At 42.9% G+C, this 288358-nt stretch overlaps 13 protein-coding genes and 4 pseudogenes across 18 annotated transcripts in view; 7 read left to right on the top strand and 10 right to left on the bottom strand.

The window, feature by feature from the left end:
* The window catches only part of LOC120064734 (amphoterin-induced protein 1-like), an 18131-nt gene extending 6340 nt beyond the window's left edge, over window positions 1–11791 (top strand). The window contains exon 6 of the mRNA XM_039015352.1: window positions 10335–11791. Within this exon, the coding sequence (XP_038871280.1) occupies window positions 10335–11791 (1457 nt within the window). The remainder of the gene's footprint in view (window positions 1–10334) is intronic.
* A 3695-nt stretch (window positions 11792–15486) lies between these two features.
* Window positions 15487–19587, bottom strand: LOC120065736 (pepsin A-like). The gene is made up of 9 exons (XM_039016825.1): window positions 19532–19587; window positions 19119–19269; window positions 18872–18986; window positions 18581–18699; window positions 16709–16908; window positions 16470–16586; window positions 16128–16263; window positions 15859–15957; window positions 15487–15639 (listed from the first exon to the last, which is right to left on the bottom strand). Exons 1-9 carry the CDS (start codon window positions 19585–19587, stop codon window positions 15487–15489), a joined length of 1146 nt encoding a protein of 381 aa, XP_038872753.1.
* Window positions 19588–37791: 18204 nt separating this feature from the next.
* On the bottom strand, window positions 37792–42874 carry LOC120065172 (RNA-binding protein 15-like). The gene has a single exon (XM_039015953.1). The coding sequence runs from the start codon at window positions 42744–42746 to the stop codon at window positions 40233–40235; it is 2514 nt and encodes an 837-aa protein (XP_038871881.1). The 5' UTR covers window positions 42747–42874; the 3' UTR covers window positions 37792–40232.
* Window positions 42875–47314: 4440 nt separating this feature from the next.
* LOC120064733 lies at window positions 47315–52226 on the top strand (annotated as a pseudogene).
* A 13659-nt stretch (window positions 52227–65885) lies between these two features.
* LOC120065735 (potassium voltage-gated channel subfamily C member 1-like) lies at window positions 65886–69949 on the bottom strand. The gene is made up of 3 exons (XM_039016823.1): window positions 69236–69949; window positions 66410–67286; window positions 65886–66309 (listed from the first exon to the last, which is right to left on the bottom strand). Exons 1-3 carry the CDS (start codon window positions 69824–69826, stop codon window positions 66305–66307), a joined length of 1473 nt encoding a protein of 490 aa, XP_038872751.1. The 5' UTR covers window positions 69827–69949; the 3' UTR covers window positions 65886–66304.
* A 1463-nt stretch (window positions 69950–71412) lies between these two features.
* LOC120064732 (tripartite motif-containing protein 16-like protein) lies at window positions 71413–81862 on the bottom strand. The gene is made up of 7 exons (XM_039015351.1): window positions 81326–81862; window positions 81031–81126; window positions 80521–80757; window positions 72659–72818; window positions 72357–72407; window positions 72156–72209; window positions 71413–71963 (listed from the first exon to the last, which is right to left on the bottom strand). The coding sequence occupies exons 1-7, from the start codon at window positions 81860–81862 to the stop codon at window positions 71413–71415; spliced, it is 1686 nt and encodes a 561-aa protein (XP_038871279.1).
* A 5598-nt stretch (window positions 81863–87460) lies between these two features.
* LOC120065171 (striatin-interacting protein 1 homolog) lies at window positions 87461–99442 on the bottom strand. Of its 3 annotated transcripts, none has more exons than XM_039015950.1 (21): window positions 99253–99442; window positions 98401–98470; window positions 98223–98297; window positions 97995–98129; window positions 97726–97846; window positions 97515–97583; window positions 97324–97430; window positions 97102–97229; window positions 96806–96988; window positions 96458–96678; window positions 96246–96311; window positions 95706–95769; window positions 91059–91130; window positions 90870–90944; window positions 90666–90763; window positions 90456–90582; window positions 90177–90277; window positions 90003–90069; window positions 89692–89796; window positions 89370–89574; window positions 87461–89161 (listed from the first exon to the last, which is right to left on the bottom strand). In XM_039015950.1, exons 1-21 carry the CDS (start codon window positions 99361–99363, stop codon window positions 88911–88913), a joined length of 2451 nt encoding a protein of 816 aa, XP_038871878.1. In that variant the 5' UTR covers window positions 99364–99442; the 3' UTR covers window positions 87461–88910. The 3 variants fall into 3 exon arrangements, with proteins under 3 accessions (XP_038871878.1, XP_038871880.1, XP_038871879.1); XM_039015951.1 differs by having other exon boundaries at window positions 88911–89158; window positions 99253–99441; XM_039015952.1 differs by lacking the exon at window positions 98223–98297.
* Window positions 99443–107537: 8095 nt separating this feature from the next.
* Window positions 107538–169722, bottom strand: LOC120065170 (S-adenosylhomocysteine hydrolase-like protein 1). Its single transcript, XM_039015949.1, has 17 exons — window positions 169238–169722; window positions 128371–128482; window positions 128130–128273; window positions 124523–124623; window positions 121088–121190; window positions 119128–119222; window positions 118886–118992; window positions 118672–118788; window positions 113160–113223; window positions 112732–112820; window positions 112356–112426; window positions 112054–112148; window positions 111762–111860; window positions 111600–111668; window positions 110871–110949; window positions 108745–108865; window positions 107538–108555 (listed from the first exon to the last, which is right to left on the bottom strand). Exons 1-17 carry the CDS (start codon window positions 169424–169426, stop codon window positions 108549–108551), a joined length of 1662 nt encoding a protein of 553 aa, XP_038871877.1. The 5' UTR covers window positions 169427–169722; the 3' UTR covers window positions 107538–108548.
* A 287-nt stretch (window positions 169723–170009) lies between these two features.
* LOC120065169 (nuclear transcription factor Y subunit alpha-like) lies at window positions 170010–178427 on the bottom strand. Of its 3 annotated transcripts, XM_039015948.1 has the most exons (10): window positions 178306–178427; window positions 177171–177295; window positions 174051–174197; window positions 173793–173924; window positions 173489–173597; window positions 173140–173282; window positions 172879–173055; window positions 172543–172650; window positions 171681–171710; window positions 170010–170776 (listed from the first exon to the last, which is right to left on the bottom strand). In XM_039015948.1, the coding sequence occupies exons 2-9, from the start codon at window positions 177249–177251 to the stop codon at window positions 171699–171701; spliced, it is 909 nt and encodes a 302-aa protein (XP_038871876.1). In that variant the 5' UTR covers window positions 177252–177295; window positions 178306–178427; the 3' UTR covers window positions 170010–170776; window positions 171681–171698. The 3 variants fall into 3 exon arrangements, with proteins under 3 accessions (XP_038871876.1, XP_038871873.1, XP_038871875.1); XM_039015945.1 differs by lacking the exon at window positions 170010–170776 and having other exon boundaries at window positions 171216–172650; XM_039015947.1 differs by lacking the exons at window positions 170010–170776; window positions 178306–178427 and adding an exon at window positions 177985–178093 and having other exon boundaries at window positions 171216–172650.
* Window positions 178428–194993: 16566 nt separating this feature from the next.
* Window positions 194994–201932, top strand: LOC120065168 (serine/arginine-rich splicing factor 3). 2 transcript variants are annotated; one of them, XM_039015943.1, is made up of 7 exons: window positions 195005–195090; window positions 195927–195991; window positions 196285–196495; window positions 196943–197083; window positions 198937–198975; window positions 200791–200877; window positions 201065–201932. In XM_039015943.1, exons 2-7 carry the CDS (start codon window positions 195985–195987, stop codon window positions 201090–201092), a joined length of 513 nt encoding a protein of 170 aa, XP_038871871.1. In that variant the 5' UTR covers window positions 195005–195090; window positions 195927–195984; the 3' UTR covers window positions 201093–201932. The 2 variants fall into 2 exon arrangements, with proteins under 2 accessions (XP_038871872.1, XP_038871871.1); XM_039015944.1 differs by lacking the exon at window positions 195927–195991 and having other exon boundaries at window positions 194994–195090.
* An 11178-nt stretch (window positions 201933–213110) lies between these two features.
* On the top strand, window positions 213111–216647 carry LOC120065734 (annotated as a pseudogene).
* Window positions 216648–220704: 4057 nt separating this feature from the next.
* LOC120064731 (transmembrane and coiled-coil domains protein 2-like) lies at window positions 220705–225431 on the top strand. The gene is made up of 5 exons (XM_039015350.1): window positions 220705–220722; window positions 222246–222659; window positions 223812–224425; window positions 224840–224975; window positions 225132–225431. The coding sequence occupies exons 1-5, from the start codon at window positions 220705–220707 to the stop codon at window positions 225429–225431; spliced, it is 1482 nt and encodes a 493-aa protein (XP_038871278.1).
* Window positions 225432–230670: 5239 nt separating this feature from the next.
* Window positions 230671–236809, bottom strand: LOC120065167 (ubiquitin carboxyl-terminal hydrolase 49-like). The gene is made up of 7 exons (XM_039015942.1): window positions 236534–236809; window positions 235665–235777; window positions 234020–235489; window positions 233448–233658; window positions 232968–233076; window positions 232465–232670; window positions 230671–232203 (listed from the first exon to the last, which is right to left on the bottom strand). Exons 3-7 carry the CDS (start codon window positions 235418–235420, stop codon window positions 232100–232102), a joined length of 2031 nt encoding a protein of 676 aa, XP_038871870.1. The 5' UTR covers window positions 235421–235489; window positions 235665–235777; window positions 236534–236809; the 3' UTR covers window positions 230671–232099.
* LOC120064730 lies at window positions 235445–241993 on the bottom strand (annotated as a pseudogene).
* Window positions 241994–251677: 9684 nt separating this feature from the next.
* LOC120064729 lies at window positions 251678–263298 on the top strand (annotated as a pseudogene).
* A 342-nt stretch (window positions 263299–263640) lies between these two features.
* Window positions 263641–269644, top strand: LOC120065733 (G1/S-specific cyclin-D2-like). Its single transcript, XM_039016822.1, has 5 exons — window positions 263641–264106; window positions 267074–267289; window positions 267548–267707; window positions 268483–268625; window positions 268931–269644. The coding sequence occupies exons 1-5, from the start codon at window positions 263867–263869 to the stop codon at window positions 269090–269092; spliced, it is 921 nt and encodes a 306-aa protein (XP_038872750.1). The 5' UTR covers window positions 263641–263866; the 3' UTR covers window positions 269093–269644.
* Window positions 269645–269827: 183 nt separating this feature from the next.
* On the bottom strand, window positions 269828–286784 carry nuak2 (NUAK family, SNF1-like kinase, 2). Its single transcript, XM_039015941.1, has 6 exons — window positions 286360–286784; window positions 275618–275738; window positions 275088–275239; window positions 273622–273687; window positions 273084–273336; window positions 269828–272949 (listed from the first exon to the last, which is right to left on the bottom strand). Exons 1-6 carry the CDS (start codon window positions 286600–286602, stop codon window positions 271889–271891), a joined length of 1896 nt encoding a protein of 631 aa, XP_038871869.1. The 5' UTR covers window positions 286603–286784; the 3' UTR covers window positions 269828–271888.
* Window positions 286785–288358: the final 1574 nt, after the last annotated feature.

The following is a 288358-nucleotide window of genomic DNA, read 5'->3' as shown; positions in this document are numbered from 1 at the left end:
TGGATATAATACAATTATATAACACCATAAAATCATATATATATATTTCATAATGGAAGGGGTACTGTAGAAATAGTACCTACAGTGCCTTGCAAAAGCACTCACCCCCCTTGGCGTTTTTCCTATTTTGTTGCATTACAACCTGTAATTTAAATTTATTTTTGTTTGGATATTATGTAATGAACATATATAAAAGAGTCCAAATTGGTGAAGTGAAATTTTTTAAAAACAAACTTGTTTTCAAATTTATTTATTTTTTTAAACACGGAAAAGTGGTGCATGCATATATATTCACCCTCTTTGCTATGAAGCCCCTAAATAAGATCTGGTGCAACCAATTACCTTCAGAAGTCACATAATTAGTTAGATTGCACACACGTGGACATTATTTAAGTGTCACATGATCTGTCACATGATCTCAGTATGTATACACCTGTTCTGAAAGGCCCCAGAGTCTGTAACACCACTAAGCAAGCGGCACCACGAAGACGAAGGAGCTCCCCAAACAGGTCAGGGACAAAGTTGTGGAGAAGTACAGCTCAGGATTGGGTTATAAAACCCCCCGAAACTTTCAACATCCCACGGAGCACCATTAAATCCATTACTAGAAAATGGAAAGAATATGGCACCACAACAAACCTGCCAAGAGAGGACCGCCCACCAAAATTCACAGACCAGGCAAGGAGGGCATTAATCAGAGAGGCAACAAAGAGACCAAAATAACCCTGAAGGAGCTGCAACGCTCCACAGCGGAGATTTGAGTATCTGTCCATAGGACTACTTTAAGCAGTACACTCCACAGAGCTGGGCTTTACAGAAGAGTGGCCAGAAAAAAGCCATTGCTTCAAGAAAAAAATAAGCAAAGGCGTTTGGTGTTAGCCAAAAGGAATGTCGGAGACACCCCAAACATATGTAAGAAAGTACTCTTGTCAGATGAGACTAAAATTCAGCTTTACTTGAGGGAATACTTGAGGGAAACCTGTTTCAGTCTTCCAGAGATTTGAGACTGGGACAGAGGTTCACCTTCCAGCAGGACAATAACCCTAAGCATACTGCTAAAGCAACACTCGAGTGGTTTAAGGGGAAACATTTAAATGTCTTGGAATGGCCTAGTCAAAGCCCAGACCTCAATCCAATTGAGAATCTGTGGTATGACTTAAAGATTGCTGTACACCAGTGGAATCCATCCAACTTGAAGGAGCTGGAGCAGTTTTGCCTTGAAGAATGGGCAAAAATCCCAGTGGCTAGATGTGCCAAGCTTATAGAGACATACCTCAAGAGACTTGCAGCTGTGATTGCTGCAAAAGGTGGCTCTACAAAGTATTGACTTTGGGGGGGGTGAATAGTTAAGCATGCTCAAGTTTTCTGGTTTTTGTCTTATTTGTTGTTTGTTTCACAATAAAAAAATATTTTGCATCTTCAAAGTGGTAGGCATGTTGTGTAAATCAAATGATACAAACCCCCCCAAAATCTATTTTAATTCCAGGTTGTAAGAAAAATGCCAAGGGTGGTGAATACTTTCACACAGGACTGTAAATCTAAAATAGTACCTAAAACCTGCTAAAACACCTTGATACCCTTGAACAATGATGAATGTTAGCAGCAGAGCACAGTGTTCTCAGACTTCTCATTTGGCTGATGGAGTACTGGGCAGGGAGATGTATTACCCTGCTTACCTGCCCTCCATCACCGCCACCAACCCAGCCAGCCTCATTCATCATTTACCAGGGAATGGTAAATCTCCAGGACTCGTGTGACTTGTGCGCCCCTCCCTCCGCCATGCTGCGGCCAATACAAACCACAGGACAGGGTCAACACTCTGACACCCCTACCTGACACCCTTTATATCCCTCCAAAATAACGCACCCCCATGTCCCAACTGTTGTTGTGACAGTAAGAGGTGTGTTTCATTACCAGGGTAACTCTGTGGCTCCAAACCACAGCCTTGGTCACAGAATACTTAACTGGCCGACTGATGTTTAATCTGACGCCCAATCTCATTCTTTCTACATAGCTTTAATGTGGTTTTATTCAAATGTATTGTGTTTAATTAGCCGGTTAAGAATATGTAATTCGCAGCAGATTTACCTGATAGATTTACCTTTCCCTTGTCATCCAGTTAATGTCCGTTATCATACAATAACTCAATGTATTGTGACTGCCATGTGACAGTGAGACGGAAAGAGAGAAGGTCATTTTGTGTCCCGGTCTCTGGTCCTACTATTACTCTGACAGTCAGTCAGGGTTAATTACTGCTATTAGAGGAGCCGTACATCTTACAGTTTCATCCAGGGAGCTACAGCTGCACCCGGGTTGTATCGCAGTAATGGGTTGGGCAAGGTCAGGGTTTCATGTAAAATTGATACACTGAAACATATTAGACAGAAATGGGAGAGGAGTAGGCTGTAAACCTTTTACAGTATCTGCCGTAATCAGATGTGTGGTCTCATAAAGCTGTGTGAGAACAGAAGCTACTGCATAGACTTGTAAAACCAGAGTGGCCTAACCCTTCCTTTAAAATTTACTGCACAATCAATGTGGCACTCCTCCTTCCCACCATGCAATGTGGTCCTTGTGTAATGTGAGTGAGGGTGATAAATCATTCCTCCTTGAGCTCAGAACAGTGTGTAATAAACACACACATATCTCCCACATGTGAAGACTCACAAAGTACCCACTGGGCACAGATGTCACATCAACATATAGTTTTTATTTACATTTGGTTGGGTTGTCAACTAACGTGAATTCAACCTGAAATCAACAAAACATTTCACCATGTCATTGGATTAGGTTAAAAGCTGGGTGGAAAAAAGACGAAATTCCTTTATGTTGATAACTTTTTTTCAAATCCAATCAGTTTTCCACGTTGATTCAATGTCATCACATTACATTTTTGTTGTTGAAATTATGTGGAAACATTATTGATTCAATATGTTTTTGCCCACTGGGTATACGCAATGTTGGCATTCAAACACATGCAAAGCAAAATTAAACAACAGAGAAAAAACTATATTTATCAAACAAAAAACAACAACATTATTCCAGGGGGAATATCTCTAGCAAAATTCTAGTTGCAGATTCAGTTGCAATATATTCTATATTTCAAGACCTTGGGACTATATGGTTATATCTGAAATATTTGTAAAAAATGAGTTAGTCATAGTGTATCTTTATTTTAGGTGGTTCTTCATATGTCTGTGAGTTAGACTTTGGAGAAAAAAAATTACTAGAAAGTTCTATCTCCATAAATCCATTTAAACTTGGCGCTAAAAGGTTCTATCTGCAATCCAATCACAAGCCTGAACAAATACAGACAGACCAATCAGAACCAGTCTTTTCCAGTAGTATGGTCTAGGCTAGTCTAGCCAGCAATATTGGCACGCAATCAAAAAACAACACTGTCAGAAATGTTTTAATAAATTATGTTGTCACATCGTTGTTCAGGGATGACATTAATTAGTCTGATGATCATAATACATTTCCCCTCTAGAGTCTAACCCCTGTCTAACCTATTTAACACCTTATTTTAGGCACTAAACTACTTTCATACAGTTGAATTCGGAAGTTTACATACATCTTAGCCAAATACATTTAAACTCAGTTTTTCACAATTCCTGACATTTAATCCTGGTAAAGATTCCCTGTCTTAGGTCAGTTAGGATCACCACTTTATTTCAAGAATGTGAAATGTCAGAATAATAGTAGAGAGAATGATTTATTTCATCACATTCCCAGTGGGTCAGAAGTTTACATACACTCAATTATTATTTGGCAGCATTGCCTTTAAATTGTTTAACTTGGGTCAAAAGTTTTGGGTAGCCTTCCACAAGCTTCCCACATAAAGTTGGGTGAATTTTGGCCCATTCCTCCTGACAGAGCTGGTGCAACTGAGTCACGGTTTGTAGGCCTCCTTGCTCGCACACGCTTTTTCAGTTCTGCCCACAAATCTTCTATGGGATTGAGGTCAGGGCTTTGTGATGGCCACTCCAATACTTGTGGAGGTCTACAATTTATTTTCTGAGGTCTTAGCTGATTTCTTTTGATTTTCCCATGATGTCAAGCAAAGAGGCACTGAGTTTGAAGGTAAGCCTTGAAATACATCCACAGGTACACCTCCAATTGACTCGAATTATGTCAATTAGCCTATCAGAAGCTTTTAAAGCCATGACATCATTTTCTGACATTTTCCAAGCTGTTTAAAGGCACAGTCAACTTAGTATATGTAAACTTCTGACCCACTGGAATTGTGATACAGTGAATGATAAGTGAAATAATCTGTCTGTAAACAATTGTTGGAAAAATGACATGTGTCATGCACGAAGTAGATGTCCTAACCGACTTGCCAAAACTATAGTTTGTTAACAAGACATTTGTGGAGTGGTTGAAAAACTAGTTTTAATGACTCCAACCTAAGTGTATGTAAACTTCCAACTTCAACTGTATGTATTTCCATAAATGTTTTCAACTTGTACTGAGGTACCTTCAGACAAGTCTTGTGAGGCCAACATGTACGTATTCGTGAGAGACTCACCTTTCCATAGAGGGGTCATATTTGTATGTAGCCCAAACTGATCGAACGCTACAGACAGAAGTTGGCAGATCTGCAGTGCCAACTTCAGATGAGTCCCGTGACCCTTGTGGCGGTCATAGAGCAAAACGGAGAACACCATCGTGTTCGTGAGAGTCTCGTCTTTCCATAAAGGTGTCATATTTTGTAGGTCAAACTGCTACAGACGTTTTTGTGAGAACCGCTGTAGCTCTGCCACCTTTCACTGCAAATGTGGAAGGGTGGATTGAGACGCATCGAATGCAAAAAAATAAGAAATCTCTATCTTAAACAGACAGACTTTTATGGGGATTCTTTGTATTATGCTAATTAGAATTCTGCCGAGCTGCAGAAATCGACTCTATCTCGTTAAATAGTGTTATTCTATAATTTATTCAAATAGCTACAGTTTTCTTAAAAACTGAACATGTCTAATTCAGAAGTGTCAGGTAGAACCTCTTTGGCTGAAGCCAGATTGACATACATGTAGATGCGGTAAAAAGGTCAATCGAACTTGACCAAAACAATTGAATTGCCATGGAAACGCATGGGGGAAAGGGCCATGGGGAAAGATCCCGAATCTCCTCGTTTTCCCCCAGAAAAATGTGTCTACATTAAGCTATTGTTTATATGTGTGTTTCACACTATGTTGAAGTAAAAATTGGAGTAATGCTTGTATTGTTGTCAACCCCAATGTCTATGTCATCATCACTAATCAACTGCATTAGTTAAAAACTACTTTGACTATCACCACTATTTCCTGTATACTAGCTATGCTAACCAGTTTATGTGAATGGGATCTAGCATTTAGCAGTTACTTCTTCTAAACCTGAAAGGGGACAACTTCTAAATGTTGTGGAGCAAAACAGCCAAATATATCCAAATCGGACTTAAGTAATCACATCGTGGGCCTGTTACAACACATCAATCATGAGGATTTGACGAATATCCACTTTGTTAGATCAGATTTGTTGAATGTTCCCCAATCTGGGCAATGCAACTGTCTGCATTCCATTGACTCCTTTAAAGCATCTATTTCAGAGCCATAAGGTTCTATCTGTGATTGCACCCCCCTAAAAAAACGGATTTACAAATGTCTCAGGATTTTGTTACTCTGCGGCTTTTGGTACATTTAAGGTGAGCACCCTAATGTGTTATGAAAGAAGAATTCACTACAAAATAGTTCTGATATCTGGGATGTGAAAATATTGATGCTCAATATCTCAGAACTATGCTTTGCACAGATAAAATTTTGTAGTCCCAAGGTCAGGATTTGTGTAAGCACAGGTGCTTGGCATAGAGGAAGTGAAATGGGTCACTTCCTCCTCTGTCTTACCTCACTCCACTCTGAGGGTTCAGTGAGAGCAGAGGGAACTACTGGCCTTGTAGAGTATGTCTGTCGTAACACACTAACCTACCCACAATCTTCACTCAAGAGCAGAGACAGACACCCTAACTGAGGTGGTCAATAGTGACCATAGCTATGTCAATGGGATATACAGGGACAACTACTCTACTTCCATGATCAAAGTAAGGTGACTGAAATACACTCCTCATTAAGAATGCATCCCAGAATACATGAGTCATATGTGGATGTAATGTGGTGCAAACTGTAATGTGTGAAAGGAGATGAGGAGGAATCAAGCTTCCTGTAGAGGGAGGGAGGGAGGGAGGGAGGGAGGGAGGGAGGGAGGGAGGGAGTAAGCACCAGGGTCGCTCTCTTTCCATCTGTGTCATGCATTCACACACATACACAAATGTACATGTGTTTCGAACACAGAGGAAGGCGGAAGAAGAAGCACCATGGTCTATTTTAGGATACCTCCCCACCCCAGCCCACCCCTCCACCCCAAAAAAGGTATGAGACTGGGAGTGGGAGGGTGCTCTGTTCTTATCCAACAGTTGCTAGCGGACTGAGAATGGAACACGAGAGCTTGGCATTCCTTTTGTTTCACAACACATACTGTAGGGATGACTTCATCCAATGACATGATCCCTGATCCTGACCCCACCCTGGTTCTTTGTCACGCCATTGTTTCAAACAGAACTAAGAGGTATGCTAGATATTAAACATGTCAAACCTTTCATGTATCCTTCATGTATTTACTTCAGGTTTCATCCTATTTTGTCAATACTGTGCATGTAATTTAATCTCAACCATCTGCATGGAGTGTGTGAGTGCAAATATGGAAGCTTTTGATTAAAGGCCATGGAGTTATGCAGCTGCTTGACAGTTTCAATTTCCTCATGATTATTGTCATTATACTCCCCCTTAACAATCAATAACATAAATATTACCCACATATACACAGACATCACACACACACACACACACACACACACACACACACACACACACACACACACACACACACACACACACACACACACACACACACACACACACACACACACACACACACACACACACACACACACACATGCCATTGGTGTGACTATTTTGCATATGTAACAATCAAGTATTCCTATTGGAGGATTAATGTATCATGTGATTTTGAATTGCGTATTTAAACCCCCCTGTTTTTGTGCTCCAGACTGCCGGCCACAGGAAGCAATGCAGTCCAAAGGCATGGTGGATCGTTGTTGCAACAGAGCTTAAAGGTCCAATGCAGCCATTTTTATCTCAATGTCAGATCATTTCTGGGTAACAATTAAGTACCTTACTGTGATTGTTTTCAACTAATATGGTCAAAAAGAAACAAAAATAACTTCTTAGCCAAGAGAAATTTCTCAACCTATAATTTTGCTAGGACTGTCTGGGAATGGTCTGAGTGGAGATGGGAAAACTGAAAACTAGCTGCTATTGGCAGGTAGGTTTTTAACTTTCTTTCTTATTGGTCTATTAACTTATTTACCACCTGGTGATGTCACCAGACAGGCCTAAACTCCATCCCACCAAAACAGGTGGTCTTTTCAAACAGCTCTTACACTAAAAGCACATTATCATCGTTTCCACAATCCCAGCCTCATAGTGTGGAAATAAATATAAATCACAGGTAAATCACATTTTTTACTACACTGGACCTTTTTTTACTATTAAGGCTGAAATGATTGATGAGAGGACATGGCAAATCTACTTTGTGCTGTACTGTATGACTAAGTCTGATAAAAGATGGAGTTCATTAAAAGTCAAGAGAAAATGGTATATGGAAATGAAGCATTTTAACTGAATTGTGAAAACGAATTGAGAATGTGTTGAAACTTGATTACTGAAACAGTGACTATTGAAAACCATGCCTTGTGAAAATAAATGTGGAAAACGATAATTTTTGTTGTCTGCCTCTGCTTCCGTCTGCCTGCTCAACCCAGACTCTAGAATCTGTCACCCTGTGACACACACTTTTCTGCTCTCTCTCCTCAATGCCTCTGCAGCAGAAACCTGTCACTGACCTTGGCTTCCATGGCAACCAGCCCTGTAGATGGTTCCCATCATTCTTCACTCTGAAAGCTCAAGTGACATCTTTTGTGCCATGTGATCTGAGAGTTAACAGAGAGGTGGGGTCAACTCATCTCAAGTGAGACCTTTCTCACCAGCAAGATGAAATAAAAAAAATCCCCACTACGGTATAAATGATCAAAGTCAGGGCAATGTAAAGGATAATGCTACTTAGTGTGCCACCTGCATGCAATCTAAACCAGGGCTGTTCAGTAAGGTCACACATTTCTGCATCTGCTAATCAATGAAGAATCTCGTAATTCCTCTGTATGCAACATTCCACTCCTTACAATCCTAAGTCAACATATTGATCCACCAACACATATTAATATGCACATCACACACTCTGATACGGAGCATCTACAGTTCAAACGGATCATGATAGTGATTACCCTGCTCCTTGCCAGCTCCTATACAGACAGTGAGGTCTCATCTCTCTTAAAGGCAATGGAAGCACATGTGACTCTGTTTGAGGTGTTCTTCACTGAGAAGGACAAACTGTCATGTCCTCCACTGCACAACAGGGATAAGATAAACCTCCTCCAAGGACCCCTTCTGTCTAGAAACTGCACAGAATGTGAAAAGGCCCCATTTGATTATCAAATTAGCACTGGTCTGTGGACAGATATGACAGTAATTGTCCTTCAGGCTTTGAACTGAACAGCACAATCCTCTTATTAACGCTCCTCCTCAGTTATAATGAAGACAACTCATCTACCACGGTTGAAGACAGAAGCCGCCACTGTTAGCAATAGAACAACACTATAATGACATTCATTTATGGAAATATAAGACTCTCACATCCATACAGCAACCAGACATATAAAAAAGGAGGGAGAAAATATGAAATATGAAATGTGGTGGCTGTGTTTAGTCTAGACTAGAGGGTAGCTCCGGGTAACTCATCACTTTGATTCAGGTGGCATTTTCCTTTTTTCACATCATATTGTATGACCTATTTTCGAAATTAAGAAACCAAAATAGGATGAATTATACAATGGGCCACATTAACATACACCTGTGTAAACTTTTCACCTGTTATTAGACCTACAGAAGAAAAGAAAATAACCTAGTAACTAAAATAAATAGGCTACCGCTTAAAACCCCTTTCTCCTAATCTGTATTCCCTATTTAATCGTTTTTTTCTACCTTCCATGATAATAATCCGTAAAAATGTTGCATTGAGCTACTGGGTTGAAAACTAATGGACTTGGCTCGAGGTCGGTGCTGTGTTTGTCATAGCGCATCTCGTGAGCGCCCTCCCAGTAATAAATCAGAAGGCTGTTGCTTCTCTCTCTTTGTTACGGCATAGAAAGCTTGACATCATTCGGCTGTGGTCTACTCTGCTTGAAGCACTTCCGAATTAGCTTTGTTTATATGAATTATAGCCAATTGATAGGCTACTATTTTGCATCGACGTCGTGGATCCATTTGCTGTTCAACCTGCGACATTTCTCAATATCGCCTTTGATCTTCTTCAGTTTACGCCTTGAGAGGGAGCACAAGGTAAAATAAAGCTTGTGGATACGCAGAGAGGTCTTCTGGATGTTGAGCAGGTTTCTATAGGTTTTGAAAATGAAACAATGTTGCATTTATTATCTTAAATATGCAAGTTTGTAAATGTATCTTATTGAGTCAGATTATGGCATCAGCAGATAAAAAAGTACTCTGCTTTTTTTATGTAGCCATAGACTATTGTACATTATGCAGTGCTTTTTGTGACTGATGTGGCTAGAGGTGTAGGCTGTAGGCAGTTTGTCCAATGTTTAACATGTGTTAGTGAATGAAACAAGCATGGAGATGAAGGAAGGATTTATACAGAGATGCATGAAGTTCAACTCATGATTGGAATTATTGTAGATGTCCTGTGGTGCAATGCACCCAGGTAAGTGTACCAAGTGTGTATGGGTAAAGTACATTACTGGTTTGTAGTGCATTTACTCTGCTTGACAGCCCACATGTGTGAGTTATGATTAAGTCATATGGTTGTTAATGTTATAGCTAGGTGTTGGCATAATTTTTGCCAGGGGACACTACAAATATCAAGGTGAGTGTAAACAATGTGCTGATGACCTCCCATAAAAGATGTGATGAATAACATTACAATACTTTATTTCAGCACATGGTCGTTTGAGGGTGTATGTCATATGCAGCCTAAATGCTGCATTTGGAAAACAAGGATTCCCTATCAAAAAATACATCCAACATCCTCCACCATGCTTGCACCTGACATGGTGGATGGGCAACTCTCTGGTTCCCATTGTGCCATAGCAGGAGTGTCTATTAAGGGGCTCTTTGCCCTTATAGTCCTGACTCTCCTACTGCCTCCAGGAGCAATGACCAGCTCCAAACCTATTACCTGCCACAAAACCTGTTTGTGCGCTAGCAACATCGTCAGCTGCTCCAAGATGAACCTGACCGGAATCCCCATGGCTCTGCCTCGCTACACCGCTGTGCTGGACCTTAGCTTCAACCAAATCAGTAAACTGAAAGCTGAATGGACCCCGGTCAAGCTCAGCAAGCTGCACAGTCTCCTGCTCAGCCACAACGGCCTCACCTTCCTCTCCTCTGAGGCTTTTCTGTACGTCACATGGCTGCGTTACCTGGACCTGTCCTCAAACGGCCTGAAAATCCTGGAAGAGTTCATTTTCGAGCCCCTGGAGCACCTGGAGGTGCTTCTGCTTTACAACAACCACATCTCCCAGATCGACCGCACCGCCTTCTCGGGCCTCAACAGCCTGCAGAAGCTCTACCTCAGCCAGAACCAGGTGAAACGCTTCCCCTTGGAGCTGGTTAAGGAGAGGAACCGGCTTGAGAAGCTCACACTACTGGACGTGTCCACCAACCGGGTTAAACTCCTGCCCATACAGGAGCTCCAGGTCCTGCCTGCCTGGATCAAGAATGGTCTCTACTTCCACAACAACCCACTGCCCTGCAGCTGTGAGCTGTACAGCATGCTGGCCCGCTGGCACCTCCAGGAGCTCAGCTCCGCCACTGACTTCAGGGACGACCACACCTGTCTACTCCCAGGTACGCAGAAGGAGAAGGTGCTTACCTTGGAGCTTAACAAGGTCCATCTAAATTGCAGTGCTGTGACCATCATAGGTGAGGAGGCCTATCTAGAGCAGGTTTTAAACCTGGGCTGTGACACCAGGCAGAGGGACATGCTGAAGAGCTGGGTCTTGCCCGGCAATGTGCAGGTGTCCTCTGGGAACCAAAGTGCTAGGGTCCTCAGCGACGGCAGTCTGCAGATCGGGCCCCTCATGCTAGAGGACTCTGGGGTCTACACCTGTTACGCAGTGGGGGACTCCCTCAACGAGACTCTGTATGTGACTGTGGAGGTGCACAACACCACTCAGGCTGGAGGGCATGAGGGCATGAAGACGGCTTACACCACGCTGGTGGGCTGTCTGGCCAGTGCGGTGATGGTGCTCATCTACCTCTACCTCACACCCTGTCGCTGCTTCTGCTGCTCAGGCCAGGGCCTGGACAAGAGGGCTCTGGGGGACAGCCTCCACTCTTCCACTGTCAGCGTTTCTCCCACCCATGAGGACACAGGCCCAGAGGGAGGCGGAGGAGGAGGGGGGGCCTTTGATAAGCCTCCTTTCAACAGGCATGTGGCCTTCCCAGACCCAAAGGGCCTGATCGAGCAGAATGGGCGACTGAGCCCATGTGGGGAGGAGGAGGAGGAGTGGCAGGAGGAGGACAGAGGAAAACAGGGACAGAGAAGAAAGTCAGATGCGGAGTCTCTGAGCTCTGTGTGCTCGGACACCCCTATTGTGGTGTGAGAGGGTGTTTCGCTTCAACTAGAAGATCTTTCACATCAAAACATTTGGGGGAGGGGGAGGATGGGCGACTCAGCTGCCTCAGTAGGACTGTGACTTAATTATTAAGCAGAAAGAGGCTATCCACTTCCCGTATGCATCAGTTCAGTAGGGCAAGTAGCTTTACGTAGTGGTATTACACTATCTTGTCTTTTTATAAGACAAGAACTTTCAACCAAATGAGGATTCATTCTCACTAATTTATTATGTAGCAATCTGTGTTCATCAAATGCTTCAATCTCTATGTTTTAAAATACCAATATTGTTAATGCTTTCCAGTGATAAGGGGCACAAAAACATTACGAGTTGTAACTGAATTCATGTAACCAATAGAAGCAGCATTAAAATCTATTTAATGTAATAGACACAACATTGCTCCAATACATCTGTGCTGCTGTGAAGCCTGGATCACCAGGCTAAGAATAGTCTCTGTCACTTAATCACTATAAGGTGGGGAATGCTAGTGGGACAGTGTGTGCCTGGGACAGAAAGGATATTTGTTAGCAGCCAAGCCCAGTCCTACCAAAGGGAGTTGTTGTGACAATCCACTGAGTACTTCTGGGTATGGGTTCAAGTCCCAAACCAAATGGACAAATGCCTACTGGGCGATCGTCTCATAAACACAGTCAGAAATAGCAGCCAGTAGTACAGCTAATATGCTAGCCCACTTAGCGCCACAGCTGAGCATTGGATGTAAACACAACTCTAGCACAGGAACAACATATACTGTGTCATCCTGTCATTCACTTGTATTGCTAAACAGACACAACTGCACCTAGAAGATTAAGGACGGATGTAGGTGGTATAATACAAAGGTCATTGATATTATGCCAGCAAGATGAGCTTGGGAAAAATGGTCAACAAACAGTCAGATGTTAATTTTACCCATCTGTTTATCAAGATGGTTTGAGCTCTTGTTTTGAAGCTGAACCTTATGATGTAGCTCTGCTCAGTCACCCAGTTGTAAGCTATGGGGTTTTCTTAACGTGCTTCATTAGATATTACCGAACCTTGACTGACAGCTTTTCAACCTGAGTATCTCTGTCCCCCTTTAACTTGAAATCAGGTGCCATTGTAATTGAAGTACCTTGATGGAGGCACTTACTGCGGTGCTGTTTTAGAGGGACCTCTTTGAAGACAGACTCCCACCTCTCATGACCATGTACTCAAACCTATAGTATAAGCTGAAAGGCACTTTATTAACTCACAGTAAAGCAGTTACTGAACACAAATACCAAAATATGTGCCACTAACATTTTCAGAGTAGACTTTCTTATGATCCATTCATGTCTATCCATTCTGCCTACTCAGGGTCATATAGTTTCATATGTATGCGTACTACACATTATCCAACTATCACATACTATATATTAATCAGATGTTTAATATTATGTATCTCTACAGTATTAATAGTTATGTAAAGATGTTGCAAGATACTGTGGATGAGTTTTTGCATACTAGCCAGATAATGTTATATGAGAATATTATCTTAACCTATACTCTTGTTATGCTTTGAAGACCCTTAAATTAGACAATTTTCTGGCATTGTATGATTGACATGGTCATTTCTGATAGAACCTATTGGACCTCTGGCTCTTCTGTTTAAAGACTTATCATTTTTTCCAGGTGAAGAAAATGTATAATTTCGGACCAAGCAATGAATTACTTCAAATATGCAAAGAGTAACGTGCGTAGTCTCCTATGATACTCAAAAAGGGAATCAGCTGAGTAATTGTTATTTGTATCTATATGTAAAAGTAGTATGTGTCTTTGTTGTAGTCATTTCTCGTGATGTTCTGCGTTTACCTACTGTACATCTGTGTTACTTACTATATTAAGAATACTTCAATGTCTCTACTCACTGCATATTGTTGGGTCAAGTACAAATGCATTAATCTGTAATGACAATCTTTTGTCAGAATCTCTCCTATGCTCTCAAATGTCTTCCTGTTCATCCATTGTACCTATAGCTGTCAACTGTATTCACAACCTTATAAAGATCCAAGCCAAGAAGTGTGATGATGCTGTGTTTTCTAGGATAGGGGCACTCAAGACACACATAACATGAAGTTGAAACATCTCAATATCTGAATTGATGCTTTATAACAGCCCTCCTTGCGATTTAGTGTTTTCTGTTCCTCTGTGATGTGAGCCTGAATATCAGGCTTCACTGAGCCAAATGGCATGCCACTCCACTGGCTTCTGTTTCTATAATACCCTAATGACATGCACTGTGGTCACTGGGGGATGAAATGCTAGAGCTCACAGATCACTGAGGTGGAAACTCAGCTTGCTCGGGAAGCAGTGTGTATTGCACTCATCTGTCCATTTACTTTCTTCAGGCACTGTTTGATGCAAGCTCTTTATTCTTCCTATGTGCACACCATCACGTCCCATATGTCATTTACAGGTAACTCAATAACAGGTCGACTGAAGGAAGGACAGTGTGTTTCTGTGTGCATTTGTGTTTATCACCAACCTGAACTACTGTACTAAATGTCATTATGAATTAAGTGTCCGTCTCTGCAGAAGAAAGTGTAAATGAAGACTTCTACTAGATTAATTAAGAGGACTGGAGAGGGATGTCCAAAAACCCTGTGCATCCCAAATGGCCCCCTATTCCTTATATAGTACACTACTTTGGACCAGGGTCCATAGGGCTCTGGCCAGGGAATAGGGTGCCATTGGGATGCAATCCCTGATTCAGTCACGCCAGATGTCTTATATTACTATATTGACCCTCACCAGCAGCAAAACCATCCAGGTCTTTGTAATGAAGTGACAAGTTCGATTAAACTGGGTGATTTAAAGCAGCAGATGTTCTGAATGAACAACAATACATTGGTATCCCCCTCTCTCTAAAAAGGACTAGATCATACAGGGTTTATAGTGGATAGATGCTAAGATTACTGCACATTAATGAATGCATGATATTTTCACTGCAAGAGGTCTATGGCCTTGCTGTAACATACTGTACAATATGTATTATCGTCACATATAGTGGTAAAAAATTACACATTTCCATCTTGTAGATATTCAAATTAGAACCGTTTGACCTGCAGAGGAAATGTAAATACGACCTGAATCCATCTAAGATGACGTGGTTAATGCCAGTCAGTGGCTGCTAATGATGAATGATTGGCATGTGGTTGTGTGTGTGTGGACTGAATTCAAAAGAGGATGACTCATCCTTTCTCTGTAAGCCCCCTCCTGACTCAATTAAATGAATAGCAACATATATAGTGTCTATTTGAGTCTCTAGGGGTTGTTATGCCATCTAGTGGGCAGCATTGTGAATTATTGAGTTTAACATACAGTCTGACACCAGAGGAGAACACTCAAGTTTATATGGAGGATGGGACAATAAACAATCTGGTTAATCTGAATGAAAATCCATTTCAAGTGTCAAACAGACAACACATTTGAAAAACAGCATAATAGACTTAATCAATCATTAATCGGATACAGGTTAACTTTGTTTTATTTGCATAATTGGAACAATTGCATAGTAGTGGAGATTTTTTCATTTTCCATTACCCATGTCTGATGTTCACTTCAGATGTAAACAGAAGTGGAGTGAAGATGGTTGGGCTGGTGAATCTCTCTCAGTCTGAGATGCAGACAGGTATGGTGTCAGGGCACCAGCAGGGTTGTCAGTATCAGTCTGACTCTGGACTCTTTTTAGCCTGGGCCAAGCCCACCCAGTTCTGGTCTCTGTTGAAGACAGTGTAGAACTGCCTCATGAAGACCTCACCCAGAATCCACTGATCATTGTCCCAGGTGCCAAAACCAGTAGTACAGCTGGAGCCATACTGGAGGGAGAAGAGAGGGAGTATGACTTCCAGGTGGAAAAGTTTCTCAACATTGTTGAGTTCCTTACATTGCAACAATTATTAAATTACCGTAATAGCATTGGCACATCTGTGGTTATTTTAACTGGCATGATTCTTTAAATATCACTAAAATAGTATGATATTGCACTCAAATACATGCTCAAATGGAACATTAGACTACATTTTAGAGCTACTTACTGGGAAAACATAGGTTGATGCTGGGAGAATGAAGCCGAATCCATTGATGTTGAAGGTAATCTCAGGCATGCGCTTTATGTTACTGCAACTCACGATACCCTGTAAAGAAGTGAGGAATGTTTATTTTTTATTTTATCCTGAAAACTTTTACAGAGCCACGTTCATTAGTAACATAAATCATTTCCACCTCAGTTATTAGAAATCTGAAAAAGTTAACAAATATCCATTACAAAACTGTGTTCATAAGACTGAGATCCAGTGAAACCCACCTGTTCGCTGAAGGCTCCCACCCAGCCATTGATGTTATTGACGTCCCTGGTAGGCCCTAGGATCTCAGTGGTGCCAGAGTCTACTACAGCTTGGCAGCCTGCTGCACACGCCACAGTATTCCCATTGATAGTAATACTGCAACAAGCAGAGCACATTCAGCAGAGCATCACTATTCTGTAATCATCAACAACAAAAGTAGGCCTAACACCAGTGACTGATTGATTTTGGATGGGACAACAAACTTAATGAGTTTGAACTTGGCTGGTGTCTTGTGTGGGAAAATTATCATCTTCAATTCTGTTACACATACACTCACAAACACTAGCCGTCCATAATATTACCTGTCTACAGTGATCTGCCAGTAGCCAGTAGGTTGAGAGATGGGAATCCATTGGATGCTTCCTGTGAAGTAGGAGGGGTCAGTTCCTCCCAGGATTAACATACTGCCATCTACAGAGCTGGGAAGAAGAATTTACATGTTCATCACATAGAAGGACTTAGTAAACATCAGCAGATCATCCCCCCCTCGTCCCCGCCCCCTCCTCCCAACCGTCTACTTATTCCTCCAATGAAATCTCACCTGGTCAGATAGATGGAGAACAGGTCTTGAGGGATCTTTCCTTGTTTCCAAATGTTGTCAAATACAGGAGTACCTCCGTTAATTGACTGCTGGTCGGGGAAGGCCAGGCCCAGAATCCCATCCCATGGTAAGTTATCCAGGAAAGCATCCTCCACCAGACTCAGGCCAAAGATCTGGTTTGTCACATACAAGTCACCGAACTGAGGGGAAAAAACAGTCACACACACACATCCTCTCAAATTGCTGGTGGTGACACATTTCAAAGGCCTAGTGAAGTAAAAAATGCAATTTTCCTATGTTTTATATACACTGAGTGTACAAACATTAAAAACACCTGCTCTTTCCATGACATAGACTGACCGTAAATCCACTTCAATTAGTGTAGATGAAGGGAGGAGACAGGTTAAAGAAGGATTTTTAAGCCTTGAGACAATATTGAGACATGGATTGTGTATGTGTGCAATTCAGAGGGTTAATGGGCAAGACAAAACATTTAAGTGCTCTTGAATAGGGTATAGTAGTAGGTGCCAGGCGCACCGGTTTGTGTCAAGAACTGCAACGCTGCTGGGTTTTTCACGCTCAACCGTTTTCCATGTATATCAGGAATGGTCCACCACCCAAAGGACATCTAGCCAACTTGATACAACTGTGGAAAGCATTGAAATCAACATGGGCCAGGATCCCTGCCATCCCTGTGGAATGCTTTCGACACCTTGTAGAGTACATGCCCTGATGAATTGAGGCTGTTCTGAGGGGGGAGGGGGGGAGGGGGTGCGCAACTCAATATTAGGAAGGTGTTCTTAATGTTTTATACACACTTTGAGGTTGGAATAATAGTGTTAAATTGTGAAAATGATGATAATGCCCTTTTAGTGTAAGAGCTGTTGGAAAATACATTTCTGCCTGTTTTGTTGGGATGGAGTTATGGCCTGCCTGGTGACGTCACCAGGCATTAAATTAGTTAATAGGCCAATAAGAAAGAGTCCCAAATAACAGCTAGTTTTCAGTTTTCCCCTCCCTACTCAGACCAATATCAGAAAGTCCTGGCAAAAGTCTTGCTTGAGAAATTGCTCTTTGTTAAGAAGCTATTTTTGTTTCTTTTTGACAATTTTAATTGAAAACAGTCACAGTAAGGTACTTCATTGTTACCCAGAAATGATTTGATATTGAGATGAAAATGGCTGAATTGGACCTTTAAGAATGAGAAGTTGTAGGGGAGAGTGGGGTAAGTTGATTCAAAGGGGTAAGTTGAGCAACCTTTGTTTCTAGGAAACCATACACAAAATGTATAATTTGACCAAATATTTAGGAAGAGGTCATCATTTCAAGTTAGGTCCAAAAAACAGATTTTCATCAAGTCAAATTAATTTGTGTTAGAGGTTTCATGATGCTTGTAACTAAACCAAAGTAGATATTTTTTTAACGATTGTTCTATACATCAGTTTGGGTCTCTATAAGCTTCAATGTGAGGTCCTAAACTTAGCATGAAAGTGCAGTGTAGCTGTGTGGACTAATATAGTCTAAATGTTTGCCTTGGGTTAAGTTGAGCCAATTGCCATGGGGTAAGTTGAGCCGATGGTTGAGCCAATGGCAAGTTCAGCAAATTGAAGTATTTTCTTCTCAGTGTTAAAAAAGTATAAAGTGTTTGTTAGGTCTTAAGCCAGTGTTAAAATATGTTTAAAATAATAAAAAGTCAAAAAAGCGATTGTGATTGTGTTGAATTGTGTTTGGGAAATAAAAAAGTTAAACTTGGTTTTAAAAAGGTAGTGGTAATATTTAATTTAGTCCAGAAATGTGAGTGTCATACTGAGAGTACATATAGTGTTACATTACCAATGTTGGAGAAAGTAAATAGATATTTCTGTTTCTCACTTTTACGGTGTCATATCCCACATCCCCTGTCATGTAACCAGTGACATATTGGATGGAGAAAGTCTCTGAGCTGGGCTGGAATGTGGAGGATGCTGTAGTGTTGAACCTGGCATGGTTGTCTGGTGAGGGTGGGAGGGAGAGAGGAGTAGACATGATTTAAATCAACATTTTTAACAAAGAATCAAAGAATAAAACGTCATGTTTAGATACAGTTCCACAACTAGTTACTATTTCATTGTTTCACGGTTGTGTATTTTAGTATCCCTGTCATCAATGTGTGTCCATACTCACTGCAGGCCTGGCTGCAATGGACAGAGGGCACCCACAGGTCAGCAGAGCCCGTGTCAAAGAGAACCTTGAACGACTGAGGGGGAGTACCGATGGCGATGACTCCGTAGTATGTCGACTGTGTGAGACAGTCAAGGGAGAAAGACAAAGAGATTCGTGAGATGATATGATGAATGTTTCAGCCAGACACTCGAGTAAGCCTAAGCAGTCACCAATGGAGACAGTCTGGGCTATAGCTAGGTGCACTCACCTCTGGATAGTAGATCATGGGCACCATGGCACCACCCGCCCTGCTGTTAAACTTGGCTCTGGGGTTGTAGCGATACTTCCTCTTGTACTCTTCATACAGACCCTTCTCCTCCAGAGTCTGCCTGGCTGACTTCCCCTTTATCAGAGGAATCCTGGGCCACAGAGTGGACATCTCTAGTTTAGCATCAGATAATATAACACTACTGCAATCTCTATGACTCAGAGGAACAGAGTCTCAAAACGGTCTGATGCTGCAGTTAGAAAACTGATTTCCTTTCACTTTAGTTTCAGCATTTTTAAAAGCTACCCTCATGTTTCTCTCAACAACACAATACCCTACAGAAATCTGCGATGATATAAGGTGCAAGAAATGAAATACATTATATATTTTATTTAATGAATGATGGTACTTACTTGAGAAGGCACTCAGAAAGGGTCACTAAGGCAAACAGCACAACAGCCAACTTCATCTTGTCTGATCAGTTACCTGGGAGTACAGTACATTGGACTGGCTATACCCTGGCCTTTTTATACACTGTGTGTTTGGACAGTGTTCATTATTCCCAGCATTTACCACTCATATAGTTCTGCCATATACTGTACAATGCAGTGATAAGAAACCACTTAATGGCTATAAGAACAGACTTAAATAGGTAAATAAATCAGATAAGGGGAACAAAAAAGATTTGAGACAAGTTCACCCGAAACCTTTCAAACAAAAACACAACATATACAATAATTTTATATTTATTGTTCATTATCAATCATTCGATAAGAAAACATTTCATCAGTGTTTGTCCTCGAGATTGAATAGAAATTGATCTTGTATCCATTCCTCAAATGACAAAACAATTTGAAATAAAAGGGTTTAAAAACAGTATCAATTATATCATTTCAATAGTATCTTTTTTTATAGAATAAGTATTGATTTATGATCCTGCCTTTAGACAGGGCAAACAAAGGTAGGAGCAGTGCGTGCCCACTTCAATGCTTTATGCCAGAGGCATATCAGTTCTTAGTGCGTATAAATGTAGCCTAGGTCTTGTTACAGGTTATTAACTAGCCCACATATGACGTACTGTATCAGTTTATCTGACTCAGCCTTTCTCACAAAGATTTCTGTAAAAGCTATGGGGTTATGTTGACTTTTTAGAATAATAGCATGTAACATATTGGAGTCTGTACTAAGGCTGTGACAGTCATGAAATTACACCAGCAGATGATTGTCAAACAAATTACAGCCAGTCTCATGGTAATTGACAGTTAATTAACATAAACACATTTAGCATCTCCTGGCTTCCAGGCACAGCCTACAAGCCACTAATACAGACCTTTGGAACACCTACATTTTTAAAAAAGTATAATAAATCCATGTAATATAGCCTACACCAACACAATACATCCATTATTTATTTTAGATAGGTCTAAAGAAACATGATATGAAGAAAATGTAGTCTATTTCAGAAGAACAGAATAGCATACTCTGAGTTGTCCTTATTTACATTTACATTTAAGTCATTTAGCAGACGCTCTTATCCAGAGCGACTTACAAATTGGAAAGTTCATACAAATTCATCCTGGTCCCCCCGTGGGAAATGAACCCACAACCCTGGCGTTGCAAGCGCCATGCTCTACCAACTGAGCCACACGGGACCGACTTATGTTAGGCAATGATCTGGCTATGCCATATGGCTGTGGGCTACCCTAGTTAATTTGGCAGACAAGATTTGCTTAGAATTCCGTGGCATTATTTTATAGTATGAAGATTACAATTGAACAAAGCTGAATAAAATAGAAAGGATATTTTCTCCAAACGATTTGAGGGAGTGGCACATGCAGCTATTCTGTGTTGAGCGTTAATAAAGAAACAGGTACTCCTATATGCTTAATTTAGAGTTATGTATGTAACTTTAGTTGTGATACAAACGTTGGGCTATATGTTTTGATTTTTAATACATTCCAAGGCTGTATGATGCGACTCTAGTGATGATTTGAAAAAAGTAGCATGAAAGGCATAAGCTCCAAAAAGAAATTTGCGCAGGCTGTACACACTTCTTACTCACAGGCTACAAGTGAAGAGAGACATCGGGATGCAACTGCACGCAATCCTTATCCAATTATGAGGCGCATATTGAAGATATTGTAAGAAATGTCCACATTTACTTTTCATCAGCCAAACGAGATGAGTAGGCCTAACAAACAGCAAAAGCACAAGCCTATGTAAATCTACTATCCCCCATAGTACAAAAGTTGACCTATTCTATTCTGTGCAATAAATAAATATTCCAAACATAGTCTGGGAAAGTTGTGGGATACAAAAGATCCCAAATTAATACAACCACTAGAATCAACTAAACTATTTTAAAAACTGTTAGGGTGCATGAACCGCTAGCGGGACACCTACGACCAGATCCGGTGAAATTGCAGAGTGCAAAATTCCGAACAATAACCAGTATGCTAAAGAAGTTTTAAGCAACAAATGTTGATAAACTATTAGGCTATTTCTTCACATTTTAAGCGTAGCAATGCGCACATGGCAGTAGGCTATAAGCGCGAATGTTCCATTCTCAAAGTTGACTGACCACAAATGTGATTATGCATGTAATGCTTTTATTATAAAGGTGCATTTTTATGGTGGAAATGATCTTCCCCAAACTTGAAACACACATGCTGCGTATGTATGCCAGTTAGGCTCTACCCCCGTGGTAAAGCGGACTAATGTGCTTAATTTTAAGAAGTTATTTGGCCACCTTAGATGTGATACAAACCTTATCAAAACATATAGGCGTATGGGCTAGATTACATGAGTTGTGCAACTATCATTTCAAAAAGTCACCAAAAAAAGCATGCGCTGTTTCTTGCCTTACTGCACAAGCTGGCCATCATTCACAAGTGAGAATATATAATTCACAAGTTATAGGCTAATATTGTCACCCATCATACTATTCTTGATTTAAACGTGTCTTTACACACAGTACCAGTCAAGTGTGGACACACCTACTCATTCAAGGGTTTTTCTTTATTTGTACTATTTTCTACATTGTAGAATAATAGTGAAGACATCAAAACATGAAATAACACATATGGAATCATGTAGTAACCAAAACAAAAATATATTTTATATTTGAGATTCTTCAAAGTAGCCACCCTTTGCCTTGATGACAGCTTTGCACACTCTTGGCATTCTCTCAACCAGCTTCATGATGAATGCTTTTCCAACAGTCTTGAAGGAGTTCCCACATATGCTGAGCACTTGTTGGCTGCTTTTCCTTCACTCTGCGGTCAAACTCATCCTAAGCCATCTCAATTGGGTTGAGGTCGGGTGATTTTAGAGGCCAGGTCATCTGATGCTGCACTACATCACCCTCCTTGGTCAAATAGCCCTTACACAGCCTGGAGGTGTGTTTTGGGTCGTTGACCTGTTTAAAACTAATAGTAGTCCCACTAAGCGCAAACCAGATGGGATGGCGTATCGCTGCAGAATGCTGTGGTAGCCATGCTGGTTAAGTGTGCTTTGTATTTTAAATAAATCACTGATAGTGTCACCAGCAAAGCACCCCCACATCATCACACCTCCATGTTTCACGGTGGGAACCACACATGTGGAGATCATCTGTTCACCTACTGAGTCTCACAAAGATACGGCGGTTGGAACCAAAAATCGGACTCATCAGACCAAAGGACAGATTTCCACCGGTCTAATGTCCATTGGTCGTGTTTTTTTGGCCCAAGCAAGTCTCTTATTGGTGTCCTTTAGTAGTGGTTTCTTTGCAGCATTTCGACCATGAAGGCTTGATTTCACAGTCCCCTCTGAACAGTTGTTGTTGAGATGTGTCTGTTCCTTGAACTCTGTGAAGCATTTATTTGGGCTGCAATCTGAGGTGCAGTTAACTCTAATGAACTTATCCTCTGCAGCAGAGGTAACTCTGGGTCTTCCTTTCCTGTGGCGGTCCTCATGAGAGCCAGTTTCATCATAGCGCTTGATGATTTTTCCGACTGCACTTGAAGAAACTTTCAAAGTTCTTGAAATGTTCCGGATTGACTGACCTTCATGTCTTAAAGTAATGATGGACTGTCGTTTCTCTTTGCTTATTTGAGCTGTTCTTGCCAATATGGACTTGGTCTTTTGTATACCTTGTCACAACACAACTGATTGGCTCAAACACATTAAGGAAAGAAATTCAACAAATGTATAAGGCACACCTGTTAATTGAAATGCAATCCAGGTGACTACCTCATGAAGCTGGTTGAGAGAATGTCAAGAGTGTGCAAAGCTGTCATCAAGGCAAAGGGTGGCTACTTTGAAGAATCTCATAAAAAAATATATTTGGATTTGTTTAACACTTTTTTGGTTACTACACGTTTCCATATGTGTTTTTTCATAGTTTGGATGTCCTCACTATTATTCTACAATGTAGAAAATAGTAAAAATAAAGAAAAACCCTGGAATGAGTAAGTGTGTAGACTTTTGACTGGTACTGTATACTAAATAATGTGTGAAATTTGTTTTGATTTAGAATGAACCATTATCATGCACTGGCCTCGAAACGGGGAAAAAAATACATGCACTCTATGCACACATGTAATCGATGCACTTAAATAGCGAATGGAGGATGCTTTTCCTGTGGTTAATTTTCAGGCCAGGCAGGTAGGCTATACTCCTGTTGTAAAGTAATGCAATATGCTTAATATTAGGAAAGTCGAGAAATAAATATAGTAGGCCTAGTCTATAGAAAGCTAATCGGATTCTTCTCTTTTTAATCAAGGAAATCCCTCGGTTTTGTCACGCAATTGCATAGCCTATAGAAATGTTACACAACTTGAGCTCATGGGCTCTCATGAAGTGTTTGATTAGATTTTCGATTATATTTGAAATGATGTCAGTGATTAGAGGGACAATAGAGTGCTGAGTACCAGGCAGTTAAGCAAGCTTGGTAGGCTACTAATGACCATCAGCAGAATCAGAGCTTGGAGAAGCCTAATTACCGTGACTAAACGGTCACATGGAATTTGACTGTCGTCATGACTCGTGACACGCGGTGTGGTGGTAATATGGTCACTGTAACAGCCCTAGTCTGTACCATTGGTTCATTTTTAGATTAGTGGCTTCAAAGACCCAGATGAATGGCCTTTTGAAACAAGGAATATATATAGAGTGACTAATGACTGCAAATAAAGGTCTGAAAGTACTTTCCACATACCTCAGCCTGATGGGAATTTTTCAATTGTTTGCACTACACCAATTTGATTAGATAACCATTTGATTAGTGTTTTCAAATAAGATAACATCAGTAATAACATATTGGCTGATATTTCATATGCCTCTGCAAAGATCTAAATGACAAGTTATCATCCAACTTCTTTAGGCAACTCTGCCCTCTAGAGGACAAAGTCAAACAACATAATAATTTACTGCTGATTGACTGTGTCTTATCATTTGGTAAAATTGTAATTAATGCCGTCAGGTTTGAACCGATGTATATAAACCCTGAATTGCTGATGCTATGTATTGGCCACTAGTCGGCCTATTGGCACTCCTCAGAAGAAGCATGTAGACATTAATAATAAAAGCATTTCTATAACTTCCAAAATATATTTTAACAATGGTAGTTGAGTGCCAAGATGGAGGTCCGGTGGCTTGTAAACAGCGCCCCCTGTCAGTCATCTAAGTGTATATAAATCACTGGTTTGTACCCTGCAAAACTAATAACTACAACATTAAACTTCATTTGCAAATAGACTACAAAGTAATAAAAGAGAACACACTAAAAAACGACATGTTTAAATACAACTCTTTATTAAAAAATAACATTATAGCAATTGTTATGATTGAAATCTAATATGGTATGTACAAATTACAATTAGTTCACATAGTAAATAATGACTCTGGCTAAATGCAATAAGATAAAAAAAAAATGGTAACCACTGACAGCATTAGAAAATGTACTCACCAAGGTGTCTATTTCTTGTCAGATGAATTCCTTGTTTAATACGGTATCAACCAGATACCGTTAATGACATAAAACATCTTCAGGTAAAACTCTGCACATTGTACAGTTTTACAGTTCTGACTCTTCCACTTTTTCAACGGCGCAAGCCTATCCTTCTTTCCTCCCTTTCCAGCATGAAGTTTTGTTCTTTCCCAAGCCCCGGTGACACTCAAACATGTGAATAATCCCTGTTCACTCCTTTCATGTGGAACACAAAGGGAGGTCATAATACACTAGTATGGGGTGTTAATGTGCATATGATGTGGTACAACCTGCTGCAAAATGCTTCCTGGAGGATTAATCAAAAAGCTGACGACTGACGAGAACGGGACACATCCTTAACACAAAGACAAGACTGGCCAGAGAAACAACAAACACATGCAGCACAGTAAAAATACACATTTCATACAAACATCTGATCCCCTGAAATAGTACTGGTGACAATTTTAGGCTCATTCATCCTCCTGTAACTATTCCTCAGGTCGTTGCTGTACATTTCCCTGGTAAAATAATAATAAGAAAAAAATTGATTATCCAAAGCTTTCAGTATCAAATAAAATAACTAAGCGTTATAATCTAGTCGAAAAAAGTTGATTTAGCGTTAGAACCTTCTAGAATCTTTTTGTGAATGGTGAAACGACAGCACGTACTGCTCACAACGCACCTGGGACTAGTGATGGTTAAGAAAAAGTCACTACTTACCTCTTCATAATGCAAAGTCAACATTACCTACTGTGAAATAAGTAATTAATCAAAACCCATTTAATATTATCAGTGAAGGGCCCTGCATGATCTGACAACATTACATGACTACTGATGATCAATATGCATGGCATATTAATATATCTATCCTTTCTGCTACTCTCTGTTCAACATTTCATCTTCAGAAGGGGGGAACATGAGTCCACTGCTGTTCTTTTATCTGTCAAATCTATCAAATGAAACTTGGGAGATTATTAAGGGTTTCCCTGCCATTTTATGCAGTTATACAAGCAGCATATCAGAAACCCTACCAGGACATCAGGCACCTGTTATCTGGTATTTCTGTCAGAGTTCTGTTAAACTGAATTATAAGCTCATGCTGCAGACATAAAAGGCTGAAAATCAATGTTTTCAAGAGTTCGTCTCTCCCCCACTCATAAGCAGTGAAAACACTCTACCCTACCCATGAGTATCATTAAACATTCAAGATGGATGGATCCTGTCTCCCCTGATAATATGGAGTTATAATTTTAACTCATGAACATTTGTTCAATACCAGAGGTTCTTCATAAATGCTTTTAAATAGCCACTGTCTGAATCTTTACATTTTTGGGGGGACAATATAGCCTTTAAGGAGGATATCATAGCTATTTATCGATCCCTCCCCAGTTACACTTGACTGAGTAAAATGTAATATTAAATTTCACTTACCGGTATGCGACATTCACATCAGAGGGACTTAAAACCAGTCTCTAACTTCTTTCGGATAAGCAAAATTTCTAATCTAAATTTGCCTGTGAAAAAACAGTTAGCAGGGATAAATAAGGACAGTGAACAGTACACTGTTGATGATTTTTAGAAACACATCTAAGGACCTTTTTAAAAATGAAACAAAATGATCATGGAGTAATATACTACACTGTAAATTGTAACCAGTGCTTTTATACCAAGGCATTGCTTAAGAGAAAACAGAAACCCCCATGCTGCTCTTGCTAGTATCAATGTTATTTTTTTAAGTTTTACATATCAGCCTCAAGGTCTTCATCAAGAACAGTGACAGTAGTAAGAGTAGCATGTGGGTCTCTCTTTTCTCTCATGTGATTAATTTGTTATCATGCACTTGCAACAAAGAAAGCTCAGATGTGAAGGTGCCAAGGCATATCGAGGCATTGCTATAATGAGATTCCTATAGCTGTTTATGTGCAATATATTCAGTGCATTCAGAAAGTATTCAGACCACTTCACTTTTTCAACATTTTGTTATGTTAGAGCCTTATTCTAAAATGGATTAAATAGTCCCCCCCCCCCCCCCCCCTCAATCTACACACAATGCCCCATAATGACAAAACGAACAGGTTATTAGAAATGTTCACACACAGACACAGACACAGACACAGACACAGACACACACAGACACACAGACACACAGTTGAAGTCGGAAGTTTACATACACCTCAGCCAAATGCCTTTAAACTCAGTTTTTCCACAATTCCTGACATTTAATCCTCGTAAAAATTCCCTGTCTTAGGTCAGTTAGGATCACCACTTTTTATGAATGTGAAATGTCAGAATAATAGTAGAGAATTATTTATTTCAGCTTTTATTTCTTCCATCACATTCCCAGTGGGTCAGAAGTTTACATACACTCAATTAGTATTTGGTAGCATTGCCTTTAAATTGTTAAACTTGGGTCAAATGTTTCGGGTAGCCTTCCACAAGCTTCCCACATAAAGTTGGGCGAATTTTGGCCCATTCTCCTGACAGAGCTGGTGTAACTGAGTCAGGTTTGTAGGCCTCCTTGCTCGCACACGCTTTTTCAGTTCTGCCCACAAATTTTCTATAGGATTGAGGTCAGGGCGTTGTGGATGGACACTCCAATACCCTGACTTTGTTGTCCTTAAACCATTTTGCCACAACTTTGGAAGTATGCTTGGGGTCATTGTTCATTTGGAAGACCCATTTGCGACCAAGCTTTAACTTCCCGACTGATGTCTTGAGATGTTGCTTCAATATATCCACCTAATTTTCCTACCTCATGATGCCATCTATTTTGTGAAGTGCACCAGTGCCTCCTGCAGCAAAGCACCCCACAACGTGATGCTGCCACCCCCGTGCTTCACGGTTGGGATGATGTTCTTCAGCTTGCAAGCCTCCCCCTTTTTCCTCCAAACATAACGATGGTCATTATGGCCAAACAGTTCTATTTTTGTTCAGACCAGAGGACATTTCTCCAAAAAGTACGACCTTTGTCCCCATTTGCAGTTGCAAAAAGTAGTCTGGCTTTTTTTATGGCGGTTTTGGAGCAGTCTTCTTCCTAGCTGAGCGGCCTTTAAGGTTATGTCGATATAGGACTCGTTTTACTGTGGATATAGATACTTTTGTATCAGTTTCCTCCAGCATCTTCACAGGGTCCTTTGCTGTTGTTCTGGGATTGATTTGCACTTTTCACACCAAAGTACGTTCATCTCTAGGAGACAGAACGCATCTCCTTCCTGAGCGGTATGACGGCTGCGTGGTCCCATGGTGTTTATACTTGCGTAATATTGTTTGTACAGATGAACGTGGTACCTTCAGGCATTTGGAAATTGCTCCCAAGGATGAACCAGACTTGTGGAGGTCAATTTTTTTTCTCTCTGAGGTCTTGGCTGATTTCTTTTGATTTTCCCATGATGTCAAGCAAATAGGCACTGAGTTTGAAGGTAGGCCTTGAAATACATCCACAGGTACACCTCCAATTGACTCAAATTATGTCAATTCGCCTATCAGGAGCTTCTAAAGCCATGACATCATTTTCTGAAACTTTCCAAGCTGTTTAAAGGCACAGTCAACTTAGTGTATGTAAAATCCACTAGAATTGTGATACAGTGAATTATAAGTGAAATAATCTGTCTGTAAACAATAAACAAATAATCTGTCTGAAAAATGACTTGTGTCATGCACAAAGTAGATGTCCTAACCGACTTGCCAAAACTATAGTTTGTTAACAAGACATTTGTGGAGTGGTTGAAAAACTAGTTTTAATGACTCCAACCTAAGTGTATGTAAACTTCCGACTTCAACTTTATGTACATCCATTCATTTTTTCAACTTGTACTGAGGTACCTTCAGAAAATTCTTGTGAGGCCAACATGTACATATTCGTGAGAGACTCACCTTTCCATAGAGGGGTCATATTTGTGTGTAGCCCAAACTGATCGAGTTGTCCTTGTTTTTTAAAGAAAAGCACATTTTTGTCCATTAAAATAACATCAACTTGATCAGAAATACAGTGTAGACATTGTTAATGTTGTAAATGACTATTGTAGCTGAAAATTGCAGATATTTTATGGAATATCTACATAGGCGTACAGAGGCCCATTATCAACAACCATCACTCCTGTGTTCCAATGGCACGTTGTGTTAGCTAATCCAAATTAATCATTTTAAAAGACTTATTGATCATTAGAAAACCCTTTTTGCATTTATGTTAGCACATGTTAGCACAGCTGAAAACTGTTGTGCTGTTTAAAGAAGCAATAAAACTGGTCTTCTTTAGACTAGTTGAGTATATGGAGCATCAGCATTCGTCAGTCTATTCTTGTTCTGAGAAATTAAGGCTATTTCATGCGAGAAATTGCCAAGAAACTGAAGATCTGGTACAACGATCTGTACTACTCCCTTCACAGAACAGCGCAAACTGGCTCTAACCAGAATAGAAAGAGGAGTGGGAGGCACCGGTGCATAGCTGAGCAAGAGGACAAGTACATTAGTGTCTAGTTGAGAAACAGACTCCTCACAAGTCCTCAACTGGCAGCTTCATTAAATAGTACCCACAAAACACCAGTCTCAACGTCAACAGTGAAGAGGCGACTTTGGGATGCTGGCCTTCAGTTTCTTGGCAATTTCTCGCATGGAATAGCCTTCATTTCTCAGAACAAGAATAGACTGACGAGTTTCAGAAGAAAGTTCTTTGTTTCTGGCCATTTTGAGCCTGTAATCGAGCCCACAAATGCTGATGCTCCAGAGTCTAAAGGCCAGTTGTATTGCTTCTTTAATCAAAACCGTTTCCAGCCGTGCTAACATAATTGCAAAAGGGTTTTCTAATGATCAATTAGCCTTTTAAAATAATACTAGTCTAAAGGCCAGTTGTATTGCTTCTTTAATCAAAACCGTTTTCAGCTGTGCTAACATAATTGCAAAAGGGTTTTCTAATGATCAATTAGCCTTTTAAAATAATCAACTTGGATTAGCTAACCCAATGTGCCATTGAAACACAGGAGTGTTTCGGAACGGAACGATTTGATTAGTGTAGTGTTAGCTAGCTACATAGTTGTCTTTGCTGTCCTTGTATCTAAGATAATTGTGTAGTTTAGAGTAATTATCTAGCCAGTTATCGAGGTTACCTAGCCAGTTATCGAGGCTACCTAGCCAGCAACACTTTCAAACAAAGTCAACAACGCAGCCACTGCTAGCAAGCCTACTTCACCAGCCAGCAGTACTGCATCATTTTAATCATTTTAGTCAATAAGATTTTTGCAACGTAAGCTTAACTTTCTGAACATTCGAGACGTGTAGTCCACTTGTCATTCCAATCTCCTTTGCATTAGCGTAGCCTCTTCTGTAGCCTGTCAACTATGTGTCTGTCTATCCCTGTTCTCTCCTCTCTGCACAGACCATACAAACGCTTCACACCGCGTGGCCGCTGCCACCCTAACCTGGTGGTCCCAGCGCACACGACCCACGTGGAGTTCCAGGTCTCCGGCAGCCTCTGGAACTGCCGATCTGCGGCCAACAAGGCAGAGTTCATCTCAGCCTATGCTTCCCTCCAGTCCCTCGACTTCTTGGCACTGACGGAAACATGGATTACCACAGATAACACTGCTACTCCTACTGCTCTCTCCTCGTCTGCCCACGTGTTCTCGCACACCCCGAGAGCTTCTGGTCAGCGGGGTGGTGGCACTGGGATCCTCATCTCTCCCAAGTGGACATTCTCTCTTTCTCCCCTGACCCATCTGTCTATCGCCTCCTTTGAATTCCATGCTGTCACAGTTACCAGCCCTTTCAAGCTTAACATCCTTATCATTTATCGCCCTCCAGGTTCCCTTGGAGAGTTCATCAATGAGCTTGACGCCTTGATAAGTTCCTTCCCTGAGGATGGCTCACCTCTCACAGTTCTGGGTGACTTTAACCTCCCCACGTCTACCTTTGACTCATTCCTCTCTGCCTCCCTCTTTCCACTCCTCTCCTCTTTTGACCTCACCCTCTCACCTTCCCCCCCTACTCACAAGGCAGGCAATACGCTTGACCTCATCTTTACTAGATGCTGTTCTTCCACTAATCTCATTGCAACTCCCCTCCAAGTCTCCGACCACTACCTTGTATCCTTTTCCCTCTCGCTCTCATCCAACACTTCCCACTCTGCCCCTACTCGGATGGTATCGCGCCGTCCCAACCTTCGCTCTCTCTCCCCCGCTACTCTCTCCTCTTCCATCCTATCATCTCTTCCCTCTGCTCAAACCTTCTCCAACCTATCTCCTGATTCTGCCTCCTCAACCCTCCTCTCCTCCCTTTCTGCATCCTTTGACTCTCTATGTCCCCTATCCTCCAGGCCGGCTCGGTCCTCCCCTCCTGCTCCGTGGCTCGACGACTCATTGCGAGCTCACAGAACAGGGCTCCGGGCAGCCGAGCGGAAATGGAGGAGAACTCGCCTCCCTGCGGACCTGGCATCCTTTCACTCCCTCCTCTCTACATTTTCCTCTTCTGTCTCTGCTGCTAAAGCCACTTTCTACCACTCTAAATTCCAAGCATCTGCCTCTAACCCTAGGAAGCTCTTTGCCACCTTCTCCTCCCTCCTGAATCCTCCTCCCCCTCCCCCCCCCCTCCTCCCTCTCTGCGGATGGCTTCGTCAACCATTTTGAAAAGAAGGTTGACGACATCCGATCCTCGTTTGCTAAGTAAAACGACACCGCTGGTTCTGCTCACACTGCCCTACCCTGTGCTTTGACCTCTTTCTCCCCTCTCTCCCCAGATGAAATCTCGCGTCTTGTGACGGCCGGCCGCCCAACAACCTGCCCGCTTGACCCTATCCCCTCCTCACTTCTCCAGACCATTTCCGGAGACCTTCTCCCTTACCTCACCTCGCTCATCAACTCATCCTTGACCGCTGGCTACGTCCCTTCCGTCTTCAAGAGAGCGAGAGTTGCACCCCTTCTGAAAAAACCTACACTCGATCCCTCCGATGTCAACAACTACAGACCAGTATCCCTTCTTTCTTTTCTCTCCAAAACTCTTGAACGTGCCGTCCTTGGCCAGCTCTCCTGCTATCTCTCTCAGAATGACCTTCTTGATCCAAATCAGTCAGGTTTCAAGACTAGTCATTCAACTGAGACTGCTCTTCTCTGTGTCACGGAGGCGCTCCGCACTGCTAAAGCTAACTCTCTCTCCTCTGCTCTCATCCTTCTAGACCTATCGGCTGCCTTTGATACTGTGAACCATCAGATCCTCCTCTCCACCCTCTCTGAGTTGGGCATCTCCGGCGCGGCCCACGCTTGGATTGCGTCCTACCTGACAGGTCGCTCCTACCAGGTGGCGTGGCGAGAATCTGTCTCCTCACCACGTGCTCTCACCACTGGTGTCCCCCAGGGCTCTGTTCTAGGCCCTCTCCTATTCTCGCTATACACCAAGTCACTTGGCTCTGTCATAACCTCACATGGTCTCTCCTATCATTGCTATGCAGACGACACACAATTAATCTTCTCCTTTCCCCCTTCTGATAACCAGGTGGCGAATCGCATCTCTGCATGTCTGGCAGACATATCAGTGTGGATGACGGATCACCACCTCAAGCTGAACCTCGGCAAGACGGAGCTGCTCTTCCTCCCGGGGAAGGACTGCCCGTTCCATGATCTCGCCATCACGGTTGACAACTCCATTGTGTCCTCCTCCCAGAGTGCTAAGAACCTTGGCGTGATCCTGGACAACACCCTGTCGTTCTCAACTAACATCAAGGCGGTGACCCGTTCCTGTAGGTTCATGCTCTACAACATTCGCAGAGTACGACCCTGCCTCACACAGGAAGCGGCGCAGGTCCTAATCCAGGCACTTGTCATCTCCCGTCTGGATTACTGCAACTCGCTGTTGGCTGGGCTCCCTGCCTGTGCCATTAAACCCCCACAACTCATCCAGAACGCCGCAGCCCGTCTGGTGTTCAACCTTCCCAAGTTCTCTCACGTCACCCCGCTCCTCCGCTCTCTCCACTGGCTTCCAGTTGAAGCTCGCATCCGCTACAAGACCATGGTGCTTGCCTACGGAGCTGTGAGGGGAACGGCACCTCCGTACCTTCAGGCTCTGATCAGGCCCTACACCCAAACAAGGGCACTGCGTTCATCCACCTCTGGCCTGCTCGCCTCCCTACCTCTGAGGAAGTACAGTTCCCGCTCAGCCCAGTCAAAACTGTTCGCTGCTCTGGCACCCCAATGGTGGAACAAACTCCCTCACGACGCCAGGTCAGCGGAGTCAATCACCACCTTCCGGAGACACCTGAAACCCCACCTCTTTAAGGAATACCTAGGATAGGATAAAGTAATCCTTCTAACCCCCCCCCCCCCCTTAAAAGATTTGATGCACTATTGTAAAGTGGCTGTTCCACTGGATATCACAAGGTGAATGCACCAATTTGTAAGTCGCTCTGGATAAGAGCGTCTGCTAAATGACTTAAATGTAAATGTAAATGAGTGATGGTTGCTGATAATGGGACTCTGTACGCCTACGTAGATATTCCATTAAAAATCTGCCGTTTCCAGCTACAATAGTCATTTACAACATCAACAATGTCTACACTGTATTTCTGATCAATTTGATGTTATTTTAATGGACAACATTTTTGGTTTTTCTTTCAAAAACAAGGACATTTCTAAGTGACCCCAAACTTTTGAACGGTAGTGTGTATATAAATATATATTTAAAAAATACCTTATTTGCATAAGCTTTCAGACCCTTCGCTATGAGACTCGAAATTGGTGGTCAGGTGCATGCTGTTTCCATTGATCATTCTTGAGATGTTTCTACAACTTGATTCGACATGATTTGGAAAGGCACACACCTGTCTATATAAGGTCCCATAGTTGACAGTGCATGTCAGAGCAAACACCAAGCATGAGGTCGAAGGAATTGTCCGTAGAGCTCCGAGACAGGATTGTGTCAAGGTACAGATCTGGGGAAGGGTACCCCAAGTTTGGAACCACCAAGACCCTTCCTAGAGCTGTCCGCATGGCCAAACTGAACAATTGGGGGAGAGGGGCCTTGATTAGAGAGGTGACTAAGAACCCGATGGTCACTGACAGAGCTCCAGAGTTCCTCTGTGGAGATGGGAGAACCATCCAGAAGGACAACCATCTTCTGCAGCACTCCACCAATTGGGCCTTTATGGTAGAGTGGCCAGACGGAAGCCATTCCTCAGTAATTGGCACATGACAGCTTACTTGGAGTTTGCAAAAGACACCTGAAGGACTCTCAGACCATGAGAAACAAGATTATCTGGTCTGATAAAACCAAGGTTGAACTCTTTGGCCTGAATGCCAATTGTCATGTTTGGAGGAAACCTGGCGCCATCCCTACGGTGAAGCATGGTGTTGGCAGCATCATGCTGTGGGGATGTTTTTCAGCGGCAGGGACGGGGAGACTAGTCAGGGTCGAGGGAAAGATGAACGGATCAAAGTACAGAGAGATACTTGATGAAAACCTGCTACAGAGCGCTCAGGACTTCCGACTGGGGTGAAGGTTCACATTACAACAGGACAACAACCCTAAGCACACAGCCAAGACAACGCAGGAGTGGTTTCGGGACAAGTCTTTGAATGTCCTTGAGTGGCCCAGCTAGAGCCTGGACTTGAACCCAATTGAACATCTCTGGAGAGACTTGAAAATAGCTGTTCAGCAACGCTCCCCATCCAAGCTGACAAAGCTTGAGAGGATCTGCAAAGAAGAATGGTAGAAACTCCCAACAAATACAGGTGTGTCAAGCTTGTAGCTTCATACCTAAGAAGACTCGAGCTGTAATCGCTGCCAAAGGTGCTTCAATAAAGTACTGAGTAAAGGGTCTGAATACTTACGTAAATGTGAAATTTCAATTTTATTATAAAATGTAAAACATTTCTAGAAACCTGTTTTTGCTTTGTCATTATGGGGTATAGATGTGTAGACTGATGAGGGAATAAATAAAACAATTTTAGAATAAGGCTGTAACGTAACAAAATGTAGGAAAAGTCAAAGGGTCTGAATACTTTCCAAATGCACTGTATGTATAGATATACAGTACCAGTCAAAAGTTTGGACACACCTTCTCATTCCAGGGTTGTTCTTTATTTTTCTATTTTCTACATTGTAGAATAATAAAGAAGACATCAAAACTATGAAATAACACATATGGAATCATGTAGTAACCAAAAAAGTGTTTAACTTTTTATATTTGAGATTCTTCAAAGTAGCCACCCTTTGCATTGATGACAGCTTTGCACACTCTTGGCATTCTCTCAACCAGCTTCATGTGTTTGAGCCAATCATTTGTGTTGTGACAAGGTAGGTGTGGTATACAGAAGATAGCCCTATTTGGTAAAAGACCAAGTCTATATTATGGCAAGAACAGCTCAAATAACCAAAGAGAAACGACAGTCCATCATTACTTCAAGACATGAAGGTCAGTCAATACGAAACATTTCAAGAACTTTGAAAGTTTCTTCAAGTGCAGTCGCAAAAACCATCAAGCGCTATGATGAAACTGGCTCTCATGAGGACGGCCACAGGAAAGGAAGACCCAGAGTTACCGCTGCTGCAGAGGATAAGTTCATTAGAGTTAACTGCACCTCAGATTGCAGCCCAAATAAATGCTTCACAGAGTTCAAGGAACAGACACATCTCAACATCAACTTTTCAGAGGGGACTGTGAAATCAAGCCTTCATGGTCGAATTGCTGCAAAGAAACCACTACTAAAGGACACTAATAATAAGAAGAGACTTGCTTGGGCCAAGAAACACGAACAATGGACATTAAACCGGTGGAAATGTGAGATTTTTGGTTCCAACAGCAGTGTCTTGTGAGACGCAGAGTAGGTGGACGGATGATCTCCGCATGTGTGGTTCCCACTGTGAAGCATGGAGGAGGTGTGATGGTGCTTTGCTGGTGACACTGTCAGTGATTTATTTAGAATTCAAAGCACTTAACCAGCATGGCTACCACAGCATTCTGCAGCGATACGCCATCCCATCTGGTTTTTGACCAAGGAGAGTGATGTAGTGCAGCATCAGATGACCTGGCCTCGACAATCACCCGACCTCAACCCAATTGAGATGGTCTGGGATGCATTGGACCGTAGAGTGAAGGAAAGCAGCCAACACATGCTCAGCATATGTGGGAACTCCTTGAAAACTGTTGGATAAGCATTCCAGGGGACTACCTCATGAAGCTGGTTGAGAGAATGCAAAGCTGTCATCAAGACAAAGGGTGGCTACTTTGAAAAATATAAAATATATTTTGATTTAACACTTTTTTGGTTACTACATATGATATTTCATATTTGTGAGGTCTTCATTATTATTCTACAATGTAGAAAATAGTAAAAATAAAAACCCTTGAATGAGGTGTGTCCAACCTTTTGACTGGTAGTATATATATATATATATATAGTATTAAAATGATCAACCAGGTATCATTCATTGATGAACAGCTTATGTGCTTGCCTCATATAGAACATATACAAGTATGCAGAGTGATATTCAGGTGTTCATAATAAGGGATCACACTGTTCTTTGTTTATACGTACCCAAGTATGTCGTTCAGGCCGGCAGCAAACTTTACCTGAGCAGGGACAGGCGTCTGTTGCCCACTCATGTCAGACAGGCAAAGCTTCAATCCTCTGAGAAGCCTTGTGTTGGCATCCAGGATGTGGCACACAGTGGGTCTTTTGCAAGGCAGGATTTGCATTTCCTACCAAAGTTTACATATCAAATCAGCAGCTATGCTGGTCAGGCCTGGCATCCTGGCACTGAGGTGAGTGTTAACTGGGAAGGGCTTACTATGGATTCTTGATCCCTGATTGTAGCACAATGACGGTCTCTTCATTTTAATGTCATATTCACTAACAATACATTTTACAAGTAAATCAAATCAAGGCTCCCTGCACAGACCAAATGGGTGGTTGGTTCCTTATACTGGGAGTGGCACATGGAGTTTGTGGAAAGACTGGGTGACAAGATCTGAGGTTCAGTCGTGTCACTCCCTCACAGGGTGAAGTACCAATGTAACCTTGGCCTAAAATAGTAAAATCTTCTTCCCGCAGGCTTCAAGGCAGGGAGAGCAAACCATGGATCCTTGTTAGGCTGGAACGAATGTTGAGGCATTACTCTATTAGCTCTGCATGTTTGTTGTGGTCAGTAGAGTTGAGTTGACGGGACAGGCACCCCAGCTGTGTGTCGACGGCCCCAGTGACACAGCAGAGGTGTGGTGTGCAGAGGAACACCCGGGGCAACTGGATCAGAGTGGCCCAAAGTGATAACAGCCCCGCCATCAGAGCAGCAGCCAGGAGAGGTGAGCCTCTCTCCAGCCTCCGTTGTAACAGCTCACTAGAGAACAGCTCCTGCCCCTCCAGCTACGAGAACCAGAGATGACACAGGAGTAGGCCCTCACTCCCCTCTTCCAAGGGAACACTAGGGACGCCTCAGCAAAGGCACAGAAATGGTGGCCAGGTAAAAGGGAGGGCCTAATTTAGGCATTAACAAATGGAACATCAGCAAATCTTTGAAAAGGAGGGGGTCAACAATGGTGAGCAAAGTCAACACAAAGATTTGAGAAGTGTGTTGCCTTGCTCTCACTTTCTTTCCTCTATGGTCTGAAAAGGTGCTCCCATTTTTCAAACAGACGGGGCCTTTACGTGTTTTAAGTGCAAAAGACAATTCCGTCGCAACACAATGGAAAAGGTTGAAAAAAAGTTGTCTTCCAGGGCAGAAATATTTGTTTCCCCACGAAAAACAAAATTTATTGATACCGAAACAAAACCTATAAAATGCAAGCTGCACTTTGTGTTTTAGGCGTACGTGCAATGGTGGTTTCCATTTTTTTCTCCAGAAATCAGGTGTACACAGCATCAAGCAAATTTTCCATTTAAAACACGGGAACTGGCATCACAAAGCATTAGCACAACTTAAGAGCAGTCAATTCAGTGAAATGCATAAAGGGACACTGTGCAAAGGACCCTTGCCCCTGTGCATTCTGGGGTATTTTTGCATATGGTGTTTCCCAGTGTCCAATGGTAGTACGGTGGTGTTATCCATGCTGGTATCCCTTGCTCAAATCTGAAGTGTCCATAGCATACATACAGTAATCATTTTATACAAGAAATGTAACTAAAAATACATACATTTTTTGGGGGGGGGGGGGGGGGGGGGGGTCAATACACTTCGATTCCTAAGAAAAAGCAAATGGCTCTGGCATCAACAGCACTACTGAGTTCCCCAAGTATAAAGTTGGCAATGATTGCAAAAGCCAAATTGAAAATCACTAATTATCTAAATTAACTTTAACTGTAGTATTGAGAAATGTTTATACATATTAGGCCTAATGCCAGTCAACAGCCTTATCTTTAGTTTAACTCTAAAACAGAATTTGAAAAAGTATATCGTTAAGCTAAACTCAGTGTTAAAATCTATATATACACACACACATACTCTTTGTCCTTGAGAGCAAAAAGAAAGGTATCCTTTTTCAATCCTGAGTCATAACTTTGACATAACTGATTTAACACATTGGATAAATTCCATTTAGATAACAAGGACCGAAGGAAAGGAGTTTGACTCACTTTTGTGAAACTGATAGGACTGTATTAGAAATGGCTCCACATAGCTCTCTGGAAAGCTAGAAAAGTTTCTAATGGTTTCACTTCTTATCTAGACAGTTCTCTCAGAACCAAAAGGGGAAGTCATCAAGGGACACATTACTGCCATGAAGGGCCATTGTCATTTGGTTTGTATGCTTGATTTCTATCTTTTTGAGTGAAAGAAAACCTAAACTTGACTCAACCATTTAACTGTGGGGCAGATTGTTAGAAATAACTCATAATGCAAACCAGGAGAACTTCCGGACCTCAATGACCTCAGTGGCACAGGGAAATGGTGGTATTTCTTGTTTACTCAAAAATAATACCCTCTATGGAATTTATGTGGCATCACCTCTATTAGATGAAACCAAAGAGCATAGACTTGTAGACAATCAAAACCATTCTGGATTTATGCTAATATAGCCAAAAAAGTTATTTTTTACCATTTACTATTGTTGTTTTTTTACCAATATTCTAACGCCAGCAGGGCAATGCAACACATTGTAACACATCGATAACTCTGATATTCTAGATTATCTTGAAATGTTTCATACAAAATATTGTTTCCAACATTGAAAATTCAGATTTAAACTGTGGGTGCTATTGGTGCCAAGCCAAGATACACTGACAACAGCAGGTGAAAATGTTAGCGCTTTACGATTATAAATTGTAAAATTGTCCCAATTATACATATCAATAAGTAAGACATCAAACATACATTTTCAATTTGAGGATATTCCAGGTAAGCTTTGATGTAAGTAACTGAATTTCAAAACCTTTCATGCCCTTTTAAACAGTTGCTTGACAAGAGAGACAGGTATACTCTTATTGATGTACAAAAGCAGACTTCAATAATTTACAAGTAAAATTGGCAATGCATTGACATACCTTTCAAAATCAGACAATTTACCTGTATAAAAGATAAATTGTATTGTCTTAAAGCTATATAAGTACACACACCTTCACATGGCTCCTAAATCATGGCATGGTTGATTTATAACCAGTTTTGAGTAAATGTACTGAGAGGAGATGACTGAAATACACTTAGTTTTTTCAGGTCTCAGATTAATCTTTATATCCTTTTATGTTCTACTGCAATGAATAGCAAACAAGACTTCACAAAGCAAATACAATGGAAGTCAGATTTTTTCCATATTAAAAGCAATCAATGTAGGCCTAGTTGTGATTTACAAAAACACATAATTTACTCTACAGATTGATGATTTAAATAGCTTAGTTGAGCAAATAGAAAAGGTGAATCTACTTTGACTTAACCATTTCAATTAAATGTATCCACTTCTTGACATTTAAATCATTCCCATTAAAAGTAAACCACCAACAGAATGTAACGCAAGCTATAGGTTAATGCATGCTGAGCTGACAACTTCAAATATATGAAAGGCTTGTTATTGTTGATTACCAAATTACTCTCAGTATAGCATTGTTTTCTGCCAAGAAGTTCTACTTGTTGCAAGACAGAAAGACAGCTAAATCATGTAACACAGTGTGGGTGTGTATGTGCCATAGTTCTACCAATACATCACACAAGACATTAATGATTTTCTATTTTTTCTCATTTTATGACGCTCCTCTGACAATGACCATAACCAGGTAGTCTTCTTCGGTTTTGGCAAGGGCTTTAGCTGAGGCATCCAAGAAATGCTGTGAAAAATCACAGGGGGGGAAAGCGTGAAGAACTCCTGCGCCGTCCTTGTCACGGCTGCCGCCCACGGGCAGACTGATGACGCCGGCCGCTTGCTTCTGCTTCAGGTAGGAGACCAGATTCTTCAGAGGCCTCTCGGTGGAGCTCCCCACGTCCTGAAGACCCTCCTCGGAGCTCCCTGGCACAGCTAGAAGGATAGAGTAGCCGTTGGGGCCAGCAGTTTTGATGCGACGGGACACCTCGTCCAGCTTGGGCTGGTCCAGACGCAGGCGTTGGGTGATCTTCAGCTGGGACACCTGGCTACCAGTGGAACCCTCCACCAGTAGTCCGGCTGCCACAGCTAGGTCCCCCTCCAGCAGATGCATGGAGGTGGGGAAGCTGCTGTTCTTCAGCAGGAGCACGCCCTGCCAGGCCTGGCACAGCTTCTGCCCCCCGGCCCCTTGCTCGGACTGCAGGCTAGACCTGGAGGAGGAGAGGTGGTCAGAGCGGTCCTCCCTCTTTACAGGTCTCTTACAGGAGTCACTGGCTTTGCATTTGCGGTCCTGTTCTGGCTCTGCTGGGCTGAGCGTCCGCAGTCTCTTGTCCCCGGGGCCATGGTCCAGGCTGCTCCGCTGCTCTCCGCCGGGGGAGGGTCTGTCAGAGTGTGGAGGGCTGTAGCGCACCCCGTCCTGGCAGCTGCCACCAGGGCTCCGCTCCATAGAGGTGCCGTGGCGACGACGCACATGTTTGCTGCTGTCCGGTGAGCGGTCAGGGCGCCGCCCGTCCTCCAAGAGGCGTCGTTTTCGGACCTGGTCTCGGCTCTGCAGCTCCCGCTCCAGAGACCAGGGTTCCCGTGAACGCCTTTCTAGGTGCTCCGGGGGCTCAAAGGCTGCCCCTCTCACCCGCTCTCGGACCGCTAGGCCAGCCCAGTCAGCAGTGTACAGTTCCCTTTCTCTGAAGCAGAGTGTGGGTGGAGGACTCCTCTCTCTGACCCTGATGGCCTCGGGGGTTGGCCGGTGGACAAAGGAGTCTGCCACTAGGTCAAAGTGAGGCTGCAGGTAATGTTGCTGGTAGCGGAGCTCTGTGTCGGCAAAGTCCACCCTAAGTCTCCTCTCAGGACCACCCAGAGGGAAGCCATGCATGTGGGAGCAGGCGGCCTGGGAAGCATCCAGACTTTCATACTGAATGTAGGCCCACATGTCCCCCTTCCTGTAGTCTATAGACCTGATGGTGCCAAAGCGGTCAAACTCCCTGGCCAGGGCAGCAAGGGGGACCCAGTGTCCAAGACCCCCCACCCACAGCCTGGATGTGGGGGTCGCTTTGCCATAGCCAATTTTGATAGGGTTGTGACACACCACTTTGCCTGACATGGTGATCTTAGCACGGTGAGCCATGTCCAGGTTCTCAAACTTTAGAAATCCATAAGTGCAGTTCTGTCCGCGAGCGGATGTCCGCTTGATGTCCACCTCTGTGATCACCCCAAACCTGTTAAACGCCCTTCTCAAGTCATTCTCTTTCACTGAGATGTTGAGATTGCCAAGAAACAACGTCCTGTTGGCCCGCTGATCATTTTCAGGTGATAAGAGGTCCTCCTCGTGGAAAGCTGCACAGTCAGGGATGAAGGGTGGCCGGGCCCTGGCTTCATAGATCGAAAATTCCATCTCTCTTTCCAGTTCTCTAGAGAGGGGTGGGGGGGAGGGAGGAGGGGGGAGACGACCCAGGGCTAACTGCTGCAGTCTGAAGTCTCTATATCCTAGCCCCGTTGGTGAAATTGATCTTTGGACATGCAAATGTCTGTGCCCTGCAACTCCCACATATGGATCTTTTTCGATGGGTGAGCGGCTCCTACGCCGGTTCGTGCACACCGCCTCAATCTTTAGAGGGCGATCATAGAGCACCAACTTGCCGCGTGCGTGCTTGGCCGCCTTGGCGTTTTCCGGCCTTCTGAAATCCACAAATGCCACCCTTTCGTCGTTAACTCGGCTTATTTTGACACTCACGTCCCCAAATTTCTTAAATTCGTGAAATAATCCATCTTCAATTTCTTCGTCGCTTAACTGAGAACCCAGTTCGCCAATTTTTAGAGTCTTGTACTCACTTCCGTTGCTCGGAAGAGGCCGCAGTTCCCCGCGAGAATTGCTCCTTGTGGTAGGGTCCAGAGCAAGGCTAATGTGTAACTTGCTACTCGAACCAGTTGTGTTAGCATATCCGTGGTTACTCTCAGTTCGACTGGACACATGGCAGTATACATCTCGACTGTCTCTCTTTTCAGATGGTAAACTCCGTCTTACCGAAACACCACTTTTGACAGAACCATTCCCGTTGTTGTCACCTGCAGAGAAAGATCCCATTTTCTTAACGTTACTTGTTGGGTGACTTCCTCCCCGTTCTCGGATATCTTCCAGAATACGCGAGCGCTTTTTCACGGGCGACCTATCTTTGCCTTTCATTTTGCAGTTACCGTCTTGAAAATGATATATTTTAAACTTACTACTCACTGTACTTGTCCCTAAGTATAAACATTTGTTTTAAATGCAGCTCACTTCCTCGTAGGCGCCATGTTGAAGGGCTGCATTGGAAGTCCCGCCCAGCTGTGGTGATTGGTGGAATGCGGCTTGCGTAGAGAAAAAGGATTGGTTCCACACATGTCACTCTACACAAAATGGGTCACCAGAGACTGGCACTCTGCCAGTTAGCGAGACATAGAGTGACGATGAGCAGCGGGTGGAAAAGAGGAAACCCATTCAAAACGGTGTCATCTGCCCTAATTACAGCCAGACAGATGCCTCAATCACAGCAGCTGAACAAGGAGGATAAGATAGGTAGGCAGGGCAGCACAGCTATCTTACAGGCCTTTGGAGATACAGTATCTACCCCCTTTCATTCACTAGTCAAATACACATGTGATTTGTAAGTCAAAGCACACAGATACAAATGCAGTACTACTCATTTTGCTATGAATAACAGGTGGATGTGAGAGGCACATTAACCACTAGGGGGCAGAGTGGTTCCTCTGATACAGTGCTATGGCACCTGAGGGCGTAGGCCTCCTTGTAATTTCTTGAGTATACCAAGGCAAACATACATTGACTAATACTTAATTGCTAAAAAATTATCAAGAATATGCCTTAAAGCATAGATGTCTCCTGTGATGGAGACAGTGATGCCTTTATGTATGAATGAGCACAGGGCTTTTGTAAGACAGGCGGAATGGATTGCAATGAATTTGCTTTCCTCTTGTCAAAAGCCAAATCAGAGATGCTTACTGTTGGCCAAAAAGACTGTTGATAAGCATCTGATTATAGAAAAATAAGCATCTAAAGACAAACAAATCAAATCAAGTCAGAGTAAATAAAAAAAGAAGAACATGACCAGCGTTTTAGGTTTAAAGCCTTGCTAATAGGTAACAAATATGTGGCTTGTACTTTACTTACAACTGATTTGAGTTCTGGTAAATGGGAAACACTAACAATTAATTGAAGCTGTCTTTGCTCTGGACAGGTAGGATCTTGGTCATCATAAACTCTTGGAACAATGATACACTCTTTTCTGTCACGTTAGTTCTACACGATATATATTCATAAGTATGGACACCCCTTCAAATTAGTGGATTTGGCTATTTCAGCCACACCTGTTGCTGACAGGTGTATAAAATCGAGCGCACAGCCATGCAATCTCCATAGACAAACATTGGTAGTAGAATGGTCTTATTGAAGAGCTCAATGACTTTCAACATGGCACCGTCATAGGATGCCACCTTTCTAAGTCAGTTCATAGAATGTTTGCCCTGCTAGAGCTGCCGCGGTCAACTGTAAGTGCTGTTATTGTCTAGGAGCAACAAATACATTTTTCTTTGTCACATGCGCCGAATACAACAAGTGTAGACCTTACCGTGAAATAATTACTAGCCCTTAACCAACAATGCAGTTCAAGAAATAGAGTTAAGAAAATACTTACTAAATAAACTAAAGTAAAATATATATTTCATAAAGTAACACAATAAAATTACATAACAATAACAAGGCTATATACAGGGGGTACCGATACCGAGTCAATGTGCGGGGGTACAGGTTAGTCGAGGTAATTTATAAAGTGCCTATGCATAGATAATAAACAGTGAGTAGCAGCAGTGGAAAAACAAAGGGGGGTAGAGTCAATATAAATATTCAGGATGGCTATTTGATAAAAATTGTTCAGCAGTCTTATGGCTTGGGGGTAGAAGCTGTTAAGGAGCCTTTTGGTCCTAGACTTGGCGCTCCGGTACCGCTTGCCGTGCGGTAGCAGAGAGAACAGTCTATGACTTGGGCGACTGGAGTCTTTGACACCTAGTATATAGGTCCTGGATGTCAGGAAACTTGGCCCCAGTGATGTATTGGGCCGTACGCACTACCCTCTGTAGTGACTTATGGTCAGATTCTGAGCAGTTGCCATACCAGGCGGTGATGAAACCGGTCAGGGTGCTCTTCACGGTGCAGCTGTATAACTTTTTGAGGTTCTGGGAACCCATGCCAAATCTTTTCAGTCTCCTAAGGGAGAAAAGGTGTTGTCGTGCCCTCTTAACATTTGTCTGTGTGTTTGGACCATGATAGTTCGTTGGTGATGTGGACACCAAGGAACTTGTAACTCTCGACCCGCTCCACTTCAGCCCCGTCTATATTAATGGGGGCCTGTTCGTCCCTACTTTTCCTGTAGTCTATGATCAGCTCCTTTATCTTGCTCACATTGAGGGAGAGGTTGTTGTCTGTGAACTCCTCCCTATAGGCTGTCTTATCGTTGTCGGTGATCAGGTTGTTCAGGCTGACACTATTGTGTCATCAGCAAACTTAATGATGGTGTTGGAGTCGTGCTTGGCCACACAGTTGTTGGTGAACAGGGAGTACAGGAGGGGACTAAGCACGCACTCCTGAGTGACCCCAGTGTTGCGGATCAGCGTGGCATCGGTGTTGTTGCCTACCTGCGGGCGGCCCATCAGGAAGTCCAGGATCCAGTTTCAGAGGGAGGTGTTTAGTCCCAGGGTCCTTAGCTTAGTGATGAGCTTTGTGGGCACTATGGTGTTGAACGCTGAGTTGTAGTCAATGAACAGCATTATCACAAAGGTGTTCCTTTTGTTCAGGTGGGAAAGGGCAGTGTGGAGTGCGATTGAGATTGCGTCATCTGTGGATCTGTTGGGGCAGTATGCGAATTGGAGTGGGTCTAGGGCTTCCGGCATGATGGTGTTGATGTGAGCCATGACCAGGCTTTCAAAGCACTTCATGGCTACCGACATGAGTGCTACGGGGCGATAATCATTTAGGCAGGTTACCGTCGCTTTCTTGGGCACAGGGACTATGGTGGTCTGTTTGAAACATGTATGTATTACAGACTCGGTCAGGGAGAGGTTGAAAATGTCAGTGAAGACACTTGCCAGTTGGTCCACGCAATGTTTTGAGTACACGTCCTGGTAATCCGTCTGGCCCCGCGGCTTTATGAATGTTGACCTGTTTAAAGGTCTTGCTCACATCGGCTACGGGGAGCATGGTCACACAGTCGTCTGGAACAGCTGGTGCGCTCATGGATGCTTCAGTGTGGCTTGCCTCAAAGCGAGCATAAAAGGCATTTAGCTCGTCTGGTAGGTTTGCGTCACTGGGCAGCTCGCGGCTGTGTTTCCCTTTGTAGTCCATAATTAATAAAATTGATTTATATATAGCCCTTCTTACATCAACTGATATATCAAAGTGCTGTACAGAAACCCAGCCTAAAACCTCAAACAGCAAGCAATGCAGGTGTAGCAGCACGGTGGCTAGGAAAAACTCCCTAGAAAGGCCAAAACCTAGGAAGAAACCTAGAGAGGAACCAGGCTATGAGGGGTGGCCAGTCCTCTTCTGGCTGTGCCGGGTGGAGATTATAACAGAACATGGCCAAGATGTTTAAATGTTCATAAATGACCAGCATAGTCAAATAATAATAATCACAGTAGTTGTCGAGGGTGCAACAGGTCAGCACCTCAGGAGTAAATGTCAGTTGGCTTTTCATAGCCGATCATTGAGAGTATCTCTACCGCTCCTGCTGTCTCTAGAGAGTTGAAAACAGCAGGTGTGGGACAGGTAGCAGGTCCGGTGAACAGGGCAGTGTTCCATAGCCGCATGCAGAACAGTTGAAACTGGAGCAGCAGCACGGCCAGGTGGACTGGGGACAGCAAGGAGTCATCATGCCAGGTAGTCCTGAGGCATGATCCTAGGGCTCAGGTCCTCCGAGAGAGAGAAAGAAAGAAAGAGAGAATTAGAGAGAGCATACTTAAATTCACACAGGACATCGGATAAGACAGGAGAAGTACTCCAGATATAACAGACTGACCCTAGCCCCCCGACACATAAACTACTGCAGCATAAATACTGGAGGCTGAGACAGGAAGGGTCAGGAGACACTGTGGCCCCATCCGATGATACCCCCGGACAGGGCCAAACAGGCAGGATATAACCCCACCCACTTTGCCAAAGCACAGCCCCACACCACTAGAGGGATACCTTCAACCACCAACTTACCATCCTGAGACAAGGCCGAGTATAGCCCACAAAGATCTCCGCCACGGCACAAGCCAAGGGGGGGCGCCAACCCAGACAGGAAGATCACGTCAGTGACTCAACCTACTCAAGTGACGCACCCCTCCTAGGGACGGCATGGAAGAGCACCAGTAAGCCAGTGACTCAGCCCCTGTAATAGGGTTAGAGGCAGAGAATCACAGTGGAGAGAGGGGAACCGGTCAGGCAGAGACAGCAAGGGCGGTTCGTTGCTCCATAGCCTTTCCGTTCACCTTCACACTCCTGGGCCAGACTACACTCAATCATATGACCCACTGAAGAGATGAGTCTTCAGTAAAGACTTAAAGGTTGAGACCAAGTCTGCGTCTCTCACATGGGTAGGCAGACCATTCCATAAAAATGGAGCTCTATAGGAGAAAGCCCTGCCTCCAGCTGTTTGCTAAGAAATTCTAGGGACAATTAGGAGGCCTGCGTCTTGTGACCGTAGCGTACGTGTAGGTATGTACGGCAGGACCAAATGGGAAAGATACGTAGGTAGGAGCAAGCCCATGTAATGATTTGTAGGTTAGCAGTAAAACCTTGAAATCAGCCCTTGCCTTAACAGGAAGCCAGTGTTGGGAGGCTAGCACTGGAGTAATATGATCACATTTTTTGGTTCTAGTCAGGATTGTAGCAGTCGTATTTAGCACTAACTGAAGTTTATTTAGACGGAAAGTAGAGCATTGCAGTAGTCTAACCTAGAAGTAACAAAAACATGGATTAATTTTTCTGCATCATTTTTGGACAGAAAGTTTCAGATTTTTGCAATGTTACGTAGATGGAAAAAAGCTGTCCTTGAAACAGTATTGATATGTTCGTCAAAAGAGAGATTAAATCAACGTTTATTTGTCACGTGCGCCGAATACAACAGGTGTAGGTAGACCTTACAGTGAAATGCTTACTTACAGGCCCCAACCAGTCCATCAGTGTGTTATTGTGTGTTCAAGCTGGAGAAGATGCTGGAGCCCCAGGTGTGGAGGGAGGCAGCCACACAGGTGTTTTTTGCCCTTGGCCTGGGCTTCGGTGGAGTCATCGCCTTCTCCAGCTACAACAAGATAGACAACAACTGCCACTTTGACGCAGTGCTCGTCTCCTTTATCAACTTTGTCACCTCCATCCTGGCTACTCTGGTGGTGTTCGCCGTGCTGGGCTTCAAGGCAAACCTTATGAATGAGAAGTGTGACATAGAGTGAGTTCAAATCAACTGCCCTATCGGCCATCTAGTAGGGGAGAGTGGGGTAAGTTGAGTCAAAGGGGTAAGTTGAGCCACCCTTGTTTCTAGGAAACCATACACAAAATGAATCATGTGACCAAATATTTAGGAAGAGGTCATAATTTCATGGAGTCTGAATGAAGAAACCACATGGGAAAAGTGGTATGCAAGTTAGGTCCAAAAAACAGAAAACTGGTTTTCACAAAGTCAAATGAATGTATTGTGTTACAAGCATCATGACACAATAACTTATATCTAAACCAAAGTATATATTTTTAAGATTGTTTTATACATCAGTTGGGGTCTTTATAAGCTACCATATGAGGTCCTAAACCTAGCATGAAAGTGCATCCCTGTAGCTGTGTGGGTTAATATAGTCAAAATGTTTGCCTTGGAGTAAGTTGAGCCAATGGCTACCATACCCCATACAAACGATGATTTCATTTTGTCAGTTTTATGCATAAAACTGATAGTATTTTTGCAATGTGTCTTGCGTATGAACTCAAGTGCATTTTATTGTTACAGAGAAGACATCTTCATATCCTGTGCATACAGACATAAAAAGGACAGGGGTATCGCCCCCCTTGAGGTTCTTGAGAGAGCAGCCAAGAGAGAAAGGAAGAAGTCCATTCGAGCAGGAGCAAGGGATGAAAAAATTGACTGAATGACATTGAAGAGGTACATTGACAACAACAGAAAAAACGATACCTGTACCTGTGCAAAAGAGAGGCTGTGACAGAGTAGCAGAGGCACACAAGGTCTTATCTGATGACATGGAGTCTGAGCTTGCTAAACATATCAAGAATCTCGCAGACCAGTTTCATGGGCTTAGTAGCCTGAAATGCGGAGAACTTACCTACGAATTGGCACATCCAAACAATATACACAACATTCTAAAATATATGCAGGTATTTTTGTTAGAAAGAAAACTATATTTCCCTTGATGGAGTGATGCTGAATGTAAAAAATGGCTCAACTTACCCCACTCTCCCCTAGTGATAGTGGAGAAAATGTAAGATGTCTAATCCAGAATGACACCACTCTTTGCTCACGCCATACATTTATTATCATGCCCTCTCTGTGATCAGAGTCAGGACTTCTGCAGTACGTTTCATCTTGTGCACTAACATGATTCGCTGTGGTCCCTTCAGAAATGCAGAGAAGATCATTGGCTACCTGAACTCTAACGTGCTGAGTCATGACCTCATTCCGCCACACGTGAACTTCTCCCAGCTGTCCACCGTAGACTACACTGAGATGTACGGTGTCATCAAGACGGTGAAGGAGGGCAGCTTCGCCGAGCTGGGCCTGGACCCTTGTGTCCTGGAGGATAAGCTCAACAAGGTGCAGTGGGTCTGTTTGTCTGGGCTGTGAGCTCTACATCATCCAAACTGGGTCTGAATATGATCTTCACAACACCATACCAACTAGGCTTTTTCTAGTCATCCTTATGCTGTATTTATTAAACTCCTTTTTGTCTCTTCTGTCCCCTCTCCCTCTCTATCACAATCTCTTGGTCCTCTTTTGCTCCCTCTCTCCTTCACTCTTTTCTTTCTCTCTATATCCATCCCTCTCTCTCTGCAGTCAGTGCAGGGTACAGGCTTGGCCTTCATTGCCTTCAGAGGCCATGACTCATTTCCCGGCCTCTCCCTTCTGGTTCGTCATGTTCTTCTTCATGCTCATCAACCTGGGCCTGGGCAGTATGATCGGCACCATGACAGGCATCACCACGCCCGTCCTCGACACCTACAAGATCCAGAAAGAGCTCTTCACAGGTCAGCCCTAAAAACAACTGTGGCTCTCCCATTCTCATCTATCATAGTTTCATACACAAATTCAGCACTTTTCACCGAGACAGAGTGGGGAACTAGATAAGACTCACAAATTCTGAGATTTTTAAGGATGACTCGTTTTTTGTTCTATTGTTGTAGTCCTTTCAGGGCTGATTACAAAGTAATAGCAATAAAAGCAATGTTGCATACATACAGTAAAGACTTTGTCATCCAAGGAGACAAAAAAGTTTTACATAATGTGAAGGTTATTCAACTCCACTACCAATTCACCTGTGAGGAAGAAGTTATATAAAAGCTGCAGACACTGCACACTTTCAGACTAACGCTTTTAGCTACCTCAACTTGCTCCAATACCCTCTGTCTATTTCTCTGTCTCTGTATCTGTATTTGTATTTATTAAGGATCCCCATTAGTTCCTGCCAAGGCAGCAGCTACCCTTCCTTGGATCCAAACAAGATTAAGGCAGTTACACAAAACAATGAAATAATAAAACAGTACATCATACAACACATTATTACAACACTACACGACCACTACATATCTACAATACAAAATGTATCATCAGTGGTGGGAAAAGTACCCAATTGTCATACTTCAGTAAAAGTAAAGATACCTTAATTAATAGAAAATGACTCAAGTGAAAGTGCATAATACTTGAGTAAAAGTCTAAAAGTATTTGGTTTAAAATATTCTTAAGTATCAAAAGTAAATGTAACTGCTCAAATATACTTAAGTATCAAAAGTAAAAGTGTAAATCATTTCAAATTCCTTATATTAAGCAAGACAGACTGCACCATTTTCTTGTTTTTTAAATTTACGGATAGCCAGGGCCACACTCAGAAATAATTTACAAACGAAACATGTGTGTTAGTGAGTCCACCAGATCAGAGGCAGTAGGGATGACCAGGGATGTTCTCTTGATAAGCATTCAAAATGTAACGAGTACTTTTAGGTGTCAGGGAAAATGTATGGAGTAAAAAGTATGTTATTTTCTTTAGGAGTGTAGTGAAGTAAAATAAGTATAAATAGTAAAGTAAAGTACAGATACCCCAAAAAACGACTTAAGTAGTACTTTAATGTATTTTTACTTACAGTAAGTACTTTATACCACTGTGTATAATACCACAATACAACAATACTACAACATTACAATGTACATGTGCGTAGAGTGCATGTTAGCGTGTGTGTATGCGTGTGTTTGCCTGTGTGTGTGTGCGCGTGTGTGTGTGTCTTTTCATAGTCTGCGTTGTTCCATAAAGTGTAGTTGTATCTGTTTATCTGTTTTCCGTGTGCTGCTGTATCATAGCTTTTTTCTGTGGCCTGCTCTTCGTCCAGCGCTCTGGGAACTACTTTGTCACCATGTTTGATGACTACTCCGCTGGTCTGCCACTCACTGTCGTGGTCATCCTAGAGAATGTGTCGGTGGCCTGGATCTACTGCACCAAGAGGTACAGGATGGCGTCTCCCCAGAGAGCCGCATAGTGTGAGAGGTAGCTTTGAAAAGTGAACACACTGATCATCACTGATATTGCAATGTGTGTTTTCATATGATTTAAGAGGAAAGTTGGATAAGAGGGTGAAGAGAAAGAGTCAAGGAACATGTGAATACTGTAAACTGAAGGATTTGTCTGGACCTATTTTGAACCCACCTGTATGTGTGTGTCAGGTTTATGCAGGACCTGGAGGATATGTTGGGTTTCCGGCCCCATGCCTTCTATTTCTACATGTGGAAGTACGTCTCCCCTTGTTGTCTCATCGTTCTCATTATGGCTACTGTCATTGAGATGGCCATCAGCCCGCCAGGGTACAATGCATGGGTGGAGGAACTGGTCAGTCAACCTGTTGGAAAACAGTGAAAAGTTTCATATAGACACTTGACATTTTGTGTACTAGCCTTGTTACAGAGTTTGAAGTCAGCACCAGGAGTATTTATTTTTCACCTTATTTCCATTGTTTCTCTCTCTATAGGCTCCGGAGCGTTTCCAGAGCTACCCTCCCTGGGCATTGGCCATGTGCTTCTCCCTCATCGTGGTGGCCATGCTTCCTCTCCCCATCGTATTCATCGCCCGCAACTTCAACCTGATGTCTGATGGCTCCAACAAGTTGTCCGTCTCCTACCGCAAGAGCATGATGAAGGACATCTCCAACCTGGAGGAGGTGGACGAGACGCACTTCATCCTGGGCAAGAACCCAAGAGAGACACCTTTGCCCAAGCCCCCGTCCCAAGCCTACCTAGTCCCCCCAGGCACCAAACCCCTGGAGAACCCCAACTCCTTGTCCGCCAACAGCTGCTACCGGACGGGCTACCAGAACACCATCGGCCCCACCACCTCCGTCACCCCCACTGTCCCTGAGTCCGACTCATGATCACTGTCTATCCTCTTCATGTTCCTGCCCCTAGCCTGCCCCTGAAACCCCTAACGATCACCCTCCTACAGGCCAACTCACATTTAACCCTACAGAGTCTCACCACCAGAGGTAGCTGCAGCGCTGCCCAAAACACCTCCACCCTCACGCTATGAGTGACCCTAGTCACAGGACACCCCTCTCCCCCTCTCCAACAGACCCAGATGTTAGAGTTTACTGCAGCAGGGGCTGCTTTGACAAGGAACCACATGGTCAGGTGTCTGAGATATTACAGTGGTGTGTATCTATACCTAATGGAGTGTATTCAGTGCTGGACATGCAGTATGTTCTGGTCTAGAGGCCAGGCAGCAGTATTCTCATTCTGCTCTGCTTTGCTTATTGCAGACACAGTTTAGGGGAATGTAGAGAAAATCATATTTACATTGGCATTAAGTGAAACTGAATGTGAGTATCTATACAGTGCATTCGGAAAGAATTCAGACTTTTTCCACATTTTAAGTTACAGCCTTATTCAAAGGCTGTAACTTATTATTGTCCTCATCAATCTATGCACAATACCCCATAATGACAAAGCAAAAACTGTTTTTTAGAAATGTGTGCAAATGTATTAAAAATTAAAAACAGATGTAAGTATTCAGACCCTTTGCTATGAGACTCAAAATTGAGCTCCGGTGCATCCTGTTCCGATTGATCATCCTTGAGATGTTTCTACAACTTGGTTGGAGTCCACCTGTGGTAAATTCAATTGATTGGACATGATTTGGAAAGGCACACACCTGTCTATATAAGGTCCCACAGTTGACAGTACATGTCAGAGAAAATACCAAGCCATGAAGCCGAAGGAATTGTCCGTAGAGCTCCGAGACAGGATTGTGTCGAGGCACAGATCTGGGGAAGGGTACCAAAAAATGTATGCAGCATTGAAGGTCCCCAAGAACACAGTGGCCTCCATTAATTCTTAAATTGAAGAAGTTTGGAACCACCAAGACTCTTCCTAGAGCTGGCTGCCCGGCCAAACTGAGCAATCTCAGGGAAGGGCCTTGGGCAGGGAGGTGACCAAGTACCCGATGGTCACTCTGACAGAGCTCCAGAGTTCCTCTGTGGAGATGGGAGCACTCCACCAGTCAGGCCTTTATGGTAGAGTGGTCAGACAGAAGCCTAAATGCCAAGGGTCACGTCTGGAGGAAGCCTGGCACCATCTCTACGGTGAAGCAAGGTGGTGGCAGCATCATGCTGTGGAATGTTTTTCAGCGGCAGGGACTGGGAGACTAGTCAGGATCGAGGGAAAGATGAACGGAGCAAAGTACAGAGAGATCCTTGATGAAACCCTCAGGCTGGGGTGAAGGTTCACCTTCCAACAGGACAATGACCCTAAGCTCACAGCCAAGACAACGCAAGAGTGGTTTCGGGACAAGTCTCTGAATGTCCTTGAGTGACCCAGCCAGGGCCCAGACTTGAACCCGAGCGAACATCTCTGTAGAGACCTGAAAATAGCTGTGCAGCGACGCTCCCCATCCAACCTGACAGAGCTTGAGAGAATCTGCAGAGAAGAATGGGAGAAACTGTGCCAAGCTTGTAGCGTCATACCCAAGAAGACTCAAGGCTGTAATCGCTGCCAAAAGTGCTTCAACAAAGTACTGAGTAAAGAGTCTGAATACTTATGTAAATGTGGTATTTCTGTTTTATTTTTAATACATTTGCCAAAATATCTAAAAACCAGTTTTTGCTTTGTCATTATGGGGTATTGTGTGTCGATTGATGAAGAAAAAGAATATGCAATACATTTTAGAATAAGGGTGTAACGTAACAAAAAGTGAAGGGCTCTGAATACTTTACGAATGCACTGTATATATTTGTGGCAGGTTTGAATCCTTTTAACCTTTGCAGTTCTCCATATCAGTCCTCTATATCATATGATAGAGTGTAGTTATGCTTTCCCTAGATTTTATGTACAACATTTCCTTGTAACTTAGTGTGCCACTGAAGCACTTGAGCAGACGACTGCTCTTGACACACCTTCTTTCATTTCAATGCTCTACCTGCTTCAGCTAAGTGTTTAGAGGCAGGAACAATATTGATTGGCGTTGGTTACAATGCCAACAGTCCAGAGGGATCTGTATATTTTGAAAGGCTATGTGCAAGGCTGCTGTAAAGACACTGTCTTCATTGTCTATTTGCAAGCATTCATGCTATGATCTTCACATAAGCACCACTGTCTCATCTAGTTTCAGTGTCCTACTGTATCTTGTGTACTTTAAGCCAATACTCTCCTTGTTCATCATGTAGGAGTTATATAGTGTGATACTTCAGGCCAAGCATACAGTAAGTAGCTAGTGTCTTAGAAACTTCAGTACCTCCACCAAAGAGTCTGCCTACGTCCTGTACATACACCATGGAGAAGAATTAACAGATCACAATCACTTTTAGAGCAGAAATCCAGGAAGAAATGCACTGTATAATGTGCTGCTATTGATGTAGAAGATGAAAGAGGACTTGTCCAGTCATTACAAATAGCACAGATGAAGAGTACAAAAGGAGTCCCTCCCAGGCACAACACTTTTTTGATGATCTCATATTATGAGAAATCTTTGCAATAAATTGCTACCAAGCATATAAAAATGTATTGACATAACCTTGTTACAAATAATTCATCAGCACAAGAAAGACTGTAGTATTTATAGGCACAAATTGGAATGTATTACAGAACTCACACAAGCACACAGTGTTAGTTTAATATCTGCCAAGACCTTTTCCCACAAGTATTTACACACCTTCATCACACAGATAGCAAAGCTTTTACCGTACGTTGTTACCATAACAAACTAAAAAAGTACACTTGCCAATCTGAAAGGACAGGGAAGGAAGAAAATGTCCCCCCCCCCAAAAAAAACATGACCCACTTTCATAAAGTAAAATGCCCACTTGGCCTGTAACTTTTATCGTCGTTTGATTTACAGTTAGCTGTGAAGTCAAAATGATTCCATTTTAGCTAGCTTTCTTTTATGAAGAGGATTGCTTTATTTGTATTTTTATCACAATGTTCAAAGCCATGGTGTTGATGATTAAATTGACTACATTTATATTACTGCATAATATTCTATCTGTGTATGTTGGTGCGCATAATGTTTAATACTAATTAAGATTTTATCTGTAAACGTTTTCATCCTGTGTATATTTCATTGTATATTTGAAGTTTCTCTATTTTGTAGTTGGTATACCTTATCTATGACTATGGGAGTGTAAAAGGAGTGCGACGAGGGGGGTACAGTATGTTAACCTTGTGTGATCCTAATGTAGCCTCATTTTGAGAACGTGTATTGTCGAACTCTGACGAGCTACATGTGCAGCACTCTGGTTCTCATGTGTTCCTCTCTCAGCTGCTTGTAGAGAGGCGTGGCCCTCCAGACAAGAACACATGGATAAGCATATCCATGCAGTAGGTTAATATCCAACCAGTCTTTGCTTGAAGTTCTAGTCAAGCTTTATTTTAGTCGAAATCCCTCACTTTAAACATCTGTAAATATTCTTACGTCTGTAAGATTCTACAACCGATAATAATCCAATTATTATAAAGATAGAGCAAAACTTGTGAAGTATATAAATGTCTTAACACTGCAGAACTGTTTTAATAAGAGTTAATGTGGAAGAAATTACTATTGGATGTGGTGAATATGAATGCACTTTTTCACTTGAACTCCAAAAGAGTATTGTTATGTTTTTGTTTTGTTGTCTGCATGTTGGTATGCTCAATGTTTGCCCTAGCGTGGGTACAGTCTTTGTTAAAGCATTGTACTATTATATTATCTGCTGCAGTAACAGTAACGGGATGGGAGGCTAAAACCTCTGTAGAGAAAATTAGTTGTGGTTAGGAACTGCCCCTTTGTAGCTAAAGTGTTAAAGTGACTTTCAACATAATATGAGTGTGTGAGTGTGGGTATGTGTATTTGTGTCTATGAATGTGTGTTAGTGAGTTTGTAGTTTACTTCTTATAATAAGTGGGTGCAGGGACTTACCAAGCAGAAGTTGAACATTGAATCGGAGGCCCAACCAAAACCAACTCTCTCTTCCATCATGACGATTGTACGCTATTGAAACTACATGTGAAAAGAGTAATAATGTTTTTGGGGATATCACCAAAAATATCAATAAACCATAAAGAACCTGTCAAGTGATTTGTGTTGAACTTTTAGGACAAGCTAGATGTGTAGATAAGATACATGTAGTTTGGATGGCCTGAAACACTGTGCTGTTCTCTTTACAAATGGGAGCATAATGTTTCCTAGCATTGCGCAAACTTAACCATTTGGCACTCAACATATCCCATATTGGGAAATAACCATGTTCCCAGCTGAACACAATCACACATGTCCTCACTCTCATTAAGTAATATATACTGTACACAGAGGAAAGTATTGCCATGGTTCACAAGGATCATAATTAATTCACATTTCAATGCAATGAAAATACGCCCTTTGTACATATTTGTGAAGCAATCCCTTGGAGGCCAACAGATGACACATATCTGTACACAGCTGTTGTTATTCTGGAAGAGGAAATGGTGCTGTCCTCTCTCATAATGGATGTTTTGGCAGAGAACAGCTAAAGGGCTTCTCAGAAGCCAATGTACAACCCTTCAACAAGAGGACACAGCTGTGAACACAGGCTTAACCCATCAGAACACAGGCAGTAGACATTTTTATTAGACTTTGTTGCGGATGATTATTACAGACAGATATTGTGGTGATATTACGCTCTCACCCAACTGTGACATATAATGAAAAAATTACTGAACAGAAACTTAGAAACTATAGAATATACAGTAACTATAATTGCAATGTTTTAATTTGTAGTGTTAATATTGTTAGAGGTTTTAATGTTTTTATATCAAAGATAATGCATTTCATCTGTGTTTCAATTTCCCCTGATAAATCATGCATTTTGTTTTAAATATCAATGTGATTTCACACTCTCACCTAAACAAATCATGAATAAGAATTAACCAGGCAAGTATTGATAGAATACCAGAAATAGCATTGTTTAAACTCATTGTTTCACATATAGAAAAGTACATGTCTAAATCAATGCTCAATTAATGTAAAATGAATTAGTATAGCTATACTAAACCCAAATATTAACACAACATGCAACAATTTCCATGATTTTACTGTTACAGTAAATCAGTCATTTGAAATAAATAAATTAGGCCCTAATCTATGGATTTCACAAGACTGGGCAGGGGCAAAGCCATGGGTGGGCTTGGGAGGGCATAGGCCCAGCCAATCAGAATATTTTTCCCCCCACAAAAAAGCTTTATTGCAGACAGAAATACTCCTCAGTTTCATCAGCTGTCCGGGTGGCTGGTCTCAGACGATCCCGCAGGTGAAGAAGGCAATGTTGAGGTCCTGGGCAGGCGTGGTTATTCCTGCAGTGGACATTCCGGCAGTCAACATGCCAATGTAACGCTCCCTCAAAACATCTGTGGCATTGTGTTGTGTGACAAAACTGCACATTTTAGAGTGGCCAATTATTGTCCCCAACGCATGTAATGATCATGCTGTTTATTCAGCTTCTTGATATGCCACACGTGTCAGGTGAATGGATTATCTTGGCAAAGGAGAAATGCTCACTAACACGGATGTACTGTAAACAAATTTGTTTACAAAATTTGAGAGGAAGAAGCTTTTTGTGCTCATGGAAAATGTCTGGGCTCTTTCATTTCAGCTCATGAAACATGGGACCAACACTTCATATGTTGTGTTTATATTTTTGTTCAGTGTAAATTACTTGACTGAAACTTGAATATGATTACACACTCTACATGTCAGCAAAAGTATTGTATTTGGTTCAAAACATTCTCTAAGACCTAAACCTCAACTGGAGTTGTGCATAAAGGGTGTGACCATTGAGCAAGTTGAGGAAGCTGAACTCCTAGGTAACATTCAATGGTCAATTATCATGGTCAAGTCATATTGACAAAGTTGTTATGTCTGGTATAAAAAGTTTTTTAACACTAAAATCAACTGTACTAGTTGTTCGGGCTCTGATCTTCTTCCATCTTGATTACTGTCCGGTGGGGGCGGAGCTAGCATGTTGGAGTGAACGGCGGTGTGTGAGAGGCTCCTGCAGCTTTTTTGCGAAATAATCTAACTTAACCTACTTTATGATACTTTTTACAGCAAACTTTTCTTTCTAATACAACATTGTAACTTTCTGTGTAAAAATGCCGAGTAATAGGCGACCAAAGGACAATAAATCCACATCGGAGGCCTACTCCACACCAAACAACGAGACAGACATGGCGGAAGGCACAGGCAACAACATGACACTTAAAGAACTTACCCGGGCTTTGGGAGAACTACGTGTTGCTTTAGCTGAGGATCTTAAGGCTACTATTGCTGAACTGGACACCAAAATCGAGAGCACCATTCGAACGGTCGCTTCGCAGGGCCAGAGTATTGTGGACCTTGAGAAAGCTTCTGAATTCAACGCTGGTAGGATCGACGAGTTAGAGAAGCTATGCTCGTCACTGCAGGATAGGGTGCAGAGGCTTTCTGTGAAAGTGGTCGACCTGGAGGGCCGTTCCAGACGTAATAACCTTCGCGTTGTTGGTCTGGCAGAGGGGGTAGAGGCGGGCTCTCGCCCCACCGACTTCTTCGCCAAGCTATTGAAGGATGCAATGGGATTGGATGTTTTGGCTTCGGACCCCCAGCTGGACCGTGCACATCGCGCCCTTGTCCCAGTGCCTGGACCGGGCCAACGTCCTCGCCCAGTAATCATCTGTTGTCACAGTTTCAAGACCAAGGATCTTATCCTGCGCGAGGCCCGAATGAGGGGCAACCTGTTACATAAAGGGCACCCCTTCCGTGTCTATGATGATTACGCGCCCGATGTGGCAAAGCACCGCGGCGGCTACAGAGATGTCATGACCAAACTCTACAAACTCCATCTTCGCCCAGCCTTGCTCTTCCCTGCAAGACTAAGAATTACCCCGCCTTCCGGTGAGAAGATTTGTCTCTCCTCGGTTTTGGACGCAGAGAAGTTTATCCGGGAACATACGCCAATCCCCCGTACAGGTTAGAGTGCCTTGTCATTGTGTGTTAGGGTCTGCTCATGGAATCGAATCCATACTATACCATAACGGGTGAAACCGTATTGAACGGTCTCAACAAGGGCTACCGAACATGTAAGATGCTGTGGAGGGCGGTCTGAGCTCTCAGTTAAAGTCACTTTCATTCTGGCTGTGTTCAGAGCGATGCCTATTTGGGATGCCTTCCAGGTTTGATCATTGACACTTTCGGATGAATATACTTATATTCCCCCATTTTTTGTTTTGTTTCGTTATTTATTTTTCAATTCTTACATTTATTGTTATTACAATACCATTTATTTATTGCTTGCAGGGGACTGGGGGTGATGGTTGGGAAGGGGCAGACACAGACACCTGGATAGCAAGTTGATGTTTTGTGCCGTTCTGCCTTTGTTTTAGCCGAGGGCCGCTCTCCCGATTAGATCCCCACCAGCCCTCTGTAGTGTCTGTGTAGGTGTGCGTACATATAATTATTATTTGTACTTCATAATTATTTTCTCTTAGCATTTTACTATTATGTATGTGTATATTTTAAATTAGTGTAGATTATTACACTGGGGCATGAATGTTTGTGTATGTATGTGTATGTATGTGTATATATGCATATGTATATATGTATGGGTGTGTGTGTGTATATATGTATATATATTTTTTAAATATATACTTTTATATGTATTTTTTTTGTGTGTGTGTATGTATGTGTGTATGTACGTATGTATGTATGTGTGTGTATGTGTGTATGTATGTGTGTGTGTATGTATGTGTATGTATATATGTATATGTGTATGTGTAGGTATGTATGTATATATGTATATATATATATATATATATATAACCTTTTTATTTATTTATTTTCTGACTGGGGGGTACGTTTAATTAAGAAAAATTCTTGTTTCCGATCTAACCCACAATATGTAAATGTACTGCTGTCTATGTCGGTTGCTGATGGTTCATGTTTAGACCGGCATTGCTTAGCAATATAATCTTGTGATGCTATATCTTGCTTATCTCAGGGATTGACCCAAGATGACGCTTAAGTGCGCAATATGCAACTTATTCTCTTTAGGTTTATTAGATGCTAATTGAACACTTTATTCGCGGGAGCCTCCTCAGTTCATATGTTAGTAGAAGTTCTAGGATAGTGAGAGGTGAACGTATAGTTGGGATTTTATTTTTGTTTTACCTCTTGTTCGAGGTCGCGCCGTGCTTTTTTGGCATCGGCCAGACAATGTGTTTATTATTCTTTTTTTTCTTTTTTTTTCTTTCCTATTTGTTTGATCGGGGGGGTAAATAGTGGGGAAAGTAGGGGAACAGGGTGGGAAGTAAAGGTGCTTGCAGGGGGGAGGGGCTGGTTGGATACTGCTCGGGTGTAGCTGCTACATATGCTGATCGTGATGGTTTGGTGCGCTTTCTTACCTTTTTATTGAGTTACATGTTATGCAGGCCACCATAGGAACTACAAATGAGAGGGGGGCGGGGCTCACATTCACTTCCTGGAATGTCAAGGGTTTAAACGAACCAATTAAGAGAGGCAAGGTCCTAGCCCACTTGAAAGCACTCTCGTCTGATATTATATTTTTTGCAAGAAACCCATCTGAAAAATAATTCTCATAGCAGACTTAAATGTAGGTGGGTGGGGCAAGTGTATCACTCTAACTTCTCTGCCAAAACGAGAGGCACAGCGATTCTGGTACGGAAAGGAATTCCCTTTCTACATAAAACCACTATTGTGGATAAAGAGGGTCGTTATGTGATCGTAATAGGAGAGATCCACTCTACTTCTGTAACTCTACTAAATATCTATGGGCCAAACATTGATAATCCCTCTTTTTTCAAAAGAGTCCTTGCCCTGATTCCAGATATCTCCCATACTAACCTGATCATTGGAGGGGACCTTAACTGTGTGCTAGACCAATATTTGGACAGATCCTCTACCCGGCGAACCCCCACCTCCTATTCAAGTGAATTCTTGAATACCTACATAAAGAATTCTAACTTATTTGATATATGGAGGATCACTAACCCTAAGGGTAGGGAATACTCCTTTTACTCTCATGTTCACAAAGTTGATACTCGAATTGACTACTTTTTGGTTGATGCTAAACTACTCCCCTATACCTGTAATGTGAAGTATCATGATATTATAATCTCGGACCACAGTCCACTCACCTTCTCCCTGAGATTGGGTGACATCGTACCAAACGAGAGAGTCTGGAGGTTAAATCCTCAGCTCCTCACAGAACCAACATTCTGTGAACATCTTAAAGACCAAATTACATTTTTCTTTGATACCAACGACAACACAGAGACTTCCCCAGCATTACTGTGGGAAACACTTAAGGCTTATTTGAGAGGCTGTATCATCTCCTATCAGACTGTCAGGAGTAGGCAAAACAGGGGAAAACTGGTAGAACTGGAGGGACAAATTCACTTACTGGATAGGGAGAATGCTAGACATCCATCTATGGAGAAACATAAAAAAATTACCTCTTTAAAATTTGAATATAATCAGATTCTCTCAGCTAAAATTGCTAAATCTTTTCTCTAGGCCAAGCAAAAATATTTTGAGTTTGGTGACAAACCACACAAATTACTCGCCAGACAACTTCGAAAAAATGTGAGTGACCGAATGATTCACAAAGTTAAATCTGCATCTGGGGAATTACTCTCTTCCCCCAAAGACATCAATGACAGATTCCGTCAGTTTTATGAGACTCTATATACATCTAAAGCAGATCCTAACCCCTTAATTATGCAAAACTTTTTGGAGGACTGTAATCTTCCTGCCCTGAACCAGGAAGATTCTAACTTCCTGAATAAGGAAATATCTCTTGAAGAAATTCGAGAAACAATTAAAACTCTAAAGTGTGGCAAGACCCCGGGCCCAGATGGATACCCTGGTGAATTCTATAAATCATTCAGCAACATGCTCTCTCCCTACCTGCACAAAATGTTGGTTCAGGCCAAGGAGGATGGAGCTCTCCCATCTACTTTGGATGAAGCATTCATTACAGTTATACATAAGAAGGGTAAAGATCCGGAAGAGGTAGGGTCATACAGACCAATATCCCTCCTTAATACAGACCAAAAGATTTTAGCAAAAACCCTGGCTAACAGGCTTAGCACTTTAATTGGCAAATTGGTCCACTCGGACCAGACCGGCTTTATCCCGAACAGAAACTCATTCTTCAATCTCAGGCGCCTCTTCAACATTATGTATTCTCAGAGGTTACCAAACGTGGACCTTGCCGTTATATCTCTTGACGCCGAGAAGGCTTTTGACCAAGTTGAGTGGTCCTATAGAGTCCTACAGAAATTTAATATTGGAGATGGGTTCATAAATTGGATCCAGCTTTTATATAGGAACCCCTGTGCGAGAATACTCACTAACCAATCATTGTCGCCCCGATTTAACCTCTACAGAGGGACAAGGCAGGGTTGTGCGCTGTCGCCTATGCTCTTCGCCCTAATCATTGAACCTCTAGCTCAGGCGATTAGATCTGATGCAGCAATACACGGCTATAATACTAAAGATACTCTAAATAAGATTTCCCTATACGCAGATGACATTCTCCTCTATGTAACAGAACCCCAAGCTAGTATTCCAGCTATTCTTGATGTGATTAATTTGTTTGGTACCTTCTCGGGATACAGAATAAATTGGAACAAGAGTGAATTAATGCCCATACAGTTACAAAACACCTCCTGGCTAGAACATCTTCCAGTTAAGTTATCTTCCGAAAAATTTACCTATCTAGGAATTGTAGTTACCAAACAATACTCCTTACTATTTAAAGAGAATTTCCCCTCTCTGATGCAAAAACTCAAGACAAACATACAATTTTGGAGAACTCTCCCAATTTCTCTGCTCGGAAGAATTAATGCCATTAAAATGGTCTTCCTCCCACAACTGCTCTACCTATACCAGAACATCCCAGTATTCATACCTAAATCCTTTCATAAACAACTGGACTCAATTATCAATCCTTTCATCTGGGATTATAAAACACACAGGATAGGTAAAAAACACCTCTGCAAATCCAAAATGGAAGGAGGATTGTCTCTCCCAAATTTTATATTTTATTATTGGGCCGCTAACCTCCGCGCTGTTACGTTTTTGCTGGATGACGCACGTCCGTCACCCAGCTGGCTTAGTATGGAGCGGGAGGAGTGTCACCCCTTCTCTATTGGTGCTGTGATTTTGTCGCCTGTCAATCTGGAGAGGTCACTTTATCGTAACAATCCTATTATACATAGCACAGTCCGAATCTGGAAGCAAATTAAAACCCACTTTGAGCTTAGACCAATGTCATTCATGCTCCCTGTTGCCAGGAACCCCTCCTTTGCCCCCTCTAACCTTGATAACACCTTTGAGCAATGGGGAGAGTTGGGGATAAGTACCATAGGGGATTTATATATAGAAGGGACCTTTGCTTCCTTTGAGTTGCTGAGGGAAACTTATAATCTTCCCAGAAGTAACTTTTTCAGATACCTACAAATCAGAGACTATGTTAGAAAGCACCTCCCAACATTTGGGAACGCTAAGCCTTCCATGTTTGACGGATGCATAAAAACATCCCCCACCTCAGACAAACTGATATCTCGTTTATATGATGCTTTTCAATCGGTTAGCACACCTTCTACAGATGCCATTAAGGCAAAATGGGAGGAAGAACTAGGGACTGACATTTCGGTGGCAGACTGGGAAGATAGCTTGGAGTATATCCACACCTGCTCCATTAACTCCAGACATCGTCTCATACAATTCAAGGTATTACACAGATTACACTATTCCAAAACCAAACTGCATAGGATATTTCCTGATACATCCCCTATGTGTGATAAATGTCAGGCTGCACAGGGTACACTACTCCACTGCTTTGCCCTATGCTCTAGCTTGTATGGTTACTGGTGTGGAATTTTTAGGATCCTCTCTGAAGTTCTGGAGACTTCAATTGACCCAGACCCGCTTCTGATAATCCTGGGAGTGTCTGATTCCCTAAACGGATTAACCAACCCTCAAAAACAACTCATCTCTTACAGTCTCATTTCGGCAAAAAAACTAATCTTGTTGTTTTGGAAAAAGAAGGAAGCGCCCACTACCAAATTATGGCTCAGCGAATTGGCAAACACTGTACACTTAGAAAGGATTAGATATATTCTGAACAATAAACTATCAACATTTGATCAAATCTGGCAGCCTTTCCTCTCTTACTTGGACCATTCGGCGCTGTGAATATGTACTTTTTAACGCACTCTCAATTGTAATATTTTAATCCACCTTTGGGCAGCATGTGCTGGCACCGCCACCCGAGCAGTCGGGAGGGGAATAAGGGGAAGGGATAAAGGGGGGGAAGAAGTGGGGGAGGGATAAAGGGGGGGAATAAGTGGGGGGGGGGGGGCCTACCCTCTTTCTTTCTACCTGTCCTTGTTCTGTATGTCTTGTTTTGTAATAATTGTTTTGTATCCAGAACTCTGGGTCTTTTTGTTTCTGTCTGCTCTATGTTTAGATAAAAATTGTATACCTGCCTTTTATACCTATACACCATTCCTGTGTGTGTTCAATAAAAAATATTTGAACGGGATTACTGTCCGGTAATATGGTCAAGTGCAGCAAAGAAATCCCTAGCAAAGCTGCAGCTGGCTCAAAACAAAGCAGCAGGCCTTGCCCTTAACTGCACACACAGAACTAACATCAAGAACATGCATGACAGTTTTTCCTGGTTGAGGGTTGACGAGAGATGAACTGATTCCCTTCTAGTCTTTATGAGAAATATTACTGTGATGAAAATTCCAGATTGTCTGCATAATCAGATAACATACAGCTCAGACACCCATACATACCCCACAAGACATGCCACCAGGGGTCTCTTCACAGTCCCCAGGTCCAAAACAAATTCACGGAAATGCACAGTATTATACAGAGCCATGATTGCATGGAACTCCCTTCCATCTCCAATTACTCAAGCAAACAGCAAAATTACATAAAACAAATGGATAAAACAACATCTCATGGCACAATAGGGACTGTGAAGTGACACACATACAAACACATGCCCACACACTCTATCACACTCTAACACAAACAATCTACACACACGTTATTCTTTAGTTGTGTTGTTTGTACAATGAGTGTAGAAAACATTAAGAACCCCTGCTCTTTCCATGACCAGGTGAATACAGGTGATAGCTATGATCACTTATTGATGTAATTTGTTAAATCCACTTTAATCAATGTAGATAAGGTTAAAGAATGATTTTTGAGACATGGATTGTGTATGTGTTCCATTCAGAGGGTGAATGGGCAAGACAAAAGATTTAAGTGCCTTTGAACGGGTATGGTAGTAGGTGCCAGGGGCAGCGGTTTGTGTCAAGAACTGCAATCCTGCTGGGTTTTTTACGCTCAGTTTCTCAAATGTGAATGAACAGTTTCCCGTGTGTATCAAGAATGATCCACCACCCAAATGGCCATCCAGCCAACTTGACACAACTGTGGGAAGCATTGAAGTCAACATGGGCCAGCATCCCTGTGGAACACTTTCGACACCTTGCCCCGACAAAGTCCACGCCCCGACGAATTGAGGCTGTTCTGAGGGCAGAAGGGGGTGCAACTCAATGTTAGGAAGGTGTTCTTGATGTTTGGAATACTAACTGTATATTGTATCATTTTACATTTGTGTGACTGTTCTTGTCTATCAGTACATCAGTGTTTTGTTACTTGTTGTGTTTTATGTTTTTGTGTGGACCCCAGGAAGAATAGCTGCTGCTTCTGCAAAAGCTAATGGGGATCCGAATAAACCAATAATACATAGTACCTTGAATACACACAAACAAATATTGTTTGACCTTTGGGCTATAAAGATATTAAAATGTAAAATGTTATAATGTTATTCATGGTATAACATAGCTATAATGTCCCAATCTGGTGTAATGGTACAATCAGGATCCAGTCTCTACATCCAGGGTCTCATAGCCAGACTAACGCCGGGATTCATTCTAAGAGGGAAAGAGAGAGAAAAGTTGATCTTGTTTTATGAGGAACAAAAATAGGGATATTAATATAATCAAATATGAATATACAAATATTATAAAATACCTGAACAAGAGCGCTCCCCTGATAACAGGCATAATTCTATCTGCTCCCCACTTGGGGATGGCTGGCTAAGCACTCCAGACAGGGGCAGGTGTTGCCTCTTCTTCTTCTTTGGGAGCTTTTGTTGGGCCATGGCCAGGGAGTGGTACAGGCGGAAGTTATTGACTATGACTGGGACAGGCATGGCTATGGTCAGAATACCTGCCAGAGCACACAGGGCTCCAATTACCATGCCGGAACAGGTCTCCGGGTACATGTCCCCATAGCCCAGGGTTGTCATGGTAACCACCGCCCACCAGAAGCCTATGGGGATGTTCTTAAAATTGGTGTGCGCAGTCAAAGTTGGGTCTTCAGGGTCACCATGTACTCGCTCTGCGTAGAATTCCAGGGTGCTGAAAATTAGCATTCCAATTCCAAAGAAGACAGCAAGGAGGCAGAACTCTTGAACGCTGGCCTTTAGTGTGTAGACTAACACACGCACTCCCACCATGTGGCGCATCAGCTTAAAGATCCTCAGGATCCTCACAAAGTTCAGCACACGCAGGAAGCCCAGGGCATTCCCACTCAGCCCCACATCCAAGAAGAAGGGCAGGATGGCCACAAAGTCAATGATGTTTAGTATGTTCTTCACAAACAGCAGTATGTTGGAGCAGCAGGTGAAACGGACCAGGAACTCAAATATGAACCACACCACACAGACGCCCTCCACCACAGTCAGAGTAGGTTTGGTCACTATCTCATAGTACGTCACCTCTTCGGTGTGGTTCCCATCTATGACCAGCTCTGTGCGTTGCTCTAACGTGTGGAAGCTGTCATGTGTCTCCAGACAGAAAGCTGTGATGGAAAGGAGGATGAAGAAGAGGGAAGCAAACGCAATGACCTGCAAATGACAAGAAGGGGCATTGTATGACTCTAAGTGGATCATCTCATAATGATTAAAGACACAAACAACACACTGATTTACTTGTCTTCTAGGTTTGATTGACGTGTTGGACCATTGTATTAAAAAGGCTATTTGTTGTTGAGATTAGGCTTGTGTGTTGTCTCCTGAACTGACTCAATCCCATGGTTGCTGTTTCATATGGAGCCACAGTACCTTCATTTGAGTGACATGACCTAATGAGAGTTACATGACTGAACCATTCAAGGGACTCTGAGGGTGAATCTCAATTGCATTTTTTCATTCCTTCATTCCTCTCTCCCCATCTCCTTCTCAAAGCACATTGGAGCAGAAGATCTGAAGTTCCTGCACTCCAATCTTCTCTGTTTTAAGAAGGAGGAAAGGAAAACATATGTAAGAAGAAAATAGAATTGAGATTCACCCTGAAGCTTCAATTCTGGTGAAGCTGCTTTTATTATTACAAGTCCTAGCCTATGGAACAGCCGACAAGAGAATCTGAGTGTAGTAAAAACAGTGGATTTTTTATTTATTTCTGCACACACCTTTTTAGCCTTGCCTTTACTTATTTTTTACATTTGGCTTATGCTACTACCTTTTGTAGTAGTTGTTTTTTGCCCTTATTGTCTGTGATTACTTTTATTTATATCTTATTCTTTTTTGTTTTCAATTTTTATTTGTGAAGTGCATGGTTTAAAGATATGGACATTTCTGCGCATGTGCAAATAAAAATGTGTGAACAGTAGCTGCTGCTCAGTGCTCTGCTGCCGCTTCCCCCTCCTTGTATACCTTTGCCTGGGATGTATTCATTACGCTGATTCTGTTGCAAAACTTTTCTTAAACGGAAGCAAACGAAACGGGGCAGGACCTCCCTGAATTTGTCAAATAACAACTCTCGTTTGGCAAATGATTACACCCCAGGTGTAGCCCACAAATCTTATGTTGTACACAAAGGGCATGGTTGACATGTTCCAACTATTTATTGGATTCCATGCCTCAGTAGGCTATTAAGCATATGCATGATTTCATGTTATTTTTTCAGGAGGGGAATTAGGCTACATGCAGCTATTTACATGTTGTACACAAAAGATGATCAACATGTTCATACAAACTTGCAGATAGTTTTTTGCCCCAAGGCAAAACTCAAGTGGGGAGTTAAATGCAGCTATTTAGGCAGCATATCAAACACAAGCAAGACACAGACATACAGTCTAATTAGAAATGTAATGTTATTTTTTTATCATAATTGTAAACATTGGCTAACAAAACACAGATTGTTTTTACTCCAATGCAACATGTATGGACTGTGTCCTGCTTGTGCAACTGCAATATCCATTACAACAGACAGAGAAGGCTGTAGCCTTCATAAAGGCCTTGAATGTTTGTTCAAATCACTGCAGGGTTTTTATTTCAGCTGCTCAGAATATGAGGTAGTGATATAGACAACATCAACAAGGACAAATATGTGTACGTAAAATAACACATGCGCAGAACGTGATCTGGATCCATAGGTTTGAGAAAGAGGTTTCCAGAGGGGCAGAGCAGGGGCACAAACTCAGTATTCACAGCCACGGCCTTTAAAGGGGTGTGATACATCAGACGTGCTTCAGGCTTTCAGAGCTGCTTCCACGTGCTTCTCCAAGCCATTGCAAGTGTTTATTTTTCTTCAAAATTAGTGACTCTGTTTCACTGCTGTGATCCGTTTCTATGCCTGCTGCCTGCTCTGCGCAGTCATTAGAGCTGTTTGGTTTATGGAAAAGCCATATGGTTTATAACTGCAGTAAACAGAGCCTGCCTGCTACCACACCACCTTCTCCACAGCTTGGTAGGAATGCCCAGAGGGAATTACCCAGCCTCACACTGACTAGCCTGATTCAGTCCCTATCAAAACTTATTTTTTTATTAATTGGGAGAGAATAAAGAATACAAACCTTGGCAGTCTTAGACGAGAACGGGTCATCAAATAAAGCCCATATTTTTGGTTTCCACCTTTTGAAGCAGCTCTGAGAATTAGCTGGGTTGTCCTCAACATCGAATGACTCTGGAAACTCTTCATTGTGGTGCTCATTTGAGTCAGATGGGCCGAACGCTGCAAGGGCCTCTTTGGCATCCCTATGTTGGCAGAATGTTATCCAGCAACAAGGTTCCACGTCTGCCTTGTCGACCCCCCAAAAAGCCAACTCCTCTTCAAAAAGGGGACCGCAGACATCTTTTGGACAGTGAAGCTTACCGGTTCTGTAATAATTCAGAACATTGGAGAAAACACCTGGATGTCTGTCGAAGAAGAATTCAGGGTCACCACTGGGGTCATGATCCATCAGTTTAGCCAAACGGGTACCAGGCAAGCTCTTGAGAGTGCTCATGTAAGTTTCATGACGCATGCCACCAACGTTGATAACAACCTTTTTTGTGACATCCCCTTTTTTGTCCCAGTCTTCCCTTAGATATGTTTTCGACGAGGTCCTGTCGTGGCCATGGGCTGAAGTATGGCCCTGAGAGGACACATACATTGAGCTGATCATGACCTGGAAGGAATGTTGTTTAGCCTACGGTCCTCATCTGTGCCAACATTTTTGAAGAGATTTAAAAGGTTTCTCAGGCCCAGGGGTAAAGAAAAACAGCATTACGGCAGGCTATCATCTCTCTCCTTTGGTAGTTAAGTTTGAGAAGAAATCATGATCTTTCCTTCTATTTATTGCTTCAGAGCCTACTACAGTGTAGTCCCGCCCTGTAGGCAGCCCCCTTCCTGCATTCCAAAGTTTTTCCCACTTCTGTCAGTTAGGGAAACCTGGTCTCCAAGCATTTAGTATTATTCCTGAAGTAAATCTGAGATACTCTATTTAGTATGATATGTTACATTTTGTATGGTATGTATTAATTTGTGGATGTCCAACACCCATTTCATATGATATATTACAAATTAAAAAGGTGTATTATGTTACGATGCACAATAGGTTCCCGAATTTGCAAAACATGTGATATCTTGCGAATTCCAACTAGGTGGCTAGCTGACTAACGTTATCTAGGCAGTTAGGTTAGAGGGTTAAGGTCAGGAGAAGAGATCCGTGATGAGATTTGAACTCACAACCTTTGAGTTGCTAGACGTTCGTGTTATACCCCCACCCTGACCAACCACCCTACTTTTGTTTTTGCCTTAAGTAACCATTTGTGTTATGTAGCCATACCAAACATAACATATCATACTAACTTGAGTGCATCGGATTTACATTTAGTATGTTATTTCTAGTCTATAAGACCAGGCTGGTTAGGGGTACGGCTTAATTTCTTTACATCTTAAAGTTTATATCAATAGATTTCAAAATAGGTAAAACATCCAAACATAAATCTCTGGAAAAGAACAACCTCACAATATGTGAGACAGTTTTAAGAGTTTCTCCATCAGTGAATAACTGCTGTCACTGTCACCTTTACTATAAGGATGAACTAATAAGTAATTAATTGAAGTGCAAATGGTTAACAAACTCTTCACATTCTTTGAACCTCAACATTGACTAAAGCGTAAAGCAGTATCTATTGGGCTAATGACCTCTGGTGTCATCCTGCTGTATAAGGGACATGACACTGCCCTCTAGTGTGTTTCCAAGAGAAATAGTCAGAGAAAGAATGACATAAAAGCTGTATAATAACCAACACTTTTGCTCTTTATTCGCTTGCTTTTATATGTATATTTATGAAACTATTTATAAAAAAAAATATTTTTTCCCCCGTAGATATTACAAATAAGTCGATATTACAAATGTAAAGAGGGTAACCATGAAACCATTTAGAGGTTTACAAGCTATTTAGACAATAAGATTCCCCAAAACCAAACAGCAATCTAAAACCTTTCAAATGTTCTCCGGGATGTACAGTGCATTCGGAATGTATTCAGACCCCTTCACTATTTCCACGTTTTGTTACATTACAGCCTTATTCTAAAATGGATGAAATTGTTTTTTCCCCCTCATCAATCTACACACAATACCCCATAATGACAAAACAAAAACAGTTTTGAATTTTCATCCATGAATTTTCCCGAATGCATAGCTTTATTTGAAACTTCTACCCACAGCCTACTCTTCCTGGGTGTTTGTTCTCTATCTCATGGTTAGAATCTCTTATGCCTCAGATTACATAGTGTGATGGGACTCTCGTCCTCAAGCCAGAACCCTGGGTAGAGGGGTTCAGTGAATGTGCATTTCTGGGTTCTGTAGAGAAACTTCATCCTATCTGAGACTTCATAAAATGCTATGGTGCCCTCCTTGAATTTCAGGTAAACCCCTATTTTGTGCTGGCTGGGGGTTGCACTGAGTAGAATACTTTTATTGTTGTGGGACACAGAATAGCCTTTTGAACAGTCGAGGCTCCAGGATTGGTCACTGCCCCCAAAAGCGGATGTCTTAGAGCGTGATTTTCTGTTTATGCCCCAGTAGGCCAGGGCAATCTCAGCCTTGTTCCCCACCATCTCCACCTCCCAGTAGCAGCGCTCAGCCTCAAGCCCCTCCCTGCACATCACCTGGTGACGGTTTGTAAACCTCTCAGGGTGAGGTCGGACTGGGACCTTCTGCTTTTTAGGGTCCCACCTCACCATTCTGTCCTCCATTGAGATGGAGAGGTCCTTGTGGGCAGTGTTGGGGTCCAGAGTGAGATCACAGGCATCTGAAGGATCAGAGGATCGTAAAATTATGTTCATGATCATGTTCAAACAGCATTCTCATGAGGTTGGTTCAGACCCATTTAAAACAAAAATCTCTTTATTATTATGTTTCTTTACAGTTGGTGTTGTACAGGCTGAGGGGATTTTAGATGTGTTGCATGTCTGTGTGTGTGACTAAAGGACTTAGGACTCACACTGTAGAAACTCAGGTCTGGTCGTAGGCTCTAGGGTCTGTGCAGCGCTGATAACTGTCGGTCAGGAGAAAGGCAGAACAGACGTAATATGTAATTGATCATACTCAGTTGTGGTTAAGGTTGTAGTTACTTACTAACTCTCATTACTTAAGGTCAAGTAAACTGTGACTGATTTTCTAAAACACTCAGGATAACAGTCACCTGGAAGCTGCTCAGGTCTGACTGGAGATTGGGAACCTCCATTACCAGCCACTGTTGAGACAGATCATAAAATCCTTTACAATAGTCTTGTATATCTGTCTCTGTCTGTCTGTCTGTCTGTCTGTCTGTCTGTCTGTCTGTCTGTCTGTCTGTCTGTCTGTCTGTCTGTCTGTCTGTCTGTCTGTCTGTCTGTCTGTCTGTCTGTCTGTCTGTCTGTCTGTCTGTCTGTCTGTCTGTCTGTCTGTCTGTCTGTCTGTCTGTCTGTCTGTCTGTCTGTCTGTATATTGCTCTCTTCAACTGACCAGTTTGAGACACTGTATTGATTTCTTCCTCACAGAATGCCTCCAGTCGATCCCCAAACTCTGAGACAACATTTCTTATAGCCTCAAAGGGGAGGTGTGGGTCCGTCGAGACGCTGGAAAAAAATTTGGACTCTGAGAGGGTAGGAAGAGAGGGCCAACTCTTTGGTAATAAGAGAGAGGGAGATAGAGAGACATGAAACTGAAAGAGTTATTGTTATTAATCGTGACAATTCACCATATCATCATGCACACAGTTGCAAACCTTCAGAACCAGACCCTACATCTATCTACTACCCACTGGGCACAAACTGGTTGAATCAACGTAATTTCAATGTAATTTGTCAACTTATTGTGACATGGAATGTATGTGGAAAATACTTTAGATTTGATATGTTTTTAAGCAATTTTCAACATAGACAAACCTTGTATAAGATATGTTGAATTTGTACCTTGAAACAAAGTCAGATCTTCAACTTTATATCCACATTCAGAAAAAAACTATTGGCTGGGCAGCACATCCTAATGGTAAGTATTCAGACCCCTTCCCTTTTTCCACATTTTGTTACGTTACAGCCTTATTTTAAAATGGATTGTTTTAAACATCCTCATCTACACACACTATACCATAATGACAAAGGAAAAACAGGTTTTTAGGAAATTTTGCAAATTGATAATTTTTTTTACAGAAATACCTTATTTACATAGGTATTCAGACCCTTTGCTATGAGACTCGAGTTTGGAACCACCAAGACTCTTCCTAGAGCTGGCCGATTGGCAAAACTGAGCAATCGGGGGAGAAGGGCCTTGGACAGGGAGGTGACCAAGAACCTGATGGTCACTCTGACAGAGCTCCAGAGTTCCTCTGTGGAGATGGGAGAACCTTCCAGTAGGACAACCATCTCTGCAGCACTCCACCAATCAGGCCTTTATGGTAGCGTGGCCAGACGGAAGCCACTCCTCAGTAAAAGGCACATGACAACCCGCTTGGAGTTTAACCAAAGGCACCTGAAGGACTCTCAGACCATGAGAAACGTAGTCTGATGGTCTGATGAAACCAAGATTGAACTCTTTGGCCTGATTACCAAGCGTGCCAAGCATCACATCTGGAGGAAACCTGGCACCATCCCTATGGTGAAGCATGGCGGTGGCAGCATCATGCTGTGGGGATGTTTTTAAGCGGCAGGGACTGGGAGAATAGTCAGAATTGACGGAAAGATGAACAGAGCAAAGTACAGAGATATGCTTGATGAAAACCTGCTCCAGAGCACTCAGGACCTCAGACTGGAATGATGGTTCACCTTCCAACAGGACAACGACCCTCAGCACACAGCCAAGACAACACAGGAGTGGTATTGGGACAAGTCTCTGAATGTCCTTGAGTGGCCCAGCCAGAGCCCAGACTTGAACCCGACCGAACATCTCTGGCGAGACCTGAAAATAGCTGTGTAGCGACGCTCCCCATCCAACCTGACAGAGCTTGAGAGGATCTACAGAGAAGGATGGGATCAACTCCCCAAATACAGGTGTGTCAAGCTTGTAGCGTCATAACCAAGAAGACTCAAGGCTGTAATTGCTGCCCAAGGTGCTTCAACAAAGTACTGAGTAAAGTGTCTGAATACTTATGAAAATGTTATATTTCAGTTTTATTACTTTAAAAACCTGTTTTTGCATTGTCATTATGGATTATTGTCTGTAGATTGATGAGGGAAAAAAACAATTTAATCCATTTTAAAATAAGGTTTTAACGTAACAAAATGTGGAAACAGTCAAGGGGTCTGAATACTTTCTGAATGTGTTGCCCTTACAGCTATTAATTTGGTCTCCCATCCAGGGTTTTTAACAAGCCCAGCCCTGCTTAGCTGTGTCACTGACTACTACCAATGTGCTATCATAAGTATGATTATTGAGATATCTGTTTATAACTAAATATATTCACTGTTGCCAGTGAAGTCATTCCAAAGGGTAGGTTCAACAGAGCAAATGAAAAGTAACCATACTTTATCAATCATATATCCTCAATGATGCTATTTAGGCCCCCGGAGGTTGGTAGCAGCTTAATTGGGGAGGACAGGCTCGTGTTAATGGCTGGAGCGGAATCAGTGGAGTGGTATCAAACACATGGTTTCTATGTGTTTGATGACATTCCATTAGCGCCGTTCAAGCCCTTATTATGAGCCGTCCTCCACTCAGCAGCATCCACTGATTTAGGCCTATAAAGCATCAACAACTATTGTTTCAATTCAACCCAGGGTTCAACTAAAAATAGACAATACATATAGGCCTAGGGTTTCAAGCTGTGGTTGATTTCAAATGTAATCTTCAAGTTAATCATTGATATGTCGGCACACGCACTCGGCACACGCATACTCAGGCTGACTGGCTCTCGTTCAGGCAAATGAGAAATAAGTGCACTCAGGCTACTAAGGCCAAAGTTAGTTACTTTAAGGAGTTAAGGAGCAGTTCTCTCTCTGTGGGTCTAACCCCAAGAAGTTCTGGAAAACGTTTAAAGACCTGGAGAATAAACCCTCCTCCTCACTGCTGCCCATGTCCCTTAATGTTGATTTTTTTTTTTTTTTTTTTTTACATTTTACAGTCGCTCTTATCCAGAGCGACGTACAAATTGGAAAGTTCATACATACTCATCCTGGTCCCCCCGTGGGAATTGAACCCTGGTCCCCCCGTGGGAATTGAACCCACAACCCTGGCGTTGCAAGCGCCATGCTCTACCAACTGAGCCACACGGGACCACATGATGATGATGTGGTTGTTACTGACAAGGAGCACATGGCTGAGCTCTTCAATCACCACTTCATTAAGTAAGGATTCCTATTTGACTCAGCCATGCCTCCTTGCCCGTCCAACATTTCCTCATCTCCCACCCCTTCTAATGCGACTAGCACTGATGCTCCTCCCTCTTTTTCCCCTGCCCCGCTACAAAGTTACTCCCTGCAGGCAGTCACTGAGTCTGAGGTGCTAAAGGAGCTCCTTAAACTTGACCCCCAAAAACATCTGTCAGATGGTTTAGATCCTTTCTTCTTTAAGGTTGCAGCCCGATCATTGCCAATCCTATCTCTGACCTTTTTAACCTGTCTCTCCTCTCTGGGGAGGTTCCCATTGCTTGGAAGGCAGGCACGGTGTGTCTTTTATTTAAAGGGGAAGATCAAGCTGATCCTAACTGTTATAGGCCAATTTCTATTTTGCCTTGTTTATCAAAAGTGTTGGAAAAACTTGTCAATAATCAACTGACTGGCTTTCTTGATGTATATAGTATTCTCTCTGGTATGCAATCTGGTTTCTGCTCAGGTTAAGGATGTGTCACTGCAAACTTAAAGGTCCTAAATTATGTCATCATTGCCCTTGATTCTAAGCAATGTTGTGCTGCTATTTTTATTGACTTGGCCAAAGCTTTGGATATGGTAGACCATTCTATTCTTGTGGGCCGGCTAATGAGTATTGGTGTCTCTGAGGGGTCTTTAGCCTGGTTTGCTAACTACCTCTCTCAAAGATTACAGTGTATAAAGTCAGAACATCTGCTGTCTCAGCCACTGCCTGTCACCAAGGGAGTACCCCAAGGCTTGATCCTAGGCCCCACGCTCTTCTCAATTTACATCAAGAACATAGATCAGGCAGTAGGAAGCTCTCTCATCCATTTATATGCAGACAATACGGTCAAAAAACTAAACTGGCCTCTCCCCAGATTTTGTGTTAAACGCTCTACAACAAAGCTTTCTTAGTGTCCAACAAGCTTTCTCTGCCCTTAACCTTGTTCTGAACACCTCCAAAACAAAGGTCATGTGGTTTGGTAAGAAGATTGCCCCTCTCCCAACCGGTGTGATTACTACCGCTGAGGGTTTAGAGCTTGAGGTAGTCACCTCATATAAGTACTTGGGAGTATGGATAGACGGTACACTGTCCTTCACTCAGCACATATCAAAGCTGCAGGCTAAGGTTAAACCCAGACTTGGTTTCCTCTATCGTAATCACTCTTCTTTCACCCCAGCTGCCAAACTAACTCTGATTCAGATGACCATTCTACCCATGCTAGATTACAGAGATGTAATTTATAGATTGGAAGATAAGGGTGCTTTTGAGCGGCTAGATTTTCTTTCCCATTCGGCCATCAGATTTGCCACTAATGCTCCTAATAGGACACATCACTGCACTCTACACTCGGTAAACTGGTCGTCTCTGTATACCTGTTGCAAGACCCTCTGGTTGATGCTAATTTATAAAACCCTCTTAGGCCTCACTCCCCCCTATCTGAGATACCTGCTGCAGCCCTCTTCCTCCACATTCAACACCCGTTCTGCAGTCACATTCTGTTAAAGGTCCCCAAAGCACACACATCCCTGCATCGCTCCTCTTTTCAGTTCGCTGCACGTAGCGACTTGAACGAGCTGTAATAAACACTCAAACTGGACAGTTTTATCTCAATCTCTTCATTCTAAGACTCAATCATGGACACTCTTACTGACAGTTGTGGCTGCTTTGTGTGATGTATTATTGTCTCTACCTTCTTACCCTTTGTGCTGTTGTCTGTGCCCAATAATGTTTGTACCATGTTATATGCTGCTACCATGTTGTGCTGCTGCCATGTTGTGTTGCTACCATGTTGTTGTCATGTGTTGATGCCATGCTATGTTGTTGTCTTAGGTCTCTCTTTATGTAGTGTTATGGTGTCTCTCTTGTCATTATGTGTGTTTTGTCCTATTTTCCTAGCTTCCTAGCGTCCTAGCTTCCGTCCCCACAGGAGGCCTTTTGCCTTTTGGTAGGAAGTCATTGTAAATAAGAATTTGTTCTTTACTGATTTACCTAGTTAAATAAAGGTTAAATAAAATAAATAAAAATATAAATGATTCATTTGTAGACAAACTTGAATTAAAGTCGGACTAAGTCAGTGGCACAAAAGATACATCTCCTTCAAATGTTGATATCAGGTTGCTTTGACAACCAAACTCAATTCAATATCACTTTTGCAATACAGTAAATAGCCTATTAACTTGTTGACAAGTTAACAAATGATATGTTGGAGTCTCCAACTAAACCAAAAATAAAATGTAAAGAATAGGATCAACTTGCCCAAGCATACCCCATTTCTCCTTCACCCAAATCCAGATAGCTGATGTTCTGAAAGAGCTGCAAAATCTGGACCCCTACAAATCAGCCGGGCTAGACAATCTGGACCCTCTCTTTCTAAAATTATCCGCCAAAATTGTTGCAACCCCTATTACTAGCCTGTTCAACCTCTCTTTCGTATCGTCTGAGATCCCCAAAGATTGGAAAGCTGCCGCGGTCATCTTCAAAGGAGGAGACATTCTAGACCCAAACTGCTACAGACCTATATCTATCCTACCCTGTCTTTCTAAGATCTTCGAAAGCCAAGTTAACAAACAGATCACCGACCATTTCGAATCCCACCGTACCTTCTCCGCTATGCAATCTGGTTTCCGAGCTGGTCATGGGTTCACCTCAGCCACGCTCAAGGTCCTAAACGATATCATAACCGCCATCGATAAGAGACAATACTGTGCAGCTGTATTCATCGACCTAGCCAAGGCTTTCGACTCTGTCAATCACCACACTCTTATCGGCAGACTCAACAGCCTTGGATTCTCAATTGACTGCCTTGCCTGGTTAACCAACTACTTCTCAGATAGAGTTCAGTGTGTCAAATCGGAGGGCCTGTTGTCCGGACCTCTTGCAGTCTCTATGGGGCTGACTCTTTTCTCTGTATACATCAATGATGTCACTCTTGCTGCTGGTGATTCTCTGATCCACCTCTTCGCAGACGACACCATTCTGTATATTTCTGGCCCTTCGTTGGACACTGTGTTAACTAACCTCCAGACAAGCTTCAATGCCATACAACTCTCCTTCCGTGGCCTCCAACTGCTCTTAAATGCAAGTAAAAGTAAATGCATGCTCTTCAACCGATCGCTGCCCACACCTGCCCGCCCGTCCAGCATCACTACTTTGGACAGTTCTGACTTAGAATATGTGGACAACTACAAATACCTAGGTGTCTGGTTAGACTGTAAACTCTCCTTCCAGACTCACATTAAGCATCTCCAATCCAAAATTAAATCTAGAATCGGCTTCCTATTTCACAACAAAGCATCCATCACTCATGCTGCCAAACATACCTTCGTAAAACTGACTATCCTACCGATCCTTGACTTCGGCGATGTCATTTACAAAATAGCCTCCAATACTCTACTCAGCAAATTGGATGCAGTCTATCACAGTACCATCCGTTTTGTCACCAAAGCCCCATATACTACCCACCACAGCGACCTGTATGCTCTCGTTGGCTAACCCTCGCTTCATATTCGTTGCCAAACCCACTGGCTCCAGGTCATCTATAAGTCTTTGCTAGGTAAAGCTCCGCCTTATCTCAGCTCACTGGTCACCATAGCAGCACCCACCCGTAGCACGCGCTCCAGCAGGTATATTTCACTGGTCACCCTCAAAGCCAATTCGTCCTTTGGCCGCCTTTCCTTCCAGTTCTCTGCTGCCAATGACTGGAACGAACTGCAGAAATCACTGAAGCTGGAGACTCATATCTCCCTCACTAACCTTAAACACCAGCTGTCAGAGCAGCTCACAGATCACTTCACCTGTACATAGCCCATCCGTAAATAGCCCATCCAACTACCTCATCCCCATACTGTTATTTATTTGATTTATTTTGCAACTTTGCACCCCAGTATCTCTACTTGCACATTCACCTTCTGCACATCTATCACTCCAGTGTTTAAGTGCTATATTGTAATAATTTTGCCACTATGGCCTATTTATTGCCTTACCTCCCTTATCCTACCTCATTTGCACACACTGTATATAGACTTTTTAAATTGTATTATTGACTGTATGTTTGTTTATTCCATCTGTTGTTTGTGACGCACTGCTTTGCTTTATCTTGTCCAGGTCGTAGTTGTAAATGAGAACTTGTTCTCAACTAGCCTACCTGGTGAAATAAAGGTGAAATAAAATAAAATCTAAAAAAATTAAGCCAGTGGCTCAGATGAAACTGTCCAAGCATTAGATATCCTTTAAATGTTGATATTTGGTTGTTGTCAACCAAACACAATTCAATATGACTTTATTATTTAATACAGTAAATAGTCTAATGTTAAGGCTATCTTACAAACTAATGCAACAGTATTTATTTAACCTTAAAATGAGTAACACATCCATGGCCACATTTTGAGGTTAGGGTACTGTAACTATCAATATCTTCTTATGTAATCATAGAAAGCAGGCATGTTCAAGATGGCATGGAAAGGTTGCAGGTCTGTGGAGATCACTATAATAATCACAATTGCTAGAATAATATGTGCAGAATCTCGAACACCATTGGTCACTTGAACTATGTACTTTTAATGCAATTTCAACTGCAATCCAGGTAATTTGGTTGTGTTATTTGATTAAGCAGAGTGATGACACATTAAGTTGTTGTATAAATACAAAATATCTGACATTGTATCCCATTTGAATTTTGTTGTGCTTTAAATGGTTGAAAGCGCAGTGATAACACATTTAGATGGCAACTAAACCATAAATCAGAAATAGTTTTTCCATTGGAATTTGGTTGTGCTTTTAGATGGTTGAAAGCATAGTGATAACACATTGGTAATTAAATAAACTTCTCTCTGTCTTTTTGAGTGGGTGAATAAAGGTTGAAATCTCATTGATCAATGTCTCAACCAAATATTACCCAAATGTCCATGTTGAAATGATGTGGTGATGTCAATTCAATGTCAATTCCACGTTGGTTTAATGTAATTTCATTGAAATTAAGTGGAAACATTGATTCAACCAGTGTGTCCAGTGGGTACAGCCTGTGATGCAACTAACCATACCTGGAGGAAGTGGATATCATCATCTGTCTGTGACAGCTCCTCCAGCTCAGTGTCTTTCTTCTTCAGGTCAGCAATGTCTGTCTCCAGGTTGCACAGGGAGCTCTCAGCCTGAGCCACTACAGCTGTCTCCTGGGCCCTGATCAGCTCTCTGACTGTGGTGGAGTAGTGCCTCTGGAGGGAGTCAATCAGCCCAGCGAGGACGCCCTCACAGTGCTCTTCAGCAGCCCTACTACCTTCCTGTTACGCATACAGTTAGGGGCGGACAAAGCAATTTATCTTCGTTTTTTTTCAGACCCTTTGACTTTTTCATTTTTAAAGATATAGGCCGTATAAAGTTGTTTTTAACACATTTGTGTTAAAAAATCTGTCAGTGGGGGCCCCCTGGGCAGCTGGGGCAATATACACCCATAAGGTAGGAAGGAGACATAGACATTGCCATTAGTTGGTTTAGTCCTGAGAGCATTGTAAATAACTATTTTCACTTCCTTCTCTGACCTACTGTATACACACCTTAATCATCTGTATGCTCTCTATCAGGTCCTTCTGCTCCTTTTCTCTCTTTTTGATCCTCTCCTTGGATTCCTTCTTAAGGTCCTGGAGCTGTTTCTGTGGAGGGAAAATATATCTACAGATGAAATATTTTAAAGGTTAAACCAATAATGATCTCATAAATCCTGGAATGCACAAGGGAATTAAGTGATATTTACTTACTTATTTGAATTGAATAAATAACTGATCAAATGTGCATTATACACATAACCCTTGGGATACTTGAAGCAACAGATTTAAGTTTATAGGTCAGTACCTGTTTCCTGCTCCATCCCTCATTAACGAACAAAGTGGAGTGTGCTTTGTGCTCAACCAGGGCGCACAGAAGGCAGATGCATTGATCATCATCACAGCAGTAAACCTCCAGCAGTCTGTCATGTGTGGGACATACTCTGCTCTTCGGTGCCTCTGAGACTGTAGTGGTTTGGGGACTCTTCATGGGTCTGGCCTTTTCCTGAGTCTGACTGGAGGATGGCCCTGCCTGATGGCAGGCTGCAGCAGGTCTGTGCTTACCTACGGAACCCACATTCTTTCTACACCTGGACTTCTCCATGGCTTCCACCATTTCAGCCAGAGCAATGTTCTTGATCAGGTTAGGCCTCGGGTGAAAGGTATATTGGCATTCAGGGCAGCTGCAGAAACGATCATGCTTTTCTTCATTGTCCCAGAAGTCCTGGATGCAGAGACTGCAGAAAGTGTGTCCACATGGAATAGCAGCTGGAGTCCTGAGCACCTCCTGGCAGAGTGGACAGCTGAGGTGGGCCATCCTGACCGATACACCAGACACTGCCATATCTGAGAACAAACTGATACCGACTGACTGGAACAAGTTTCATTTCCGCCAGAAAGACAAGAGTTTCGATTCTGTAAAGTGAGGTGGCACTGCTTGTCGTTTCTTGGTATGTTCATGAGAGCTGAGGGGAAGTGGTTGAATCAGAGAGATGCGGGGGGAAACAACATGTATAAAATATTTCTGACATTGAGAGCTCTTTCCCAACAATGCAGTGATAATAATAATAATATAGTTAATAGAATAAAAACAATATTTAAATAAACACTGCTGGTGGTCTTAAGACGCTCCTCCAACATCAGTCAAATGGTGGTGAGGTCTGATCTTCCACCGGTGCCATGACATTGTGCCAGACGGTAATTACAGAGGTGGCTGATTACAAAGGTGGCTGATTACAGAGGTGGCTGATTACAGAGGTGGCTGATGTACCCAGTGTAACTTTACCAACAAATGTCCAATCAACCTATTATGGGCAAGGTCATTAAGATTAAGGGCATCATTACGTATTCCACAAAAAAATGATATATCTGATCAAGTGTATTTGTGGTCTATGCTAGGCTATGTTGGACCAACGAAACGAGCTCTGAAAACAAAGATAGCATAACACAGGTGAAATATCAAGACTACTGACCAGATAAACCCTGTGGCTGCGCATTTCATAGAGGCTCGTCACAACATTAGCTCTTTGAGATACATTGGCATCGAACATGTTAAAACTCATAGGAAGGGGAAGATACTGATCATCTATTATTGAGAAGAGAATTGTATTGGATTCACCGTTCGTGCACCATGTCTCCAAAGGGTCTGATCCAGGAGTTTGATATCAGACCATTTCTTACATGAATGTCACTTTAATGGTCTTGCCTTCCAGGTCTCCTACTTGGTCATTTTGTACATATATATCAGATTCTGTAACTACTACATGTTCCCATCTAATTGATATCAAATGATTAGAGATACACAGGTTGTTTTTTTAACAGGCCACTGGAATTATATTTACGGTCACCACGTATCCTGGGCATAATGTTCATATGGGTGGTTATTCAAACAGTTTCCAACATAATATTTTTACTGTTGCCTAGGTTTTAACTTGAACCCATTTGTATGTATATAATCCTTTATGACCATATGTACCTCTGATTAATTATGATAGATTGTGCACAAGGTGAATTGAATTGTTTCCACACCCACCATGTGTAATGTGGGTAATGGTCATGTCAGGTGAAATGTGTATATTTTGGCCTTCTTGTTCTTTACTTGAGAGCTCTTTCCCAACAATACAGTGATAATAATATAGATAGTATTATAAAAACAATATGAAAAACACATAACTACGATGTGAGTTAAAGAAATACGAGTATGCATTCGGAAACTATTCAGACAGTGCATTCGGAAACTATTCAGACCCCTTGACTTTTTCCAAATCTTGTTACTTTACAGCCTTATTCTAAAATGTACTGATTGTTTTTTTCCCTCATCTACAGACAATACCCGATTATGACAAAGCAAAAACAGTTATTTATACATTTTTACAAATGTACAAAAAACCCGGAAATATAACATTTACATAAGTATTCAGACCTTTTACTCAGTACTTTGTTGAAGCACCTTTGGCAGCGATTACAGCCTGGAGTCTTCTTGGTTATGAAGCTACAAGCTTGGCACACCTGTATTTGGGGCGTTTCTCCCATTCTTCTCTGCAGATCCTCTCAAGCTCTGTCAGGTTGGATGGGGAGCATCGTTACACAGTTATTTTCAGGTCTCTCCAGTAGTGGCGATTTTAGCATGTAAATCTTGGTGGGGCAAACTCCCCACAAAAATGTTCTATGCATGCCAGCAAAATCCCTACACAACATTAACAATTAATTAATTGGACTATAACAGTGACAAACGGTGTCCACAAACTGTTAGGGCCTGGTGGGAAAAGCACCCAACTGTCATACTTGAGTGAAAGTAAAGATACCTTAAAAGGAAATTACTCTAGTAAAAGTGAAAGTCACCCAGTAAAATACTACTTGAGTAAAAGTATTTGGTTTAAATATACTTAAGTATCAAAAGGAAATGTAATTTTTAAAATGTACTTAAGTATCAAAAGTAAAGGTATAAATAATTTCAATTTCCTTATATTAAGCAAACCAGATGGCACAATCTGTTTTTTTATTTTATTTACGGCTAGCCAGGGGCACACCAACACTCAGACATCATTCAGAAATAAAGCATTTGTGTTTAGTGAGTCCGCCAGATCAGAGGCAGTAGAGATGACTAGTGATGTTCTCTTGATAATTGGTGAATTAGACAATTTCTCTCCTACTAAGTATTCAAATGTAACAAGAACTTTTGGGTGTCAGGGAAAATGTATGAAGTAAAAAGTACATAATTTTCTTTAGGAATGTAGAGAAGTAAAAAAAATGTTTTGTCAAAAATATAAATAGTAAAGTCATGTACAAATACCCCCCAAAAACGACTTAAGTAACTTAGTACTTTAAAGTATTTTACTTAAGTACTTTACACCACTGGGGCCTACATAAAGCTGTCCCAGCAGCAGAGCTTTCTTTTCAGCACCATGGAGTGAATCCTTACCACTGCTACACCTGGCAATCAGCGGAACCTTGTCTGGCAGCGACACAGTTCATTCAGCCTAATTTACTGCCTTTTAAAAAGACATATCTGATATGGCTGACTTGCTTAAACAAATGTGGTTTCTACTGATAATTAAGATGTACAAACTATGGCATAACGAGACGAAAAGCGGATAAGAGGCATCCGTAATTTCGATTAAGACATTAATGAGCGAGCTAGGATGGACGTAGTGAATATAACTATTTCTTCAGCACTTTTGAAATGCACAGTGACAGAATTCAGAACATGGGCTGTTCTTACAGTATTCTCCCTGTACACCAAGTCAGAACCATAGGATAAATAAAGGGGGCATAAGGAGCAAATGAAAGCTCTTACAATATTCAATGATTACATTTCTCTAAAACAGGCTATAGGTTACATGTGCACCAGTGGCGACCCGTCATTCAGGGCAGGTGGGGATGTTAAGCTAAAAAAGGCCTGATTCACAAAGTCTCTTCTGAACACTTGATGTTGAGATGTGTCTGTTACTTGAACTCTGTGAAGCATTTATTTGGGCTGCAATCTGAGGTGCAGTTAACTCTAGTTAACTCTGGGTCTTCCTTTCCTGTGGCGGTCCTCATGAGAGCCAGTTTCATCATAGCGCTTGATGGTTTTTGCCACTGCCACTTCAAAGTTCTTGAAATTTGCCAGATTGACTGACCTTCATGTCTTACAAGTAATGATGGACTGTCGTTTCTCTTTGGTTATTTGAGCTGTTCTTGCCATAATATGGACTTGGTCTTTTACCAAATAGGGCTATCTTCTGTATACCACCCATACCTTGTCACAACACAAGTGATTGGCTCAAACGCATAAAGGTATGAAATTCCACAAATTAACTTTTAACAAGGCCCACCTGTTAATTGAAATGCATTCCAGGTCACTACCTCATGAAGCTGGTTGAGAGAATGCCAAGAGTATGCAAAGCTGTCATCAAGGTAAAGGCTGGCTACTTCGAAGAATTTAATATATATTTTGATTTGTTTAACATTTTTTGGTTACTACATGATTGTTCTTTCATAGTTTTGATGTCTTCACTATTATTCTACAATGTAGAAAATAGTAAAAATAAAGAAAAACCCTGGAATGAGTAGGTGTGTCCAAACTTTTGAATGGTACTTTACATGTAAACAGAGCTGAAAAGTGACTGGTAGTAGGAATATATAGATACTTATAGTAATATAATAATGGTAATATATACATGTAAACATGAGTAATAGTGACCAGTAGTAGGATAAGTAGATAAATACTAATGGCAATCAATAATCAATAGATAGCAGCATAACGGAGTAATAAATTGATTCAATAATCATTTTAGCAGCAGCATAGTTTGAATGGTTAGAGACCTATGGATGAGCATAGAGTCAATGTGGATAGTCTGTGAAAGCAGTAGTTGTTAGCAAAAGATCACTAAACTCAGCAAAAAAAGAAACGTCCTCTCACTGTCAACTGCGTTTATTTTCCAGCAAACTTAACATGTGTAAATATTTGTATGAACATAACAAGATTCAACAACTGAGACATAAACTGAACAAGTTCCACAGACATGTGACTAACAGAAATGGAATAATGTGTCCCTGAACAAGGGGGGGGGGATCAAAATCAAAAGTAACAGTCAGTATCTGGTGTGGCCACCAGCTGCATTAAGTGTTGCAGTGCATCTCCTCCTCATGGACTGCACCAGATTTGCCAGTTCTTGCTGTGAGATGTTACCACACTATTCCACCAAGGCACCTGCAAGTTCCTGGACATTTCTGGGGGGTATGGCCCTAGCCCTCACTCTCCGATCCAACAGGTCCCAGACGTGCTCAATGGGATTGAGATCCGGGCTCTTCGCTGGCCATGGCAGAACACTGACATTCCTGTCTTACAGGAAATCACGCACAGAACGAGCAGCATGGCTGGTGGCATTGTCATGCTGGAGGGTCATGTCAGGATGAGCCTGCAGGAAGGGTACCACATGAGGGAGGACCTGTAACGCACAGCGTTGAGATTGCCTGCAATGACAACAAGCTCAGTCCGATGATGCTGTGACACACCACCCTAGACCATGCCAGCCCTTCACCTCCAAATCGATCCCACTCCAGAGTACAGGCCTCGGTGTAACGCTCATTCCTTCGACGATAAACGCGAATCCAACCATCACCCCTGGTGAGACAAAACCGCGACTCGTCAGTGAAGAGCACTTTTGCCAGTCCTGTCTGGTCCAGCGACGGTGGGTTTGTGCCCATAGGCGACGTTGTTGCCGGTGATGTCTGGTGAGGACCTGCCTCACAACATGCCTATAAGTCCCCAGTCCAGCCTCTCTCAGCCTATTGCGAATAGTCTGAGCACTGATGGAGGGATTGTGCGTTCCTGGTGTAACTCGGGCAGTTGTTGCCATCCTGTACCTGTCCCGCAGGTGTGATGTTCGGATATACCGATCCTGTGCAGGTGTTGTTACACATGGTCTGCCACTGCGAGGACGATCAGCTGTCTGTCCTGTCTCCCTGTAGGGCTGTCTTAGGCGTCTCACAGTACAGCCATTGCAATTTATTGCCCTGGCCACATCTGCAGTCCTCATGCCTCCTTGCAGCATGCCTAAGGCACGTTCACGCAGGGACCCTGGGCATCTTTCTTTTGGTGTTTTTCAGTCAGTAGAAAGGCCTCTTTAGTGTCCTAAGTTTTCATAACTGTGACCTTATTGCCTACCGTCAGTAAGCTGTTATTGTCTTAGGGACCGTTCCACAGGTTCATGTTCATTAATTGTTTATGGTTCATTGAACAAGCATGGGAAACAGTGTTTTAACCATTTACAAAGAAGTTCTGTGAAGTTATTTGGATTTTTACAAACTATCTTTGAAAGACAGGATCCTGAAAAAAGGACATTTCTTTTTTTGCTGAGTTAAGGGAAAATAAATCAAGATGTTTGACAGAAAGCTCAGTATGTTTGTTTGAGAGTGATTCCATTATATCATTGTATAAATAAAGCAAAAACAAGAATGACAGAGCAAGAGGGAGCATTCGTTTAATCCAGCATTTTTAGTCATACAATGTAAAACAGATTGACAAAAGCCATGATAAATAAGGGTTTTCCCAACATCTGATGTTTTCATTTCTCCATCTTAGATTTAATAACCATTATAAGACAACAAAAAACAATAGAAGCTGCAAATGAGTATAAGCACAATGCAGCTATAAAATTATCTTAAATCTGAGGAGTTATCAGGTGGGCAAAATTGTTCCCTTGAGTAAAAAACACCTGTTAGCTAGTTAAGTGAGAACCACAAATAATAACATAGGGCTCATTCTGTTTCTTTCCTCACTCTCTCAAACATACTGTATACAAACACAATATTAAAGTACGTTTTCCAAGTTCTTATTCAACCAGGTTGTGGAGTGCTCCAGCACATTTTCCTGTTGCTTTAGGTTAAAACTTTAGTATGTAAATGTAATTAAAATGTCTTAATACCAAACCAAATGATCTCCGCCTGGGTTGCATACAGGTGTGTGATTCATACAAGCCAATGGACACTCAGTGAGTAGAGTAATAGTGGAACATCAAAAGGGATTCAAAAGCCTGATCAACAGGAGGTTAAAGCAGTAACCATAACACAGACACATACTGTACACACTCAAGCAACTCCTCCCTTACAAACAGAACACATTTTATTTTGCACTTGTTCCTAAGGGTTTTCATACTATACTGTAGTGCTTGAAGGGCAAAAAACTGGGCCGACACCCAGGAGGGGGGTTAAGTGTGTAAGAAGTCAGGAATACAAAGCGTTAACATCCCCACCCTGGGAGGTTTGACAAGGCCGATAAGACCTATAGCACTCTGTAAAAAGGTCCAGTTCAAAACGAAAAAGGGTTCTACATGGGATAAATCTACCCCAAGGTCTCCCCAAACTTGATCCTGGACCTTTTGGTTTTTGCCCTAGTACTACACAGCTGATTCAAATAACCAACTCATCATCAAGCTTTGATTATTTGAATCAGCTGTGTAGTGCTAGGGCAAAAACCAACACATGTACCCAGGAGAGTCCCAGGACAGAGTTTGGGAAACCCTGGTCTAGTGCCTAGAGCCTAGATTCAGGGATTATAAATGATTGGTCCAACTGTGCAGGGGTAATGCAAAAGGTCCACATTTAGGTGGCTTTGCTGTTGACCCTTTACCTCTTAAATATCACTTACTGACTTGTTACTCCTCTCTGCATGAGGTGACAACAATGCAAGGATAAGGTTTGTTATGGGGACTCATGTCTGCATAATTTTCACAAACAAATGCAGTGCTCAATGAATGCTGTCTTTAAGTAACAGATATGCTTGTTCAGCAACATTTGCACTTATAGAGGTACACTTAAAGAGGTGGGGATGTAGACCATTGTTGCCACCTTGGGGAGGTGTAAGGAAAACCTCCTTATAGCACCACCACCCAACCCCAGCCCTGTTCTCATTGCAGTAGCTCTTCCCAGGATATTGGCTTGGAGAAGACCTCTCGCTCCAGCCAGAGGTCATAGTTCATCTGGAAGTCCTCCGGCAGGTCGACACGCTGTCCCAGAACGCTCTGCAGGCAGTTGTCCACGGGCAGGAAGTCAGGGTTGCTCTGGTTGTTGTCGTAGCGGCGGCTGTTGAAGCGCTCAATGTTGGCGCGCAGAGCACACTCCTCTGCCTGGAAGTCCCAGGGCCGCGCATCCAGGTCTGCTGTCAAAGAAACATGGAAGCTCATTACTTGGGGTAATGGGGTAACTTGAAAAACGTAGGGGTGCTTACATTTAGCAGTTCACAGTCATTGTGGGGAAATGTTTCACGGTTACGTCTATGATAGCAGCTCCCAATCATATCATGTCAATCACTGACTGAAAAACTCGATGGGCTTTTTCTGGGTCGATTTGTGTCGACAGCGACTCACCGTTACCGTAGGCCCAATCGTCATTGAGGCGATGGCGGACCTTCTGGTAGATGGCAGACATGGTCTTCATGTTGCTCTTCCTCCACTGGCGGCCCAGGTACTTGGTTTGCACTTTGAGCAGCTTGAGGACATACAGCTGCATCATGGCCTGTTTGACCTTCAGCGCCCTCTTCAGGATAGGTGCAGACTTGAACACCACCAGCATCTGACAGAGAGAAGTGCGAGGTATGAAATTATGATCTAAAAGAATCGCAGACTGATGTCTCTCCTAGTGAATAAGAATAACTCTGCGTTGTTTTGGGTGGGTGGGTCTCTCCCTCACCATGGTTCTGGAGTGCTTCCACTTGGTCAGCTTGTTCAGAATCCTCAACAGGTTGATACAGGAGAACAGGTTCCTCCAGCAGAACTGGTTGATGTCTCCAGCCTCCTGAAGAACACAGACAAACCAACCAATTGGTACCAACACCTCACCTCCAACCTTTGACTACTGTAACACTTCCATTAGTTACCCTGGTGTTCCCCCCCCCCCCCCCACCCCTTCTACAACAACATTTCCTAGGTGTTTGTTTGAGTTCAGCAGCTCATATTACAATAGGTATTTCAATTATGTGAGGGGTGGAGTGTGCAACTTACCAAACTCTCTGCAGTAAGTTCCGGAAGCTCATGCACCACACAGTAAGGGAAGTCCAGCACAGAAATACTGCAGGAGATAGAATGAGAAAGGTGGTGAGAGAGATGATTACTAAAAAGGGTCACAGAACTTCTTGATCATCCGGGTCTTGAAATGGTTCAAATTCACCAACGTACCTGTTCTTGGCTGTGATGTAAGACATGATGTTCTGGTTGAAGAACTTGAGAATGAGAGGAATACAGTTGGCAAACACCAGGTGCTGAGCCATGTACTCAAACTGTTGAAAATAATCCCACAAGAAACAGAAGGGTAAGGCAAGGTAAGACCATTCACAAGTTTGAGGTGCTTGTGAGAAATGACCACTCCTATTAAGTGGTTGTCAATACTTGGTAGATGAGGCTAAGTCAGAGTTTGACTGTATTTGGTGGTAGTGGTTGAGTGTGGGTTGCCAGTACCTGGTAGACGTGATTGAGTTTGAAGTGTTTGAGAAGCAGCAGCAGGATGGCAGAGATGGCCTTAACAATGACCTCCTTGTGGCGGTTAACATCTACACCAAGCTTCATGCTCTGGAGCACCGTGGTCCTGCAGATACAGTATCAAATCAAACCCTTTCAATTGGAGCTCGACTGAATACAGCTCCCTTTCAAAACTAACAGTTGACTCACGGCATCTCCTCAGGCAGCACATCTGCCAGGATGTTGATGGAGTCTGTCTTGGCCTTGGAGGTGGGGGCTGCCGCCAGCAGGATCTTCAGCAGGGCAATCTGATAGGGAGAAGAGTCACAGGTCAATTTTGCCAAAGGTTTAGAGGTCATAGAAATGGACTGGAGATCTATGTTCATCAGCATACAAGGGGAGCAGAACACTCACCATGTACTGAGGCAAGCTGGGAAGAATGCCCTGGTATAGCAGCTCAGTGGAGCACATCTCCACATCCTCTTCCCCCTATAAACAAACACAATAAAAAAATAAAAATAAACACTTGTTGCCCTTTCTCTTGGACAGTAATATTCCTGCATATATCCCAGTGATAGGTCAGTGATATGCATTGGCACTCACCCCTGACAATGGAGTTTTCTGAAACTCATCCTCCTTGGCAATCTGAATCTCAGCTATAGAGATGTACTTATGCTGCAAGGAAATGGAGAACACTGTCACTGTCACACACTGTCACTGTATTCCCAGTACCAGTGGTGAGGTCCCTCTCTCATCCCCTCACGACCTCACTCCACCCATCCCGCAACAGTGCCAGAGAGACTGGGGGATGATAAACCTGCCCCTCAAAATCCCAGTGACCAGGCCATTGATAGGGTGCTAGGGTCAGGTTTCTAGAGGGCCAGACACCTGACAGCCCTTCTGCCTTCACAGGTCAGAGACTCCTCAGTTTCTCTCCAAGTGGACATGTGTAATGGAGTGAGTGGACAGAGTTGAGTTGGTGTAACTATTGTAACTTGTGTTTGCTGTTTATGGTTCCAATCTGTCTATTGTTAGTTGTTCATAGTAGTTGTGCTAGGTGTTATACAGTCCTTTTCTTACGTCCCTATCACTTCATCCCCCTAGAATCGATATCCACGCAGAAATCAAATTACCATAATAAAATTAAAAAATCTTCCATAAAAAGCTATAGATATGTTTTTCTGCATGGGCAGAAATCCGCCAATGTCGGCCTTCCGCATCTGCTGTGGAAGGTGGCAGAGCAACAGTGCTGTTTCTCAGACCAGGACACATCACAAAACATCTCACAAAAACGTCTGTAGCATCCGAACGGTTAGGGCTACTAACTATACCGAACAAAAATACAAAAGCAACATGTAAAGTGTTGGACCCATGTTTCATGAGCTGAAATAAAAGATTCCAGAAATGCTCCATACGCACAAAAACCTTATTTATCTCAAATTTGGTTCACATCCCTATTGGTGAGCATTTCTCATTTGCCAAGATAATTCATCCACCTGACAGATGTGACATATCAAGAAGCTGATTAAACAGCATGACATTACACAGGTGCACCTTGTGCTGGGGACAATAAAAGCCACTAAAATGTGGAGTTGGGTCACACAACACAATGCATCAAAAATAAATGACTTGCCTAGTTAAATAACAGTTACATCAAGTTGAGGGAGTGGGCAATTGGCATGCTGACTGCAGCAATGTCCACCAGAGCTGTTGCCAGAGAATTTAATGTTCAATTCTGTACTATGAGCCGCCTCAAACCACATGGAACCTCGCCAGCCCAGGACCTTCACACGTCTTCTTCACCTGCGCGATCATCTGAGACCAGCCATCCGGACAGCTGATTAAACTGAGGAGTATTTTGGTCTGTAATAAAGCCCTTTTGTGGGGAAAAACATATTCTGTTTGGCTGGGCCAGGCTCTCCAGTGGGTGGGCCAGGCTCCCAAGTGGGTGGGCCTATGCCCTCCCAGTCCCACCAATGGCTGCGCACCTGCCCAGTTAACTGTAATTCATAGATTAGGGCCTAATGAATGTATTTCAATTGACTGATTTCCTTATATGAACTGTAAACTCAGTAAAATCTTTGAAATTGTTGCATGTTGCGTTTATATTTTTGTTCAGTGTAAGACAGTGCCTTCAGAAAGTATTCATGCCCCTTGACTTATTCAAATCAAACTTTATTTGCCACATGTGCCGAATACAACAAGTGTAGACTTTACCACATTTTGTTGCATTACAACCTGAATTCAAAATGGATTAAATATATATTTTTCTCTCACCAATCTATACCTGATAATGACAATGTGAAAACATGTTTTTAGACATTTTTGCAAATTTATTGAAAATGAAATATAGAAGCATCTTATTTCCATTTCACATGACTGGGCAGGTGCACAGCCATTGGTATTCACACCCGAGTCAATATGTTAGAATCACCTTTGGCAGCGATTACAGCTGTGAGTCTTTCTAGGTAAGTCTCTAAGAGCTTTCCACACCTGGAATGTGCAACATTTGCCCATAATTATTTTCTGATTTCTCCAAGCTCTGTCAAATTGTTGTTGACCATTGCTAAAAAAACATTTTTCAGGTCTTGCCATAGATTTTCAAGTAGATTTAGGTCAAAACTGTAACTCAGCCACTCAGGAACATTCACCATCTTCTTAGCAAGCAATTCCAGTGAAGACTCGGCCTTGTGTTTTAGGTTACTGTCCTGCTGAAAGGTGAATTAATCTCCCAGTGTCTGGTGGAAAGCAGACAACCAGGTTTTCCTCAAGAATTTTGCCTGTGCTTAGCTCCATTTATTTATTTATCTGAAAAACTCCCCAGTCCTTAACGATTACAAGCATACCCATAACATGATGCAGCCACTTCTATGCTTGAAAATATGGAGAGTGGGACTCAGTAGTGTGTTGTATTGGATTTGCCCCAAACATAACACTTTGTATTCACGACCAAAAGTGAATTGCTTTGCCACATTTTTTGCAGTATTACTTTAGTGCCTTATTGCAAATAGGATGCATGTTTTGGAATACAGTGATCCCTCGCCACTTCGCGGTTCACTTATCGCGGATTCGCTATTTCGCGGATTTTCATAATGCATTTTTTTTTTTTTTTTGGTGCATTGTGCTCTGCATTCTGATTCGCTAAAAACTCACTCCCGCTTCTTGTATCAAAACATGCTACGAATTGTGCTATCATTTTGTCGATGCAGAGCTGGCAGAAATGACAAAGCCACAAAGCGACGATGAAAGAGAAGAGGGAGAAGAGGACACGAGAGATGAGGAGGAAGGACTAACGCTTGGTCGCTTAGCAACCATGGTGCGAATGGCCACTGAACTTAAGCGAGTAGCTGAGGAATGGGACCCTTTGATGAGCCGTTCATTACAGTTCTCCAACGTAATCGATGGTGGCATGTCGGTGTACAAGGATCTTTTTGCAAAGAAGAAAAAAGAGCGACAACAGCTGCCTATCACTATGTTCTTCTCCCGAACAAACACACCTGCACCGCGGGCTTCAGAAGAAGAGAACACTGCAGAGCGCAGTCAGGATGCAGCGGCCCAGTCTGAAGAGCAGTGAAACGGCCTACACGTGAGTCACTGTATTTGTATACATGTAATAGTTGCTAATTGTAAAAAAAAAAAAAAGTTTTCTATTTCGCGGATTTCACTTATCGCGGGTCATTTTCGGAACGTAACCCCCGCGATAAACGAGGGATTACTGTATTTGTATTCTCTACAGGCTTCCTTTTCACTCTGTCATTTAGGTTAGTATTGTGGAGCAACTCAAATGTTGTTGATCCAGCCACAGTTCTCCTTTCACAGCCATTAAACTCTGTTTTAAAGTTACAATTGGCCTCATGGAGAAATCCCAGAGCAGTTTCCTTCCTCCGGTAACTGAGTTAGCAAAGACACCTGTATCAATACACCCAGTGACACCATACAAAGTGTAACTAATAACTTCACCATGCTCAAATGGATATTCAATGTCTGCTTTTTTACCCATCTACCAACAGGTGCCCTTCTTTGCTAGGCATTGAAAAACCTCCCTGATCTTTGTGGTTGAACCTGTGTTTCAAATTCATTGCTCGATTAAGGGACCTTACAGATAATTATGTGTGTGTGGTACAGAGATGAGGTAGTCAATCAACAATCATGTTAAATACCATTATTGCACACAGAGTGAGTCCATGCAACTTGTGAAGCAAATATTTACTCCTGAAGTTATTTAGGCTTGCCATAACAGAGGTTGAATACTTATTGATTCAAGATATTTTCCCCCCCAAGACAATTTAGAAAAAACATATTGCCACTTTGATATTATAGGGTATTGTGTGTAGGCCAGTGATAAAAAATCAAAATTTAATATATTTGAAATCAAGGCTGTAACACAACAAAATGTGGAGTGTGTGAATACTTTCTGAAGGCACTATATGACCCCACTATGGAAAGCTGAGACTCTCCCAAAATCGATGGTTCTCTCAGCTCCCCACAAGTGTCACAGGACTCGTCTGAAGTTGGTCCCGCCAATGTGCCAACTTCTGTCTGTAGAATCCAAACGTTTTGAGCTACAAACTAATGACCCCACCATCGCAAGCCTAGACTCTCACCAACATGTTGATTTGTTCTACGACGCCCAAAAGCTTCACAAGACTCATCAAAACGTAACCCGGTACCGTTTTTTTTAAATGAATGGAAGTATGGAAGTAGTTTTGAGCAAGAAAAAGGGGTTAAATATGGGTGCCACTTTACAACATACTTCCTTTTTTGACTGTTTTTCCATGTATGAATGTTATTCAACGTGTTTCTATGGGCTAAACGCAGTAAGGCAAAATTCAACATTATATCAAATCACTTAAATCAAAAAGCAAAATGATCCTTGGTATGACATATTAAAACAATTCCACCTTAGCTTTGTAGAACCCCCCCAACCAAACGCATAGACTTTAGCGGGATAACAATAATATTGCTTGTGCTATCGTATCCAATTACCCATTCATTGTATTGCTATCTGTATATATTCATTCATATCTCTTTGTACAGAACCACATCCAACTCATATCCTCTGGAAATTAAGTTTTCAATTGTGTGACACTGAGGTTGCCCTATTCTTCTGAATAATAACGTGTCAGTGAGTCACAGACCAGCCCAACTTAAGCCGCTCTCTTTCAGGCACAATGCAGGATTATTAAGCAATAACTAGAACATCTATCCATGTTTAACAATGCTTGAGACATGTTGAGAACTGCATAATACCTGCTTCAATGTTCTGATGCTTTCATGGATGGGTCTGGGTAGGCCGACAACTGTATCTGTGTCACTGCAATACAAATAACCACGAAATCTAGGTCAAGGATCCTCGACAAGAAATTACTTTTCAAGATGAATAGTAAATCTCTGTTAAAGGGATACTTCAAGATTTGGGAAATGAGCTTGTGAATATCATTTTTATTTATCTGCGTCCAGTATGTAGGAAGTTAAGAGGTAGTTTCACGAGCCAATGCTAAATAGCGTTAGTGCAATGACTGGAAGTCTATGGTTTGCGCTAGCGCTAGTTAGCAACTTTTATTTTCGGTTTTGTACACCAGCTTCAAACAGCTGAAAATAATATATTTTTGGTTATGGAAAAGATATTTCACAGCAGTTTTGAGGGAACAATACTTTTTTACACTGTACTTGCTTGTTTTGTCACATAAAAAATGTGGTTAACAATAAGAATTTTAGCAACCTGGAAATGGCGGAGCGATTTCTACATAGTGCATCTTTAAATGAAAAAAAGACACCAATTGAACTTACTTTCCAAGCGTATAGCCAATAAATTTGCTTCTACTTGATTCCAGGAAATGTTCTATGTCCTTTTCCCTGTAAAAAGCAAAACAAAACAAAAAAAGTCATATACTATTAGGCACATTATACAAGACACATAAAACCACAAAGTACATCTAAAGACACAGCATTAATCTGTAGCAAATGGTCTTCTTGAGGTCTCCCTCAGCCCCGCACCGTACCTGACTTTGGGGGCCCAGGGCAGCCCCTTGGGGAAGTTCACCCTCTCTGAGGGGGGGTGTGGGATGGGCGGGGGCATGACCTCATCCCGCTCCATGGGAAAAGGCTCCACCTCCATGGAGTTGTCATTGTCATCGTTGTCATCCTCATCTTCACGAGGGTCATCTGACTTGTAGGGGTCCTTCTCATTGAAGGCATCCAGGTTGTCCTGTTTTGTCAGGGACTAATGGAGAGGAAAGGGTACTTTTCAAATGAGCCTGACAATATTACATTGAGCAGGTGTCAAGCAGGGGGTTGCCTTCACTTTGTTGCCTTGCATTGAGATTTCATTCAGGCACGGTAGAGGTTACCTTGTGTTCACGGCGTGCCCGTTTCTGCTGCTGTTCGATGAGGTCAGAGGCGGAAGCTGGAGGCGAGGCTGCCCTCATGCTCCTGATGACCCGGATGCTGTCCTCTGGGAGGGGGGGCAAGCACAGCTGCTCTCGCTTACGCACCTTAATGTTCTGGAGCTGTTCAAACCCCCCGAGGGTGAACTGGAGCAGATGAGAAGACATGTTGTAAAAGAGAGAAATATATATGCCAGCCAAAAGTACCTGGCTAACACAATAGCCAAAATCAGCTAAATAAGATAAAATCCCTCACTCACCAGTATGCTCTTCCACAGCAGCAGAAGAACCTTCTTCATAGGGAAGTGGGGTGCGTGGCCACTGCAGAACTTGGTCACCATGCCAAACAGCATGACAGAGATGGGCTCGTTGTTGTACAGAGGAGAGCCTGGGAGAGAGAGGGGGGAGAAAGAGCAAAACTACAGTCCAAAATTACTCCTCTACAAAACCCTTCTATCTAATAGAAACACACACACTCTTACCCAGCTCTGTTTTAAAGGTCTCCCTGGTGGCCCTCCACTCAGGTGAGTCAGCTGTGTCCTCCTGCTGGATGGTCTCCACCATCAGATACATGATGTTGAGCAGCACCCTGAGGAACACTAGCATCAGAGGACTCCAATACACTGGTGTATAAACTATATAGAGCTGCAGGAAAGTCAGTGTGTAATCTTACCTGAGGTCTGTGCTGTCAGCCAAGGAGATTGCTGGCTTTCTGACTGCACTGCTACAGGCAGCACTGTTACTGAGAGCAAAGAAGCAGAGGAGAGAGAGAGGAGAAGAGGAGTGAAAGAAGAATCAGCTACCTGATTTTGACAACATTTTGTATAGCAAAGAAACTCTTCCCAAAAACAATGACATCTCACTGATTTGTAGTTCCAACTTACTCAACCTCCATGTTGAGCAGCTCCACCAGAGCAGTGAAGGTGCCAACATCCAGCAGCAGGAAGATGTTGTACCTCATCCAGTGCTGCACTTCTGCCTCAGAGCTGCACTCTGCAAATGTCCCTGTAGAGCCACAGATAGGAAACATGACTTAAGTGCTGAAACATTGTTTGCTGGCTGCCTCACTATAAAAACATATGGCAACAGCTACCTCTTCACAGGCTTCCTTAGTCAACTTACGCTGCTAAAGCCTTGAGTGGTGATGACCTACCCTGAGCCATGTAAAGGATGGCCCTGGCCACCTTCAGCCTCTTCTCCCTGGTGATCACCTCCAGGCCGTCCAGTAGACGCATGGCGTGAGCTCTGTGTTGAGACACGTCCAGCTCAGTCCATTTTTTATCAGACACTGAGACAGCGCAGGAACAAAAGACACTCAGTCAGAGGTACTATATAAGCACACTGGAGGAAGACAACGCATTCAAGTCGTTAAGGTATGTACCATGAATTCGGAATTCCTCCTCAAAGCATTTTCTGTTGAGAAGAAATTCTGGTCCTTCAGTGTAACTGTATAGCACTGGAGAAGATAAGTAGGCAAAGTTGGTATCAAATTCACAAGAGAATGTCATAGAGGTCACTATTTAAAAAATAATAAAGGAGGTTGTCCAGAAATACCTCACCTGACAGTTCAGCAGACCACTTGTCTGTATCTGCATACTCAAACTCGAGGTCTGGAGACTCAGAGAAGCCCTATGTCGGAGCACAGACAAAAATACACTACTGTATTGCTATTTCGGACCACAAAGAGACGAAAATGTGAGCACATTCCAATGTCCGTAGTCTTTTTATTTTGGGAAATATTGTTTTAAGTTTGCAGCCAGATGGGGCAAGTCCATTGCATTTGGACTTGACAGTATTCAATATAGTGAACTCATAGAAGATTGTAGGATCAATGGTGTTTGAAATGTCAAGAGATGCCATTGGCTTTATAGACATACACAACTGTGGGAAGCATTGGAGTTAACATGGGCAAGCACCCCTGTTGTACGCTTTAGACACCTTGAACCCAAGAAATGGGGGGGGGGTATTAGGGATCCGAAGTGCCCTGTACGAGAGATAAATGTTTTGTACACTCAGTGTATATCTACTATAGTAACGAGTTCTGAATAGCAGAAGGCTTGAGCTATATTTAAACAGAAGCTGGATAGCTATAGCAAGCTATTTAGCGTCCATAACTACTGTAGCAATCGTTACCTAGCTAGCTAACGTTAACAGGTAGCGTTGGACAAGTGGCAGTTCCGTGTTCAGGGTTAACAATTCTGAAAGCGAGCCACAATTCTTAACTAGCTTACTGTTGGCCATCAGAACAGTTGTAATGGGTGAAAACGGACCAGGGGATAAATAAATATCTAGTTAGCATGTATTGGCTAACGCGCTAGTTGCTAGCTACCGTTCGGCTTGTTGCTAGCACAAAACATGCATTTATGATGCAGAACGTAATACAGTAAACCAGTATTTTTTTTGGTCCTTACCTCCGAGTCTTTTCTTTGATTACGGACAAATTCACCCCTACTTTTGTTGGGTAACATAGCCCTCTGTTTATTGTTAACAATCAATCCACCACCATTACCACCAACGTCCATGTTTGATTGACCAACAAAGTTTTCCTTTTTCGTGTGGCTTTCCGGGTGACTAGACGCAGACTTTCTTCTTCTTCGTGTGAATTTCCGGCCGACTAGACACTGTGTTGAGTGCTGCCTTTTGCAGGTTGGAACCCCTTCTCTCAAAACTCCATGTAGATATTGTGCACTAAAATCTCTCACACACCAATATTTTTATGCTGCTGCAACTACCACATCAATTTCCACTCCATCAGTGCAGTGCAGTGCAGTTGATCACCATGGCTATAAACACAAGAAATCCAACCTTAATAAAACCCGTCTTCTCTGGATCTTTCTCTTCAGGCCTACTCACTGGGGGGTTCCTAGTCGAATCCCTCATCCTTGGGCTATCTTCTACTCTCCTTACTGCCTGAGCATATGAAATATTCTTCCCCACTCAAAATGGCAATCTCAATGTGTCTCTCTCATACAGGGCGCTTCGGATCTCCAGTTGTATGGGCACCCCCACAGTTTACACACAGTGATTTCTCAACCCCAACTTCACACTAAAGGTCAACACAAACGCGAATGCCGAAAACTCTAACTCTTTCCTTGGGTCTGGGTCGGGTCCTGTTTGATTGTCATCAGGTCTCGGGTCTATGTAACTAGCTGATAGACCTGAGTGGACACAAATGGACCCGACCACAGCTCTGCATAGCCTATAGCATATTTATTTTATGTGAATAAGGTGAATTTATTGACTTATAGAAGACCTAACCAACCAATAAAGACATATTCGTTAACCAGAAGAGCAACTAGGCTGATAAACATCGTTTTTTTGTCACTCGGGTCTTGTCTAGACCCGTTAGGGTACGGTTTTGGCCTAGGTCTGGTTGTCGTCGGGTCCATTCGGGTTTGGGTCTGAATGTCCTCTGGTCCGTTCGAGTCTGGGTCCCCCTTTAAAAAAAAATATTGGGTTCGGGTCTGATTGTCCTCGGGTCCGGGTCCAATTGTTTTGACCCGAGAAGGCCTATACTTCACACTCCCTCTAACTATGCCCTCCTGCACACTTTCCACATTGTGGAATCTCCCTTCTACATACTGCTGCCACATGTCCAAATCCTTGGCACTTAAGAGCATCGTAGTGGGTTCGGACCAAACACCATCACCGAATAGCTAATATACCTTAGCCTGACCTTATCAGGTAGAAAGTCCATATCAAAGCTCAACAAGACAGACAGCGTATTCTCTGTCTCACTATTTCCACCGGGTCTGTGTCTAACCAAACGGCAGGCATCACAAACACCAGGAATATTATTTCTCATCTTAACCACCTTTACACTCAATGCCACCCCACTGATCACTCCTTTGAGCGGTGCCCTGCTCCGGAAAACAAAGAACGACACAGGTTGAGCCCTGAGATGCATGACGCGGAACACCTGCTGCCTCTGGGCGGAGGATGCAAAAAACATTTATACAAAAAAATCCCCTTCTCAAAACTTTCACAGATGTAACCGTTCCCAATTTGTCATTTACCCAGTTTGAAACAATGTATAGTTCGGCCAAAAAGCAGGAATCCACAATAATAAAAAAAAAATTGTCACTCCTACCAGTCCAAAATCATCTCAGGCTCCTCAGGGCAAATATTGGAAGTCTCTACTTCACCCTGGTCAAGCTCACTTCGAAACTCCAACCTACTGGGCATAGATGTCAATTCAGAGTCTATTCCACATTGGTTCAATGTAATTTCATAAAAATTATGTGGAAACAACGTTGATTCAAACAGTGTGTGACCAGTGGGATGCCACTCCCTCCATGGTCACCTGCAACAGGAGACAGGAACTCACACTCAGTAGTTGTTTTGTACTCTTTAACACCATTAGGTATTTATTCAGAAGACAGGTTTGAGCCTGGAGCCTTTCTTCCCATTCTTCCGCCTCTGCGTCATGACTCGCACTCTCATTCACACCCTCAGCAATCTCTTCCCCGATGCAGACCTTCTTACATCTCACTGCCTTTTACAGGTCGGAGTGTGAATTGAACATTTTTGTCACAAAAAATGGAAAAGGAGAAGAAAAGAAACCCCTACACATCTCAGGAGGCTGCTGAGTGGAGGACGGCTCATAATAATGTGTGGCATGGAGTAAATGGAATGGTATCAAGTGTTCAATACTATTTCAGTAATTCCGTTCCAGCAATTACTAAGAGCCCATCCTCCCCAATTAAGGTACCACCGGCCGCCTGTGCAACACATATTCAGTACACACCCCCCCCCCAAAAAAAATATCCTACTCCAGGCCTGGAAGGATGGAACCACTCCTCTCAAAACCCCCTGTAGATCTTCTGCACTAAAATCTCTTACACCCAATCAGTGCAGTACAGTTGATAATCATAGCAATAAGCACAAGAAATCCTACCTTACTAAAACTCATCCTATCTGGATCTCTCTCTTCAGGCCTACTCACTAAGGAACTCCCAGTCTAATAGCCTTGAAGGGTCAGTGTTTCTCCCTTTCCTCTCTTAACCTGTGAGTCTGTCACTTCACTTGATACAGATGTTTATTAGCTATCAGTTCCATTATTTCCTGTAGTATTCATGGTCTCTGAACTTGTGGCCTTTATTTTCTGTCTTGCTGTAGCATAATACTACAAGCGGAGAGCAGACTGTGACTCAAAGCGAACGAATTGGGTTTTCATCCAGAAGCTTACTCCAAGACCATTGAGGACAACAACAGTGACTTGACCTACTTCCCAGCCTCCCGTCTACAGAGTGCATCTTGGAAGGTGGTGGAAATTGTCACCAGTGATTCTCAGCGTTGGAGCCAACCCTGCAGACTCCCCTGAGGGAGAGGGATCACCAGCATGGATGGCACTTGTTGACCTGATGATGTGGGTGGCGATATCTGTGCTGCAGGACCTTGATGGTAATCCAACCTGGACTCAGGGGTAGACGTAACATAGTAAATGTAAATCCGGTATACCCAAATTAGTATGATATGTTAAGTTTCGTATGCTATGTATTTATTTTGTGGATGTCCATCATCCATTTTGTATGTTATAAATTCCAATTTGTATATGTTACAAACTGCAAATCATACAATATGTTACGAATTTGAAAAATGATATAATATTGTGGCTAACGTTAGTTAGGTGGCTAATGCTAATGTTAGCTAGGTGGCTAACATTAGCTAGGCTATGGGTTAGGGTTAAGGTTATGAGTTAGGTTAAGGTTAGAGTTAGCTAACATGCAAAGTAGCTAAAAAGTAGTAAGTAGTTGCAAAGTTACTAATTAGCTAAAATGCAACCTTTGGGTTGCTAGATGTTTGCGTTATACGCCCACCCCGACCAATCACCCAACTTTAGTTTTTGCCCACTAATTTAAGTGTCCCGGATTCTATGTAACCATACCAAACTTAACATATCATACTAATTTAAGTGTCCCGGATGTATGCTTACTATGTTATGTATAGTCTATGAGACCAGGGCTGGGTTTCCCAAAAGCATCGTAGCACTAAGGTCGTCTTAATTCCATTTAAATGAAATGGATATAAGATGATTTTAGTGCTAAGATGATTTTGGGAAACCCAACCCAGGCTGGTTACTCTGCACTTCACAGATGTTTTAAATGATACAAAGCAGATGCAGGTCCTATTCTCCAGGCACTCCAATGTGCACTCCATACTTGATGACCTGCTGAGTGTGGCTGCACAGAGAAAAGCCCTGACTGCTGGATTTGGTGAGGCTTCTGGGACTGTCATGACAGCGGTCACTCGAAGTGTCTGTCAGCTGATCACATTTGACTGCAAGACTGGACCCTCCTGTATGAACTTCCACTTTATCCGAGTCCCCTTTTGTCCATGGAGAACTTCTTGTGATTGGTTTCCCAACCATATACACCATTGTGACCAAACTTCTGAACCTAATCTAATGTGGTGCACCAAAGGAGGATTCCACAGCCCTGCAGTCGTTGTAGGATCAGAGGACATGGGGAAAAGAGTAAGCTCTCTATGAATACAATTACAGTATGTTAGTCAGACAAATGTAGTTTAGTGAGTTACAACTGTGGTGTTATGTCCGTTTACAGTTGAGTAAACTGCAGCCTTGTATGCACTTGGCAGATCATTGACACCAGAGGAGAAACCAAGCCTCCAAACAAGTGAGTCAACTAATCACAGAATATATGGATTTGGAGGTAAATAGTTAAGACTTCTTCCTATCCTTCAGGTGATCGTAAATCACCCAAGGGAGATTTCCTCTGCCGTGTTTGGAGGGCAGTGAAGCGAGTTAATAACCTATGGCTGCTGTAGACGTATCAGGAGCTAGGACTGAAATACACAGTCATTGTTGACCCAGTCTTAAATTTTTTGAAAACAGCAAAATCAAATATTTGTTATACTTTAATCTATATTTTGTCATTTAAAGCATTGTTTACATGAATAAAATTGTTTATTCATTCCATTTACTGTGTTTTTTCAAATTTGTGTTAGAAAATATTATACTAAGTAGAAAACCCCCATGCAGTTAGTTACAGAAATGGGACTTAACATCACACTTGGTAAAGAATGACTTGAACATTTTTGCACTAGCAGTTTAATTCAAACACAGAAAAGTTTATTAAAGGGATAGGTATACATCAACCAACAGAAAGCAGAAACAGAAATAACAGCATCAAAGAGCATTCAAGTAAATCAATTTGAATTGAGACTCAGCCAGACTACACCAAATAATACACAGAAAAATAATACTTAGTACTGTATAATCTAACATTATGATTTCATTTGCAAAGCTCAAATAAAAGTCCTTAGGTAAAAAGTTAGTTTTGTCAAAACCAGAGATACATAAGCGATTCTCGCATCATGTACGTCTCAGTGATCCTTGCTTCAAATAATAAAGGGTCAACACTTCAGCTCCTCACGCATCACTTGGTTTTGAACACTTGTCAACAAGTGAAACTTGTCATTTGGTATATGGTATTTTCGAGATGAAATTATTAAAAATGGTTACAAATCAATCACATAAGCATAATAATTATATGTCACTAGAGTTCTTCACTATTTACGTCAGTTGAAGTGAAATTGCAGAGCACTGTTGCATACAACAGCCAAATGACCCTGGACTTGCGCTGGTCAGATAAGAACTCTCTCCTGTTAGACAATGTTTTATAAATTGACTATATTTGTCAGTTATTAGGACATCCGGCTAGTCCTTATCGTTATGACAGTATGAATGAATAAAAAATATGGAAGATTCATTTAACTAAAACTGAATTTGATAGAGGCATTGTAATCAATGCAGTGCATGTAAAGGAATTCTGGGAGATTGAGTCATTTTACTTTATGGCATGCTTTTGGTAGTGCTATACAGACAATACCCAGGGGAAGAAATTGAAAAATGTACTGTACTTTCAAAAACAATGGTATGTACAAAACAAGTGAATTCAAACTACTTTGTTAACTCACAATGGAAGTAACTTTAAAATGTTGACACATCAAGCAGTTTTGGTACCCCCACAATAAGTACAAATCTTTATAAGAGACCACTAGATTTATGCACAGCTTAGTGCACAGCGATTATATTGCAGAATCAGAACTGTTGGACAGCTTCCAAAGAGGAAGAGAGCAGACAGACATAATCCTACAAGTGATGAATATGTACAGATGAGTCACAAGGCACTGTCACTTGACCAGTAACCAACGTTACGACGCCAATACCCCGCCAACAATGTTCTTCTCACGCATATGTCCTTGCTTGTACTGGCCAACAGCTTTAAGTAGTGCAAAGATGAAAGCGCTTTATCTCACAGTTGCATCAGCTAACATATACACAAATAAAACAGTATCTGTTTCACACAGCTAAAATGGAAGGACAGAAAAGCCTGAAAACCTCAGCAAAAAATAAAATTGTATGCACAGATGTGGTCTGTATTCAATGGACTCGGTGTCCCATGTTAACAGACCAGGGTGACAGTGCATGTCCTTTTAAATGCACAGGTAATACATACATATTATTTACCCTCTAATACTATCGGCGGGTGAAACTAAAAAACATCATAAAACATGCAGTTTGCAGTCTGATGATCATCATTACTCAACTGAAAATCAACTCTCCCTTATGGAGAGTTGGTTGGCTGTGTAAGTTTCTTCTTTCTGCTAAAAACTGACAACAGTGACCATGTGATGGTGACATGAAAACAGGCAGGTATGGATGCAGAGAATAGAGAAGGACAACATGGTGATTAGGAACATTAAGAGAAAACAGGATTCACAACACAAAAAATGATACCAGTAACAATAAACTATCAGCCAACTACAATATTTCAAAAATAATTTCAATAAACGCATTTTCACATAATTAGGACCAGAGATGGAGAAATGTCAACTCCACTATTGTCATTTGAGTCCGATAAGACTCCTTTAATGCAAAACATTTCAGTGTTATTACCCTATAACCATGTGAGACTCAATCAAAACCAGTGCCACCTTGGATAATCGCTCTTCTGGTTACACATACCTTTCTGTATCTACGTGTTGGTGAAGATAACTACATTTCTGTACTGTACGTGCATACATGTACTATACAGAAAATACAATACACGTCTGCCTTAGGAGGTTTAGTCAGTAAAAGTAATCATCTTTTCAATTCAATCACATTTCAGCTCTGTTTCAAAGGGAGAGAGGATAGAGCAGTACAATTAACAGCTGGTAATAAACAATCTATGTGGGTATCATGTTTCCAGTAGGAAACGTGACAATGTGTTTAAGGCCCAGTGCAGTCAAACACTTGATTTCCTGTGTTTTATATACACTGCTCAAAAAAATAAAGGGAACACTAAAATAACACATCCTAGATCTGAATGAATGAAATATTCTTATGAATGAAATATTCTTATTAAAAACTTTTTTCTTTACATAGATGGACATAGATGGATGTGCTGACAACAAAATCACACAAAAATGATCAATGGAAATCAAATTTATCAACCCATGGAGGTCTGGATTTGGAGTCACACTCAAAATTAAAGTGGAAAACCACACTACAGGCTGATCCAACTTTGATGTAATGTCCTTAAAACAAGTCAAAATGAGGCTCAGTAGTGTGTGTGGCCTCCACGTGCCTGTATGACCTCCCTACAACGCCTGGGCATGCTCCTGATGAGGTGGCGGATGGTCTCCTGAGGGATCTCCTCCCAGACCTGGACTAAAGCATCCGCCAACTCCTGGACAGTCTGTGGTGCAACGTGGCGTTGGTGGATGGAGCGAGACATGATGTCCCAGATGTGCTCAATTGGATTCAGGTCTGGGGAACGGGCGGGCCAGTCCATAGCATCAATGCCTTCCTCTTGCAGGAACAGCTGACACATTCCAGCCACATGAGGTCTAGCATTGTCTTGCATTAGGAGGAACCCAGGGCCAACCGCACCAGCATATGGTCTCACAAGGGGTCTGAGGATCTCATCTCGATACCTAATGGGAGTCAGGCTACCTCTGGCGAGCACATGGAAGGCTGTGCGGCCCCCCAAAGAAATGCCACCCCACACCATGACTGACCCACCGCCAAACCGGTCATGCTGGAGGATGTTGCAGGCAGCAGAACGTTCTCCACGGTGTCTCCAGACTCTGTCACGTGCTCAGTGTGAACCTGCTTTCATCTGTGAAGAGCACAGGGTGCCAGTGGCGAATTTGCCAATCTTGGTGTTCTCTGGCAAATGCCAAACGTCCTGCACGGTGTTGGGCTGTAAGCACAACCCCCACCTGTGGACGTCGGGCCCTCATACCACCCTCATGGAGTCTGTTTCTGACCATTTGAGCAGACACATGCACATTTGTGGCCTGCTGGAGGTCATTTTGCAGGGCTCTGGCAGTACTCCTCCTGCTCCTCCTTGCACAAAGGCGGAGGTAGCGGTCCTGCTGCTGGGTTGTTGCCCTCCTACAGCCTCCTCCACGTCTCCTGATGTACTGGCCTGTCTCCTGGTAGCGCCTCCATGCTCTGGACACTACGCTGACAGACACAGCAAACCTTCTTGCCACAGTTCATTCATTCAAAAGTGACCAAAACATCAGCCAGGAAGCATAGGAACTGAGAAGTGGTCTGTGGTCACCACCTGCAGAACCACTCCTTTATTGGGGGTGTCTTGTTAATTGCCTATAATTTCCACCTGTTGTCTATTCCATTTGCACAACAGCATGTGAAATTTATTGTCAATCAGTGTTGCTTCCTAAGTGGACAGTTTGATTTCACAGAAGTGTGATTGACTTGGAGTTACATTGTGTTGTTTAAGTGTTCCCTTTATTCTTTTGAGCAGTGTATATTTCTAGACTGAGGTTGGAATAAGGCTGTGGAATTGTTAAAATTACAATAATGCCCTTTTAGTGTAAGAGCTGTTTGAAAAGACTCCCTGATGACATCACCAGACGGTAAATTAGTCAATAGACCAATAAGAAAGAGAGTTCCAAACCTTTCTGACAATAACAGCTAGTTTTCGACTTTCCCCTACCAACTCACACCACTCCCTGACAGTCTTAGCAAAATTCTTGCTTGAGAAATTGCTCTTTGCTAAGAAGCTGTTCGTTTTCAATTAAAATAGTAAAAAAAGAAAAGAAACAATCACAGTAAGGTACTTCATTGTTACCCAGAAATGATTAGATATTGAGATACAAACGGCTGCATTGGACCTTTAAATGCGGTTGGGACTTTCTAGTGTAGAGGCCATTTCTCCCTGTTCCCCTGGCTGGAATGTAATTATTTGAGAAGCGTGCAGTGACGTCAATGCAGAAAAGAAATAAAAATCTCAATCACAACTATCCCCTTCCCTACACAATCATTTGGCACAATAATATAAACATAAACATAAATCAAACTACTGATAAACCACCAAAAAAATGTATATTCTAGTGGAGAGTGGGTATGAAATCAGACTTCTGTAGAAAAAAATAAATCTCTAGCAGAGAGTAAAGGTTAAGTGGTGTACTTTCAATTAGTCATTCATGGCCAGTGGGATCCTGCGTATTGGTTTCTTAGAGGAGGTGTGTATTTACAGAACTGATGGTGAAACTAAACACACAAAACAGCAAGTGAAACAGGGTAACATTTACTGAAGATGACGGAATAGAGCTTGATTTGAAAACAAAAACAGTATCTTAAAAAAATTAAATATAGATTTCATTATCTTCTGGTCATCCAGGCCTTGTCCAAGTCAAGGAGTGCAGAGTTGTGGTCCATTTATGCAAGCTAATACCTGTGAATACCAATAAATAACAAACCTAGCAGTCAAATGTTTGTACTGAATAGCATACAAACCTTTACTTAGCTCGATTAGACCAATGAGGACATGTATGTTGTGGCTGTGGGGATCCATTGCAGATAAATCGTACATACATCTGACATTTGGGTGTCATTTAAAGGGATCTTAAATGGATGATTGTACCTGTAGTAGTTGGGTTTGAATGGGCCATTCTTGTTGAGACCCAGGTACTTGGCCTGCTCATCTGAAAGCTCAGTCAGGTGGGCATCAAAGGTGGGCAGGTGCAGGCTGGCAACATACTCATCTGAGACAATCACAACACACATACAATTATAGAAGTGATAAACAATGTTTTATTTTATTCAATGTAACGATTTGTGTCAACGTAACGGAATGCCTCATTCATGTCATCAGAGGGCATAAGTAGGGCTTCAGAAACCAGTGGGTTTGTAAACATTATATAAAGTGGCATTGTTTAAAGTGGCTAGTGATACATTTATTACATCCAATTTTTATTCGTAAAGTGACTAGAGATGAGTCAGTATGTTGGCAGCAGCCTCTCAATGTTAGTGATGGCTGCCCCCGGTGATGCGTTGTGCAGACCTCACTACCCTCTGGAGAGCCTTGCGGTTGTGGGCGGAGCAGTTGCCAAACCAGGCTGTGATACAGCCCGACAGGATGCTCTCGATCGTGCATCTGTAAAAGTTTGTGAGTGTTTTTGGTGACAAGCCAAATTTCTTCAGCCTCCTGAGGTTGAAGAGGCGCTGTTGCGACTTCTTCACCACGCTGTCTGTGTGGGTGGACCATTTCAGTTTGTCCGTGATGTGTACGCCGAGGAACTTAACACTTTCCACCTTCTCCACTACTGTCCCGTCGATGTGGATAGGGGGGTGCTCCCTCTGCTGTTTCCTGAAGTCCACAATCATCTCCTTTGTTTGTTGACGTTGAGTGTGAGGTTGTTTTCCTGACACCACACTCCGAGGGCCCTCACCTCCTCCCTGTAGGCCGTCTCGTCGTTGTTGGTAATCAAGCCTACCACTGTAGTGTCGTCTGCAAACTTGATGATTGAGTTGGAGGCGTGCATGGCCACGCAGTCATGGGTGAACAGGGAGTACAGGAGAGGACTGAGAACGCACCCTTGTGGGGCCCCACGGTTGAGGATCAGCGGGGTGTAGGTGTTGTTTCCTACCTTCACCACCTGGGGGCGGCCAGTCAGAAAGTCCAGGACCCAGTTGCACAGGCCGGGGTCGAGACCCAGGGTCTTGAGCTTAATGACAAGTTTGGAAGGTACTATGGTATTAAATGCTGAGCTGTAGTCAATGAACAGCATTCTTACATATGTATTCCTCTTGTCCAAATGGGATAGGACAGTGTGCAGTGTGATGGCGATTGCATCGTCAGTGGACCTATTGGGGCGGTAAGCAAATTGGAGTGGGCCTAGGGTGGAGGTGATATGATCCTTGACTAGTCTCTCAAAGCACTTCATGATGGCGGAAGTGAGTGCTACGGGGCGATAGTCATTTAGCTCAGTTACCTTAGCTTTCTTGGAAACAGGAACAATGGTGGCCCTCTTGAAGCATGTGGGAACAGCAGACTGGGATAGGGATTGATTGAATATGTCCGTAAACACACCAACCAGCTGGTCTGCACATGCTTTGAGGACGCGGCTAGGGATGCTGTCTGGGTCGGCAGCCTTGCGAGGGTTAACACGTTTAAATGTTTTACTCACGTTGGCTGCGGTGAAGGAGAGTCCGCAGGTTTTGGTAGCGGGCCGTGCCAGTGGCACATGTCGGTGGCACGGGCTGTTTTTTTTTTGTAGTCCGTGATTGACTGTAGACCCTGCCACATACCTCTCGTGTCTGAGCCGCTGCGACTCTACTTTATCTCTATACTGACGCTTAGCTTGTTTGATTGCCTTGCGGAGGGAATAGCTACACTGTTTGTATTCGGTCATGTTTCCGGTCGCCTTGCCCTGATTAAAAGCAGTGGTTCGCGCTTTCAGTTTTGCGCGAGTGCTGCCATCAATCCACGGTTTCTGGTTGGGGAAGGTTTTAACAGTCGCTGTTGGTACATCACCCCCGACGCACTTGCTAATAAACTCGCTCACCGAATCAGCGTATACATCAATGTTGTTGTTCAACGCTATCCGGAACATATCCCAGTCCACGTGATCGAAGCAATCTTGAAGCGTGGAATTGTGTAGCTAGCTAGACCATAACATAATAATTATAACAACTACCACTACAGCCACTATTTCTCTGTATTCTCATGTAACGCTCCAAACACATGAGGATATAATAAGGACTCACCCATCTTCTTGGGCAGCAAGTAGACATCCTGTTTGTAGCGGCCCTCTGGAGCATTGTACAGCTCAATAAGGGCCAGAGCCTGTTGGAGAAATGAAGCACCATACACAATCCTCGTTATACACACACAATCACAGGAATAGACATATCAATAATCACATTATACAATGTACTCGTGTGAACACATAGAGCCTCCTTACATTCAAACATTGTATAAATACCCACACCGTTCCTGGAACCATCGAATAACCACTGAACCTTTTTAGAAATGCCATGACAGCAGTCTAAATATACAGCTGTGCATGTAAATATACTGTTATTAATGTGCCAAATGAAAGGTGTTATGCACAAATTGTCACTGAATGAAATATGCACTAGGGGAGATGGCTACACTATGCTATTGCTTCCCCTGTCCTAGCTTGGTGTTCTACACAGTGCTCTGAGAGTCTACCTAATCTACATGAGACATGAGACATGCAGTTCAGATAAGCCCTCCTTAGCCATTCCCTCCCGGAGGTTTATTATTAGAGATGACACTGAGGTCAAGGTACACTCTTATCATCTACCACGGTGGCCTAATTATGGGAGGGAATAGACCACATAATAACCCATAGACTCTTCTATCTGGTAACTAGTGTGGGGTTGGAAGAGGCAGTGAGGGTCTGTATTACCTGATACTATCTGCAGCACTACTCTGTCTGGTTGTTAGCTACTGTGGGGAGTGTCTTTTACCTGGGTCGTGGCTGTGATTGACAGGACGAAGGTGGGAACTGTGGAGCAGCTGAGGTTCAGAAGACGACCCTGAGGGAGACACACAAACGTGTAATTTGCTATGTGAGAGTATATGTGCATGCGTGTGTGTGTGTGTGTGTGTGTGTGTGTGTAACTTCCCACCTCGGCCAGCAGGATGACCCTCTTGCCGTCAGGCCAGATGACATGGTCCACCTGAGAGCGCACTCTCTCCCAGGTCAGTTCTGGGGTCCGCAGGCTCGCCTGGTTAGCAGGTCACACACACAAGGGTCATGCAAACACACTACGCACTCTCACTCGCTACTAAAAGTCTAAATATGCAGTACATTTGAAATCATCATCACGAACTTCATATTCCTAGGAAAACTTCAAATATTCCCTCCCTTGATTTTCACGTTTTACTGTAGCAACAAATTGGTTTGTCAAAGTTCCTCACCACGTCAATCTCAGTGTTGGAGTGTCCCATGTTGCACACGATGGAGCCGTTCTTCATGCGGTCCAGCTGGTCCCTGGTCACCACGTTCTTATTACCTAGGAGACCAGAGAAGAACACCAGTCTAAACCCCAATCTCCATATAGGGCTTAGCACAAACCCTCAGGGTGATTAGGTGATGCAAAGGGCCATGACGAGTATATATATATATATATATATATATATATATATTTTTTTACAATCATATATAATTGTCCAAAATAATATCCCTATTGATTACATAAACACAGTAGTTTGATGTTTACCAGTGCATGTGATGATGACGTCCACCTGGCGGATGACCTCGTTCAGCTTGACCACCCTGAAGCCGTCCATGCTGTTAAGACACACATGGGGAAAGAGCGGTTAGTCAGAACCGAGGGGGAGAGACAAGTGCTCTGCCTACAGTAAAGTGCCATTCAAATAATAAGGCTCTTTGTTATATTCAAACGTTTAATAAATTGCTGTCTGGTTTCTATAATTTTATCCTGAATTATAAAAGCCAGCTCAGGTTTTCCGTTTATATTTTGCTGGAGAATTTTATGTTTCAAAGGTTTCTCTCAGAGCAGGACAGGGTCACTGTGTCATTTCTCTGGGTGCTTAACATTTGGTACTTCCTGCTTCCTACTTGCTGTCCCTCACCAGGCCTGCAGGGCGCAGATGGGATCAATCTCTGTGACGTAGACGATGGATCCCATGGCTTTCAGTGCGGCAGTGCAACCTTTCCCAACCTGCAGGAGAGCACATTGCATTAGCATTACATAATATGACCACATCACATTGACCTTGATAAACAGAAAAGGCCACAAATTATCCACTACAGAACATGCATACTGGTAAACCTTGACGTCCACATTAGACTCTTTAGAGGCGGATTACATTAGACTAAATACACAATGACTTAGCATGAGATGGCATTGAACTCTTCAGTATATTGATGTACTAATATGCACTGTACAGGTGATAATCATTACACTGAGTGCACATATTCTCATTATAGCAGGTTAAGCATAGCCGGAACAGACTGACTATTCAAACAGAACTACATGTACATTATGAAACCTCCTTACCTCTCCATAACCACAGACAACAACCTGCTTTCCTCCAAACATCACATCTGTGGTCCTCTTCAGGCTGCAGACAGAAACATGGAGACAGCGACAGGGGAAACAATAGGATTCAGGATGTCAGCCTTTCTGTGGTGTGTTAAAACACCAGGTTGAGTGAAATGGGCAGTAGCCGTCAATAAAAGCAATTTCCCAGGCCACTGGAGGCCACACAGGCCATGCTGTTAGCCTGATTTATTGGCTTACACAGGCCAGAGATGCTTTGGCTGGGACACTGAAAATATATCATATTTTGCCTTGGGGAAAAATTCAGCAGAACAGGACTTGAGTATATCAAATCAAATCGAACCAAATTGTATTTGTGCCAAGACCTTATCGTGAAATGCTTACTTAAAAGCCCTTAACCAACAACAGATCAAGAAATAGAGTTAAGAAAATTTACTAAATATAAACATTTACTAAAGTAAAAAACATAAAAAAGTAACAATAAAATTACATAACAATAACGAGGCTATATACAGGGGGTATTGGTACCGAGTCAACGTGTGGGGGTTCAGGTTAGTCGAGGTAATTTGTACATGTAGGTAGTGGTAAAGTGACAATGCATAGATAATAAACAGCGAGTAGCAGTGTAAAAACAAAAGGGTGGGTCAATGTAAATAGTCCGGGTGGCCATTTGATTAGTTGTTCAGCAGTCTCATAGCTTGGGGGTAGAAGCTGTTATGGAGCCTTTTGGACCTAGGCTTGACGCTCCGGTACCACTTGCCAGGCGGTAGCAGACAAAACAGTCTATGACTAGGGTGGCTGGAATCTTTGACAATTTATGGGGCTTTCCTCTGACACCACCTAGTATATAGGTCCTGGATTGCAGGAAGCTTGGCCTCAGTGATGTATTGGGGCCTACGCACTACCCTCTGTAGCGCCCTACGGTCGGATGCCGAGCAGTTGCCATACCAGGCGGTGATGCAACCGGTCAGAATGCTCTCAATGGTGCAGCTGTAGAACTTTGAGGAAAAGGTGTTGTCGTGCCCTCGTCACGACTGTCTTGGTGTGTTTGGACCATGATAGTTCGTTGGTAATGTGGACGTCAAGGTACTTGAAACTCGACCCTCTCCACCGTAGCCCCGTTGATGTTAAATGGGGGCATGTTCGGCCCTACTTTTCCTGTAGTCCACGATCATCTCCTTTGTCTTGCTCACACCTGCTCTCTGTAGGCCGTCTCATCGTTGTCGGTGATCTGTTGTGTCTTCAGCAAACTTAATGATGGTGTTGGAGTCGTGCTTGGCCACGCAGTCATGGGTGAACAAGGAGTACCGGAGGGGACTAAGCACGCACCCCTGAGGGGCCCCGGTGTTGAGGATCAGCATGGCAGATGTGTTGTTGCCTACCCTTACAGCCTGCAGGCGTCCTGTCAGGAAGTCCAGGATCCATTTGCAGAGAGGGGTATTTAGTCCCAGAGTCCTTAACTTAGTGATGAGCTTTGTGGGCACTATGGTGTTGAACGCTGAGCTGTAGTCAATGAACAGCATTCTCACATTTGTGTTCCTTTTTCCCAGGTGGGTAAAAGCAATGTGGAGTGCGATTGAGATTGCGTCATCTGAGGATTTGTTTATGCGAATTGGAGTGGGTCTAGGGTTTCCGGGATGATGGTGTTGATGTGAGCCATGACCTGCCTTTGAAGGAAGCACTTCATGGCTACTGATGTGAGTGCTACGGGGCGGTAGTCATTTAAGCAGGTTACCTTTGCATTCTTGGGCACAGGGACTATTGTGGTCTGTTTAAACATGTAGGTACTACAGACTCGGTAAGGGAGATGTTGAAAATGTCAGTGAAGACACTTGCCAGTTGGTCCGCGCATGCTCTAAGTACATGCCCTGGTAATCAGTCTGGCACACGACATTGTGAATTTTGACCTTTTAAAAGGTCTCGCTCACATCGGCTACGGAGAGCGTGATCACAGTCCTTCCAGAGTGCTCTCATGCATGCTTCAGTGTTGCTTGCCTCAAAGCGAGCATAAAAGGCATTTAGGCTCGCGTCATTGGACAGCTCGTGGCTAGGTTTCCCTTTGTAGTCCGTAATAGTTTGCAAGCCCTGCCACATCTGACGAGCGTCAGAGCCCGTGTATTAGGATTCAATCTTAGTCCTGTATTGACGCTTTGCCTGTTTGATGGTTCGTCTGAGGGCACAGCGGGATTTCTTCCGGATTAGTGTCCCGCTCCTTGAAAGCGGCAGCTTTAGCCTTTAGCTCGATGCGGATGTTGCCTGTAATCCATGGCTTCTGGTTGGGATATGTACGTACGGTCACTGTGGGGACGACGTTGTCGATGCACTTATTGATGAAGCCGGTGACTGAGGTGGTATACTTCTCAATGTCATTAGATGAATCACTGGAATATATTCCAGTCTATGCTAGCAAAACAGTCCTGTAGCGTAGCATCCGTGTCACCTGACCACTTCAGTATTGAGCGAGTCATTGGTACTTCCTGCTTTAGTTTTTGCTTGTAAACAGCAATTAGGAGGATAGAATTATGGTCAAATGGAGAGTGAGGGAGAGCTTTGTATGCGTTTCTGTGTGTGGAGTAAAGGTGGTCTAGAATTTTTCTCCTTAGGTTGCAGGTAGAAACTAGGTAAAGCTGATTTAATTCTGCCTGCATTAAAGTCCCTGGTTACTAGGAGTGTTGCTTCTGGATGAGCATTTTCTTGGTTGCTTATGGCCTTATACAGCTTGTTGAGTGCAGTTTTAGTGCCAGCATCGGTTTGTGGTGGTAAATAGACGGCTACAAATAATATAGATGATAACTCTCTTGGTAGATAGTGTGGTCTACAGCAATACCTCGAGACGTCTTTAATGTTAGACATGGCGCACCAGCTGTTATTGAAAAATAGACAACACCCCTGCCCCTCTTATCAGACGTAGCTTCTCTGTCCTGCCGATGCATGGAAAACCCAGCCAGCTCATTATTATCCGTGTCATCGTTCAGCCACGACTTGGTGAAACATAAAATATTACCGTTTTTGATGTCCCGTTGGTAGGTTAGTCTTGACCGTAGATCATCAAGTTTGTTTTCCAGTGATTGCACGTTGGCCAATAGAACCGATGGTAGAGGCGATTTACTCACTCGTCTCTGAATCCTCATAAGGCACCCCGACCTTCTCTCCGGAAAGCAGTATATCCTTCGCAACGGACTCATTAAACTTCTAGTCGGACTCACGAACTTCGTCCAGTTCGAGGTGAGTAAATGCTGTTCTGATGTCCAGAAGCTCTTTTCGGTCATAAGCCATCCCCTCCGGCGCCATTATATTGTCTAGTGTATATGATTTTAAGTATGTACAGTAAATCAATCAAATTTTATTTGTCACATACACATGGTTAGCAGATGTTAATGCGAGTGTAGTGAAATGCTTGTGCTTCTAGTTCCGACCATGCAGTAATATCTAACAAGTAATCTAACAATTTCACAACAACTAGCTTATACACACAAGTGTAAAGGAATGAATAAGAATATGTACATATAAATATATGGATGAGCGATGGCCGAACGGCATAGGCAAGATGCAGTATATACAGTATATACATATGAGATGAGTAATGTAGGGTATGTAAACATTATATAAAGTGGCATTGTTTAAAGTGGCTAGTGATACATTTATTACATCCAATTTTTTATTATTAAAGTGGCTAGAGATTTGAGTCAGTATGTTGGCAGCAGCCTCTCAATGTTAGTGATGGCTGTTTAACAGTCTGCTGGCCTTGAGATAGAAGCTGTTTTTCAATCTCTCGGTCCCAGCTTTGATGCACCTGTACTGACCTCGCCTTCTGGATGATAGCGGGGTGAACAGGCAGTGGCTCGAATGGTTGTTGTCCTTGATGATCTTTTTGGCCTTCGTGTGGTGTAGGTGTCTTGGAGGGCAGGTAGTTTGCCCCCGGGGATGCGTTGTGCAGACCTCACTACCCTCTGGAGAGCCTTGCCGTTGTGGGCGGAGCAGTTGCCAAACCAGGCTGTGATACAGCCTGACAGGATGCTCTCGATTGTGCATCTGTAAAAGTTTGTGAGTGTTTTTGGTGACAAGCCAAATTTCTTCAGCCTCCTGAGGTTGAAGAGAAGCTGCTGCGCCTTTTTCACCATGCTGTCTGTGTGGGTGGACCATTTCAGTTTGTCCGTGATGTGTACGCCGAGGAACTTAACACTTTCCACCTTCTCCACTACTGTCCCGTCGATGTGGATAGGGGGGTGCTCCCTCTGCTGTTTCCTGAAGTCCACAATCATCTCCTTTGTTTTGTTGACGTTGAGTGTGAGGTTGTTTTCCTGACATCACACTCCGAGGGCCCTCACCTCCTCCCTGTAGGCCGTCTCGTTGTTGTCGATAATCAAGCCTACCACTGTAGTGTTGTCTGCAAACTTGATGATTGAGTTGGAGGCGTGCAAGGCCACGCAGTCATGTGTGAACAGGGAGTACAGGAGAAGGCTGAGAACGCACCCTTGTGGGGCCCCAGTGTTGAGGATCAGCAGGATGGAGATGTTGTTTCCTACCCTCACCACCTGGGGGCAGCCTGTCAGGAAGTCCAGGACCCAGTTGCACAGGGCGGGGTCGAGACCCAGGGTCTCGAGCTTAATGACGAGTTTGGAGGGTACTATGTATGGTGTTAAATGCTGAGCTGTAGTCGATGAACAGCATTCTTACATAGGTATTCCTCTTGTCCAGATGGGTTAGGGCAGTGTGCAGTGTGATTGCGTCGTCTGTGGACCTATTGGGGCGGTAAGCAAATTGGAGTGGGTCTAGGGTGTCAGGTAGGGTGGAGGTGATATGGTCCTTGACTAGTCTCTCAAAGCACTTCATGATGACGGAAGTGAGTGCTACGGGGCGATAGTCATTTAGCTCAGTTACCTTAGCTTTCTTGGATACAGGAACAATGGTGGCCCTCTTGAAGCATGTGGGAACAGGGATTGATTGAATATGTCTGTAAACACACCAGCCAGCTGGTCTGCGCATGCTCTGTGGACGCGGCTAGGGATGCCGTCTAGGCCGGTAGCCTTGCGAGGGTTAACATGTTTAAATGTTTTACTCACGTTGGCTGCAGTGAAGGAGAGCCCGCAGGTTTTGGTAACGGGCCATGTCGGTGGCACTGTATTGTCCTCAAAGCGAGCAAAGAAGTTGTTTAGTTTGTCTGGGAGCAAGACATCGTGGTCCGCGACGGGGCTGGTTAACTTTTTGTAGTCCGTGATTGACTGTAGACCCTGCCACATACCTCTCGTGTCTGAGCCGTTGAATTGCGACTCTACTCTGTCTCTATACTGACGCTTAGCTTGTTTGATTGCCCTGCGGAGGGAATAGCTACACTGTTTGTATTCGGTCATGTTTCCGGTCGCCCGCCTTGCCCTGATTATGTACAGTATCTACAGTATGTACAGTATCTACAAAATAAGTCTAATCGATACATTGTTATGTAGTGCAAAGAACACGGTGTTGTAGTGAGACAACATTCACCTCGCTTAAAGGTTCATTTAACACCTACCCATCCAGGATAGACTCTCTGCAGCAGTAGAGGTTGTCAAACTTCTGCTTTGTCACAGAGTCATTCACGTTCATGGCTGGCACACACAGCTTGCCTGCTTTGGACAACTGGTACAACCTGAAAGACAAAGAGGTAACTAAGTAACTTAGCTCAGAGTTGCCCGCTGGTCTTGCGTGTGTGACTGTGAATGTGCTGTAATCAGAAATAAAATTACCTGTGGACCCCAGTCACACTCTCCTCCACAATGCCCCTGATCTTCTTGAAGACGTTGGGGTATTTCTTATACACCCAGTGGGTCAAGTCCCCTCCATCATCAAGGATCTACCACAGACACAGCAAGAAGAAACAACATTCTCAAACGGTGACAACAAACTGACACATCAGTAACACAAAATGGTCTACAAGGACATTTGCCTTGTTGTTAAAGGAGGATAAATTATAGACTTATATGGGTACCATGTTAGGCTGCCAGCCCTCCATGTTGACGCACTTGTCGATACACCACCAGAAGTCATCCTCAGATTCCCCCTTCCAGGCAAAAACCGCCACACCTGCACAAATCACAAGGTAGTTAGGAGAAGAGGGGTTTAGAAATTACTATATTTCTCCAGATCAGACAGATATTACAAAACAGAGACAAATCAAAATCCCTTTTTAAACAACAGCACAGGGTCCTGAACCTTTAATATAAGCAAAAGCATTGGTTTGTGACGCAAAGACCCTTCATTCCAGAGAAAGCAGGACTGATCACGTTTGAACGCACGGTGCTCGACGTCCGTATAATCTGCTCTAAAGCCATATTAATATAATGGCCTGCAGCTTAACTCCAGATATCTGGACCTGCACAACAATCCAACCACAGAGCCTAGAACAGCGCTGTAGGCTCCTCCAGCAGGCAGAACACTTACACAACCCTGCTCACTAAAGACTTCAGCTCTCTAACATTAAAGCTAACTTCACACTCATAATCATTCAGGAAACGGCTATCAATAGCAGCCATAACAGTATTGACATCAGTACTGAACGATCATGTAGAATCGCTACAGTAGCTTATTAGGCTTGGTTATACAGTAGTCCTATACTGCTATGTGTCTTCATGACCAATTGTTGTGAACTGACCTAACATTTTACTTCCTTTCTGACATGCTTTTAACATCATAATGCAGGCTTTATAACACAGAGGGTGTGAGTAAAACCCTCTGTATGTCTGTTCTCTAAACCAAGAGGGGATAATAAGCTGGGTCTCTTGTCTCAAAAGCTGTTATCCTGTGATTTCTAGAAGAGGACCGGACAGAAGGCCTCCTGGTCATTTCCACCCCAGAGAGAGCAGAGCAGGCAGAAACAGAAGCTGCCAGAGGACACAGCCCTTTCATCTGTTAGCAGGGAGATTTCTCTCCATAAAAGACCTGGACCAACTGTTTATTAGAAAGAGATACTCTGACAGATGGAGCTTTACACAACTATGTGGGAAAGGGAGAGCTTATGTAAAAAATAAATAAATAGGGGTACACCAAAACACAATTCTGATTCCTGCTATCGGACTAGAGGGGTAGGTAGATTTTGAAGGCTCTATGGTTCCTCTGCCACGCTACTCATCCTGTATGACCATACAGCTAAAAACACACTATACAGCACCTGGGCTTAGTTAACCTCTAGTCCTCCAACCTCAACCTCTAGTCCTCCAACCTCATCCCTGTCTCTGTGTCTAAGTATACACCTACGTACTACTATCTACTCCTTTCATCTGATCAAGTCGCCATCTCAGTAGGTTTCTGGCAGGCTTGCTGTATGGTATGAAGATTGCTGGCATAACTCACTTGCAGAAATGTCAACACTGCTGAGTGGGTTGTAAATGGTCAGAGGATACTGTGTGCGTAGGACAAGTTAATCAGCCCACAGCCTGTGTGCCAGTTCCTCTCCCAGCTTGAGCGATGTGACTACTTTAATGCAGTCTGACTCTGTTGTAAACCTAACCGTCTAACAGGCCATGAACAAAGAGACCCCACTACGGAAACACATATACTTAACAATCACCCAGCAACCCAAGAGATATGCGTGTCTTGGTTCTGTAGTTCAATGACTAGAGGGCAAGCCTGATGTTCTCTGTGTTTTTCAGGACTTTATTGAGAACATATCGAAAAACATCTCCTTGGTTTCAAAGGGCACAGGGAAGCAAATCACCCTCAACTCTTAGCACCCTTACAAGAAACACCCATTTAACAATCATGTAATTAATTACATAGTAATACAAGTTAAAGTATGCATAGTATGCAGAAATAGTACTAATTAATATGAATGTGATGTACCACAACTTTCAAAAACCTCTTATGAAGTACAATCAGCCTCATTCTTTTCCATATAGAAGCTCATACTGTAACAAAGCAGTAAAGGAGTGATGTTGAAAGCTTTTACTTACCAATCTCTGAGAGGGCAGCTGCCACCTCGTTCTGTGTGGAGTAGATGTTACAGGCTGTCCAGCGACACTGGGCCCCCAGGGCCACCAGAGTCTCAATCAACACCTGAAGGCAAGAGAGAGAGGAGGGGGTTGAATGAGAGAGGAACAAGAAAAATACAACATATTACTTGTACATCTCTGTATCATAAATAGCCTTAGCTTTACAGTACACAAAAGAGAGCAGTTAAACTCAATATACTTAGTCTTCAGAAAATATTCACACAGAGTTCAAGTTTCACAAAGTGGGATTAAAATGGATTTAATTGTAATTTTTGGTCAGTGATGTACACACAATACTCTAATTTCAAAGTGGAAGAAAAATTCAACAATATTTTTTTCCATTCGTTTTAGGTTATTGTTGCTGAAAGGTGGATGTGTCTCTCCGTGTGTTGGAAAGCAGACTGAAACAGGATTTCCTCTAAGATTTTGCCTGTGCTTCGCTTGATTACATTTATTTTTGTCCTAAATAACTCCCTAGTCCTTGCCGATGATAAGCATACCCATAACATGATGCTGTCACCACCATGCTTGAAAATATAAAGAGTGGTCCTCAGTGATTTGTTCTGCTGGATTTGACCCAAACTTAACGCTTTGTATTCCAGGACAAAAAGTGAATTTTTTGGCCACATTTTTTGTGGCAGGTAGCCTAGTGGTTAGAGCGTTGGACTTGTAACCGAAAGGTTGCAAGATCGAATCCCCGAGCTGACAAGGTAAAAATCTGTCAATCTGCCCCTGAACAAGGCAGTTAACCCACTGTTCCTAGGCCGTCATTGAAAATAAGAATTTGTTCTTAACTGACTTGCCTAGTTAAATAAAGGTAAAAAAATGATTTTAAAAAGTGCCTTATTGCAAACAGGATGCATGTTATGGAATATTTATTTTCTGTACAGGCTTCCTTCTTTTCACTGTCATTTAGGTTAGCATTGTGGAGTAACTACATCCTCAGTTTTCTATCACAGCTATTAAACTCCAACGATTTTAATCACAATTGGCCTCATGGTGTAATCCCACGTGGTTTCCTTCCTCTCCGGCAACTGAGTTATGAAGGACACTCATCTTTGTAGTGACTGGGTATATTGACACCATCCAAAGCGTAATTGAGAACTTCAACATGCTCAAATGGATATTCAATGTCATTATTTATTTATTTTTTATCTACCAACAGGTGCCCTTCTTTGTGAGGCATTGGAAAACCTCCCTGTGCGTGAATCTGTGCTTGAAATGCACTGACTAAGGGACCTTATAGAAAATTGTATGTGTGGGTACAGAGATGGGGTAGCCATTCAAAAATAATGTTATCATTCAAAAATCATGCATCTTATTTTGTGACCTAGTAAGCACATTTTTACACCTGAACTTATTTAGGTTTGAATACTTACCGATTTAAGACATTTCAGCTTTTCCTATTATATTATTTAAAAAAATTGTATATTGTGTGTAGATCAGCGACACAAAATCTCAAGTTAATCCATTTTAAATTCAGGCTGTAAGAGGTATGAATACTTTCTAAAGGCACTGTAAATATATAAAAGCTTATTCACAGCATCAATATACTCGATCTGCTTGTTAAATCGTAGATGCAAATAGGGTATTACAGATACTGAACATTCTTTATTTACGGGCTGTCATGAGATGAGCCAGCTACCATCATTAGCCACAGAGCAAAATGCTGCAGTTAGAGCAGTGGAGGTTGGGTTCTGCGGTAGGCTTGGGCGGTATATCATATACCGGGGGTTTTTGGAAATAGTCACAGGATGGTTTTTCAATACTGTAAAAAAAAAAAAATACAAGTTTTTCTATACATTAAAATGTATAGCTACTTTTTAAGTAAATATCTGCAGTCAACTTGTGCAATATGTTAGAAGATAAAGCAGATTGTGTCCATTTCACCTGTCACATTATGAAGATTTCTGTAGTTCCCCAGAACAGTTGAGCCAGTCACGTTTTTGTTTGTAAATAGCACAACTGGAGAAAGTGGGAGCAGGTGAGTCCAGCTATGTATTGACAGCGGTCGTGTTTTATATGGAAAGTTAGTGTTTCTTTGCTTCAATATAGTGATCAGGGACGTGCAACTATAGTTTTCCTTCACAGAAAATACATTAGTGAAACACATTCGGCAGAAAATAGATTAATTTTCATCAGATGACAACAGAATTGAAACGCTATTTGACTGGCAGCCACACAAGTAGGCTAAATGAGCTTACGATGAAAAAGCAAGGTATTTTCTTATCATAGAAATAATGTAGCCAGGTACATTTCTTATTGTTTTTCTTAAAGTTCATCTTGCATTTTACCAGAGAAAAGGAGTGTGGCTACATTGAGAAAAGTACCAGAGAAAAGTAGCTACACATCAGTCAGAGCGCTGTCTGCTGATAGAATGCCTGTTTGTGAATTCTGTTTGTGAATTCTCATCCGAGTGGAGAAGTGCAACTGAAGCACAAGATTTGTCTGATGCCAAGCAGAAATTACAATAAGAAGCATTTTAGATTTGCGCTTACAAAACGCAGCAAGATATTTCTTATGCATTTTTTTTTTCTGCATAGAAAACTAAGAATTCTGCATTAACGCGACCCCTAAGTTTAAATTGCTAGCTATCTAAGTAAGTGGCTGAATTAATAAGGCGATGGGGCATCATTGTGTTGGCTTTCTGCCGTGTTTGAGAAGTCAAAGCCCTTCCGACAAACCATTCTGATTTCCTTGCGTTTTTTCTCCTCTCCATTCTCTGCCCGTCTGCTTCTACCCCAACTGCTCCTTACCAATCTTCTCAAGGCAGAGCAGGCAGGCCCATTGCCCTAGCGAATCCTGACTCCATACAGACAGTGTGTATACATTCTGATCCAGTGCCAGTACTGTTCATTTGCACAATCTCTCTTTCAAATTCTCTTATAAAATGTCCAAACACACCAAAAATGACATACGGTAGCTCCTACCTATATATGTATAATTTTAGGAGCTGGATTGCCTGTCTTTGCAATTATTTTTTCTCTCGTTTGCGCTCGTTAGTTAATTTTGTTAGCATTCTGGTAATAGACCCCCAATTTGAATTTTTCCGCCCTTGTGTACTAAGCTAGTAATACCGTAAATCCCGGGATGAGAGAAGAACGGTATGAAGATATGAAAATCTGTATACCACACAATCTTATTCTGTAGTAGCGATACTGTGGGGAAGGGTCTTGGCACTGATATTTGGGTATGTCAGAGGGAGAGATGTTTCATTGCAGCAAAGCTTGGGTATTGGAGACAGTGTAAGTTAGTGTAAACAACAGGGCCAACTTGGTTATTGCAAAAGTCTCTGTGTACGCTGTGACCTTCAAATCCTACTGTATAAGGAGAAAAATGTCCTCCTGTAGCCTTTGCAGAGATATTAGGATAGGTAAGAAGACAGAGTTTTCTTACTGCAGTCTGGGCAGTGATGTGAGTGCAGCCAACAATTTTTGCCCCAGCAAGTGGCTTCTCTCCCTGGGCTCTCTTCCTGAGGGAGATTAATGCTGACATATCTGTGGAGAAAGAGAGAAGTGGGGTGATAAAGAGAGTGAAGGAGATGGAGAAAAAGGGAAAGAAAGAGATTCCAAACGTGTTTGCTACATTCAGAGAGTAGACAAACAGAAAAGTGGTCTGAATATAAAGCCCTTCCAACTCTCCCATCTTCCAAACAAATCTCTCTCAAAATTAAGGGACTCAAAGAATTTCCTGCACCAAAACCTTCTGAGCGCTGTAAAATTCAAATAACCTCAAATAAGCTATGACTTTGCAACCTGCCAATTCACATTGGACAAGGATGATCACTCCATATCAAGCTCTGGAGTTGTGCTGACAGTGTTAGGGGTGTAGATTCAGCTGCCATGCTGCACACAACATTTAGGCCAAGGACAACACATCAAATCTAAATTATTTGGGGAGTAATGTCTGAAATCAAACACAATAATGATAAAATGAGAACTTTAGACAAAGAATTTGCTACATGGCAAAAACTGAAGGTCAGCTTCATCAAAAGTGTCAACTGGTGGTTAGGCCAAGGGCTGTTAAGGTGACCGAATTACCACCACACCGGCGGTCAGGAGTCATGACCTCAGTCAAATTCTACATGACCGTTTAGTCACGGTAACTAGGATTCTCCAAGCTCTGATGCTGCTGGTCATTAGTAGCCTACCAAACTTGCTAACTGCATGGTACTCAGCACTCTATTGTCCCTCTAATCACTCTGACAACACAAAACGTAATCGAAAATCAAACACTTCATGAAAGCCCATAAGCTCATGTTGCGCAACATTTCTATAGGCTATGCAATCTCGTGAGAAGACAGAGTTGGCCTCTATTAAAAATAGGAGGATCCGATTAGCTTTCTATAGGCTAGGCCTACTATATTTATTCCTCAACTTTCCTAATATTAAGCATATTGCTTCGCTTTACAATAGGAGTACAGCCTACCTGGCTGGCATGAAAATGAACCATGGGAAAAGCGTCCTCCATTCGCTATTTCAGTGCATGAATAACATTTGTTTTTCCCCTGCCCCGAGACAGGTGCATGATAATGGTCCATTCTAAATCAAAACTAATTTCACACATATACACAAAAGTATGTGGACACCCCTTCAAATCAATGTATTTGGTTATTTCAGCCACACCTGAAATGTATTATCACTTATGAATGATGCCCAGCATACGCAGTAAGGCAATAAACATTTTTTTGTGACTTTTTAAAATCATAGTCACACTTCTATTGTAGCCTAGCCCATAGGCTTATATGTTTTGATAAGGTTCGTATCACAAATAAATTGGGCAAATAACTTCCAAAAAATGAAGCACATTAATCTACTTTACAACTGGTGAAGAGCCTAACTGGCATACAAAGGCGGCGTGTGATTTTCAAGTTTGGGGAAGATAATTTTCCCCACAGAAATGCACCTTTATAATGAAGCATAAAATGCATAATCGAATTTGCGGTTACTTTTGAGAACAGTGTTTTCCCGCTAATTGTGCGCATTGCTACGCTTATAATCTGAAGAAATAGTTTATCAACATTTTAAGCTAAATGTTCTGATCTGTTGCATCAGCCTCATTGCTTTAAAAAAAAGTTTTGATGCGAATGGTTGTATTCATTTGGGATCTATCGCATCCAACAACTGTCCCAGAGTATATTTGGAATATTTATTTCTCGCACAGTAGGACAAGTTGACCAATAGAATAGGTCAACTTTTGTACTATGGGGGATAGTAGATAGACATAGGCTAGTGCTTTTGCTGTTTGTTAGGCCTACTCATCTTGTTGGCTGTCGAAAAGTAAATATGGACAGTTCGTCTAACATCTTCAATAGGTACCGCGGAATTCAATAAGAGGGACGCGCACAGTTGCGTCCCCGATGTGTCCGTCTTCACTTCTAGCCTACTTCAGTGCTGAGATGGCTGTGAGAAGGACCCGATCAGGTGACGGGCATTGGCTAATAAGAATTGAGGTATCTGAAAGAGCCATCTGAGTGAGAGGTGGCTGCCGGGAGAAGGGAATGATAATTATTATATTCAGCCCAAGGGCACATCAGCCACTTTGGCCGCAAAATGCATGGATTTTTTAGGGGGCATTACTGCCACACAAGGAGGATGCCGCTGGAATTTCAAGGCCTGGGGAGCATATTATCAAGTGCTTCTCAAATTGTGAATGAGAGACTGATGAAGTGTGTGCATCCTGCAAAAGCAACAAAGCAGAGCTCATGCCTTCCATTACTTTTTTCAAGTCATCATTAGAGTCGCATCATGCAGCATTAGAATGTATTAAAAATCAAAACATATAGCCCAACGTTTGTATCACAACAACATTTGCATAATTAACTAAATTAACTATGTAGGAGGACCTGTTTCTTTGTTAACCGCTCAACACAGAATAGCCGCATGTGCGCACTCCCTCGGAAATCGCTTGGAGAAAATATCCTTTCTATTTTATTCAGCTATGTTCAATTGGATTCTTCAGTCTATAAAATAATGCCACGGAAATCTAAGCAAATCTTGTTTGCTAAATGAACTAGTGTAGCCCACAGCTATGGCATAGCCAGATCTGGGCCTAACATAAGGACAATTCAGAGTTTGCTATTCTGTTCTTCTGAAATTGACTACATTTTTCTTCATATCATGTTTCTTTAGACCAAAGGTCTGCATCAGTGACTTGCAGGCTATACGTGGAAGCCAAGAGATGCTAAACGTGTTCATTGTAATTAACGGTCAATTACTGTGAGACCGGCAGTTATTTGCTTGACAATCACCAGCTGACAACATTTCATGACCGCCACAACCCTAGTTAGAACTAGTGAATCTTAGATTTTTCTGCATTATGTTTTTCTCTCTCTGATGTGACTTGTGTGAGTTACACTTCAAATGACTGATCAGCAAAACCAAAGAATAACCTAATAATACGACACAGCAGTCGTCTATGAAGCCCTTAAGAGCAGAAGCCATATCTGCAGACAGATTGGTCGAGGTCAATCTGACTATAGATAACAAGCTTACTATAGATAACTAGCTAGACTCTAGCTGCTAGAGTATGTCAGTCATTCACAGAACTGAGCGAAGCTGTTCTTTTCTTATCCCAGATTCTCCCCTTCAATCACTGTCTCGGTTAATCTGAGATGGCCAATCCTGGCCTTGGAGGGTGGGACTCTAGTACATTTCTGAGCAACAGGCCCAAAGTCCTGGCAAGAGCAATATTTAAATATACTTTACTGTCTGTTGTTCACAGAAATGTTTTTGTTGCTCTTTTCATCCTGATTGATGCCAGTAGTGGTTTTATTAACATGTCCTAATATTACCTATGATCAAAGACTGTCAACCATTGATTAGGCTAATTGATTCATGCCATAAGACAGCAAATTTCAAGAACATGCTTTAAATAACCAACAACCAGTACCTTACACTTGGAGCCCCCTAGGAATGTTTTGAGGTTTATCACTTCTTATCGTCTTGTGTTGTTCTGTGTGTGAGAGGTGAAGGTGACAGGTTACAGAGCCATGTTATTGTACCTTGTTCTGCAATCTCAATCTCGCGACGACCAAATTCGGCCTGTTTGATGTTCTTCACACAGAAGTCACTGGTGCCCTTGGAGTTGAGCTGTGTTTTGTCCCGTGGTGAAGTCTCATCGTCAGAGCTGTCTGTGTAGGATGCAGCTGGGAAAGGAGACAGAGAGGGGAAAGTCAGCAAGAAAGGGTCAAGCAATCCATACGTAGCTATGTATGCATGTGTGTGTGTGTGTTTGTGTAGTACCGGAGCTGTAGCTGTCCGTGGATGACTGAGAGATGGATCGAGACAGCGAGCGTCGGCCAGCCTTGGTAGGGAACCTGCTGAACTCCTGCTTGTCTTCCACAAACTGGATTTGCTGAAGGTGCAAAAAAAGGGTACAATTTAGACAAGGGCTGACCCCATTTAGTCTACTGGTCGATTGTTTGGCCGATAGGCTGTTGGTTGACCGAAAGTTCATTAGTCGAGCAGTAGCGAAAAAATTATAATAATTATAATTCATGGTGTACAAGACACCAGTCTGATTCACGCTTGTCTGAGTAGACTAATCCATTGTGGAGGCAGTGGGGATGGCACGTACTACAGCAATTCTATTGTTATATGACGTAAGAACAATAGTGCAACACTAATAAAAATATGATTTTATAACAAATGTGTTTTCTCCTGCGTTGGATAGTCGTCGCTGTCCACGGTTCTGAAACACATCAGTTGAATTGGCGCCTTTTCCTAGACCATGTTGCTATGTGCATGATAGCAAAGTTAAACAGCATATTGGTGTTGAGAACAACACGGCGGAGGCAGCAGAATAAGGAGACAAGAAACAGCCCTTGCCTTACTGCCTAAGAAAAGTGAGGAAACACCAACTTAATTAGGTCTAGAATCAATAGCCGAACTGATAAATGTGCCTGGCTTTATAAATAATCCATATACACAATCTGTCAAAAGTTTTAGAACACCTAATCATTCAAGGGTTTTTCTTTATTTTTTTACATTGTAGAATAGTGAAGAGATCAAAACTATGAAATAACACATATGTAATCACGTAGTAACCAAAGAAGTCTGAAACAAAATCTAAATATATTTTAGATTCTTCAAATAGCCACCCTTTGCCTTGATGACAGCTTTGCACACTCTTGGGATTTTCTTAACCAGCTTCATGAGGTAGTCACCTGGAATGCATTTCAATTAACAGGTATGCATTCTTAAAGTTAATTTGTGGAATTTCTTTCCTTAATGCATTTGAGCCAATCAAATCAGTTTTGTTGTGACATGGTAGGGGTGTTATACAGAAGATAGCCCTATTTGGTAAAAGACCAAGTCCATATTATGGCAAGAACAGCTCGAATAAGCAAAGAGAAATGACAGTCCATCATTACTTTAAGACATGAAGGTCGGTCAATCCGGAACATTTCAAGAACTTTGAAAGTTTCTTCAAGTGCAGTCTCAAAAATCAATCACCACCTTCCGGAGACACCTGAAACCCCACCTCTTTAAGGAATACCTAGGATAGGATAAAGTAATCCTTCTAACCCCCCCCCCCCCTTAAAAGAGTTAGATGCACTATTGTAAAGTGGTTGTTCCACTGGATATCATAAGGTGAATGCACCAATTTGTAAGTCGCTCTGGATAAGAGCGTCTGCTAAATGACTTAAATGTAAAAATGTTTAAAAAAATCATCAAGCGATATGATGAAACTGGCTCTCATGACGACAGCCACAGGAAAGGAAGACCCAGAGTTACCTCTGCTGCAGAGGATAAGTTCATTAGAGTTACTAGCCTCAGAAATTGCAGCCCAAATAATTTCTTCAGAGTTCAAGTAACAGACATCTGAACATCAACTGTTCAGAGCAGACTGCGTGAATCAGGCCTTTATGGCCGAATTGCTGCAAAGAAACCACTACTAAAGGACACCAATAAGAAGAAGAGACTTGCTTGGGCCAAGAAACACAAGCAAATGGACATTAGACCAGTGGAAATCTGTCCTTTGGTCTGGACTCCAAATTGCAGATTTTTGGTTCCAACCGCCATGTCTTTGTGAGACGCGGTGTGGGTGAACAAGATGATGTCCGCATGTGTATTTCCCACCGTAAAGCATGGAAGAGGTGGTGTGATGGTGCTTTGCTGGTGACACTGTCTGTGATATATTTAGAATTCAAGGCACAATTAACAAGCATGGCTACCACAGCATTCTGCAGCGATACGCCATCCCATCTGGTTTGTGCTTAGTGGGACTATAATTTGTTTTTCAACAGGACAATGACCCAACATACCTCCAGGCTGTGAAAGGGCTATTTGACCAAGAAGGAGAGTGATGGAGTGCTGCATCTGGCCTCCACAAATCACCCGACCTCTCCCCTATTGAGATGGTTTGAGATGAGTCGGACCGCAGAGTCAAGGAAAAGCAGCCAACAAGTGCTCAGCATATGTGGGAACTCCATCAAGACTGTTGGAAAAGCTGGTTGAGAGAATGCCAAGAGTATGCAAAGCTGTCATCAAGGCAAAGGGTGGCTATATTTGAATAATCTAAAATATAAACATGTTTAACACTTTTTTGGTTACTACATGATTCCATAGTTTTGATGTCTTCACTATTATTCTACAATGTAGAAAATAGTAAAAATAAAGAAAATCCTTGTTCTAAAACTTTTGACAGGTAGTGTATATCTACAGAAATAAGACAGATACTGTTAATGTTCTGTGGTGGTCGCTGCAGCAGGGAGGAGAGAGAGAGAGACAACGGGTGCTAGTCAGTCATTCGCTGTCATTTTTTTTAACACAGCGCAGAAAGTCTGAGCCAGGCCCGGCACAATCATATCAATTGCGGTCCGACTCCCCCTAGTCATTTTTGTGTCTTAATAATTTCATTAAACAGTGTGCTTAAAGCATCAGACAAGCTCAGTGCATACAGCTGATTTGATTAAAACACATAGGGTGTGTCTATTTATGGAAATATACACATTTTAAAATTGGTCGAAAGAACAGTCAACAAAGATTTTTTTAGTTGGGGACAGCCCTAATTTAAACATCCCCTAACTTCAATTCACTTGAAACCTGGATCAAAAAATGTAAAGATCTGGTCGCAAGAAATCACCCGATACCTATAATAGTGGTTTGTAACTAATTCAAAGCTACAGTATGTGTGATCAGGGCTGTGATGAAACAAACATACTGAGGCATAAGACAAAACATTGAACTGCAACTTGATGAGAGAATTGGTTTTGGCATTTTATTTTTCATGTAAAAGTAGTCTAAAGTCATAAATTATGAATGGATATGTATGCAAGGGGATATATTCACATCAAGCTTTGAGATATCATAAGGACTCTCTGTTCCATTCTAAGAGAACACTTGAATTTTGAATGCCTTCTCAGAAAAACCACTCTGTGTTGTGGTGTTGGAGTTGAATCAGGTATGCGATTGTGGCCTAGAGAGTGTGTAGTATAGCCTAAATACATTGACACACATCAGGATAATACTATCCTGAAATGTTGAGCTTCTATTTTTATTGCAAAATCCAAAATATACTTTTTAGTTGTGTTAACCAACAGACGTCAGTCAAAAGCCATCTTTAGTGAAGTGACAACTTTCACTTTTGCAGAGGCTTGAAATACTGAGCTGTGGTGTGGACAGCATAGAAATAAGAGTTCCACTGAACTGGCAAGGCTATTCCAAGTGCAATTTCCATGGTCTGTCCAGTCGGACAGTATTATGCTTGTCGAGGAACATGATACTGTCCATGAAATATAGACTACTGTACAAATGGTTATGGTCTCAATTGTGATGTCACAGTGTTTTTGTGTTGCAATGGAGCCCAGTTTAAAAACAACAAATCATCTCTCCAATGTACAGAGAACCTCATCTGAAGTCCAGGCCTATTTACAGCTCTCAGAACTAGCTCCCTAGCTCCGTCAACAGCACACATTCTTACAGATTCATGAGAAACACCTGACGTGTTTGAGAGGTTTCATACAAATACAGGTTTTCATACAAATACAGGTAATGTGTCATGAAGTCACGCAACACAACAATGCTAAGACAGGCAGCCACAACAGAGAGAACAGACTCCGTGTTAAAAAGAACAAGGGCTCAAAGTCCAGAGGCACTCTGCCAAAGCATGAGTAGTACAAAGAGATTAAGATTGTTTTCTTGGTTCATGTGTTGTTGTAAAGGTATACAGTATGTGTAAGAGCATTTTATTGTGTGGGATGCAGAGGTAAGTATGTGTCTCTTCTACTACTTGGCATACACAGGTTATGCTCCCTCCATTCCCTATATTTCCTTTAACTGAGGCTCAACTTGAGTCCATGGCAAGACTTAACACACTCATTTTTTCACTGTTTCTCTCTATTCTTCAGTTGGCATATTTTATTCCCCTTTATGCTATGAATAAGAATGAGTGTTTCCATTCCAGACTACAGGCAAGAGGGACTCAGCCTTCCTACTTTCTCTCTATTGCATTCAGTCAATTATCCACTGCATTTGTGTAGAGAACTGGGACAGCACAACAGAAAAATTCAGTCCACGCCCATAATCCTCTTTCAGAAAGCTTGACCTCTATCAACTGCAAACAAACAAAAACATTTCACAGCATATGCTTAGGAGAGATTGTCTCTCTCTACCTTAACCACCATAATTGAGAAAGTCCTCATTAAATGGCTGGCTGCATTGTAACTTTTCTACAATGTGACTTATATCACCTTAAGGGTGTTGAAAGCTCCCAACCTCTCCCAACAATAAACTAAGAAGAACAAAAAAAGGCTCCAAAAATGACACTAAGTTCAAATAATCTTCCTTAGCAAGGTCAGGCTGCAGAGCACAGACAGATGGTTTCTATGGAGCGGTTCTCAGACCATCCTCTCACCCTCTCTGGCCAATCTCACTCACCCTGTGTTTGTGTGCCTGTGCCATGGCTCCCGCTTGCAGCTCCATGCCTCCCACTTGCCGTACAGGTTCCATGTTCATCCCTTACCAGTGCTCAAGCTCTTCTCCTGGTTGTTACGTACAGCGCCTGTTATCCATGGTCTGTCCAGTCGGACAGTATTATGCTTGTCGAGGAACATGATACTGTCCATGAAATATAGACTACTGTACAAATGGTTATGGTCTCAATTGTGATGTCACAGTGTTTTTGTGTTGCAATGGAGCCCAGTTTAAAAACAACAAATCATCTCTCCAATGTACAGAGAACCTCATCTGAAGTCCAGGCCTATTTACAGCTCTCAGAACTAGCTCCCTAAAGGGAAATGTGTCAAAACTACTTCCTGCTCACGTCAACAGCACACATTCTTACAGATTCATGAGAAACACCTGACGTGTTTGAGAGGTTTCATACAAATACAGGTTTTCAAACAAATACAGGTAATGTGTCATGAAGTCACGCAACACAACAATGCTAAGACAGGCTTGAGATAAAACACCTCTTTCAAACTAAAGGTGCTTTAAAAGCATTATACAATCCTATACAATGACATTATGAACAGGGTTTGTTCTCTTAGCAAAAAGGTCCTACAGCTTCTTCGTTCTTTGGTAGCTACCAACGTTTTGAAAACTACAACTGTAATATTTGGATCTCTCATTAGCAGTCTGCAGTAAGCAGATAAGGTCTATGAAGGTATTACGCAACTATAATCCCTTGCATAGCCAATGCCTGCTTTGCTAACCCACTATGTCCTGCGTATGGTTACCGGGGAGGTCTAAACAGAGCCAGAGGTGAATGTGGGTGGGATAATCGCCCCAGTATTTGAAGAATCCAGTGAGAACATAAGCATATTAAACTGGGGCTGGAGGCCAGAGGGGGACACCGGATATGGTGTTAGCATGCCAGTGGGTCTTTACACAGATTGAGGGCAGTGGGACCATAAATTAACCAACTTCACATTTTGCACCAGAACATTCCCCAAACAATTGTGTCTGTATAAAGGCTAAAGCACCAATAGCAAAATGACAAAGCGCAATCATGTGAATCCAATCAATAAAGCTCTATTCAAGGTTAACACTGAGTTGACAATGGTGGAAACTAATTTAAAATGCAGCCTATTTCATAGGTCACTATTCTCAGATCATTGTAGACTTCAGAGACTGAACCACAAGGCATGCACAGAGTCACTGACGCACGCACACATATGCCTACACAGATTCAGATCATCCTCTTGATTGCAGCCCACACATTACTCAGTGTGTCTGACACAAACAGTATAATAGCAAGTATTAATATCTTAGGTTTTGTTTTTGCTGTCTAGTCGAGGCAGGACAAGTGCCAAGTTGGCAGTGTACCAGAGATTCCCGGGGTAGCAACCTATCCCTGGAGGTTGAGTCGGGGTCACACAGTTCTGGTTGAATGTGCATACCTCCACATGCAGGTGAGGACCTGGTTGGGTAGTGACAGGATACAGAGAATCACCAATGGACATGTTTATGTTTGGATTGTATCTACCACTGTCAGCACATTTTGTGCTTGTATCACATTTTATGCCTGCAGGACACTGGTTCCCAAACAAACATACTTTTTAAATATTTTTTTTACAAAGAGCCAGTGATCTCTGCATGCTTTAAATCCACCCAACCAGAGATTTGAGATGAATACCTTGCACATCAGCAGCTATAACTCTATCCTCCTCCCTAAGTCGAGGCAGGGAGGGATGGATTGGGAGGTTTCTCCACAAACTGTCTTTGGAATGCAATTCTTTTCATTCCCGCAAAGTGCACAAGACCAATCCTTTCTTAAATTCAGCCACAACAGAGAGAACAGACTCCGTGTTAAAAAGAACAAGGGCTCAAAGTCCAGAGGCACTCTGCCAAAGCATGAGTAGTACAACGAGATTAAGATTGTTTTCTTGGTTCATGTGTTGTTGTAAAGGTATACAGTATGTGTACGAGCATTTTATTGTGTGGGATGCAGAGGTAAGTATGTGTCTCTTCTACTACTTGGCATACACAGGTTATGCTCCCTCCATTCCCTATATTTCCTTTAACTGAGGCTCAACTTGAGTCCATGGCAAGACTTAACACACTCATTTTTTCACTGTTTCTCTCTATTCTTCAGTTGGCATATTTTATTCCCCTTTATGCTATGAATAAGAATGAGTGTTTCCATTCCAGACTACAGGCAAGAGGGACTCAGCCTTCCTACTTTCTCTCTATTGCATTCAGTCAATTATCCACTGCATTTGTGTAGAGAACTGGGACAGCACAACAGAAAAATTCAGTCCACGCCCATAATCCTCTTTCAGAAAGCTTGACCTCTATCAACTGCAAACAAACAAAAACATTTCACAGCATATGCTTAGGAGAGATTGTCTCTCTCTACCTTAACCACCATAATTGAGAAAGTCCTCATTAAATGGCTGGCTGCATTGTAACTTTTCTACAATGTGACTTATATCACCTTAAGGGTGTTGAAAGCTCCCAACCTCTCCCAACAATAAACTAAGAAGAACAAAAAAAGGCTCCAAAAATGACACTAAGTTCAAATAATCTTCCTTAGCAAGGTCAGGCTGCAGAGCACAGACAGATGGTTTCTATGGAGCGGTTCTCAGACCATCCTCTCACCCTCTCTGGCCAATCTCACTCACCCTGTGTTTGTGTGCCTGTGCCATTGCTCCCGCTTGCAGCTCCATGCCTCCCACTTGCCGTACAGGTTCCATGTTCATCCCTTACCAGTGCTCAAGCTCTTCTCCTGGTTGTTACGTACAGCGCCTGTTATCATGGAAATCTCCACACCAGGAGGGCAAAAGAGGGCCGTGCAATAGCCCCCACCAGCAGCCACCTGACAAATTATCTTCCCTCTCTTTTTTTCTGTGCTTTACTTGAGTTGTTTTCTGCTGTTTGCAGTATCGTCTCGGTCTGGGTGTCTTTCCCTCTCACCGTCTCTCTGCTAATGTTCTATTCCATGGATTTTTCTGCCATTGTAATCCTTGGGCTGGCAGCCTAAGCATTTTTTTTCCTTTTATTTCGGGTCGTTTAAGTCCAAACAGTCTAAAAATATGTATACTTATTTTTTTTGCAATACATTTTCAGGAATGGAATAACTCTTTCAGTGTAAACGTAAAAGGCTAAAAATCAGATTTAAAGTAAGTAAAAACGATAATGGAACTATATATATTTTTTTATAACCAAAGAGAATTGAAAATTCCCCCCAAAATCTATTTAGCCATATTGATTGTATTATGTTTGAGCAAAAAAACACAGCATTAGCCATAGCAAAATGCATAGACTTGCAGGAAACTAGCTTTAAAACTGCAAAATTTTCTCTCAGCTCCATGGCAGAATATGTATACTTGGAGGAAATTAGCTTTAAAACTGCACAAATGTATCTTAGGTCCATGGAGAAAAAGGTAGGTTTGAGGGAAATTGGCTTAATAATGTCTACACTGCCTCTAAAATGTAGCCGCGCCCCTTGCCACACCCATAACCAGAAAAAAACACTAATTTGGGGAGTATCGTGACCCTTTCCATCCAATGTAATCCTGGCAGTGGCTACTTGCTAATAGATAGTTTGAGGTTGATGGCTAATAAAAATGATGTAAAGGGAATGTTTCCATAAGCCTAAAATCACTCCAGTAGATCTGACCAGGCCCACAAATCTGGTCCAGCCTAAAAAATAATTCTGACCTACCTTACCTTATTTACACACTCACACAAACCCCCATGCACCTGCACCCCCCCCCACACACACACACACACACTAAAATGGGGTATAGCATGTAGTGGTACACACCAGAGTATGGGTTTTAGAATGAGCAGTCAGTCACTAGACATTTAATTCCCCACGGCTAATACTAATACCCGCACCTGGCCGCCAAGCCAATGGCCAATAAGTCAGCATGCTCCTCTATGCTACGATGAGGATCAGTAGTGACCTCATTACATTATAAACCATAATAAAAACGCACTGCTGCAGCAAAGGGAGCTTATATTTAAGCACGCTTCACGCTTCCCTGGGTTATATCCATCAATTAGCTTAGCAAGTGTATCAAAACGCCAAAAGTGCTAGGTCGTGAGTATTTCAGCACAAAGTTTGTGATCAATATCACTCGGATATGATGATTCTGAAAGAAAGCTTCTAAGAACAGGCTTCTGAGAACAAGCTTCTAGGTAGGCTAGATAAGGGGAATTAGCATCAGGCAGTGATGAGCTGTATTTAGCCCTCGTCAGTCAGGGGACTTCACTGTGGATGAGCCAAGGTCATCCCCTAGGGTTGCCTTCTGGATTTAGCTCACACTACGTCCTGTCACATTTGATGGACAGGTGTTCCCTTCCACTGAGCAGGGAGTTCACGCTGCCGTCTCCATGATAGATTCCATGACGCCTGCCTGAATTAATCTCCAGACAATTCGTCTGCAGAGTGTTCTGGGAAACAAGCTGATGCTGCACTCACGACTGACTATGTATGTGAACAACACAGATACACAAAAGAAAACCCTCCCCCAAAAGCAAGTAACACGGCTCAGTTGGTATACTTCCCACACCTGTAACTGGATAACACTGACCAGCGTTCCAAGAGGCAGAAACAAATGAGAGCTCAAGACCAAAACCTCTGGTTCTTGAAGGAAATCCTAGATTAACAGAAGACAAATGAAGTTTACATTTACATTTACGTCATTTAGCAGACGCTCTTATCCAGAGCGACTTACAAATTGGAAAGTTCATACATATTCATCCTGGTCCCCCCGTGGGGAATGAACCCACAACCCTGGCGTTGCAAGCGCCATGCTCTACCAACTGAGCCACACGGGACCACAGTATCAACAGTATCAACTCTGGCATGGATGAGTAATAACGTTTCTATGTCGCCAACAGCACAGCACCAACAAGTCACCTGAGGGTAAGAGTCGAGAAGCTAAAGAAGTCACTGGATCAAGAAGAATGTTAAAATAGTGACTTCACCTGTGCACATAAAGTAAAGTAAATCCCAGTTGTTTATAATCTCTCCATTGTTAGTCAATTTAGGCATCCTATCCAATGGTACACCACATGACCAAAAGTATGCTCGTCGAACGTCTCATTCAAAATCATGGGTATTACCATGGAGTTAGCCCCCCCTTTGCTGCTATAACAGCCTCAACTCTTCTGGGAAGGCTTTCCACTAGATGTTGGAGCACTGCTGCAGGGATTTGCTTCCATTCAGCCACAAGAGCATTAGTGAGGTTGGGCACTGATGTTTGGCGATTAGGACGGGCTTGCAGTCGACGTTCCAATTAATCCCAAAGGTGTTCCATGGGGTTGAGGTAAGGGCTCTGTGCAGGCCAGTCAAGTACTTCCACAACTATCTCGACATACCATTTCTGTATGGACCTCAACTTTGGGCACAGGGGCATTGTCATGCTGAAACAGGAAAGGGCCTTCCCCAAACCTTCCCCGGGCGCGAACCAGGGACCCTCTGCACACATCAACAACAGTCACCCACGAAGCATCGTTACCCATCGCTCCACAAAAGCCGCGGCCCTTGCAGAGCAAGGGGAAACCCTACTTCAAGTCTCAGAGCAAGTGACGTAACCGATTGAAACGCTATTAGCGCGTACCCGCTAACTAGCTAGCCATTTCACATCCGTTACACCTAGTCCGAACCACGAAAAACAGCCCTAGACCATTATTCCTCCTCCCAAAAATGTTACAGTTGGCACTATGAATTCGGGCACAGATTTGTCCGTCGGATTGCCAGATGGTGAAGCGTGATTCATCACTCCAGAGAAAGCGTTTCCACTGTTCCAGAGTCCAATGGCGGTAAGCTTTACACCACTCCAGCCGACACGTGGAATTGTGCATGGTGATCTTAGGCTTGTGTGCGGCTGCTCGGCCATGGAAACCCATTTCATGATGGTTCCCGACGAACAGTTCTTGTGCTGACGTTAATCCAGAGGCAGTTTGGAACTCGGTAGTGAGTGTTGCAACCAAGGCCAGACAATTTTTACGTGCTACGAGCTTTAGCACTCGTCGGTCGTTCTTTGAGTTTGTGTGTCCTACCACTTCCCGGCTGAGCCGTTGTTGGTCATAGGTGTTTCCACTTCACAATAAAAGCACTTAGTTGACCGGGGCAGCTCTAGCAGGCAGAAATTTTATGAACTGCCTTGTTGGAAAGGTAGCATTCTAAACTCAGCAACATCCTCTCACTGTCAACTGCGTTTATTTTCAGCAAACTGAACGTGTGTAAATATTTGTATGAACATAACAAGATTCAACAACTGAGACAAACTGAACAAGTTCCACAGACATGTGACTAACAGAAATTGAATAATGTCCCTGAACAAAGGGGGGGTTCAAAATCAAAAGTAACAGTATGTGGTGTGGCCACCAGCTGCATTAAGTACTGCAGGGCATCTCCTCCTCATGCACTGCACAGATTTGCCAGATCTTGCTGTGAGAGGTAACCCCAAACTTCCACCAAGGAACCTGCAAGTTCCCGGACATTTCTGGGGGGGATTGGCCCATCCCTCACCCTCCGATCCAACAGGTCCCAGAGGTGCTCAATGGGATTGAAATCTGGGCTCTTCACTGGCCATGGCAGAAAACTGACATTCCTGCCTTGTAGGAAATCAGCCATACTGCTCGTTCTGTGCGTGGTGGCATTGTCATGCTGGAGGGTCATGTCAGGATGAGCCTGCAGGAAGGGTACCACATGAGGGAGGAGGATGTCTTCCCTGTAATGCACAGCGTTGAGATTGCCTGCAATGACAACAAGCTCAGTCCGATGATGCTGTGACACACCGCCCCAGACCATGACAGACCCTCCACCTCCAAATTGATCCCGCTCCAGAGTACAGGCCTCGGTGTAACGCTCATTCCTTCGACGATAAACGCGAATCCGACCATCACCCCGGGTGAGACAAAACCGCGACTCGTCAGTGAAGAGCACTTTTTGCCAGTCCTGTCTGGTCCAGCAGCAATGGGTTTGTGCCCATAGGCGACGTTGTTGCCGGTGATGTCTGGTGAGGACCTGCCCTACAAGCCCTCAGTCCAGCCTCTCTCAGCCTATTGCGGACAGTCTGAGCACTGATGGAGGGATTGTGCGTTCCTGGTGTAACTCGGGCAGTTGTTGCCATTCTGTACCTGTCGCGCAGGTGTGATGTTTGGATGTACCGATCCTGTGCAGGTGATGTTACACGTGGTCTGCCACTGTGAGGACGGTCAGTTGTCCGTCCCGTCTCCCTGTAGCGCTGTCTTAGATGTCTCACAGTAGGGACATAGCAATTTATTGCCCTGGACACATCTGCAGTCCTCATGCCTCCTTGCAGCATGCATAAGGCACGTTCACGCAGATGAGCAGGGACCCTGGGCATCTTTCTTTTTGTGTTTTTTAGAGTCAGTAGAAAGGACTCTTTAGTGTACTACGTTTTCATAACTGTGATCTTAATTGCCTATCGTCTGTAAGCTGTTAGTGTCTTAGGGACAGTTCCACAGGTGCATGTTCATTAATTGTTTATGGTTAATTGAACAAGCATGGGAAACAGTGTTTAAACCCTTTACAAAGAAGATCTGTGAAGTTATTTGGATTTTTACCAATTATTTTTGTAAGACAGGGTCCTGAATAAGGGACATCTCTTTTTCTGAATTTTATGACGGTGCCACGTTGAAAGTCACTGAGCATTTCAGTGAGGCTATTCTACTGCCAATGTTTGGTCTATGGAGATTGCAATGGCTGTGTGCTCCATTTTATACACCTGTCTGGTACTGCTTGTAGCTGAGCAGAAACCAGAGAAAAATTGGAGCGAGAGCGAAGGCAGAGGCTCTAACATTTTTAAAATCCGCTCCTCGCTCCACTCTGCTTACATCCTCAGGTCAGCGAGGCTGAATTTAAAAGAACATTTTAGAGGCTCCCTCGGTTTGGCAGTGTATAGAAATCTTTGCATTTTTAAGCCAATTTCCTGCACTTATACACCTTTCTTCATGGAGCTGAGAGAAAATGTTGCAGTTTTAAAGCTAACTTCCTGCAATTCAATGCATTGCCATGGCTTATGCTGTGTTCTTTTGCTCAAACATAATAACAAAATCAATACTGCTAAATTAATTGTTTATGGAATTTTCAATTCACCCCGACTGTCTAGCTTTTATTTGTGATTGAGATTTAACAAAGGCTCTATGATTTTAAAATATATACGTCCATGATCTTTTCTACATACTTTATCGTTTCCCCCCCCCCAAAAAAGTTACACTGTTTGGATTTAGGCATCCCGAAAAACGCTTAAGCGGCCCGCCCCAACGATTTCAATGGCAGAATAATCTTTTTCCATTCCTGAATCAGGGATTTCAGGTAGGTTGCATGGTAAGGTCTGACAAATACAAAAATGTATTTTCCCCAATCGTACTACAAAAGGGAGAATCAGCAGCTGTAAGCTTTCATAGTGGATAAGACCACAGACTAGCCAGATTTAGGTGGGAGGAAAAGATGGGAGGAATGGGTTTCGGGGGGGGGATCAGTGACATTTGGTGCGGTAGAGCAGGGAGGGGAACAGACGGGCTGACAAAGTGTCAAGAGTAGTGAGTGGCTTTTAAGAGTAATGTGTGGCTGTATTCTCTTTAAACAAATGCAACATTGGCTCAGTTGTGTTGTATAACTTCCAACTGAACACAAACACAGAGTGAGCTAGAGCTAAAGCACACCCACACACAGCTAAGGTCAGGTCCCAGCATTACTGGTCACCCACAGTTCCTGGTCTGTCTTTCTTTCAGTTCCCTAAAAATGAATATATACACTTTACTGGAATGATAATTTCAAATAGACCAATACATGTAAACGTAACAAAAACTCTCACATTATGTCAGCTGCCCACTCTGAAACTGTATGTCGATTTCTATTGCGCCCGCTCTCTGAAGAGCCCAGAAGGCTTAATTTCCTGCTGGACCAGCGTTGCATAACGCCCACAAAATATGTGTGTGTGGTTTTTTTTGTGAGCGTGCGTATGTGTGTACACATGCATTTGAGTAACATTACACCTCCGGCTTGCGTAATATGACAGGCTGCTCCTGGGAGCTAACGCAGGAGAGAGCTCCAAGCTAATGTTTATTCAGAGGCAGAGAAAATTCTCTCTCTAATGAGATCCAATCCTAATTTTCAGAGTTAATTATTACTGTTTTCAGGAAGATTATTTCTATGACATCCATGCAAAAATGAAAGAGAGAGACCTACACACTGTTGAAAAAGAGGGGAAAAAATCCAAAACTGAGGCTTCAATGCAAAAATATAAAAAGGTAAAACATTTTATTTATGCACTATGAACTTTGCATTTAATCCTTGCATCTGAAACCGACAATATTTTTGTAATAAGGACTTTCAAAAAGCGTTGACGGCCTCCAATCATTTCTATGACATCCGTGCATAAACAAACCTATAAGCCAACAGGTTTTAGTAGCTACTAGGGCACTTTTTGTTAAGTCACTGGTGACACAGGATGTGGCACCTGCTTCTTGGCAGAGCCAGTGACGTTTATAGAGCTGCACAGCGATGTTGCGTAGGTGTTACTAATGTAGCAGATGTTACAGCAGAGCCTGAGTTGGAGAACCCAAAAACAATCCTATTAGTTCCTGACCGGTGAGAGGGAGGACTATTTCCAGTTTCTCAGCGTGTCTCCCCCACAGTACACTCTCACATAACGGAGTCGTGAATTACAACCCCTAAGCTTTATTGCAGGGATCGTGAAGGCTCTCTTAAGAATTGGCATTAATTGCAGTGCATGTAGTTCCCTTTTTGATAGACTTGCAGACACAGTTTGCTTATAGGCAAACCGAACGAGTGTGCTCACATACTCCCTTAAAAGACCTTCGCTTGAAAAATAAGAAAATCACGCCCCTTCACGGATGAAGGGGCGTAGACTTCGGCTGGTCTCGGGAAAAAATAGAGTGTGCCCGAACTGCCGAAAAAACCCTTACCGAAGGGACAAAAAGTCATCATTATATATGCACAAACTCTACCCAACTGTTTCGGCTGGGAAGCATGCGGACGCCTTTAATACCACCTTATCATGTTGTTTCAAGAAGACAGCAGACTGGTTTTCAAAATTCCAAAGGCCAACTTCCTCCTTCCTTGATGGTTTGAGAGAATGAACATTGAGAAAACTCATGTCATCAGGCATCGAAATTCCCGGCAGCATCGACAGCCATGGCCCCCTTGTGTGGCTGTAATCCATGCCGGATGGCCAAAGTTGCCGTTGTGCCCTTGGGCTGAATATATTCATCATAATTCCCTTCTCCCGGCTGCCAATCGCCCTGCACCAAAGCACCTCTCACTCACATGGTTCTCTCAGATATCTCAACTCTTATTAGGCAATGCCTGTCATGCAATCGGGTCCTTCTCACAGGCCTCACAGCTCCAAAGTAGGCTACTAGGGAAGACGGACACCTTGGGGATGCAACGGCGGTCGTCCTTCTTATTGAATTCTCAGGCGCATATTGAAGATGTTAGAAGAACTGTTCACATTTACTTAGTCAGCTAACGAGATGAGTAATGAACAGAAAACGCACTAGCCTATGTCAATCTACTATCCCCGTAGTACAGAAGTTGACCAGAAGAAATACTTCCGGCGCCGACCAAGATGGCCGCCTCGCTTCGCGTTCCTTGGAAAATATGCAGTATTTTGTTTTTTTATGTGTTATTCCTTACATTGGTACCCCAGGTAATCTTAGGTTTCATTACATACAGTCGGGAGGAACTACTGAATATAAGAGCAACGTCAACTCACCATCGTTCCAACCAGGAATATGACTTTCCCGAAACGGATCCAGTGTTTTGCCTTCCACCCAATACAATGGATCTGATCCCAGCCGGCGACCCTATGCGACGCCGAAAAAGGGGCAAACGTAGCGGTCTCCTGGTCAGGCTTCGGAGACGGGCACATCGCGCTCCACTCCCTAGCATACTACTCGCCAATGTCCAGTCTCTTGACAATAAGGTTGATGAAATCCGAGCACGGGTAACATTCCAGAGGGACATCAGAGATTGTAACGTTCTCTGCTTCACGGAAACATGGCTAACTCAAGAGACGCTAACGGAGTCGGTGCAGCCAGCTGGTTTCTTCACGCATCGCGCCGACAGAAACATACATCTTTCTGGTAAGAAGAGGGGCGGGGGGGTATGCCTTATGATTAACGAGACGTGGTCATAACAACATACAGGAACTCAAGTCATTCTGTTCACCTGATCTAGAACTCCTCACAATCAAATGTCGACCGCATTATCTACCAAGGGAATTCTCTTCGATTATAATCACAGCCGTATATATTCCCCCCCAAGCAGACACAACGATGGCCCTGAACAAACTTTATCTGACTCTTTGTAAACTGGAAACCACACACCCTGAGGCTGCATTCATCGTAGCTGGGGATTTTAACAAGGCCAATCTGAAAACAAAACTCCCTAAATTCTATCAGCATATCGATTGTGCTACCAGGGCTGGTAAAACCTTGGATCACTGCTACACTAACTTCCGCGACGCATATAAGGCCCTCCCCCGCCCTCCTTTCGGAAAAGCCGACCACGACTCCATTTTGTTGCTTCCAGCCTACAAACAGAAACTAAAACAACAAGCTCCCTCGCTCAGGTCTGTTCAACGCTGGTCCGACCAATCTGATTCCACGCTTCAAGACTGCTTCGATCACGCGGATTGGAATATGTTCCGCATTGCGTCCAACAACAACATTGACGAATATGCTGATTCGGTGAGCGAGTTCATTAGAAAGTGCATTGACGATGTCGTACCCACAGCAACGATTAAAACATTCCCAAACCAGAAACCGTGGATTGACGGCAGCATTCGCGTGAAACTGAAAGCGCGAACCACTGCTTTTAACCAGAGCAAGGTGACCGGAAACATGACGAAAACAAACAGTGTAGCTATTCTCTCCGCAAGGCAATCAAACTAGCTAAGTCCCAGTACAGAGACAAAATTGAGTCGCAATTCAACAGCTCAGACACAAGAGGTATGTGGCAGGGTCTACAGTCAATCACGGATTACAAAAAGAAAACCAGCCCCGTCGCGGACCAGGATGTCTTGCTCCCAGACAGGCTTAATAACTTTTTTGCTCGCTTTGAGGACAATACAGTGCCACTGACACGGCCCGCTACCAAAACCTGCGGGCTCTCCTTCACTGCAGCCGAGGTGAGTAAAACATTTAAACGTGTTAACCCTCGCAAGGCTGCAGGCCCAGACGGCATTCCCAGCCGCGTCCTCAGAGCATGCGCAGACCAGCTGGCTGGTGTGTTTACGGACATATTCAATCAATCCTTATCCCAGTCTGCTGTTCCCACATGCTTCAAGAGGGCAACCATTGTTCCTGTTCCCAAGAAAGCTAAGGTAACTGAGCTAAACGACTACCGCCCCGTAGCACTCACTTCCGTCATCATGAAGTGATTTGAGAGACTAGTCAAGGACCATATCACCTCCACCCTACCGGACACCCTAGACCCACTCCAATTTGCTTACCGACCCAATAGGTCCACAGACGACGCAATCGCAACCACACTGCACACTGCCCTAACCCATCTGGACAAGAGGAATACCTATGTGAGAATGCTGTTCATCGACTACAGCTCTGCATTTAACACCATAGTACCCTCCAAACTCGTCATCAAGCTCGAGACCCTGGGTCTCGACCCCGCCCTGTGCAACTGGGTCCTGGACTTCCTGACGGGCCGCCCCCAGGTGGTGAGGGTAGGTAACAACATCTCCACCCCGCTGATCCTCAACACTGGGGCCCCACAAGGGTGCGTTCTGAGCCCTCTCCTGTACTCCCTGTTCACCCACGACTGCGTGGCCATGCACGCCTCCAACTCAATCATCAAGTTTGCGGACGACACTACAGTGGTAGGCTTGATTACCAACAACGACGAGACGGCCTACAGGGAGGAGGTGAGGGCCCTCGGAGTGTGGTGTCAGGAAAATAACCTCACACTCAACGTCAACAAAACAAAGGAGATGATTGTGGACTTCAGGAAACAGCAGAGGGAGCACCCCCCTATCCACATCGACGGGTCAGTAGTGGAGAAGGTGGAAAGTTTTAAGTTCCTCGGTGTACACATCACGGACAAACTGAATTGGTCCACCCACACAGACAGCGTTGTGAAGAAGGCGCAGCAGCGCCTCTTCAACCTCAGGAGGCTGAAGAAATTCGGCTTGTCACCAAAAGCACTCACAAACTTCTACAGATGCACAATCGAGAGCATCCTGTCGGGCTGTATCAACGCCTGGTACGGCAACTGCTCCGCCCACAACCGTAAGGCTCTCCAGAGGGTAGTGAGGTCTGCACAACGCATCACCGGGGGCAAACTACCTGCCCTCCAGGACACCTACACCACCCGATGTCACAGGAAGGCCATAAAGATCATCAAGGACAACAACCACCCAAGCCACTGCCTGTTCACCCCGCTATCATCCAGAAGGCGAGGTCAGTACAGGTGCATCAAAGCAGGGACCGAGAGACTGAAAAACAGCTTCTATCTCAAGGCCATCAGACTGTTAAACAGCCACCACTAACATTTAGCGGCCGCTGCCAACATACTGACTCGACTCCAGCCACTTTAATAATGGGAATTGATGGAAATTATGTAAAAATGTACCACTAGCCACTTTAAACAATGCCACTTAATATAATGTTTACATACCCTACATTACTCATCTCATATGTATATACTGTACTCTATACCATCTACTGCATCTTGCCTATGCCGTTCTGTACCATCACTCATTCATATATCTTTATGTACATATTCTTTATCCCTTTACACTTGTGTGTATAAGGCAGTAGTTGTGGAATTGTTAGGTTAGATTACTTGTTGGTTATTACTGCATTGTCGGAACTAGAAGCACAAGCATTTCGCTACACTCGCATTAACATCTGCTAACCATGTGTATGTGACAAATAAAATTTGATTTGATTTGACCTATTAGATTGGTCAGCTTGTCGTTCTGTGCGAGAAACACATATTTCAGACTGTTGTGGGATGATAGATCCAAAATTATTACAACCACTGAACATCAAAAGAAAACTTAAAAGCAATGAGGTGTTTAGCTTAAAATGTTAAACTATTAGGCTATTTCTTCACATTATAAGCACAGCAATACGCACACGGCAGTAGGCTATAAGCGCAAATGTTCCAAAATGAAATTAGCAGGAAAACACTGTTCTCCAAAGCACACAACAAATGAGAGCGGTTTCATGACAGATATGAAAATAAGCTTTTGAAATTTAGAAAGAGGGACGATCTAAAGCAACAACTAGCACGGTTGTTAACACTTTAGACCCCAATAGAATTCTAGAATGCTGCTGTAGATTACTGAGAATTTTCAAGATAAAGCTCTTTTTCTCACACATGACAATTACAAGTTAACTTAGGTTTTAAAGAGCACAACATTTTCTTTAATGACACCTCATTCAGGTCAACAGGAATAACAGTCCTTTATTCTTCCATTGTGTACACACTATCAAAAAACGATTAACACTTAACACATTTTCTTTGTCAATGACTAAATTACTCGAAAATGTGAACAGAGGACAATAATCAGAAAGTATTTCAAAACCCACACAAGTAGGCTATTTGATTGACAACGATTCTTACTTCTGTAAAAATATACTGAACAAAAATATAAACAAACATGTAAGGTGTTGGTCCCATGTGCTGAAATAGAAGATCCCAGAAATTTTCCAGGCGCATGAAAAGGTTCTTTCTCTCAAAGTTTGAGCACAAATTTGTTTACAACCTTGTTAGCGAGCATTTCTCCTTTGCCAAGATAATCCATCACCCTGACAGGTGTGGCATATCAAGAGGCTGATTAAACAGCATGATCATTACACATGTGCACCTTGAGCTGGGGACAATGAAAAGGCCACTAAAATGTGCAGTTGTGTCACACAAAACAATGCCAGACGTCTCAAATTGTGGGAGTGTGCAAACGGCATGCTGACTGCAGGAATGTCCACCAGAGCTGTTGCCAGAGAATTGAATGTTCATTTCTCTACCATAAGCCGTCTTCAACGTAGTTTTAGAGAATTTGGCAGTACATCCAACCGGCCTCACAACCGCAGCCCCGTGCACCCACGCCAACCCAGGACCTCCACATCCGGCTTCTTCACCTGCGGGATCGTCTGAGACCAACCACCAAGACATCTGATGAAACTGAAGAGTATTTCTGTCTGTAGTAAAGCTTTTTTGTGGGGAAAAACGAATTCTGATTGGCTGGGCCTTGCTCCCAAGTGGGTGGGCCTATGCCCTCCCAGGACCACACATAGCTACGCCCCTGCCTAGTCATGTGAAATCCATAGATTAGGGGCCCAATGAATTTATTTAAAATGACTGATTTCCTTATATGAACTGTAACTCAGTAAAATCATTGAAAATGTTGCATTTTGCAATTATATTTTTAATTCAGTAGAAAAATGCAAACAACTATTCAAAGACCATTTCAAAATGTAGATAACCTCTCTCAATAAGATTTAGCACAGATTAGGCCTGACACAAAATGTTGAAATAGTAGCCTACTTTGACAACAATTCAGTGAATGCAACAAGTATTAGATAGAGAATGGCTGAAGAATTGCAACATTTACCTGGCGCTAACTTTGCAAATAACACTGTTGGGTGATTTGCAAAGTCATAGTCAATCGATCAATAATACTCTTAGCAAAAAAAATTTATCTTTAATATATTATCTTTAGGAACTATAAGAATAGAAAGGTTCAGAACTTTTGTGAAACATCACAGCTGAAAAATATATGGCAAATAGAAATCAAAACTGGATGGTGTTCAGCGATAGATGGGAGAGGTTGTGTGGAGCTGAAGAGTAAGACAAAAAATAAGATAACTAATGTAAAATATACTGTCTGTAAAATGTATATACAGTGCATTCAGAAAGTATTCAGACCCCTTGGCTTTTTTCACGTTGTTACGTTACAGCCTTATTCTAAAATGAATCAAAAAATAGTTCCCCCCTTCAATCTACACACAATACCCCACAATGACAAAGCAAAAACGGATTAAGAAATGTTTGCAAATTTACATACATTTTTAAAAATATCACATTTACATGAGTATTCAGACCATTTACTCAGTACTTTGTGGACACACCTTTGGCAGTGATTACAGACTCCAGTCTTCTTGGGTATGATGCTACAAGCTTGGCACACCTGTATTTGTGGAGTTTCTCCCATTCTTCTCTCAAGCTCTGTCAGGTCGGATGGGGAGCGTCGCTGCACAGCTATTTTCAGGTCTCTCCAGAGATGTTCGCTCGGGTTCAAGTCCGGCCTCTGGCTGGGCCACTCAAGGACATTCAGAGACTTGTCCCGAAGCCACTCCTGCATCGTCTTGGCTGTGTGCTTAGGGTCATTGTCATGTTGGAAGGTGAACCTTCGCCACAGTCTGATGACATGAGCACTCCAGAGCAGGTTTTCATCAAGGATCTCTCTGTACTTTGCTCCGTTCATCTTTCCCACGATCCTGACTAGTCTCCCAGTCCATGCCACTTAAAAACATCCCCAGAGCATGATGCTGCCACCACCATGCTTCACCGTAGGGATGGTGCGAGGTTTCCTCCAGACACAACGCTTGGCATTCAGGCCAAAGAGTTCAATCTGGTTTTCATCAGACCAGAGAATCTTGTTTCTAATGGTCTGAGAGTCCTTTAGGTGCCTTTTGGCAAACCCCAAGAGGGCTGTTATGTGCCTTTTATTGAGGAATGGCTTATGTCTGGTCACTCTACCATAAAGGCCTGATTGGTGGAGTGCTGCAGAGATGGTTGTCCTTCTGGAAGGTTCTCCCATCTCCACAGAGGAACTCTGACAGAGCTCCAGAGTGACCATTCGCTTGATCACCTCCCTGACCAAGGCCCTTCTCCCCCCGATTGCTCAGTTTGGCCGGGCGGCCAGCTCTAGGAAGAGTCTTGGTGGTTCCAAACTTCTTTCATTTAAGAAGGGAGGCCACTGTGTTCTTGGGGACCTTCAATGCTGCAGAAAGGGTCTGAATACTTATGTAAATAAGGAATGTTTTTTAATTTTTTATACATTTCCAAAGATGTGTCATTATGGGGTATTGTGTGTTGTGTGTAGATTGCTGAGGATTTTTTAAGGCCATTTTAGAATACGGCTGTAATGTAACAAAATGTGGAAAAAGTCAAAGGGTCTGAATACTTTCTGAAGGCAAAGTATAAAACACATACACGCAATAACTGTTCAGTGTCAATAAAAGATTTGTAGGACAAATTCATATCTCACACTGTCATTTTTGTGTTTGCATTTAGTCTACAACATGTCATGGAACTTCTGGAAGAAGCAAGGCCCCATCCTGCAAAGTTGCACAGAATACAGAGCACCCAAATGAGGTTTCTACCCATCTCCCACTCTTTGCCCTGCGTCCACTCCGGATGCACACCACACCCTCCCTTGCGCCCTTCAAACTTAATCTGCTTTCAAATGACGTACAACTCAGTCCACATGCCCTGGTGCCACACTCTTGGTTCCCCTCTTCCTGCCACTGTAGCCATATCACAAAGGTTCACATTTAAAAATGACCAGCGCCTGTGGTTTCTGGGAAAAGGACTTTGCAGGGCCCCCCACACAATGTATGCATTTATGATGGCAATGTTGAGCATCCCCCAAAACACATACTTCAACCATTTTCTGCCTGTGTACACAACATTGTAATAGCTCCTCAGTGAGTCTAGATGATCAACCCCACCCATTTTCTTGTTGGAACCATTACAAGCTCCGGAACAGATATACAGTTGAAGTCGGAATTTTATATACAGGTTGGAGTCAATAGTTTTTCAAACACTCCACAAATTTCTTGTTAACAAACTATAGTTTTGGCAAGTCGGTTAGGACATCTACTTTGTGCATGACAAGTAATTTTTCCAAAAATTGTTTACAGACATATTATTTCACTTAGAATTCACTGTATCACAATTCAAGTGGGTCAGAAGTTTACATATACTAAGTTGACTGTGCCTTTAAACAGCTTGGAAAATAAGAGAAAATTATGTCCTGGCTTGTAGACCTCCACAAGTCTGGTTCATCCTTGGGAGCAATTTCCAAATGCCTGAAGGTACCACCTTCATCTGTACAAACAATAGTACGCAAGTATAAACACCATGGGACCACGCAGCCTTCATACCGCTCAGGAAGGAGACGCGTTGTCTCCTAGAGATGAACGTACTTTGGTGCGAAAAGTGCAAATCAATCCCAGAGCAACAGCAAAGGACCTTGTGAAGATTCTGGAGGAAACAGGTACAAAAGTATCTATATCCACAGTAAAACGAGTCCGATATCGACATGACCTGAAAGGCCGCTCAGCAAGGAAGAAGCTACTGCACCAAACCCGCATAAAAAAGCCAGACTACTTTTTGGAGAAATGTTCTCTGGTCTGATGAAACAAAAATAGAACTGTTTGGCCATAATGACCATCGTTATGTTTGGAGGAAAAGGGGGGAGGCTTGCATGCCTAAAAACACCATCCCAACCGTGAAGCACCACCACAACAGCATCATGTTGTGGGGGTGCTTTGCTGTAGGAGGGACTGGTGCACTTCACAAAATAGATAGAATCATGAGAAAGGAAAATTGTGTATATATTGAAGCAACATCTCAAAACATCAGTCAGGAAGTTAAAGCTTGGTCGCAAATGGGTCCTCCAAATGAACTATGACCCCAAGCATCAAATCAAATTTTATTTGTCACATACACATGGTTAGCAGATGTTAATGCGAGTGTAGCGAAATGCTTGTGCTTCTAGTTCCGACCATGCAGTAATATCTAACAAGTAATCTAACAATTTCACAACAACTACCTTATACACACAAGTTTAAACGAATGAATAAGAATATGTACATATAAATATATGGATGAGCGATGGCCGAACGTCATAGGCAAGATGCAGTAGATGGTATAGAGTACAGTATATACATATGAGATGAGTAATGTAGGGTATGTAAACATTATATAAAGTGGCATTGTTTAAAGTGGCTAGTGATACATTTATTACATTCAATTTTTATTCGTAAAGTGGCTAGAGATGAGTCAGTATGTTGGCAGCAGCCTCTCAATGTTAGTGATGGCTGTTTAACAGTCTGCTGGCCTTGAGATAGAAGCTGTTTTTCCAGTCTCTCGGTCCCCGCTTTGATGCACCTGTACTGACCTCGCCTTCTAGATGATAGCGGGGTGAACAGGCAGTGGCTCGGGTGGTTGTTGTCCTTGATGATCTTTTTGGCCTTCCTGTGACATCGGGTGGTGTAGGTGTCCTGGAGGGCAGGTAGTTTGCCCCCGGTGATGCGTTGTGCAGACCTCACTACCCTCTGGAGAGCCTTGCGGTTGTGGGCGGAGCAGTTGCCGTACCAGGCAGTGATACAGCCCGATAGGATGCTCTCGATTGTGCATCTGTAAAAGTTGAGTGTTTTGGTGACAAGCCAACTTGAGGCTGAAGAGTCACCACGCTGTCTGTGTGGGTGGACCATTTCAGTTTGTCCGTGATGTGTACGCCGAGGAACTTAAAATGTCCACCTTCTCCACTACTGTCCCGTCGATGTGGATAGGGGGCTGCTCCCTCTGCTGTTTCCTGAAGTCCACGATCATCTCCTTTGTTTTGTTGACATTGAGTGCGAGGTTATTTTCCTGCCACCACACTCAGAGGGCCCTCACCTCCTCCCTGTAGGCCGTCTCGTCGTTGTTGGTAATCAAGCCTACCACTGTAGTGTCTTCTGCAAACTCGATGATTGAGTTGGAGGTGTGCATGGCCACGCAGTCATAGGTGAACAGGGAGTACAGGAGAGGGCTGAGAACACACCCTTGTGGGGCCCCAGTGTTGAGGATCAGCGGGGTGGAGATGTTGTTTCCTACCCTCACCACCTGGGGGCGACCCGTCAGGAAGTCCAGGACCCAGATGCACAGGGCGGAGTCGAGACCCAGGGTCCCAGGGTCTCGAGCTTAATGACGAGTTTGGAGGGTACTATGGTGTTAAATGCTGAGCAGTAGTCGATGAACAGCATTCTTACATAGGTATTCCTCTTGTCCAGATGGGTTAGGGCAGTGTGCAGTGTGATTGCGATTGCATACTTCCAAAGTTTTGGCAAAATGGCTTAAGGACAACAAAGTCAAGGTATTGGAGTAGCCATCACAAAGCCCTGACCTCAATCCCATAGAAGATTTGTGGGCAGAACTGAAAAAGCGTGTGCGAGCAAGGAGGCCTACAAACCTGACTCCGTTACACCAGCTCTGTCAGGAGGAATGGGCCAAAATTCACCCAACTTATTGTGGGAAGCTTGTGGAAGGCTACCCAAAACATTTGACCCAAGTTAAACAATTTAAAGGCAATGCTACCAAATACTAATTGAGTGCATGTAAACTTCTGACCCACTGGGAATGTGACGAAAGTAATAAAAGCTTAAATAAATAATTCTCTCTATTATTCTGACATTTCACATTCTTAAAATAAAGTGGTGATCCTAACTGACCTAAAACAGGGAATATTTACTAGGATTAAATGTCAGGAATTGTGAAAAACTGAGTTAAAATGTATTTGGCTAAGCTGTATGTAAACTTCCGACTTCAACTGTAAGTTCCTACCACTTAAAAACAACTACAAAACCCCTGCCACTGTCACTTTAGTCCCAGGCTGTGTGGTACAAGGGTGAATGGTGAGACTTGGGGCAGACACACTCCATGGAAACATGGCTCCCCTCTCAGGTTTACTCTCTCTCTCTCCCCCTCTCTCGCCACTCTCCTCTCACTCCACTATCCCTCCAATCATCTCGAACTCCTCTTCCTCCCTGCCTTTTGCTGCTGAGCCCTGACTCTCCTATTTCCCTGGCCTAGAGGAACAGAGTACCAGAGGGGGAGGAGAGGAGCAACAAATAGGACACAACAGTTTCCAAATGAATTGTGTCGGTAGAAACAGGACAAAACAAGCAACTTGTTAGCTGGCTATGTAAACAAATATCCAACTCATCATATGAGGTCCACCGCGCAGGCATCTTCCCTAAAACAACAACTAAGCTGTCAAATCACAGGAAACGAGACAATGAATATCTGCACCTGTCAAACATGACAATCCACAACCTAAGCCCAACAGATAAACACAAAATTACTCTAGCCTTCATTTCGGTGGATAGTTAGCTGGTTGTCTGTATGGCTAGCTAGTGAAAGTGACAGCGGAACTTGATGCTTCGTGAGGGCAGCTCAAATTTACTGCTACACACAACTTTTCTTGCCAGACAGACTTACTAGCTTGCAAGTAGCTTTGGCTATTTCCATAGGAATTACATCGGTAGAAACAAAAGAAACAACTAGTTAGCTGACTATATACACAACTAAACACCGCAACTATTTCCATGAGACAGAGAGCAATCATGCGAGCTCCACCGCTGATGTGCTCGCCTGTTCCAATATATATTATATATTATATATATATGTTCCAATATATATAATGGCATGACAGAACTTGCTAATCTGAGAGCTAAAGTTTCTCCAAGTTTCACAGCATCCAACATCGACAACACCCAACATACAGTACCAGTCAAAAGTTTGGACACACCTAGTCATTCAAGAGTTTCTAATTTTTTTACTATTTTCGACATTGTAGAATAATAGTTTAGACATGAAAACTATGAAATGACAGCTTTGCACACTCTTGGCATTCTCTCAATCAGCTACATCTGGCATGCTTTCCCAACAGTCTTGAAGGAGTTCCCACATATGCTGAGCACTTATTGGCTGCTTTTCCTTCACTCTTGTCCAACTCATCCCAAACCATCTCAATTGGGTTGAGGTCAGGTGATTGTGGAGGCCAGGTCATCTGATGCTGCACTCCATCACTCTCCTTCTTGGTCAAATAGTCCTTACACAGCCTGGAGGTATGTTGGGTCATTGTCCTGTTGAAAAACAAATGATAGTCCCACTACGCGCAAACCAGATGGGATGGCGTATCGCTGCAGAACGCTGTGGTAGCCATGCTGGTTAAGTGAGTCTTGAATTCTAAATAAGTCAGTCAGTGATCGTCATTGTCACCAGCTAAGCACCCCCACACCATCAAACCTCCTCCTCCATGATTCACGGTGGAAAATACACATGCGGAGATAATCCGTTCCCCTACTCTGCGTCTCACAAAGACGCCGTTGGAACCAACAATCTTAAATGTGGACTCAGACCAAAGGACAGATTTCCGAAGGTCTAAAGTCCATTGCTAGTGTTTCTTGGCCCAAGCAAGTCTCTCCTTATTATTGGTGTCCTTTAGTAGTGGTTTCTTTGCAGCAATTCGATCATTAAGGCCTGATTCATGCAGTCTCCTCTGAACAGTTGATGTTGAGATCTCTGTGAAGCATTTATTTGGGCTGCAATCTGAGGTGCAGTTAATTGCCGATGTCGGAGGCTGGTAACTCTATTGAACGTATCCTTTGCAGCAGAGGTAACTATAGGTCTTCCTTTCCTGTGGAGGTCCTCATGAGAACCAGTTTCATCATAGCGCTTGGCGGTTTTTGCGACTGCACTTGAAGAAACATTCAAAGTTCTTGAAATGTTCTGAATTGACTGACCTTCATGTCTTAAAGTAATGATGGACTGTTGTTTCTCTTTGCTTATTTGAGCTGTTCTTGCCATAATATGGACTTGGTCTTTTACCAAATAGGGCTATCTTCTGTATACCCCCCTACCTTGTCACAACACAACTGATTGGCTCAAACACATTAAGAAGGAAAGAAATTCAACAAATTAACTTTTAACAAGGTACACCTGTTAATTGAAATGCATTCCAGGTGACTACCTCATGAAGCTGGTTGAGAGAATGCAAAGTGTGCAAAGCTGTCATCCAGCCAAAGAGTGGCTAATTTGAACAACGTCAAATATAAAATATATTTTGATTTGTTTAACACTTTTTTGGTTACTACATGATTCCATATGTGTTTTGATGTCTTCACTATTATTCTACAATGTATAAAATAGTAAAAATAAAGAAAAACCCTTGAATGAGTAGGTGTGTCCAAACCTTTGACTGGTACGTATATCTTATTTCACTCACCTCGACATCATCACTTTTCAAAGTGAAAGGATGTGTCCGAATCACCAACCAACATAGATATAGGCTCTTTCCACCTCATCACATCATTTCCGGTCACAAATTGTAGACTTGTTTACGTGCTGCTGTGCGTTTTGTTGCTAACCTTACTTTGCTACCTGCCAACTTTACAGTTTTTACTTTTTAATTACCGTTTATATTTTTAGTTTCTCCCTCGCTCTACTTTTTTCATTCAACTTTTTCACTCTGGACATGGTTCGTCAGGACCTCCACCAGCCGAAGCTAAGTAGTAACATTAACATTATGCCTTCTAATTGCAGTCGCTGTACTCATAATATACAGGAGAACGATCGCCTTACGGCGAGGATAGCTGTGCTGCAAGCCCAGCTTCAGACGCAATCGTTAGGCAAGGGTAATTTAAGTGTAGGAAAGGATGAAACAGCATCTGTGCACCAGTAAGTACAGATAGTACTATAAATCCCCTCGCACAGTCCCCGCACCCGGACAACTTTCTCATGGCTTCTGGAAGGAAATGCTGTAGGAATGCTCAACCGGTGTCGCTCATTCAGCCGACAGAAACTTTCAACCCGTTCTCCCCATTAAGCAGCGACTCGGAGTCAGAGGCCGAGCCTTCTCTGGTGTCTACTCCTCCCATCACCAAGCGCAACATAGCTTCAGCGTGTAAATCAGCTACAAAGATGTGTCGGCATCGAGTAATTGTCTCTGGCCCCCTCCCAGTTAGGGGTAGCGATGAGCTCTACAGCAGAGTCTCACAACTCAATCGCTGGTTGAAAACTGTTTTCTGCCCCTCCCAAAAGATATAATTTGTAGATAATTGGCCCTGTTTCTGGGACTCACCCACAAACAGGACCAAGCCTGACATCCTAGCTGGAGGGGTGCTCTCATCTTATCTACGAACATAGACAGGGATCTAACTCCCCTAGCTCCAAAATGAAATAGGGTGCAGGTCAGGCAGCAGGCTGTTAGCCAGCCTGCCAGCTTAGTTCAGTCTGCCACTAGCACCGTCAGTGTAGTCAGCTCAGCTATCCCCATTGAGACCGTGTCTGTGCCACGACCTAGGTTGGGCAAAACTAAACATGGCGGTGTTCGTCTTAGCAATCTCACTGGAATAAAGACCTCCTCCATTCCTGCCATTATTGAAAGAGATTGTGATACCTCACATCTCAAAATAGGGTTACTTAAATGTTAGATCCCTTACTTCCAAGGCAGTTATAGTCAATGAACAAATCACTGATCATAAATCTTGATGTGATTGGCCTGACTGAAACATGGCTTAAGCCTGATGAATTTACTGTGTTAAATGAGGCCTCACCTCCTGGTTACACTAGTGACCATATCCCCCGCGCATCCCGCAAAGGCGGAGGTGTTGCTAACATTTATGATAGCAAATTTATATTCACAAAAAAACAAAACGTTTTTGTCTTTTGAGCTTCTAGTCATGAAATCTATGCAGCCTACTCGATCACTTTTTATAGCTACTGTTTACAGGCCTCCTGGGCCATATACAGCATTCCTCACTGAGTTCCCTGAATTCCTGTCGGACCTTGTAGTCATGGCAGATAATATTCTAATTTTTGGTGACTTTAATATTCAAATGGAAAAGTCCACAGACCCACTCCAAAAGGCTTTCGGAGCAATCATCGACTCAGTGGGTTTTGTCCAACATGTCTCCGGACCTACTCACTGCCACAGTCATATACTTTGGACCTAGTTTTGTCCCATGGAATAAATGTTGTGGATCTTAATGTTTTTCCTCATAATCCTGGACTAATCGGACCATTTTATTAAATTTGCAATCGCAACAAATAATCTGCTCAGACCCCAACCAAGGATCATCAAAAGTCGTGCTATAAATTCTCAGACAACCCAAAGATTCCTAGATGCCCTTCCAGACTCCACCTACCCAAGGATGTCAGAGTACAAAAATCAGTTAACCACCTAACTGAGGAACTCAATTTAACCTTGCGCAATACCCTAGATGCAGTTGCACCCCTAAAAACTAAAAACATTTGTTATAAGAAACTAGCTCCCTGGTATACAGAAAATACCCGAGCTCTGAAGCAAGCTTCCAGAAAATTGTAATGGAAATGGCGCCACACCAAACTGGAAGTCTTCTGACTAGCTTGGAAAGACAGTACTGTGCAGTATCGAAGAGCCCTCACTGCTGCTCGATCATCCTATTTTTCCAACTTAATTGAGGAAAATGAGAACAATCCAAAATCTCTTTTTGATACTGTCGCAAAGCTAACTAAAAAGCAGCATTCCCCAAGAGAGGATGGCTTTCACTTCAGCAGTGATAAATTCATGAACTTCTTTGAGGAAAAGATAATGATCATTAGAAAGCAAATTACAGACTCCTCTTTAAATTTGCGTATTCCTCCAAAGCTCAGTTGTCCTGAGTCTGTACAACTCTGCCAGGACCGAGGATCAAGGGAGACAATTAAGTGTTTTAGTACTATATCTCTTGACACAATGATGAAAATAATCATGGCCTCTAAACTGTCAAGCTGCATACTTGACCCTATTCCAACTAAACTACTGAAAGAGCTGCTTCCTGTGCTTGGCTCTACTATGTTGAACATAATAAACGGCTCTCTATCCACCGGATGTGTACCAAACTCATTAAAAGTGGCAGTAATAAAGCCGCTCTTGATAAAGCCAAACCTTGACCCAGAAAATATAAGAAAACTATCGGCCTATATCGAATCTCCCATTCCTCTCAAAAAATGTTGAATAAGCTGTTGCGCAGCAACTCACTGCCTTCCTGAAGACAATGTATACGAAACGCTTCAGTCTGGTTTTAGACCCCATCATAGCACTGAGACTGCACTTGTGAAGGTGGTAAATGACCTTTTAATGGCGTCAGACCGAGGCTCTGCATCTGTCCTCATGCTCCTGGACCTTTGTGCTGCTTTTGATACCATCAATCACCACATTCTTTTGGAGGGATTGCGCAGAAAAAATAATCCATGCTCTTGTCACTTCTAGGTTAGACTTTCCGGCTACCCGGATAAAGCACTAAATAAAACTTCAGTTAGTGCTAAACACGGCTGCTAGAATCTTGACTAGAACCAAAAAATTTGATCATATTACTCCAGTGCTAGCCTCTCTTCACTGGCTTCCTGTTAAGGCAAGGGCTGATGTCAAAGTTTTACTGTTAACCTACAAAGCATTACAATGGCTTGCTCCTACCTATCTTTCCAATTTGGTCCTGCCGTACATACCTACACGTACGCTACGGTCACAAGACGCAGGCCTCCTTACTGTCCGTAGAATTTCTAAGCAAACACCTGGAGGCAGGGCTTTCTCCTATAGAGCTCCATTTTTATGGAATGGTCTGCCTACCCATGTGAGAGACGCAGACTCGGTCTCAACCTTTAAGTCTTTATTGAAGACTCCTCTCTTCAGTAGGTCCTATGATTGAGTGTAGTCTGGCCCAGGAGTGTGAAGGTGAACGGAAAGGCACTGGAGCAACGAACCGCCCTTGCTGTCTCTGCTTTGCCGGTTTCCCTCTCTCCACTGGGATTCTCTGCCTCTAACCCTATTACAGGGGCTGAGTCACTGGCTTACTGGTGCCTCTTTCATGCTGTCCCTAGGAGGGGTGCGTCACTTGAGTGGGTTGAGTCACTGACGTGATCTTCCTGTCCGGGTTGGCGCCCCCCCTTGGGTTGTGCCGTGGCGGAGATCTTTGTGGGCTATACTCGGCCTTGTCTCAGGATGGTAAGTTGGTGGTTGAAGATATCCCTCTAGTGGTGTGGGGGCTGTGCTTGGCAAAGTGGGTGGGGTTATATCCTGCCTGTCTGGCCTTGTCCGGCGGTATTGTCAGACGGTGCCACAGTGTCTCCCGACCCCTCCTGTCTCAGACTCCAGTATTTATGCTGCAGTAGTTTGTGTCGGGGGGCTAGGGTCAGTTTGTTATATCTGGAGTGCTTCTCCTGTCTTATCCGGTGTCCTGTGTTAATTTAAGTATGCTCTCTAATTCGCTCTCTTTCTCTCCCTCTCTAGGACCAGGCCTTAGGACTACCTGGCCTGATGACTCATTGCGGTCCCCAGTCCACCTGGCCGTGCTGCTGCTCCAGTTTCAACTGTTCTGCCTGCGGCTATGGAACACTGACCTGTTCACCGGACGTGCTACCTGTCCCAGACCTGCGGTTTTCAACTCTCTAGAGACAGCAGAAGCGGTAGAGATACTCTTGATGATCGGCTATGAAAAGCCAACTGACATTTACTCCTGAGGTGCTGACCTGTTGCACACTCGACAACCACTGTGGTTATTATTATTTGACCCCGCTGGTCATCTATGAACATTTGAACATCTTGGCCATGTTCTGTTATAATCTCCACCTGGCACAGCCAGAAGAGGACTGGCCACCCCTCATAGCCTGGTTACTCTCTAGGTTTCTTCCTAGGTTCTGGCCTTTCTAGAGAGTTTTTCCTAGCCACCTTGCTTCTACAACTGCATTTCTTGCTGTTTGGGGTGTTAGGCTGGGTTTCTGTACAGCACTTTGTGACATCAGCTGATGTAAGAAGGCCTTTATAAATACATTTGATTGATTTCACAGTGAAGTCATGTCCGCTTCAGCGCTGTCATTTTGAGTAATGAAGTGAGAAAAAAAAAACACTGTAAAATCAAAATGATAGCATACCCTGTTTTCGGTTGATGACAACTGCCACGCGAATACGACAACAGGTTGTTGGCAAGTTAATTTTGCGATATTAACAGACATTAATGTTAAAAAACAAGGCCACAATAGTAATTTAAAGAAAGGCCAACGACGGGATCTACAGAGATAATATGACTAGGATTGTGTCTTTGAATGCTGAACAAAGAAAGAAAGTTGAGAACATGAAATAAATACTGGTTTCAATGACATATGAGGAAGTGTTTATAAAATAATCCCCTTAACATGTCTATGGTCGGAACACGGTAAGACATGACTCATAAAATGACAAAAAACTTCCAGGTTTTAAACAATTAGGTTTATGGTTAAATAGTTTCAAAATGTTGACTGCCTCCACTCAGACTGCAAGGTGGGTGATGCAGTGTGCAACAGGAACTGGCCATTCTCTCCTATCTGAACAAAGAGTGCCTCAAGTATGTTGACAAAATCAAGCATTTAGATATAAGGATCCTACATTATATTTGTCAAACATGACAGGCGTTTAGCCTATATACGTGATTTAAAGTCTCATTAAAGTTAGACTACATTTTCTGGCGTCTCCCTCCTGTCAGCATTGGTCTGGAGATGATAGACTGTTTCCAAAATACAAAGGCCATCACCTACACATCGACATGTGTTAGGTTCTAATTTTCGGAATAAATAACTCACGGACACCAGAAAAGCTTAACCAAGTTTAATTCTTCCCAAAGGGTCGATACAGCTGTATTCAGACAAAATACATTTCACACAAGCACTGATATTTAACCCTTTCTCCTAGGCTGAGTCTCCTCCACAACTGAACAGCCAATGCATCTCTGTTGCTAGACAGAACCTTAGTGATGTTTTTTTCCTCACTTCATCTAACCTGACCTCTACCCCAAAGTGCTCACTCCACCCCAACTCAAGGCTGTCATGGTTATTGATACCAGACTGTGTCTCTCCTCCTCCCAGAGGATCTCTGATGGCTAACAATTACATACACTGACATAATGTAAACGTTATACATTACCCTCTCTCCCTCAGTGACATTGTTAGTTTCTAAGATCTGAGACCATATGCTGACACATGCACATTTGTGGCCTGCTGGAGGTCATTTTGCAGGGCTCTGGTAGTGCTCCTCCTTGCACAAAGGCGGAGGTAGCGGTCCTGCTGCTGGGTTGTTGCCCTCCTACGGCCTCCTCCACGTCTCCTGATGTACTGGCCTGTCTCCTGGTAGCGCCTCCATGCTCTGGACACTACGCTGACAGACACAGCAAACCTTTTTGCCACAGCTCGCATTGATGTGCCATCCTGGATGAACTGCACTACCTGAGCCACTTGTGTGGGTTGTAGACTCCGTCTCATGCTACCACTAGAGTGAAAGCACCGCCAGCATTCAAAAGTGACCAAAACATCAGCCAGGAAGCATAGGAACTGAGAAGTGGTCTGTGGTCACCACCTGCAGAACCATTCCTTTATTGGGGGTGTCTTGCTAATTGCCTATAATTTCCACCTTTTGTCTATTCCATTTGCACAACAGCATGTGAAATTTATTGTCAATCAGTGTTGCTTCCTAAGTGGACAGTTTGATTTCACAGAAGTGCGATTGACTTGGAGTTACATTGTGTTGTTTAAGTGTTCCCTTTATTTTTTTGAGCAGTGTATATATAGCGCATCAAATTATGTGTTGTGTCATGATTCGTACCTGGTAAAAACCTTAGTATTTTGGAATATTGCACAATAGACTAACTAAATAAACCAGCGACACCATTTAGCAGATACAGGTTGTGAGCATTGTGTTTCTGATCAGTTTGACAACTGTGTTCTAATGTATTTGTCTGGCTAACATGTCACCTTCTTTCACATAATTTTCTGCTTGGTTTCGAGAGAAATGTAGCCTATTGAAAGAGAGAAATCAAACAACTCCCGCGGTCTAATAGGTCTAACTTCTAATTTCAAAGTTTTCTAATTTATGATGCATGGATTGGGATTATGTATTTTCGCTGTTATCAAAATAGCTAATGGTAAGCGCATGTGGCCAGGCAATTCTACTCGCTGTAGAGCGTGCGCTCACTAGGCTAGATGACATTAACAAGCGCGCATCTTGTACACTAAATTATGCCAGGTAAAAATGTAAGTATTCTGTGCCTTTCTCCACTGGAATAAGACTGTAGATAGTTTATTATGCATGTATGAACCATACATGCTTAATAACATGTAACACATTGACACATGAAGTCCAAAACGAGAGGTTAAAGAAATACGGTTATTTCAATCTTCTGGAACGCTTTTATAAGGTAAAGCTGTCATTTGACTCATGACTCCTGTGGGCTTTGTTGACTATGAACTTGCTTGTTTACCCGACTGTGAGACAGACTGTTTGTTCCCTTACTCGGGACTCTGACTCTCTATTGGTTATACAGACTCTTGGCCTCCCATCCTATTCTAACCACCTCTCGCCGGCTTTGTATTCATGTTACCTGATGAAATTGCTGTACAATATGATCTTTCTGCCATCTAATGCACATTCAAATGTCATAAATCAACACTGCAGAGCTCTCCCTGTCCTCTTACATGCCCTGATTGTATTACTGCTGTCTCAGCCACTGCCTGTCACCAAGGGAGTACCCCAAGGCTGGATCCTAGGCCCCACGCGCTTCTCAATTTACATCAACAACATAGCTCAGGCAGTAGGAAGCTCTCTCATCCATTTATATGCAGATGGTACAATCTTAAACTCAGCTGGCCCCTCAGATTGTGTTAAACACTCTACAACAAAGCTTTCTTAGTGTCCAACAAGCTTTCTCTGCCCTTAACCTTGTTCTGAACACCTCAAAAACAAAGGTCATGTGGTTTGGTAAGAAGATTGCCCCTCTCCCAACCGGTGTGATTACTACCGCTGAGGGTTTAGAGCTTGAGGTAGTCACCTCATAAGTACTTGGGAGTATGGATAGATGGTACACTGTCCTTCACTCAGCACATATCAAATCTGCAGGCTAAGGTTAAATCTAGACTTGGTTTCCTCTATCGTAATCACTCTTCTTTCACCCCAGCTGCCAAACTAACTCTGATTCAGATGACCATTCTACCCATGCTAGATTACGGAGATGTAATTTATAGATTGGAAGATAAGGGTGCTTTCGAGCGGCTAGATTTTCTTTCCCATTCGGCCATCAGATTTGCCACTAATGCTCCTAATAGGACACATCACTGCACTCTACACTCGGTAAACTGGTCGTCTCTGTATACCTGTTGCAAGACCCACTGGTTGATGCTTATTTATAAAACCCTTAGGCCTTGTAATGGGAATTTTAATGTTAGTGCTTTTCTTCTAACTAATTTCTGTGTTCTATTTATGTGCTGTTGTATAAACCAATCTGTGTTCATGCAAGTGGCTTACTGAACAAATCCTCACTATCAGTCACTGCAATGTGGCAGTACGCCTAGACCTTGTTTTGAGAACGAACGAAAGAGCTCTCTGTTTCAAGGTCTCAGCTTAGAGAGAAGCCTCGTGAGGTATTGGTCAGTAATATGTTATGAACCAGTATTGGCCGGTCACATGGATGAAACAAAATGATAATGATTAAATCATGCAAATATAACTTCTGTGTATAGCCATATATAAGACAACTGCTGGGACTGGCCAAGGAGAGCTTCTTATTGACATGTGTACTATGGTGCATTGAGTTGGAACCTCCCCAGCGCACTGACAAATAAAGGATGATTCATTTAAGATTGACTGAGTGTTCCTGTGTAAGAATTTCCACGACAGCCTCACTCCCACCTATGAGAAACCTACCGCATCCCTCATTCTCCACATACGGCCAGTCACATTCTGTTAAAAAGGTCCCCAAAGCACACACATCCCTAGGTCATTCCTCTGCAGCTAGCAACCGGAAAGAGCTGCAAAAAACACTCGAACTGGACCGTTTTATCTCCATCTTCATTCAAAGACTCAATCATGGACACTCTTACTGACAGTTGTGGCTGCTTCGCGTGATGTATTGTTGTCTCTAGCTTCTTACCCTTTGTGTTGTTGTCTGTGCCCAATAATGTTTGTACCATATTTTGTGCTGTTACCATGTTATGCTGCTGCCATGTTGTGTTTCTACTATGCTGTGTTGCTGCCATGCTATGTTGTTGTCTTAGGTCTGTCTTTATGTAGTGTTGTAGTGTCTCTCGTCGTGATGTGAGTTTTGTCCTATATTTTTAATCCCAGCCTCCATCCCCGCATTGGGAGGCCGTCATTGTAAATAAGAATTTGTTCTTAACTGACTTGCCTAGTTAAATAAAGGTAAAATAAATAAAAAATAATTGAAAGAAAATAAATAAATGCTTTGTCTCTGTTAACGATCAGGCAAGCGCACAGTACAGTGAGAGGCTCACTTGAAGCCTACCAGTTACATAACGCAGTAGATTCTGTCTCTGAGAGACAAACTATGAAATTCTGCTCTAAAACAACTGCTCTCACACAAAGAATGGAACTTCAACCCTGCTGAAGTATTATGAAACCAGAGATGTGTTACCTAGACTGTGACATGATGTATTATCATGATTTGACATTGGTGGAATTTTTTGTTCATTACTGTCAAGCTAGCCTACACAAACAATGTTCATTATGATATTAAAAATGCCTATGGTCTAGTAAATCTCAACAACAAAAAATGTGGCTACTTTAATTTCAGGTTGAATGAAACCTTGTGTGGAACCAGGCACAGAAAAAGCCCATACCCTACAGTGGTAATCAAGTGCATTTGAGTTAATCAGATATCAAAGATATATCCAATAACATGTAGACACAGAGCCCAGGACAAGGCAATACAAAGAGAAAAAAATAACTGATTTTTGTGGGATTGTCACAGAATTTAATCCATAAATCACAGAATTTAATCCATAAAATGGTCCTTTGGAGGAAGGATTGTTGACATATACACTACATGGCCAAATATATATGTGGACACCAGCTCGTCGAACATCTCATTCCAAAATCATAGGCATTTTAATATGGAGTTGGTCTCAGCTTTCCTGCTATAACAGCCTCCACTCTTCTGGGAAGGCTTTCCACTAGATGTTGGAACATTGCTGAGTGAGCATTAGTGAGGTCGGGCACTGATGTTGGGCGAGTAGGCCTGGCTCGCAGTCGGAATTCCAATTCATCCCAAGGTGTTTGATTGGGTTGAGGTCAGGGCTCTGTGCAGGTCTTCCACACTGATCTCGACAAACCATTTCTGTATGTAACTCGCTTTGTGCACGGGGACATTGTCATGCTGAAACAGGAAAGGGCCTTCCCAAACTGTTGCCAGCACAGAATCATCTAGAATGCCATTGTATGCTATAGCTTTAAAAATTTTACTTCAATGGAACTAAGGGACATAGCCTGAATCATGAAAAACAGCCCCAGACCATTATTCCTCCTCCACCAAACTTGACAGTTGGCACTATGGAGTCAGGCAGGTAGCATTCTCCTGGCATCCGCCAAAACCAGATTTGTCCGTTGGACAGCCAGATAGTGAAGCGTGATTCATCACTCCAGAGAACGCATTTCCACTGCTCCAGAGTCCAATGGCGGCGAGCTTTACACCACTCCAGCCGACGCTTCGCATTGCGCATGGTGATCGTAGGCTTGTGTGCTGCTGCTCGGCCATGGAAACCCATTTCATTAAGCTCCCGACTAAGTTATTGCGCTGATGTTGCTTCAAGAGGCAGTTTGGAACTCAGTAGTCAGTGTTGCACCAAGGACAGCTAATTTTTACGCGCTACACGCTTCAGCACTCTGCAATCCCGTTCTGTGAGCTTGTGTGGCCTACCACTTCGTGGCTGAGACATTGTTGCTCTTAGAGGTTTCCACTTCACAATGACAGCACATACAGTTGACCGGGGCAGCTCTAGCAGGGCAGAAATCTGACTCGTTGATGGCGCCACGTTGAAAGTCAGTGAGCTCTTTAGTACGGACCATTCTACTGCCAATGTTTGTCTATGGAGATTACATTGCTGTGTGATCTATTTTATAGACCTGTCGGCAACGGGTGTGGCAAAAATAGCCGAATCCACTAATGTTAAGGGATGTATTTGGCATTTCTGTCTAAAAGCATATTGAGAAATAACTTATGACATTTTGGCCTTACACAGGAGCATTGCGAGAAACCATAACTGTTGATCTATATGTGGCACAAACTTAATCTTGATGTAATTTGAAACCTCATTGTGTGTTCTAAAATGAGTAATACAAAATGGAAATTTAGATTCATTATATGATTTTGAAAAGTATATTACAAATATGCCCTCTTAAATTGTTCTCATATTTCAATATGTATTTCTATGGACTGTGTTTGACTGACACAAATGTACAGAGTAGGATATCTGGGACCTTTTGAGTTATGACCAAATATATATGTGGGGTGGGGGTACGGCAACTCCTGTTGCCAGTACAGAACAGCATAGCTCCGTACAGTAGAATACAGTAAATGATACTGTACTCTAGTGTGCTCTACTGTACTGTACAGCACTGCCCTGTATGGGTACAGTAAAGAAAAGTAGAGTATAGCTCAGTACATTACTGTACAGTAGAGTTTAGTACAGGGCAGTACTGTACTAACCTACACTCTACTAAACTCCACTGTACAGTACAGTACTGTAGTGACCTAGGCCTATACTCTTCTGTACTAAACTCTACTGTACTGTTGTGACCTTCACTCTACTTTTCTGTACTATACTGAACTGCACTCTACTGTGCTGTGCTGTACTGGCAATAGGATGGAGTTCAACATCCCACATATATTTGGTCATAACTCATAAAGTCCCAGAGGTCCTACTCTGTAAATGACTGTGTCTGTAAAACACAGTCCTGGCCTCCCAAGTGGCGCAGCATCCCAAATGCATACTATAGACCTGGGTTCGATCACAGGCTGTCTCGCAGCCGGCTGCAACCAGGAGACCCATGAGGCGGCGCACAATTGGCCTAGCATTGTCCGAGTTAGTGGAGGGTTTGGCCTGCCGTGATATTCTTGTCCCGTCGCGCTCTAGCGACTCCTTGTGGTGGGCTGGGCGCATGCACGCTGACTTGGGTCGCCAGCTGTACAGTGTTTCCTCTGACACATTGATGCGGCTGGCTTCCAGGTTAAGCGAGCTGTGGGTCAAGAAGCAGTGCGGCTTGGCAGAGTCGCGTTTAGGAGGACGCATGGCTCTCGACCTTCGCTTCTCCCGGGTCCGTACGGGAGTTGCAGCGACGGGACAAGACTAACTACCAATTTAATATCAAAAAATTGTGGAGAAAAAGGGTTAAAAAGTACAAAAAAAACAACAAAATAATTCCATTGAATATAAATGTGATATAAAAGTACATAATTTTCTAAATCATATAATAAAATGTACATTTAGATCTTGCATAATGAAATGTATTACTGATTTTAGAACATATTGTAATGAAACAGGCAGGGAGCAGGTCTCGAACCCTCGACCTTCTAGCCCGAGGTCCGGCGCGCTATCAACTGTGCCGCAAAAGCATGCTCGAGCGGCAGAGTCGATTTCCGCGCTTATAAACCCAGGGTCGTTACACTACTCCCTCCTTTCAAAGAGCGCGTCCTCGCGCTAGCTTGCGACTTTACGTCTTACAGGAACGCGCTCACCGGCCAAGCACACGCACTGTCGTGGATGCGAGGTCCGATCACTTCTGACACCAGTGTAATGAAACAGGCAGGGAGCAGGTCTCGAACCCTCGACCTTCTAGCCCGAAGTCCGGCGCGCTATCAACTGTGCCGCAAAAGCATGCTCGAGCGGCAGAGTCGATTTCCGCGCTTATAAACCCAGGGTCGTTACACTATTGATGTTTCAAATGACATCAACATTAAGTTCAACAGTAATGGTGTCTTGCAATGCTCCTGGGTAGGGTCAAATTGTCTTAAATATGCCAACTTTGATTATTTCTCAATATGCTTTAAAATATAAATGTCAAATATATGTCAATAAGCATTCCTCCAAAGGTCAATTTTATGGATTACATTTTGTGACAATCCCAAAAAAGTCACGTTCCTTTTTTGTTCTACTTTCATGAGGAATCGCCCCCAGACTGGCTAATGTCCACTGCCTTCTCAATGGGATCCTGAAGTTGAATTAAGTGTGCAGATGTGTTTGTTTGTGTGAAGTTTCTCCACATAAATGCATACTAGGCCTAACTGTAGCTGACAACTTGTGGCCAATAAATCTAATTAATGTAACACTGTGCCCTACTCTGGGTATATGGGGGTGGATGACGTACTTCACCAACAGTGTTCACATACAATAAATAGTACATGCATTGAAAATTAATGGTTGGACTTCAGCAGCTGCTAACGAAGTGAATATAAGTGAATTACGTTATGCTTAGAAGGGACATCCTGAAATGGGACATGATGTGATGACCACCCAGACAATAAAAGAAACCAAATCAACTCATAAGTAGCTAGTTGTTCACTAGTTAGCTACGTAATTAATGTGTCTTACCTTTTTAACAGGTTTGTGAATAGGGACAACACTGAACGCAGCAGACGACACTGACAGTTCACCCATGGTAATTTCGCTGTTCTTGCTCACGGTCATGGCTGAGTATTTTTCAGCCACGTTCTCGCTCTCCTTTACTTCTTTGCTGGCTTGTTTCAGCTCCAACTTTCCGTCCCCCGGAGTGTCCGACATTTAGATAAATAATTAAAACGTACAACAAATTAGTTAGCCCGTGGTATAGCTAACGTTAGTTAAGTTAGCTACAGAATTCGAGTTGCTCCCCACTGTTCGGTATTTTGCGGAAGAGGGGTTTTTGTGCAGCTTTAGACTGCAATTCACACGATTTAGAAACAATTCATTAACAGCCGTTTGGTGTATCAGTTGGTAATTCTATATTTACAAACTACAGTGTAGTAATTGCTGTCATAAAACGGTTCGTTGCCTGCGCAGTTCCTTCGCGTGCAGCAAGTTGTGAACGGCCTGTTTTGCCTAGCTGTCACCTGAAATTGTGGGCGGGGGATGCGCGCCTCCCCTCCCTTCGTTTGCTCAAGCATCTAGTAGTAGAGGTTGCTCTAAAAACATTGATTGGGAATCAGCTTCCCAGCCTACTCCCCAGTGGCGGATTTAGGTATAGGCGACATGGGCATACGGTCAAATCATGCAGTGTACATACAATATGTGTACAGCACAGTTCTGGCAATATTAAATCCAAAACAAAATATGTTGGAAGTTAAAAAAATGAATTCATTTTCAGAGGCATTCTTAACACATACAGAACATTTGATAATGCGGTTTCCTTTAATTTATGCAATAAAAAAGTTGCTAAAACGTTATTAAAAAGCATCTACACTCTTACAAGACTGTTACAACACAATATAAAAAACTGATGCAGGTAATTAGGCATTTGATTATTGCCCCTTTCAAATAGAATTACCATAGGAAATCATTTTTTTAAAGTCTGAAAAGCCTTAAAATAAGTGATGATAGTTACATATCATGAACCAGAGGACACAATTGATCTGTACAAAAGAAAAACTACTATTTCATATTTCTGAAGAGCATCAGGAAAGGAAGAGGGCTATCTGATCAACCACTTTGGACTTGTGGCCTATAGGATGGTGTGTTTATTGATCAAGTTCTTGTGGCACATCCAGAGATAAAAGTAACTTACATGAAACAAGGTTGCTCTGGAAGGAACTTTCTTGTAGAACTTGTGCTGTTTCTTAAAATACATTTCCTCCAGAAGCTCCCAATTGTTCTCCAGTGTTACCATGGTTACAGTATCTCTGTGTGCTAGCAACCTCTTCCCCCAGTCTGTCCTGCTCTCTACCAGACAGGGGACTTGGGCAGCTTGGGACTGGTTGGAAAGCACTGGTTGATTGATGTGTGGGACATCTGATCTTGACCCCCCCCCACGCAACCATTCTCACACAGAGACAAACACATGAGCACACACACGCCTCACAGGGCTTCTAGAGGTTATGACACACGGATCACCTGCCCGACTGTCTCCTCTCCAGCATGTGGTTGGTCCGCCTGTACCTGGAGGAAGAGGAGCGGTTGGTCAGCCTGCGTAATCACCATGCCACAACAACATGAATCTCTCCCAGGTATAAGCAGCTAAAGTGTCAAAGTATAATCCAGTCTGGGGGTTAGATTTCAATCAGACTATACCATAATCTAAATGCTCACTAATGTTGTTAGGATTTGGTCTGGGAGGTGATACTATATTATTGGTCAAAATGCATGTTTCCATCATACCAAAAGAAGCTACACAGCTGAATGTATTAGATAGCACATACATTAATTCCTGTTACAAAAGAACTGGTAAATATTTTATTGATTTATCAAATCCATCATTTTTCAAACATCTTAATTGTTTTGAATAGTTTTTTAGTTTAGTGGACACAGATTTTTCATCATGTAAAAAAATTGAAAAGATTGAAAGCCAAGTCTTTATTCATATTAAAAACAATACCAACAGAAAGATAAATGTTTAATTGTAAATACACAAACACACGTCACAAATGTGAATGATGGGCAATGAGACAGGTGGCAGTCGCAGAAAAATGTCAGCAATCATAAAAACAGAAATCATACACAAACATTATACATAGAAAACACACACAGCCTCATTCTTAATCTGTTACATGTGGTTAGCCATTACCAACTTCCCAATAAACCTTGCGTGGGCATAAATAAAACTGCTGCAAATTCAGGCTTAATGTGTGTATAATTACTATATGTTCAGCATTGGTGTTAATTGCTCTTTCTCCAAGGATGGTTGGATGTATAGCACCATGTTTAATATTTAAAATTAGGATAAATCAACCTACATTGAGGGGTGGGTCTGATCCAAGACATTCATAATATGAAGCAGCATTGACAAAGGTTAGGAAAATAAATATTTGTTTTATAGTGATCTTGTGTTAAATTCATACAGTACCTTTAAACCACTCCCATCCTAGCCCTGCAGCTGTTAAATGAACACAGGTGTTAGCAGAGATGTTTACACTACAACATGGTACAAGTTTAACAAGACAACACAACAGCAAGGAAGCAACACTGGACAAAAACAGCAACATTAACATTCTAACATTCTTCAGCTTGCAACAAGAGCTCAAACAAAGCCAAGACACATTTCAAATGACATTGGAGAACATTTTACTGAGTCAGTATCAAAGGAGGTTGGTGGCACCTTAATTGGGGAGGATGGGCTCGTGATAATGACCGGAGCAGAATAAGTGGAATGGTAACAAATACATCAAACACATGGTTTCCAGGTGTTTGATGCCATTCCATCTGCTCCGTTTCTGTTCTGGACATTATTATGAGGTGTTCTCCCCTCAGCAGCATCCTGTGGTCAGTATGTACAGCTCTATGTGAAAGAACAAGCTTTTGAACTCAGCGTGGTTTGCCAGAGACATGGTTAGGGATCAAGTGGCTGGAATACATCAAAAGAACAACAAAGGGTACACAAAAAAATATGCCCGCATCTAAAAGCACCCCTGTTTATATACTCAAAAAACAAGTACACAAAAAAACATAACTTGTAAAAAACTATACTATTCTTTGATACAAAACTACAAGGTAACCAATATAATAAAACATACAAAGATAGCAAGGATGACCGTTTTAAGAGTGCAGGGGAAATGAGTGGCTGCGGTGGACATGTGACAGAGTGAGGGGTGGAAATGGCTGCTACTTGTTGGTTAGCTGAGGGAGGCAACAGAAGTAGGTTGCCAATTAGAGTTGAGTTCAACACCTCCAAACACATCCTCTTGTTTGAGGGCACCCTGAGCCCTCACCTGCATGGCCAGAGCCATCTCCTCCCTCTCCTTCGGCGAGAAAAAGCGTCCGCCATCACCCCTCTTCCTCGCCATGGCGTGCTTGTGACGAGACTCGTGCAGGTATTTCTGAGGGACACGTAAAACCACATTCACAGACAAGCACATAAACACATCCTTTACTGCCCACACCATTTCCTCTTCCTAAAACTGTCATCCTGGAATTTTCCCCCTCTCAAACTCACATAGAATCTTATAGACAAATACTGTGTGTCTAAACACACTCCCAGCAGTTCTCTGTCTTCATAAAAACAACAACCACACATATATACATCTACTCATGTCACAGCCACTCACCCTCCTCTCCTTGGGGATCTTTCCCTCTGCCTCCAGCTTGGCGCGGGCCTGCCGTCTCTTCAGGATGCGGTGGTACTGCTTAGCGTTGACATACAGAGGCTCCTCCTCCAGCATCTCCGCCCCCGGCAGGGGGATACGCTGCATGGTGGGCACACTGCCACCGCCACCCGGAACCATCTAACACATACACACACTAGTCAGACTGATGCATAGCATACACACATGCCAACAAATCTGTATTAATGTCATTAGGGACCTTACCATGACCATGCCACCTGCGTTGACCATGTTGCCAGGCAGTGTGACAGTCACTGTACCCTGACCACTGTTTGTTGTGTTGGTGCTGTTGCTTGCCTGAACGATCTGAGCACCAGCCAGACTAGAGGCAGGGATGGTGATCAAACCTGGGGGAACCGCAAAAGGGTTAAGTTAATATCAGCTATCATAGATTAGTGATCCAGAAGTGTGGAGTGTGAACCACTTTGCATACAGCCACACAACTGATTCAGTTCTAAATCAGCTGATAATCAAAAGAAGGGGACAATAGCCAGCACACCAAGCATCCATCAAGACACAGTAGGGATCCCAGCTATGAGTGTGAATGTGTTACCTTGCTGTAGAATGGACCCATCAGCATTGACTGGCTGGTACACAATGGTCTGACCGTCTGCAGTCTGAGCCACTTGCTGCCCCGGCTGTAATGTAATCTGCTGCTGGCCCTGAGAAACAAACATCAACAATCATTACCACCCAGTTATACACCACACAATGTGGTGTGTTTCTATGGTGTCCATAATATGTTTTATGCATTATAGCTATTTACATCAGTGGGCCTCTTCTAAACAATGGAAACTATGCGTATGTGTTCTATTGCAGACCAAAATATTGTATAAAGAGTGTGTGAGTGTCTATACCTGGTTCTGTCCTGCGGTCACAGCAGTTTGGGGCTGCTGAATGATGAACTGCTGGGTCTGGCCTTGCTGACCCTGTACCTGTAGAGTCTGTCCCCCCTGGAGTTGGATCTGACCTGGCTGCACCAGCTGGATCTACAGCAGAGAGCAGGACAATCTTAATCAGCCAGTCTGCTTTATCATATCTCGTTCAGTAATATCTTGTTAGAGAGACATGTTTGCTAGGTTTCAGATAGGTGTGGTGTACAACAGTTCAGTCACCTGTTGGAGCCCCTGAGATCCAGACATGGGCACCTGCATGATGGTCTGCCCCTGCCCTCCCTGCCCCCCCATGACCATAATGGGCTGGCCCGACGAGGTGATGAGCTGACCACCGCTCACCTGCACCATCAGAGGCTGCCCCTGCACCTAGGAGAGGGGAAGGAAGGCGTGAAATAGACAGGAAAAAGGTGGGAGAATGTAAACGAGACATGAAAGGAGAGTGAGGTTAATTCAAGATATCTCTAATGGAACTGCAACCATGCATAACGGCCATTCTACATCACAGCAGAGCTTCCATGCAGCACATGTTGACCAGAGACAGACAAAACAGAACAAAACAGGCCAGAGGGCAGCAAACAGATAAACATGGTGCTGTGATAGTCAATGCACCTTTTCTTGGAGTTAGTTTGATCTCCACAAGATGCTGAATGAGCGCACACGAAAACACAAATGACAAGGGAATCATAATAGGGTCCGAGCGTACTGTAATTTCAGTGTATGCTATATTCACCGGGATATTTACTTGAGATTTGAAAAGGCAATGTAGGAGACTGGTCAATCTTAAACTCAGCAAGGAGAGCATTTTATGCCACTCAGAATATTGTTGTAGGTTACAAAATAATACACATATATCTATAGATTCATGACTTGATTGTGGTATAACTGTACCACCTGTTGGACCATGTGAGAATAACACAATTGACAATCTCAGACTGAAGACAATGCAGATAGCAAGATTGATATTGGAGAGGGACATGCATGGAGTTTTTCAGCCTGGCTGACAGCAACTCATGACAACACTACAATCACAGGCGGCTGTAGTGTTAGAAATGTTGACATGCATCTATACACAACAGTTTAGCATTGAGGCCTAGGGGCCAGAAGATATGATGAGGCGACATGTAGGGAGCAGCGTTACGCGGTTTATTCACCCACACCCGCTCGCATTTGGTGAATAACCCATTCGCCCAACTATATGTGATAAGGTGAAAATCTGCAGTTCGCACCAGACCTTAACCCACTAATAAAAAAATGCTCTGTAGGCGACAGTCAGAAACTGCATTACTATTTTTTTGATGGGGGTTCAGGATTATTTTTGTTGCATGATTTAGATATGTTTCTGATTATAATTTCTGACATTTTGGTAGGCTATTTGTTAGTCATCTTGTCTATAATTATAATGCAGCGTTTCTTCTGTCATTATGAGTTGCCCTAGAAGACTAAATAAACCCTTGCTCACCAGAATAATGTCATAAATCGATAGAATGTATGCTTCAATCGGTAAAGTTCTCTGTCATGTCGGCTTCTTTAGTGGAGCAAAGACGTTTATCGACCGGAGAGAAAATGAAATTTAAAATTTAAACTGAAAAGATTTTCTGTACAAAATTTCCAAATGACACCAGTTTGACCTGTTGTAAGGAAATAGATTTCAGTTTGGCTTGGATGCATATTTTATGTGGTTGAAATAATATCAGCTTTTATGATGCTGATAAAGATAGCACCCCACAGAGGGTATCTAACTGCACAATCACATTCTCTCAAGATGCTGAAAGAATTAAATAATATTTCTCCACCCATGTCGAAATGTAGCCTACATTTGGTGTATCATTTTACTGCAAGAAATACTTAATTCTGCAGGAGTTAATGGTAAGGCTGTGAGAAGTTACAGACCTACAGTCAGTGTCCAGATTTCAGTTTCCATTTAACCCATCTGAACAGTAGGCTACAGTTTCATTGATATGCCATAGGCCTATTTGAAGTTCTGTCTTGTGACTGTCGAATTTGTATATCCTATCATCAAACATAACATAGCTGGCACTGCTATCATCCTCTTTTACCACTTCACCAAATCTTTCCCAAACATTACTTTTCTGTCCCTCCCTTCTCTTTATTTTACAGTCCTCATTTTGCAGCTTTTCTCTAATTGAATTAAACTCACTGCCCTTTATGCCTTTGTGGATTGTCGTTAACTTTTTCCGCCCTTTCCCAAAAGCATGCATTTGGCAACTGGCCTTTAGACTATTTGGCTCGCTTACAGTTAAGCTTTAGGGCCTAGGCATACACACTAATAACAGATAACCTAAAATAATCAATGAAAAACCTCAATGTAGCCTATACATAATACATTGCACAAGAATTATACATTTAAGGTGTTTTCTCTTTATTCAACCTGACACTAAACCCACCCGCCTTGCGGATATAACCGCGTGGACTGTGGGTTATGACTAGGCATCACCAGCAGGGAGACAAGCTGGGTAAATGGGGTAGAGACATGGTAGGGGCTCGGCGGTCAAACCACTACCGGGAGTGTCATAACATGTTGTCCTCAGCCGGTGGCTGCCTGGGGCTCAGCTTGCAACTGAAACGCAGTCACTGTGCCAGAGATCGGTGTTACAGACAAAGCTACACAAACACACTTCTCCGTATGGTTTTCAGCAGTTAGCTTCGCCCACCGTTGTCTGCGTGTGAACAACAATTCCGACACTGTTTAAAAATGTCAATAATCATAGCTTGGGAGACGGTTTTCGAAACATTATGATATGCCCATTATCTTTAATTGCAGCGATAAATAATCTTTCAAATAAAAAATATACACTTACTGTAGCAGTTTTACACAGATTCATACGCTGTGTGTGCCTCAAATTGACGAACCGCTTACACACAGGTGTTCCGAGCACGCTAGATAGCTGATAAGCACAGGTGGCCGCCTGTCTTCTGTCTGTATTCCGTAAACAAGCGCTGTAACATGGAGATATGGCCACGTGGGAACACTAAACCTATAAGAGGTGTGTACTAATTTAACCTTTTTTCTTCTTCTTGCTGATATGGAAGATACGTTCCTTATGTTTCCAAAACCATACTGCAAGCGATGCGTTTTAACATTCAGAACGAGCGTCGTCGGTGGCCGTCAATAGACGCTAAAGGTAGTTAGCTTCTATGAATGGGTTAACACACAGCTACTGTGGCCAATGCCCAGGAACTTTCACCACACAATGAATAAAGCTACAACCTAGCCCAAACTCATGGCATTAACATTCTTCCGTAGGTACATTTCTCCTAACCCCCTTCCAATACACAAACACACCATACATAACACATGAACAAACCCTTCCTTCTTACCTGTTGTTGGATCTGCCCAGCAGCAGTCTGAACCACTATCTGTTCCCCAGTAGATGTGGTGGCGGTAGTGTACTGCTCCATGGTCAATGAACTCTGAAAGGCCTCAATTCAGTCTACTGCTACAGCTGTGAGGGGCACATAACTGCATGAGATGACTATCCTCGATTGGATAGTAAGATACATTCTTACTTAAGAAGAATAATGTGAAATGAGGCATTACAGCAACAGGATAACACATTTACAGTAAGGTGGTAGAACAAATGTAACAGGACGTCATATCTTGTTATCAAATTATCTAATTTGTAAGGGCATATTCGCCAAGGCTCATAATAATCGTGCCAATCAATACTACAATCACATGTAAGTACCATGATGAATATGACTGCCTTCACAAATGACTCTCTTGGACTCATTTTCAGTTGTCAAAAAATCTGTCCTCTCCTTCCCTTGATCTGCACTGATTGGAAAATACTTGTTGACAGGAAAAAAACAATACATCTCATCATTAGGCAGGCTTTCACCTGGTCAGCTCTTTCAGATCAGTGCAGATAAGTTGGACATAGCCCAGGAACATGGTTTGTTTGGTGGTCAAGAAATAGGCTACTCTTCTTGCCACTAAAACAAATTATGAAAATATATGCCAAATCACAATTTGTCCTAGACAATTGGTATGTTAACTTTGATCACAGGCTACTAGTGTAGTCACTGACGGTTTTAGTCAAATATTTCAACTGAGTATGCAGCAGCCCAATGCATGCAAGCCAACAGTCAGTAGACCAGCTAAGTAACGTTAGCTAACTCACGAGTCACGCACCTCCTCGAATATTGTTTTCATGTGGCATTCTAGCTAGCTATATTATGAGACATTGGTCATTGTCGTCTCTCACCCAACCAGACATTTGTCACTGTGCCACCACACATAACTAGTTAACGTTAGTTATCTTACAGAGCTAGCTAGCCAGCCAGCTAACAATGAGCCATGGTGATTAGTGAGTTAACGTTTAGTTATATTTTAGCTAACTAGCTAGCTTTTAATTCTTGCATTTAACTAGTGGAGTTAGTCATTTGGTTGGTCAATGACACACCAATCCCCTGCTACCGGATCACATTCCTCCTCAGCCGTGCAACCTCTCACCGTTTGTCCGCCGCCCGGTTTCTCTGATTGGCTCCAATACCCACACACAAAATCCAATCACGGCGCTCTCGACATGTAGACAAAATGGCACTTGCATGAAAAACTACCACCAACAAGCCTCTTCTTCTCCAACCCACGATATATGCGCATGCGCATTGTGTAGTATAAGTCGAGAGGGAGGTGAAACTGAAAGTTTTAGCCAAGGTTTCGGGAACTGATGGCTTTATAGAGTAGCCTACAGCACCACAGTTGTCGCATCGGGGCACTGGTAACTTTTCATAAGGGAGGGACAACTGTAGCATTTTTAGTGATGGGATGATTGATATCGAAGCTTCGATGCAGTATTCAAAGCACTATGTAACATTATTACGTGTTCAATGACGTCCGAAGTACAAGTTTCTAAACCCGGAGGCGCAACATCGCAAGATTTCCGGGAACGTGCGCGACAGACCAGGCCAGGGTTTTGGGGTTGAGAAGTGAACCATTTAAAACATTCTTCATGAGTTGTTCATTTTCTCGAAATCTAAAGGCACAACCTAGATTCGAGACGATTTCTTAAGTAGTTGAACATGTTATTACTTTGATTTGACGGCATGCGCATTTCGGCGCAAGACGGCCCGATGACGTGTCTCTGCGCATGAGTTTAGCTAGCCAAAGTCGCCATGACATCGCCTACAAGCGTGATCAAGGATTTATATTGGAGACGCAGTTTTAGCCTATCTTCATGTCTTTGGTAATACTATTGGCGAGAGTCAATTGCCGCGTTCATCTACGAGTCGGAACTAGGCAACTCCGAAATGTCCGACTTGATAATTGGTTGTAGTTATACACGTGCCGTGTTCAACCATTTAATAATTCGGAAATTTGTTAACTAGTTCCGACTAGTACGTGAACGCAGCACAAAGCCTTTTTTTTAAGGTTAGAAAATGTAGTGTTTTGTTTGTAAATTTACGTTTATGAATATGAAATTTGGCCAAAAGAATAATGAAATCAATTAAATAAAAAAAATTCAGCTTATTTCTATCGTAGGTAAAGAATCCAAGCAGTACATCTCTCCACAATAGTGTAAGATCTTAATAAATGTGTTCAATTATAAATCTACTGATGTCTTGCCACAGTTTTCTTACATGAATACAATGCCAAAAAAGATGCAACACTGTTTCTGGGTGGTCGTTAAAAAAGGAACAATGAGTTGATGTTTTCCTTAAACTACTTCATATAGTGGTTGGCAGGATAATATTTATGAATAATTTTAAAGGAAACTTCCTTAATTTTGTTAACAAGTAGGTATGTGTGTGGCAACATCCAAACTTTTTTCCAACAAATATTATCAATAAATCCATTCCAATAAGGCATGACATAAGGTATAGATACAACATCCTGCTGAAACAAGGTTCGTATCGCTCTGTTGTTGAATGGACCAAAAGACCAAACAAATCTTTCCTACTGATGAGTCAACAGGGTCAATAGAAGGTAGGCTCTGAGGGTCAGGTCTTGACACGTTCCTGAATAACAGAGCAACACATGAGGGAATGGCGTCTAAAACAATTGCAAAATCTTTAGGTGTTACAGGGACCTTGTAAAGTGATAAGAATTCCTTATAACTGAGTAAAAGACCCTCTGCATTTACCAGTTGGCTCACCAATAGGATATTATTTCGGAACCAATATTCTAAAAACAAAGAAGTATTTTTATACAATATATCCCGATTATTCCATATATAATATCTGTGTGGAGAAAAATTGTGTTTATAAATTAAGGACCATAAGAAAACCTGCCGATGAAAAGCAGAAAGTTTCACTGTAAATTTTGTCAATATTATAATTGCAAAACAACATAAAGTTAAGACCACCAAAGTAGAGAAGATGTGATGAAGAATAAAATTCCAGATAGAAGTGGGTCTTCTTAGGAATTGTTTTATCCAATTGATCTTAAAAGTATTATTTAAAGAGTAAAGTACAGAAAATTCAGTCCACCATTCTCATAAGTGTTCATTACAACAGTTTTCCTAATGTAATGGGTATGGTTTCTCCAAAGAAAGTTGAAAAGCTTATTTTACTGTCAAGATATAAAGATAGAGCGCCATATGTTAGTCTCGAGATACCTTCAGCCTTGGTTATTAGGACTCTTCCTTTTAAAGATAAGTCCCTCTGTAGCCATTGATTTAGCTTCTTCTGGGTATTTTTAATAAGAGGGTTAAAATTTAGTAAGCCTCTAGACTTCTGATCCTTTAATGGTTATGCCTAAATATGTAAGTTCTTCTTTTACTGGAATACCATAATATGAAGGTGTCACACAATCTTTGACAGCCATGAGTTCACATTTATTGATGTTAAGATATAGACCAGATGCTTTGGAAAAGGATTGTATCACATTGATCGATATGGGAATTTGGTTAGCGTCTTTCAGAAAAGGTGTAGTATCGTCAGCCAGCCTGCTTATAATAATTTCTTTACCAGCTATGGAAATACCTTGTACAGGACTATTATTTAAAGAATTTGTAAGAAGTTGGGTGATTAATAAAAACAGGTATGGCGAGATATGACAACCTTGCCCAATTCCTCTCTTTAACTCAAATCTCAGTGAGGTGCCATATTTCAATTTGATAGAGCTGTTACCATTTGTGTAGAGAGTTTTAATAGCCTTACAGAAAAAATACCCAAAGCCAAGTCTCTCAAGGGAGTGGAACTGATGCACTACTGTGTCAAAATTTATAAAAATCAAAAAATTATATGAAGCTATCCTCGGTTATTAGTAGTCAAGTATGTCTAATACTAGTCTGATATTGTTAGAAATATGTCTGTTCCTCATAAAGCCAGACTGTGTTTCATCAATGATTGCATTCGGGACTTCTTTAATTATTTTTGCAAGTAGTAAGGCTAATATCTTAGTCATTATTAAGAAGATAAATTGGACGCCAGTTATCAATGAGAAGCACTTATTTTTTAGGCTTAGGTATCAGTGTTATTAACCCCTGACTCATTGTAGGAGGGAGAACATTGTTTTTAATACTCTCTAAAAAGACTTCAAATAGGAAGGGAGCTACTTGTTCAGAAAATAATTTGTAACATTCTGATGTAATTCCATCAACACTTGGTGATTTATTGTTCTTTAGATGTTTGATAGACTCTATAATCTCTTCAACTTTGATGGGTTCATCTCACTGTTTAGATTCTATATCACTGATAGAGTGAACATTATTCAGTGAGTGAAAAAACATCTCTGTGGATTCCTGACAGTACGTAGAGCTATACAACTTTCTGTAAAAATTGCTACAGTATTTAGTGATACATTTTTGGTCATCTGTAATAACACCAATTTTTAACTTATGGATAGTGTTATTTGTAGAGTGAAATTTCTCAAGTCTAAAGAAATAGGATGAATTCTGTTCTCCCTCCTCAATCCATTTTTTCCTAGATCTAATAAAGGCTCCTGCTTTTAATCGCAGCACAAAGCCTCCCTCCTCTCGTCCCTCTGTACATACGTCACACACTGCTTAAGGATTTCCGGTCCATAGTGTGGCGTGTGGGAGTTGTTCAGTTATGAAAAGACAGGTGGAAGATCATATCAGCTCCACCTCCCCTGACACCCGAGACACACTTAAATTTGCATACCACCCCAATAGATCCACAGACCATGCAATCGCCATCACACTGCCCTATCCCATCTGGACAAGAGGAATACCTGCGTAAGAATGCTGTTCATTGACTATAGCTCAGCCTTCAACACCATAGTACCCCCCCCAAGCTCATCATTAAGCTCGGGGCCCTGGGTCTGAACCCGCCCTGTGCAACTGGGTCCTGAACTTCCTGATGGGCCGCCACCAGTTGGTGAAGGTAGGAAACAACACCTCCACTACGCTGATCCGCAACACAGGGGTCCCACAGGACACTTACAGCACCAGATGTCACAGTAAGGCTAAAAAGATCAAGGACATCAACCACCCGAGCCATGGACTGTTCACCCCGCTATCATCCATAAGGCATGGTCAGTACAGGTGCATATAAGCTGGGACCAAGAGACTGAAAAACAGTTTCTATCTCAAGGCCATCAGACTGTTAAATAGCCATCACTAGCTGGCTACCACCCGGTTACTCCTCCCTGCACCTCAGAGGCTGCTGCCCTATGTACATAGACATGGAATCACTGGTCACTTTAATAATGGAACACTAGTCACTGTGAGCGGACCAAGTAATTGGGCGTCACTCTAAAGCGGGAAGGTGGAACAAACGAGTCAGGAGTAGGTTTTCTTGATTAAACACAGTTCTATATTGAGGGCATTTGGTCAACACAAACACTCCAACATAATCAATGAAAATCTCAAGGGAAAAAAAACATACATCTTCTTCTCCAGATCAAACAGGAACACAATACGATTGTCTTTAAACTACAACAAAAGTCACGGGATTGTCACCGTCTTAATGGTTCTTCATAGATAGCTCCTCTGTCTCGGTGGCCATCTTCCAGAGATAGTTCTTCCCCCCACCCTGCTGGTTCCATACTCTCTCTTATAGGGGAAGGAGAATATCTCATTAGTAGTGTCAGCTGTGCTTAATTGCCTCTGGTTACCTTGTCTCCCATGCCTTGTTGGGCTACCATCCGTGAGCCCAGCCTGCCCTCTGGTGGTCCTTCCACATACCTTCCCCCTCAGGACCGAACCGGAGGGTCGGGCGCCAGACGCACCGTCTTGGTCGCGTCGGGACAGCGCGTCTGCATTCCCGTTCCTCGATCCGGCCCTGTGGATGACATGGAAAGAGAACGGTTGTAAAGACAAAAACCATCTGGCTATTCTGTTGTTATTGTTTCTCTTACCAGCCATCCACGTGAGGGGCGCATGGTCAGTAACTAATGCAAACCTCCGACCCAGTAGGTAGTACCGGAGATAATCGAAGGCCCACTTAATGGCTAAGGCCTCTTTCTCTACGGTAGCATACCTCTGTTCCCGATCGCTGAGCTTCCTACTTATGAAGAGAATCGGCTTCTCTGCTTCGCCTTTACCCTGAGCTAGTACGGCCCCGAGCCCCGTATCCGAGGCGTCGACCTGCACAATGAACTCTTGTGAGAAGTCCGGAGCCTGTAGGACGGGATCAGAACACAGGCCATCTTTTAGCAATTGAAAGGCCTCTTCCGTCTCGTCTTTCCACTCTACCTGGTTTGGCAAGTTTTTCTTGATGAGGTTTGTGAGGGGATTGGCAATGGTTGCATATCCCGGGATAAAACGGCGATAATATCCCGTTATCCCTAAGAAGGCCCGAACGTCCCGCTTGGTCCGGGGTCGCGGCCAGTTCCGAATTGCCCTGGTCTTCTCTGCCTGTGGGCGTATTTTCCCATTCCCCACGATGTACCCCAGGTATTCCGCTTCGGACAGGCCCAGGCAGCATTTATTTGGATTGGCCGTCAACCCTGTGGCTTCCAAACTCACGAGCACCGCCCGTAATCGCAGGAGGTGACTATCCCAGTCCTCGCTGTGGATAACCACATCGTCTATGTACGCCGCTGCATACTCTTGATGGGGCCGTAGAATGGCATCCATGAGGCGTTGGAAAGTTGCAGCGGCACCATGCAGTTCGAAGGGCATCCTCACATACTGGAAAAGCCCCTCTGGTGTGGCGAAGGCAGTCTTTGGGCGATCCTCCGGAGCCACCGGCACTTGCCAATATCCCTTCGTCAAATCCAGGGTGGTGATGAACTTGGCCTTTCCTAAGCGCTCCAAGAGTTCATCCATGCGGGGCATGGGATACGCATCGAATGTAGAGATGGCATTCACGGCCCTAAAGTCGTTGCAGAGTCTCATACTACCATCGGATTTGGGGACCAGGACTATGGGACTGGACCACTCACTCGTCGATGGCTCGATCACACCCATCCTCAACATCTCCCTTACCTCGTTCTTAGCGATGACTCGGCGAGCCTCAGGAATCCTGTAAGGGCGGATATGCACCTTCTTGCTGGGTTCAGTGTGGATATGGTGGAACAGGACATCTGTTTGTCCTGGGAATGGAGAGAATATTAGACCGAAATTCATAATCAGCTTGTCTAGCTGTCTTGACTGCTCCGGCAGGAGAGTTTGACCACGGCGCACCTGTGGTAGAGCCTCCTCTTTTCCTTTTCCCTCCAGGGCCATCAAAGCCACCTCCTCCTCTCTTCCATGGTACGTCTTCAACAGGTTTATGTGATAGAGTTGGACCTTCTTCCTTCTATCAGGTTGCTTGATGAGGTAATTGACCGGTGAGACCCTTTTCATTACCTCGTAGGGCCCTCTCCACTGTGCCAGCAAGCGATGTTCGGCCGTGGGCATGAGCACCATCACTTTCTCTCCCACGGTGAACTCACGGGGGGGGTCGCGGACTTATCATAGGCCCGGCCTTGGGTCCTTTGTGCCTTCTCCATATGCTCCTTGACTATGGGCCACACTGCTGACAGGCGGTCTCTCATCAGGGTAATATGTTCTATTGTGGATCGAAAGGGGCATGGTTGGGTCTCCCAGGTCTCCTTGGCTAAGTCGAGGATCCCTCGACAGGGTCTGCCATAGAGCAATTCAAATGGAGAGAATCCAGTGGACGCTTGGGGTACTTCTCGCAGGGCAAACATTAAGTGTGGGAGAAGCATGTCCCAGTTTTTCCCGTCTCGGGACACCACTCTTCTCAACATGCTTTTAATCGTTTTGTTCAAGCGTTCACACAACCCGTCTGTTTTAGGGTGGAATATGCTTGTACGTATCTGTTGAACCTGATACAACCGACACAAGTCCTTCATCAACCGGGACATGAATGGGGTTCACTGATCAGTTAAGATCGTCTTGGGGAGGCCCACCCGAGAGAACATCATGAATAATTCCTTGGCAATTCCCTTTGACGACATGTTACGCAGGGGTATGGCCTCCGGGAACTTGGTAGCGTAATCTATGACCACTAGGATGTACTCGTGTACTCTGGCGGATTTTGGGAGGGGTCCTACGAGGTCCATAGCTATGCGTTCAAAGGGAGTCTCTATGATGGGGAGAGGAATCAAAGGGTTACGTAGGTGTGGCCGTGGAGCTGTACGTTGACATTGATCACACGTCCTACAATACCTGGCCATATCCCAGGTGACCCGGGGCCAATAGAATCTCTGCATGATTCTGTCAATAGTCTTGTCTCGTGCCAGGTGTCCTCCTAGGACGTGGGAATGGGCTAACTGTAGAACTGTATCCCTGTATGGTCTAGGCACCATTAGTAATTCCTGGTTTTCTCCCCTTCGTCGTACGACCCAGTATAAGAGACCCCGCCTGATTGCATAGTAAGGAAGAGGGGGCTCACCTGATCCGTCGACGTTCCTCCTGTCGATCACCTTCACCTTCCTCATGGCCTCCCTTAGGTCTGGGTCTCTATGCTGCGAGGTGCCGAACTGTCCCTTTAATTCCTGGGGCAGATCAACCTCGGTAGAGGGATGTGGAGGTTGTTCCCCATCCCCCTCAGGGGTGACCGATGAGAATCCCTTCCAGGTTCCCTCCTCGGATGGAGCTTCAAATATATCCCTTAGTGCCTGGTTACTCCTTCCTTCCTGTGTTGTGTATAACCCTTCACAGTTGTCTTCATCGGTGGTTTCCTGGAATATCTGTCGTAAACGTTGGGTCGCTATTTCTTCCTCTGCTGCAGAGGACGAGGACGCAGCTACGTCTCCTTGTAGGACTACTACCTCGGGCTTGGATTTTCTATTCTTTCCTGTCCCCCTTCTTCCCGTGCATAACGTCATCTGCCGAAGCTCCTTATATAGGGGACAGTCTCTCCCGATCAATAATGGTACCTTCAGCTGGGGCACTTTCCCTGCCCTGACTGTACACCTTCCTTTTGGAGTGAGAATAGGCAGATTCACAGTGGGGTAATAGTGGGTGTCTCCATGGATACAGGATACGGCTACTTTGTCTGGTAGCAGTGTTGCGGAGGTCCCCAGCCGCTCCTCTACTAACGTAACCATACTTCCCGAGTCGAGAATGGCTACCACATCTTGTCCTTTGACTCGAACTGGAATCTCTGGGGCTGGGGCTATTTCTGCTAACCAACAGTGTTGATCCTGCCCCCTCAAACCGAGATGTGTGGGGGTGGGCAGTGATGACTCTGTGACCATGGGCTCGTCCTTGCTAGGACATTGTGGGGCATAATGGTCGGGAGACTGACATTTATAACACCGACCCTGCTGTGTGGGGGATGACTTCTCCCACCTCCGGAGGGGGTTTGGACGTTTCGGTGGCGGACGCGCCGGGTGAGTCGTGGTACGGGATTGGAAGAATCCTTCCGTTCCTCCTTGTCACTTTTTAACAACTCCCCTGTAGACCGATATGTTTCCACCGCCTGGGCTATGTCGTCGGCTGACAACGGGTTGGCTTGCCCCACAACCCTTTTTAAGTCACTGGGTAATTCCCTCAATATCTTGTCCACTACGAGAGTCTCTATCACCTGTCCTACTCCCTTTTCAGGTTCTAGCCACTGTTTCGTCAGTCGTATTAATGCAAAGATCTGGGCACGGACGGGTTGGTCAGCTGTATAGGTCCATTGATGGAACTTTACGGCCCTATCTCTGGCAGTCAGCTGGTACCGGGATAGGATCTCGGTTTTTAGTCGCCCATAGTCCGCAGCTTCGCGGGCATCCAGGTCAAAATAGGCTTCCTGAGCCACCCCGGTCAAAAGAGGGGCTAATGCGCTCGCCCATTCTGTGGGCGGCCACTCTTCCAAGGTGGCCGTCCTTTCGAAGGTCATGAGGAAGGCCTCAATATCATCCTCCTTGGAGAGACGAGGTAAGATGGCGTGAGCAGCCGCTCTTGGCTTAACTCTAGGTTCTTCTCGCCGGCTCAGCTGTTGTTGCAGGAGTTCTATGGTTGTATGCTGTGCCGGGATCAATTGTTGTAGTAGGGCGTTATCCATCGTTCTTGAATGGTTCCTCCGGGTCTACTGGAAGAATCTTGATTTACTCACTTATCCTTGTGTCACTCGTCCACCTAATGCCCGCATTCTCCACCAATGTGAGCGGACCAAGTAATTGGGCGTCACTCTAAAGCGGGAAGGTGGAACAAACGAGTCAGGAGTAGGTTTTCTTGATTAAACACAGTTCTATATTGAGGGCATTTGGTCAACACAAACACTCCAACATAATCAATGAAAATCTCCCAAGGGAAAAAAAAACCATACATCTTCTTCTCCAGATCAAACAGGAACACAATACGATTGTCTTTAAACTACAACAAAAGTCACGGGATTGTCACCGTCTTAATGGTTCTTCATAGATAGCTCCTCTGTCTCGGTGGCCATCTTCCAGAGATAGTTCTTCCCCCCACCCTGCTGGTTCCATACTCTCTCTTATAGGGGAAGGAGAATATCTCATTAGTAGTGTCAGCTGTGCTTAATTGCCTCTGGTTACCTTGTCTCCCATGCCTTGTTGGGCTACCATCCGTGAGCACAGCCTGCCCTCTGGTGGTCCTTCCACATCACTTTAATAATGTTTACATACTGCTTTGCTAATTCATATGTATATACTGTATTTTAGTCAATGCCACTCTGACATTGCCCATCCTAATATTTATATATTTCTTAATTCTGTTCTTTTACTTTTATATTTGTGTGTATTGTTGTGAATTGTTTGATTCTACTGCACGGTTGGAGCTAGGAAAACAAGCAATAACATCTGCTAAATATGTGTATGTGACCAATAAAATTTGATTTGATTATGACCTAGAAGAGCAGGTATTCCAGGGCAGATTGGGATGCAGGTTGAGCGTGATGTATGGAGCAGAATGGGGGAGAGCACAAGAATGGTAGTAGACATGATATAGGTTGTTACGTTTGTGACAGCAGCAATCAGTTTCACAGAAGAATTACAATCAAAGACTAAGAAAATACAGATCATAGTGGAGCGAGCAGTGAGGTGTCTTGGGATCACAGGACTGACATGGGAAAATGTACAGGATGACCTCAATAAGATTGAGAATCAGTCCAGCCAGGAATCATGTATTGGTTTATTTTCATAATGGTGTTAACCCTTCAATGGAATGCCAGAAGTTTGATGGCTAATGGACATGAGTTCAAACAGTTTATTGAGGAGTTACCAGCCAAACCTGATGTGATATGTCTCCAGGAGACATGGCTTAAACCTACTCTAGATTTTGTATTACAAGGTTATGTTGCAGTCTGTAGTGATAGGGTGGCAGGGGGAGGAGGAGGTTTTGCTACATTTATAAAGAGGGTGATCCATATAGGTGTGTGGGAGAGGGAGTTGAACAGGAGTATGTAGTGGTAGAGGTGTGGTTGGGAGGGGGGTAACGTATTAGTGAACTATTACAACCTGTGTAAGAGACTAGAGTTGGGAATGTAAAAGAGACTACCCTTGGGAATGTAGAAGGTCAAGATAGGAAACTGGTAATGTGTGGGGATTTTAATGCACATAGTATGCTCTGGGGAAGGTTATGGACTGATGTAAATGAACAATGGTTGGAGTAACTACTGGATGAGAAAGGGCTTGTGGGTCTTAATGATGGCCGGGAAACCAGGACTGACCCAGTAACTGGAAATTAATCTGCTCTGGATCTCAAGTTCAGTGGCAGGCAGATGAAGTTGGGAGGTTTTGGAGAAATCTACAAGGGATAGTTATCACTATCCTATCATGTGTACTGTAGGATTGAGGGTGGAAGATTCAGTAGAAAATGGATTGAGGAGATGGATATTTGGGACAGGGCATTCAAAATGTTGACAAGGTGCAATAATTACAAGCACCTGATTCAGTATAAACAAGCACAAGCAGTCGTAAGGAGGATCATTAGTACAGCTATGAGGGAGTATTGCCGCCGGTTCTGTGGAAACATAGGCAGGACCACTCATTGGGGAGAGGTATGGGGGATTAAGAGGATGAGTGGGGTCAGGCGAGATTGGGATCTCCCTGTACTGAAAAATTAGGAGATTCTTGCAGTGAGAGAGATGGTGAAGGCAGAGATGTTATCCCAGGCATTTGTGAAAGTGCACAGCTCAAATAATCTGACAGAAGAGGTTCAGCATGGGAGAGAGAGGGTCAGAGGAGAGCATACAGGGTCCTGGATCAGAGAGAGATGGTGGGGATACATGTTTTTATGTTGGCTGAGATGAAGAGAGCATTAGCTAATGTAACCGAAGTGAAATGGCTAGCTAGTTAGCGGGGTGTGCGCTAATAGCGTTTCAATCGGTGGCGTCACTCGCTCTAAGACCTTGAAGTAGTTGTAGTTGTTCCCCTTGCTCTGCTTTTGTGGAGCGATGGGTAACGATGCTTCGTGGGAGGCAGTTGTTGATGTGTGCAGAGGGTCCCTGGTTCGAGCCCAGGTAGGGGCGAATAGAGGGACGGAAGCTATACTGTTACACTAACGTTGGAGTAACATCCCCTGGGAAAGAAGAGATGTGTTACATCATGATGGCTCATCTCAGTGACACTGCAATGGGGAAAGTATTGGGTATTTACAATAAGGTGTTGCAGGAAGGGAAACTGCCTGGAAGTTGGAAGCAGGCTGTAGTGGCGCCGATACGGAAACCTGGGAAAGACCCTACTTGTCCTTCAAGCGATAGGCCGATAGCGTTGACATCTCATGTATGGAAAGGATGATAACGGAAAGGCTGACTTACTTTCTGGAGAGAAGAGGACTAATGTCACTAGATCAAAGTGGGTTCAGGAAAGGCAGGGGAACAATGGATCCTGTATTTTTCCTTGAGTCAGTCATACGGAAGTCACAGGCAGATAAGGAGGTGGTGGTAGCCGCTTTTCTTTGATGTAGAGAAGGTTTATGATGTGGAAGGAAGGCCTACTTATCAAGCTGGATCACATGGGGGTTGGAGGAAAGGTGTTAACTGGATAAAGGATTTTATTTTGGGGCAATCAATAAGTGAGGGTGGGGAGCTCTGTTGTTCTCCATTATGATTGACAATGTATTGTCCCAGGTGAGACATGATATTGGGATGTCATTGTTTGCGGATGATGGGGTACTGTGGAAGAGAGGGAGAAATATTACCCATACAGCCAGAAGAGTTCAAGAAGCGATTAGTGAAGTTGAGCAGTGGTCCCTCAGATAGGGCTTCAAGTTTTCAGTTGAGAAAACACAGGCTGTTTTTTTCTAGAAGGAAGGTTGGGGAGGAAATATACTTGAAGTTGTTTGGAAGGAATCTAGAAAGGGTAGGAGGGTTTAGGTTCCTGGGGGTCTGGTATGGTTTAAATGAAGGTTAAATCAAATATAAAATAAAAGTTTGGTTTGACACTCAAATTACATTGGCGGCGCATATTAACAGAGTAGTTGTCAAAGAAAAGAAAATATTGAATGTGATGCGTTGCTTGTCAGGAATGACTTGCCTAGTTAAATAAAGGTTACATTTTAAAAATATAAATCAAATTTTAACAGAGTGGGTGGCAGATAGCATTTTCAATGCCATTCTATATCTAACACTGTTAAGGTCATCACTGGATTATGAAATTGTAGCATATGGATCAGCTACTCAGACATCTTTAAAAAAGCTGGATGTAGTCCAGTCCCAAGCCCTAAGAATATGTTGTGGAGTACTCAGGACCTCCCCAGTGGCAGGGATGCAGGTAGAGTTGGGAGAAATGCCGTTAAAGTTAAGAAGACAACAGCTAACCATGACATATTGAGTAATTAGACACTGTGTTAACAAACCTCCAAACGAGCTTCAATGCCATACAACACTCCTTCCGTGGCCTCCAACTGCTCTTAAATGCTAGTAAAACGAAATGCATGCTCTTCAACCGATCGCTGCCCGCACCCGCCCGCCCGCCTAGCATCACTACTCTGGACGGTTCTGACTTAGAATATGTGGACAACTATAAATACCTACAGTAGGTGTCTGGCTAGACTGTAAACTCTCCTTCCAGACTCATATTAAGCATCTCCAATCCAAAATCAAATCTAGACTCGGCTTCCTATTTCGCAACAAAGTCTCCTTCACTCATGCTGCCAAACATACCCTCGTAAAACTGACTATCCTGCCGATCCTTGACTTCGGCGATGTCAACTACAAAATAGCCTCCAACAATCTACTCAGCAAATTGGATGCAGTCTATCACAGTGCCATCCGTTTTGTCACCAAAGCTCCATATACTACCCACCATTGCGACCTATATGCTCTTGTTGGCTGGTACTCGCTACATATTCGCCGCCAAACCCACTGGCTCCAGGTCATCTATAAGTCTTTGCTAGGTAACGCTCCGCTTTAGCTCAGCTCACTGGTCACCATAGCAACACCCACCTGTAGCACGCGCTCCAGCAGGTATATTTCACTGGTCATCCCCAAAGCCAACACATCCTTTGGCCGCCTTTCCTTCCAGTTCTCTGCTGCCAATGACTGGAACGAATTGCAAAAATCACTGAAGTTGGAGACATATCTCCCTCACTAACTTCAAGCATCGGCTGTCAGAGCAGTTTACCCATCGCTGCAGCTGTACACAGCCCATCTGTAAATAGCCCATCCAACCAACTACCTACCTCATCCCCATATTTGTTTTTTGTTTTTTTTCTGCTCTTTTGCACACCAGTATTTCTACTTGCACATAATCATCTGCACATCTATCACTCCAGTGTTAAAATGCTAAATTGTAATTACTTCGCCACTATGGCCTATATATTGCCTTACCTCCTTACTTCATTTGCACATGCTGTATACAGATTTTCTATTGTGTTGTTGACTGTATGTTTGTTTATCCCATGTGTAACTCTGTGTTGTTTTTTGTCGCACTGCTTTGCTTTATCTTGGCCAGGTCGCAGTTGTAAATGAGAACTTGTTCTCAACTGGCCTACCTGGTTAAATAAAGGTGAAATAAAAAAAAAATCAATAAAAAAATAAAAATCTACAAGAATTGGGTTACACATCCTACAAAAAAAAGGATTCCTAGAGTGCTGGGAACATGAATGAAATCTGAATAGAAGCTTTGGGTGCATAGGGAAAGGCATGGCGAGAGAGATGGGGTTGTTTCGGAGGGATTTTAGCCCCTCTGTGGTTCTTCCTACTATCCCACCTTAGTTAATCCCTCAGCCAGTGATAGATATAGGGTTTCTTGAGAGGGTAAGAGATGTTAAGGAAGAAGTAGATTCAGTTGTAAGTGAACATTTAAGAACACAATACTATGCTTTCTTGAATATATTCACAGATGGATCTAAGGACCCTAAAACAGGGAGGACAGGTGCAGCTTTTAGTGTTCTTGAGTTTAAGGTGGCAGTGACAAAAAGATCAGCAAATCTTTTATCTGTTTACACAATGGAGTTGTTGGCCACACTATTGGCTGCAGGGTGGGTGGAGGAGGTGAGGCCAGACAGAGTAGTCATCTGCTCTGACTCCTGTGCAGCACTGATATTCTTAAATTAATTTGTGTGTCGGAAAAGACAGGATGTATTGTATAAGGTTTTGTATAGGGTGAAACAGATGGGGTTATTTGTGATGTTCCTCTGGGTACCAGCTCATGTGGGAGTAGAGGGGAATGAGTAGGTGGATATTAGCGCCAAGCAGGCTCTTAAACATTCTAATGTTGAGATGGAATTGTCAATCAGTAAAGCAGAAGCCAAGGGGTTAATAAGAACAGTGGTTAAAAACAAATGGCAAGAGTTGTGGAACAGGGAGAGAAAGGGAAGACACCTGTATAAAATCCAGAAAAAGGTGGGGGCTGGAAGGTCCTCAGGTCGAGAGAAAATGGAGGAAAGTGTAATCACAAGGATGAGACTGGGAAACACAAGGCTCAAAAGTACATTGAAATTGGTGGGGAAATATCCACCTGGGAGGTGTGATCATTGTCTGGAGATGGAGACAGTGGACTATTTTTTATTTTATTTTTTATTTCACCTTTATTTAACCAGGTAAGCTAGTTGAGAACAAGTTCTCATTTACAACTGCGACCTGGCCAAGATAAAGCAAAGCAGTGCGACACAAACAACAACACAGAGTTACACATGGAATAAACAAGCGTACAGTCAATAACACAATAGAACAAAAGAAAGTCTATATACAGTGTGTGCAAATGGCGTGAGGAGGTAAGGCAATAAATAGGCCATATTAGCGAAATTATTCACAATTTAGCATTTTAACACTGGAGTGATAACTGAGCAGATGATCATGTGCAAGTAGAGATACTGGTGTGCAAAAGAGCAGAAAAGTAAATAAAAACAATATGGGGATGAGGTAGGTAGATTGGGTGGGCTATTTACAGATGGACTATGTACAGCTGCAGCGATCGGTTAGTTGCTCAGATAGCTGATGTTTAAAGTTAGTGAGGGAAATATAAGTCTCCAGCTTCAGCGATTTTTGCAATTCGTTCCAGTCAATGGCAGCAGAGAACTGGAAGGAAAGGCGGCCAAAGGAGGTGTTGGCTTTGGGGATGACCAGTGAGATATACCTGCTGGAGCGCGTGCTACGGGTGGGTGTTGTTATCGTGACCAGTGAGCTGAGATAAGGCAGAGCTTTACCTAGCATAGACTTATAGATGACCTGGAGCCAGTGGGTCTGGCGACGAATATGTAGCGAGGGCCAGCCGACTAGAGCATACAGGTCGCAGTGGTGGGTGGTATAAGGGGCGTTGGTAACAAAATGGATGGCACTGTGATAGACTGCATCCAGTTTGCTGAGTAGAGTATTGGAAGCTATTTTGTAGATGACGCCGAAGTTGAGGATCGGTAGAATAGTCAGTTTTACTAGGGTAAGTTTGGCGGCATGACAGAAGGAGGCTTTTTTGCGAAATAGAAAGACTATTCTAGATTTGATTTTGAATTGGAGATGTTTGTTATGAGTCTGGAAGGAGAGTTTACAGTCTAGCCAGACACCTAGGTATTTGTAGTTGTACACATATTCTTGGTCAGAACCGTCCAGGGTAGTGATGCTAGTCGGGCGGGCGGGTGCGGGCAGCGAACGGTTGAAAAGCATGCATTTGGTTTTACTAGCGTTTAAGAGCAGTTGGAGGCCACGGAAGGAGTGTTGTATGGCATTGAAGCTCGTTTGGAGGTTAGTTAACACAGTGTCCAAAGAAGGGCCAGATGTATACAGAATAGTGTCGTCTGCGTAGAGGTGGATCAGAGAATCACCAGCAGCAAGAGCGACCTCATCGATATATACAGAGAAAAGAGTTGGCTCGAGAATTGAACCCTGTGGTACCCCCATAGAGACTGCCAGAGGTCCGGACAACAGGCCCTCCGATTTGACACATTGAACTCTATCTGAGAAGTAGTTGGTGAACCAGGCGAGGCAATCATTTGAGAAACCAAGGCTATTGAGTCTGCTGATAAGAATACGGTGATTGACAGAGTCGAAAGCCTTGGCTAGGTCGATGAAGACGGCTGCACAGTACTGTCTTTTATCGATGGCGGTTATGATACTGTTTAGTACCTTGAGCGTGGCTGAGGTGCACACGTGACCAGCTCGGACATGCTCTATTTCAGTGCCAGAAATATGGGAGGGAAAGGGAGTGATTGTTATTAGATTTGAGGAGCAATGGGGTTGAACAGCCAGGATTAAGTGAACTGCTGGGGAAATCTTCAGGGGACGTAGTATTTAATTATATATTTAGTTTCCTTAGGGAGTAGAGAATGTTGGGTAAGATGTAGACCTTCACTGTCTCTGGTCCACACTCCAGTCCAGTTGGTGGCGGTAATGCAGCTTAAAGTTTGTTGCCAACCGCGATATAAATCCCACAGAAGAAGATTTCCGGTCTCCATTTTATTATAGCTAGCAGCTCATGTCGCAGCTACAGACAGGCGTTTCGACGGAAGACTGCAAACGGATCGAATATTAGTGTTGGTTTTACAATACGGTAAATAACACATACCTAAATAATGCAGAGTGTGATATGTATTTAATTTTTCAATTAATGTTTATTTTATATTTACTGACTCTTGCATTTATACTAGCTAGTTAACGTTAGTTAGCCCACCGAAGAGCTAGCTAGCTAGTAACGTTATCCATTTTCAGTATTTTCGCAGCTAGTTAGTTTAGTTAGCTGAAATGGATAAACCAACGGTACTACATCATGTAATTGTATTGACACATGTTTAAGTGAATTTGCAGCTATACTCTGGCCTCACACGTAGCCCATGGCACGTAAACAAAAAAGTGAACTAGTAGGGAGGGAGCAAGCCAAGCAAATGTCGTGAGGGTTTTATCTCGTTAAGGCCCCAGCCCGGGCTTCTGCCATTTTGCATAACTACATACGGGCAGCTAGTTAGTAACCTTAGTGAACGATGGGTGTGGGGTGGGCGATTTTTGACCAACGTTGGATCAGAAAACAAGCTTGTTCTAACGTACTTATTACTTACTTTGTTGTAACTGTAATGGCAATTATATATTAGAAGAATTACCGCAATGCATTTCCATGTGCTATGCATTTCCACACCACTTGCTTTATGCCCTGTATTAATTTCTGGCACTTTGTTGCCTACCTCAATTTCAGTCAGAACGACGCAAAACATCTGATTGCGTGTTATAAACACACCTGGCTGTTTGAATGTGGTTTTGTAAATTGTATGTGGAAGGAAATTTGTAAATCTGCGTGTTATGAACATAGACTATAGTAAAGTCCTACTTGAATATAAATTGTTGTGTGGCAAATGTGTACTACGTGAAAATCTAAATGGACAATTCTTCTTTCAGTTTCTCATTCACGTTTGCGGAGTATCAATTTTTGTTTTGAAAATTGAGACCTGTTGAAATGGCAGGTAATTACAAAAGTTTTCGTTCCTTGCATGCCAGTACACTTGACAGATTGAATGTTTGACACAAGAATTTCAAGTAATTAGAGGTGTGTGTGTTCCAGAACTGCTTGATGTAACGTTAGCTTTTCTGGTTCATGTCTATATAAGGTTCACTTTGTAGATTGGCCATTCTGCTGCCTTTTGAAGCATGATTCCTAGAAAGCAAAACTAGTCAGATTCTGTGAACCATCAACTCTAATACCAAAGAGTGAGTGGTACCTGAGGAATTCTATACATTCTGCTTAATATTTTTACAGATCCAGCCATGCACCGAGATTGCCCTCTCGACTGCAAGGTCTATGTGGGAAACCTGGGAAATAATGGCAACAAGACAGAGCTGGAGAGGTCCTTTGGCTATTATGGGCCACTTCGCAGTGTCTGGGTAGCAAGGAACCCCCCAGGCTTTGCTTTTGTGGAATTTGAAGATCCAAGGGACGCAACAGACGCAGTGAGGGAGCTTGATGGAAGGTAAAGCCTAAGAACAAGTTTCTGGTATAAAAAAAATAACTGAATGATAGAATCAGGAAATTGAGGACTGCTGAAATGAGAGGCAATCACTAACGTTTTCGTTCCTTGCATGCCAATATACTTGACAGATTGACTGTTTGACCAAAGAAATTAGATGCATTCCAGAACTGTTTGAAGTAACATTTCTGTTTTTGCTATATGAATGCACATTTTCGCCGTGTGCTTTTCACGTTATAAAAGAACTATATGACAGAGCCTAGTTTGCTTGGAGATCCTTATTTCCAAGCAATGCACTTACTCTGATATTTGGAAGGACTACATATTAATTTCAGTTGCCACCCTCCATTTAACTACCCGACAGGTGGCGAAACAAGTCCATGTATGCCATAATGTTTTGGTGACCGTTAAACAGTATACCCGTGGTAACATCCTTATTGATCTGCACAGGACACTAAGTGGTTCTCGTGTGAGAGTGGAGCTGTCCAATGGTGAGAAACGCACCCGCAACCGGGGTCCTCCTCCCTCATGGAGCAGACGTCCTCGAGATGAACATCGTGGGCGTCGTGGTAGCCCGCCCGCCAGGCGCAGGTAACCCGTCTCACGTACAGGGCTTTATGATAGCAATGCCCAACAGACTACGAATCCCTTTCTTCCCCTTTTCCTATTTAAACTTTTATGTTTGTTCCTGTGTCTTTCCAAAATGCGTCTCCTGTTCCTCTGCACCATGTTGATAGTTCAGCTCTAACTGTTTGATAACCCTTGCTTCCATGGTAGTCTACAGTGGTTACTGTGATGTGGTGCTGAAAACGTGCTGTTTTCATCTTCATTATCATTGATCAATTTAACAAGTTCCAGGGAACTTTAGATCCAGGGGGTGGTAGTGTGAAATGAAGTGTGCTGCTTTGTATTCCAAGTTAGGAACATTTGCATTTACTGCTGCCACATTTTCTCTAAATTTGGATTGCAAGCTATTCACTGTTGCCTGAAGCACTGAATGTGTTTTGGAAGTGTGCTATACCGTGTGCACTTGCAAGATTATTTTAAGATTTGACAAAGTGTAAAAATTGCAGCCAGCTTTTTAAGTAGGTGATTCGTATTACAAAGCAGTACCTATCTATGAACCCGGTGGGGTGGGAGGGAAGCTTAATGATGCTAGATTGGTTGTTTTTGTTACAAATTGAGGTTGCCTTTTTATTTACCATTTATATTAATAAAAATGAACCCCCGTTACAGAGTCATCACCATGCCTCTTCTCACCACCCTCTGAGTCAGTCAACTAGTCCTCTTTCAGCATCATGTGACCTCTGACCAGCGTGCACCAATCAGCTTGGCTGTTGTCGTGTCACATGACCCAGGCATGGCCAGTCATCAGGTTGCACCAGCCCATTGGTTCCTGCGCATGCAGTTCTCAGCCTCCTCCTCCAACCTTAACCAAATCGGCAGCGGCCCACCTCACATTCCCGACCAATCAGCGTTTTACGTCCCCAAATGTCTACACTACAACCTACCAGCAACAGCCTTCGGCTAACCAATAAAAGCAGGAAAAATCCACAGCCAGCCCCCATCCGCCAGCCAACTAATCACCTCGCAGCATCTGGCCAGTCCTTTTCAGCCAAATCTGCCTACCCGGCCGACAGTCTGCCTCCCCTTCGTCATTTCTAGCTTGTTGAAAACCAAAAGACTAGTAAGTTTTTCCTGCTTCATACAGTACACTGCTGATTACAAATTTAAAAGTGAAGAGAAAGCTGCTTTTAAAAAAAGGTTCTCCTTTTTTATTTGAATCAAATAGGGTTGGTATTTCTCACTCATTACTGTAATCCGTTGATTTAAAGGGGCATGGTTCTGCATCCAGTGAGTCTAGGACCCTGACATTTTGAGATGTGAATTATTAAATTGTGACTTTCTAAATGTTCAAAGGAGCTATTCTGGTCAGTGCCTCCCCTTCCAAAGTGTAGGTCCCTCCCTGGTTTAGGTCGCAGTGGTCCCATCTTGTGTGTACTTTGCGGTTGTGCATAATGTAACCTTGATTTTACTGCAGCATTAAGAGGCCCTGTACCCAATGTTTTACCATTAGTTATGTTACAACCCTTCATTTTCTTATCCCTCCCCATTTGGTATAAATGCACTTCTTTCCCAAGCACTTTTTTGCCATTCTCTCAGCTGGCAGTATTAAATAACCATGACCTTTTAGGGGAGGTGATGACTGAATTTTGGATTACAAATGCCTTATCAGCGGTCACCCATTCTTATCCCTTAGGAGGGGTGTAGACTATAACTTTGTGCCCACTGAGGGTTAGTTTTCAGTGGGGACTGTAGGGTTTACTTCAGGGGAGTACAGGTAATTTGTGGGTCGGATGGGTTTGGTATCAATGGGTCACCAATGTATTGTGCTCTGCTTTTGACACCCTGTCACCCCGTCACCCCCCCCCCCCCACCACCAGATCTCCACGAAGGAGGAGCTTCAGCCGCAGCCGAAGCAGGTATGTTGACAACCGTAAGCGTTATTGTAAAATTGAACAGCCATACTGTGGGCAACTTAGATCTAAACAGATTATTGGGCATGGACGTAAGGACCCAATTTTGAATCATACTTAATATACACTGCTCAAAAAAATAAAGGGAACACTTAAACAACACAATGTAACTCCAAGTCAATCACACTTCTGTGAAATCAAACTGTCCACTTAGGAAGCAACACTGATTGACAATAAATTTCACATGCTGTTGTGCAAATGGAATAGACAAAAGGTGGAAATTATAGGCAATTAGCAAGACACCCCCAAAAAAGGAGTGATTCTGCAGGTGGTGACCACAGACCACTTCTCAGTTCCTATGCTTCCTGGCTGATGTTTTGGTCACTTTTGAATGTTGGCGGTGCTCTCACTCTAGTGGTAGCATGAGACGGAGTCTACAACCCACACAAGTGGCTCAGGTAGTGCAGTTCATCCAGGATGGCACATCAATGCGAGCTGTGGCAAAAAGGTTTGCTGTGTCTGTCAGCGTAGTGTCCAGAGCATGGAGGCGCTACCAGGAGACAGGCCAGTACATCAGGAGACGTGGAGGAGGCCGTAGGAGGGCAACAACCCAGCAGCAGGACCGCTACCTCCGCCTTTGTGCAAGGAGGTGCACTGCCAGAGCCCTGCAAAATGACCTCCAGCAGGCCACAAATGTGCATGTGTCTGCTCAAACGGTCAGGAACAGACTCCATGAGGGTGGTATGAGGGCCCGACGTCCACAGGTGGGGGTTGTGCTTACAGCCCAACACCGTGCAGGACGTTTGGCATTTGCCAGAGAACACCAAGATTGGCAAATTCGCCACTGGCGCCCTGTGCTCTTCACAGATGAAAGCAGGTTCACACTGAGCACATGAGCACATGTGACAGACGTGACAGAGTCTGGAGACGCCGTGGAGAACGTTCTGCTGCCTGCAACATCCTCCAGCATGACCGGTTTGGCGATGGGTCAGTCATGGTGTGGGGTGGCATTTCTTTGTGGGGCCGCACAGCCCTCCATGTGCTCGCCAGAGGTAGCCTGACTGCCATTAGGTACCGAGATGAGATCCTCAGACCCCTTGTGAGACCATATGCTGACACATGCACATTTGTGGCCTGCTGGAGGTCATTTTGCAGGGCTCTGGCAGTGCACCTCCTTGCACAAAGGCGGAGGTAGCGGTCCTGCTGCTGGGTTGTTGCCCTCCTACGGCCTCCTCCACGTCTCCTGATGTACTGGCCTGTCTCCTGGTAGCGCCTCCATGCTCTGGACACTACGCTGACAGACACAGCAAACCTTTTTGCCACAGCTCGCATTGATGTGCCATCCTGGATGAACTGCACTACCTGAGCCACTTGTGTGGGTTGTAGACTCCGTCTCATGCTACCACTAGAGTGAGAGCACCGCCAGCATTCAAAAGTGACCAAAACATCAGCCAGGAAGCATAGGAACTGAGAAGTGGTCTGTGGTCACCACCTGCAGAATCACTCCTTTTTTGGGGGTGTCTTGCTAATTGCCTATAATTTCCACCTTTTGTCTATTCCATTTGCACAACAGCATGTGAAATTTATTGTCAATCAGTGTTGCTTCCTAAGTGGACAGTTTGATTTCACAGAAGTGTGATTGACTTGGAGTTACATTGTGTTGTTTAAGTGTTCCCTTTATTTTTTTGAGCAGTGTATATATTTAAACACAGCTTTCCAGAGGGTAACTGACAAACTTGTCAACGATGACATCCTCTTGTCAACAGAGGCCAGTAAGATGCAGGTTGCTTTGGTTAATTCTGTTGTTCCTTCTGTATGCAGGTCTCTTTCCAGAGACAGGAAGAGGGAGAGATCTCTGTCCCGGGACAGAAACCATAAACCCTCAAGATCATTCTCTCGATCAAGGAGGTAAGCAGGAGAGGTTTTATGAGACAGAGCAAAGGATCTTATATCTTGTCTTAATATAACAATGAAACCACTTGTTAGTATGTAACTGTAACAGACCATGGCTTTAACATTGTTCTGAGAGTGCATGAATGCTCCGGGTAAAGTTTATATTAACATTCTGGCTTAACTGTTTTTCCCCTTCTCACAGCCGCTCCAGATCTACTGAGAGAAAGTAAGAAGATTCACGGCAATCGATGGATGAACAAATACAGCCATCCCTCTAGCGAGTTGTTTCATGTGATGGACTATAAATGACCCCTGGTCATTGGTCTTTTTTTCTCTCTTTTTTTTAAACAATCAAATATGTTTAGTATTTGCTTCTTTGTGACTTTCAAGGTATCTATTTCCTCTGTATTTTGTAAATAAGTGGGTATGCAGGTGTAATACGTTACTGAAAGAAAGGGCTGAACTTGAGAACCAACTTCTCATTCAAAATAGCATATGACATCGATGTTAGTCAAACATTTATTCCAGTGCCAAAATTGACCAAAAAAAATGCAAGTAAGTACATATAAAGTCAGTATCGTCCAAAACAGACTTGTGAGATTTGTTTACAAGATTTCGGCATGACTTGAGTGTTTGAGTATCTGTATGTCTAAAAGTACCAGGTCAAGGAAAGGCCCTGTTTTAAATAGTCTAGTGCTCACATCACGTTTCCATGTCAGCAAGATTTGTCTGGAGGTGGTAAAAGGCTATTGTCATCTATTCTATGTTGATTAATATATGTATCTTGTTGTCTAATTGATCTATGGGATTTTCGCTGTTCTTCCAGTTCCTGTTGGTAAATATTTGTCAATGGGAATAATGGCACCCGTATTCAGGATATTGGAATCTATTTGAGAAAAGAGATGCAAAGTACTGAATACAATTATCTCAATTTTGGCTCTACAATATTCCACTTTCTTTTCCTTTGTACTATTTGTAATGTTCTCTGAATTAAAAACTGGTTGTAGAAAAGTCTTCTGTTACCATTTTGTGGGGAGATATAAAATATTAAACTGTCTACAGACCTCAAAGATGTTCTTGCTTTGGATGTAGAATCATCGATATGAAACTAGAAAAGATTCAACTATGCTTCATCACAAATCAACAGGGAAATGCTGGGCTTCATGATGACAAACAATGATTATATTTCTTATTTCTTTGGTATTGAAGCATACAGCAGATTTCCAACGAGGTTGGAAAATAATTTGATTTGAGCAAACACTTTAATAGGTCAGAACAAATGTTTTCTCTTTATTCTTCCAATTTGCACACTCTACTGTTTTGTTTTTTCTTCAGATTCACCACAAGATGTAGCTGATTAAATGGCATGATCATTACACAGATGCATCTTGTGCTGGGGACAAAATGCCACTACAATGTGCAGTTTTGTCACAATGCCATAGATGTGAAGTTTTGAGGGAGTGTGCAATTGGCATGCTAACTGCAGGAATGTCCATCAGAGCTGTTGCCAGATAATTTAATGTTCATTCCTCTACCATAAGCTGCCTCCAATGTCATTTTAGAGTGAAAATGCTGCTGAGGAGTATTTCTGTCTGTATTGAAGCCCTTTTGTGAGGGAAAACTCATTGATTGGCTGGGCCTGGCTCCCAAGTGGGTGGGTCTAGGCCCACCCATGGCTGCACCCTGCCCAGTCATGTGAAATCCATATATTAAGGCTTAATGAATTAATTTAAATTGACTGATTTCTTCATATGAACTGTAACTCAGTAAAATCAATAAATTGTTGCATGTTAAGTTTATATTTTTGTTCAGTATATTTGCACAACCATTGACTACAAACGATTGGCACTGTGATTGGCTGGGCCTGGCTCCCAAGTGGGTGGGCCCCGTCCAAGACCAACCCATGGCTGTGCCCCCTGCCCATGTGAAATCCATAGATTAAGGCCTAATTTATTTAAATTGACTGATTTCCTTATATGAACTGTAACAGAAAAAATCTTTGTAATTGTTGCATGTTGTGTTTATATTTTTGTTCAGTATCATTTTCCTTCAATTCGCAAGAGGCTGAATGTATCTCACCGAAGAAAGCATCCAAGCGAGCAAAACAGCGCCCCTCTATGTGAATGTGTAGGCCATCTATCTGATGCTGTCTGGTCATAAAGAGTATGACATTGTTGCCTCCCATAGCATTGAATGCAAGGAAAGCCAGCGAGCAATTGGCCTCAATGAGCGTTGAGCTAAACTGAGTGAGCTGAACTATGAATGGTCCTGGAGCACCAAAAAAAGCCTGTTTGGATATGGCTTCACTCCTATTACATCAAGAGAAATACGTCATTGACAGAAACAACTTGAATTGTTGCATTTCATTGTGTTGTTGCCCTCCGGTGGCTAACTAGCTAGCTAAAATTTCCCTTTCCTAAATTAGCCATGTAAGGAGATAGGGATTTGGACTTGTGGTTTACTTTATTCTCTGTACTGACCAATGATTATAACGGCGATTCTGATCCAACCATAAATGTATATATTGGACTCAGAGGATGTAAGTTCAATATGTAGCTAGATGTAGAAGAATAATGTTAACTAGCTAACGTTGCCTATAAAAGGAAGTTAGGCTAGCAAGCAATCATTTTAGCCAGATTAAAATAAAAGCTTGTACTGTATGACAGCCATAGACTGTTTCGTCAACATGAAAGAAAGGAGGATGGCATTGGCGTCTCCACAAGTAGGGTGAGTCAATATGTTTTTTTTTATACTTGTATGTTTTTTTATACTTGCACGTCATATTTACCTTACGTTGATTGTTTTTGGTATCTTTAAATTGATGTTGAAATGGTGCTGGAAATGTGGAGGCAGCTCCTGTTTTCTTTGCGACTTGCAATATGCTTTTTGGACTTCACCGGACAGAGGTTGCTCTCCAGTTTAGTAATGAAACAAAGGTGTGGTGGAATTTATTCTGCCACTACATCTTATTGTCTCGACCTTAGGCGTATATATCACGGTGTCAAGGTATATGAACTAACAGGTTATAGAGCAAACAATGCAATTATCACAACACATAAATTGTAATATGCAAAAAAAAATCTGGCTTCCCCAGGGATTTTCCCCACGCACTGTTACTGTAAATTAGTTCTGCCATTAGGTTCCAAAAAGGGGAGAGGTCAGTTATACATTAGGTGCTATGATCCACACCTAATATCCCTTCTGTGACTGAATGACAATTTAGTTTCAATAATATCACAAAACAAACTTTACTGTCAAAATAGCTTTGTCTTCGGCTTCATATTCATAATCTTAAACTCATCTCCTATGATCATGTGAATGGCCTCCATCTGAATGCCCTCATCTCATAATAGGGTAAGCTACTTTGGATATGTGTTACATTTATAAAATGTATGCATATCATAGGTGTAAATGTACCAATGACAATGGTTTTAAAAAGTCACACCTGGACATCACAATTCTAAAATTGTAAACAAAATCCTATAATTGACTACAACTGGTGGATAAGAGGGGAGGTTGACCAATTCGTAAATTAGTGATTGAAGTGAATTTTTATTTAACTAGGCAAGTTACAATGACGGCCTATCCCGGCCAAACCCAGACCACGCTGGGCCAATTGTGCACCTCCCTATGGGACTACCAATCACAGCCAGATGTGATATAGCCTGGATTTGAAACAGGGACTGTAGTGACGCCTCTTGCACTGAGATGCAGTGCCTTAGACCGCTGTGCCACTAGTGAGCCCCTGGTCCTCATGAAAGTACTATAAAAATGTAACTTTAATTGTAATGTCACAAGACAACTTTACATAACTTACAGTGGGGCAAAAAAGTATTTAGTCAGCCACCAATTGTGCAAGTTCTCCCACTTAAAAAGATGAGAGAGGCCTGTAATTTTCATCATAGGTACACTTCAACTATGACAGACAAAATGAGGGGGAAAAAATCCAGAAAATCACATTGTGGGATTTTGAATGAATTTATTTGCAAATTATGGTGGAAAATAAGTATTTGGTCAATAACAAAAGTTTATCTCAATACTTTGTTATATACCCTTTGTTGGCAATGACAGAGGTCAAACGTTTTCTGTAAGTCTTCACAAGGTTTTCACACACTGTTGCTGGTATTTTGGCCCATTCCTCCATGCAGATCTCCTCTAGAGCAGTGATGTTTTGGGGCTGTTGCTGGGCAACACGGACTTTCAACTCCCTCCAAAGATTTTCTATGGGGTTGAGATCTGGAGACTGGCTAGGCCACTCCAGGACCTTGAAATGCTTCTTACGAAGCCACTCCTTCGTTGCCCGGGCGGTGTGTTTGGGATCATTGTCATGCTGAAAGACCCAGCCACGTTTATCTTCAATGCCCTTGCTGATGGTAGGCTTTGTTACTTTGGTCCCAGCTCTCTGCAGGTCATTCACTAGGTCCCCCCGTGTGGTTCTGGGATTTTTGCTCACCGTTCTTGTGATCATTTTGACCCCACGGGGTGAGATCTTGCATGGAGCCCCAGATCGAGGGAGATTATCAGTGGTCTTGTATGTCTTCAATTTCCTAATAATTGCTCCCACAGTTGATTTCTTCAAACCAAGCTGCTTACCTATTGCAGATTCAGTCTTCCCAGCCTGGTGCAGGTCTACAATTTTGTTTCTGGTATCCTTTGACAGCTCTTTGGTCTTGGCCATAGTGGAGTTTGGAGTGTGACTGTTTGAGGTTATGGACCGGTGTCTTTTATACTGATAACAAGTTCAAACAGGTGCCATTAATACAGGTAACGAGTGGAGGACAGAGGAGCCTCTTAAAGAAGAAGTTACAGGTCTGTGAGAGCCAGAAATCTTGCTTGTTTGTAGGTGACCAAATACTTATTTTCCACCATAATTTGCAAATAAATTCATTAAAAATCCTACAATGTGATTTTCTGGATTTTTTTTTCTCATTTTGTCTGTCATAGTTGAAGTGTACATATGATGAAAATTACAGGCCTCTCTCATCTTTTTAAGTGGGAGAACTTGCACAATTGGTGGCTGACTAAATACTTTTTTGCCCCACTGTACATTTTAAAAGGGTGGTGACTGTCAAAGTTCCATGTTGAATTCCCTCCATTATTACAAAACAGGAGTATATTCCAGTCTTTCTGGGTGTCTGTGAAAGCTCTGGGTCTGGACACCACCCTCTGCAACTGGATCCTGGACTTCCTGACATGGACCAACAACACCACCACTCTTGTCAAGAGGGTGCAACAGCGTCTCTACTTTCTAAGGCGGCTGAAGAAATTCAGCATGTCACCCCGGTCCTCTCCAAATACAACTACTGCACCATCGAGAGCGTCCTGACCAGTTGCATCACGGCCTGGTAAGGGAATTGTTCTCATTGAAAATCTGTTGTTTGAATTGAAGAGGCCAATCCATAAGTGCAGAGGCAGGATACCAAGGACCTGGGAAGATTCTGTATGGAGGAATGGTCTAAGATTCCTCCCAATGTGTTCTCTAATCTCATAAAACATTTTAGAGGAAGGCTCAGTGTCATTATCCTCGCAAGGGGAGGCTGCTGGAGTATTAATCATTTTGATCCCTATCTTTTTTAGATGTTTTTTAAAATTACTTGTTTGACTAAATCTCTATCTCTGAGCAATTGTATTAGTATAAAATAATATAATTTTCCCATTTTTGTGAGCATACAATTTAGTTCAGTATGTGTATTATTTATTTTATACAGTCTTTTTTGCTTATGTTTGTCAGTGGTGCCAATAATTTGGGACCTGACTAATACCCTCAAATAAAAGGTGTCACTGTACCTCATATAAAACATTTGATCTCAAATTCAAAATGGTGGAGTATAGAGGCAAATTTAGATTGCAGATTCACTTTCCAAATTTATCTGGAGGGGAGTGTACCTTCTCGTTTAAAATGTCATAACTTGCAAAGGAACCAAGAGCCCCTGTTAACCTCCTGCATTGCTAAACAACTGGGTTACTGTCCCATGAGGCTGAGTTTCTGGTCATTAAACACTCTTTCATGAGAGTAGGTCAACTGTCAGGTGTCTTTTATTTGCGGCTGCAGTGGGAAGGAACCGGGCAGGATGCCAGCAGGAATGAGGTTGGCTGGGGCGATCTGTGGAATAGAATGGAGATAGTGTGGCAGCCTGATGTTTTGGCTGACATAAGCAAGCCTGACTTCGAGAACAGGTAGATCAGTCGGAGCTAGCTCAAATTTCGGCACAAGATTGATCCACGACATGTGGAGCTGTGGGTCCTTAAAAGGGTCAATCTGTAGTTGCTACATCCATTTTTTGACAAATAAATGAATGATATATACCCATTGATTCTTTAAGAATATAATGTATAAATGCCTCATAAGCTTAGTTCAACTGTCAAACCCCATCAGAACCCCAAAAACACTGTATAGCCTCAAAACATTCTTAAAACTAAATGTGATATCTTGGATGGTCAGTTTGTCGTTGCATAGCACAGTCTATACATTTTAGAGTGGTTGCATTGTATACACGCATTGGCTGTAAGTCGCTTTGGATAAAAGCATCAGGTAAAGGTCATTAAAAAAAATATTAAAAAAAAATCTCCAGGCCCATCCCTCAGCTTTTTACCAAAACAGAAGCAGGGTGCCCGCTTTGTTATTGTTTCAACTAAGGATTATCCCTTTAAATACACTACAGTAGACATAGGCCTTTGCCCTGCAGCCCTGAACATGTGCTTCTGGTATTCTCTAATTCTTTTGTTTTTACACCAGAGCGACTCAAGTGCCTCTGCAACTCACTTCATGACATATATAGGCCTACACAGACTTTTATTCGAGGTCCAGGGAAGTCACTAATACAAACAACTATTACAGTATTGTACATAGGCCTAAATACCATATGTCAGTAAAAGAAATAGCATAACCCAGAGACATATTACAATGTAGGCATGTAGCCCAAAATAGAAAGGGCACAACTGTGTGAACTGTGGGTGGGAGAAGTCTACTCTCTGGAATGTCACTCGAATAATCAGTCCAACCTACAAGAAGTCTAAGCCAAGTGAAGAGATTGGTCTGGACTGGAATTTACTCATACCGGAAAAACTTGGAGTTTGAATTTGTGTAAATGGTTGTTTACTGGACGAAATACACATGCTTAACTCAGCCTTTGCACCAGAGAAAATTAATCACGCCCCCCAAAGTTTATGAAAGTCTGCTTCTGCTTAACTGCCACTCTGCCAGAACAGTACACTTTGAGAAAGTATCAAGCAAAGATAAGACATCAGTGAGAACTTGAGTTGCTTTAGTTGTGCCTCAGGCATTTAGTAAAACAGTTTTTAGAAAACTGATGTTCAAAGCAAAAGTTTTAAAGTAAACCATAATTTAATTTTCAAAGAGTAACCTGAAACCGAGAAAGGGAACTTTTCCTGATGTTTGGATTGCAGTTTCATTGTATGTAAAATCTTCAAATATCTATGCATGCTACTTTTTATGTAAATTAAAATAACAGTAACTCAGAAAAGCCTTGTCAGGCTATAGGCTTATGGAAATGTGTTATTTCATACAACTCTATGCTGCTCTTTGTATGCCATTTGAATATTTGAGAATTAACCAATGATATTAGGCCACTCTTGGCCATGATTACAGACACCCGTGTGTCTTTTGACACTATATAAACGAGTCATCCCTCAGTGTTTGTGATTATACCCTGATGAAGACAGCTTGGCTGTCGAAACGTTGGTAATTAAATCTTTGCATCTGAGCTCCTGGAGTGTGCGGCTCTCTTTTATTTTCAAGTTTTCTACTCCGCTAGACAGCACCTCGCCTAAATAGGTGTGCGTTTCTTTTTCTTCTATTTCATACAACTGAACAAAGGAAAGGTTGAATCATTATCAAATCAAAGTTTATTTGTCACGTGCGCCGAATACAACAGGTGTAGACCTTACAGTGAAAAGCTTACTTACAGGCCCTAACCAACAGTGCAATTTAAGTAAAAAAATAGGTATTAGGTGAACAACAGATAAAGGAAATAAAAAACAGTAAAAAGACAGTGAATAATAACAGTAGCAAAGCTATATACAGTAGCGAGGCTATATACAGGCACCGGTTAGTCGGGCTAATTGAGGTAGTATGTACATGTAGGTTTGGTTAAAGTAACTATGCATATATGATAAACAGAGAGTAGCAGTAGCGTAAAAGAGGGGTTGGCGGGTGGCGGGACACAATGCAGATAGCCCGGGTAGCCAATGTGCGGGGGCACCGGTTAGTTGGGCTAATTGAGGTAGTATGTACATGAATGTATAGTTAAAGTGACTATGCATATATGATAAACAGAGAGTAGCAGCAGCGTAAAAGAGGGGTTGGGGGGGAACACACAATGCAAATAGTCTGGGTAGCCATTTGGGGGTAAAAGCTGTTGAGAAGCCTTTTGGTCCTAGACTTGGCGCTCCGGTACCACTTGCCATGCGGTAGTAGAGAGAACAGTCTATGACTGGGGTGGATGGGGTCTTTGACAATTTTTAGGGCCTTTCTCTGATACCGCATGGTGTAGAGGTCCTGGATGGCAGGCAGCTTAGCCCCAGTGATGTACTGGGCCGTACGCACTACCCTCTGTAGTGCCTTGCGGTCGGAGGCCGAGCACTTTCCGTACCAGGCAGTGATGCAACCAGTCTGGATGCTCTCGATGTTGCAGCTGTAGAACCTTTTGAGGATCTCAGGACCCATGTCAAATCTTTTTAGTTTCCTGAAGGGGAATAGGCTTTGTCATGCTCTATTTATGACTGTCTTGGTGTGTTTGGGTTGTTGGTGATGTGGACACCAAGGAACTTGAAGCTCTCAACCTGCTCCACTACAGCCCCGTCGATGAGAATGGGGGCGTGCTCGGTCCTCCTTTTCCTGTAGTTCACAATCATCTCCTTAGTCTTGGTTACGTTGAGGGATAGGTTGTTATTCTAGCACCACCCGGCCAGGTCACTGACCTCCTCCCTACAGGCTGTCTCGTTGTTGTCGGTGATCAGGCCTACCACTGTTGTGTCGTCTGCAAACGTAATGATGGTGTTGGAGTCGTACCTGGTCACACAGTTGTGGGTGAACAGGGAGTACAGGAGGGGATTGAGCACGCACCCCTGAGGGGCTCCAGTGTTGAGGATCAGCATGGCAGATGTGTTGCTACCTACCCTCACCACCTGGGGGCGGCCCATCAGGAAGTCCAGGATCCAGTTGCAGAGTGATGTGTTTAGTCCCAGGGTCCTTAGCTTAGTGAGGAACTTTGAGGGCACTATGGTGTTGAGCTGTAGTCAATGAACAGCATTCTCACGTAGGTTGGAATGGGTCTAGGAGTGGGTCTAGGGTTTCTGGGATGATGGTGTTGATATGAGCCATGATGTCATGTTTCCTCCTGGCACCAGAGGGAGGCAGAAACCACCCTAGAGACTTTTATTGGACTCAGGTGTGTCTTATTAGTTCATGATTGTGTCCCTGTTGAAAAAGGTAAGTTTTCTGTGGTCCTTTGCAGAAGCTTGAATTGTTTACCGTGTGCATTCTTTTCCTGAGTGAGTTTGAGGCTTAGTATTTGTTATTTTTCTAGTGTACTGTGATCCTGCCTCTACTGTTTCTCAGTAAAGTATTTATGTTTATCCTTATCCACTGATTCCTCATCTGGTCTCTTCTCTGCACCTGTGTCCAACCTCTCCACGTCACACATGACCAGCCTTTCAAAGCTACAGATGTGAGTGCTACGGATCGGTAGTCATTTAGGTAGGTTACCTTGGTGTTCTTGGGCCCAGGGACTATGGTGGTCTGCTTGACTAACTCATCACTTAAGGAGGCAAACATATTGAGTGAATTTGTTTTTCAACTAAATACAGTCTCTGTTCAACAATACTCTATTATGGCTCTTTGTTTCCACATAAACAAACATTCAGTCCAGGTTTTTTGTTTTGTTGCAATTCTCAATTAGCCTTTCAGAGGCTTTGACAGTCCTTTTTGGTTGTTCTGCTGAAGCACTTATTGAAGCAGTTGAATAGCATTCATTGTCAGTCAGGGTGTTCAGACTGTTTAGTCCAATGCTGAAGGCATTTGACACTTAAGTAGTGTCCTCCTGATAATCCTCAGTCCCTTGAGTAAACGGCTGAAGCCTTAGAGCCACTCGGTTTCCTCTAAGTTGTGATCCATGCTCCGTTTGGATCTCATAGGAATGCGGTGCAACTTCTCTCTGCACGTGTCCTTGCTGCATCCAGGTTCCCGTAGTGATGTCTCTGAGTTTTTGGTTTGTCCGTTCAATTAAAACCGACAACCATCTTCTCTTCATCTTCGATGGGGTTAACGGCGGTTGGCAACAGAGCGAGAACGTTGCATTACCACCACCAGCTGGACGGGATATTGAATAAGAAACTAAAAAAACATTGCAGAAGAGGGGGGAAAACTACATCATATTAAAATAAAACATGTTAACTAAGAAAGCCCATCCCACTTCTTCAATCCCAGTCCACTCTAAAATACATCCCTACACGGGCTCAGGGGCCTGTGATGGCGGTACATTCACCATCAGGATTTCTTGCACGGCGTCGGCTGTGAAATCACAGACCCAAAACTTTCAGCAGCATTCACAATACCAATTTGATTAGATTTCTTCTCCGCTTGTGCTGTACAGTTTATGACCATTGCAATAAATAATAAAGTCCACATTTTTAACATGCAGCAGTTCACTATCCCTCGGTTGATGAGAAACCTTCACTGGTCTTGGTGGCGCTACTGCCGTTGTTTCTTCCCCGCTACTCGTTCCTTCCAATTTTCTCACCGCCTCCAGATAGGAGACACGCTGGACACTCCTTACCCTTGCCACCTCATTCTCCTTCACCTTAACAGGTCACTCCAGAAATTCAGGTGCATGTTCACCTCCACAGTTGCAGCATTTCCCTTCATCTGGCGTACGATACTCTTCCCTTCTGCACACACTTGACACATGACCAAATATTTTACATTTATAACACTGAAGGGGCTTGTACACAAACGCTCTTACAGGGTGTCTCATGAATCCTAACTTTGTATGAGAAGGGAGAGACTCGTCATCAAAGAACAGTAGCATGGATGAATTTAATTTATTTTCTCCACACGTCAGTCGATTTGCACCAACCACTCCATCGATGTCTTCAGTTATATCCTCTGCCTTTATTTCTTGCGCCACCCCAGAAATAACCCCCTAGATAGCACCCTGCTACGAAAATCCACACAGGAAACATTCCGCAACAATATTTTTTTGAGTCTTAAAACACGCTTCTTCTCCTCCGCAGAAACAACAAATCTAAATAAGACCACTTCTTGTGACTCACCGACTCCACACTTTCCTCCAACACATTCCAGATTTTGGATTTCCCAAGTAGCATTGATCCAAAACCCTCAATCCGATTAAATACTAGTCTCGTGGTTTCCTATTTTCCAATGCTGATTTACATTTAAAGTTTCCCTTTTTCTTCGCCACTGTAACCCACCATTCTCACTTTCTGTACTATTAGCTTCACCCAACTCACTAGCAGTTTCAAACAAAACCTCAGTTTCCCACCATCTTCTCAAACGATGATCTTTCGACCTAGACAACAAGGGGAGGGGAGTTCCTTACTAATTAGTGACCTTAATTCATCAGTCAAGTACAGGACAGGAGCGAAAACCCGAAGACACTCGGCCCTCTGTGGAATGAGTTTAACACGTGACATAGATTTGCCCTATTTCAGCCTCTATTAATTTACTGTAGTTAACTCTGTTTGAATTGTTCCCTGACATCAGACACGTTTTCACGAAGATAGTTTGGAGTGAGATTTATTTTCTTTAATCTGTAAATGTCTACCATGATCTGTGCGTATATTCAACATGATTCACAAATGAAACTATGATCTATGAATATATTTAGTAAATAAAACCAGGATCTGTAAATGTGTAAAAATATTTCACTAATTAAACCTTGATCTGTATATGTATTCAACATAGCTCACAAATAAAACGAACATTTTAACAAATATAGAACGATGTGTGAGCAAATGTTCAGAAACATTTACAACTGTGGAATGTGCATTTGCACATTCAAAAAGTGCTTGTGGATCTCTGTATTTTGTTTGTAAAAAACGCAAGTTATGGGTTAACACTGGCACCTAGTGGTTATTCGTAGTACTACAGCCACGAGTTGACGTCCAGGACTTGTCTTTACATGTCGCTGTAGAGGTTTGCCCAGGCATGTACTGTACTAGATCAGGACAGTAGGAGGGCTTTATGAATCATAGTCTGATGGCAAGCACTTAAATACAACTGCAGCATCCTGAACACACAGTCCAGTTCCTCCTTTACACTGATGAAGTGAAGTACAGTTGGGATTTTGAGAGAGATTTACTTGTGCATAAATGGTAAGTTCTTTATTGGTTGGGTTAGGCTAGCTATACAACTTCTTACATCTTGTTGCATTAGCGAGTAGTGTTTCAGTGATTATGGTGTGATATTTGGTTGTTATTGAATTATATTGGAATATCTGATTTATTGATGCCATTTATTAATATTTGTTTCAGTTTGATGGTTGGTGATAGGATAGGCCGATTTTAAGATAATTTAATTGGGTTACTACCTTAGTTGTTGATGTTTAAATCTGAGAGAAACAGTCTTGGTCTTACATAGCAATAATCTATCATATTTACCTTTGTTCACAAGTTCAGAGGCATCTGATTGCAGTGAAACATAAATTTAAAAAATCAAACTTCAGCACTTTTAGATTTGCTATTCTGTAGAGTAGAAGACACAAGAAAGGGACTTGTGTCACATACTCAGGATAATTCAACAAACTGTCAACTCCGACAATGTACACTATATTTACAAAAGTATATGGACACCCCTTCAAATTAGTGGATTTGGCTATTTTAGCCACACCCGTTTCTGACAGGTGTATAAAATCGAGCACACAGGCATGCAATCTCCATAGACAAACATTGGCAGTGGAATGGCCTTACTGAAGGGGCTCTGTGACTTTCAACGTGGCATCGTCATAGGATGCCACCTTTCCAACAAGTCAGTTCGTAAAATTTCTGCCCTGTTATTGTGAAGTGGAAACGGAAAGGTGGGAGCAACAAGGCTCAGCCGCAAAGTGGTAGGCCACACAAGCTCACAGAACGGGACCGCCGAGTGCTGAAGCACAGAGCCCCGACCTCAACCCCATCGAACATCTTTGGGATGAATTGGAACACCGACTGCGAGCCAGGCCTAATCGCCCAACATCAGTGCCCGACCTCACTAATGCTCTTGTGGCTGAAAGGAAGCAAGTCCTTGCAGCAGTGCTCCAACATCTAGTGGAAAGCCTTCCCAGAAGAGTGGAGGCTGTTATAGCAGCAAAGGGGGGACCAACTCTATATTAATGCCCATGGTTTTGGAATGAGATGTTCGACGAGCTTTTGGCCATGTGGTGTAGATCAGGTGTCTACATTTGACATGAGGTCTTTTTACATGATCTTATTGATGACGTTACTGTTTGCTCTTGCTGTGCTCTGTAAGTAGATATCCGTCTACTTAACTAACCATGCTGTCCTCTCCCTTTGTCCCCTGCAGTGTAGAACCAGAACAACCATGGCCAGTCGTAAGCGGATTCTGAGCTCCCTGGGGAAAGGTTCTGCCAGACGGAACCTGTTTGGCCCAGTGGACCATGAGCAGTTGCAGCAGGAGTACCAGAATACCTTGCGCAGAGACCTGGAGGACGCCTGCCACCGCTGGGGCTTTGATTTCCTGTCAGAGAAGCCTCTGGCTGGGGGAGACTTCCAGTGGGAGGGGGTTCTAGGCACCAAGCTGCCTCTCCTCTACCAACCCTGCCTTTTGGGTCAGGGAGAGGCACAGAGGGAGGGAGGCCTGACGGCCATCACAGGGGGGGTCAGGGCAGGGCCATTGCACCGTGGCAAGGAGAATATCCCTTGCACACCTGAGAAGTGCGGAGCCAACCACCAGAACCTGGAGAAAACACCAGACAAGAAGGAGAACACGAACCACAATGAAAACAGACTGAAGACGAAACAGACCGAAGACTAAACAGACCAACCTCACAGGTAGGAGTGTTGGTGTCGTGTGTGGATGTAGGGGTTGGTTATTGGGGAAGGGTTATAAGGATGTAGGGTTGAACTGCTGGTTTACTTTAAAATTAAGTTTTGAATAAGAAGTCCAATGCTGACAAGTCCTCTTGGTTTCTGTCTCTGCAGATTTCTACCAAGCCAAGAAGAGAGTGGTGGGTACGCAGTGTAAGTCAGGCCAGTGATTTCAGGGCACACAGTCACAGCAGCCAGAGAGCCAACAGTCGGGACAGAACCACAGCAAACACTACTTCTCGCAGGAACCCACACACTGCACAGACACTGGACACATAGAGTGCATAGTTACCTGGAGGAATACATAACCAATACTATAAACAAATGCAGGGGGAAATTAAACAACATCTTTTATTGCATCCATTACCAATGCATATTGTAAAAAAAAAAAAGTATATCCATGTATGTTAACCGATGTACTAATGATTTCAATGTAAGGGGGCTTGTGTTCTTCCTGTGGTAATGAAGGAACATTCAAACGGTTCAAATGATGCATCCATGTTCATTTGTGAGTCATGTAAGGACATCCTCTAAAACCCTATGACCTTTTGGTGTAAAGGGGACTTTTGCTATAAGAGCTCACTGTCTGGACAGGTAAGTTCCTGTCTGACATTCCACAGCACTAAAATGGACCAATCAAAGCCCTGCCTCTGGGTCTACCCTTAAACCCTCTTGTCTTGATGACATCTTGAAATGATGAAACCATACTGTTTATGGTAGAGGTTGAATCTACTACAATATACTGTCTCATTGAAAAATGACCACAACAACATAATAGTATTTTACAAAGTCTTTCTGGTTCATATGTCCAAATGTATTGATTGATGTGATTTTATTTAATGTTTTTTCATTATGCTGTATTTCTTGTGAAGAGCGCCAGAATCATGTTATTGTCTGTCTTTTGCAAGCACTTCCTGCCTAAAGTATGTATGTTTGTACATATTGTGTACATTTGTGAAATCTCAACATGTACTCATAGGAAACTAGTGGAAGAGTACTGTAATGAATAAGACTGTTATGCTTATAATGCAAATTCCTATATAGGAAATGTCACCAATGTCCCTCACCTTCTAACTAGGGCATTTTGCTATAATACTCCTGGGAATTTGTTGATGGGTACCTCCCCAATGCTCTTTCATGATTTTCTGAACACAAGGCCAGACATGAAAGTTAACCTTAGAATAGTATCAGAAATGTACGTTTTCTTTCAGTATTGCTCAATATTTTTAATGTAGCCCACAGCAGGTGCATCAAGGGACTCAAATTAGTCAAGTGCATGTATGGTATTTTAATCTAAACAGGGAAATTGTGTCCTCAAAAACACACAGCTATTTTAGAGTAAGCTACAGCCAAGTGGAAGTGCAGTAAAATACACATGAAGTGTTTTCATCTGCCTCAAACTAAGGTCCATCACGGACCACGGTTATTTTTTGTTATGATGGCTGATCCTTCTGCTATTGGTAATTTGAATGGGGGTTAGACAACATCTCTGTCATGAAAATTCTTCCAAACTAAACTAATAGCTTCACAGACCCTGATATTCTGCTAATAACATGCATTACACCAAAAAATGCACTTGTGTTTATAGATGTTGGTGCACAAGTCCTACATAGGGTTTATGTTCAAAGCTACAACAAACATATTATTTATTATGAAATAAGGTAGATATGTGTAATTGGTTATTAGGAAAAAAATGAAATAAATACAGTATGTATATATTATCCTGAAGTACATTTATTGTTTCACCTTTGGGTGTCATGAAAATCTTTTGACCTGAAGATAAGTAACCAATATTTATAAAAACATTTCTCTCCACCTCAGTCAGGCATCGATTCTCAATTCCAGAGGAACAAAATATTTATGTAATACAGATCGGAGTTCTGTGGAGCCATATTTATACTGAACAAAAAATATCAATGCAACATGTAGAAGTGCTGGTCCCATGATTCATGAGCTGAAATAAAAGACCTCTGTATTTCTCTCAAATGTTGTGCACAAATGTGTTTAGATCCCTGCTAGTGAGCATTTCTCCTTTGCCAAGATAATCCATCCACCTGACAGGTGTGGCATATCAAGAAGCTGATTAAACAGCATGATCATTACACAGGTGAACCTTGTGCTGGGGACAATAAAAGGACTCTATAAAATGTGCAGTTTTGTCACACAACACAATGCCACAGATGTCTCAAGTTTTGAGGGAGCATGCAATTGTCATGCTGACTGCAGGAAAGTCCACCAGAGCTGTTGCCAGAGAATTTAATATTGATTTCTCTACCATAATCCACCTCCAACGTTGTTTGGCAGTATGTCCAACCGGCCTCACAACTGCAGACCACGTGTAACCACGCTAGCTCAGGACCTCCACATCCAGCTTCTTCATTTTTGGGATCGTCTGAGACCAGCCACCCAGACAGCTGATGAAACTGGGTTTGCAGAACCGAAGAAGTTCTATACAACTGTCAGAAACCGTCTCAGGGAAGCTTATCTGCTTGCTCATCATCATCACCAGGGTCTTGACCTGACTGCAGTTCGGCGTCGTAACCGACTTCAGTGGGAAAATGCTCACCTTCGATGACCACTGGCACAACGGAGAAGTGTAATCTTTTTTTAAAGTATCTGTGACCAACAGATCCATATCTGCATTCCCAGTCATGGATTGGGGCCTAATGAATTTATTTCAAATGACTGATTTCCTTATATGAACTGTAACTCAGGAAAATCTTTGAAATTGTTGCGTTTATATTTTTGTTCAGTGTATAAAGCATGAAGACGAGGCCAAGCGTACGTTTGATTACATTTATAAGTACCGCTACACATTATGCACCATTACCACATCATGAACTCTTTTTTAAATCATGTTCATCATATTCTGAAAACTGAAAGTTAGCTCATCAAATATAAATTATTTGCATAAACAAAGAAGATTTAAAAACTAAATCCCTAGTATTTTTGTATTGATAGCATAATGATTACAAATACTATCATCATGTAGACGGCTAGAATAAAAATAGGATTTGTAATTTTGTTACTGCTATTAATGGTTGACAGAGCCCATTGTGGTTGTCAGAGGCCTCACCTCAGTCACTCCTTCACTCCTGTGCCCCTTTTCACATTGGAAACAGAAGATGACCACTGAAAGTAGTGACAACATCGTGATCATCAAAGGCAACTGCTCCACTCCTGAGTTGAACATACATATTCTCCCCAACCTCTAGCTGCAGGGAGACTTGAGTTGGAAATGTTGATGTAATAATCATTAGATGAGTTGTGGAACGCAGAGATGACCTTCTGGGAGTTCTTGTACATGCTTAAAATCATAGGATGTGTTCCATGGCCAAATCCAGTAATCGCAAAGTGGTAGACTCCTTTAACCTTTGCAGTGAACACACCTAAATATAAGCATTAAGATATTAGTGATATAGTTGATGAGACAGTGGATTGTGCAGTCAGATGGAACAGAGTAAACAGGCATTTCAACGTCATAGATTTACCAGGTGGTAACTTGTGGAATAGACAATGGCGGGAATGCGGTTTTAACCAATCAGCATCCAGGATTAGACCCACCCGTTGTATAACATAACACTTTATACTTTAGATTACTATGTACAGTGCATGCCCACTGTTACAACTTATCACGTGCATCATTTGACATATGGGAACCCAGACACATATACACACATACTATACATACGTACCAGTAGAGGAATCAAAAGCCCCACCGATGTTGGTGTAGACTCGTTTGAAGACCACAGTGGTGTGATTGTCATAAGGCCCTATGGTGCTCCCCAGTGCAGAAGAGAACACCACCGCTGACCTCTTTGTGGACACAGGGACCCTTACCAAAAAGTACGAAATAGCAATACATGCAAGTTACTTCTGTAAAATCAAAAAAAAAGGGAATGATTATCAAAATGTTGCTTTGTGCATTACAGTACCTGACATTTCTTTCTTCAGCCCCACTACCAAGCCCTCACTGACTTTCAGCCTGGCCTCCATGGCTATAATGACAGAAATAATGTTGAAGGATATTTATTAAATAAAACCAACCAAAGACAGTAGTTGATTTGATCTCTTACTGTACCTTCATTAACTATGGTGAGTTTCTCCACCACACCCTTGGTGGCTCTCAACTTGGCATCTGTGTTTCTCAGCTCCAAGCATTGCTCCACTACCATGTCTCTGACAGCCAGGAGTTCAGTCCAGATGTTTTGGGGGCAGCTGTTCTTTTCATCCGTTGTATTTGCAGGAGCTGCAAGAGCAATGACCTCCTGCTTTGTGTTGCTCATGGTTCTAATGTTGTGTCTCAAAATGTATTTTCTTGTTGTGTGAGGTGCTCTTATGCCTCTGCTCTGTGCCTCACTTCTGATCAATGATTAATTTGGAACTAGGAATGGTGATGTAGACTAAAACTTCTACGGAACCCAGGTGTATCTAGATTGGGCGAAATCAATCATCAACAATTCTATTCTGTGATAAGTTCAAAAGCTTTATGGTGGTTATCATATCCACAATAATCATATTTTCAAGATATTGCTCGTATAGAGCGGTCAATGGCTGTGATAAACAAAGCTTGGGCCACCACAGTTGAAGTGTGTGATGTACTGTGACAAACTCCAACAGATCTTAACAATGCTTTCTCTTAAAACATTTATTCACCTACTTTGTAAGGGAGAGGGTGGGGTACATTTTCTTCTACAGTAATATACCATCATGAAATTGTATTGTTAACTCCTACTTCTCCCTGTAAGATCATAACGTTGTGTTCTCTGTAACTATGGCGTAAACTCTTGACAGTTTGCAAATAGTTATATCGTTCTTGAAACGTAATTTTGTTTTGTGTGGATTGTCATGATTGCTGATATCTGTGATTGGACCCTCCAGTATGTGTGTATGGTATATTATTGAAAATAAATACAAATGTTGATAGAAAAAGATTTATGGTGCTTATTCATAAATAACCCACAATAAAAATTCATTCTGTCATAAATACAGCTCAGCATGGAAGCATGGCTGTGTGAAACATAATGTATCTGTGGAGCTTTTCCCCAAGGAAGTCTGAGGAGAGCTCATGGCAACCTTCCAAATCCCTACAGACCCCACAACCTCCCAACACATTAGAAAGAACCAAGAGAAAAATATATAATAAATAAGGGCATCAAATATGAACCCGTCCATCACAAAGAGACTATTATTAGTTCTCTGTTTTGGAAACCCTCACCAAGCATTCCTATAATCGGTGTGTGTAGGCCTATTTCTATGGCTTTCATTTAGCATCTGCCTATATAATGCTGCACCATGGGACAGAGAAGATAGGGCACTCCTTTTTAAGCCTTGCCGTAGCTCCACATTCTTTTGTAAACCACTGCAGCAGCCCCCCATTAACATGCGTGAGGCGGTGTATATTCAGGGTTTAAGGGATGAAAGGGCTGCAATAGGCCCTGACACAAGCCCTGCTGTACTACCGTCCCCCCTCCCTCCCCCTCTCCGCTTCCCTGGCTTCAGCACACATAGGCACCTGCGCGCCTGCGCTAAACTCTCCCCATCCCCCCTCCCTTCTTCCTCCATCATCTGTGCCTCAGCTCACACAGCCGTGATAGAGCAGGACGGCTAGTATTTGCACGCAGACAGCGAGAAGGGGAAAGAGAGAGAGGGAGCAAAAGAAAGAGGCAGACAGAGCGAGCGTAAGATACAAAGGGGGAGAAAGAGAGCAACAGCAGAGACAACGAGAGAGAGAGATGGAGGAAGACAGGGAGACTGCAGACATCTTTGTTATCAACAATGGAGCATGAAGCTCTGGTAAGGCGATAGGCAGATATTGGGTAGTGGAAAGACATTGAGGAAAGGGGGTCTCGTGTGACCACAGGGGGAGGGAGGAGGAGAAGGAGGAAGTGGAGGAGAAGGATGGGCCTCGAACACAGACCTGCAGTTGCACTGCCAATCCTGGATTAAACAGTATGGTAACGTTCCCAAATTAATCTGTCACTGCACTGGTTTTGTCTCATCATCCTCTAGTGTTTACTTCCATTCTCATTGACACCCATCACTCATTTCACCCATGTCGCAGTGCATGTCTCCTTCTCATGTGAAGACCCTTTTTTTCACGCCATAGCCGTCTGTTATGATCATCTCCCTGCTTCTGCTCTTGTCTCCAGGAGCCTCACCCACCGTGGACCTAACCCTGTGTTTTCACACACACTGTTGGATCTGAGCATCGGCCATTGCTGTCTCTGTGTGTGTGTTGTTTTTGTTGTATTTTTTCCCATCCATCCAGAGAGGAAGGAACATTGTGTATTTCTTCCCTTCATCCAGTCTGTAACATAATAAGCTTTCCATTTTCTCTCATTGAAATAAAATGAATAGATGAATAGCCTGGTATTGTAGTGCCTGCAGTCATTCGTCCATTAAAATCACATGCCTCCATTTCAATGCAGCTACCTGATTGTAACCTACTTTCTAAAATTGTCGCCTGCTTGTCAGTGGATCTTTTGGGAAATAGTGCAGGGCACTGTGGCTCCTCTGAGACCTCTTTTACATGCTAATACAATCCTAATAAAGCCTCAGTGGCCTGACTAGATGAATTAGGGCAGCGCTTGCTGAGATATGTGTGGTGTCTGCCCTGGTTCCTGTCTGCTGGGGTTGGTGACAGTAGTGTTGTGATGTCTGCCCGGGCGACATGGGGTAATAATTAAAACACAACAATTCCCACTCCCAGAAACAACTAGATGTTTTTTATCCTATATAAACAGTCCACAGATGGTTGTGTCTTTCAGTGAGATGTTAAGAATTCACACTGAGGGAGATTAGACCTCCATTGTTTGTCGAGCTGCCTGCCACGTTGCAGAGTAGAAGAGGGAGGGTACTCCCCCATGTTTATGTCATGCAGCATCACACCACTAGATCATACATCACACAAGTTTAAAAGGGATAGAATGATACATTGATTGTGCAGATTTCTGAACTAATAATCACAGTATTCATCGTTGTCTTAGACCTAACCATCATCATCACCATCACATTCATCAGGTATTCATGTGCCAAAATAGTTTTTCACAGTTTAGCAGTATGCACTGTGAAAACACTTGATGTAAAATCTGTTTATTAAGGCTTAACACAGTAACTTTGTCTGGGTCTTATGCCAAGGATCTGGGGGAAAGTCTGTGAAAAGAGAACAGTCACTAGATCTGTCATTGTGATGGGTGTTCTGCTTTAAAGATCATGTTTACCTTGCGATGCTGACTTCACATCAATCATGGCAACCACTTTCTCCCTGTCCGCGCACTCTGTCACCTCTGCCTCCCCCATCCCCTTTCCCTGCTTAGCTGGATAAAAGCGAAGTGACAACATTGGGCCTGCCCCCCTCAGCCAGCCATGGCGGCTCTGACAGTAACATCAGCTTGGATGGGGCTGGGGTGGGTGCGGGGGCAGGGGCAGTGGCCGGGTTGGGGGCTGTGGCTGGAGGGGCTGAAGGGGTCGCAGAGCCTCAGCGAACGCGGGTCGCTCTGGAGCACCTGCAGCAGAAGATCCTGAAGATAACTGAGCAGATTCGGATAGAACAGGAGGCAAGAGATGACAACGTAGCCGAGTACTTGAAGCTGGCCCACAACGCAGACAAGCAGCAAGCCTCGCGCATCAAACAGGTGTTTGAGAAGAAGAACCAGAAGTCTGCACAGACCATCGCCCACCTGCACAAAAAGCTAGAGCACTACCACAAGAAGCTGAAGGAGACAGAGCAGGTGAGTGAGTGTGTGTGTGTGTGTGTGTGTGTGTGTGTGTGTGTGTGTGTGTGTGTGTGTGTGTGTGTGTGTGTGTGTGTGTGTGTGTGTGTGTGTGTGTGTGTGTGTGTGTGTGTGTGTGTGTGTGTGTGTGTGTGTTTGTTGGTTCCTGCCACACTGGTTCCATCTCATGACTGATGATGACTCCTCTCCGTGGCTCAGCTGTTCCTAAGGGACATTTGTAATGTAATGTGTTTGTCTCACTTGAATGTTTTACCCTGACTGATGCTTTCTGAGGTGATGCACAGGAGGTTGGTGGCACCTTAATTGGGGAGAAAAGGCTCGTGGTAATGACTGGAGAGGAGTCAGTGGAATGGCATAAAATACATCAAACACATGGTTTCCAGGTGTTTGATGCCATTCCATTATTATGAGCCGTTCTCCCCTCAGCGGCCTCCACTGAGGTGATGATACATGTTGTCACTTTATAAGTAGGGTTGGGCCATATCCACATTACCCTATGAATTAAATATAGAAATCATCCCTGGAGGATTTCTGTATTTTGAAAGTTACATATCTTGAACACTTGAGTGCTGACAAGCAAAACATTTTGGGACTATGTCAACAATGAACTAATGAAACAAATATAAAAAGATAGGTTTTGGGTGGAATTACCCTTTAACAACAGGTTGTTGAAAATACCTATTTCAATACCTGACTTTGTAGAACATGACATGAGATGTCACTCACTCACTATCTAAAGATGTTTTGTTGTTGTAGAAAAGCAAATAAGAATGATTAGCTTTATCTTTCAACTAACACACACATTTATTTATTTAAAAAGTACAAATATTGACATTTTAAAGAAACTGTTTCCACAGTATTGGAAATCATGTCTCCGGTATTTCAAAATTCCTTGGTATAGGTGCTATCATAAACCTGCCCAACCCTATTCCTAGGTAGATTATCTGAGGGTTCTGTTCTGACTATGCCCTCTTATTGATAAAGTATGTTAATATTCTCCTCTCCCTGCTCTGTTGTGTCACCTCCACCATTCCACTTTTATTTCCATCCCTCTCTCACCACTTATCCACCCATGTATCTGCTACTCCTTCACACCCTGTCAATCTATCCCATTTTCCATCCCCCCTCCTCCCTCAACCCTCCTTATAGAATGGTCCAGCCCGTCAGCCTAAGGATGTGCTGCGGGACATGCAACAGGGGCTGAAGGACATGGGGGCCAATGTACGAGCCGGGTTCCATGGCTTTGGCGGGGGTATGGTGGATGGGGTCAAAGGAGGGGTAGAAGGAGTCAAAGGAGCTGTGGTGTCTAAGCCACGGGAGTTCGCCAGCTTGATCCGCAACAAATTTGGCAGTGCAGACAACATCTCCCACCTCATAGAGGACGGGGTGGGAGGGCACTCAGAGGACGCGCCCGCTCAACGAGCCCTGAGTGGCAGTGCCACCCTTGTCTCCAGCCCCAAGTACGGTAGCGACGACGAGTGCTCCAGTGCCACCTCTGGCTCAGCGGCAGGCAGTCACTCAGGCGGGGCCGGGGTAGGAGGTGGGATGTCGGGGCAAGGGCAGGCTGGCCTGGGGAGCCCCAGACTGGATGGGCACCACCACCACCACCACCACATTCACAGCTCCTGGGACACCTTGCTGGAAGGCCTGCAGGAGATCAAGGCCAGCCAGGCCCACATGGAGGATGCCATCGAGGACATGAAGAGTCAGCTGCAGAGTGACTACTCCTACATGAACCAGTCTCTGCAGGAGGAGAGATACAGGTGCAGACCAACACCTAGGCCAATACACAGAGCATGAAATGAGAGTTGGTAGTATACATCAATCTCACACTAACTGCTGAAACAAGCTGCTTTGCTTTTAGCTTGTTTCAGTACAGCAGTGTAAATTATGTCCAGTGTTTTTACACTACATGATTTATGCTGAATGATATTCATGAGGATAATTAAAAAGGTCAAGGAAACTGTTACAGGTTTTGTACATTTCAAGTTTTGTCAAGATCAGAAGTAGTTGTTTTAATGTATAAAACTGATGCTTAAATTAAACGGAGTGACACCTTGAAAATTGCATAAATATCTAAAATCTTTCTCTAATTCGTTGAATTGGTCTTTACTCCGCTGGTCTAAATTATACCGGCTCTGCCTCATACATTTAAAAAAAAATCTCTCTCTGTTTAGGTATGAGCGACTGGAAGAGCAGCTGAATGACTTGACAGAGCTGCACCAAAACGAAATGACTAATCTGAAACAGGAGCTGGCCAGCATGGAGGAGAAAGTAGCCTACCAGTCCTATGAGAGAGCCAGAGACATACAGGTAGAGAGATAGAGACCTGGATTTACAGTTTATGATACTTTTCCTGTAGATAAACAAGTATGACTCCAGAAATTAGCCTTGTTCCCCTAATTCAGTTGTAACATTGTGTTTGCCTGTGTTTGTCATTTGTACCTGTGTGTGTATGTATACATGCAGGAAGCGGTGGAGTCATGCCTGACCCGCATCACTAAGTTGGAGCTCCAGCAGCAGCAGCAGCAGGTGGTGCAGTTGGAGGGTGTGGAGAACGCCAACGCCCGCGCCCTGCTGGGCAAACTCATCAACATCATCCTGGCACTCATGGCCGTAGTGCTGGTGTTCGTCTCCACCCTGGCCAACTTCATCACCCCACTCATGAAAACCCGAGCGCGGGTGGCCACCACCGTCATTCTGGCCCTGTTTCTGTTCATCCTTTGGAAGCACTGGGACTTCCTGGACCTGTGGCTAATGCCCAGCTGAGTTTCCTACAGCCAATCACCCACGCCCTTGTGTCTGAGTGACCAGGATGTGGACAGAGGGACCAGAGTGATACACTGAGCTGCCCTAGACACTCTAACAGTCTCAAACTCAGAGAGCGTGAATACAAAACTCATATTTCTGAAAGAGAACCAGTGCACTTTTTTGATAGGATTTATGCTTGAAGAGTCATACTTAGGAGGGTTGAAAGGTCAAAACATTTCTTTACAAAGCAACTGGCGAAGACTTCCTTCGGATAGGGGGGGGGGGGCATTTCTGGTTGACTGATGGTCGAGAGAGAGACATTTAAGGAAGAGTGTTGGGTGTTTTATGGTGATTACCATGACAAGGAACCTGAGGAACTATCTGCCTGGTCGCATGGCAACTCAAGCATTTGCTCTTTCTCATGACCAATCTAGTGGTGTCAACTCACCATCGTACTGTAGTCACTATGACCTAATTACAATTTGAGAATTCATGTTGAAATTCTTTGACACTTTTCTAATGTTAGTATAGGCCTACACTTAAAAGTGAAAATGGATAAAAGAACAAATTATACTTTGTCTTTGCTAAACCATGTTTGCTGTTAACTTTTTGTTGAGCCAATTGTATATTTGGAGGACATGGCCAAGCAAAATGATTGTTTTTTTGCTCAATGTTAGGGTATGTACTACTCATGCATGTCCTCACGTGCATTTATACCTGTGTGATGCACTTGGCATGAGTAGGATTCCAACACCAACAGAAATACTCTTTGGACTTAATAGCATTCTGTTGTCTGTAGACAGTTTCTACCTAAATGTTTTTTTAAACTTTCATCTCCATATTATTTTTTAAAACAATCAACTCAATCTCTTCTGGTGTTTAAAACAACACCTTTTTTGGTGTATCAGTCCTTTTAGTGTTTTATGTGTGATGTAAAGAAGAATTTGAGGGCCAGAAAGTAATCTGGTGAGATGGATCATCAAAACTACTAAATGATCTATAATCTATTCTGAGCATCAATGCTATTTCAAAACCACTGTTGTTGTAGAGCAGCTAAGAATATATGTAGTGTCAGATTCATAGGCATGTTAGACCATTGCTTCCATATTTCTATCCAGTTTGCGAAATCCATCACAACTCTGTTGCATTCTTAATAAATACATTCTTAAACTATATGCTAATGTTGCATGATATTGGAAAGTAGGATCATTTGCATGCAACAATGTATATCTAACAGTACTGACAATGGAGTAGAATAATAATATGGTAAGTAATCTGTGATAGTTGGGTCTTCATTATGAAAAAAAATACTACAAATGTCAAATAGAGTTCCACAACCTATAAAATCCCAATGTAACCCCCCTTCAACATTTTATTCCAGCCTGGTTCAAGCTAAAGGTTGTTTTTATATCAAGTTATGACATATCTTGTGTCCATCATTTCAGTCAGGGCGGGCTAAAATATGTGTTTACAGATGTGCAGTGAATATCCTCTAAAAATGTATTCAGTTCCAGCTCAACTGAATATTCACCCACTAATCCTGTGGATTACAGCATTATTTACACTTAACTGCCCCCCCTCTCACTTTTATTCACTGGCTGGGTAAAACTGCTAATCCTCATATGTGATTGGGTGAGAGGTAACCAACTCTGCACAACTGAATTTCAAATGCTTGAAAGAATACACGTTTAGGTTGGTTCTGTTGCCATAATGTAATAGTTTACTATTCTTACCAACAGTACTAAATAAACTATGGAACTCTCAAAGGCTAAGACTGAGCCCTAAAAAAATTAAGAGTTGTCAAGGTTGTCAGATGTAGTAAAGAGGCAAATAGGTTTTTAGTGAGGATTTCTTTGGAAAGGCTTCAACCATCAGACAGACCCTGACGTATGCTAAAATACACTGTGTACAAAACATTAGTATTGAGTTACACCCCCTTTTGCCCTGAGAACAACCTCAATTCATCAGGGCATGGACTCTACAAGGTGTCAAAAGCGTCCCACAGGGATGCGAGCCCACATTTACTCCAATGCTTCCCACAGTTGTGTAAAGTTGGCTGGATGTCCTTTGAGTGGTGGGTCTGGGATACAGTTGAGTGTGAAAAAACCCAGCAGTGTTGCAGTTCTTGACACACACAAACCGGTGCGCCTAGTATCAACTACCACGCCCCATTCAAAGGCATTTAAATATTTTGTCTTGCCCATTCACCCTCAATGGCACACATACACAATCCTTCTCTCAATTGTCTCAAGGCATAAAAATCCTTCTTTAACCGGTCTCCTCCCCTTCATCTACACTGATTGAAGTGGATTTAACAGGTGACATCAATAAGGGATCATAGCTTTCACATGGATTCAACTGGTCAGTCTGTCATGGAAAGAGCAGATGTTCCTAATGTTTTGTACACTCAATGTATGTCTTGTAAAATAGTCACAATCACATAGTAAGTTTCAGCAGCACAAAGGCACCTCCTAGTGGAAAATATGTATATTTTTTATTTTGTGGACAGTGAAAGGGAAGTCTTCACTGTGCCAAAATCAAGAACTTGACTGAACCTGAAAAATGAGTGTTGACAGTGGTACCGTTCTCCCGAGAAACATAATAAACTAATATTGTGAGAAACACAGACATAGTTTAAATCCCATGGGTCAATCTAAGTAACTCAAAAAAAGTCCATCATAATCCGTCAGTATAAACTAGAGATGTTTTTTTGCATTGGCTACGTCTCAATCCACCGCCTCCTCCTATGTCAGCCTTCCGCATCTGTGGTGGAAGATGGCCGAGCTACAACAGTGTTTGTCAGACCACGAGACATCCCGAAAAATCAGTCTTCTCACGAAAGTGTCCAAACCTAATAAGGAAAGATGAGACTCATGAACATGATGGACTCGTCTGAAGTCGGTACTGCTAATGTGCCAACTTCTGTCTGTAGTGTCCGAACTGTTTGGGCTACAAACTAATTACCCCACTATGGAAAAGGGCAACTCTCACAAACACTATGGTGTTCTCCGTTTAGCTCTACGATCCCCACAAAGTCATGGACTCATCTGAAGATAAACCATACAAATGGAAGTATGGAGGTAGTTTGGTGCCAACAAAAATAAAGGGTTAAATATGTAAAAAAATATATATATATTTCCTGAGCTTTCTTACATCTCCTAGATATAGGACAGACACTTCAAAACCTTATTCCTTATTATTGTCTTTTTTGCCATTTATGAATGTGTTATTCAATGTGTTTCTCTGGGCTATTACTGTAGTAAAGGCCAAATTCAATATTTTAGCAAATAATGATACCTAAAAGGGTCCTTAAAATTCAAAATCAAATAGCTAAATGATCCATGGTATAACCATCTTAAAACAATTCCATATGTTAGCTTTGTAGAACCCCCCCCCCCCCACACAGCTTAGAAAGACAGTCCATCAATGTAAGAGGTTAAAGCAGGTAGTACATGAACAAAATACATGCAAATAACACACACAAATGTATGTCATTTCTTGTTTTTTTAATCAGTATTGACCGGCAAACCCCATTTGACTATTACATTGATAACAGGTGCTTTTACAATAAAGGACTGAACTCAAGAGATCATGACAGGCCAATGGAAAGGCCTCACCTGACCTCAAAGTAAGACATTCATCGTCATTAGATTGTAAAAGTTGAAACAGTTCACAAATTAATTTATTTGATTCATATCAAGACCAGCAGTACAATATATCTTCATTACCTGGCAAACTATTAAAGTAACTGCCCAGCATTTCTATGAAATATGACCTATAATTACTTACAATATGAGTAAAATAGATTTCCTTCTAAAAAAATCGAAATAAGTATGTTAAAAAGCAGCTTTTCTGTTGGAAAAGTGTGGGCGTATACCGGTCATTAAGTAGACCGCTGTTTGGCCAGCTCATCCTCCTCATGTTCTATGAGGACATTTTTTAAACGGTCTGTTTGAGATACAAGCTAAGACAGTACAGTATGAAGATAAGCAAAAAACTGCTTTCCCAATAGAAATCCCCGATCACACTTGTAGGCGATGTCATGGCGATGTTGGCTCGCTCATAGCTCATGCGTAGAAACATGTAATCGGGTCTAACGGTCATCTCGCGCCGAACTGCGTATTTGCAGGCCGTCAAATCAAAGGCACTCCTTCGATATAAAGTATTATTTGACAAAAATGAAAACATCTCAGTGTGTCACTTTCAGAAGGTAGGAGTAATAACATGTTCAACTACTTAAGACATTGGTATAGAATCTAGGTTGTGCAAACATGGAAGAATTTTTCACTTCTCTTATTTGGCTTCTCAAACCCCGACCTGGTCTGTTTCGCAAGCGTTCCCGGGCGTCTCGTGATGTTGAGCTTAGAAACTCTGATACAAGTTTGAGGTGGGGGTTTTAAAGTATTTTTTTCTTCAATTTATGCTTCTGTAATAGTTTAACTTTAGTCCGTCCCCTCACCCCGACCCGGGCGCGAACCAGGGACCCTCTGCACACATCAACAACAGTCACCCACGAAGCATCGTTACCCATCGCTCCACAAAAGCCACGGCTCTTGCAGAGCAAGGAGAACCACTACTTCAAGGTCTCAAAGCAAGTGACGTCAACGATTGAAACGCTATTAGCGCGCACCACCGCTAACTAGCTAGCCATTTCACATCGGTTACACTTCGGCCACAAATACAAGTATAGAATGGGTCACCATTATTTAGATAAGAGTTAACAGAATATTACACAAAAATAAAAAGCAACACTTTCAAAGATTTTACTGAGTTACAGTTCATAAAGGAAATCTGTCAATTGAAAAATAAAGTAGGCCCTAATATATGTATTTCACCACTAGGAATACAGATATACTGCCGTTGGTCACAGATACTTGTAAAAAAATAAAAAATAAAAGAGTGCACTTCTCCATTGTGCCAGTGGCCATCGAAGGTGAGCATTTGCCCACTGAAGTCAGTAACGACGCCGAACTGCAGTCAGGACAAGTCCCTGGTGAGGACGATGAGCCAGCAGATGAGCTTCCCTGAGACGGTTTCTGAACGTTTGTGCAGAAATTCTTCTTGTGACAAAACTGCACATTTTAGAGTGGTCTTTCACTGACCCCAGCACAAGGTGCACCTGTGAAATAACCATGCTGTTTAATCAGCTTCTTGATATGCCACACATCAGGTGAATGGATTATCTTGGCACAGTTGAAATGCTCACTAGCAGGGATATAAACAAATTTGGGAACCACATTTGAGAGAAATATACATTTTGCGCGTATGGAAAATTTCTGGGATCTTCTATTTCAGATCATGAAAGATTGCACCAACACTTTACATGTTGCGTTTCTATTTTTGTTCAGTATAACTTAAGTTAAATTTTCACTGGGCAGTTACTTTAAAATACCTCAAATAGAAACAGCAGAGTAGAAGAAAAAAATACATTGTATTACAAAGCTGAAGAATTCCTGATTTTATCTTGATTTCATGTCATGATGTCACACGTATATTGCTTGCATGTGATCCACTCGTGAAATGGGTACCCCTCCTATCCCAACACACACTTCAATTTCTCAGTCCTTTGTTCACTCTTCCATCTATTTCTATCCATGAACAGAGATACAATACATCGGACTCTAACCAGAGCCCAAACTAGCCTCTACAATTAAGGTAGGAGAAGAGAGCTGCCACAGGATACAGAAGTCATTAAAAGATCAGAAGCCAATTGATCGTGGGATCAATAAGCTAAGCCCCTCCTCCATAAAGGTGCAGCATGACGCCAGTTGGCTCAATAGTTTCCATCCATCTTCAAAGTGGATGCCTGCCACACAACCCCATACCTCCATTCAACGTAGGGAAACCGAGTACACATGGGAATATCTACACACCATCTATCCCTGTTCATGCCGTTGGCCCAGACCAAGGCCTTTAAGCCTGAGATATCCACAGCAGAATGTGTATGAACAAGAGGTCATAGTGAGATACAGATGACAACTGGGTTGGAGACAAATGCTTTTGGCTGACATCTCATTGTGGTTGAGAATACAGAACAGAGGTAGGCTAAGCAACATTGGTTCTGGAGTGTCTGATAGTATCTGCAGGCTCGTAATCCACCCAGGCTCTGAAGCACCTGACGCAATCAATCATCTCCGCTCTTGAGCCACAATGAAAAACTCCATTAGTTGAGCCACAGGAGGATTCCGATTCCACTCCAAATGGCTGCTGTTCATCACCCCAGGAGGGAGATAAACATTGGAGGAGGAGGCAAGTTACCTCCTATACAATGTAAAGCACTTTGACACCAGGTGAAAAATATAACTAACCATATATGCAATTCATCATCATCAAAAGCTGGTCTTGAGCCTGGATAGAGCAAAAAACATTGCTGACACTGCCACATTCCAGGATCAACATTGCCTTCCTTCCCTTGTGGTACAACGTTCAGTAGCTCTCACATGGCTGTTAGCCTACCAGACTCAACAAATGTGGGCTGAGTTGTTTCAAGCCTGGACACACATCTAGGCTACATCCTGGTTTACAGCTAGTAGATGGAGTGTAACATGACCAAGCAGACCTCTAGGAAACAAACCCAGATGTAGGTCTCAGTCCCACAGGCCAGGCCTTGGCAGATGGGCCTGGTTGTTGACTCTAGGCAGACAGTACACCCTGGTGTAGGGTGTAAATGTGTGAGGGAGATGGGTCTAGGCAGACCTCTGGGTATAGAACAGAATGTAAGCCTGAGTGTTGCACACCTCCTCCACGCTGCACACGTTCATCTCAGAGTCATTACAGTGGACCCAGAAACCTGGAAACACACACAGGGCTGGTTACAGTTTGGCAAACTGTGCCACCTACATTCAACAGAAACTCATGTAATCTCACAGTATCAGATTATACTCAGAGCCAACTGTTTATGAGAACCAACTGTACTATACAAAACTCAATGTTTTCAAAATCTGAAATGTCCACAACATGACAAAAATCAACCTAAAATGTACCAGCTAGGCCATTCTAAGCCAGAGTTGTTAGCTTTGATGTCAGTTTCTGGTATCTTGGTCCCACTCACCTCCCTCGGTGTTGTAGCAGTATGCGGTGTAGTGCCCTGAGCCAAAGCCTTTCCCGTGGTGCATGACTACAGCAGACAGGTCGTAGGTGTAGACCTCTCTGTTGACCGACTGGCCAGAGTCTGTGCAGCAGTAGGGCTCTATGTTCAAAACCTGGTCAAAAGCCACATGGACGCCGATCTTCTCCCTGTGGTTCCGGCCTGACCATCTGTCACAACAGGGATTGGTTATCTTACGGTTGTCCCTGTTACAAGATATCCCTTTGCAGAAAAAAATCTATCATACCAACTAAACCACAAGATAAGATTGTACTTTAAGATGCAACATACATTTAAGAAACTAACAAGGGGACACGCGTCAGAAAGTGGTGGGTGTAAATCTTGACTGTGTAAGCAGACAAAGTCTTCAAATTCAGTAGACCAACTGGGTGTGTGAAAAGAAAGGCTTCCTGCAGATGTAATAAACGCTCTGAATGACCAAAACGGACTAAAGTTCAGGGGCTAACCTGAAGCGTTTGAGGTGCAGCCGTAGAACCTGAGGTAGGCGGTAGATAAGCAGCTGCTTACAGGCCTCTGACAGAACCAGGGGCTTGCGGGACGTCTTCCGTCTTTTCCCTGACAATTATAAAACATACATATCACAGACGTGTAACATTTTTGTGACGGAGATGTAGGATGGGATCACCCAGAAAATGCAGAACTATATTGTGATTACCCGAAAACACAAACTCAGTTTCACTTTAATTATCCACCAATTGACTAGTTTGTCAAATAAAATCTAGCCCAAAATGAAAGAAACACACAATAGGCCTAATTCCTTAACCATGATTAGTCTACACCTGTTGTTTATGAACGCATGTGACAAATACAATTATTCGATTTCATGACTCTGGTCAAATAGCCGAATAAAAACTATAGAAAAACACAGTACAGGAAGATTAGTCTATTCCACAAACAGACAGATTTGTTTCTGTCCCAGTACTAACTGTTGCAGTGGTTGCAGGCGTAGATGCTGCCCTCCAGGGCCTCTGTCTCAGTGAACTTGGCCAGCATCTCAGTGAGGGAGCAGCTGCGCTGGTAGGCCAGAGACGCAGCCGAGCCCTTCTCCGTGCTGTGGTAGCGCTCCGGGAACTCCAGGGACAGGTCCCAGAACGGCTCCACCGTGTTCGACTTGTGCTTACAGGACAGACACGTCACCTGGACAGATGCAGGGATAACCAAGCAAACATTTTACCAAGGGCTTATTAGTTCAAATCTGACACGCCTTAGTTCTGGTGCTGGAGAGCAACTATTGTCCTGCTTGACTTGAGACTCAGAAAAAAAGGCTGTGTAACAAGCAATGGGTATCTCTTTTTTTTTTTTTAAATGCTCACCTGGAGTGAAATCCAGCAATCAACTAGTAATAGTGGAGAAAACCTGGCCTAAAGTGGAAATGCTATAGAGTAGAAAGAGCTTAAACATCCTTGTGATTTACCTTTAGCCATGATAGGGTGCTGACGGTCAAACCTAAATTAATGTGTTGTGTACAATTGCCATGTCAATGAGTAGAGACCTTTACCTGGCTGAGTAGCTGCCCGTGAAAGATGGTGTTGAGGACCTTGAGCACTTGCTTGGAGAGCTTCCTCTGGGTGATGGGGATGACGATCCTGCGCTTGCTGCCTTCTGATTCCAGCTCCTGCTGCACCTTGTCCAGCAGCTCACACAGAAACTCCTGTGCGTCCTGCTGGTCATAGCCACGGAACGCTGGGATCAGGTTCCACACAGAGTGCAGCATGGCAAAGGGCGACACCAGCGACCAGCGGCCCGACCACATGACCCTGAACAGAGTGTGCAGCTCATGACACAGTGACATCTGCTGGCGGGTGGAGGAACGCGGCTCCTTGGGCTGTACCAGTTCTGCTGCATTTAGGCAGGGGGGCGAGTTCTGCTTGCTGCCAGTGGGCAGACCCCCTATGCCTGCCTTTTCCATGCCACGTCCCAGAGGGCAGCCTGGTGTGGCTAGACTACCACCACCAACCACAGCCCCCGCCACACCCTGGTTGGTCTTGGCCAGCAGCTCCTCAGTCTCACACATGTCCAATGTGAGGAAGCACTCCCTGAATTTCTGCAGGTGGCTCAGCACCTGTAAGATAGAGTTCATGTAGCACGTGTTCCCAAGGTTGCGTAGCCCTGTGACCCCCGGGGCCAGTCTCCGATGGGTTGCCTTATGGGAGTAGTACCTCCGCACTCTGAGTTTACGAGTCCTGCCATTGCTGGGGGGTTTCAGGGATAGAAGGGAGGGCTTCTTGGGTGGAGGCAGACGCTCCGGAGGGTCGCGGAACTTCAGGGGGATAAGTGTGATGGTTGAGCGAGGAGCCTGGGTGAGCAGCCTGGCACTCTTCCTCGGCTGCAAATTGTCAAACTCTCCCATGAGTCTCCTCTTCACCTCGTTTTTCTGGCGCCGGACTTCCTCCTTCTCCTGCTCAAGTTTCTCCTCCCGCTGGCTCTGCTCCTCTTGCTGCCGGCTCCTCCAGTGGCGCAGCATCTTCCCCAGCAGCATCTTCCTGCGGTGCCACAGGGCTGTTTGCATGGCTGGTTGAGGCCCGCCCTCGCCCACCCAGGGGGTGCAGTCCCCCCCTGCAGAGGAGCGCAGGGAGCGCCTGCCAGAGCTGCGCACAGTGGACAGTGCCCCACGCAGGAGCTTGAGGTCTCCCTCAGCGTTGTCATTGAGCACATAGTCCCCACAGGCGAAGCAGAAGATGTCCAGCTCCCGCACCTCCATGGCCAGGGGGTGGCGTGACTCCTGGAAGTGTTTGAGGGAGTGCTCTTCCATGAAGCGGCCACAGGCTACGTGGGAGCACTTGAGGCAGGCCCACACGGACTCGGTGGTGCAGCAGTCCACGCAGCGCCATTTCTGTGGATTGAGGATGGAGTGGTCGTGGCCCAGGCGAAGGCGTCCCACATGTTTACAGCGGTCCATCTCTCCAGATGCACATGTGCCTGCCTACAGAGTCAGGACACAAGCCCCTGTGCCAAGCAGCAATTCATCCTGCAGGAGGGAAACAGATACACTTCAGTACATCACAGGGACAGAATTCAACCACTTCATTTTAGATATGCCAAATGCAAAAATGTGTTCTCTATATGAAATTAAAATGGTGTAGCATGCGGAAAGGATTTTAAGGCCCAAGAACATGTTCACCATGTAGGCTTGTTTTACTTACTGTAAAAACACTGTGTGCTGATGTAAGTCAGTGTTCTTTCGACATATGAAAAGGGCCCTTCCCAGGTGCAGTCAGTCAGCTTCACTCATGTCTGATTCCAGATCCTGAATAAACTGAGTATACAAAGGAGGAAAATAAATGGTGCTTATATAGCTAGGTCTTTACATTTACAGGTAAAGAGGCACATTTTGTATCAAAACAAATATGTTTCTAACCAACTTAAAGCATATAAACTTGCTAACTGTGGCCATTTACAGTCAGTGTAAAATTCTGCTGTTCAGTTTCTTTGCAGAATGTAACACTGCTTATAAACAAAGAATTATGTTATGCAATTGAGTTTAGCCGTTAACACGTTATTGACTAGTTAGCAAGCCTGACTAATAACCAATCGATTTATCCATGATTACAAACAAAGGGGTCAAACTGCATTGAACATTTTTTCTGAAGTTTGCAAGTTAGCCTCACTGGCCAACATGCGTTGGGTTGGCGACCAATCAATGGACTCGATATCAAACTGTGCTATATGCTAGCTAGCGCCTGGTACATGGCTTGCCAAATGGCACCAGTTTTGCCATAACGTGGCCACTCGGCTTGTAACACAATGAAAATGTAGCCAACGTTAGTTACTCAATCCAGCCGAAGCGGGTTAGTGTGTACTTGTTCATTTAGCGAAGTAGCAAGTTCGAACTTATTGTTGCCTGTTTGGTTATAAAGCCAGCTTGCTCGCCAATGCTATTGGCAATACAGATAGCTAGTTAGCTACTTGTTGGTAACGTTAGCTAGCCAAGTTATTCACTCTATTTCTTGATAATCATTCGGCTAATGGTACAATAGGTACATTGTCATCAAATAAAGAAAATGTCCTTCACCTCATAATTGTGTCCCTATGCTGGAGTTCTTTCTTCAATTTAAGACAAATATACAATCAATAGCTTGGTGGCTAGCTAGCATTACTAGCTAGGCTTGCTATCAGAACAAAGACTGGTCTGAAACCCACTTTCTTGCGAAAACTCAACAACTTCGGGTTGATGTGATTGACAACGACGGAAAAAATAAAATAAAAAAAATCACTGACGTTTTGCCTGCTAAATAGCTAGCATCCACGGAGCCGCAATGTAAACAAAGATAAATGTGTCTGATATCAACTTTTGAGTACATCTTCAAACAAAACACCGGGAGGTCAACCTAGAATAAAGTCACACATTCTCAGAAAACATACAATATAGCTAGCTAACGTTATGAACCCCTACAGTTCTGAGGTTGACAATGTCAGTAGCTAGCTAGTTGATCTATAAAATAACGGTTTGATGTATTTGTAAAAAAAAAAAAAAAAAAAGCTTCTATTTACCGCCATCGTCTGCACGCGAAAGCTGTCACAAACCTCGAGACAACCGAACCATATCAGTCCTGGAATCAACTCATTCTGATTGGATTGAGCTGATCACTCTTCCGTTGAGCTTTAGCTTTCATTGGTACAAGAGGTGGCATTCATTAAATTGGTCGTGAAAAGATGTGAGCAGTAAACCCACGGTAGTCCAGATTATTTGAGCTCAGTTGGTAAACCAAATGCCGTTATTACAAGGCATATGGCTTTTTACCTGGAGACTGATTAATTATTATTAGCACAATCATTGATTTATTTCAATTCATTAGTATGGCATGCTTTTCCCATTCATAACAGCTGAAATAGTCACCAATAAACCATTCATGACTGACTGTAGTTGGTGAACCAGCGACAATAAGACCAGCGACAATATACACAAAATGTGTATATGGTTAATGAGGAACATAATCAACTTGACATTTACAAAAAAAAATGATTTAGAGTTTTGTCAGACATTTTTATAAGAATGACCAACTAAGTAGAACCATAAAGCCCAGGGGTGCATTCATTACGCCAATTCTGTTGCAAAAGTTTCGCAACAGAAACCGTTCACTCCAAACGAAAACGAGAGTTTATATTAGTCAAATCCTCCCAGTTTGGTTCTGTTTGTTCCCGTTGGGTTCCTAGAGTAAACGGTTTCCGTTGCAAAACGTTTTACAACAGACCAAACGTTTTGCAACGGAATTCGACTAATGAATACACCCCAGATACAACGTTAGTATCTAATGAATACACCCCAGATACAACGTTAGTAGGTTCTTCAAACCGATTACTCATAAAGACAATCCACAAGACATTTGGGACAGCATTATTCTGTCAAGAGGTCAGACTTCAATACGGTTTCGATCTAATTTTTAGCATGAGATATTCCTTGCAGTGGTTGTGAAAGCCTTTGAACAGTTTGAGTTGCTGTACTAACGCTCAGTACATACATTTCCTGCTGCCATGAAGAATTTCCTGTACATGACTACCGCTTGTAAACACAAACAGCTTTAGCCATTAATGCTTTGAAAAGCTGGTCATGGCTCACATCAACACCATCATCCCAGACCCACTCCAATTCGCATACCACCCCGACAAATCCACAGATGATGCAATCTATTGCACTCCACACTGCCCTTCCCCACTTGGACAAATGGAACACTTGCGTGAGAATGCTGTTCATTGACTACAGCTCAGCGTTCAACACCATAGCGCTCTCGAAGTGCATCACTAACACAGATAGAACAACAGACTGATATTTCACTGTATGTATAAATGTGAAGTACCAGGTTGGCGTTTCCACTCACTACCAATTATGTTAGTGAGAGGAAGCCCACTGCGGGCAGTGGGAGAAGATGAACGAGATTGATTTTGGCCGACATTCTGCACATTTTCTCATCGATTAAACATTTGATCTCAATACAGTTTTCTGTTCCCAAAACTAGAATATGTTATGAACAGAGTTTTGTAGACTTTACTCTTTGCAAAGGTTTTTAAAAATCGCGCTGTTTAGGAGTGCAAAGGTGAATTGAGTTATTGCACATGCGCACTTCACAGAGTAGGTGTTCCCTAACGGAAATATGCAGATGCATACTAGAACTCGCCAATAGGATATTGCTAGCGCTTGCTTGCCTCTGCCCACCTCCTTGCTTGTTCTGCCCACTATGACTAATTTGTTCCCATTGGAAACGACAAGCTGTGGTCTATCTTGGTTTAGTTAATAAAGTATTTGTCACTAAACTAAGGCCCCTGGGACTAACCACCTCCCTCTCAACTGGATCCTGAACTTCCTGACAGGCCGCCCCCAGGTGGTGACTGGCTGCATCACCGCTTGGTATAACAACTGCTTGGCATTCAACCGCAAAGAGCTACAGAGGGTAGTGCTTACAGCCCCGTACATCACTTGGGCCAAGCTCCCTGCCACCCTGGACCTCTATACCAGGCGGTGTCAGAGGAAGGCCCAAAAAATTGTCTGAGACTCCAGCCACAGACTGTTCTCTCTTCTACCGCAGGGAAAGTGGTACCAATGCACTAAGTCTGAGACCAACAGGACCCTGAAGAGCTTCTACCCCAAGCCATAAGACTTCTAAACAAGACTGCTAAATAGCTAATCAAATGGCTACCCGGACTGACCCTTTTTTGCTCTAACTCTGACTATGCACACACTAGACTCTACCCACACTTTAGTAGACAGGAGCAATTAGGGTGAAGTGCCTTGCTCAAGGCCACTTTGACAGATTGTGTACCTAGAGACCAGAGACCTTTCGGTTACTGGTCCAACGCTCTTAACCACTAGGTTACCTACCACAACACACATAACATGTACACACTGACAACACACTTACATACTCACCACATATTTTTATTTATTAATTATTTCACATTTATTTAACCAGGTAAGCTAGTTGAGAACAAGTTCTCATTTATAACTGCGACCTGGCCAAGATAAAGCAAAGCAGTGCGACACAAACAACAACACAGAGTTACACATGGAATTAACAAGCGTGCAGTCAATAACACAATAGAAAAAAAAGAAAGTCTATATACAGTGTGTGTAAATGGCATGAGGAGGTAAGGCAATAAATAGGCCATATTAGCGAAGTAATTACAATTTAGCAGATTAACACTGGAGTGATAGATGAGCAGATGATGATGTGCAAGTAGTGATACTGGTGTACAAAAGAGCAGAAAAGTAAATAAAAACAATATGGGGATGAGGTAGGTAGATTGGGTGGTCTATTTACAGATGGACTATGTACAGCTGCAGCGATCGGTTAGCTGCTCAGATAGCTGATGTAAAGTTAGTGAGGGAAATATAGGTCTCCAGCTTCAGCGATTTTCGCAATTCGTTCCAGTCACTGGCAACAGAGAACTGGAAGGAAAGGCGGCCAAAAGAGGTGTTGGCTTTGGGGATGACCAGTGAGATATGCTGCTGCTAGTACTTTACCCCTACCGATATGTACAGTACTGTACATAGCTACCTCAATTACTCTGTACCTCTCCACATCGACTCAGTACTGGTACTCCTTATATATAGGAAGTACCAGTACCGAGTCGATGTGCAGGGGTACAAGGTAATTGAGGTAGTTATATAATGTTTTGTACACTCTGTGTATAGCCATGTTATTTTTTTTCGTTATTCACTGTGTCACTATTTATGTTATCTTTTTTATTTGAATCTTATCTTTAACTCTGCATTGTTGGAAAAGGACCCCTAAGTAAGTATTTCACTGTTAGTCTACACCTGATGTCTATGAAGCATGTGACAGAGTGTGGTCCCTGGGAGCACCTGCTGTTTGCGCACTTTGCTGAACATCTTCAGGTACTGGGTCATGGTGTTAACACAGTCCGCGGGCGCGTAGAGGCCCTCAGACATGGTGGCAAACACAGAAGGCAGCTCCATGATGCTGGGGCCCAGGAAGCTTTGCATGAACTCTTTCATTAGGTTCCAGCAGTCCCCAGGGACCATACAGTTGCAGTACACTACCAAAACAAACACACAGATTCGATCATGGACATCAGTTTAGAAAAAGTGAGACAGATCGAACCCTCCTTTGTATTCATTTGCTGTACAGATCACTCACCTCTACTGAAATGCCCCTCGACAATGATTAAACATTTATTTGATTACCGCACCAACTTTTATTAGGAAATCATAATAGCGGTGGTGGGAGCCACGGCTCTCTACCTTGTGCCTCTTGGCGTTCTGGAAGTGGCTCTTCAACTTAGTCATGAGCATGTCAGGCAGGGACCCCCTTCAAATAGGGCTAAGCAGCTCAGGGGTGTTTCTGAGTTATGCATCACATACAGGAATTTGGTGGGCTGGCCTGTGACAAACAGAGAGAAAGAGGGAAAAAAATAAAGATTAGGTGGCTGTTGTGTGTAGTTGAAGGATGTAGTCTGATGAATTACATGACAGATAATTTAGTTTATGTCATAGCTTTGCAGTACAACTTTAGTTACCCCTGGCATTTCCTGTGGCATGGTAAGTCTCACAGTCCACAGTAAATCTTCCTGCTTCACAGCGCCTAACTGCTCCAACTTCTTGTGCAGAATTGATATCGTCTGTTGCACACTCTTTCCCTCAGCCAAAGGCACCTGACACACACTAAGCATGGAATACAGCACACAGAGTATAAATGTTAATAACATTAAGATATTGTTCAGCATTAAAAATCAGATATTGAACAATGTCAGATCTGAATGGTGATGAAAGATGAGAGCAAGCTTGGAAGAAATCAACCAGGTGACAGGTAATTTAATTGTGCATTGTTGCATGTTGATCCCGATGATTTAGATACACACTAGATGACTAATTGATGATTTAGATATACACTAGATGACTAATTGATGATTTAGATATACACTAGATGACTAATTGGGGGCTTTGTGTTGAAGCCACAGTGCCTTCATTTTGGCACTCCCCCACCGTTGTAAAGTATTTTAGGAAGCTATAGAAATGCATTTATTAAGATCTACATTTGTTTTTACCACGTTTATTCTATTACAGACACATTAATGCATGCATACTTACTTTTACATTATATTATGTGAGCTAAACAAACATTTTAAATAGATAAAACATTTTTTTTAAGTATAATTTTTTACAGATTGCTAATATTACTATCCCCACTATAACAAAAAAAAATACTTAAATACATGAAGCATTTCATTTAAATACTGTAGAATTCAATTAATTCCTATGGAGGACTGCCAACATGGCCAACCGGTGGATTCAAAGGATCTCATCAAAGACTTTACAATATGTTTAGAAACTGTGTTCTCAATGGCCAGTATATACAGTAGCATCAACAATCCTGCATTTATAAATATTGATCCACATGGAATCTTGGACCATGTAAGAGACCAGCTGAGAAGTTGTAGCTAGCTAACTACTGATATTTCATACGTTTTATAAGAAGGCAACAAAAACTAACAATAGATCTCACCAAGTCACCCCCATTGATTTAAGCGATTTGTTATTTTCCTACTATGAAAATGCACAGGCTTTCTGCCCACTGTACCTGGGTATTTTTTTTGCATTTTAGCTAACCCTAACCCTTTTCCCACGCTTAACCTATTTATCCTAGCCTGCTACGTTAATTATCCTAACCTACAGTGTACACGTTCTTAACCTGCTACGAAAAGTCAAATCTGACGTTAATTTGACAAAAGCTGGATCCCATCTAACCATGAATCTGTTCCCGCCGGTTCTGAATAAAGGAAGTACAACTACGACCGTAAAGCGAGGGGGATAACTGAGCCCAAAATGAATGTCTTATTTGCTATGTGTGGCTTATTTGATCGAATATACATGTTTTAATTCTTAGGTTGTAGGAGACGTGACATCCCAGTAAAAAAAAAAAAAAAAACTTATATCGGAGTTGGGCCTGTTCTTCCACATGCGTATCTGCCCTCTCATTGGCTACAATTGTTTTATTTAACTAGGCAAGTCAGTTAAAAACAAAGTCTTACTTGCAATGGCGGAGGCCAAACCCGGATGACGATGGGTCAAGTGTGCGCCGCCCTATGGGACTCCCAATCACGGCCTGATGTGATATAGCCTTTTAATTTAAATTTTTTATTTCAAAAAATTAAATTAAAAAATATTATTTTTTATTATTGACAACAAATCAATACATAAAGTACATGAGGGAACACAAGTATATATAGGTTATATACAATGGAAAATCGAGCTAGGGGGTACAATATCACATTACAATTACACAAGGACCTTAAGGGACATACATACACTTACAATTCTAACAGCTTTTTTGTTAGTAGAGTATTTAACTGTCTTAAAATAGTTCAATTTCTTTTTGTAGGGTAAGAAAATTAGTTTTTTGTTTGTTTGTAAATTTACATTTGTGTATATGAAATTTGGCCAAAAGAATAATGAAATTAATTACATAAAAATGTTTCAGCTTAGTTCTATCGTATGTAAAGAATCCAAGCAGTACATCTCTCCACAATAGTGTAAAATCTTCATAAATGTGTTCAATTATATATCTACTGATGTTTTGCCGCAGTTTTCTTACATGAATACAATGCCAAAAAAGATGCAACACTGTTTCTGGGTGGTCATTACAAAAGGAGCAATTTGAGTTGATGTTTTCCTTAAACTTCTTCATATAGTGGTTGGCAGGATAATATGTATGAATAATTTTGAAGGAAACTTCCTTAATTTTGTTAACAAGTGTGTGGCAACATCCAAACTTTTTTCCAACAAATATTATCAATAAATCCATTCCAATAAGGCATGACATAAGGTATAGATACAACATCCTGCTGAAACAAGGTTCGTATCGCTCTGTTGTTGAATGGACCAAAAGAGAAACAAATATTTCCTACTGATGAGTCAACAGGGTCAATAGAAGGTAGGTTCTGAAGGTCAGGTCTTGACACGTTCCTGAATAACAGAGCAACACCTGAGGGAATGGCGTCTAAAACAATTGCAAAATCTTTAGGTGTTACAGGGACCTTGTAAAGTGCTAAGAATTCCTTATAACAGAGTAAAAGACCCTCTGCATTTACCAGTTGGCTCACCAATAGGATATTATTTCAGAACCAATATTCTAAAAACAAAGAAGTATTTTTATACAATATATCCCGATTATTCCATATATAATATCTGTGTGGAGAAAAATTGTGTTTATAAATTAAGGACCATGACAAGAAAACCTGCCGATGAAAAGCAGAAAGTTTCACTGGAACTTTGTCAATATTATAATTGCAAAACAACATGAAGTTAAGGCCACCAAAAGTAGAGAAGACATGATGAGGAATAAAATTCCAGATAGAAGTGGGTCTTCTTAGGAATTGTTTTATCCAATTGATCTTAAAAGTATTATTTAAAGTAGTAAAGTCCAGAAAATTCAGTACACCATTCTCATAAGTGTTCATTACAACAGTTTTCCTAATGTAATGGGTACGGTTTCTCCAAAGAAAGTTGAAAAGCATCTGGTCAATCTCCTTTCTTATTTTACTGTCAAGATATAAAGATAGAGCGCCATATGTTAGTCTAGAGATACCTTCGGCCTTGGTTATTAGGACTCTTCCTTTTTAAAGATAAGTCCCTCTGTAGCCATTGATTTAGCTTCTTCTGGGTATTTTTAATAAGAGGGTTAAAATTTAGTAAGCCTCTAGACTTCTGATCCTTTGTAATGGTTATGCCTAAACATGTAAGTTTTTCTTTTACTGGAATACCATAATATGAAGGTGTCACACAATCTTTGACAGCTATGAGTTCACATTTAATAATGTTAAGATATAGACCAGACGCTTTGGAAAAGGATTGTATCACATTGATCGATATGGGAATTTGGTTAGCGTCTTTCAGAAAAAGTGTAGTATCATCAGCCAGCTGGCTTATAATAATTTCTTTACCAGCTATGGAAATACCTTGTACAGGACTATTATTTAAAGAATTTGCAAGAAGTTGGGTGATTAATAAAAAAAGGTACGGGGAGATAGGACAGACCACCTTGCCTAATTCCTCTCTTTAACTCAAATCTAGGTGAGGTGCCATATTTCAATTTGATAGAGCTGTTACCATTTGCATAGAGAGTCTTAATAGCCTTACAGAAAAAATCCCCAAAGCCAAGTCTCTCAATGGAGTGGAAGAGAAACTGATGCTCTACTGTGTCAAATGCTTTATAAAAATCAAAAAATAATATGAAGCTATCCTCAGTTATTAGGTCTGAGTAGTCAAGTATGTCTAATACTAGTCTGACATTGTTAGAAATATGTCTGTTCCTCATGAAGCCAGACTGTGTTTCAACAATGATTGCATCCAGGACTTCTTTAATTATTTTTGTAAGTAGTAAGGCTAATATCTTAGTCATTATTAAGAAGACAAATTGGATGCCAGTTATCAATGAGCAGCACTTATTTTTTAGGCTTAGGTATCAGTGTTATTAACCCCTGACTCATTGTAGGAGGGAGAACATTGTTTTTAATACTCTCTAAAAAGACTTCAAATAGGAAGGGAGCTACTTGTTCAGAAAATAATTTGTAACATTCTGATGTAATTCCATCAACACTTGGTGATTTATTGTTCTTTAGATGTTTGATAGACTCTATAATCTCTTCAACTTTGATGGGTTCATCTCACTGTTTAGATTCTATATCACTGATAGAGTGAACATTATTCAGTGAGTGAAAAAACATATCTGAGGATTCCTGACAGTACGTTGAGCTATACAATTTTCTGTAAAAATTGCTACAGTATTTAGCGATTCATTTTTGGTCATCTGTAATAACACCATCAATGTTTAATTTATGGTTGGTGTTATTTTTTGAATTACATTTCTCAAGTCTAAAGAAATAGGATGAATTCTGTTCTCCCTCCTCAATCCATTTTTTCCTAGATCTAATAAAGGCTCCTTCTGCTTTTATCCTATATATACTATCCAGTTTATTTTGTAACTCAATTAGTTCCATCTTCTCCTCCCCCGAGAGGCCGGCTAGGGACCTCTGAGAAAGGGAAGTTATCTTAATGATCACCTTTTCCTCCTCAGCTCTTCTGGTCTTAGCAAGATTACTACCATATTTTCTAAGGTATTTGGACACCTCAAATTTAAAGAGCTCCCAGTTCTTGTAATAAGATTTTTCTTCACAAGCCCTTTCCCAAAAGTGTGAGAGCAGATCTTTAACCTCAAATTTAACTATATCATTATTTAATAATGAGCTATTTAGCTTCCAGTAGGATGCTCTGCCAAGGTTAGTATCAGGGGTAAATATTTTGATATCAATGTAAAATGGCCCTATGGTCTGTGAGGGGAGTAGTACAGATATTTGTAGTAACACACTCACTATCAATACATTTGGATATAAGCCAAAAATCTATTCTGGATTGTCTGGAACCTGTTTTGTTACTCCAAGTGAATGATCTGTCGGCCAGAAACCTCTCTCCATATATTTTATTTATTTTACTTTTATTTAACCAGGTAGGCTAGTTGAGAACAAGTTCTCATTTGCAACTGCGACCTGGCCAAGATAAAGCATAGCAGTGTGAACAGACAACAACACAGAGTTACACATGGAGTAAACAATAAACAAGTCAATAACATAGTAGGGGAAAAAAAGAAAAGAAAAAAAAGAGAATCTATATACAATGTGTGCAAAAGGCATGAGGAGGTAGGCAATAAATAGGCCATAGGAGCGAATAATTACAATTTAGCAGATTAACACTGGGGTGATAAATCATCAGATGATCATGTGCAAATAGAGATACTGGTGTGCAAAAGAGCAGAAAAGTAAATAAATAAAAACAGTATGGGGATGAGGTAGGTAAATTGGGTGGGCTATATACCGATGGACTATGTACAGCTGCAGCGATCGGTTAGCTGCTCAGATAGCAGATGTTTAAAGTTGTTGAGGGAGATAAAAGTCTCCAACTTCAGAGATTTTTGCAATTCGTTCCAGTCGCAGGCAGCAGAGAACTGGAAGGAAAGGCGGCCAAATGAGGTTTTGGCTTTAGGGATGATCAGTGAGATACACCTGCTGGAGCGCGTGCTACGGGTGGGTGTTGCCATCGTGACCAGTGAACTGAGATAAGGCGGCGCTTTACCTAGCATAGCCTTGTAGATGACCTGGAGCCAGTGGGTCTGACGACGAACATGCAGCGAGGGCCAGCCGACTAGAGCATACAGGTCGCAGTGGTGGGTGGTATAAGGTGCTTTAGTAACAAAATGGATGGCACTGTGATAAACTGCATCCAGTTTGCTGAGTAGAGTATTGGAAGCTATTTTGTAGATGACATCGCCGAAGTCGAGGATCGGTAGGATAGTCAGTTTTACTAGGGTAAGTTTGGCGGCGTGAGTGAAGGAGGCTTTGTTGCGAAATAGAAAGCCGACTCTCGATTTGATTTTGGATTGGAGATGTTTGATATGAGTCTGGAAGGAGAGTTTGCAGTCTAGCCAGACACCTAGGTACTTATAGATGTCCACATATTCTAGGTCGGAACCATCCAGGGTGGTGATGCTAGTCGGGCGTGCGGGTGCAGGCAGCGACCGGTTGAAAAGCATGCATTTGGTTTTACTAGCGTTTAAGAGCAGTTGGAGGCCACGGAAGGAGTGTTGTATGGCATTGAAGCTCGTTTGGAGGTTAGATAGCACAGTGTCCAAGGAAGGGCCAGAAGTATACAGAATGGTGTCTCCTGCGTAGAGGTGGATCAGGGAATCGCCCGCAGCAAGAGCAACATCATTGATATATACAGAGAAAAGAGTCGGCCCGAGAATTGAACCCTGTGGTACCCCCATAGAGACTGCCAGAGGACAGGACAACATGCCCTCCGATTTGACACACTGAACTCTGTCTGCGAAGTAGTTGGTGAACCAGGCAAGGCAGTCATTAGAAAAACCGAGGCTACTGAGTCTGCCGATAAGAATATGGTGATTGACAGAGTCGAAAGCCTTGGCCAGGTCGATGAAGACGGCTGCACAGTACTGTCTTTTATCGATGGCGGTTATGATATCGTTTAGTACCTTGAGCGTGGCTGAGGTGCACCCGTGACCGGCTCGGAAACCGGATTGCACAGCGGAGAAGGTACGGTGGGATTTGAGATGGTCAGTGATCTGTTTGTTGACTTGGCTTTCGAAGACCTTAGATAGGCAGGGCAGGATGGATATAGGTCTGTAACAGTTTGGGTCCAGGGTGTCTCCCCCTTTGAAGAGGGGGATGACCGCAGCAGCTTTCCAATCCTTGGGGATCTCAGATGATACGAAGGAGAGGTTGAACAGGCTGGTAATAGGGGGTGCGACAATGGCGGCGGACAGTTTCAGAAATAGAGGGTCCAGATTGTCAAGCCCAGCTGATTTGTATGGGTCCAGGTTTTGCAGCTCTTTCAGAACATCTGCTATCTGGATTTGGGTAAAGGAGAAGCTGGGGAGGCTTGGGCGAGTAGCAGCGGGGGGGGGGGGGGGGGGGGGGGCAGAGCTGTTGGCCAAGGTTGAAGTAGCCAGGAGGAAGGCATGGCCAGCCGTTGAGAAATGCTTGTTGAAGTCTTCGATTATCACGGATTTATCGGTGGTGACCATGTTACCTAGCCTCAGTGCAGTGGGCAGCTGGGAGGAGGTGCTCTTGTTCTCCATGGACTTTACAGTGTCCCAGAACTTTTTGGAGTTAGAGCTACAGGATGCAAATTTCTGCTTGAAAAAGCTGGCCTTTGCTTTCCTGACTGACTGCGTGTATTGGTTCCTGACTTCCCTGAACAGTTGCATATCGCGGGGACTATTCGATGCTATTGCAGTTCGCCACAGGATGTTTTTGTGCTGGTCGAGGGCAGTCAGGTCTGGAGTGAACCAAGGGCTATATCTGTTCTTAGTTCTGCATTTTTTGAACGGAGCATGCTTGTCTAAGATGGTGAGGAAGTTATTTTTAAAAGAATGACCAGGCATCCTCAACTGACGGGATGAGGTCAATATCCTTCCAGGATACCCGGGCCAGGTCGATTAGAAAGGCCTGCTCGCAGAAGTGTTTTAGGGAGCATTTGACAGTGATGAGGGGTGGTCGTTTGACCGCGGACCCGTAGCGGATACAGGCAATGAGGCAGTGATCGCTGAGATCCTGATTGAAGACAGCAGAGGTGTATTTGGAGGGCAAGTTGGTCAGGATAATGTCTATTAGGGTGCCCATGTTTACGGATTTAGGGTTGTACCTGGTGGGTTCCTTGATGATTTGTGTGAGATTGAGGGCATCTAGCTTAGATTGTAGGACTGCCGGGGTGTTAAGCATATCCCAGTTTAGGTCACCTAACAGAACAAACTCTGAAGCTAGATGGGGGGCGATCAATTCACAGATGGTGTCCAGGGCACAGCTGGGAGCTGAGGGGGGTCGGTAGCAGGCGGCAACAGTGAGAGACTTATTTCTGGAGAGATTAATTTTTAAAATTAGAAGTTCGAACTGTTTGGGCATAGACCTGGAAAGTATGACAGAACTTTGCAGGCTATCTCTGCAGTAGATTGCAACTCCTCCCCCTTTGGCAGTTCTATCTTGACGGAAAGTGTTATAGTTGGGTATGGAAATCTCAGAATTTTTGGTGGCCTTCCTAAGCCAGGATTCAGACACGGCAAGGACATCAGGGTTGGCAGAGTGTGCTAAAGCAGTGAGTAAAACAATCTTAGGGAGGAGGCTTCTGATGTTGACATGCATGAAACCAAGGCTTTTTCGATCACAGAAGTCAACAAATGAGGGTGCCTGGGGACATGCAGGGCCTGGGTTTACCTCCACATCACCCGAGGAACAGAGGAGTAGTAGGATGAGGGTGCGGCTAAAGGCTATCAAAACTGGTCGCCTAGAGCGTTGGGGACATGGAATAAAAGGAGCAGATTTATGGGCGTGGTAGAATATATTCAGGGCATAATGTGCAGACAGGGGTATGGTGAGGTGCGGGTACAGCGGAGGTAAGCCCAGGCACTGGGTGATGATAAGAGAGGTTGTATCTCTGGACATGCTGGTTATAATGGGTGAGGTCACCGCATGTGTGGGAGGTGGGACAAAGGAGGTATCAGAGGTATTAGGAGTGGAACTACGGGCTCCATTGTAAACTGAAACAATGATAACTAACCCGAACAACAGTATACAAGGCATATTGATATTTGAGAGAGACATATAGTAAGGCATAAAGTAATCGCAGGTCTTGATTGGGAGAGCTAGCTAAAACAACAGGTGAGACAACAGCAGCTAGTCAGCTAACACAACAACAGCAGGTAAAATGGCGATGACTAGGCAGAGGGTCGGATTAACTACACACAGAGCCTGAGTTCGCGGCTGGGGCCGACAGATAAACACAAATAAACAGAATGGAGTACCGTGATTAATGGACAGTCCAGCAGGCATCAGCTATGTAGCCAAGTGATCATAGTGTCCAGGGGGAGCAGTGGATGGAACAGGGAAGCCGTCACCACGCTAGCACGCGGCGTTTAAAGTTAGTAGCCCGGGGGTGGTCTGCTCAGACGGAGGCCGGTTGAGGGCACAGCGGATGGAGTATTCGTCGGCAGACCAGACGTGGTGGTGCGGCGGGGCGCCGTGTCGACAGAGAATCCAAGCCAGATGGCGAAAGAGGTATTGTAGAATTTTATTTGCTAACTGGTGCTAGCTTCGTGGCAAAGGGGTCACATTCCGTGTGTAGAATATTACCACCAAAGGTATTTTGGTATTTTTCATTGTAGTGACACCAGCGGAGCGTTCAGATCCATGGGAAAGCCAAATATCGTTGCCCCACTGTGACCTCCAGAAGTTGGCATCAGCCGAAATTGAGTGACTCTTGAAGAAAGCAAAAATCTGTTCCAAATTGTTTAGCAAATAAAAATAAGGCCTTGCGCTTCACATTGTTTCGTAACCCCCTAGCATTAAGAGAAACTAAAGACAAAGACAAAACAACAAAGATTATATAAAAGTATAAACTGTAGTAGGATGAGTCAAAGACGTAGGAGCAGTGAACGTAAACGATAAGGAACTGAGATCTGCACCATTTAAGTCAATTTAAAGTGAAAATAGCTTATTCCATAAACTTTGAGCTAGACGTTATCCGGCTTTGAAATTCAACTGAAAAGAAAATTATGTTCAAGACCAAACCAAGGGTTCTTGTAGTAAGAGAGACTAAAAAAAAACATTAGTGTAATCAGGAACTATTCTGAGAAATAAAATACAAAATAATAATTTAAATAAAAGGGTACCTGCTATTTTAAGTGCATATGAAAACTGATCATAAAATAATTGAATGAAAAATGTTTTACATATACACGTTCCTAAGATCTTTTTTTGGAAATAAGTATTAATAACTAAATAGAACAATAACCGTGTAAAGTCAGAGCAGACCTGTATGCCCTTTAAAATAGTATCTTAGTTACTGTAAACATAAAAAATAAATACAGCTTTCAATCTTCTTCGTAAGTTTGTAAACAAAATAGGTCTTCTGGTCATACAAGAACAAACTAATAAATTGAAGTACCTGAGTATTCCTGAAAAATAGTCACCTGATGCTTGTTAAGTAAACAACATAAGGAAAATGAGAATACCATGGCTGAAACCATCAACCTGTTCCTTCTGGCGAGATTTTAGGGAGGAATATGGATTTCTGAACCGTTGATGAAGCCTCGTCCTCCGACGAAGTAAGCAGCCCTTTTCCCTCATTTCGTGCTATCTTGACCGTTGGCCACAACTTGTTCCTTCTTTCTATGTCCTCCGGGCTGAGATGCTCGGCAAAACGCATACCATGGCTCTGAAGGAAGGCGTTCTTCCTAGCAGCTTTCCAGACAGCATCCCTGTAGAATCTGGCAGTGAAGAGGATGATGATACTCCTTGGTCTTGAATCGTTTTGCTGTTGCTTCTTGCCGAGGCGATGCACAACGTCGATGGTATCACCAACTTTGTTCTTCTCTGCAGGCATAACTTCTTGGCAGATGCAGATAGCCTCTCCTCGCACATTTTCATTCTCCACTTCTGGCAAGCCGTAGAGTCTCAGGTTCCATCTTCTTGTGTATTGTTCCAGATCAGTGAGACGTCTATGGTAGACATTGTTATTCTTTTCCACACTTTTTTCAACTTTTGCCACTCGTTTTCACATCCTTGATTTCACCACATGCAAACTCCAGTCTTTTTCAAGCCTTCGATAACCATGGTGTTCGCGCCAACCATTTTCTCAATGGCGTCAGACCTGGAGTTGATGAGTAAGGAGAGGGTAGCCACGATGTCAGAGTTCATGTTGGGTTTTTTGGAGGATGGAGGTTTGCACGGAGTAACCGGTAAAGAGGGGAATTCGTCATCTTCAACAGCAATCGAAAGCATGATATTATCCATAGGCCAAGCGTAGTTATGGCAGTTGCCTATAAGCACGTTTCTCTCTTGTTGATTAGCAATAGAACGGCTAACTTCTTCCTTTCTTTTTTTGTCACGACTTTGCATGGACATGCCGAAATAAATGATCCAATTATTATTCCAGTAACAGGAAAGGTCTTATATCTTGAACAAATAAAAATAGCAATGACTGTAAACTTGATTTGTTTCACAATCTTTCTGAAGTTTGGTACGGAGCTCGGTAAAAAAGCGTCTGTTCAAGCCGCAATCTTGGCACCTTCCCCTGATGTGATATAGCCTAGATTCTAACCAGGGACTGTAGTGACGCCTCTTGCACTGAGATGCAGTGCTATAGACCGCTGCGCCACTCGGGGGCAAACAATGGTCCCACCTGATCGTGCTTCGCGGATGCCTTCCATTTTTTAAGAATATATATTTTTTCATCCGTTATACCGGTCACTTTAGTATATCGTCAATATAATGGATAATCTGTGTCTAGTCACAACAGTTCCTGCAAATATTGTTTTTATAACTAAACCACTATAGACCACTTGTCGTTTCCAATGGGAACAAATTAGTCATAGTGGGCAGAACAAGCAAGGAGGTGGGCAGAGCCAAGCACACGCTAGCGATGTCCTATTGACATCTGCATATTTCCGTTAGGGAACACCAACCCTGTGAGTGGCGCATTAACTAAATTCGCCATTGCACTCCTAAACAGCGCGATTTGTACAAACTTTTGCAAAGGGTAAAGTCTACGAAACGTAGTCCACTCTGTTCATAACATATTTTAGTTTTGGGAACAGAAACTGTTTTGAGATCAAATGTTTAATCGATTAGAAAATTAGCAGAATCTCGGCCAAAATCCATCTCGTTCCATCTTCTCCAACTGCCCGCCAGTGGGCTTCCTCTCACTACCATATTTGATAGTGGAAACGCCAACCGAATGCTTCACATTTATACATCTAGTTAAATATTTGTACTTTTTATTTAACCTTTATTTAACTAGGCAAGTCAGTTAATAACAACTTCTTATTTACAATGACCGACTACCAGAAGACAAATAAATCCTGCGGGAAGCTGGGAATAAAAATAAAATAAAAAATATATGACAAAACACACATGATGACAAGAGAGACAAAACCACATAAAGAGAGACCTAAAGATGACAACATAGCATGGCAGCAACACATGACAACAACATGGAAGCAACACAACATGGTAGCAGCACAAAACATGGTACAAACATTATTGGGCACAGACAACAGCACAAAGGGTAAGAAGGTAGAGACAATAATACATCACACAAAGCAGCCACAACTGTCAGTAAGTGTCCATGATTGAGTCTTTGAATGAAGAGATGGAAATAAAACTGTCCAGTTGAGTGTTTTTTGCAGCTCGTTCCAGTCGCTAGCTGCAGCGAACTGAAAAGAGGAGCGACCCAAGTGATGTGTGTGCTTTGGGGACCTTTAACAGAATGTGACTGGCAGAACGCATGTTGTAAACTCAGCAACAACAAAAAAAGTCCTCTCACTGTCGTCTGTGTTTATTTTCAGCAAACTTAATTAACATGTGTAAATATTTGTATGAACATAACAAGATTCAACAACTGAGACATAAACTGAACAAGTTCCACAGACATGTGACTAACAGAAATGGAATAATGTGTCCCTGAACAAAGGGGGGGGGGTCAAAATCAAAAGTAACAGTCAGTATCTGGTGTGGCCACCAGCTGCATTAAGTACTGCAGTGCATCTCCTCCTCATGGACTGTACCAGATTTGCCAGTTCTTGCTGTGAGATGTTACCCCACTCTTCCACCAAGGCACCTGCAAGTTCCCGGACATTTCTGGGGGGAATGGCCCTAGCCCTAGCCCTCACTCTCCATTCCAACAGGTCCCAGAGGTGCTCAATGGGATTGAGATCCGGGCTCTCGGCTGGCCATGGCAGAACACTGACATTCCTGTCTTGCAGGAAATCACGCATAGAATGAGCAGTAGGGCTGGTAGCATTGTCATGCTGGAGGGTCATGTCAGGATGAGCCTGCAGGAAGGGTACCACATGAGGGAGGAGGATGTCTTCCCTGTAACCCACAGCGTTGAGATTGCCTGCAATGACAACAAGCTCAGTCCGATGATGCTGTGACACACCGCCCCAGACCATGACGGACCCTCCACCTCCAAATTGATCCCGCTCCAGAGTACAGGCCTCAGTGTAACGCTCATTCCTTCGACGATAAGCGCAAATCCAACCATCACCCCTGTTGAGGAAAAACCGTGACTCGTCAGTGAAGATAACTTTTTGCCAGTCCTTTCTGGTCCAGCGATGGTGGCTTTGTGCCCATAGGCGACGTTGTTGCCGGTGATGTCTGGTGAGGACCCGCCTTACAACAGGCCTACAAGCCCTCAGTCCAGCCTCTCAGTCTGAGCACCGATGGAGGGATTGTGTGTTCCTGGTGTAACTCGGGCAGTTGTTGTTGCCATCCTGTACCTGTATGATGTTCGGATGTACCGATCCTGTGCAGGTGTTGTTACACGTGGTCTGCCACTGCGAGGACAATCAGCTGTCCGTCCTGTCTCCCTGTAGCACTGTCTTAGGCGTCTCACAGTACGAACATTCCAATTTATTGCCCTGGCCACATCTGCAGTCCTCATGCCTCCTTGCAGCATGCATAAGGCACGTTCACGCAGATGAGCAGGGACCCTGAGCATCTTTCTTTTGGTGTTTTTCAGAGTCAGTAGAAAGGCCTCTTTAGTGTCCTAAATTTTCATAACTGTGACCTTAATTGCCTACCGTCTGTAAGCTGTTAGTGTCTTAACGACCGTTCCACAGGTGCATGTTCATTAATTGTTTATCATTCATTGAACAAGCATAGGAAACAGTATTTAAACCCTTTACAATGAAGATCTGTGAAGTTATTTGGATATTTATGAATTATCTTTGAAAGACAGGGTCCTGAAAAAGGGACGTTTCTTTTTTTATGAGTTTATGTGGAGGATGAGGCCTGCAGTAGATATCTCATAGGGGGGAGTGAGGCCTAAGAGGCCTTTATAAGTATCAACCAGTGGGTCTTGCGACGGGTATACAGAGATGACCAGTTTACAGAGGAGTAGAGTGCAGTGATGTGTCATATAAGGAGCATTGGTGGCAAATCTGATGGCCGAATGGTAAAGAACATCTAGCCGCTCGAGAGCACCCTTACCTGCCGATCTATAAATTATGTCTCCGTAATCTAGCATGGGTAGGATGGTCATCTGAATCAGGGTTAGTTTGGCAGCTGTGGTGATAGAGGAAACCAAGTCTAGATTTAACCTTAGCCTGACGCTTTGATATGTGCTGAGAGAAGGAAAGTGTACCATCTAGCCATGCTCCCAAGTACTTGTATGAGGTGACTACCTCAAGCTCTAAACCCTCAGAGGTAGTAATCACACCGGTGGGGAGAGGGGCATTCTTCTTACCAAACCACATGACCTTTGTTTTGAAGGTGTTCAGAACAAGGTTAAGGGCAGAGAAAGCTTGTTGTGGAGTGTTTCTATCTGTGGGTCCTACCTGTTGAAAAAAAATTGTTTCCGGTATTTTATCTTCACCTATTTTTTTCTTGTACATAGAACATTTTGTTCATGTATTTATTTTTTTAAGGATGAATGAATTCCAATATATCCAGTAATTCCTACCAAAGAGTTTGCTTCCTTTGCTAAATATCGCCCCAATAATACGTCACTTCCGTTGGATTAAGATGCACGTGTGTTGACTGGAACCTTGATAGACTGAGGTAAGGGGACGTAATGAGGGAGGGAGTAGAGTATTTTCCAAGTTACAGTCCGCCAATCAGTCAATCAATCAGCCAATCAATCAGCCAGCCAGCACAGCTATCTGACCCTGTGCTCAGAGAGAAGTTAGGGAGAGGCTGAAAGCTGTGGCTAGCGATCAATCGTTGATAAACAAACAATTAGACTTTACTATGTGTGGCTGCGGTTCGGCACGGCTGTGATGTGACTGGGTCAGATATGGTTGGAGATAGTGATGGAGCATAGTGGTACAAATAAAGGAGGGAGTAAGAAGAAGAAAGCGGGAGAGAAAGGGACTAGGGGTTTGAAGGGGAGCGAGAGGTCTATGGAGGAATAAAAGGAAGTTTGAGGAGAGCAACATAGTTTCCAACACTATCAGCAGTTCGAAGTAGGAAGTGCCGAGGAAGGGCAAGATAAGACGCGAGGGGAGCATGGAGGTGAGGAGGAACATTTAGTGATTCTGAAGTTTAAGGAGTTGGAGCGATGAGTCCGATAAGGTTGACGGCTGTGATAATAGTTGATTGGGGAAGTTGTCAATGTTAATAGATGGGAACGTGTTGGTTTTCTGTACGGACATGGCGCAGAGGGAAAAAGCTCTGAGTGAAGCAAATAGAGCAGTGTAAGGCGGTATCAAGCAGCTGGACTGATCAAGCAGGGAAGCAGTGGATTAAAGGGGTGATCACAGGAGGGCCTGTGAGTGTTAGCACTAAAGAGATAAGCGACAATTTGAGAGGAGGCGTTCTAGCGAATGTTCAAAGATGTTATAACTGCCAGAGGTTTGGGCATATGGCAACAGCCTGTAAAGAGAATAAGAGGTGTGGAGGGGAGTATGGGAAGTGTGGGGATGGTGTACAACCAAAGTGCTGCAGCTGTGGGGGTGCTCATAGTGTGACATATAGTGGGTGTTAGGCAATGAAGCAGGCAGTGGAGGTGCAACAAGTGAGAGTGGAGAGAAGGGTGTCATGCTGAGGTAGTGAGGGTGGTCCAGGGAGAAACAGGTTCAAGGGAAAAATGGGTAGGTGCATCTAGACCGGGAATTACGGGGCAGATGGGTGGTGATATGGTATGCATAGATAAGAGAAAGCTGGTGACATTCATAGCAGGAGCAATCAATAAATAATATCGCTAAAGTAGAGTCTAAAACAGAGAGGATTCAGCTAATAGTGAAAGCTGCTGGGAGATATGAGTATGACAGGGTTGACATGGGAAGAGGTTTGAGATGACCTCAATCAGCTGAGGGTGGAGTCATGTATTACTGGATCTTAATTATGGTGGTAGTACTACAATGGAATGCTCGAAGCCTTTTGGCTGATGGGCAGGAGTTCAAGCAGTTCATTGTAGATATGCCAGCTAAGCCTGATGTGACTTGTGTGCAGGAAATATGGCTCAAACCGACTGGAGTTTATCATACAGGGATATGTAGGGGGGGTGCCACCTTCATAAAGCAAGGAGTTCCTTACAGGAACTTTGCTAGGCAAAGGTATTGAACAGGACTATGTGGTGGAGGTGTGGTTGAGAGGGGGGGGTGATAGTGGTAGTGAACTTCTATAATCTGTATCAGATATCTGACCTGAAAGTGCTGGAGAGGGTGGAGGGCCAGGGTAGAAGTACGGTGGTGTGGGGATTTTAATGCTCTGGGGGGGAAACGGATGGATAGAAATGGCCAAGTGATGGAAAATCTGATAGAAATGAATGATCTGGTGTGCCTGAAAATGGCTGAGGGACCAGGATTGATGAAGCCACAGGGAAAGAGTCTGCCTTGGACCTCACTCTGGTATCTAGTGTGATGGCAGAAATCTGTGAGTGGGAGGTATGGGAGGAGTCGACAGTAGGGAGTGATCATTACCCCATAGTATGCACAGTAGGCCAGAGGGAGGAGGAGGTGTCAGTGGGTGTTTGGAAGGGCAAAGTGGGATCAGTTAAAGGAGCTGAGTGAGCAGGTGATGGCTCGGGTGTATATGAGAGGGGATGTGGATAGTATGAATAACTGGGTGAGAACAGCATTAGTGGGGGCAGCTACTGAGGCTTTACCTAAGTGTTCAAGGAAGAGGAGGAGGAAAGCAGTCCCATGGTGGATGGAGGAGTGGGGGGCAATGGTGAGGAGTAGGAACAGGGCATTTAGAGTACTGAAAAGGACGCATAACTGCCGACATCTGATTCAGTATAAGCAGGCCCTGGTCCTGGTGAGGGGAACTCAGGAAAAGAGGTCATGTTGGTGTCTGTTCTATGACACCATTGGAAGGGCAACACCTGTGGGAGAAGTGTGGGGGATGATTAAGAGGATGAGTGGGGTCAGGAGGGAGTGGGATTATCCAGTGTTGACGAGTGGGAAGGATGTGGCAGTAACAGATGAGGAGAAGGCAGAGATGATGGCCAAAGCGTTTGTCCAAGTGCATAGCTCTGCAAATTTGTCAGAGGGGCAGAGGGAGGGAGAGAGAGAGAATGAGAGAGGAGCATCCTGGAGTGCTTGATAGGAGGGAGGATGTATATGATGCATTGAATGCACCATTTACCATGGCAGATGTGAAAAGGGCAATAGCAGGCAGTTGGAAGGAGGCAGTAGTGGTAACAATCTGGAAGCCAGGGAAGGACCCAACGAGGCCAACAAGCTATCGGCTAATAGCTTTAACATCACATGTATGTAAGATTATGGAACGTATGATTACGGAGAGGCTAACTTACTTCCTGAAGAGCAGGGGGCTAGCATCACCACATCAGTAGGTTCAGGGAGGGTAGGGGAACTATGGACCCAGTGCTCTGCTTAGAAGCAGAGGTCAGGGAGGCTCAGGTGAACAAGGAGACTGTTGTAGCTGTCTTTTTTGATGTGGAGATGTGGAAGGAGGGGTTGTTAATCAAGCTTGATATTATGGGGGTAGAAGGAAGAACGTACAACTGGATAGAGACTTCCCCACCCTCCGGAAATCTTTCAGGCAGCTACCTGGTGGATAATGGTACACCAACAGGGGAGCATGATTAGTCCTCTGTTGTTCTCAATCATGATCAATGATGTTTATTCTCAGGTACAGATGGATATTTGGAGGTCGTTATTTGCAGATGATGGTGCCTTATGGAAGAGGGGAAGAGATGTGCCATACATAGTCAGGAAGGTACAGGAAGTAATTGATGTGGTAGAGCGGTGGGTATTAATGTGGTGATTTAGGTTCTGTAGAGAACTCAGTGTTCTTTACCAGGAGGAAGGTGGGAGATGAGGTATGCTTGAGTTTCTATGGGAGAAACTTGAAGAGAGTGGGGGCCTTCGGGTTCCTTGGGGTATACTTAGGCACTAGACTGACCTGGGCAGAACACATTGAGAGAGTGGTGGGAAAGTGTAAGAAGGGGATAAATGTGATGACAAGGAAGGAGTGGGGGGCGATCCTCAGTGAGGACCATGTATGTTGCATTGATCCGATCTGTAATAGATTATGGCAGTATAGTGTATGGTTCTGCAGCCAGGACCTCATTGGAAAGGCTAGATGTCATAGAGGGGCAAGGACTCCGAATATGTAGTGGGGCGTTTCGGACATCCCAATTGGCTGCACTACAGGTGGAGATGGGGGATATGCCATTGCAGATTAGGAGACAGCAGCTGGCAATTAATTATTGGGTCAACCTACAGGGACATGGGGTGTCTCATCCTGCGAAAGGGAGTTTACAGGCATGCTGGGAACATAAGCGAAGACAGAACATAAGCTTTGGGTGGGTAATACTCAGGCGAAGGAGATGGGACTGGGAGATGGGAGTTTAGTCCAACGGTAGCTATTCCTATAAATCCACCATGACTACTCCCGCCTCAAGTAGTTGATCTAAAAGTGTTGGAGAGTCTACAGAAAGATAGGGAGGGTGTTGATCCATCGGATTTGTTAAGAACAAATTCTTATTTACAATGACGGCCTACCAAAAGGCAAAAGGCCTCCTGCAGGGACGAGGGACGGGATTTTTTTTAAATATATTTTTTATATATATAAATATAGGACAAAATACACATCACGACAAGAGAGACAACACAACACTACATCAAGAGAGACCTAAGACTACAACATAGCAAGGCAGCAACACATGACAACACAGCATGGTAGCAACACAACATGACAACAACATGGTAGCACCACAACATGGTAACAGCACAAAACGTGGTCCAAACATTATTTGGCACAGACAACAGCAGCAATGTCAAGAAGTTAAAGACAACAATACATCATCACGCAAAGCAGCCAATTTGAAGGAGCGAATGGCCCAACGGTTCTACAACTTGGTACTACTGCCAAGGATACGAGATGACATTGCAGAGTATAAAATAACTAAACTTCCACTTGTACATGGCCCTGAAGAAGGCTCTTTTCAAGCCAGGGGCATGGTTCAAAGGTGAGACAAATCAAGAATATGTATCAAAGGGGAGAGATATAGTCAGGTTGATCATCTGAAAACTTGGTTGATAATCAGATGTAAGGTTTCCAGGATGTAATAATATGGAATGAAAGTAATTAAGATAATACACATTTTGCTGTCAGGCATTCAACATTTGTGGACTTCTCTATCTGTATACTGGATTTTGTTCTGGGTGCATTTTACAGTCGCTGCCACTAGGTGGCAGTATTGTCTAATCAGATCATAAACTCGACCAGATTTATTCTGTTATTTTGGTTCCTTAGTAAAGAAAGCAAGGATTTGAGTGGTCAGAAAAGCTATGATACTAACCAATAAACTTTTTTTTTTTTTTTTTTACCTTAGGTTGAGTGTTTATCTCAAGGTAAATAACAATGATCAACAATGATCTATTTAACATGTTCAACTAACGACTAACTCTAAACAGCATGTTCATGTGTCACTGGATGTGTGTTCACACATTGGCTCGCTTTCTCACTCAGGCATCCTGATCCCGAGCTGTGAATTTCAAACAGGCACTCTCAGAGAGGCTATCATCATTGGCAGCATACTCACAAAGTGCTCAATAAGGTAAAAGACACACTTTTACCTGAGTTACGTGTTCAATTTTGTATGATATACGATGCCCTATTGTAATTGCTCGGCTTGCCGTTTTGGTTAGGGACTTAGTGTTTAAGCGTGGCAGCTTGACTATCGCTAATTATGTAAGTGAATGTATGGTACAGTATTAAAGGTAGTAGAACAGCAGGGCTTGCCACCACTTGTCCTCTATGGAAATAATGCAGAAAACAAATGACTCCTTTTTTTTTGTTGCAGTGCTTCTCTCCTCAAACTTCCTTTTACTCCTCCAAACTGGCAGCGATGGAGTACAATGGAGCATCTTCCTGCGACTCTTACTGGACAAGAAATAAGCCCTGCCCTTCCGTGTCCTGGATGCCCTGGTCGGCCACTTCCTGTTCTTCCGCAGTGAGATGCGTGTCTTTAAAAAAATATATATATTTTTTAAATTATCAACAACAAATCAATACATAAAGTACATGAGGGAACACAAGTATATATAAATTATATACAATGGACAATCGCGCTCTAGGGGGTACAATATCACATTACAATTACACAAGGACCTTAAGGGACATACATACACTTACAATTCTAACAGCTTTTTTGTTAGTAGAGTATTTAACTGTCTTAAAATACAGTTCAGTTTCTTTTTGTAGGGTAAGAAAATGTGTTTTTTTGTTTGTAAATTTACATTTGTGTATATGAAATTTGGCCAAAAGAATAATGAAATTAATTACATAAATGTTTCAGCTTATTTCTATCGTATGTAAAGAATCCAAGCAGTACATCTCTCCACAATAGTGTAAAATCTTCATAAATGTGTTCAATTATAAACCTACTGATGTCTTGCCACAGTTTTCTTACATGCATACAATGCCAAAAAAGATGCAACACTGTTTCTGGGTGGTCATTACAAAAGGAGCAATTTGAGTTGATGTTTTCCTTAAACTTCTTCATATAGTGGTTGGCAGGATAATATGTATGAATAATTTTGAAGGAAATTTCCTTAATTTTGTTAACAAGTGTGTGGCAACATCCAAACTTTTTTCCAACAAATATTATCAATAAATCCATTCCAATAAGGCATGACATAAGGTATAGATACAACATCCTGCTGAAACAAGGTTTGTATTGCTCTGTTGTTGAATGGACCAAAAGAGAAACAAATATTTCCTACTGATGAGTCAACAGGGTCAATAGAAGGTAGGTTCTGAAGGTCAGGTCTTGACACGTTCCTGAATAACAGAGCAACACCTGAGGGAATGGCATCTAAAACAATTGCAAAATCTTTAGGTGTTACAGGGACCTTGTAAAGTGCTAAGAATTCCTTATAACAGAGTAAAAGACCCTCTGCATTTACCAGTTGGCTCACCAATAGGATATTATTTCGGAACCAATATTCTAAAAACAAAAGTATTTTTATACAATATATCCCGATTATTCCATATATAATATCTGTGTGGAGAAAAATTGTGTTTATAAATTAAGGACCATGACAAGAAAACCTGCCGATGAAAAGCAGAAAGTTTCACTGGAACTTTGTCAATATTATAATTGCAAAACAACATGAAGTTAAGGCCACCAAAAGTAGAGAAGACATGATGAGGAATAAAATTCCAGATAGAAGTGGGTCTTCTTAGGAATTGTTTTATCCAATTGATCTTAAAAGTATTATTTAAAGTAGTAAAGTCCAGAAAATTCAGTCCACCATTCTCATAAGTGTTCATTACAACAGTTTTCCTAATGTAATGGGTACGGTTTCTCCAAAGAAAGTTGAAAAGCATCTGGTCTATCTCCTTTCTTATTTTACTGTCAAGATATAAAGATAGAGCGCCATATGTTAGTCTAGAGATACCTTCAGCCTTGGTTATTAGGACTCTACCTTTTAAAGATAAGTCCCTCTGTAGCCATTGATTTAGCTTCTTCTGGGTATTTTTAATAAGAGGGTTAAAATTTAGTAAGCCTCTAGACTTCTGATCCTTTGTAATGGTTATGCCTAAACATGTAAGTTCTTCTTTTACTGGAATACCATAATATGAAGGTGTCACACAATCTTTGACAGCTATGAGTTCACATTTATTAATGTTAAGATATAGACCAGACGCTTTGGAAAAGGATTGTATCACATTGATCGATATGGGAATTTGGTTAGCGTCTTTCAGGAAAAAGTGTAGTATCATCAGCCAGCTGGCTTATAATAATTTCTTTACCAGCTATGGAAATACCTTGTGCAGGACTATTATTTAAAGAATTTGCAAGAAGTTGGGTGATTAATAAAAAGAGGTACAGAGAGATAGGACAACCTTGCCCAATTCCTCTCTTTAACTCAAATCTAGGTGAGGTGCCATATTTCAATTTGATAGAGCTGTTACTATTTGCATAGAGTCTTAATAGCCTTACAGAAAAAATCCCCAAAGCCAAGTCTCTCAATGGAGTGGAAGAGAAACTGATGCTCTCTATTTCTAACAATGTCAGACTAGTATTAGACATACTTGACTACTCAGACCTAATAACTGAGGATAGCTTCATATTATTTTTAGATTTTTATAAAGCATTTGACACAGTGAGATGCGTGTCCTTTCTGTGCGGTGGCACTAAAGTCTGCTCACCGTGGCGCAACACTACAAGGCCGACCTGGCCTCCGAACAGAAGGATGCTCTGCTGGAGCTGCTTAAATTGCAGACACACCCCAGATTTCTGCAGAGATCCGTCGGGAGCTGCAGAACTCGGTCCCGTGATCTGGAAACCGCCATTCCTGTCACAATGGCCTTGGACTGACTGTTACTGTAAAAATAAACATTTTGACATGTTTTTAAAAATATTTTATATTTATTTTTTGAAGTAAGATGTCTTAACTTCTTGTTGTATTGCTACCATCCACAAAAAAGGCCAGAATTCCCCCCCCCTGACTGCTACTCTGACCTGGCCTACCAGATGACTCCAAGGTGTGACAGCTCGAGCTGCGTTTGAAATTCCCATGTTGCTAGGGGGGGCGATGGTATAGTGTTTCGCATCAAGCTAGAACTCGTAGCTGCCTCTCGCTTCTACACGTTAGATTTCACATATATAACATTAGCGAATTAAAGTCATGTGAATGAGAGGAAAGGGACCCGACCTACTATTTGACGACAAAGGACATTCTGAATTTTCAGAAAATCCAGAACATTTCTGCTCTGTTAGCTAGCTATAGTAGCTGAGAGGGAGGCAGAGGTAGAAAACTTCGCTAACGCCAATTAACGTATTGAGTTTGTTAGCTAAGCTAGCCAACTGAGGGAGACCCTACTAAAGTTGTCCAACAACCCTCTAATGGAGTTGTTGTGTCACGAGGATGGACGATTCCAAGCCGCCTCAGAAAGCACCCCCGAATATATGAATTCCGCTGCTCTTCGGGCCAGCTCTGACCCGACCCTGACACGGGACCATCGAGCATTGCAGAACCTTCTGTCACTGGAAAAGACCAGTCGGGCCTCACCATCATACTTCGGCACGATTCAGACAGACATTCAGCCATATATGCGGAGAATATTGGCAGTATGGATGCTACAGGTAATGTATGACAAAATATCCAAAGTGAATGACATTCAGGTCACGGTTAGTGTTGATTTTGATAGGATTCTGCTGTCATATCGGATGTAATTCTTTAATTGACCACCGTCATCCTATATTAACGTTAATTGTCTCAGTTTGCTTTCTTATGTAGCTAATGCACTCATCAGCCTGCATTGCACCTGAAAGTAAGAGGGACTCGCTTGGACTGATTGGGTAAAATACCAGGGGCGCAACTTTCACTGGGAACGGGGGACATGTCGCCCCCACATTCTGAAATTGCATTTTAAATCAAATCAAATTTTATTTGTCACATACACATGGTTAGCAGATGGTAATGCGAGTGTAGCGAAACGCTTGTGCTTCTAGTTCCGACAATGCAGTAATAACCAACAAGTAATCTAACCTAACAATTCCACAACTACTATCTTATACACACAAGTGTAAAGGGATAAAGAATATGTACATACAGATATATGAATGAGTGATGGTACAGAACGGCATAGGCAAGGTGCAGTAGATGGTATAGTGTACAGTCTATACATATGAGATGAGTAATGTAGGGTATGTTAACATTATATTAAGTGGTATTGTTTAAAGTGGCTAGTGATACATTTTTACATAATTTCCATCAATTCCCATTATTAAAGTGGCTGGAGTTGAGTCAGTATGTTGGCAGCGGCCACTAAATGTTAGTGGTGGCTGTTAAACAGTCTGATGGCCTTGAGATAGAAGCTGTTTTTCAGTTTCTCGGTCCCTGCTTTGATGGACCTGTACTGACCTCGCCTTCTGGATGATAGCGGGGTGAACAGGCAGTGGCACGAATGGTTGTTGTCCTTGATGATCTTTATGGCCTTCCTGTGACATCGGGTGGTGTAGGTGTCCTTGAGGGCAGGTAGTTTGCCCCCGGTGATGCGTTGTGCAGACCTCACTACCCTCTGGAGAGCCTTACGGTTGTGGGCGGAGCAGTTGCCGTACCAGGCGTTGATACAGCCCGACAGGATGCTCTCGATTGTGCATCTGTAGAAGTTTGTGAGTGCTTTTGGTGACAAGCCGAATTTCTTCAGCCTCCTGAGGTTGAAGAGGCGCTGCTGCGCCTTCTTCACAACGCTGTCTGTGTGGGTGGACCAATTCAGTTTGTCCGTGATGTGTACACCGAGGAACTTAAAACTTTCCACCTTCTCCACTACTGTCCCGTCGATGTGGATAGGGGGGTGCTCCCTCTGCTGTTTCCTGAAGTCCACAATCATTTCCTTTGTTTTGTTGACGTTGAGTGTGAGGTTATTTTCCTGACACCACACTCCGAGGGCCCTCACCTCCTCCCTGTAGGCCGTCTCGTCGTTGTTGGTAATCAAGCCTACCACTGTAGTGTCGTCCGCAAACTTGATGATTGAGTTGGAGGCGTGCATGGCCACGCAGTCGTGGGTGAACAGGGAGTACAGGAGAGGGCTGAGAACGCACCCTTGTGGGGCCCCAGTGTTGAGGATCAGCGGGGTGGAGATGTTGTTACCTACCCTCACCACCTGGGGCCGGCCCGTCAGGAAGTCCAGGACCCAGTTGCACAGGGCGGGGTCGAGACCCAGGGTCTCGAGCTTGATGACGAGTTTGGAGGGTACTATGGTGTTAAATGCTGAGCTGTAGTCGATGAACAGCATTCTCACATAGTTATTCCTCTTGTCCAGATGGGTTAGGGCAGTGTGCAGTGTGGTTGCGATTGCGTCGTCTGTGGACCTATTGGGTCGGTAAGCAAATTGGAGTGGGTCTAGGGTGTCAGGTAGGGTGGAGGTGATATGGTCCTTGACTAGTCTCTCAAAGCACTTCATGATGACGGAAGTGAGTGCTACGGGGCGGTAGTCGTTTAGCTCAGTTACCTTAGCTTTCTTGGGAACAGGAACAATGGTGGCCCTCTTGAAGCATGTGGGAACAGCAGACTGGGATAAGGATTGATTGAATATGTCCTTAAACACACCAGCCAGCTGGTCTGCGCATGCTCTGAGGACGCGGCTGGGAATGCCGTCTGGGCCTGCAGCCTTGCGAGGGTTAACACGTTTAAATGTTTTACTCACCTCGGCTGCAGTGAAGGAGAGCCCGTAGGTTTTGGTAGCGGGCCGTGTCAGTGGCACTGTATTGTCCTCAAAGCGAGCAAAAAAGTTATTTAGTCTGTCTGGGAGCAAGACATCCTGGTCCGCGACGGGGCTGGTTTTCTTTTTGTAATCCGTGATTGACTGTAGACCCTGCCACATACCTCTTGTGTCTGAGCTGTTGAATTGCGACTACTTTGTCTCTATACTGGCACTTAGCTTGTTTGATTGCCTTGCGGAGGGAATAGCTATACTGTTTGTATTCGGTCATGTTTCCGGTCACCTTGCCCTGGTTAAAAGCAGTGGTTCGCGCTTTCAGTTTCACGCGAATGCTGCCATCAATCCACGGTTTCTGGTTTGGGAATGTTTTAATCGTTGCTGTGGGTACAACATCGTCAATGCACTTTCTAATGAACTCGCTCACCGAATCAGCGTATTCGTCAATGTTGTTTTTGGATGCAATGCGGAACATATCCCAATCCACGTGATCGAAGCAGTCTTGAAGCGTGGAATCAGATTGGTCGGACCAGCGTTGAACAGACCTGAGCGCGGGAGCTTGCATTTTTGTCCCCCCCGTTTTATCATTGCAATGTGATACAAAACAAGGCAACGGTGTGCTTTAGGACCATGCGGACAATTCTGCGTGGTCTGATAGGCTGTTTGGAGAGTGTATCCGACTGGATAAAAAAATCCAAAATAATGATGCCCCCCCCACTTCTAAAACCACAGTTGCACCCCTGTAAAATACTATCACCAAACGAGAGAGACATTGGAGGACAGGAGTACAAGAAAACTACAAGAAAACATGCATGTGTATAGAAACAAATATATCCATGAAACCAGTAAAGTCCTTATCATTGATTAACAAACTTCTTTCTTCCAACAGGTTTGCGAGGAGCAGAAGTGTGAGGAAGAGGTGTTTCCTTTGGCCATCCACTATCTGGACCGTTACATGAGTTGCTTCCCTGTTCAAAGGTCCAACCTGCAGCTTTTAGGTGCTGTTTGCATGTTCCTGGCCTCAAAACTGCGTGAGACAGTACCCCTGAGTGCCAGCAAGCTCTGCATCTACACTGACAATGCCATTACAGTGTCAGAGCTCCTGGTAAACACAAGATTTGTTTACAAGTTCCATATGCTTTCGCCATAAGTATAATAAAATGGCTGATAAATTTGATGAGCTCATCAATAAGTGTTATTACTTCGTAATAGCAGGTTGAATGCACTTTCAGTTCTCTGTTCTGCTTTTCAGTCAGTGGGAGCCTATTTTATGTTATTGTAATAGCCTACATATGTATTTATGTTATGCAGCAGTTGGAGCTTATGCTGGATTTAATGTATTGTGTGTGTGTCTGTTTTGCAGCAGTGGGAACTTTTGGTGGTGGCAGGGTTAGAGTGGGACCTGGCTTCTGTGTTACCCTCTGACTTCCTGGAGCAAATTCTTCATGGCATACCCATAATCCCTCACAACCTCCATGCCTTGCGCAGGCATGTCCACTCCTACATTGCACTGGCAGCCACAGGTAGAGGCAGGCATTGGGTAACTCATGGCGATGTGTGACTGTTGCTTCTAGCAATGCAGAAACATTTAGGCCTACAAGTCAAGTATCATAGAAAAACGAACATCACTTTGTTATTCTATGTGCGTGGCACTTCTTTGATTAATGATGACAATAGCTTGTGTTTCAAGAAATCAAGTGGCTCTGTGTGAGGCAAACAAAGGGCACACAGCAGCCATAACTTTGATTACGATGTGTCAGCGGTTCATTTGGGGGTGGGGGTGAGTTTGTGTAATCCTGTATTGTGCGGTGTGAAAGACCCATGCCCGTCCATTCAACTGCCTGATTTCCCACAAATCTCCCACGAGGTTGCCCGAGGCAACCAGTCACTGGGATACAGTCATGGTCATTTTGAATAGTCTGTTTTATTGTATCTGGATTTGGCCCATTCCGGACTTTGAAACCTATTCTATGAGGTATGGGTGAAAGGATTGCCTGAGATTCATTAATTGTCTCGTCTTTAAGCACTTCCTATTGTCTGTCTGTCAGGGCGGGTCTATAATGGCAGCATTCCTCTACTCCTATGACATCCTGCCTCAGCGATCAATGATGTCTGCTCCAAACCACTAACTCACAATTGTTAAGAAATTGTTTTCTGTTGCACACCTGGTATTATGTTCCTTGTCCACAAAGTGGGTCTGACACTTGCTCTGTCATCTAAGCAGATTAGTATAACAGACTTGTCAAACCTATATGTATTACATTTTTGCTGATCTCTCGTTTATCTCCCTGCTTTTAGAGTTTAAGTTCTCTGTGTTCCTGCCTTCCACTATTGCCTGTGCCAGTGTGGGCGCTGCCATTCGCAGACTGAAGCTCCTGGAAGGAGCTCTATCCAATGATTCACTTATGCAGTTGCTAGCCAACATCTTGGCCATTGATTTGGTGAGGCGAATATTTAACTAGAAACCTGCTGCTCCTTCTTTTAACCTTGTCTGCTTCCTCTTCAAGCAAATGCCTGTATTTTTCTTGTTTGTCTGACTCCTTGTTTCTCTGGCTCCTCCTACTCTACAAGGTGCAGAAAAAAGGCCTCCTTTATTCAAGGAAGCAAGCAAACTGGTTTTGAAACTAATAGTACAAATGTCATTGTTTTCTCTGGGACTTTGTTCGTGAGGACTCTGGAATTTGATGTTTCAGCTTTTCATTTCACCATTCTTAAACTCTTTCTTTACTGCTCTGTCCCCAAACAGGAGTCTCTCTGCTGCTGCTCTGACCAGTTGGAGGGTGTGCTGGAGCTCAGCCTGCCCCCCTGCCCCCAGGCACCGGGGGCTTGCCATTCAGCTACACCCGGCCCAGAGGTCAGCTACACCCCCACTGACATCCAGGACGTACACCTGTCACCACTGGGCTAGAGATGACACCAAGCAGATAATCACTTTAACTGCTCTCTTAACAATAACGAGCTTATTTATACCGTTGTGACCATAATGAGGCAGGTGTCTTAACTACCCTGTAAGACTATTTTTGGCAGTCACTAAAACAAAGAATGTATGTGATAAGAAAAAACATGTCTTATAAGCATTACTGTGTTCACACATGATGAATTGTGGAGATCTTGATATCCAAAGGTTTTTTTCTGTTTACATTACATTTTACAGTGTGTTTGAGTTCTTTGTCGTTGCTATGCTGTTGCTAAGTTTTTTTTAAGGACGTTTTAAAACTTAAGTTACTGTCGCTAGCTTCAGGGAACACAGTTTCTCACTGCTCTCTGAAGTTACCACAGAGGGGTATCTTTTTAACTTAAAACATGCTATTTGTGATATTGCCAGAAGTATTACAGAATTTCCATTTCAATGTTTGCACTGTGTGAGTTTGCTGAGAATACATTATGAATTATTTAAAAAATGCTGCTTTTCATTGAGTTGTATTTAGTAACCCTTCTGACATCTCTCTCATCTTGCGAACAGTCACAATACACCTCTATCTTGGCTAATGCCAGCAGAGTTCAAAAAGCACAAGCAATGCCATGCATTGTTTCCTGGTATCAGCGTTCTACCATAATCAGCCTACTAAATCAATAGTAAAGCCACAACTACCATAAATGTTCCAAATGAGGTCAAAGACAAAAAAGGAATCATTCATATGGGTATAGTTAATTTCAATTTTTTTTAATGATTCACTGGGCCAAGTCAGATCAGAGCACAAGCTGACAACAGATAAGCCGGGCACTTTGGCAAACATGGATCATGTCCCACTCATGAAAAACATAATTGCTTAGATTTACCTGTATCTATTAACATGGCAACATATTTTTATGGTTGTGTTGACATGAGTTGGCTAACAATTGATAGGTCACTTAATGGAACTGTATGAACATTTTGTAGTTCCTGTATAATACTGAGGGGGAAAAAAATAATCACCTGAATCTGTTTGAGCATCAAAGTGTGAATATCTTTGTGTTTTAACCTCCTTTGTTGACCGCTCTTGTATACTACTAAAACCAAGAGTTCTATTTCCCTTTATCCCTACAGTGTTAAATATAAAAGCAACCTATTAAAAACCAACAATAAGAAATCACCACATTCCAGTCATTGAACAGCAACTTGATGTTGTAGCCCCTTGTGCGAAGCTTTGTGTGCAGTTTGTTCCACATTCAAGAGAACCCTGATAAACATTTTATATAATTATCAGGTTTCAATAGTCTGAGCAGCTCCTAGGCACAGTTTTTCATAGTATTAATCATGTTAAGGTGTTAAAACAGAATAAATTGAATCAATCCTAGTCATAATCATGAAATGCCCAGAGGGCACATCAAAGTCACAAATACCAGTCTTTGGCCACATGCTGTTACTGGGAAACCGAAACGCACCTTTAGACCCGTCCTTGTAAATTAATTAACTCATAAAAATGTCACATGTATCGGTCTGAACTAGTTCTTCAGTTCACTGTCTGGGGAAGTTACACATTAACTAGTTACCACACATGCTAAAGATCATGGTTTAATTCCAGAGAACAGCTGGAATACTGCTTCAATACTTAACCTGCCAAAAGACTGAGGTTCTTAACATTTACTGTAAACCCCCCTTTTCATCTGAAATGCACTGTACACCGAGTCAACTTAGGCTGAATAGAATAGTAGCAGGTTCTACAAGTTCTTGCTAGTGTGCCTCAGGGCTTAAAGGGGCAATCTGCAGTTTGAACAATAAAGCGGTAACCCGGTAAACAGCTGAGGGGTGGGGCTGGAGAAATGTAACCACTCAAAATGTACAGAGCTATGTATAAAGGGACTGACCATCCATGATTTCAAGATTAGTTTTAGTTTACATTGTTTAAAACAAAGGAGTATAACAAGCTCATATTTTGGGTTCTGATGGGGTACGACAGTTGAACTAAGCTGATGAGTTATATTCGTCATTAATTTAAATGTTTAATAATGGATGTACCAACTGCAGATTGCCCCTTTAATGGATGTCATTATTACCTTTACTTATTATTGTGAGTCATCTTTCCAGGTGTAAATAAATTCCAGTTCTAAAAGTTGAACCATAACAATCAGTAGTAGACTCTGCAGCTCCAGATGAATCTGTCTTATTAACATGGTGATTGAACAGAAAAAAAAGTGCTCTACATGTTTTCACATTTTAGCTTTGGTATTAAAAACGCAATTCCCTCAAACCCTGAACAAAAATGCTACATTTTGAAATCAAAATCCAAAAGTCAACATTGAAAACCCCCCAAAGCCAATTGGAACTTGGTCCAGACAAAATGTAACAATTAACAGCTACCAATATTTTTGAAAAACACTGTGTCTATTCAGTTTTTCTGACCAAACATTTAGTCCCTGAAAAAAATTATTGTATTGAAAAGTCTGGATATCCCTGGCAAAGAAAACAAAAAAATGGGAATCTCTCATCGAGTTAACTAATTGAAAGGCATTTATTTTACACTGTTTGTCTAAACTAGCAATAAATCTGATATGAGCCTAGATTCTTTCTCCCTTTGCTAGAATCTGTTTTTGGTAAAGTTCTTATAGTACTGCATCAATGTCACATCCCGAGTGGCTACTGTAGCTTCTCACTTCTCCTATACCACTTTGGCTATCAAGTCACACATTACCACAAATGTGTTCAGCTATCAGCCAACTTTAAACAACTGCCTCAGTCCTTTGAGAATGCTGTATTATACTGTCCTGGGACACTTGCTGGTCCTCAGCTGGCTGCAGCTCCTCCAATCACCATGGCATGCTTGTAGGCTTCTGTCACGTTCTCACAGTCTGTGATGGAGAATGCGCTGTCAGCCACCCCAGACTGGTAACAGGCCATGTCCCAGGGTCCTCTCTGCCTCAGCAGGTCTTGCCCAAGCCCCTCTTCTCGGATGTCCAGGAGGTTGTCAGCGGACACGCAGCCCCTCATGGTGCCCTTGGCTGGGCGTTCGCTGGGTGCCGCTGGCCCCACGCGGTCAGGCAGATCCAGCTGGTCAAAGGACTCTGAGGAGAGGATGCTGTCCTCGCTGATTGCCCCGCTGGGTCGTGCTCTCGTGCCCCCCCTTGGCAGGGAGGTCGCCAGCTGGTCCAGAGACCCAAACTCCTGCAGTAGGCCTGAAGAGAACTTGCCGTGGCGCTTCAGGATGCCCTTTCGGTGGGGCGGTGCTGAGGGGCAGAGCTGGGCCTGGGGTGTCTGGGCAGAGTCACTGCTGTCTGGGGAAGAAGAGTAGTAGCCAGACTCTCGCTCGGCTGGTTTCTTCAAGATGCCTTTGCGGGGCAGTGATGCAACAGGCGGGGGCTGGGCCGGGGTGGAGAGTTCATAGTCCCTCACTGGTTCCTCCATCACTGGGGTTGTAGCCTCGCTGAGGGCCTTCTGCTTCAGGCTACCTCGTCTCTTCAGTATGCCCTTGGAGGGCCGAGCGGTGGCCCCATCATTCATGGTCTGGGACACGTTGTTCTCCTTGCGTGACCTCCGTAGGGACCGCTGACGCACCACATCCCCTCCACCGCTCCCGTGGGACCGCAGCAGACAGCGCACCTTGGAGCTGTTCTCCAGTAAGGGCCGGGAGTTTCGACGCAGCCAACTGGCAATGCTGGCAAGGCCTCCAGGCTGCTGTGTGGATGCAGTGGTCTTTTCACTTGGTTGTAGCAATGTCGCATTCTCACTCTCGGCCAGTAGGGGTTTCTGGTAACCCCAGCTGAGCCACCAGTGTCCAGCAATCTCCTCTATCGTAGCTCTGCGCTCAGGATTCACCATTAGCATCCAGCGAATCAGCCCACAGGCATCTGAGACAGGGAGGAAGAACATAAACCAGTATTTACAACTGACACAGCTCTGCTGGGCTACAATAAGAAATAACTAAAACACACACCACTACATGGCAGAACTACATCCCAGTTAGGAGAGGCTATACTCTCACCTGAAGGGTTGGTGGGTTTGCGGTAGTTTCCAGTGCTAATCTGCTGGACCAGGTTCTTGTAGTTTTGCCCATCGAAGGGCATGGCCCCATGGACCAGGGTGTAAAGCAGAACGCCCAGCGACCAGGTGTCCACCTCAGGCCCTTTGTACGGCCGCCCGTTAACAATCTCTGGAGAAGCATACAGAGGGCTGCCACAAAACGTCTGTAGGTACTCATCACCACGGTACAGGTTGGACAGCCCAAAGTCAGCAATCTGGAACAACAATCAAATAAAATTTTGCCATTAGATACAATCACTATTCAATGAACACTAGGAACTACAAACAAGTGAAAGTAGAGAGAACCGAATTGGAGTGGATGGCGGGAATCGTTTTCCACCAATATGTGAGAGTTGTTCATGTGTAAATTCTCCAAGCAACACTGCAGTGTGATACTGTTCAGGTATGAGAGTGGCCTACGTGTGAATGCCTCAGGTGCGCAAATTATAAAGATTGTAGATTGTCACAAGTGCTGAGACACAGTAGCCCTTTGTCCATACCTTAATATTGCCCTTTCCATCTAGTAAAATGTTCTCCAGCTTCAAGTCCCGATGTACTATCCCATTCTGTGTGATGGAAGAAGATACAAACTATTAAGGTCTTCATGTTGACACAGTTGACACCTAAGATGGCTGATTTGAGTCTTTGCTATTTGCCCACAATGTGTAAAAAAAAAAAAAATAAAATAAATTAAAAAAAAGAGTGAAGCCCTCAACATTTGGGTCAGAACAGAGGTTGTTCCAACAGAAGATTGTTCTGGAATGTCAGCTATGCTCCATTGTCCTCCACTCTACAGGGGGGCATGCCTCTGACAGGCGTGGAGCAAGAGCTTAAATTTAGTTCAACTTCAAGAAATGCAGGTCAAACTATTTGTCTTGCAACTCCTGTTATAATCACTCAAAAATGTGCTAAAATTTTAACTATGTGGAATTTCCATTTGATGTTGCATTGAGGTAAAGAAAACATACAAGAGCCAGTGAACATATAATAATGCTTTTAGTAACTGTAAAAGGGTTCAGAACATACTACTTATTGATTTACATTTGTTTCTAAATGTACTGTACATCAAATTGATAATACAAAATAGTTGACTTAATGAGGGACCACATTTTATTGGACCAACAATATCCTACCACTAAACAACCAGCCTAAGAGCAATTTCATACAGCTCAAACAGCAATAAAGTACCTCAAATATTGACATGTCTGACAAAAGACAAACATAATAGACAGCTGGGTAGCAGAGAGAGAGAGAGAGCCTTTACCGGCCCATTTCCTTCACTTTGTCAACTCAGGTCGGTTTTATATGGTACTAAACTCACCCTACCTCACAGAGAACAGGCCTAAGTGGTTCTTACTGTAATTTACAGAAAAACAGTATACTATTACACCAAGTACGCTAGACACAGTGATTGTTTGCAACACTACTATGGGCCTTGGGGGAGTAACGAGTAGATGTGTGTGTGCATGTGTGTGTTCACAGAGCCCGTCTGTTCCCTCGCATCCTCATTAGAGAGAGAGAGACAGAGAGAGGATGTGTATGTGTGTGATTGTGTTGAGACGAATGGCCTTTAGCCCTGACGCTGGCTCTCCATAAACCTAACGGTTCATTTCACCCTACAGAGCTGGCCGACGGTGAATGATGCCCATTATGTAACTGCCAGGGTGGCTTTGCCAGCACTCTAGGCTGATGAGTGGGCAGGCTAGTGGGGTTCCCTGCCTACTTCCTGTCCCTGTGTGCCCAGTCACAAATATGCCCATGAGGTACAGCATGTTGTGGACACTGATGGAGATTTAACAGTGGTCTGTTCTTTGTTTCGGCTGATTTAAGAAAAACAAAAAATGGCTGTAATTATACGAGACCACTCTATTGGTAAATACGAAACAAGTGTACAGAGATGTAGGCTAATCTCAGAACCAAATCTCATACTCTGTCAAGACAGACTAATAGAGATGCAATGCCTTACCCTGTGGCAGTAGTGTACAGCTGACACGATTTGTCTGAAGAAGTGTCTGGCCTCGCGTTCTGAGATCCTCTGCTTTTCAGAGATGTAGTCGTAAAGGTCACCTCGGCTAGCATACTCCATCACAATCACAATCTTGTCCTTGTTCTCGAACACTGCGAGGCCACACACAGAAAAACAGTCAAACAAAAGGTACATGGCAACGTAGGCGGGATGGGTTGTTACAGGGAAAACACATCAGTGGTGATGGGGAATTGGGAAGCTCAGATGGCACTGCAGCGGGTTATGTAACCAAGAACAAATTAATGTCAAACAAAGTCTTCCGTGACCAGACTCTGCTCCACAAAGTTCAGTGTTTCATCACATCTTATTGTTTTGTTCCTGAGAAGTTTTACTACTGTATCTGTGCGTGACTATTGTAAAATCAACAGGGCTGACCGCAACCTGGGTCTCAATGTGACTTCCCTGTCTAAATAAAGGGCAAATTAAATCAAAAAATCCCTCATTGGGATTTGAGACACAGACGTATGTACCTTCATATATGGTGATGATGTAGGGGTGATTGAGTGAGGACATGATCTCAATCTCTCTGCGAATGTGCACTAGGTCCTGCTCATCCTGGATCTTCTCCTTTCTGATGGACTTAATGGCAACCTGGGTAAAGGTAAAGAGAAGAACAATAAAATAAGGCTTTGAGAAAGGTATGCATTAGAACAAACTGTGTTTACTTTAAATTGCATGTCATTTTCAATGTAATATGATCATATAATGCACAAGTCAAACTCATTCCAGAGGGCGGAGTGTCTGCGGGGTGTCGCTCCTCCCACATTTTATTGGTCGCATACACATATTTAGCAGATGTTATTGCGGGTGTAGCAAAATGCTTTTACTCCTAGCTCCAACAGTGCAGTAATATCGAACAATAAACTCAAAACTAAAAAGTTAAAGAATGGAATTAAGAATATTAAGATCACTGATTAGTAAAGAACTCCCCTCACCTGGTTGTCTAGGTCTTAGTTGAAAGGAAAAAAACTTGAAATTTCCCAAGTTTTCTGAGCAAAATTGTATTTTTGTATTATTGCTGGACATAAAAGGCTGTACATTTTTTTCTCTCAGAAATCTGTTCAAGTATTCCCACAAATAACAGACACACATGATCGTATACAAATGTAAGCAAGATTTGAAATGATTATGTTTTAGTCAAATATGTGTTTGGGCTTCTTGCAGTCAATTTGCAATCTACAAATGATTTGTAATAAAAAAAATAAAAAAAATGGGTGGTTAGAGCCCTGAATGCTGATTGTCTGATCGCCATGGTATATCAGACCGTATACCACGGATATGACAAAACATTTATTTTTATTGCTCTAATTACATTGGTAACCCACTTATAATAGTAGTCAGGCACTTCAGGGGTTTGTGGTATATGGCCAATATACCATGTCTTAGGGTTGTGTCGTGCATCAGAACAGGGACTTATTACCCCGACCATTCGCTCCCCAAAAAAGTACATAACAATATCATCCCACGTCTAAATCTAGTTGATGATCCCTGCACTAGGCCCTCCATGGAATGAGTTTGACACGCCTGATATAAAGCATCCACCATCACTGACAGGTTAAACATGAATCAGTTTATTCTTAAAGACAGTCAATATACCAAATATTGTAGCAAGTCCTGCCAAGGGAATGTCACAGAAACCAAACAGCACAATGTAAGACAGTTAATCAAGTAGACGTTAAAATCCATACAATGGTAGCAAATGGGCCTTGCCAGGAAGATTTAAAACCTCTTCAGGATCGGCCCCTTTAAAAAAATATATATTATTTGGGTACGCCTAAAATTACGTACCCAAATCTAACTGCCTGTAGCTCAGGCCCTGAAGCAAGGATATGCATTTTTTTGGTACCATTTGAAAGGAAACACTTAAGTTTGTGGAAATGTGAAAGGAATGTAGGAGAATTAGATTTGGTAAAAGATAAACTCAGCAAAAAAAAGAAACGTCCTCTCACTGTCAACCGCGCTTATTTTCAGCAAACTTGTGTAAATATTTGTATGAACATAAGATTCAACAACTGAGACGTAAAATGAACAAGTTCCACAGACACGTGACTAACAGAAATTGAATAATGTGTCCCTGAACAAAGGCGGGGTCAAAATCAAAAGTAACAGTCAGTATCTGGTGTGGCCACCAGCTGCATTAAGTACTGCAGTGTATCTCCTCCTCATGGACTGCACCAGATTTGCCAGTTCTTGCTGTGAGATGTTACCCCACTCTTCCTCCAAGGCACCTGCAAGTTCGTGGACATCTGAGGGGAATGGCCCTAGCCCTCACCCTCCGATCCAACAGGTCCCAGACATGCTCAATGGGATTGAGATCCGGGCTCTTCGCTGGCCATGGCAGAACACTGACATTCCTGTCTTGCAGGAAATCACGCACAGAACAAGCAGTATGGCTGGTGGCATTGTCATGCTGGAGGGTCATGTATTTATTTTATTTTTTTCACCTTTATTTAACCAGGTAGGCCAGTTGAGAACAAGTTCTCATTTACAACTGTGACCTGGCCAAGATAAAGCAAAGCAAAGCGACAAAAAGAACACAGAGTTACACATGGGATAAACAAACGTACAGTCAATAACACAATAGAAAAATCTGTATACAATGTGTGCAAATGAAGTAAGGCAATAAATAGGCCAAAAGTGGTGAAGTAATTACAATTTAGCAATTTACACGAGTGATATACAGTGCAAGTCGGAAGTTTATATACACTTAGATTGGAGTCAATAAAACTTGTTTTTCAACCACTCAAAACATTTCTTGTTAACAAACTATAGTTTTGGCAAGCCGGTCAGGACATCTACTTTGTGCATGACACAAGTAATTTTTCCAACAATTGTTTGCAGACAGATTATTTCACTGTATCACAATTCCAGTGGGTCAAAAGTTCACATACACTAAGTTGACTGTGCCTTTAAACAGCTTGGAAAATTCCAGAAAAGGATGTCCTGGCTTTAGAAGCTTCTGATAGGCTAATTGACATCCTTTGAGTCAATTGGAGGTGTACCTGTGGATGTATTTCAAGGCCTAACTTCACAGTAAAATGAGTTCTATATCGACATAACCTGAAAGGCCGCTCAGCAAGGAAGAAGCCACTGCTCCAAAACCGCCATAAAAAAGCCAGACTACGGTTTGCAACTGCACATGGGGACAAATATCGTACTTTTTGGACAAATGTCCTCAGGTCTAATGAAACAAAAACAGAACTGTTTGGCCATAATGACCATCGTTATGTTTGGAGGGAAAAGGGGGAGGCTTGCAAGCCGAAGAACACCATCACAACCGTGAAGCACGGGGGTGGCAACATCATGCTGTGGGGGTGCTTTGCTGCAGGAGGGACTGGTGCACTTCACAAAATAGATGGCATCATGAGGCAGGAAAATTATGTGGATATATTGAAGCAACATCTCAAGACATCAGTCAGGAAGTTCAAGCTTGGTCGCAAATGGGTCTTCCAAATGGACCATGACCCCAAGCATACTTCCAAAGTTGTGCCAAAATGGCTTAAGGACAACAAAGTCAAGGTATTAGAGTGGCCATCACAAAGCCCTGACCTCAATCCTATAGACAATTTGTGGGCAGAACTGAAAAAGCGTGTGAGAGCAAGGAGGCCTACAAACCTGACTCAGTTACACCAGCTCTGTCAGGAGGAATGGGCCAAAATTCAACCAACTTATTGTGGGAAGCTTGTGGATGGCTACCCAAAATGTTTGACCCAAGTTAAACAATTTAAAGGCAATGCTACCAAATACTAATTGAGTGCATGTAAACTTCTGACCCACTGGGAATGTTATGAAAAAAATAAATCATTCTCTACTGTTATTCTGACGTTTCACATTCTTAAAATAAATTGGTGATCCAAACTGACCTAAGACAGGGACTTTTTACTAGGATTAAAATGTCAGGGAATTGTGAAAAACTGAGTTTAAATGTATTTGCCTAAGGTGTATGTAAACTTCTGACTTCAACTGTATGTGGAGATGAGGATGTGCAAGTTAAAATGCTGGTGTGCAAAAGAGCAGTAAAACAAAAACAAATATGGGGATGAGGTAGGTAGTTGGTTGGATGGGCTATTTACAGATGGGCTGTGTATAGCTGCAGCGATCGGTAAATTGCTCTGACATCCGATGCTTGAAGTTAGTGAGGGAGATAGAAGTCTCCAGCTTTAGTGATTTTTGCAATTCGTTCCAGTCATTGGCAGCAGAGAACTGTAAGGAAAGGCGGCCAAAGGAGGTGTTGGCTTTGGGGATGACCAGTGAAATATACCTGCTGGAGCGCGTGCTACGGGTGAGTGTTGCTATGGTGACCAGTGAGCTGAGGATAAGGCGGAGTGTTACCTAGCAAAGACTTATAGATGACCTGGAGCCAGTGGGTTTGGCGACAAATATGTAGCGAGGACCAGCCAACGAGAGCATACAGGTCACAATGGTGGGTAGTATATGGGGTTTTGGTGACAAAACGGATGGCACTGATAGACTGCATCCAATTTGCTGAGTAGAGAGTGTTGGGGGTTATTTTGTAAATGACATTGCCGAAGTCAAGGATCGGTAGGACAGTCAGTTTTACGAGGGTATGTTTGGCGGCATGACTGAAGGAGGCTTTGTTACGAAATGGGAAGCCGATTCTAGATTTAACTCTGGATTGGAGATGCTTAATGTGAGTCTGGAAGGAGAGTTTACAGTCTAACCAGACACCTAGGTATTTATAGTTATATTCTAAGTCAGAACAGTCCAGAGTAGTGATGCTAGGCGGGCGGGTGCGGGCAGCGATCGGTTGAAGAGCATGCATTTTGTTTTACTAGCATTTAAGAGCAGTTGGAGTCCACGGAAGGAGTGTTGTATGGCATTGAGGCTCGTTTGGAGGTTTGTTAACACAGTGTCCAAAGGGCCAGAAGTATACAGAATGGTGTCGTCTGCGTAGAGGTGGATCAGAGAATCACCCGCAACAAGAGCGAAATCATTGATATATACAGAGAAAAGAGGATGAGCCTGCAGGAAGGGTACCACATGAGGGGAGGAGGATGTCTTCCCTGTAACACACAGTGTTAAGATTGCCTGCAATGACAACAAGCTCAGGCCAATGATGCTGTGACACCGCCCTAGACCATGATGAACCCTCCACCTCCAAAATCGATCCCGCTCCAGAGTACAGGCCTCGGTGTAACGCTCATTCCTTCGACGATAAACATGAATCCGACCATCACCCCTGGTGAGACATAACCACAACTTGTCAGTGAAGAGCACTTTTTGCCAGTCCTGTCTGGTCCAGCGACGGTGGCTTTGTGCCCATAGGCGACGTTGTTGCCGGTGATGTCTGGTGAGGACCTGCCTTACAACAGGCCCTCAGTCCAGCCTCTCTCAGCCTATTGCGGACAGTCTGAGCACTGATGGAGGGATTGTGCATTCCTGGTGTAACTCGGGCAGTTATTGTTGCCATCCTGTACCTGTCCTGCAGGTGTGATGTTCGGCTGTACCGATCCTGTGCAGTTGTTGTTTTACGTGGTCTGCCACTGCGAGGACAATCGGCTGTCCGTCCTGTAGAGCCGTCTTAGGCGTCTCACAGTACGGATATTGCAATTTATTGCCCTGGCCACATCTGCAGTCCTCATGCCTCCTTGCAGCATGCATAAGGTACGTTCACGCAGATGAGCAGGGACCCTGGGCATCTTTCTTTTGGTGTTTTTCAGAGTCAGTAGAAAGGCATCTTTAGTGTCCTAACTTTTCATAACTGTGACCTTAATTGCCTACCGTCTGTAAGCTGTTAGTGTCTTAACGACAGGTGCATGTTTATTAATTGTTTATGGTTCATTGAACAAGCATGGGAAACAGTGTTTAAACCCTTTACAAGAAGATCTGTGAAGTTATTTGGATTTTTACGAATTATCTTTGAAAAAAGTGTCCTGAAATAGGGACGTTTCTTTCTTTGCCGAGTTCACAAATATAATACCAAACTAAAACTAAGTGAGTAATTGTTTGTTTTTTAAAAACCTAGCCAAGAGTGTTAGGCAACATGTAGCCTGGGGAAGAGGTTAGGCAACATGTAGATTAGAAACAATTTATCCAAATGAAAGGAGCAATCATAAACTTAGTTTAGCTTTACCCTTCCATAGCCTGAGGATTATTGGGCTGAAAGTGTTAACTGAAAACACCATAGTGCTACTGTGACAGGGCAGTAGAAGGAGGGACAGTGTACTGGCTGCTGTGATAAAATGCATTGTCTCGTATGACGTCAGTGAGGCCCCCAGAATTAGATCATTTGAATAGAAGTGACAGAGTTTAAATGCACACATGCATCAGGGTGTGACTGCATGTAAACATGCAGGGGTGTAACTAAATGTCAGCATATCTGTGTGTATATGGTGGCCTGTGTGAAACATGCGTGTTGAGATGCTATCTGTGATTGGTGCTAATGTTTAACTATATGCCTTTTATATTGTTGTATGTATAATAGATTGCACTCTATCCATGTGTACATGAAGGAGTGTGCATGTGTCTTAGCCTATGTGATGCAGGCTTGTCTAGATGTATGGGATTCCACACCGACCCAGAGTGCGTAAAAGTATATCAAAGGAGAGAAGAGGGGGTTATGAGGGGCAGCCGATGGTTAGAGAATGTGGTCTTCTTCAGCCCTTCACATTCACCCTAATAAAGACCACAGAAACACTCGGTGACAGGAGGAGGAATACCAGACAAGACCTTCACACTCACGGCCTCTTCCTATGAGTCATAGTCTGGATACGTCTTCTCCTATCAATGTTACTTACCTCAGGATGAATCCTTCGGTTGTTGTGTCTGTTGACTGGATTCATGGCCAAACTAATGCTCAAGTCACACTGAGCCAGTGTTAACGTCATGTTTATGTGTTATTCTTCAATACAGGTGGAGTATAGCCACCAAATACTGGCCCTGTAAAACACTGTGGCGAGGACCAATTTTATTTATTTATCTAACTATGCAAGTCAGTTAAGAACAAATTCTTATTTACAATGACGGCCTACCACGGCCAAACTCTTGGCCCAGCGTTGTCTGGGTTATTGTGCCCCACCCTATGGGAATCCCAATCACAGCCGGTTGTGATACAGCCTGGAATCGAACCAGAGTCTGTAGTGATGCTTCTAGCACTGAGATGCAGTGCCTTAGACCGCTGCACCACTCGGGAGCCCCCCACAACTACACACACTGATGTTTGATGCCCACGCTCTGTGGGAGGCTAGCCTAAAGATGAAGCTCCTTTGATTATGTAATATGAAACATACAGGATTTCACGAAGGGATAGGAGCAGCAGAACACAGAATGCTGTACATAGAGCCTGTAGTTTAAAATGATGCCCTCCATTGTTTTAAAAGGTCACTCCCAGCATTGAGTTATACATCTCTGTGCCATTAGACTGGAAGATATAGGAAGATGGAGCAGAGAGAAATGCTTCTTCCTTTGGTGGAACAAGCCGTGTGTGATGATACAGCCACCCCAGCCAGGTATGCAGACACAACACTTTTATCTTCCAAGTCTATACAGAAGTTTTGGGAGGGGAATTCCAATCATCACTTTCTTCAATTTTCTCAGGATGTTTCCCCACAGTAACCAGCCCAACCTTTAACAGCACACTGCTTGGAAAGGGCCCAACCCCAGCTGATTTAGCATGGACTTTCATGGACAAACAAACCAAACTTATTTTTAGACACCTCAGCACATGCATGTTTTGAAGGTCAGCATAGAATGTTCAACTGTTGTTTTCTCCCTGCTTCTATCTCAAAATATAATGAGTAATATACTGTATCTTTGTGCTTGTGCATGTCCACCGTCAAGAAGGGTGTGAGCATCTGTCTGCTACCGTGGAATTGCCCTAAATGGAAATATATCTATTTCCTTATGGAACAATCCATTACTATGACGCGACCACATCAAAGGAAACCCCAAAATAAAACCCCCTCTTGTGTTCTTTCCTACGAATTGTGTTTCCTGCTTCCCTAATGGTAAATGATGAATAGTATAATGTTGATGTTTAACATCACCGTTACTGGTCAGGATGCAGGGTTGGGGTCCATTAATCTCTCTGTGACAAATAAATGTACTTTCTTTAGCTAACAAATAACAATTGCCCTCCTTTCTCCCACTCTCTCTAACCCCCCTCCTGCTGATCAATATGACAGAAGTCCAAGGTTACACCATAGAGGCATCGTGTTATGACCCAATATTGCCTAGTTTTGGCTACAAAACTGCTGCAACTGTTCACTGAGGTTAATACTGACAAATATATTATTTGTTTTGAACATACAAATTACATACTGAATGTTTGATGTTTGTCAGCAAACAAATTGTGAATAATCACAAGTAAATGTATTTTTTTTTACCTCATTCTCCCATCCCCCTCTCTTTTTGCCCCTAGGCTACAGGACAGGAATGCACCTCAGCCAGGTGGGAATTTACCCAGCTGTCCCTCCTCCATACCTGGGAGGTAGGCCTAGATTAGAGAGCCGTTTTAGGATGACCAACTACCACCCCATCAGAAGACACCAAAACTCCAGTGTCCTTTCCAAGGACAATTCTGGGTTACAGATGACACCTCTGTGTCACATTTTACACATAATAAATACCATGAGGACAGGATTATGTGGGACTTGAAAAGTGTTGAGATTTTGGGACATGGACTTCCACTTTGCGAACCCACATATGTTAGTAAACTACAACTATCCACCCATCCCCTGCATTAAATGTATGCAACTGCCCCAGTCAGGGCTAAAGATGATTTTGATGGATCACTAAATTGTATTTGGAGGTCGGTTGCCCTGGACACAGGAACATGTTGTTACGCACATTTCAGTCTTGTGCTTGATTAGATGAGAACTACACTTTTAATGCCCTGTTTGAAACTACAATAACAATGTGTTTTTCCAGTATGGCTCTCAATTGTCAGTACTGAATTAAGGTCATTCATAGTCATTGGCATCTATTGCCAAGTAGTCGGTCATTGTAACTCCTCCTTGTATACAACGTACCCAAGAGGTGAATGAATACAACGAGCTCAGACTGTTTGGAGATGTTCTTTAGGACAGATAAGAAGTGCACATACATTGTTATGGTCTGGATATGTGGGAGGTTTATTGGACTGTACTGAACCATCCCAGAGCATGTCCTGTTGTCTTAACCGTTGAACTCTTACTCAAACATACATTTGCCTAAATCTTTACTCAACACATTCCAAAACTGAGGGTAAATAGAAAGTGGCATGCCTTCCCAGAAACCTCTGATACCAGTGTCAAATTGCCAACTGTCTGCCCACAGAGCTATTCACTGCCAGGCAGGCATTGCAGAATAGGCTACAGGCCAGTTTGGTGCCTCTTTGTTCTGACATGTTGGGTGCTCAATAGCCTGGACATGTTTAGTCTTAGTAGATCCAACCAAACAAGGGTAGGTCACAGTGTGGAAAAGATCACAGAATGAATCCATTGCTGATGTTGTAGAATACCAGTTTATAAAGTCTCATCAAAACATGTTTCTCTTTCTAATGCAGGCTGCACACAGCTAAATGGTATGGGTAAAATAACCCAGGCCTATAAATACCAGCAGGCGATCACCCACCTTTAGGAGTTTCTACAGTGTAAAGGAGATATGGGTGTGCTAATGGAAATACCTGTTTTTGTTTTTAAAGGAAAGTCTATTCAAGCTCCTGGTGAACCACTCACAGTGTGTCATTGTTGTGTGTCATTGTAGTTTGAGTGAGTCATGACAGAACATACACAATTACGTGTGCTTGCTTCAGTCTCCTCTGTACAACTACAATTTGGTCTGACATGGCATCAGATACACTATATACACAGAAGTATGTGGACATCCCTTTAAATTAGTGGATTCTGCGATTTCAGCCACACCAGTTGCTGACAGGTGTATAAAATCGAGCACACAGCCATACAATTTCCATAGACAAACATTGGCAGTAAAATGGCCTTCCTGAAGAGCTCAGTGACTTTCAACATGGCACCGTCATAGGATGCCACCTTTCTAACAAGTCAGTTTGTAAAATTTCTGCCCTGGTCAACTGTAAGTGATGTTATTGTGAAGTGGAAATGTCAAGGAGCAATAACGGCTCAACTGCGAAGTGATAGGCCACACAAGCTCACAGAACGGGACCTCCAAGTGCTGAAGAGTGTATTGCGTAAAAATTGTCTGTCCTCAGTTGCAACACTCACTACCAAGTTCGAAACTGCCTCTTGAAGCAACGTCAGCACAAGAACTGTTAGTCTGGAGCTTCATGAAATGGGTTGCCATGGCCGAGCAGCCGCACACAAGCCTAGGATCACCATGAACAATGTCAAGCGTCGGCTAGAGTGATGTAAAGCTTGCCGCCATTGGACTCTGGAGCAGTGGAAAAGTGTTCTCTGGAGTGATGAATCACGCTTCACCATCTGGCAGCCTGACGGACATACCTTGGTTTGGTGGACGCCAGGAGAACGCTACCTGCCCCAATGCATAGTGCCAACTGTAAAGTTTGGTGCAGAAGGAATAATGCTCTGGGGCTGTTTTTCATAGTTCTGGCTAGGCCCCTTAGTTCCAGTAAAGGGAAATCTTAACGCTACAGCATACAATGACATTCTAGAAGATTCAGTGCTTCCAACTTTGTGGCAACAGTTTGGGGAAGGCCTTTTCTTGTTTCAGCATGACAATGCCCCCCGTGCACAAAGTGAGGTCCATAAAGAAATGGTTTGTCGAGATCGGTGTGGAAGAACTTGACTGGCCTGCACAGAGCTCTGACCTCAACCCCATCGAACACCTTGGGATGAATTGGAACGCTGACTGCAAGCCAGGCCTACTCGCCCAACATCAGTGCCCGACCTCACAAATGCTCTTGAAGCTGAAAGGAAGCAAGTCCCTGCAGCAATGTTCCAACATCTAGTGGAAAGCCTTCCCAGAAGAGTCGAGAATATTATATCAGCAAAGGGTAGACCAACTCCATTTTAATGCCTATGATTTTGTAATGAGATGTTCGAGGAGCAGGTGTCCACATACTTTTGGTTTTGTAGTTTATCACAGAAAGTAGGCTATAGGTATAATGTACAAATAATACAACAGTCTACATAATTAAACCAACAAAGTAGGCCAAAAGATGAATTAAAGGCCTAAACCTTAAACATTTTATGAAATTGTAATGACAAATCATGAAATATTTAAAAAGGCTACTCATTACACATTTGAAAATGAGAATAAGCATTAAAAAACGTACCATTCTACCGCATCTCTCAATTGCTTTCTTCACTTTTCCGTAAGTCCCTTTTCCAAGGGTTTCAAGAAATTCATACCGATGCTTCAGATTGTGTTTATGATGATGTCTCTTCACCGCTTGCCTTTTCACGGATGCCTCGGAGACCGATTTTCTAACAAGCGAGTGGCCATGACCAGGTAACTGTTGTCTATTGTCGGATAAAGTTGACGATCGCCCACCACTGTTGAAATCGTTAGGATCCATTATAGATTGCAATCACTTTTTATTTCTCCTACAGTTGAATGACTAGACTATACAAATATAACACATTTAAAACATGTATTTTGTTGTATATATTCTTCCTCAGGTGGCCTTGTCTTCTGAGTTGGTTTCATGAAGTCGATGAAGGTGACCACTCCTCCTATTTGAATATCCAATAAACAGGCATCGTTGCCCATTTGCTGTTGTTTTTACCAGGAGGCGTGTGAGCTTCATGGTGCTTTCCATAACCAGGAGACGTGTGAGCTTCATGGTGCTTTCCAGACAACTGGGAACTCGGAAATAACCGAGGTCAAGTTATGACTTCGGTGATCTTCAGGTCGGAACGTCAGAGCTCAAGTTGTCAACTTGTAATTTCAAGTTGAATGACCGTACAAACAAATTTCCCCATCTCGGGGGCACATTTTTGTCCGAGTTCCCATTTGTCTTGAACACACTGAAGTCGGAGATTTCCGAGTTCCCAGTTGTCTTGAACAAGGCATCATTGTGGGCGGAGTTCGGGTAATATGTTCAAAACACCTGGGAACTGAGAACTCGGAATTATCAGACTTCCGACTTCAGTGCATTCAAGACAACTGGGAACTCAGAAAAAACGAGCTCCGACTGGGAAAAATCTATTTGAACGGTCATCCAACTCGGAATTCCAACTCGAGAACTCGGGCCTCAGTCTATGCCTGAAGATCACTGACGTCATGATTTGACCTCGTATTTTTCAGAGTTCCCAGTTGTTTTGAATACACTGAAGTCGGAAGTCAGAGATTTCCGAATTCCCAGTTCCGAGTTGTTTTGAACCCGGCATATTTTTAGAGCTCCGACTTTCCGACCTGAAGATCACTGACGTCATGATTTGACCTCGTATTTTTCCGAGTTCCCAATTGTTTTGAACTGGGAACTCGAAAAAACAAGTGAGCTTCAGGTCGGAAAGTCGGAGCTGTAGAAAGATGCCCAGGTTTCCGACTTGGAATTCCGAGTTGGATGACCGTTCTAAACGATTTTCCCATTCGGGGCTTGTTTTTTTACGAGTTCCCAGTTGTTTTGAACGCACTGAAGTTGTAAATCGGAGATTAATCAGTTCCCAGTTGTTCTTGAACTCGGCATTATTTCGTTTTCTGCCAGTGCAAAACACTGCACCAACAGTCCCAAAATGTCAGGCAAGCTAAATCAGGTGCATCTCTTCCTCACAAAGAAAATGTTCCTACATTTAGTTTCACAAGTTCTTATCTGTTCTCTTCAACATTTGCCAGGCTATGTGCATGGATTAGTCAGTAGTGGAAAAAGTACTCAATTGTCATACTTGAGTAAAAGTAAAGATACCTTAATTAAAAGAAAATTACTAAAGTAAAAGTCACCCAGCAAAATACTACTTGAGTAAAAGTCTAAAAGTATTTGGTTTTAAATATAGTTCATTATCAAAAGTAAATGGAATTGCTAAAATGTACTTAAGGATCAAAAGTCAAAGTATTAACCATTTCAAATTCCTTATATTAAGCAAACCAGACGGCACCATTTTTGTATTCTTTTTTTATTGACGGATATCCAGGGGCACACCAACACATAATTTACAAACAAAGCATTTGTGTTTAGTGAGTCCGCCAGATCAGAGACAGTAGGAATGACCAGGGATGTTCTCTTGATAAGTGTGTCAATTCAACCATTTTCCTGTAAAAATGTAAGGAGTACTTTTGGGTGTCATGGAAAACGTAAGGAGTAAAAAGTACATTATTTTCTTTAGGAATGTAGT

Source organism: Salvelinus namaycush, chromosome 20 (genome assembly GCF_016432855.1).
Source record: "Salvelinus namaycush isolate Seneca chromosome 20, SaNama_1.0, whole genome shotgun sequence".
NCBI lineage: Eukaryota > Metazoa > Chordata > Actinopteri > Salmoniformes > Salmonidae > Salvelinus > Salvelinus namaycush.
This window is presented reverse-complemented; position numbering and strand designations above follow the sequence as displayed.

Bases quoted from the DNA above. Each gene is read 5' to 3' on its own strand.
- LOC120065736 (XM_039016825.1), bottom strand. From the start codon at position 19,587: ATGAAGTTGGCTGTTGTGCTGTTTGCCTTAGTGACCCTTTCTGAGTGC. The intron at 18,987-19,118 runs GTGAGTGCACCT...TGTCTCACACAG, and splicing joins CCATGATCTACTATCCAGAG to TCGACATACTACGGAGTCAT. The intron at 15,640-15,858 runs GTAAGTAGCTCT...TTCTCCCTCCAG, and splicing joins CATCAACCTATGTTTTCCCA to TATGGCTCCAGCTGTACTAC.
- LOC120065172 (XM_039015953.1), bottom strand. From the start codon at position 42,746: ATGAAAGGCAAAGATAGGTCGCCCGTGAAAAAGCGCTCGCGTATTCTG.
- LOC120065735 (XM_039016823.1), bottom strand. From the start codon at position 69,826: ATGATCAGCTCAATGTATGTGTCCTCTCAGGGCCATACTTCAGCCCAT. The intron at 67,287-69,235 runs GTTTGTATTCTT...TGTCATTTGCAG, and splicing joins TCTCGTCTAAGACTGCCAAG to GTCATTGCGTTTGCTTCCCT.
- LOC120064732 (XM_039015351.1), bottom strand. From the start codon at position 81,862: ATGGCAGTGTCTGGTGTATCGGTCAGGATGGCCCACCTCAGCTGTCCA. The intron at 81,127-81,325 runs GTACTGACCTAT...TTCCCTCCACAG, and splicing joins AGGGATGGAGCAGGAAACAG to AAACAGCTCCAGGACCTTAA. The intron at 72,210-72,356 runs GTGACTGTTATC...CCTGACCGACAG, and splicing joins CAGACCTGAGCAGCTTCCAG to TTATCAGCGCTGCACAGACC.
- LOC120065171 (XM_039015950.1), bottom strand. From the start codon at position 99,363: ATGGACGTTGGTGGTAATGGTGGTGGATTGATTGTTAACAATAAACAG. The intron at 96,312-96,457 runs GTACGGTGCGGG...TGCTTTTTACAG, and splicing joins CCCTGGGCCCCCAAAGTCAG to GGAAAAGGACATAGAACATT. The intron at 90,070-90,176 runs GTACGTTGGTGA...TATCTCCTGCAG, and splicing joins TACATCACAGCCAAGAACAG to TATTTCTGTGCTGGACTTCC.
- LOC120065170 (XM_039015949.1), bottom strand. From the start codon at position 169,426: ATGTCGGACACTCCGGGGGACGGAAAGTTGGAGCTGAAACAAGCCAGC. The intron at 111,861-112,053 runs GTGAGGAACTTT...CCTGCTAACCAG, and splicing joins CCAACACTGAGATTGACGTG to GCGAGCCTGCGGACCCCAGA. The intron at 111,669-111,761 runs GTGGGAAGTTAC...TGTCTCCCTCAG, and splicing joins GGGTCATCCTGCTGGCCGAG to GGTCGTCTTCTGAACCTCAG.
- LOC120065169 (XM_039015945.1), bottom strand. From the start codon at position 177,251: ATGGAGCAGTACACTACCGCCACCACATCTACTGGGGAACAGATAGTG. The intron at 174,198-177,170 runs GTAAGAAGGAAG...CCCCTCTCCTAG, and splicing joins CTGGGCAGATCCAACAACAG to GTGCAGGGGCAGCCTCTGAT. The intron at 173,056-173,139 runs GTAAGGTCCCTA...TGTATGTGTTAG, and splicing joins ACGCAGGTGGCATGGTCATG to ATGGTTCCGGGTGGCGGTGG.
- LOC120065168 (XM_039015943.1), top strand. The intron at 196,496-196,942 runs GTAAAGCCTAAG...TGATCTGCACAG, and splicing joins GTGAGGGAGCTTGATGGAAG to GACACTAAGTGGTTCTCGTG. The intron at 200,878-201,064 runs GTAAGCAGGAGA...CCCTTCTCACAG, and splicing joins TCATTCTCTCGATCAAGGAG to CCGCTCCAGATCTACTGAGA.
- LOC120064731 (XM_039015350.1), top strand. The intron at 224,426-224,839 runs GTGCAGACCAAC...CTCTCTGTTTAG, and splicing joins CTGCAGGAGGAGAGATACAG to GTATGAGCGACTGGAAGAGC. The intron at 224,976-225,131 runs GTAGAGAGATAG...GTATACATGCAG, and splicing joins AGAGAGCCAGAGACATACAG to GAAGCGGTGGAGTCATGCCT.
- LOC120065167 (XM_039015942.1), bottom strand. From the start codon at position 235,420: ATGGACCGCTGTAAACATGTGGGACGCCTTCGCCTGGGCCACGACCAC. The intron at 232,671-232,967 runs GTTAGCCCCTGA...CTGTTGTGACAG, and splicing joins CTGCACCTCAAACGCTTCAG to ATGGTCAGGCCGGAACCACA. The intron at 232,204-232,464 runs GTGAGTGGGACC...GTGTGTTTCCAG, and splicing joins CTGCTACAACACCGAGGGAG to GTTTCTGGGTCCACTGTAAT.
- LOC120065733 (XM_039016822.1), top strand. From the start codon at position 263,867: ATGGAGTTGTTGTGTCACGAGGATGGACGATTCCAAGCCGCCTCAGAA. The intron at 264,107-267,073 runs GTAATGTATGAC...TTCTTCCAACAG, and splicing joins TGGCAGTATGGATGCTACAG to GTTTGCGAGGAGCAGAAGTG. The intron at 268,626-268,930 runs GTGAGGCGAATA...GTCCCCAAACAG, and splicing joins ACATCTTGGCCATTGATTTG to GAGTCTCTCTGCTGCTGCTC.
- nuak2 (XM_039015941.1), bottom strand. From the start codon at position 286,602: ATGGATCCTAACGATTTCAACAGTGGTGGGCGATCGTCAACTTTATCC. The intron at 275,739-286,359 runs GTACGTTTTTTA...ACCTTTACCCAG, and splicing joins TTGAGAGATGCGGTAGAATG to GTTGCCATTAAGTCCATCAG. The intron at 275,240-275,617 runs GTACATACGTCT...GTGGCCTCGCAG, and splicing joins CATCATCACCATATATGAAG to TGTTCGAGAACAAGGACAAG.